This window comes from Sus scrofa, chromosome 10, assembly GCF_054392235.1.
Source record: "Sus scrofa isolate SSC_HxYL_T2T_F1_AM1 chromosome 10, Sscrofa_HxYL_maternal_Yorkshire_Landrace_v2.0, whole genome shotgun sequence".
NCBI lineage: Eukaryota > Metazoa > Chordata > Mammalia > Artiodactyla > Suidae > Sus > Sus scrofa.
The window spans coordinates 92602009-92890366 of NC_139392.1; the positions used below are offsets into that span (position 1 = coordinate 92602009).

At 45.2% G+C, this 288358-nt stretch overlaps 1 protein-coding gene and 2 long non-coding RNA genes across 8 annotated transcripts; 1 reads left to right on the forward strand and 2 right to left on the reverse strand.

Moving 5' to 3' along the window:
- Window positions 1-97666: 97666 nt before the first annotated feature.
- On the reverse strand, window positions 97667-102927 carry LOC146399611 (uncharacterized). Its single transcript, XR_014818159.1, has 2 exons — window positions 102656-102927; window positions 97667-100472 (listed from the first exon to the last, which is right to left on the reverse strand). It is a non-coding gene; the product is annotated as an uncharacterized LOC146399611 (long non-coding RNA).
- A 22-nt stretch (window positions 102928-102949) lies between these two features.
- Window positions 102950-228583, forward strand: LOC146399612 (uncharacterized). Of its 6 annotated transcripts, XR_014818154.1 has the most exons (8): window positions 102950-103403; window positions 125292-125575; window positions 126352-126482; window positions 132026-132154; window positions 132404-132504; window positions 177096-177233; window positions 179313-179388; window positions 179717-181958. XR_014818154.1 is itself a non-coding variant. In XM_084980602.1 (7 exons), the coding sequence occupies exons 4-7, from the start codon at window positions 126387-126389 to the stop codon at window positions 225872-225874; spliced, it is 408 nt and encodes a 135-aa protein (XP_084836728.1). In that variant the 5' UTR covers window positions 102950-103403; window positions 125292-125575; window positions 125694-125899; window positions 126352-126386; the 3' UTR covers window positions 225875-228583. The 6 variants fall into 6 exon arrangements, 1 of the variants encoding a protein (XP_084836728.1); XM_084980602.1 differs by lacking the exons at window positions 132026-132154; window positions 177096-177233; window positions 179313-179388; window positions 179717-181958 and adding exons at window positions 125694-125899; window positions 225193-225275; window positions 225747-228583; XR_014818156.1 differs by lacking the exons at window positions 132026-132154; window positions 179313-179388; window positions 179717-181958 and having other exon boundaries at window positions 177096-178581.
- On the reverse strand, window positions 168393-174961 carry LOC146399613 (uncharacterized). Its single transcript, XR_014818378.1, has 2 exons — window positions 174844-174961; window positions 168393-174751 (listed from the first exon to the last, which is right to left on the reverse strand). It is a non-coding gene; the product is annotated as an uncharacterized LOC146399613 (long non-coding RNA).
- Window positions 228584-288358: the final 59775 nt, after the last annotated feature.

The following is a 288358-nucleotide window of genomic DNA, read 5'->3' on the forward strand; positions in this document are numbered from 1 at the left end:
ATTTGGAGCATCCTCGTGTCCTTGCCCCAGGAGGGTACAATCCAGGGCATGACCTTGGCATCTCTGAGCTGAGCGAGGTTGCCCACAAGCGATGCAGGCCACGGGGACCCTTGCTTGGCACCCTCCTCTCCTGGTCTCTGTCCCCCGCTCTCCTGATAGGGCTTGCTTTGACTTTCACCCTTGTAAACGACGGGCGCTCGGATTCCAGCGTCTGCCTCTGGGGAACCCAAACCTGAAAGAGCTCCAGGTACAGAGCACCTCGGCTGTGCAGAGAGACACACCCGTGGACCCCTCCGTGTCCTAGGTCCCCTACTTAGCCGAAACCGTCCGTTCTATGTCTGATGATCTGTGTGTCTCTGGCCGATGGTCTCAGATGGAAAGAGAGAAACACATGAAACAAGTTGCCGGAAGACCTGGGTTCTAGGCCCAGCTGACCCCACGCACCTGCCTCCTGACCTCGTCACAGGGCACACGCCCGCTCTCGAATGTGGCTTCCACCTCTGCAGACGTGAGGACGGCCCGCAGGATCCCTTCCCTGAGCTCCTGGAAAGGAGTCGGGAAAGTGAGGGTGATTTGACCCTTTCTAGCAACCTGGCAGAGGCACAGGAGGCTTTGCGAGGGACAGAGACCCAAAGAAGCGACAGAACCCCGGAGTCTGACGTTGGCTGAACAGAGATGATTGTGAGAGAGTGGCTGAGCATCGTGGGGAGGCTGCGATTATTTTAACAAGGTCTGTTTGTAGAGAATCCTCTTGGCCTCAACTACCCATCCTGGGGGCGTTCCTTTCCTTTGGAACAGGGAGGACCCCCCCCTTCCAGGTGGGGGTCTTATCTCCTGTCTTTAGGAAGAAAAGGGGGAGGTCAGAGCACTGTTTTTGCACCTGCTGTTTTTCCAGGGCCTTCGGTCAGAATAATGCTCATGAAATAAAAAGCAGAGCTGCGGGTGTATCAGTTGCTCTTCCATAAACATCCTTGTTTGGTCTCATTCGTTTTCATCACTGAATGGGTAGTAACCCGTGGGGATGCAATCTCTTCCCACCCACTCCACTCAGCGTGAGCCCGTTTAATTCTGACCAGGAGGCTCAGAAGCTCATACAGTGCGGAGTCAAGGACAAGCTAAAGACCCTTCCCTCTGAGTTTCATGGGCCACCACACAGCCCCCGTCACTTTTTCTTTTCTTTTCTTTTTAGGGCCGCACATGTGGCATATGGAAGTTTCCAGACTAAGGGTCAAATCTGATCTGTAGCTGTCGGCCTACTCCACAGCCACGGCAACACCGGATCCCTGACCCACTGAGCGAGGCCAAGGATCAAACCCGAGTCCTCATGGATAATAGTCAGATTCATTACCACTTTGGAAATTTCCAGGGAAAGAACCCTTGCCACAGCAGCGACCTGAGCTGCTTCAGGGACAACACTAGATCCCTGCACCACAAGGGAACACCATGTCTGATTTCTTGAATGGGCAAAAGCAGAGCGGACACAGCCAAAATAGAGCAGGCTCTGCAAAGTCGGAGCACCCGTGCCTTGCTGTCTCGCCTTTTCCGTGTCCCAACTCTTCATGCGAGTGTAGAGTGGGGGTGGGAGGGAAACAGGCTGTCTTATTCTATTATGACCATCCTGGTCCTATTACTTCACAAGAGTCAACGACTCTCTTATGTGCTCATGTATCTCAGGCTTATTAATCCCCAATTTATGAGATTTGGTCTGGACAAGAAATAAAATAAATTATATGAAACCTTTAGTACAAAATCTGCCATCCAGTAAGCCCGCAAACCCTGGCTGAGCTCACTTTTAAGCCCATCAACACCGTCGTAAGTTTGTTCTTTTCATTAAATTGTTGTGTGTATGCATTATTTATGTGTTAAGATTTGGGGACGTATAATCGATATTCCATTAACCGCACATCTTTCATTGTGAAGAACCCATCACACGCAAAACAACCGGAGTATCCAGAGTTCTCCTTGGGGCACAGCAGGTTAAAATTCCAGCCTCGTCTGGGCAATTCCATCCCTGGCCCAGGAACTTCCAGAGGCTGTGGGTAAAGCCAAACAATAGTAATGAGAATATCTGGCCCCCCTAGATTTCTTTCTGCCCATTTGTAATGCCTCTTACGTGTCCTCCTGCCACTTTAGATTAGCTTGCATTTCCGTATATGTAGAGTTATAAAGCATCCACTCTCTTTTTGTTTCACGCCTTTCACTCAGTCTAAGTACTTTGAAATTCACCTGTTTCGTTGCATGTACCAATGATTCACTTCCTTTCCCTTCTCAGCAGGATTCCTTTTCGTGGACATGCCACTTACTTATATGTCCTTCTAATGATGGACATTTGGGTTGCTTGCAGTTTGGCTGTCACACACAAAGCGCTATGAACATTCCTAAATCTAAACCTATGAGCTAAAAGAATAAAAATTGAAAAAAATTAGATGTTTTCTTTGGGCTTGGCAAATATTTCTTAATGATGAAATAGAAAGCGAAGGCTGTACAGGAAAACAAATCAATGAAATATGCTTAGTAAAATTAAAAACCTCTTCCGATGACATTGTCAGGAAAAGGAAAAAGTCACCTACACCCTGGAAGAAAATGTGTGAAATGTTATGTCCACGTAAGCATTTGTGTTTTAAAACATGTGAAGAAGGCTTACAACTCAATAACCCCAAGAGAACATACTTTGAAAAGAAATAAGCAAAGATTTGAACAGACCCTTCATCAAAGATGATAACTGGATGGAAAATGAACCCGTGAAAAATGTTCCATGTATTTCTTCATTAAGGGATACACATTAAAACAGCAGCAAGATACCTGCCCATCCTACCTGAATGGCCAAAATCACAGAGGGCCCGCAGCCCATGCTCATGAAGAACTGGAGCCTCCCTGGCTCTGGTAGACTGGAAAAAGGTCCATCTGCCTTGGAAAACAGTTGGCAGTTCCTTCAAAGTTATGCATAAATCTGCCATATGACCAAGCCACTCCACTCCTAGGCGTTTACCCAAGAGAGATGAAAGCATGTGTCTGCAGCAAGACGTCTAGCTTTAGTTAAAAGGAAATCTACCCGCTCAGTGGGGAGAAACCACTACTCAAAGAGCCATCGAAGCTTTGTCATGTAGACCGGGCTCCCCAAGTTCACTGCCAACGCCATAAGGAAGGAAGGGTGTCGTTTTCATTGGTGACTTCCAGAAATGTGGTGGAAATCAAGGGCCACCAGAAATTACGATGTCAAGAGAAGAAGAGAAACACAGAGGAAAAAAAAGACACTGTCCAGCATGAAGACACAAATGTGGGGGAGATATAGGCTGATAAACACACCCACAAACAAAGTAATTTTACGACAAATAGACTAAACACATAGGGTGATTTTACTCAACAGTCCTAAAATAGTCAAGGTTAGTTTTCAGATACATGTCGTGGGGCAGCATGCTATGGCCCAGTAAGAATTAGACAGCAGATGAGGTCCAGGCTCTGAGTCCTGGCTTGTCCCGTGACTTCTCAAGATTCAGCTGGATGTTAGGCTTATGTGAACCCTAAGGGGTCTTCTCTAAAAGGCTGATTTTCCAAAGAGCCACCGCTCTCATTTGTAAAACCTACCATTTTGGATATCAAGTTTCTAAAGAGTGAAATAGTCTTGCCATTGAGGTATGGGATGGCCATTTTATTTATTTCTTTTTAGGGCTGTACCTGCAGCGTATGGAAGTTCCCAGGCTAGGGGTTGAATTGGACCTCAACTGGTGGCCTACACCACAGCCACAGCAATGCAGGATCTGAGCCACCTCTGCAACCTACACTATAGCTTGTGGCAACATTGGATCCTTAACCCACTGAGCGAAGTCAGGGATTGAACCAGCATCCTCGTGGGTACTAGTCGGGTTCTCAACCTGCTGAGTCACAACGAGAACTCCTGGGATGGACATTCTAAAAACAAACTTCTTAAAGACAATTTAAAATACATTAATGTTTTGTCAAGTCGTCCTGCATGATTTGCAAAGGTCAACAATCCCTAATGTGGTATATACAGTTAAAGAATTTGGATAAGGTGTGTTAAGTCAGCAATGGAGATTCTATAAAATGTACAAATGCAGAAAATCCCTTACTTTCAGTCATTCGTGTACTATATTCAGCTGTGCAATTCACACCCCAATTGACAGCTACCAAATAAACCATTCCAGAAATGTGAAATCTTTGTCTAATAATTCTCCCCATATGTTTCTGGCAAATAAATAATTGAGGCTTAAGAGAAATGCTATCCGTGCTCTCCTTCCAAAAGAACAAAGACCTCGCCTCCTTTTCTAGTTTTTTAAAAAAACTCCTTCGCATCGTAGATCAAGTCACTTACATTTGAAGGAAGCCAATATTAATATTTCCTTTTCATCGCGGATCACTTATAAAGTCGTTCAAACGGTTTCTGCACGTCTGCCACTTCGAGGTGGATATACCATGTCCTCTAAAGATGTAATCCTAGCTTTCTCATGCTTTCAAGATTCTCCAGAGGGCTGTCAACCGTTTGGCCTAAATCATCTGGCTAATCAGCTGATGACATCAGGCAGAGTCCCTCGAAGGAGAAGTAAAAAATAAGGCACTGCTGTTTAGCAGCAAGTAGGGTAGAAATGCACCCCCCCCCCCATCATATTCTCAGTCATCTCTTTAAAAACCTCGCCGCAGCAAAATCAGAAATGTAGGCAAACAAACAGTTTTAACCATGGGCTCGCTTCCTTAACAGAAAAATGGGTTTCGACACGGGATCTCAAGTAAACAAAGGTGAGAGCGGTCGGGCAGGGATTTTCTGTCCCTCCCTGTCCTAACTTTTTTCATTCCTTCCAAGCACACCCTGTGAGCAGCGAGCCACCCCATTACATCCGAAACCCAACGCCCGGAGTGAAAAACAAACAAACACCAAACCAAAACAAAACCCATTTATCTGAGATTCGGTTCTGCCATAAAGAGGAAAAATAAGCACGCATGGAACACACGTCGGGATATTGAGACAATTTTGTTCCCCTCCAAAGAACAGGTGCTCGAATCTCACTGGCCAGCCCAGCAACAGCCTTGCGAGCTTTCACTCTGTTTCTTTAAAGGCAGGTCAAACCTCTATTTTCTCTCACTTACTTCCCTGAGCGCTGTTGGCCAGCATTTAGTATTTCTTGTTCGGCAGTAATCTTTCTAAGTTTGACAGGATTTAAGTAATTTCAAATTGTTTTCAAGGCTCGCTTTCAATTCATGTTTTAAATCGCAGCATATGAAGCATGTAAAACACTTGTGTCAATGAGACTATGATGCTTGCACTTGGTATTTACACAATATGAAATAAATCATGTCAGAATTAATAAGGTCTAATTCTATTAATGTCAGAGAAGATGAACGTAGGCTCCCTCTTCTAAGCAGACTTGCTCGAGACTCTCTGAATTATTCTCGACAGCGTTAAAATTAGACGAAGCCTACAAATAAAGTAGGCAGCAAATAAATTGAAGGAATAAATTAAGACATTGTGTAAACAGAGGTATCTGAGGTAGAAGAAGCTGCTTAGATTGAAAACCCTTAGTAGACGTGTCATCAACACGCTTCTTAGCATCTCCCCCAACGGTTCTGTGTGCCTCTGAATCGGGTTTGACTCCTCCATGTGTGTGTGTAACGAAAGGCAAATTTTCTTACTTGGGATAAAAAAGTCAATGATGATTAAGAGAGGCCATGGCAAAGCAAGTGACCGTGATTCGATGATATAACAAAAGAGGTTTTATTTGTCAGGTTGAGTAGCTGAAATTTGTTTCTAAACTTCATGAATTCGTACAGTTAGAGAACATATAGATGAGTGGTTTAACCTGATTATCCCTTTTAGTTCTACGTTTTATTTCCATTTGTTCCCCTGTGCAAATTAGGATTTACGGGGATTTTCCAAGAAATGGGAAAAATAAGACTTTTTTTCTTTTTTCTTTTTAGGGCTGCACTTGCAGCACATGGAAGTTCCCAGTCCAGGGGTCTAAGCGCAGCTGCAGCTGCCGGCCTACACCACAGCCACAGCAATGCCGGATCTGCGGGGCGCGTCTGTGACCTACACCACAGCTCATGGCCACATTGGATCCTCCACCCACTGAGCGAGACCAGGGGTTGAACCCGTGTCCTCCTGGATACTAGTTGGGGTGCATTACCACTGAGCCACAATGGGAGCACCAAAAATAAGATGTCCTTAAGCTTTCACTGAACTTCTATCCAACCATAAAAAGACACTGCTTGCATGCAAAAAAAAAAAGCTTTTATTTTAAAATGTAGTTGGCATGCCAGCGGGCAGTAAATGAGATTATTCCTATATTTCATTGAAAGAAATATAGATCAAGTTGGGGAGGCTGGAAAAGAGAAGAGGTAAAGTTGCCGGAAACAATGTAGAACGAGGCAGGAAAAATGTACCTCCTTCTGGTCGTACTGGGCAAACACTTGGCCAAGGACATTATGGATCCGAACAGAACGTCTGCCCTGCCTTTACGTTACTGAGGATACATTCTCTTGGAGGCATTGTGTGCGTGGTGTCTACGTTCTCTGAAGTATTTTGTGTACAATTTATTATAATCCTAGGAAGAGAACTTACTCAACTCAAAGAAGAAAATTTTGCTCGATAATGACACAGTGATGAATCATGTTCTTTATTTTCCCCCAAAGGACATAGTTCGGAGACCCTGGGCTAATATGACGTGGCTTCCGACATTCAATTGGAAGGGATGCACGGAAATAAGCAGATTATCCTGGCAAGGTGGGCACGCTGGGAGGGGGCAGCTGGAGATTCTGTGCCTGGGGGTTTCCTGACGCTGCCTTATGCCTCTTCCTTTGGCTGATCTGAATCTTTATCCTGCAATAAACTGTGATTGAGGGTCACTACAGCCTTCAGTGTGAGTTCTGTGGGTTCTGGCGAAGGATCGAACCTGACAGTGGTCTCAAGCATCCAGAACTTGCAAGTGGGGTCGGAAGTGAGGATGACCTTGGCGACCCCCTAACTCTGCAAAAACACCCCCATCACATACAGCGTGTTCTTACCGAAAACGTGCGACACGAGTCTCAGTACGAGAAAGAAGTAGACAAATTCAGCATGTGGAAGAGTTAATAAAAACAACTTGCCTGAACTCTTCATTTTGTCAACAATAGAAATCAGATCAACAGGCGAACAATCAAACAAGTGGAAAGAACTCCGCTGGTGCAAAGCACTATGACATTCAGGGGGAGACAGACACTGCTCCTCCTGAGCACAGAAGAGAACTCAGTTCAGACATTTTAGGCCAGGGTAAGTCCCGTGCCCATCCCCGACCTGCCAAGATGTAAGGAGGGTTGGCTGCGCGTTGTCTGGAATAAGCCTGGGATAGGAAACCAGGCCTGGCGGAGCTGACGAGGTCGGTCTGGCTTGCTTAGCTTATTCAGCTGTAAATATGTGTGTGTGGCAGTCACTTTTGCTGTACAGCAGAAATTAACCATACTTTAATAAAAAGTTAAAAATCACAAAAAGCACATCTGAAACAAAAAGATTAGAAAAACAAAAGTAAAACTGAGAAATATAGAGAAATGCACATTAAAAAAACCCAACAACCCAGGAATCTCTCAGGGTAAATGAGCTAACTATGTGATTAGACAACAACCATAGAAAAAAATGCAAATGATTAGCAAATGCATATAAATTTTGAAATGATGGGAATCCAAGACCACAGCTAGGAATATTGTGGCACATGGGGGGAGATGCTGAAATCAGAAATGTTGGGTTTTTTTGCCAAGCATAAACAAATTGAATAGCTTCAAAAAATCCATGATATTCTCTTAATACCATAGAATTAAAACAAAACGGCCCCTATTTTGAAGCCTTTTGTAAGAAAAGAAGTCCCACCAGTCAGAGCAGTTTGGGTGGTTTACATCACTGATTGGCCCGGAAGAAAATACACATACTTGACCAGGTTTATTTTTAATTATAGCAAATAGGCTTATTTCTCTTTGCTATGAGAAAGAAAAAAACTACAACGATAGAGAATTAAAGTAGTGTCTGAAATCCAAACAGGAAGACGAAACCCACCAACAAAGATACATCATAACAGTGACTCATTTTCTTTTCTTGGGGGATTATGCATTCTCTCTAAATCCTCCAAACACGACTAAATACCAATTTGTAAGTGTTCATCGCTACAAAATGGAAAACTGGTGATAAACGCGAACAGAACAGATAGCTGGCATTTCCAGGGGAGCACTGAGTGCTGCAATGAATAACGTCGGCAAAATCCATTCTGGGAAGGGTTTCCTTAACCCAATTGTCTCCGTAAACATAAACCATTGACTTTTGCATCTGACAAAGCCCTGCATCCATGGATTCAGCCCACGGCGGACTGCCAATCATTTCCCTGCTAACATGGCACAAACACAAAATATGAAAACTCTTTTGATTTTTATGGGAAAGGATCAATTTTGCTTTTAACCTGCTCCGTCCCCTCACCGACCGTCAAGAACAGCGTACCCTTTAAATGACACTTAATTTAGCCTTCATTTATTTTCTGGCAAATGACGCCAGGCAAAATTGAATTCAATAAGGACCCATCGTCCCCTCTTAACCTTCATCCTTTCAAAGATGCCATAGCACAAATCGTTGTCGCATTTTACACTTTATTTGTAGTGCGAGTCATTGAAAGAGGGCTACTAAAAATTAAAACAAAAAATGAGCATCACTGGTTTGTTCAAAGCGCCTCGGGCTTCAGGTTAAGGGAGAGGACAGGAGCGGGCATGTGAACAATTTACTAAATGAATCATTCAGTGGATCCATTTGAAGCACAGGGAAACAGAGGGAGAGTTGAAACTTGGAAAGTGAAATTGGAAGAAGAACTGCACGTTGCGACTTCTCAGGTCAACCGCTCTCTCCATCTTCACCGCAAAACAGCTACAGCTGCAAAAAAAGGAGCCCATAGGAAACACCGCAGCCTCATTAGGGAAAGGGGCCAGACGCTGGCATTCAGCTCTGGAAATGAAGTTGGAAAATATGAAGGGAAAATCCAGGGCAGCCTGAGAACCAAGGGAGTAAAACAATCTACAATTAATATGCCCAGAAGATGGAGTATCCTGGCTCAGCAGTAATGAACCCGACTAGGAACCATGAGGTTGCAGGTTCGATCCCTGGCCTCGATCAGCAGGTTAAGGATCCGGTGTTGCCGTGAGCTGTGGTGTAGGTCACAGACGCAGCTCGGTTCCTGCATTGCTGTGGCTGTGGGGTAGGCTGGCAGCGACAGCTGATTCAACCCTTAGCCTGGGAACTTCCATATGCCAAGGGTTAAAACAAACAAAAACAAACAAAAAGACAAAAAGAAAAAAAAAGCCCAGAAGATGGAGAGGGAAGATTGCGTCCACCAAGTGAAAACAGGCAGCAGGAAAAAGGAAAAATCATGGCACATGAAAGATGCCAGGGGACTTTAGAAGAAGGAAGCCAATACCAGGGTTTGACAGTAAAGGCAGGAAATTTTCTCTGAATTAGTGTAAAAACATAGAGAAGAGAAATGTTTTTCAAATGTAACTAAAATAAAATAAAAGCAAGCAATTGTGTGCAAAATCCTACATATCATCCCTCTGTCTGTGTAAAATGATGGAGACAAATGTGTTAAGAAAATAGTACCAGAAAAAATGCTGGAATAGAACTCAACAATGCTGCTGTCTTGAAATTTTACTCAGCATCCCACAGATTGAATGAAATGATCTAAATGAAGATTTCCATTTGTGAAATCTGGAGTTCCTGTCATGGCTCAGTGGTTAATGAACCTGGGTAGCATCCATGAGGACGCACGGGTTCGATCCCTGGCCTCGCTCAGTGGGTTAAGGATCCGGGGTTGCTGTGGCTGCGGTGTAGGTGGGCAGCTGCAGCTCTGATTCGACCCCTAGCCTGGGAACCTCCATATGCTTTTAACCTTTACAAAACCTTTATTAAAAAAAAAAAAAAAAAAAAAAAAAAAAAAAAAGATTTCCCTTTGTGAAATCTGAAAATACCAAGGGGGAAGAAAAAACTGTAATACCTTACAGAAATAAAAGCAAGTTTCCTACAGAGACAGAGAAATCAAAACAAATTCATTCTTCTCCACCTCAGTGGACTTTGGAGGAGAAGTTAAAATCGAAGCCCCTCATGCTTCCCAAACACCGGAAGCTGGGAGTCCAATGAGATGCAGCTTTCGAGTTCTGAAAGGAGACAGTTTTCCCCTTAGAAGTTACGCTCCTCAGCTCTCAGGTGAGGGGGATAGGTATCCTCAGACCTTCAGTGTCTCAGAGAGCTCACCCCCCCACCCAGGCCCTTTGCTTTGGGGTCAGGGTCCTTTAGGTTTTCACGCCTGGCCGTCCTCCTCCTGACCTTCCCGCATTCTCCACGTTCACCTCCAAGCCGGATTTCTTCCCCGCCTCCCCTTCCCCCTCATCCCAGCCGCCCCGCCCCACAGAGCATCCTCAAACGCAGCCCTCGCAGAGCAGGCCCCTCACTTCTTCCTGAGATACGTTCATCCCTCTCGACGACCCCAAACTTCCCATGGCTTCTCATCACACGTAGGCTATGGATGCAGGACCTTCCTGCAGCAGGAAGCCTCTGGTCCTGCAGCTGGCATTTTAGAAGGCGAAGCTTCTCCAAAATCCATCATGCCTTGGTCCTAACACAATGGCCTCTTGTTGTTTTTTCTTGGTCACAGGAAACCCTTGCCTTTAGCGGGATCTTATCCATGCTCTTCACTTTGCCTGGTTGATACTCTTTCAAATGCCATCCATCCAATTCCTGCTCATTTAAACTTCCTGTCTCCCAACGTACTGGACTTTTAATTAAAGCAGTGACTGTGTTCATTTTTGACACCACTGTATGGTGTCAAAATGCAGAAAAAATTAACCATCACAACAGCTAGCGAGAGATTTAGGTAAAGTTGACCAAGTATGTGGTCATTCCAACGTTGCAGGGTCTGTAAGGAAAGTATTCTATTCCAACTCCCGGTGCAGAGCAGGTATACTGACAATATTCTCTTTCTTTTTAAAAATTTTTATTGAAGTATAGTTGATTTGCAATGATGTGTTGATTTCTGCTTTACAGCAAAGTGATTCAAGTACATACATATACACATACTCCATTCCCACGTAGGTTATCACGGAATGTAGGTTATCGCGGAATGTAGGTTATCACGGAATGTTTATCGCGGAATAATGAGTGGAATTCCTCATGCTCTACAGCAGATGCCTGTCCTTTCCACGTGCCTCCGTGTGCATGTGCCAATCCCAAGGTCCCAGTGCTTCCCCCTACCCTGCCCTGTTGGTAACCATAGGTTTGTTTTCTAGTCTGTGAGACTGTTTCTATTTTGTAAATAAGTTCATTTGTATCGTATTTTCAGATTCCACACATACGAGCTATCATCAGATGTTTGTCTTTCTCTGACTTACTTCACAGAGTATAATAACCTCTATGTCCATCCATGTTGCTGCAAATGGCGTTATTTCATTTTTTTTATGGCTGAGAAATATTCCATTGTGTACATGCCCCACATCTTCTTTATCCATTCCCCTGTCAGTGGACATTAGATTGCTTCTATGTTTTAGCTCTTGGAAATAGTGCTTCAGTGAACACTGGGGTGCACGTACCTTTTGAATTATGGTTTTCTCTGGATATATGCCCAAGAGTGGGATTGCTGGATCATAAGACAGTGCTAGTTTTCATTGTTTGAGGTACCTCAGTGCTGTTCTCCATAGTGGCTACACCAATTTGCATTCCCACCAACAGGGTAGGGGGATTCCTTTTTCTCCACATCCTCTCCAGATCTTCATCCTCTGCAGATTCTTCACTGATGGCCATTGTAAGGTGGCTGGTTTAAGGTGGTACCTCATTGTAGTTTTGATTTGCGTTTCTCTAACAATTAACGATATTGAGTATCTTTTCATGTCCTTATAGCTTGTCTATCTTCTTTGTCTGGTTTCTTTGTCCATCTTCTTTGGAGAAGTATCTGGTAGGAAGTATCTTCCTACCAGGAAGCTCGCACAGTCTCTGTTCTCGTTTCCACAAATACTTTCTTCTAGGGAGAAGTGTGGCGTGGCACCTGAAGAACAGAAATAATCTATATAGTATTACTCTGCAGACTAATATAAAGAGACTTGCAGTTTTCATTATAATCATGAAGATATTTTTACACTCTTTACCAAAGAAATTTCAAACAGACTAGACTTAAAAATTGTATAATGAACAATCATGTAGCCTTCATTTAGTTTCACTGGTTAATTCCTCCCCCCCCCGAAGGTATGTATGTATATTCTTTCTTTCTTTCTTTTTTTTTTCTTTTGTCTTTTTTTTTTTTTCTGTTAGGGCTGCACCCACAGCATATGGAGCTTCCTGGGCTAGGGATCTATTTGGAGCTGCAGCTGCCGGCCTACACCACAGCCACAGCAATGCCAGATCTGAGCCACGTCTGCAATCTATACCACAGCTCGCGCAGCAGAGCCACGTCTGCAATCTATACCACAGCTTGCGTAGCAATGCCTGATCCTTAACCCATGGAGCGAGGCCAGGGATCAAATCCAAAACCTCATGGTTCCTAGTCGGATTCATTTCCGCTGTGCCACGACGGGAACTCATCCCCCTCCCCCTTCTTCTTCTCCATGGCATCATTCTTATTAATATTATGGCCAAATCATAAAGCGTAAGTTGCAGGCATTTCCCATCCTTCAGCCCTAGAGACTTCCTTATCCATTGCCTAAGAACAAAGCCATCACCTTGCACATCTGAATTTTCTCAAATTCAGAAAATGTATCCTGGCGCAACACCAGGGTACGTTATAGACTGTATTCATGTTACAGTAATTATTCTATTAAAGTTCTTTTTTAGTTAGTTTTTTTAAGTCAACGTGCAATCCAGCTAAACTTCATTTCGTGACCACATCTCTTTAGTCTTCTTCTGAAACAACTCCTCAGTCTTTGTCGTTTGTGACATATGCATTTCTGCTGAATATTTTCAAATTGTCCCTTTCCGTCTGGAGGTCTGGTTGTGGTGAGACTCGGGGGTCGGCTGTTGGTTGATTGGCAGAGATGTTCTCTGCATCGGGCAATGGTCCCAGCTCCCTGCTGAGAGATCAACACCTGTCCTATTAGTGGGCGTGAACTACAGTCACTGAACTACGTGGCACCTGCCAGCTTCCGCCACAGCAAAATCACCTTTCCCCATTGTCGTGAGTCAGCTACCTCTGAGGAGGTATCTTAAGGCTGTTCAACCATCCTGTTAGCAGCCAACTTTTAGCCTTTTCATCGACGGCTCTTGCCTGGATCAGTGATTGCTACGGCAGTTACGGCATGGTGATGTTGGTACCTCCAACATTCCATCTGCATATATTAGTTAGCATCCCACGATGGAAAAGGATTTCCCTCTCTCGTCTCCACTTTTTAGAGTGCATTTAGTCATGTTGGCTGAAATCAGCCTTATAGACACGAAGCTATGGAGGAAGGAGCACAGTAGCCGTGCGTCTGATATACAGAATTCACGTGGAGCACTGGGTGGAAACCTCAACTTGGATGTAGTCCTGATTTTACTGATACGCTCAGGGCTGTTGGGAAAATCATGTCTCTACATTTTAGCATTTGTAGCTATTCAGTGAACATTTTCATTTAACTTTGATAGTCTGTAACTCTTAAAAAATGTTCCATCAGTGTTTGTGTGGCCCCAAAGAATGGTTGGAGAGGAAATGTCCCCCTTTTTTTTTAAGGGCCGCACCCACAGCATGTGGAGGTTCCCAGACTAGGTGTCCAATCAGAACTGTAGCCGCTGGCCTACCCCACAGCCACAGCAATGCTGCACCTGCACTGCGTCTGTGACCTCCACCACAGCTCACGGCAATGCGGATCCTTAACCCACTGAGCGAGGCCAGGGATCGAACCTGCGACCTCGTGGATACTAGTCAGGCTCATCAACTGCTGAGCCAGGATGGGAACTCCCCCTTCTAGGTCTTAATGAGAGCCTGCTTCATGAACTGCAATTGGCCGAAAAACAGGCGAAGAATTCCTAACCCCATTAACTTATTTTGGTTCTCATTAAACTTTTAAATTCACTTACTTTCCCTTTACCTTATCTATTTCAGGCTTATTCGCATCAGTGTTTGGCAACCATCTTTGGAAAATGCACAGATTGAGCACCAGTGTGGGAGGAATTATACAACTAAAAAACATTCCATGAAATGATCATGGGTATTTCAGTTTGCTTCAGGATTAATTATAGTCCTGGTTGCCACATTGAGGCAGTCTGTGGGTGAGAAGCCTGGGCTGACGGACTTGTCATCCTGGTAATGGCATTCCAGGGAAGTGATTTCCTCAAACAGAACCTGTACCTGTTGCAAGAGAAACTTTTAAAAAGTCATGCAGCCGTGAACAAAGGCCCAGCAAACACTGCCCTGGAAATTCTGCACCTATGAGAACAATGCGGTTGAAAGCACGACAGTGACAAAATGTGTTACTCGGGGAACCATTTAGAAATGATCATTTTAGCAGCATTACTAATACTTAACAAGGATCTAGAGGGCAGAATGAAAAGTCATCCCGGGGATAATACAAGGAATGTAAAAGAGCATATATTAAAGGCTTAAAGTTTCAGTTCCATAAACATCAAAGGATTTGCTTGCTTCTCTTGACACTGCTCAGAGAATAAATTACATACGTTAAACAATTTGTTACGTTCCTGTTTGTCACTTTTAAACCGTAAATTTTACATTGAAAAGTGTTAAGGAAGGTTTATAATTCCACTGTGATTTTTCCAGAAGTAAAGTCTTCCAAAAAAAAACACATGATAAATGGTCACTCTGTCTCTATCTGTCATCCATGCTTGATATGCATATGTGTATCTGTGCATAAATATATCTCTATAAATATATGAGCATCATAGATCATTTTTATTGAGGACTTCTTTGAAAAGAGGTGCTAAGCACTTCACATGAATTATGACTTTATATAAATTATGTCATTTGGTCTCCTTAATCCTATGAGGTGTCCCTACCACTGTCCCATTTTGCAGTCAAGGAAATCAAGTCAAGAGGGATTAATTGAATTATCCGTAGCAGACTAGGAAGAGATGGTAGAACCCATGGGGAAAACCACATGCAGCTAAGTACTCTCTTTTATTCTTAAAATTTATGTAATCAAATAATTTATATATGGACACATATCTTTCTTTTTCAAAGTATATTTATAATATAAGGTATAATGTATTATAATAAATGTGTAATTGTTATGTAATGTATAATAGATGCATGCATTATTTATCAGTTATATATAATATAGTCAACTCTACACTGCATAGTTACATATAACATAGTTATATTCATAGGTCACACGCATAGTGCAGTCGTATATAATATGTAATTGGCATCTGCTTTAGTATTTACATATATGTGTGTATGTGTTACACTCTCACAAAGAGCACTGGGTACAAACTACTCCCATCTGTTTTTCAACACTATGAGGAGCCCCGACTGGCCCCGTGGACTGTCCTGGGTACCACGTGATAGACCTGTGCCTGTGTTCTCTGCTGCAACATTCTTTTCTTGGTCACTGTTGACCTCTGAACATGGTAAGAGCCACGATTGTGGGAAAGGAAGCAGAGCACTTACTAGTGGTCTGTTACCATAGCAACGGGAGGCTGCTCTCCCCTCTGTCCCACGTCCTTAACTATGGCACCCACAGCACAACGCATGGGCTGCGGATTCGAGGGTCAAACACAATAGTCTCGGACCACAACCCAGATGCAGAAGGTGTGGCTGAGCTGTCAGCAGTATCATCTACCCTGCCGCCCACTGTTTCAGGAAAATCAGGCACCTGCCAATACCAGACCATGCCTTGGGCGTGAGCCCCTGCCTTCTTGCTTTGCCATAAAATGAGGTGTTTGTTGGTAGTGATGCACAAGGCTTTATGGAAGCCTGTGAATGGTGATTCCAGCAGAAGTGTTGGAGCAAGTGAAGAAGAGTTCACATCAACATTGTAAAATAAAGGGACTCCCAGAGTTCCCGTCACAGCTCAGTGGTTAATGAACCCAACTAGGATCCAAGAGGATTCCCTGGCTCACTCAGTGTGTTAAGGATCCCTCGTTGCCATGAGCTGTGATGTAGGTCACAGACGCGGCTCGGAGGCCCATGTTGCTGTGGCTGTGGTGTAGGCTGGCAGCTGCAACTCCTATTCAACCTCTAGCCTGGGAACCTCCCTATGCCCCAGGTGCGGACCTAAAAAGCAAAGCACAGCAAAGCAAAGCAAAGGAAAGCAAAGCAAAGCAGTATCTCTCTTCATTATAAACAGTGTGATGTAATCAGCCTGCCATTGGGTAGATGGCTAGTCCTTCCTAGAACAGTGCAATCCAAGGAAGCTTTAGAACAAGGCTCTCAGCTGGAGCAACGCCCATCAGCCTTGTAGCTGAATACCTTTATCACCAGTACTCATTTTAGAAATACTGATGAGTAACTAAATTGCTTTTCTATTTTGTCGCTTCTCCATTCCTCCCCATCCCACCTCATTCAATTGTTCAGCCACATCTCTGGAACCTGTCTGAACTTTTTCTTGGCTGAACTGAAGAGCCAGGAAAGTTTTTGCAGCAAGTTCAGAGTTGGTAGGAAAATCGGAGCTCCTGGATTTTTGATCTGGTGATGGTGGTTTTCCTTGCTCCAACATCCCCTCTAAGAGCTACGAACTGCTTCAAAGTTAAGAGATGACAATTCGGGAACAAAGATTTGCAGATAACCAAGGTGGATGGCCCCCTCTCCCTCCTCTTAGAGCTTTTGTTCACTGGCAGCCTTATTTTATGTTGCAATTTAAAACACTTGAAGAGCACCGCATCAAACAAGCATGCAAAAATGAAAGCAGTGGAGAGTCAGTTGGGTGCAGTTAATTTTTAATTGCACTCTCTCTCTGCTCTGCCTTTATTTATCGCCAAGCAGCTGTAGGGCCAGAACCCACCAGAGGGGAAATCACTGGTTCTGTGTCAACAGGAATATCGTTATAGTACATGGTTCAAAAATAGATTACAGGGAGACTGACACTTTCAGAACAGCTTGTTTTTTCCTCCTTAAATGTCATCGTAACATGGTCCCGTCTCAACAGAGGCAAGGTGCAGGGAAGTGTGCAAAAGCCTCAGCTTTCACATTCCCCTGGCTCCTGCTGGCGGGAAAGTCCTGTTACAATTGCAAGAGAAACATCAGGGCCTGAATTCAAAAGAAAATATCAAGATGAAAAACCATCGATCTGATCTCTTTACAGTTATTTGGTAACCAGCCTTAACCATTTGGGGACTTAAAAAATAAAAGGAAAATGTGTGCCGTTATGAAAGATTAGATTAGTTTTAAATGAAAGATTAGATTGGTTTTAAATCTGCCACATATGTAAAGTTTCACTGCTTTTCACCAAAACACAGTCAGCCTGCCCTGGAACTGAACCAGTCTGGGACGGCTGACGAAATACACCAGGCGGGTGGCATTCCTCCTGAAATGATGCCTTACCAGGTGAGTAGAGCCCTCATGTGTCAACAATGCTATCTGTGATGCAGTTGGGGTGCCCATGTAAGAACAGGTGGAGTGAGAACTGGGACATAATATTCCGATGGATTGTGTGACTTCTTAGCTTTTTCAAATCTATCGACCAAGGATAAAATTATACACAAAGATAAAGTCACGAGACAGATAACTATTGTCACCCCACATCTTCTGAAAATAGAGATTTGGGGGTAAGGTTCATCTTTTGGGAATGCATGCATTCTCAACCACAGATGAAAAACGATTGCAACCAGTTCCCCAAAACAGTAACACCTCAGAGCGTGAGCGCCTCTGCAGAGGTGCTGATGGCTTGAACTTTAACTCCAACAGAGCATTGGCGTTCAATGACAGCAAGTGTTACAGGTTCCTATTGTATTTGCACCCTGTTATACCCCGCTTACCAAGGGTAAATCCATTTCAATTTCTCCAAGACAGACACAAAATCCTGATAACCATTTCTAATACAAAAGTATACCAGTCAGAGAAGCCTAAGCGGATGAGCCTATATGAAAACTAGGATTTTTTTTCCCCCCATTTTCAAGTTACTCTGTTTTTCCCATTTTTCAGCGGCTTCACCCCTTGGAGGAACTTCCACAAATGGAATGCTTTATCTTAAATTATACTGACTTGGTTTTACAAAAATCAGTAACATGACGTACACGGTATTTTAACCGATGAACACAAGCAGCGTGTGCTCCAGAAAGGTGGTAAGTGCTTAGCCCGTTTCATGTGTACTCAAACCCCAGACCGGTGCCCTTTGTCGTGAGAGCCTTTGAGTGTTTCCTTTGGATCCAGGGACAACACAGTAACATGTGGTTCTAATTGACTCGCACTTAGCTCATTGAAGTCTGGTTTATGGGGAGGAAATGTGTGATGTCCAAGAAGCTGCTGGGAGGCACTTTTCCTGGAAAAGGGAAGTAATGTCCTTTCATTTTATAGTTCACAGGCTGACTTCTAAAGATTGGAATTTATTTCTAATGTATAAAATCACAGAGTTCAAGTACGTGCTAAATTTGGCCTGGCGTCCTTTCATGTCTGATGAGAATGATGTCACAGAATGAAACTAAAAGCAAAGAAACAATGCCTCTAGACCAAGGAAGCAGCAATTGCATTTCCAGGATTTCTTTCTCTTGAAATTCCTTTTGGCTGGAGCCAAAATGCTTGGGTACAGACATGGTCAACCCATGATGTCATATTTCCCTGTAATTCTAGAACAAAGTTATGGCTCCTTGAGCAATTTTGTTTGATAGTCTAAAAATTCACTTTTATATTCTCTGAAGAGATAATCGCTCTGTAGAGTCCCTTCCAACCTGCAATAAATGATACGTTTAAATTTTGATAGGCCCATTTTAGGAAGTAAACCATACCTTCCTTTCAGCATGACTGGAGAGAGCAGCCCATGTGGTGTGAAGTCCAAGCCCTCCCAGTCTCCCACCTCGGCTCTTTCTGCTTTCTGGGCTGCATGACTGTGCACGAAGCTCTCTGTACATCAGCTTCTTCACATATAAAAGGCGCAGTAATGCTCACCTGCAATTACGGCAAAAAGAGTAAATGATTTCATGCCTGAAGTATAACCACAAGTAATAGTGGTTGGCTTTCCTAGCCACTCAACAAATGCTAATTTCCTTCTTTCTTGTGCCTCCAACAGGAAATCTCCCTCCATTATTGACAACTAATCCATATAATGAGTTTTGCTAGATAACAAAAACCTGCTTTTAATCACATTTGGGGGGGGGTGCTGAAATTCCTATGGCAACCGAGATTTATTATCTTCTTGAAGGATTCAAAGAGTTCAGTGGATAGTGAAACTACATTTTGAACCAGAATTTAAACACATTTAATTAAAATTTTCATCAGGCCTGATGGACTTTTTGACCTGCCTACAAAGAAAAGAAAGATTGGAGAGCTTCTGGCCACACTCCTGTTTCTCACATCCTCAGCCTTTCTTTTATCACAGTTCTGTCTTTCTGCGCATCTTATCAGCTCTGACAGCACCTATCAGGTCTGCGAGCTGATCCACCAGAGAGCTGTGGAGAAGAAATGCCTCTGTGAAGATGCTTAGTGCATCACTAATTTTTTTTTTTTTTTTGGAAAGAAAGCAAGATTAAAAATATAGGTGTGCGTGTCCATAAGTTAAAATAATATTCATAGTCTTCCAATGTTTGCCTTTTGAAAATACTCATAACTTACCCTTTTACCAAAGCATGTCCATAGTCCATAGGCTGTTTTATTATGCTGATGCACCGTGGGATGGGGCGAGTAATCCATAAACCCTGGGTAACCCATCCTGCCTACAGGTTGTTATATCTGTTCTCTCACCTGCTCCCTGACAGAGACCTTGCTGGCACCTGCCACAGCCGCTCGCAGCCCTTTGGAGCTTCGTGGTGGTTTTCAACACTGCATTGCCCTGGGCATTTCCAGCCCCCTCAAGCCCCTCTCTGCAGCCTGTCTTGCTAGGTCTACGACCGCAGGAAACCAAGGTGACCTCAAGGGTTCCTTTGATTTCCTCTCGCTGGCCTCCGACCTCTGCATAAGCTCAACCACCTTTTTCTTCTCTGTCCATCTGAAGAAGAAACATCTTTTTTGTGCTGCTTGGAGAAAGTCGCATAGCCCATTGAGAAAGAAGATGGTTTTGACAGAAGACATACAGATGGTGTAGGCACACGAAAAGATGCTCTACTTGTTAGAGCAAAGCAGATCAAAGCAACAGTGATACACGGCACCTCACACCAATCAGAATGGTCATCATTAAAAAGTCTACAAATAACATGCTAGAGAGGGTCTGGAGAAAAGGGAGCCTTCCTACACTGTTGGAGGGAATGTAAGTTGATGCAACCACAAATGGAGAACAGTATGGAAGTTGCTCAGACAACTGAAACTAGAGCTACCATATGATCCAGCAATCCCACTCCTGGGTACATATCTGGGTAAAACTATAATTCAGAAAGATATATGCACCCTTAAGTTCATAGCAACACTATTCACAATAGCCAAGACATAGAAACAACCTAAATGTCCAGTGACAGATGAATGGATTAAGAAGGTATGGTATATATACAAAATGGAATACTACTCAGCCATAAAAAAGAACAAAATACTGCCATTCAGAGCAATATGGATGGACCTAGTGAATATCATACTAAGTGACGTCAGTCAGAAAGAAAAAGACAAATGCCGCATGATATCACTTATATATGGAATCTAAATGAACCTATCTACAAAATAGAAACAGACCCAAAGACAAGGAGAACAGACCTGTGGTCACCAAGAGGGAGGGGGAGGGAGTTGGATGGACTAGGAGTTTGGGGTCGGTAGATGCAAACTATTACATTTAGAATGGATAAGCAATAAGGTCCTACTATATAGCACAGGGAACTCTATACAATCTCTTGGGATGGACCACAATGGAAAGGAATTTTTTAAAAAGAATGTACATATGTGTATAAGTAAGTCAATTTGTTATGCCCCAGAAATGAGCACAACATTGTAGATAAACTCTAGTTAAATAAAAAAAAAATTTTTTTTAAAAAAGAAGATGTGTTAACTGGATAAACCTAAATTGAAATCTACCCCTTGTAGCTGTGGGATCTTCGAGAAGTTTAAGGTTTTTGAACCTCACTTTTCTCATCTGTAAGATGATGACAATGGTCAATGCCCTGCAAGGGTGGCCAGAAGCACAACATTTTAAAACTATTTGAGGTTGTTTTTCACTTAAATATCTCTGTTCTCCTCTTGGTTCTTGTGCATCTATCATCTCCAAATTCATGCGCAGCACTCATTAAAAATATTTTTTGTTTGCACCTGATATTACTTAGCTTTATATATGAGTGTGAAAAATCTACCCGAGAGAGGTGTGGTACACACACACAACCTGGAATGGACCGTGCAAAGTAGCATTCTGTAGAGAGCGCTTTTTCCCAGCCTGTTTCTATTCATGCTGGTTGGCAAAACCATAATGTGGTACCCACATGGCTGAGAATTCCCTCTAACAATACTGATGTGAGTTTACTTACAGAGCAGAAAAACGGGGAATTCTTGAACATTCCATAAGCAAATTTACAAGGTAGGATAAAGTAATTATATGAATAATAATATGCAGAAGGGTTCTGGTGTTCGTATCTTCTACCTTCCCTTTACTATGGCGTTGATTATGGTGCCGGCTCTGAACTGAACGCTGTGTCTCCCAAATTCACACGTTGAAACCTCATCCCAGTGTGATGGTGGCAGGAGGTGGGATCTCCAGGGGGTGATGAGGTCATGAGGGTGGAGCCCCCAGGATGGGATCAGCACCCCAATAAGAAGAGGCTAAGAGACATAATCTCCCCCACCAGGTGAGGACACAAGAAGCATCCCCCTGCAGTCCACGTATGGGTCCTCACCTGGTCCTGGATCTGATGGCACCTTGATGCTGAACTTCAACCTCCAGAAAAGTGATAAATTGATGTCTGTTGTGGTGGTATTTTGTTACAGCAACGAGAGCTAAGTCAGTACATGGGGGCGGTAGAAACTCAAAATAATCACCTCTGTGGTCCAGCTTGGATTTCCATTTGTGCATTTTCCAGGCTGGATGTGTGCATTGCTGTGCATTCTAGATTCCATAGACCCTCCCGGCCAATGGTGAGATAGCATGTTTGTGTGCATCCTGATTCAAGTGCTGAATGTTTGCTTTCTACATGTTCAAGTTCACTGTTGGCCCATGGTCTGACAATGTTCATTTGGAGGGAGAAACATTAATCAGATTTTCTTGGCAAATTAACTCGCTCATTCGTTTGCTTCTCCTCCCTTCTCTTAAAGTTGGTTCTCTTTTATTACATCCGCTGGTTCAGCTTTCCTGTGGCATTGATGAGGGGATGGGAGAAAAACTGAAATGTATTCTCCGGTTTTGCACTATGACGTTTCTTGGTTGTCACAGCAGCTGAGGAAAGTGAAGCAAATCACACGCATGGTTTAGAGCAGGACTTTCCACCTCGGCACGAGTGACTCGCTGGGCTGGGTCATCCTTCACGCCCAGGCTGCCCTGTGCCCTGGGGGATGCTTGGTAGAACACCTCCCTGGCCTCTGCTCAGTAGATTCCTGAGACATCCCCTCCCTCATCAAGAAAATAAAAAATGTCTCCAGATATTATCAAATATCGTCTGTAGAGACAAAAATCACCCTCAGTCCAGAACCGCTGATTTAGAGCCAATGCTTTTAATAAAGAAATTACATTCAGAAAGAGTATTTTACTCTGCAGTTACTTGAAGAGTTTGGCATGAAATGGTATACTAAATAATATTAACTATAATACAATAATACCTTCCTTAGCTTGAGCTAAGCACACAACACTGCACAAAACATTGTTAAAATATGCACCTGCATGATCTAATCTTATCCTTAAAACAAGACTGAATGCCTTCTTTAGGTGTATATAGATCTGAGCAAGGTGTACGAAAAACCTGAGAACTTCAAATTCTAATGCCTTAACGGCCATACAGGGTATCCATTGGCAGAGCCTAATGCATTTCCCTCACTTTCTTCAGCCTCAATGATCTGTTTTATTTTCAAAAATATTTTCGGCCATTGATTTTTATTAGAATGAGAAGTCATTAAAAGATACTTACCTTAAATTCCTCCTTTGAAATAAATCCCGCAATTCCATTATATTTTTCTGTGTTCTCATCAGTGCTGGGCAATACATTTAATTGATTTTCCTTTCTGTGTTCTACAGCAATCTAATCAAATTGTGTATTTAAATGCATCCTTGCCACTTAAACTGTCACTCTGGGAAGTAAACTGGCAAGGGAGTCTGCCTTGGGCCTACGGGAATTATTAGGAGCATGATATTACTTTGCTCCACAGATTTGCTTCTTCACTGATGAAAATTGATTTTTAGTATGCAGTGCAAGAGTTCCAAAAGAGAGAACGATGCAATGAATACGATTCCTACTTTCTGTCATAGGACGAGTTTTACACATGCAATTTTCACGTAGGACAGAAGAGAGATTTTTATTTTCATGACAACAACCACATGCATCGATGATAATTCCTCCAGAATATGGTTCTGTTATCAGGAAATCTCTGAACAACTTGTCCAGCTGAGGGAGTGGAAATTCATAACTCACTGTCAGGTCGCTGGAGTATTGGTAGAGGCTGAAATTAAAACTGTGCCTGAAGACAGATTGACATTCAAGGCCAAGTTTCTTCCATCTCCTGCAATTGATGATGGAATTTCACTGGACAGGCTCATCTGGACAACTTGAAAAATTATTTCATATCCTGAACTCAAATGATTAATACGTATTTTATTCCACTCAATAAATCACAGACTTATTGAAGATAAATGAACAACCTTTTCTATGTCCAGAGTGCATCAATAAAGAATTGTGTATGTTAAAGAAAAAGTGACTCCCACGATATAAATGTTAAACACGCTCGTAAATGCCTAAAAGAAAGCACTGGACCGCTTTGCTCCATTAAAGCGGCTGGGCTTCCTGGCGCTGTGATTATGGTGCACAGTCAAGACCTATTTCCAGTGTGTTCTGTTTCTCTGGCTCCTTTGTCCCTGTCTAGAGAGAGAGAAAACGTCTGAAGAAACAGCCAAAATTGTCAGAGATGGTTTTTTTAGATGGTTGCAATCCATGTGCAGAAGCAGGGTGTGCCTGGCCCTTTGGGTCTTACACTGTCCAAGGGGAAAGAAAGGGAGCCGCAGACATATTGTGGCTGTGAACTTGACAAACACCAACGAGAGTTGCATCGCTGAATAGCAAATGAAGTAAGAGCCAGTAAAGAGCTGGAGAATGTGACCAGCAAGGTTAAACAAGAAAGTTTTTCATCGAAAGAACAGAATCTCATGAGCGACGGCGGGGAAGTTTCTGAAACCCTCTGGTTGTTCTGAACAGATACAGCTTGAACTGATTGCTGGTCATGAATTCCATATTAAATCAAGGTAGTCATGTTTAATAAACTATAGTCTGTCTCATATTTAGTCACATGGTATTTTGATTGCCTCCTATATTCCAGATATCCACTTAGAGATCAACTGCCACGTAAGACAGTCACAGCGCTTCGTTGTTCACTAGCTCTTCACCAGCCGGCTCAAGAGACACCCCAAATATTGGATATTTTGCTGTTCTGTAAAAATAAGATGGTTAATATAAAGAATAAAACCGAGTTATCATGAAATACTTTGAAAAGCCAATTTCACAAGAGTTCTGAGCAGTTAAGTACACACTATTTATTCAACAAAAAACATTTTAATAAGACTACAGGGGGGTGATTTACTGTGACTCTCCTTGGTTTTAGAATGATAAACGCAAGGTCTTTTCTGTTTTTGTGATTATCTATCAGATTTAAAAAAAAAACAAAAGAGTCTAGGCTTTGTATAAATCAGCAAGTGAGCTAGGAGACCACCCCATGACACTGACAGAGTCCTGATGTGATACTGACGCAGGGGCTGGATGGGACTGTGAAGTTATTCCAGAGCACCCTGAGGGACAGGCCAGGTACGAAGTTCCAGAGGGGCCTCTTGGAAAAGATTAACCGTGGCACTGTTACTAGACCTATTCTAAGAAGCCAGACACCTGACTCTCTGGAGAACATTCCAGAGAGAAGTTCAGTTGCAGAGAAAGCACAGAGTCCCCTGAAGCGGAACATTGCTGAGCAGTTTTGAGAAACTGGTAGTATGCAGATTGCGCACTCAACCAGCAGGTCATTCGAGTCCTTGAAGGCTCTGTTCTCAATGCATTTGAGTTGTGGAAAAATACAAAGCGAGGAAGTGGAATGGTGACATTTTTCTTTCAGAAACCTTACTCTGTCTGCCACGCGACAAATGAGTCATAAAGAGCCGGAGTCTAAGCACGTGCATCATCTGGCAGCTCCTGATGCTGCACAGGCAAGAGCTGATTGTACTAAATCCACCACTGGTAGAGATTGGTAGAGAAGTGGATTAATTGGGCTTGTAACTGATAGGAGTTACTGAGGCGGTTTAGTAGTCCAGGAGCCTATTTTAATTTTTCAACTATTTCTTTGATTTAAATGAGGGAACTTCCGGTATCCAGCCTTTGCCTAGATTTTGTTTGACAATTAATTTTAAAGACCATGCTGATACACTGAGCAGGGCGCGAGCAAAAATTATAAATACAAGAGGAGAGACGAGGGCTTATGAATGAAGGCACTGAATCTACTTGGTGCTTAGGCACTGAAAGACTAAATTTACAGCTTGGTTTAACAATAGTTCAGGTTTAGCCACATCTAAAAACTAAGCAAGAACGTTATGCTGGTATCAGGTCTGCATTCTGAGCATAGCAAGAGAGTAAAGGATAATTCTGTGCTCTTAGAGGTGATATTTCACAGAATGAAAAGCTTGACTTTGGTCTTAAGAAAGGGGCAGAAAGGGATGAACATGGAAACATCGCCCTCTGAGTGACGGGAGTCCCATCAAAAAGAAAAACTGAAAGAGAAGAGGAACTTTCAAGGTCCAGTCTCTTAGCAGACGTCCCGTGTACAATACTGTTATCTGTACACGAGCCACTGCTGATCCCCAGTGCGGACTCATTTTATAACTGGAAGTCACAGTGCCCTTTGGCCAGCATCTCTATTGGTAATAATTATGTTTTTAAATAAAAATTAAAAGGGAATATTTTAAATATCTCAGACTTTTAAAAATTGATATTGAATATCATTTATTGTTCATTAAAATGTATAAAATATCGAGCAAATGATCTTGTCTAATTTATTCTGATATTAGTGAACAAGGAATACCCTACATTGAACTGTTTTATTTAAAGTTATTTAATGCTTTGAAGCAATGCAGGTTAGGGAATTCTGAACTATCCATGCAGTTGTTTAAGTGTTGGGGGAATTGATGCCAAAACAGGTTTTCTTAAGCATGTAATAGTGACATGTCTGTTACTCATTGGAATATGTCAGGACTCAGTTCCCTGAGATCAGAAATTCGAAAGCCTCATCCTGTTTATCTTTGTTTACTTATGCTTGAATCTAGTAGGGGCTCAAGACAATTTTGTTGAAACAAAATGACCTCCTGTCATGGGCCACGGCTCCATTTCTGGAGGGCTTGCCGTGGGGAAGATGCACAGCAGCTGACTGGAGTTGAGATGCTCTGAGAATTCGCCAACGGATTCACTTCTGCCACCCAAGAACTGCTCTGTAACTTAAAATCTTCGCTTGTGCACCTACTGTGTACTTGGCATCATTAAATTGCTCACCTACTCAATAATCGTGAACAGATGGGATGCGCCCATGCCACAGAGCATGTTTTTCCGTCTCCACCCACAAACACAAGGAAGAAAAATAGAATGCCTCATCTCTTTTTCTCTCTAACGGGGACATCTTCAGATGTATTAGTCAAACTTGGAGTCACCCCAACACTAACACTTATGTCTAAATTTAGAACTGATGATCTCGTGGAGCGAACTAGAAAAGCCCAAATTCTCTCCTCAGCATCCAGGCATTTTATTCAACATAAATCTGTTGCCAAAGAGAATATTAATGTTTTTACTTAGTGTTACTGGCTCACAACCTCAGACTTCCTTAAAGGGCTTGGGAAAAGTGCACACATACTCAGCGGGAGCAAGTTTGGAGAGAACATTGATTTGAGAGAATCATAGAGCTCTCCGTCTAGATGGGCCTTCAGAGGTCCTCCAGCCCATCACTCCTTGTGTGCTTGTTTTTTTTTTTTTTTTTCAAAGTACATTTCCAGATGATTATCCAGCCTCTAAATACCTCCCCTGCAAAGCACTCCCATCCTTCTTTAACCAGCTGCGATTGGCAGCCCGGCACAAACCCCTTTTCACTGTTGCCTCCCCTGTACTTATGATTTCCTGTTCTGGGTAGTTCCTGTCCCGGCTCAGTGGAAACGCATCTGACCAGCATCCATGAGGATGCAGGTTCGATCCCTGGCCTTGCTCAGTGGGTTAAGGATCTAGCATGGCTGTGAGCTGTGGTGTAGGCCGGCAGCTGCAGCTCTGATTCAGCCCCTAGCCTGGGAACTTCCGTGTGCCATGGGTGTGGCCCTAAAAAAAAAAGGATTTCCTCCTTTGGAGTCACAGATTGATAACCCCTTCATAGGGCGCTTCTTCCTCTACTCCTCTTCCCCCCTCCCTCCCTCCTTTTCCTTCCCCCTCTCCCCTCCCTCCTGCTCCCCCTCCTCCTCCCCACCTCCCCTTCTTCTCCCTCTTGTCCTTCTCCTCCTCCTTCTTCTCCTTCTCCTCCTCCCTCTCCTTCTTCTTGTTCTCCTCCTCCTTCTTTTCCTTCTTCTTCCTCCTCTTCTTCTTCTCCTTCTTCTGGTCTTTCTCCTTCTTCTTCCCCTTCTCCTTCTTCTTCCCCTTCTCCTTCTTCTTCCTCTTCTTCTCCTCCTCCTCCTTCTTCTCCTTCTTCTTGTCCTCCTCCTTCTCCTTCTTTTCCTTCTTCTTCCTCCTCTTCTTCTTCTTGTCTTTCTCCTTTGTCTCCTCCTTCTTGTCCTTCTCCTTCTCCTCCCTCTCCTTCTCCTTCTTCTCCTCCTTCTTGTCCTCCTCCTCCTTCTTTTCCTTCTTCTTCCTCCTCTTCTTCTTCTCCTTCTTCTTGTTCTTCTCCTTCTTCTTCCTCTTCTTCTCCTTCTTCTAATGCTTGATGACAATCTGCGAGGCTGAGTCTCACCTTTCTAAGAAGAAGTCATGAGGTCAGAGGATATTTGGTGCTTTCACCCAGTTTTCTTCAGGTGGTCACATACCATAGAAAATTCAGTCTCCTGAACTTTTCAGGGTAGCCAGACAGTTTCTATGGGAACCCTCTGCTGGTTTTAGTGATTGGCCAGCACATTGTTAATTTTATTTATAAATGAATCATTGATTATCAATTGATATTATAATTGGTCAGCTCGAAATGTCTTTTTTTTTAGGGCCACACCTGCAGCATATTGAAGTTCTCAGACTAGGGGTCAAAATGGAGCCGCAGCTGCTGCCCTGTGCCATAGCCACACCAGGGCCAGGTCCGAGCCACATCTGCTATCTACACCGAAGCTCACAGCAATGCTGGGTCCTTAACCCACTGAGCGAGGCCAGGAATTGAACTCGAGTTCTTACAGATACTAGTTGGGTTTGTTACTGCTGAGCCACAACAGGAACTCCTCAAAAGTCTTTCTATTACCCCCTCCCAGGCCGTCTAACTAATTTTTCTTTGTGCTTTATTTGAGGTCCGTCTTTGAACTTTCTCTTACAGCTCATAATTACATTAGCACTATTACATTTTGGCTTATAGAATTTTACCTGGTTGCCTGCTTTAAAAAACTGCTGGCTTTCTCCTGCCCAAAGGAATATTTGCTTTAAAATCTTCTTAAAGTGGAGAAGTATGAGAAACCCCGGGGTTTGGACAAGGCGCTGGCATTGTTTCACACACTGGAGTTTGAAAATCCTGAACCCGTAGGTTGGAATAATAGCCAAGTTCCCTCGTACGAGGCACAATTGTCCTTCATTATCCAACTCTGTCATCTCAGCTACCTCAAAATCCCATTCCCAGCCATATTCATCCCACATGAATGTTTTTGAAACATTGAATTTCTCGATTTGTTCACTGCTCTCTAATCTCTGAGCATATTAGGTTTGCAATGAGCCCCTCCTCAGGAAACAATAACACCTAACACTTACAGACACTTTCAGAGTGTCACCAAGTCCTTCCAAGGGTCAGCACAGCCCATCAGCCTGCACTTCACAGAGGCTGTGACAGGGCCACATGGAGCTCCCCAGGCATGTTTATACAGCCCCAAATCCAGTCCCCAGGACCCACGCCCTGGGTACAAGGCCTCTGACAGCCTCCACTGCTTTTTGCTGATTGGGTTTCTTTTTGGGAATTACCACTTTCTAAACTGATCTTTTTCATGTATTTATTCCAGGCTTTATGTTTCTTTTTTGCCTATCAGAAGCTATGGTTCACCAGGAAATGGGCTTTAATGCCTGGGCTCAGAACAGCCTCTTGTGCCTGGAAGATGATCAATAACTATACCTTGGACGGGAGGAAGGGTGGATGGGAGGATGGGTGGTAAAAGGAAATACGGATGCCTTAATGATTGAACGAGTGGGCGGAGAGAAGGATCAATGGGGGGTGTGGATGGGTCCGTGATCCTCTTCTCCGGGTCTTTGCTTTCAGTGGGCGAGGAGACACAAACACCTAAAGAGATACATAAGGCCTCGCCTGTCTTCTCTGCGTAGGTACCCAGTCTGAGGTGATATAGTTCTCAACGTGTGGGCTGCTGAGCAACATCAGAATAATCTGGGGGTCATTAGAAATCCAGAACCTCAGACCCCCTGGATCTTCATTTAAACAAAATTCCCAGTTAGTCCCACGTTCACTGATGTTTGAACATATTTGAACCATCATACATACATGTTTTACTTATTTTTTTATTTTTTAATTGTTATTTCCCCAATACAATTTTTTTTTTCTACTCTACAGCATGGTGACCCAGTTACACATACATGTACACATTCTTTTTTCTCACATTATCATGCTCCATCATAAGTGACTAGATATAGTTCCCAGGGCTACACAGCAGGTTTTAAATGAGAAACATGAAAGCGCTCAGACAGTTTATTATACACTTGAGAACACTTTTTAATTAAGAAGCTAGAAATTCTTTTGGTTTCAGTTTAGAAATGAGATTATAATTTTCCCTATGTTCTAAATGCTAAAACAATAAAAAATTAAATATTATGTAACATGGAAAAAATTCTAAGAAAATCATATGAAACTAAACTATATCAAATCCCTTTTTAATGCCCTAAAAAGCAGATTTCACACCAAAAAAATGATGCAATTCATTGGCATTTCTAACCAGCTAAATATTATTTTAAAAATTGAAATCACTTTTGCAAATCTCCTTAAATCCTAAAAATGTGATTTACAGAAAAGAACTTCCAATCCAAGGGAAAAATATGAAAGGGAACGGGACTGGATTATTTCATGCAGTTTATGCAATTATTATCCTTATGCTTGTTCAAATTATGTGACTAGAGCATAATAAATATGTAAGAATAAAAATCACATAATTCAGGGAGGATTCTGGGAAGACTGCGGAGTAGGAAGCATCTGGAAGCTATTTCCCCCTCCGGACAACAACTGTACTGGCGGAATCGGTCTGAAGGAATGGTTGGAAACTCTGGAGTCTGTGGAAGGTTTGCAACTTCCGGGGGAAAGCCTGGGACAGTGGACTGCAGTTAATTTTAGACAGGTTTCAGCTCTCAGCACAGTAGCAGCTACTCATCCCCTGCCTGCCGGCTGCCCGAGACTCCTTTGTAGGGACTTGTGCAGATGTTCCTGAAGAAACGGCACACAGCGAGGAGCAGGAGCCAGGGTGGCACAAAAGGACTCTGCCTTCTCAGCATCAGGGATCTGTGATCAGCTTCTGCTCCCGGAGGTGCGGACCAGGAGGCAGCGGAGGGCAGCAGCCCGTTGCTGCAGCCCCTCCCAGACCAGCTGACCTGACTTCCTGGGGATTTAAACCCCAGCGGCCCCCCTGCCCCTCCTTCGTTTTTCTTCTTTGCACCTTGAGGAGGCAGACATTTAGAACAGCTCAGGAAGTTAATCAGCGAGCCTCCTAGCTCAGTCCAGAGGCCCACCTGTCTCTTGTTAGTCGTTTCTATTCCTTGTGTCTTTACTTGGCCATAGTTCCTGGAGTAGAGGTTCTGAAACGGCCTCTCCTCTGCTCCTTTCCATAATGTATGGTTATTTTATTCACGATGATGACATAGTACTACATACACTCAGCACGTTTTTATTGAATAATTGCCCTCCTGATTATCCTATTTAATCCTGACCACAACCAGAGAGATGGATTATGTTGTTGGGTTATTTGTGTGGCTCAGGATCCTGATGCTTAAGAGTATGTAATTCACCCAAGGTCACAGTTAATTAGGGCCAGAGTTAGATCTGACCCAGTCTGGCTGGCTCCAAAGTCCTTGGTCATGAACTGAAATCTGATTAAGGAGAAGGAAGGGCCTTCTAAGAACAGCTTTTCACCAAAAGGACCATTTTAAGGCTGAGAATTCGAAGTTGGGGCAAGGCAGTGAATGCGCGTGTGCAGGTGTGAAAGAAGATCACCCGTTCCGTGTCTGTGAACTGAACACCGGAAGTACTTAAGTAAATAAATAAAGGAGGAATGGTTATGAAAATGGGTTTGAATGGAGAAAAACGTGTATCATTTTCAACACAGAAGATAATTCTAATCCTCAGGAGGAGACTGCACAGAAAAATGACCCTCTTGTTCACAAGCCCATTGTGAGTTAGCACATATGCCTAGAATGATGTATTTGTTAATAAGAAAGATGCTGTTTAAAATGGGCATGGATTATAATCACACTCTTTGTAAGAGTCTCTGATTTATCAAAACAATTTTCAACGTAATGATTCCTTTCACTCTTTGCTTGACTTTTTAGAAACAACTGCTTTCTTCTTTCATAAGTAATGAAAAATGTCATAAAATTATGCCTAACTCAATACTTTAAACATCATTGCTTGCCTAGTCTTTGAAATGCTTTTCAGCACTGTCATGGAAAAATGGCTTTGTGTTTAAATATGAAAATTTGCAAGCAATTAGTTCTTTTCATGGACTAATTGCTGTTGCTATTTAAATCTGAAATTAAACAGTGCCGAACAGTACGGCCATATAAGTATGAAGAGGTAGACTTCGGCTCTAACAAACAAATTTGTAGATATTTACCAGGGCGTTTCTAGCTGTTTCTCCGTAGGTACGGATCACTTTGGTCAGCTTCTATTCAGGCTATTGGGCCAGTGATGAATAATCTGAAATTTCTCTAATACAGCTTCATTGTAACGGATGCAAAAGACACAGTGCTGTCGATTGGGGTCATTGATTTTTAAACTTCACATCCCCTTTGTGTAGCAAGTTATTAATCAGCCCCAATGGATCCACTGGAGATGTGCTGATTAATAAACCCTTCTGATTAACTCCTTGATATATCCTTGACCCAATTATCATTACTGCAAAATTTTTAAAGTCTTTCATCATATTATCCAAGTAATCTATAAGGGGTTCGATAGCCACCAAGACACCTGCAGCACCATTGTCTTTCAGACAGAAGGAGAATGACCTCCACTGGATAATATTCGGCTTCGTCTCAGAGGTGGGTGAAACCAGCAAGGGACAGTGCGTCGACAGAAGGGCAGAAGCAGCACCAGGGTCAGGGGGCCGGGGAGTGGGGTGCTCTGGCTGGGACCCCAGGAGTCCTGGTTTCTTTTTCTAAGACCAGGAGCACGCGTGCAACCCCCAGACAACAGTCCTTCCAGAAGACTCATTCCTTAATGTGAAAAATAAGGGTGGTGGAAAATATGAGTTCCGAGATACCAGTGACGTTGGCCCAATCTCGGGGCAGCTCTTGGTCCTGCGTCCCCTGGGAACTTTGCTGGCAAAGGACGGGCCAGCCACACCGTTGCTCAATGATTTAATTCTCCATGACAAAGAGTAGACGCCAGCTCTGATGGCCTAGCCTGCAAAGGAATTTGTTGTACAAATATCAAAGAGTCCATAGAATTTCAGGAGGCTCTCGGAGCCATGCTTAGAATCTCCACGGCCAGAAACACAGATAAACATGCTGCAGCACAGCTCTGAAAGGACACTGCTGCCAGACCTGTTGCCCTCGGATGCTGCAGCTGTTACCTCTGCCAGACCGCAGGACCCTAGAGGTCTACACTGTGAGGCTGTGATTGAGGCTTAGCAGAAGTCTACATAGCATGCATATAGATGGCAGGTACCTCCCCACAAAGGGAGACCAAGACCCCTCCTGACACGGTTCCCACCCCCCCCACACACACACACGTGTTTGCTTAGAACTTCTGTCTGAGTTGACATGATGTGTTGCGGAGTGTTCCATACATATGGGCACCACGCTGTACCTTAGGTCCCCAGAATTGAGTCCATCCTACAAGAAGGCAGCCAAGGGATCTTGAGAGTTTCCAAATGGACAGCGGACAGAAGACAGTCTGTTCCTCCTTCCTCTCCAGGGGCCAGCTGCCCTCACATCCCAGGTCCCATGCTTTTAGAGAGCGCCTTCACCCCACACGCCTTGGCACATCCCAAGAGCCATCACTGTGGAGTGAGTACAGAAGAAGGAACACATTATTGTCGCAGTGCTGTTGGGGGAGTAGGAACTAACCTGAAGATGGAGGGAAAAGAATGGGAGGCTCCTCGGAGAGGAAGGACCCTTAGTCAAGAGTGAACGACCTTGAGGAAAGGGGACTCCATTTGGCCAAGAGGAAAATCTTTTAGCAAAAAGATGATCTTTTCTTCTGTCCACAGAGTTCCCTTTATTGCGTCCCAGCGGAACCTGTGAGTGCCTGCGTCCTTTGCATGCTCTTGCTTTTATCTCCTCTACAATCTCCTTTGTCTGGATCGGTGGCCAGGTGGTCAGCTACCTGGCGTAAGTGGTGCTGGGGCCATTAGACTCAGACCCCACAACCTGACCTCCACTGCTCCATTGTGGAAGCTTTCTTTCACTCACTTGACCTTGGTACCTAATCTCCAAGACAACGCATGGTTTATCTACAGTCAACAAAGAGAATGCAGTGGACAACAGCTCTAAGAGCTGGCATTTGATTTCACATAATCCTGCTGCTCAATGCCTTTCAAATTCCTATCCTAGCCCTTTCAAAAATCTAAGAAGCTGAGGATCCTTAGAAAAACAAAATGGAATTCCCAGGGCACGCACAAAGATAAACCCAGAGAGCCTTCATTGACCTTGTTTTCTGGACTCTTAGAAACATCTAAAATTTATTATCCCTCTGCAGCTCTGCATGCCACTGGTCCTCAGGCGAGCTCCCACACAGGGAGCAGCAACCAGTTGTCTGCAAACACGTGACTCACATCACATTAACTTCAGGCATGTGATGCTATAGGATCATGTGCTACGGAAGAACCTCACCCCTGACCCCGGGAGGTCCCTGCTCAGCCTCTGCAGAGAAATCTTTCTCCGAGTACATTGTGTTTTCACTGGGTGCCTTTAGACATGCAGGTCCTCTGCCTCGGTCACAGCAAGTCCCTCCCCTTGAAATGCAGAAACTTTACCTTAATAACCTCAGAGGGCTGGACATACAACACTACACTCTTGGGTCTGCTGAATGGCTTTTCTATTTTATGACCATTTCATAAGACTTAGACTTTATTTTGCAAATGCTTATTAAATCAGCCTCAAAATGCCCCCAAGCATTGCTTCTTGGGAAGGTGCAACCCGAGGCACCAAGTAGATTTTCTGATTCACAAGCTAAAATGCCTTTGTACAGAAGTTTTTTCCTGATAATAAAATTGCTGACAGATGCTTATGCGCCGTTAAAAACCATGTTTTATAGTCTGAAGTTCATTTCCTTTTCTTCTTCCCACCCAAGGACTCTGGCAAAGTTCAAATTAAAACACACACACACACACACACAAACCTGTAAGACATAAAAGATTATTCATTATTAGTAAAACATGAAAGCCCATGTGTTAATCTTTTTATAAACAGCAAATATTTCAACATACGAACAATAAGTGCTTTGATTTTTGGCAAATGTTACAGAAGAGATGAGGACAGAAAAGAAAGACTCAGGGTTACAAAAATACAGAGATCTTTGGAGAAGAAGCATCGTGTTTTTGCATGTCATCCTCTTTGGCAGCAAACGTGGACATTAGCTGGATCATTACATTTTGAAGGAAACATCACCATAAATGATTTCTTTGAGTCAAAAATATTTTACAATCTAAAGTAGCAAACTGACTGGTTATCCATCTACTTAAGAACTATTATTAGGAGTTCCTGCTGGGGCTTAGACCCCTGGACTGGGAACTTCCACATGCTGCAAGTGCAGCCCTAAAAAGAAAAAAATAAAACAAAAAGAACTATTATTAGAGTCGAAAATATCAGAACTGGTAGAGTTTCCTGGTGCCCTAGCAATTACGGATTAGGTGTTGTCACTGCTGTGGCTCGGGTTAAGTCCCTGGCACAGGAACTTCTGCATGCCACCAGTGCAGCCGGAAAAAAAACATTAGAACTGAAATTTCCAAGGCATTAAGAAATTAATTCTTGAAGTTCCCACTGTGGCTCGGTGGTAATGAACCTGACTAGTGTCCCTGAGGATGCGGATTCCATCTCTGGCCTTGCTCGGTGGGTTAAGAATCTGGCGTTGCTGTGAGCTGTGGTGTAGGTTTCAGACAGGGCTCAGATCCCGAATTGCATTGGCTGTGATGCAGGCTAGCAGCTACAGCTCCTATTGGACCTCTAGCCTGGGAACTTCTATATGCCACAAGTCTGGCCCTAAAAAGACCAAAAAAAAAAGAAAGAAAAAAAGAAAAGAAAGAAGAAGAAAAAAATTAATTCTTTATTTTCATTAGTATAGAAACAAGAATCTTTTTGTTCACAAATCTAGACAGGTAGATACTCAGAGAATCACACTGAAGGCCTAAGTGTAGCTGGATATTGAATTAACGCCCAGGAGCTCTGAGCAGGATTTCACATCACTGGACGCGCTATGGTTCTGTTTAAGTAGATAACGTGCATTTAATTAGATAGTCCTGGGAAATTAAAGGATCCCTGTCCCTAGAATTCACATGACAGTAGAATTCTTCTGGCTTGCAAGGGAAGAAAGTTCAACATGGATGTCATACGGGCTTTTGAGCAGCTGGGAACCAACAGCTTTAACCATTATGATCATTGCTGAGGACAAATTCCAGGTAGATGGAAAAATGGCTAAATGGTTTTGTGTTTTTATGTCATGTTATACATGTTAGAATGCTTCCTTTAAATTTCTTAAATGCTCTGTCCCCAGGGTTAAGTCCACAGGAGGGATTTCCCACATTTTCCTGTTTCATGATCAACTCTGAAATGCCTTCGATTGTTTCTTAGAGAAACATGTATTTCATGCATCATCTCTTCTTCTAGCTTCTGCAGAAACACTCCCCAAACCATTACGATCAACGTTTAAAGGAAAGTGTTGACCACTATGCATTCCACTATCCCACGAGTAGGACAAAATAGTAGAATAAAAAATGTCAAATATAAAAAAATCCCAAATCCGATAACTCCCTGCGGGTGATTATCTCCTTGAAGAAGGAATCTCCCATTTTCCTCATGGCTCGAAGAAGCCCTCTGGTATGGGACATGTTTTTGTTATTTTCTTGCTCAATGTTTCCTTGCAGGGTCACAGAGGATAACACAAGGTGACAAAGAACTGTTCTGACCTGTCTAGGACCTGCATTTTCTGGCTCAAAATATTTAACTGATTGATGTAGAGGCTGCATCTCCTGTCCCCATAAGCTACAGATGTTTGTCTAAATAGACACTAGGGCAGCTTCTTTTTATTTATTTGTTTTCTTCCTTTTTTTGAGTTTTATTGACGTATAGTTGATTTACAATGTTGTGATAACTTCTTCTGGACAACAAAGTGATTCAGTTATACATATAAATGCATTCATTCTTTTTTCAGATTACTTGCCCATATAAATTATCACAGAATACTGGGTAGAGTTCCCTGTCCTGGACATTGGCCAGTCATTCCATATGTTATGCCTTCTTTTTTAAATTGTTTTGTCTTTTTAGGGCTGCACTTGAAGAATGTGGAAGTCCCCAGTCTAGGGGTCGAATTGGAGGTGCTTCTGCTACCCACACCACAGCTCACGGCAACACCAGATCCTTAACCCACTGATCGAGGCCAGGGATGAAATCTGCATCCTCATGGATACTAGTGGGGTCCTTAACCTGCTGAGCCACAGTGGGAACTCCTCCTTTTCAATCATCACACTTTTGTTTGATAAGTGATTCTGAAGCAGCACTCTAATGATTTCGCTTCATGCATAAGTAACACCTGTCCTTTCTCTGGCTGTGGCCTGGACTCGAGCTGAGATTCCCAGTGGAATCAAACAGGGTAGTTCTAAGACGACTTGAATACCAAGTGGCGTAATTCTTAGCTGATTACTTCCTACAAGCAGAACTAATCTAATGTTTTGCTTCCCTGGCAATTGTGGTTACAACCCTCATTGTCAAGGCCTTATTGGAACTTAATTGTTGTTTGTCGCAAATGAGCTCATAAATTATCAGCCACATCACTCCCCACTTTATTGCACGAGGCTGAGGGGGCCCTGTCGCCAATGCTCTCCCCCTCCCCAAGATTCTATTTCTTACAGAGACTCAGGTCTGGGGGCAGGGGGAGGGGAGAGGATACCAGCGAAGGAAGAAAGGAACATAACGTTAGGACTAGGACTTAGCATCAAGCCACATGCCCTTGAGTCAGACAAGTGGGCCTAATGAGAGCAAGGCTGTACCAAGGCCGCTGTAGGGGTCCGGGGCAGGGCACAGTGAAGTCCGAGGTATTTCTCAGCAAGTGCCCTGAGATCGAGAGCTTCTAATCAGGGCGTGGAGCCGCTTCACTGGTTGACAATTTTCAGGGGAAGGAAGGGACCAGAGTTTCTCTTGGCACATGCTGTCCCCACTCCGTCTCATCGCTCCCTGGCATAGTCCCTGCACCCTCCTCTGTCTCCCTTCCCAGGGTTCACACCCAGCAGGTATTTGTGGACAATTATTATTCCTTCCCCGGTCGTCACTTAGCAGAGTTATTCATATTGCATTCACTTAGCGTGTCTTCATAAATCAAGGCCAACAGCCCCTTCATCATTTTCATTGCTTTCCCCTAAACGCCCGTCAGGTTTTTTCCACGTCTTGCACACACAATTAGGAATCCAAGAGCCAAATAAATACCCTAATAGATGGGCATGCTGGATTCGCGGTGAAGCCGCTTGCTTCTGCCTCAAGTTGATGGCCTTAGGGGTGCGGTTTTAAATTTCACAAACTCCCTGAAATGCCTCTCCCCTCCTGCCGGATGTGAGACTTTTAATTCCCACAATCACATGGTTGGTTAGACAGGCAAGAGCTTTTATTCCCAGTTTGGAGATAAAGGCGCTCAAGTATCGGCCAGCACTGGGGGATGACGGCAGAGGTTTCTGTGGGAGACAATTTCTATTAAACTTGACTGCATTTCAGTGCATCAAAATATATACATTAGTCTTTTTTAGCCAGTGGAATCACTCGAAGATCTCCAGGTAAATTGAAGAGAACCACAAGATTATGAAAATGACAGGCTTTTATATTACTTTCTTGGAGCCCGAAATATTTGTGATTAAAACCAATTTAAAGCCACATTATTCTAATCCCAAGAGTGTCATAGCTTTCTTACCATTTCTTGACAGGCACTGTTCCTTTTATACTGAAGCACAGTTTCTCCCTTAAAGATCTGTGTCCCCATCCTGCTGTAGAATGTTTACGCCTCTCCAAGTTCTTGTGTTAAAAGCTGCCCCCTTGGGGGATGGTATTAGGAGGTGGCATCTTTGAGAGGTGATGAGGTCATAAGGGTGGAACATTTATGAAAGCAATTAGTGCCATTTTATTATATTTTTATTTTTAGGGCCACGTGTGAGGCATATGGAATTTCCCAGGCCAGGGGTTGAGTCAGAGCTGTAGCTGTGACCTACACCACAGCCGTGGCAGTGCTGGGTCCAAGCCGCATCTGTGACCAATACCACAGCTTGCAGCAACGCCAGATCCTTAACTCATTGGTCGAGGCAAGGGATTGAACCTGAGTCCTCACAGACATTATGTTGGGTTCTTAACCTGCTGAGCCATAGCAGGAACTCCTGGTTCCCTTTTAGAGGAGACCAGCTGAGCTCTCTGGCTCCTTCCTTCTTGTGAGGGTACAGGGAGAAGATGCCATCGGCAACTCTCATATCTTTTGTTCGTTTGTTTGTGTGAGGCCATACATGCAGCAATGGAGGTTCCCAGGCTAGGGTTCAAATTGGAGCTGCAGCTGCCGACCTACACCACAGCCACAGCAACACCAGCTCCTTAACCCACTGAGCGAGGCCAGAGATGGAGCCCGAATCCTCATGGATACTAGCTGGGTTCTTAACCTGCTGAGCCACCATGGCAACTCCATCTGCAACTCCATCTGCTGGGTCCCCCACCTAGGACTCCCAGCCTCCAGAACTGTAAGGAGCAGTTCTCCTGTAAGGAGACTGCGTTTGGTAAGCCCCCCAGTCTGGGGTCTGCGGTACTTTGTTGCAGTAGCCCAAGCAGACTAAGACCCCTCCCGACACGGTTCCCATCCCCAGACACACACACACACACACACACACACACACACACACACACACACACACACAGCCTCCCTTAACTGTGCAGCCTGAGGTCAGAACACACGGGGCAGAACTGGAGGGCAGGGAAACGGCCCCCTAAGAGGGAGAAGACTTGGGTTTGAGGTTCGCGTTTGCCACTCACCCTGACAACCTTCATTCCCAAATGCACTGGTCACGCTGGGCAGGATGGTCTAAGGATCTTGATCAATTCCAAACCCTGAACTAGGGAGCGCCGATGACGCCCAAGTGACAGGCCAAGTGGGGACCCGGTGAAACACCCTGACTTTTCTTACTCAGAAAATGCTCTTCTACTGCACGTATCCAAACACACATTTCTCCTTCTGTCAACTCCGAGGGCAGGCTGTCTTCAGGTGAGAACACCGACCTGTTCCTGGACATGCTGACAGCCCTTTGGGCTCAGGTTGGACAGGTCCCGACTGGTAAAAAGAAGCAGTCAAAAAAAAAAAAAAAGTATTTTGTTTATTTATCTTGAATAATACCAGTGACTAGAATCTTCTAGAAATGACAAAAAGTCAACCTCTTTGACATTTTCGTTCAAAAGAATCATAAGCATATTTTAATTCCTCTAGGATGAAACATTTTCAAACTAATATACAAATACGAAATTTATCTACTGAAACTTTGGCTAAATATAGTTACTCTATACAAAGAGCGCTACTTCTTCAAAACCAGGACCTAAAACTCCCTCTAGTGAAATGTTAGCTTTTCTGAAATGTCTCAAATTTGAATTTGTTCATCTACAGTCACAGTTGTGATGAAAATTCCACATTGATATTTTGACAAACTAATTTACATAAGTTAAAATTCAATTTTATTTTCTCTTTAGGAAAATACAAACAATAATTTAAAACCCTTTTATTGGGAGTTCCTGTCGTGGCTCAGTGGTTAACGAATCTGACTAGGGACCATGAGGTTGCGGGTTCGATCCCTGGCCTTGCTCAGTGGGTCAAGGATCCAGGTGCAGCTCAGATCCAGTGTTGCTGTGGGTCTGGCATAGGCCAGTGGCTGCAGCTCCGATTCGAACCTGAGCCTGAGAACCTCCATGTGCCGCGGGAGCGGCCCAAGAAATGGCAAAAAGGCAAAAAGGCAAAAAAAAAAAAAAAAAAAAGTTTACATTTACATTTTATAATCTATAGTAATTATAGATTTATCATTATGGCAATTTAAAAAAAAATCCAAAAATAAATAAATAAATAAAATAAAACCCTTTTATTTAAAAGGGGTGTGTGTGTTTCTGTGTGTGTGCGTTTATGTAGAAGAGAAGGTAGTAGAAGTAATTAAAATATATATACCATTTACACTGCAAGTTTTGAGTGGTTATTTATTTATTTATTTATTTATTTTTGCCTTTTCTAGGGCCACTCCCGCGGCATATGGAGGTTCCCAGGCTAGGGGTCTAATTGGAGCTGTAGCCACTGGCCTACACCACAGTCACAGCAACACCAGATCCGAGCCGCGTCTGCGAGCTACACAGCAGCTCATGGCAAGGCCGGATCCTTAACCCACTGAGTGAGGCCAGGGATCAAACCCACAATCTCATGGTTCCTAGTCGGATTCATTAACCACTGAGCCACGACGGGGACTCCCAGTTTTGAGTGTTTAAAATGTTATTAAAACTTATTGTCTTAGGTGAGGACATATTAGCTAAAATAAAATAAAATACTAATAGCTAATTCTTCTTAAGCACCAGGCATGGTTCCAAGTGTGTGATAGGGTAGCCTACAGCCATGTGTCCCCAGAGGGGAGTTGAGCGGTAAGTGTAAAATACACACTGGATTTGGGAAACATAGTGTGAAAAACAAAGAATGTAAAATAGAGCAATGATTTTTATTTTCATTGCATGTTGATACTAACATCTATTAAGTAAAGCAAAATGTTGTTAAAATTAATTTCACCCGGATGTCTCTTTCTCTGCTTTTAATGTGATTCCTACAAAGTTTAACACTGGTGCATGGTGGTCATTGTATTTCTGTTGGACGGCCTGTCTCGGGGTGTTTTCCTCATTGTCTCAGATCTGATGGTGATCTCATGGGGAGGTGCCAGCGGGAGATGGCATTTACAGATGGCTCCTTTTACAGTTGCTTAAGCTGAGGCCCAGGAGAGTGAGGGGCCCAGCTAAGGTCACCCTTGTCCTGAGGACTGGTGTCCAGACGTCGCACACTAGATCCCTCGGCTGCGGGGCTCCAACTCTACGAGTTCTGGAAGAAATACCCATGTGCTGTAATCAACACAGTCATTCCTTTAATCAGATAATTATCTAAAGCAGCATATGACTCATCCTAAAGTAAGGGCAGTGAGTTTGCTGAAATCCCAATCAGACAAAATGGACTTAGTGATGCCTTGCTTTAAATATCCATGTGTTTTTTCAATATCCTGAGTACAATGGCAACACTCTACTTTGGTGATATTGTTACAAAGTTAACTCCTTCCACCAAACAGCATCCTTAACAGCAGCTCCCAATCCTCCCCAGATTAACCCACCAATGTCTAACTAGTAAGCTTATCTAGGTTGCATCTTACCTCAACTGAAAACTTCTGGGGCTTTCAAAGGTCCCCTCGTTCCTCCTCACCTTTCCAAGTATCCACTAATGAAGAAAATCAGCAGCATGGTTTCCACTTGTTTTTAGATGCGCGCCTAAAAAGATGCTCATGCTGATCCCGCTAAATCCCACAGGCTTCAGGGTCCTGATTTTTTTTTTTTTCCTTAAGTTTCACTTTATCTCCTAGGAAGCTGGTCCCTTGAGAAACATTTAAGGGTGGTTCTTGACAGGGATGCAAAATAGAAAATGGAACACTCAGTGCAGCATGGAGGGGAGATAATTGTAAAACCTGTTCCTTCTGGGAGGGTCCTCTGAGTCCGGCCTGAGGGACTTTAGCTTGGGGCTTATGCAACTGTTACAAGGTGTTTAGACGCAGCTGCACATGCTACCACTTTCTCTGCCCACTAAGCCATCAAAGATGCACAAAATCCTAGAGTCTGGTCGATCAAGGCCACTGCCATTGGCTAAAGGTAATCCCTGCAGAGTGATTCATCCTTCATCCTGTTCCTTAGACCAGAAACCGGAAGCATCTCAAACATGGCAGCATCCTCTCTGCTGGCTCACACATGTATAAAACCTCTCCTGATTTATTTCTCTTATACACCCCAATCCACCAACTTTTCTCCATTCCCTCCGCTGAGTTTGAACAGTTAATATCTCCCTGAGGTTATAGGTCTCACTCTCTTAATTCACTACCTTCTCCAAAACGTCCATCACTCTGCGGTCAGAGCATCTACCCAAAAGGCACGTGTGTTCGAGACACTCCTATCCACATACTTACTTCCATGGTCAGAAATTACTTTGAGAGAAGAACAAAGCAGAATTTCCAACACCTGGCCCCTGTTTGCTCTCCAGCCCCATCTGGTATTTCCCCACCCCTGCACTGCAGCAGTGCCAGGACGCTAACATTCCAGAGCATGCCAGGGTTGCACCCACCATGGGGCCATCTTCTCTCTGCAGTTGTGTCCTCAAACTCTTGGGTAGTTCTTGTCCTCCTGCCCTTCAGACTCCAGGACAGACATATATCCAGGGAAGCTTTTCCTGTCTCAGTAAACTGTCCTTATTACTATGCATTTTCATGTAACAATTGTTCTTTCCCTTCAAAACATTTATCTGTAATTATGCATCCTGGACGCAAACTATAGCATCAATGTCAGTCTTCTCTAGGAGAACGTATTCCTCATAAGATTAGGTAACAAGTCTGCCCTTGGAAAGTAAGAGTAACTACTGCTGCACTTTCTTCAAAACGCTGTGGTTCTAGCTTAAATGAAGGTTTTAATGCCATGTTGTCTATAGCATATGTTCCTTAAGACAAAATAAAGAATAATTACTGGTCACAAGTATTAACACTAGACCGATTTTGCCTACCTGAGTGTGGCAGAGATTGAAAACATTGATACATGCATGACGTATGTAAGTATTTTGCATGATGTTTCTTAGATGTCATGTAAAACTCAATTCTCTGATCTAGCTTCTTAATCACATTTCTATTTCTTAAAATTAAATTTTGTTGTTGTGCTAATGTCCATAGATTGCTAATGGGTTCTCACTAGACTGAATACAATATTAACGTGTTTGCAACAATTGTGTAATTTACTATGTGCGTTTTGTCCTGCCCTCGCCCCAAGACATCCAGGTGGCAAATCCCTCACCTTTTCAAGCTTTGCTCAAATCTCACCTCCTCCATGAGATCATTCTCTTCAACATCATTCCTACCGTTGAAATACTGATCTTACCAGGCTTTACCAGTTTTTCTATACCTTCTAATAGGGTACATATTTTACTGATTTTCATATTTACTATTCATCATCTGTCTCCCTCAGCTAGTCCTTGTATTTTGTTTTATGATAAATTCAGACACTGGAACAGAGCCTTGTGCATAATTGTTGCCTAATAAATACTGATTAAGTAGATGATAAATGATTTCTTTTCAAAGGTAAGCCTACAATTAATATCTAAAAATATAACTATTTTTTAAACCATGTATTCCCCCCTCCTGATTTATTCCAAACATTCCCCGGAGTTCATAGCATCCTTTGCTATCTAAATCAGGGTGCACAAATGGTGTAGCTTTTTCCAGTGTTAACCACGTGTCTCTGGAGCCTGCACCAGCCCTCTTAGTTGGGTTCCTCCAGTTAGTAGCTTCTCCCTCATTAGGCTTGAGACTGAGAGCCCGCCCTGAAATCCCCTCTCTTTTACCTGACTGTGCAGAAAGCCCCATGCAATTGCTTAACCAGCATTCAGTGGCCGACTTCCTGACTAAGAGAACAAGAGCAACCACCACAAACAAGCCTCCAAAGCAAACAGTTCAGGTTTTATGTGTCTTATTAGAGAGTATCTAAGCCCCCCGTTAGCCAGCTCGCGTTCCTATCACAGAACCACAAACTGGATGGCTTAAAACAGAAATTTATTTCTCACACTTCTGGAAGGTGCAAGTCCACAACCAAGAGGTTGGCCCCATCTGATCCCAAGGTCCCACTTGGATGACTTCATCTAGCCCCTCCCAAAGCCCCACCTCCCAAGATCATCACATGGAGGCTTAGAGTTGAACATCTGAGTTCGGGGGGGAGGGGCACACACGTTCAGTGCATAGTCCGGTCTCCTAATGTTTCTCTTAACCTCTGCTTTGAACTTGTTCTAAGTTTTCTCTGTTACTTTCTCAATGAGTAAGCAATGTGTATATACTATTGGTGAAGAAGTTGAGGGGTAACCAATCGGAGAGCCAGGGAAACTGAGACAAGGTCTGAAATCTGCACCCCAAACTGCCAGTTCGACAGTTTTGCTTTCAAGTAGAAGACTGGATGGGTCACCAAGGCATTACTCTGGCCGTGTATCTTGCGCTCCTCCTGCTCTGTTCTTAAAACCACAGGTCTAGTCCTCCAGTTAACATTCCCATCATCCACCCAGGCTCGGGCACGAGCAACTCCCCCTCCCCACACTGGCCTTCATAGGATCTCCTTTATAAACCCTCAGCGCGGCTACTCGGAGCCAAAGAGAGCAAGGTCCTTACAGACCCTAAACTGAGAAAGCGCCCGAGGATGATCTCGAGAAGGTCGTAGACAGCCCACAGCTGGCACATTTGAACAAACACAATAATTATTTTCATCATGCCGATGCAAACTGCTCCTAAATGTTTTATTTTATTTTGCTTTTATTATAGTATAGTTGACTTACAGTGTTGCATCAGCTTCTGCTCTACAGCATAGTGACCCAGTCATACGTATACATACATGCTTTTTCTTGTGCTATCTTCTATCATGCTCCATCCCAAGAGATCAGACCTAGTTGCCTGTGCTACACAGTAGGACCTCGTTGCCCAGCATTCTAAATATAATAGTTTGTATCTACCAACCCCAAAACAAATGTAAGAGTTTTACTGACAAGGTGGCTGAGAGACTTGATGCTGGTCCTAAGAAAGATAGAACTTACTGGAAAAAGCATTGCTGCTCTCACTTTGCTAACGTAACGTAGAGACAAGGCTGGCCAAGCTTTCCCTTCTCTTCCTAATTTGAACTATGAGGTGATGCCTGGAAGTGTCACGGCTCTGATGAGACCGAGCAGCAAGGACACTGGGGAGACTGAGGGTGTCACCAAGTTGTGGATTTCACATGGGTGAGCTGCAGGCTGAGTGGTGACCATTGCATCCTGCTGGCGTCTTGTGAGCTGCCCGTAGCAGTGGCTGCATTTCGAGCAGAGACAGTTAATTTTATTCAGCTCTAAAACCTCATGAGGAAAAAGCTGGTGCAATTTAAAACCTTCTTAGTAGCCTTGTTCACAAGCAATATTACAAAGGACTATGTGGGAAAAAAATCAAATGATGCTCTGAAGTGACTGCTGGGGAAAAAAGACACAATGAAATACAAAGGGAGAGTATGGAAATTTTAATGGACACAGCAGCAATCTATTTTTAATTTCTCTGTCACATCTAAAGTGATTTATCACTTGTTGGCAAAGCAAGGCTGAGGTTTATCACAAAGTTAATGCACATATTAATCATTAACTATTAGGAGTGATCAATTTGCTATAAAAACTTTTCCTGCTTGCCTACATGAGCGTGTCCATCCTGATTCTCAGAGAGCCCTCTCTTTTCTGGACCAGCTATTTAAAGAAACAGTTAACCTTAAAGTCGTGTGAGAGTCCTGGGCTGTGTTCTGAATTATGGCCAAGGGAGCACGGCTGCAGAATTGTTAGAATGGTTGTGGTTCCTTTGAAGTTGTTTTATTGGGGAAATTATGAGTAGAAAAGTAAACAAAGTGGTCCAGCCTTCTGTCAAAGCAACGTTCTAAATCTGTGATTTTTATAGCACAACTCCAAACAGGAACGGAGCCATTAAAACAGTGGGTGCTAAGAGTGGCTCTGCTCTTTTTGACCTGGAAGCAAATACAAGTTTCAGAATGCCTGAGCTGTAGATGGCCCATGTTCTAGCTTTCCTAACGCTGGTCCCACATAAAGATATACAAATGCATGTAAGTGAATTGCAGAGAGAGATTTTTAAGGTTAGCCTAGATCTCCTGACAGGTGGCTATCGTGATAGTGAAGGTGGAAAAGGAAGAATTTCTGCTCCTTTGAGAATCATTTTCCTTTGGCAAGAATTCAAAGCAGCATTTTCAAGTGTAAATGACCTACAAGGACACGCATGGTGGGAAGGCCACCTTGATGAGATAAAATGAACACTGGCCTTGAAGGATCTGGGGAGTAAGCTGTTACCATTGCTACTAAGTCTTGGGTGTTCTCTTGGGTGTTCAGTGGCTCTAGACCTATTTGCTATTCCAGGCAAACAGGCAGCAAAGCTCAGTGGGGTAGCCTTTAAGCTTCACCCTCAGATACCCCTGCCCTTGTGCCTGGGGAGCTCCGTGTCAGTGGCACCTTCTCCCGATTCGTCTACTTCTCCGGCTCACCTGTGAAATTGGGATATTGACACTTGTCAGAGTGTTGATGTGGTGGATGAAGCCCACAACGCCGAGAAAAACCACTCACACAGTAAGGAAGAGCCCACGCGAGTGGCCGATGTGCAGAGAGAATACAACTACGGCGTGTTAGTGCAGAATGATACTATAATAATTACGGTATATACCAAATCGTGACATATTTGCACACAATTGACGCTTGGACGTCTTGAGGGTTGGGACACCGATTCTCCTGATGTTAGGAAATCTCCATCTAAGTTGATGATAGACCCTTGTCCCCGTGGCTCCTCCGCACCCGTGTTCTGCATCCGTGGACTCCACGGACCGTGGATGCATAGAGTCCTGTGGACTTCACTGTGGAAAAAGTCCCTGTGTGAGTGTGCCGCAGCCGCGCACACTGTGCTCTGGTCTAACTAGCACTGTACGCAGATACTGGGACGTGCGCAGTGCAGTTCGTCCTTGTTCAACTGGAGTGTGAGGTCTCTCGTTCTTCCGGCCTGTGTGCGGTGTCTCTGGGCGCGTTAAAGCTACCATCACATGCACTGAGAGGAACTGCGAAAGCACCTTTCAGACCCGGTCACGGTCCCCAAGGTGCACCATCATCTTGTCAACCCTGAGAACAAAGAGCTGTGGCCATAGTCTGGACCACTTCTGAAGGAGAAGCTGAGAGAGGATGGTGGTCCGGGGAGACGTGTGGGTGGAGCTCCGTTGCCCAGCAGCTGGGGAGGTGAGGAGGAAGGAAGTCACGCCCCGAGCTCTGCTGGAGGAGCACAGGCTGTGGGGAGGCTGTGCAGCTGGGCTGTGATGGGAGGCTCCGCGAGAGCGCATGCGCAAAACTAGAAAAGGCAGGTGGACGTTAAGGTCACCGAACTTGCCGTTGAAAATTCAAATTCTGGGAGGCGCCCGTGGTTCAGCCATAAAAGAACTTAAGAGCAAATATCACTCTAGACCCCTGGGTCAGGCAGGTTTGATTGAAAACCCAATGCTGTTTCCAATTGGCTGCGTGATATTAGACACTTAATCTGGACTTTCCAGTCTGCAGTTTCCTCATCTAGAAAAAGTGGTACCCTTCCCACACTAAGATGAGGGCTAAATGAACGGGTAGATGTAGGGCATGTAGCAGGATGCACTACCGTGGAGCACCTGCATAATAAACGTTACTTTCCATGCATTCCATTTAGCGGGATTATACATCATTCAATTGCAATGCAAGTATTAGTATCCGGATTGGGATATAACAACAGCTTTTCAAACAACAAATTAGGGAACTTTTGCTCAGGTTTAATACATCACGTATCTATCAGTATGGGTTCTGCAAAAGGTCTAATGGAATAACTACGTATTATGACTACCTTTTACTCTGTTTTGGCTGGTGGGTTAATTAGTATTTGAGCACTGCTGTTCAAAGTAGACTGCGATACCTTAAAAAATTTTATCACTTAGTCACTCAACGTTGCTTTTGTTATTGGTCAAAGGAGAGGGGTTTCTGGGGAAGCAAAGCCATTGAGTATTCATTGACCTCACTGAAACATCACTAACACTGTACCTTCTGAAGTGAAAGACAATTGCTATGAGTTTCTAAAGAAGTTTCTATGAGGGGAGTTATTCTTATGTTTGGTAGTTTCATAGCAACACTACTTGTATTCATTTTAGCCAAGCAAATGATTACCTTCAACCCTTCAAGATAATTAAATGGCAGAAGAAAATCAGCCTATCAATACAAACTTTTTATTAATTTCTCTAGTCAGGAAATAGTTTATTAGTTATTTTTAAAATGAGGAATCTTTTTCAAAATGTAGCTATCTATATATATTTTCTTCAATTACCCAAAAAATAGAAAATAACAAAAAATACAACAAACTGTGCTTTAAAAAATTTTAATGTTTGACATTTAAGTGGCACATGGAGATGCCTGAAATACTGAGTGGGATCATGTATACTGGGAACCGTGGAGAAGGAGTTGGATATCAAACAGGACTGTGATGCCAATTAGGTTTTGGAAACATGAAAGCAATTTCAAAAAGAGCAATTTGGCCTCCCATAGGCTGGCTGTAGTGCGTATCCATCAGAAATAAAATAAAAATAAAGACAGCAAATTATCACTCGGGTGGGCAAAAGCCAGCACAGCTACACGAAGCTCAGGCTCACAGGTTGATGCCCTTTCAGGACCTTGACTGGCTCGTCGATACAGGGCAAGACTCGTTAAGTAATTATTTTTGAACTCACAGGAGGAGTGGAGCCAAAATAACCCTTGATCAACAGTACAACACTTTTAAGTGTTACTTCAGTAAGTCTTTGAAGGAAGTTTTGTTTTTTTAAACATAATTATTAAAATGTTACTTAAATGCTTAGCCCAAAAGCCATAATCTTTTTTTAAATATTAACTCATTTTTATTTTTATTTATTTATTTTTCTATAATGATTTTTATTTTTTCCATTATAGCTGATTTACAGTGTTCTGTCAATTTTCTGCTGCTCAGCGAGGTGATCCAGTCACACATACATGTATACATTCTTCTTTCTCAGATTGTTACGCTCCATCACAAGTGACCAGCCGTAGTTCCTAGTGCTATACAGCAGCATCCCATTGCTTAGCTATTCCAAAGGCAATAGTAACCCCAAATTCCCAGTCCATCCCTGTCCCTCCCTTCCCCTCTAGGCAACCACAAGTCTGTTCTCCAAGTCCATGAGTTTCTTTTCTGTGGAAGGGTTCATTTGTACCATATATTAGATTCCAGATATAAGTGATATCATATGGTATTTGTCTTTCTCTTTCTGACTTACTTCACTTAGTGTGAGAGTCTCTATAGTTTCATCCATGTTGCTACAAATGGCATGATTTTGTTCTTTTTATGGCTGAGTAGTACTCCATTGTATCTATATACCACATCTTCCTAATCCAATCATCTGTCAGTGGACATTTGGGTTGTTTCCATGCCTTGGCTATTGTGAATAGTGCTGCAATGAACATGCAGGTGCATGTGTCCAAAAGCCGTAATCTTTACTTGAATTTGTCAATTGAGCAGAAAAGTAAAATGTTGACATTCTAGAGAGAGAGGGAGAGACAGAGACAGAGAAGCACAGACAGAAAGACAAAGAGAGAGAAAAAGAAGGAGGTGGGGTTGGAGGGGGTAAGGAAGAGGCGGAAGGAGAAGGGGAACAGGGAGGGGAGAGGGAGGAGGGGGAGGAAAGGGCAGAGAGAGAATGACCGGCTAAGGCAGAAACAGATAAGCCCTTTCTCTTGCATTTCTGCCACTGCCCTGTACAGACTATTATGAGATTAGCTTACTGATTCTAGAAGAATGAGAGGTTCTTGGAACAGAGCCTGGACACCGCAATCCACCCCAGCCTTGACCAGTCCATCCGTATCTAAGTACCCTCTGCCTGATAAAGTGCTGTCAAGATCGGCAGCTCCACCCAGCCAAACCTGGCATGTTTTCTGAGCCTCAGCTATAACTACGCATGACTGCAGTAAGCAGCTAAGGTTAGGGATGGTTTGTTTAATGGCATTTTATGCCAATAGCTAACTGACACACAGACAAAAATCCATGAGACTAATTAATATTTTGGATGCATCTCTAAGTTGCATAAGATAAATGCATAAAAAATACTTTAATTTAATTTGAAAATTGAGATGAATACATAATAACATTTGAGAAATAAACAGTATATGTATGGAGTTCCCACTGTGGTGCAGTGGTAACAAACCCGACTAGTATCCAGGAGGATGTGGGTTCAAAACCGGGCCTCACTCAGTGGGTTAAGGATCCAGCGTTGCTGTGGCTGTGGTGTAGGCCAGCAGCTGCAGCTCCCATTCAGCCCCTAGCCTGGGGACTTCCATATGCTGCACCTGTGGCCCTAAAAAAAAAAAAAAAAAAAAAAGTATATGTAATATATTATGTATTTAAAATTCCAATACATTATATAAAAGTAATAAAATATTTCAAGATCGCAAGTTAATTTGATTTTAATGTTCTAAAAACACACCCATATATTTATATATAAAGGATGACAATATTAAAATTGTTCAACACCATTTTTAAGAATCATTAGCAACAGAGCACATCATTCCTTTCCTAAAAAAATGGTATATTGCCTACAACATGAAATCACAAAAATTTTAAGTGTCTTTATTTATCTTAAACACTTTTACTTCCTACAAGGGTACGTAGGTGGTATCCTTGAACATAATTTATTAAAACTTCCATTCCTGGAGCTAGTCAATAATTTATATAGACGCATGATGGAATGTTACATTTGGTGATATATTGAATAGTTTTTTTTTCTAGCACAGATGCTTAATTATTAAAATATGCATTGTGGCTTATAAGTTTTCTAGGTTAAATATATCATAATCAATGATCCACCTAGATTATGGCTAGGGGTCATAGATTATCTGATATACCTTGTATTGGTCCAACACTCTAAAATTTAGTCCAGAGATTTCAAGTTTGGTTTTTTTTTAGATTGATGGTGAGAAATGAGCCGTCTTCTTCTGCAGGACATTCCCCACTTCGTGCTGGAAGCCACAGGGGGACGGGATGGAAGCAGTTTGAGACCCTGACCTGACTCTAGCAAAACATAGTTTATATTCCCTTGCACAATAGATTTGGATCATCTTATGAGAAAGCATATAATAAACACTCCATCCATTTGCAGTGGTCCAAGAAGTTCCTATTTTCAGACAAAATTGTCATCTATCCAAACTGGTATAAAAGACCCCAAAGAAGTATTACGAAATTATTCAAGCAGTGCTATTGCCATGTTTACATTTAAGATCCTGGATTTTTTTTTTTTTTTTTTTTTTGGTCTTTTTAGGACTGAACCTGTGGCATATGGAGGTTCCCAGGCTAGGGATCAAATTGGAGCCGCAGCTGCCAGCCTACACCACAGCCACAACAATGCCAGATCAGAGCTGTATGTGTCCTACACCACAGCTCGAGACAACGCTGGATCCTTAACCCACTGAGCAAGGCCAGGGATTGAACTTACGTCTTCATGGATACCAGTCAGATTCGTTGCCACTGAGCCACAGTGGGAACTCCTAGATCCTTGATTCTTTATTCAAATGAAAACTTCGCTTAATTTAGAAGTGAATTTTTTTTTTTTTTTTTTTTTTTCAGACCCACCGACAAATACCATTTGTAGTCATTCGTTCCCTCTTAGAGTCTCAGTGCTGGTCCTGGAGAGCGCCTTTGCAGATTCATTGCCTAGGGACCGTCTCCAGACCAAAACCCAGAGATGCGAAGGAGAGGGTGTAACCCACAGCCTGAGCTAAGGAAACAGGTCTGGAGAAGCCAAGACTGCGAAAGTACACGGGACTGGGGACCAAGTGACAGGCGGACAGAGACAGAGCTCTGGGGCTTTGCAGAGAGGGGGTCCAGCCCCACCTTCTGCTGGTACTGATCATCAGTGCACGCGTAGGAGGAAATGACTCAGGCCTGGGGAAGGAACCACCTGCCACGTTGAGAAAAAGCAATCTCCGAAACCACCCAGAGCCAGAAAGACTTCCTGTTCCCCAAGCCCAGAGTGGAAGCTCTCACCATTTACCAGGCTGTGCGTTGAGGCATCAGTCAGGGTTTTGCCTCAAGTACTGGGAGAAAATTAACCCTAGAAGAAACTGCTACCCTGGTCCCACCTCACAAGGCTCAAAAGGAAGATTCCAAGAGATGGAGATATGACCAAGTGATGAAAAACATATCTCAGGAATCAGCTCAAGAATATTTCTAGGACTACAAAAAGTGCTCCTGATCCAGCTGCATACAAGTAAAAGAGAGCGGAAATGGCTATCATTTCAAGCAACGTGTATTTCAGAGCCGAGAAAATCCTCAGGGAGAGAGAAAGTCATTTATCAATGAGGAGCGGCTCGGCACATCATCATTCTGGCTGCATCTGTTCATCAATAAAGGTTAAATAAATATTAAATAAGTTGAATGGAGATGGAAGTTTTCTTTACTGTTCTGGACACTCCCTAAAGAGCAGCAGTGGGTATCCACCTGGTTCCTGCAAACCCTCCCTATCTCCTTCCTCTGTTCGGTCACAGAGCTTCAATGTCATTTTGGGAAATGTCCTTTCCTCCATTCTGTGCAGTGTGGACTCTGACCCACTGGGTGTAGTAAAAACACTTCAAGCCTTTTCCGAGAAACCAGGGCTCTATGGAGGGACCGGAAGGGAGAGAGTTGACCAATACAAAGCAATGCTCCAGGAAGACCACCCGTTAGTTCTGGCTGAACTGCTTCTGATTCTTCCAGGCTATTCAAGCTTGTCTTCAATTTGATGAGCTACCTAAGCTGACATCTGTCTCCTTCTCAAAGCTTAATTATACCATTTGCATCCAGTTCTCCTAGTCTCCTCGCCCTCCAGATACTCTTCTAGGTCCCTTCCCTCCAAAGCCTCTGCCCCCCTCCAGTTCCACCTGTAACTGGCTCCTTCTCATCTTTTGCAAGTTAGCGTGAATATTCCTTCTTCAGAGAGGTCTCTTCCTTTTACATTATCTTCAGCCACCAGCACCCTGCGCTTCTCTGTCGCACGGGGTCCACACCCTATGGCCCTCAGGCGAAAGTGAGCGCGCTGTCTGCTTTCGTCAATAAAATGTTATTGGAACACAGTCACACTCGTTTTCTAATATTGCCTATGGCGGCTTTGACCCAGCGGTGACCCAGTGGAGTAGCTGACAGTGCAAGTCCTGTAATGCCTGAAATCTTTGCCACCTGGCCCTTTGAAGGGAAAGCCTGCCAACCCTGCTTCATAAGACTCGTTTATTTCCTTATACGTCTCATCACCATCCACAATTACCTTGATCGTATTTTAGCTGATTAATATCGGTCTCTACTCAACACTGTAGGAGTGAGGAAAGCAGGTGGCTCTCCTGCTTTGAATCAGTTATTTGTCCCCAGTGCCTAATCCAATGCCAGCCGAGAGCAGAACTCAGCAAGAGTTTGTGGAAGAGATGAATTTAAAAACTTGTCTCTCATCAACAAGTAGGAGCCACACCACCTCTAACACCCAGTATACACCACAGTGGGATGTTCTCACATTCCTCTCTAAGGCAGACCTGCTTGGCAACTCCTGTTCCTGTTTTCCAACCATAGTTCATGTATCCGGAATGAATTCCCCCTCAGTTCAGTGGATGGCACTAGGAGTTGGCATCCGATAAGCAGACCAGCCATAATGCTATGACGACGGGTAGAAAGATGAACTGGACCGCAGAATTCACTGGATAGGTTTTTCAAGACCAGAACTGGAAAATGTGGTTCAGGAGCTGGGTTTGTCTCTGTTGAGAGCTGCCTGAATAACTGAGTTTCTCGGCCTTCAGGCGTTCTTACATTAAGACCGCTTTGTGCTTGAGATGGTTTGCGTGGATAGCTGTTACATGCACCCAAAGCAAAACAAAAATCTAAGTTAGACTGAGCAAAAAGGCACATAAATAAATACATGCAGAATAACCAGCTTGCCCGCTTATGGAAAGACTATGTGCTTTAAAATTTAACTGAAGTATCGATTGAAGACGCGAGTGGCTGGTGTGGGCACCCAGGGTGACGGGAAAACCACTGTACAGTTTAGCATGACCTTGTGAAGGACAGACTGTCCTTCTGGAACATCTGGTGCAGATTTCTTGAAGGTACAGTGCCTTGTCCCTGGTGTGAACAGTGACGGGGAATCTGTTGGGCTGGCTTATGGCAGCATTTTTGTTTTACCACTGCAGAAATACAATTGCCTAACCGTCTTATTTCTTTTCAGTAAAGAAGTAAAAAGAAGTGTGATTTCATACTCCCCCCTGCCCCAGAGCTGTCTTTGCTACTGTTAATGTGACAGTTAAATGGGTATATGGCAGTAAAATAAAACTCACTCAATAAAAACATCTTCATGAAACACTATGTATGCCCGTTTTCTTCTTGTCTCCAGAGATTTATCAGTTAATAAAACTGTCAAAAATACATGTGATCGTGGTTGTTAAACTGGGTCAGGCAAAGCTCATGTATGGGAACATGAAAAGACATTTATGTATTTTAGAAAAATGTAAATTAAAAAACACTTAAAAGCAACCATGGTGCCGATAAACTGTCACTTGTCTCTGGCCATGAATGCTAGATATTTTAGAAAACAATTAAGAGAAGGAAATTTGTCACTTCTCACTCAAACTTTCACTAAAAATTAGCCAAAATTAAATGTTGTTCTATTACCCACATTCTATCACTATGAAAACATCTAAATATTTTCTCTATTGGCCTATGAGAGGGAACCAGATTTTGCCCCTCTTGCGGTAGCAATGTTTTCCATTTTCTGAGTTTTGTCATCATGTGATTTGCTTCTATTTGAGATTTTTTTCCCCTCATATCAAATATCTCATGATATCATGATCTCAAATAACTCATGATCTCAAATGTCTCATGAGATCATGATATCAAATATCTCATGTCTGGTGTTTCCTAGTGGTTCTGGCCTTTTCTTTTTTTCTTGATTAATTCTACTGATTATTTCAGCAATGTTTTCTTTTGGGTACTCCTGAGTATCCACTGCTTTGATCTACTTCTTTTTCATCTTTTGCATAATATTTCCCTTTTTTCAAAAATGAATTCAAACTGTTTATTTACTTTACATTGTTAAAACACATGCCCCACGGATGTGTGATCAAAATAAGAAGAAAAAGAAGACAAAAAAAAAAATCCAATTTAAGCCTTGTTATACTGAAACACACAGATTTTGTTCCGATATAGTCCTTAAAGGAAAAATAATTTCTTTCTTTGTACTAAATTATAATCATTGTTAACAGTGAAAACGTCACAGCAGTGTTTCTAAATCTACAACATAATTCTGAGGTGAAACCAGAAGCTTATGCAATAGACCATGCATCAAGTTTGAACAATACACATCATAAAACAGCAGAACTGCCTCTTGTCTGCATCTGAAACACGTTTGATTCTGACCCCATCGTCGTCAGCTCTGAGCAGCAATGCTGCTGCAGATATACCTGCATCTCCACCCGCATCGAGCCAATGGAGAGAGGTGGTTGAATGAACAAGCAGCGCATAGTTTCATAGTTTCTGAACGTGTGACTCATCAACAGTCTTAACCCTGGAATTAGCTGGAAAAAGGACAGTAAACATGAAATGGGAGGAAATAGGAATGTGAGATTAAGGCAGACTCAGTGAGAAGCAATTGTCAGGGAGGTTGGGGAATGGGGTCTCCAACTGGGAGTGGCAGGAATTCCACAACTTGGATTATGAAAATCCTCCTGAGCCAGGCAGAGGGAGTGGGTTCTGTCCTGGAGGAAGAGGGGCTGGCCAATTATTTTAAATAGTGATGGGTCTGCTTTACTTTAAGTAATGGAAAAAAAGATCTCAGTTACCTAGTTAGAAAAGCAAGGCTCTGAACTGAGCAGGGACAAAGGACTGCAGGGTGGAAATGGCGGGAAAGCTATTTGCAGTTTGCACGTATTTGGACATGGAGCATGAGGGGTGCTCAGGCTATAGGGTGACTCCCGGGCATCTCCCTTTTGGCCAACGTTCTTTTGATTTTTATTTTCATACTCTGAAAGTGTTTCTTTCATCCAGTGCCTTTATTTGACTCATTTAACTAATTACTATGACAAAGATGGCTTTGGACCTTTTGCCCGTCTTCTACTTGCCGTGGGGGAACGACTTGCTAATGAGGATCTGTTGCTGTTTTGTTTTTTTTTTAAATTAATAACTACAATACTCTGTATGCACCCTCACTGCCAAACCTGAATATATCAGCCATCTATTTTAAATATATGCCATGAGAATTCAGTCCAAAGAAAGAAGGAAGAACAGGAGGAACAATGCAATGAAGATTAAATCCCGTTGAAACATCCATCTAGAAGTCACTGTAACACCTGTTAAAGGTGTTCTCCACCCTTCAACACGTGAGGCGGAATTGAACCGTATGTGTAGCAGGAAGGGAAAGTCAGACTAGCTTCACGCAACAGATGGGAGCAACTTCTGAGGGCGCCAGGTATCACTTTTCTTACTTCTCAATAGTGAAGAGAGCGAATCGAGAAGGAGAGAGGAAGGTAAATGTTTGGACGTCCTTAGCTGCGGTCTTAGGAGGTGGGCTGTCAAGGGTTTGGTTTCTCCGTACGCAAATCCTAGGTAGATGGATGATGGATGGATGCCGAAAAAATTTCCGTAAAATCACTACATTTATCACTAAATTATTTCATTAGACACTCAGTTGTCAATAAGTTCCCCAATTTATTTCAAATGTATCTCTCTCTCATTTTTTTTTTTATTTTCTACATTGCCTTGAGAAACTTTTTCTTTCTGTATCCATCATCAGTTGCATCTAAATGACTTCCTGAACTCATCCGGTTAAAGAAAGTATTTAAAACATACATCACTGTGTCCGTAGCATTAAAAGCTCTCATTAGTTCGATCTTCAACTAGTTTACTGACTAGGAAGAACAGCATGCATGGTTCCCCGTTAACAGCAGGGTTAATATAGATTTATTATTTTTTATTACATTGCACATTTCCCATGCCTTTGATGAGACTTTAGAAGTGCTTAAAAATACAAAGGACATGAAATATTTTTTAAACATAGATTTCCTCTCGACATGGTATGCAGTGAAGAGAATTGCTTCCTATTACCATTTTGAAGAAACAAAGTCTTTACTGGAGGTCCCGAAATAGAAACGCACTTCATGCTCCCACCGTCTCAGAAAGATCACAGTTGGCTGAGTGTATAACGTCTCGATTATTAGTTCTTGGCAAATTTCTCTCACGGGCACTATTCTGAGGTTGTAAATGTCTACATCTCGAGTGCTGTGGCACCAAACGGCGATTTTTACATGAGGTTTCCCTGAATCAATAAAATGCCAATGCTTAAAACCACCAAGTTTTATCAGTGTGATTAGCAGCAAAACATCCCATGATGAGCTACGTGTTAGAGATTTTGTACTGGGTAAGATACAAAATGATTAAATCCAGTGACCTAGATTCTCAGCCATTTCCATTCCATGAATCCAGACCCAAATATCTGACTCTCTCCTGTCTCCATATGTTTCTCTGGCCCATACGACCAAGCTCGATTTTTCCAGCTCACTAACCTGCACCTTCAGACTCATCTGGGGGCATCCAGGTTCCAAGCGAGCATTCCCAACCTGGACATTCATCTTCCTTTGGCAAGAGAGAATGTATTTGGGGGAAACTGCATATACACGTAAAAAGCTACTAAGCATAAAATGTGAACTGAAGTACAAGGAAACAATATTAAACTCTTTCTAAAGGGGTTTGCATCACCAGTGGTCGGTGAAGGGATGTTGGGAGAACCACAGCCCAGTATCTCATTCGATATCAGTTGTCCGCTCTCATCAGGGGTACACACTATGTCTGGGAAGACGACTGAGAAATATCAAAACTAGAAATATTTTCACCTTTCTGGCTCCCTCATTCTCAGTTCCAGCTACATAAAACAGGAGGAACAAAGCTCCATGGACTTCAAACCCATTCTAATCAAAATCCCAAGTTCCCAGGCTCTACCCCTGCATCCTCTTTGACTTCAGCGAGCTCCGGAGCCGGGGTCGCTATTCATGCCCCTATTGCATTTATGGTCTTCAATTTCAGGACATTCTATGCCTCAAACTCCTCAACGGATCTCCATTGCACACACGATAAAGTCAGCCCTAAGCAGTTTGGTTTCCTTGCTTGTATTCTTTTTTTTTTTTTTTTTTTTTGCTGGACTGGTGCTGGGTTTTTTTACAAAAGATACGTTGTGTTTAACCAAATATTAACAAGAGAAAATGATGGAAAATGCAGTGCATTTAAAGAAGAAGAAGAAGAAGAAAGAAAAAAAGGCTGAGGTAGTTGGGCGCTGGGGGTCAGGCACTGGGTGAGCAGGGAGCATCCTGCAGGCCACCTGCCAGGCTCATCTCCCTCAGCTCCTGGGTGGTGGGGAGGCTGGTGATGGGGGATGGCCAAGGCATTGAGGTGGGTGGGGGGGGGTTGATGTGCCCCAAAAGAGACATCTTTCTTCCATTCACGAGTTAAATCAATTTTTTTAATAAAGATCTTTCCACACACCCAGACAAAACAGTTAAGGAATTCCAAGGAAAACTACACCCAGTGAAATTGAAAGTATTCCAAGATGATACAAAAATATCAATATGTACAACCATAATCACCCCGCCTCCGGGAACCTTTGCAATTTGGACTTTTCTTAGGCGTGTTCCTTCACTTCCAGATAGGATCTGGATCCTTATCTCCTCCTGCCAAGGCTCCAAAGTCACGGACGTGCCTGAGGGAAGATTACAGTATTCACGGTGTGTTGTTCTGATATACATGGTACATACTAATATATGTATAATATACTACACTACACATTATGCAAATATATAACACATATTGTATATATTGTATAGTATATAAATAAGACACTGAAAAAAACACTGAAGCACATGTAAATTTGAAGGTAGGTGTGTCCTCCGTGTAAACTATGATGTCACTTTCATGCACAGGGGACAATGACAAAGCTAACGTGTGTGTGTGTGATTTCCAGGAGGATGGAGTCATAGGGTCCCTTTGAGTCGAGGCACAGGGGCGCCTCGCAAATCCAGAGGTAGACTCTGGAGGGAAAATGCCAGGTGGAAGCGGTGATTTCCAGGCACACCCCTTGACCTGGATAAGGAATTACAACCAGGATTTTCCTTGTGTTTTACCGCTGTGAAAAAAACTGTGGGGATAAGCTATTTTTGGCTCTCATTTGCAAATAAAATATCACACGCCGACACTGCCAAAAATGAATCTTTCTGAAAGCTATGGCATAATCTGATTTTATTTTAGTTTTGCTTTACAGGGCCGCACCTGCAGCACATGGAAGTTCTCAAGCTAGGAGTCAAATCAGAGCTACAGCCGCCGGCCTACACCACAGCCATAGCGACTCGGGATCCGAGCCTCGTCTGCCACCTACACCACAGCTCATGGCAATGCTGGATCCTTAACCCAGGGATCGAAGCCACAGCCTCATGGATACTAGGCGGGCTCTTAACGTGCTGAGCCGCAGTGGGAACTCTTATGGCATAGTCTTAAGGGTCATCAACAAACCAGTTTTCTTGCCAAATGCAGCGGAATTAAGGTGAAGAAAACACATTACTTTAAAAGAAAGCAATGGAGAGAGGCAGCAGCCTAGCTGTGACACTGCCCCAAGCTTCACGGTGTGGGCATGTCCCTTTCATCGACCTGCTCCTCCCCTGAGACACGAGATCCATAATATTCCTCCCTGGCCCTCCTGGGGCCCGCACTGGTGAGAGAGAGCCTCACTGAATATTTCATGGGAATCTGACTTTCCTCTAGGGCTTGGGCCTATTTTCTTCTGGCTTATTTACAGCTTTGCTCTGGTGCTAAAATATGTTATGGATAGCCATGTAATGGGTACTCTCTCTCCTCTCTTGGCAGTTTGATAAAATGACTTCAATTTTCTCACTGGTTCCTCTCCAGAGAGAGGCAGAATAATTGGTACCCAAAGACTAGTCCAGTCATGGTTACGCTTTAAAAAAGAGAACAAACAGTAATAGAGAAACTATTAACTCTGCAGATATGAAATATTAGAATACATCATTTTATCATCTCATTTAATGAAAATGGGAAAATGGAACCTAATCTTTCACTGTTCGACAATAAAAAAAACAAACCAAAGGAAAAAATTCTATTCACACAACTAACAATGATATAGATGAAAGACTCGCCTGGATTTTTCCTAATATGGCAGAGTTTCAAGGCAAAGGACTCAAAAAAAAAAAAAAAGAAAAAGGAAAACCCCATATGGTGCTGAGGATGGAGGGTCAAATTCCTAAGTTATCATTTAAAAGATAAGCTCTGTGAGGCCCGTGGGAGTTTTATCCCCTTTAACCACATATATGTGAGCGGTTATTATGGTGTGGTTTTGTCGAGGGAACTTAGCAACGAGATAAAATAACAGCTGTATATTTTGCAGAGAAGTTTGCTTAGGAAGGCAGTTGCCATGGGAACGCCTGGCAATAGCGATTTGATTTTGTGTCGAATGAAAGCGATGAGTTTACTTTGTCTCCGTTGTTTTCCTCCCCCTGGCAACTTCTGGAGGAAAGAGAGAAGGCTAAGTAGCCTTTTCCAGAATTTGCATATTAAAAAAGCAATCCACTTCATTTTTGAATAGACGGGGAGAAGACTCTATGGACAAGCGCTCGAATCATGTACTTTACACCAACAAATACGTATTGTGTAAATTTACTGTATTTCAAAAGCGCTCAGACGGCCTCCGCTTTGTTCGGTAGTCCCACTTCACTCCGATGAGTCACATTCAATAAGTCCTCAGAAATGTGCCCAAAATAGTTGCAGCTGGGAGATAAAAAAAAAAAAAAAAAAAAAAATCTTATGAATGAGCAAAAACGAAGTGAATTATACGCCGCGGGGAAGTCTCTCAATGAAAAAAATCTGGTAAACAGACGCTGGGGTGGGGGCACGGGAAACAGATGCTGACTGATAAGGATTTGCTTATTTTACCAGGGAGACAGGGCATGGCGGCGCTGAGGCTCCAGTGAGGGTTTCGTGGGCTGTTTTCTCCCTGCAGGTGGCAGGGCTTCCGTGAACTGAAATATGGGCATCAAAAGATGACATGCCCCTCACCCCTGAGAGACGTGGGGCAGTCATTTCTTTCATTCAGATGGAGGAATTCAAGATGGGCAGGAGTCACAGACGCCTGCAGAAGATGGCTTTACCGCACAGCCCTGGAAGGTCCACCTTCCAAGGCCAGGGTCGGGTGTCACCAAGGAGGGAACAAAAGCCAGTTCACACTCTCTCCGGAGCACATCCTTTGCCCTCGGCTTCCATGTCAGGCCTCCTCCCCGAGAAAGCCTATTTTCAGATGACCGGACAAAGTGACAGCAGATCTGCCATCTCTAGGGATTGCCTGTTGTGTCCGGGTGTAGAGAACGATCATTTCCCAACAGAGTCAAAATCTGTTTGTTTCAAGTAAGCTCAGAAAGCCTATGGAAAGTCAGAGAGACAAGGAACAGATTTATTTTTAAAGCAGAGTCATTAGAAAGACAAAGAAACTGGAGGCTTCTGATCTTCATTATTTTCGAAAGCTGTGAGGCCTCTCTCTAGCTGTCGGAGCTTGGCTTTCGCTTGGAGAAGGAAGAATGGCCCTTGCACTTAGCCCTTCACCTTTCTTGGCTGGTGACTAAGTCAGCAGTCTTGGGGGATACACGGAGAACTCTCTGAATGCATTCGGTGGAAGCTGAGTCTTGGTGTTTTCAGGGCTGCTTTGACAATGTAAAGCCGCTTTATAGGAAAGCCGGTCCTGTTTTGACCAGGAGGCTTTGCCTGATGGTGCATTGCTTCTGGCCTGTCTCTGAGCAGCTCGGAGCAAGCCAGCCTGGAACAGGAGAAGGGGACCTTCAGAAGACTTTGCAAGAGTTAATGTTTATTTCACACGCATCATGCATCCCACACTGTGACTTTTGAGCATGACTTGACATTCACAAAACAACACTGGGAGGTCAGCACTCTTACTGTTGCCACGTTAGAGGCAGAGACGCCGTACAACCTGCCCACGTTCTCCAGGTGGATTCTTTTAGGAGCCTGGGCTGGGTCCTGAGCCGGTTAAAAGGCTGCAAGGCGCTCTCACCGCCCACGGGTCGGAGGTCAGCTGGGCCATCCTCCAGCTCCTCCTGCCTCTGACCACAGAAAGCGCAGTGCACAGCCAGCGACCTCTGGGGCTTGTCCCAGCTCACTCCCCAATCCGTCTTTTTCCATATACTTCTTTTTATTTCGTTTTCCTGCTGATCTGGAACCTACTCAGCTATCTGGAATTGTCTTGAAATGCACTCATGGCCTTGACTAATTTGACTATTGACAACCTTGTTTTAAAATTATCCCCATCTGGAGTTCCCCTTGAGGCTCAGTGGTTAACGAACCTGACTAGCATCCATGAAGACACGGGTTCGATCCCTGGCCTAGCTCAGTGGGTTAAGGCTCTGGTATTGCCATGAGCTGTGGTGTAGGTCACAGATGTGGCTCGAATCCCACGTTGCTGTGGCTCTGGTGCAGGCTGGCGGCTGTATCTCTGATTCGACCCCTAGCTTGGGGACCTCCTTATACTGCTGGTGTGGTCCTAAAAAACAAAAAGACAAAAAAAGAAAAATTAAAAAAAATAAAAATAAATAAAAATCCCCTAGCTAATCATGATGTACAATAGCAAAGCAAAAAAAAAAAAAAAAAAAAGAAAGAAATAAAATTATCCCCATCTGAGGTTATTAGAATATATCTGAAATAAAATTAGGGCCATATGAAAATGGAATATAGAGCCCACACTAATATAATCACAGAAATGAAAGGTTAACGAGAGTCCTCTGAGCTTCAGAAAGTTTTATCTTTGGATATGGATATGGTAACAAGCTACTATTTTATCTTCACTTTGGACTTAATATGAAAAGATACCTTTATCCTGGAAGAGAAATCACACGAGCTGTACACGGGAAGGACACTGGGCTGGTGCGCGGGAAGCCCAGAGCTTTGCCAGAACTTCAGTAAGAGAAATGCCTTCCACGGGGAATTGGCCCACGGCAGTCCTTGCTTTGAATACCCAGCTCAAAATGCAAGGCGTAAGGTCAAAGGATCAGGATGGATGATCCTGTGATTTTATGAACCAGAGGTTCTATAAATCTATTTCAATCTCTAAAGGTGCTATATTCTGACACTTTTTTTTTTTTGCATTTCTTATTTAAATGCTTTTTTAGCCTAAAAATAGTTTGACACGTCCAGGAATCCACTATTGCTTCTTAATACTGTATTAAAGTTAAAAAATAGCCTAACAAATCTAATGTACTGAGATAGTTGCTCAAGTTAAAAGCGGAAGATCTGTACCTGAGAATAAACATAGAGGACTGATCTTAGTAGAAATAGGCAGCAATATTTTAAAGAGAAGCTCTTTTTTTCTGAATCCTTTTGTTACCTTATTTTCCCCTTACCTCCTCACTTCGCTGAGTATAAAACAAAGAAAGGAAATTGGCAGCAGATTCAGTAGGATTTCAGAGCCCCAGAGGACAGAGGAAACAGGTGCTGATGCTGCAGCTGTATCCATTTGTGATGGTGCACGCCCAAGGAGATGCATGTACCTTTTCGGCGTAGAAACAGCCGTCACAGAACTATCACAGAGGTATGAGTGCCGATGCCAGACCTGCTTAGGTGCAGTTGCATTCGACCCCTCTGCTCTCTCTCTGCAAAGGTCTGGGAAGAATCACTTTCTAACACAGGGGAGGAGAGCTGTTCCTATAAACAGTGTAAATATGTTTTCTAGTTGAGAGCCTGGTGTGCCCTTCGAAATCATCCCTCATAATTGAGCAAGATGTCCTCGTACAAAGCGCTTTTAGAAATAATGCCAGACGTATTTCACGAGGGGTAGCGGAGCTCTGAAATGAATTACAGAGACTGTTAGGAGAGTGCCTGAAAACTGAAAACTCAGATCTCTAGCTCTGCTTGTCAGATCCAAACCACTTCCGACATCCGACATTTATTATTTTCCGAGTCTCCCGCTGCATGGCCATCTTTCTTCCTTATCCCCAAATATACCTAAACTTAAAACTATAGACATGTAACTGTATGTAAATATGCATATACACAAAGGTTCGATCCAGACTTTGAGATGTTGCTTTCTGCTGGATGGAGAGGATTGGAAAGACAAAATTGACGATGCTCCATGGTATGAATTTCTGCGTCACCAAGTCTAACATTTGGTCTCTTGCAGATTTTTGAGGTGGTATTATAGATACATACAAATAATCACTGAAATTCAGTTTGGCTTTGACGACGTGTCCAATCGGAGATGTTCTGTCCCCATAGAAATCCACTTTTAAGACAGAGATTTTACTACGCTCTTAAGTAGATGTTTTACTTAATCAGACGGGTTTGGATAATTATTAACATTGTTTTTCATCACAATTTTAACGAGCAATTGCTGGATGATTTGCCAAGCCCCCTCCGCCAGTCTCTGACTGAGGGCTGACCCATCTGCAGCCCACGTGGTCACATGGGTGACTCCCAGTCCTTGCATTGGCCTTGTATTTTGGCTGCAATCAGCTACTTAGACTAGGCTAGTCACAGCTCATTCCAAGGACTTTGCAGCTGGGAGTAAGAGACCTGTGCTATTTCCTTCCCACAGGCTGGATCCTTACCACGTTGGAAACTTTTGGCAGCCTTGACTTCTACCATGTGGAAGAGTGAGGCAGAGGAAGCAGCTGCAAAGAGAAAAGAGCGAAGCAGACGTACAGAGGATGTTTCGCCAAGACCTTCCTTCCAGATGGGCCTCAGAAATAACTCAGAGCATCTGCTCTTCAGGTTTCCTTTTTTTCATCTCCTAGGGTTTCATGCTGCAAATAAATACACGTTGTAAAAAACCTTGTAAGTAAAATGCCAAAAGGTTCTGTGCATAAAGAAGTATAGACTCACGAGTACAAGTGACCATTAGAAACAATCAGTAAATAATGCCTCGTCTGAAGTTATTCTCAAAAAACTCACATACATCATAATGAATGGCACAAAAACACATGTTCAGGAAAGCAAATTTATAAGCGACTAAAACATCTGAATGGCTTCAAAGGGATTCCAAATATGACATAAATACACTAACATGAGAGGGGAAGCTGGAAATGGCTCCAGGAATTTATTCTCTCAAAGCGCTAATAGCTTTAGAAAATTGAGTAACACATCCGCTAATGGGCTAAGCAATGTCTTTATCAAACAATTTTTCCTGGCTCATACTGGCTGTGAATTAGTATTCGGTGGTACGTAGGAAAGCGTGTATTTTTCATGAAAGATTTTATCATACTTCCCCCAAGCTATGGAACATTGCATGCTAAACCATAAGCCGAATCACCTATTTTAAGCATCATACTTATTTCTATTATCTACGACAGGCTATAGCGTTCCTCTGATGTTCACAACCCCTCTAAATGTATTCACATTCTTTTTGGTATCTCTCTCCCAAGGTTCATCCAAGCTTTGCATATGAAAGCTTTCCCACCAATGTTCTTGAGGAACAAGAATTACAGAGATATTATATCAAGACTTCTGTTAAATAACTTCTAACAGAATGGTCAATCCTTTTTAATCATCATTCAGCAAGTAACAAATACCTCATAAATGTCTTTCCTGTATCATACAGCTCTGACCTAGTGCCTCTCCGGACTTCATAAAATGCAAAGTCAAAAGAAAGAGATGTCATAATATCACTTTGGGTTAGTTGCCTGGGAATGACATAAACCACCTTCTCTTTTTGAATTAAAAATTTTGATAAGCAATAATTTCCACTGGTTTTGCATATCTTTTTGTTGTCTGTCCAACGAAATAACTCTAGATTATTTGTAATTTAGAAATAATTTTATTCCTTTTCTTTCTTTTTTTTTTTTTTTTTTGCTTTTTAGGGCCACACTTGTGGCATATGGAAGTTCCCAGGCTAGGGCTCAAATCAGAGCTGCAGCTGCCAGCCTAAACCACGGCCCCAGCAATTCCAGATCTGAGCCACATCTGTGACCTATACCACAGCTCACAGCAACCTACACCATAGCTCACACCAGATCCTTAACCCATTGAATGAGGCCAGGAATAAAACCCGCATCCTCTTGGGTACTAGCTGGGTTTGTTACTGTTGAGCCACAAGGGGAACTCCTAGAAATAATTTCAAATGAAAAGGTATTTGCAGGACTCAAAGAATCTTTTTTTTCCTCCTGAACCACAGTGTCTCATCCAGCTTAAACGCTTTAGTGCATATTTCTTATAAACAAGAACATTCTCCTTCACAACCAATATACATCAAAATCAGGAAATTAACATTACACGTTATCATCATCTAACCTAGAGGCCCATTCAAGTTTTGCCAACTGTTCCCATAATTTCCCCCGGGAATCTAGAAGAGCCAACTCAGATGACATCCTGCATTAAATTGCCCGATCTCTCTAGTCTCCTTCAGTCTGAAATAGCTCTCAGACTTTCCTTGTCTTTCATGACCTTGAAACTTTGGAAGATTCCAGGACAGTTGTTTTCACAGATCTCCATGAAATTCAAGACTCTGATGGAAACAAGAAAGCAAGTTACCTCTTCCATGACTGCTTTCCTTTTTCTTCCTCCAGCTTCCAAAACAAACAAACACATACATATATATGTACAATAATTTTAGATAAAAACATTGAAATTTTATCTCAATTGTCTAACAAAACAGGAAGAAAACTCACAGGTAGGTGTAGAATTAAAAGACACATTTGTACAATGGCGCTCTGGAATTGAAGACGCTTACAGAAATCACGTCAGCCCTAAAATCTGTCAGGACAGGAATATTCACCGGATCTCCCTGTGGCCAAAGAACCTCGGGTCTTGACATTCCCCTCATTGTCAAAACTGACATGAATCTAAAAACAATGAGACATGATCTGTTTCACTTACCACCCCAAATTCCTATTCTCCTCCTCTTCAAAATTGTCAGGAGACTCACAACTGCCTAAACGGCCATGGGAAGAAAAATCTGTTGTTAATTTCATTGGTTCCAGCTTCTCTACTCAGCAGGATGTATGGATCGTGCGTCCAAGTTTTAAAAGGATGTTGTCATCTTATGGCTGTGGTAAATGCTGCCATGTTTAACTGGGTGGTTTTACAAAGTATTAATGGTATAAATGAATCACATTTTGAATACCTGGAAATAACATGGGATTTTTCTGCACGTTGAAAAAAAGAAAAATCTCTTTCGAAGACAAGGATGGTTGGGAAAGATCTGATGTTGGGAATTTGCTTTAAGATACTGAGTAACTCAAACCCACTAGGATAGTTATTACATGAAAACAAACCAACCAGACAAGAAACGTTAGTGAGGATGTGGCGAAGCTGGAATCCTTGCGTTACTGGCCGGAATGTTTACATGGTGCAGCCACTGTATAAACAATACGGTAATTCCTAAAAATTAAAACAGAATTGCTCTGTGATCCCATAATCCCACATCCCATGGGCAATGGGTTCCAGTTCCCCTTGCCCACATCTCTGGCAGCATTTGAGGTTTGTCTGTATTTTGGACGTTGGTCCTTCTATTGGTTAACGCAGCATTATCTCCTTGTCGTTTTCATTTCCAGTTCCCTGATGACGTACGATGTGGAGCATTTTTTTCAGGAGCTTATTTGCCACCTGTATATCTTCTTCACTGAGGTGACTGTTTAGGTCTTTCTTTTTTTTTTGACCTATCTTTTTTTTTTTACCGTTGACTTTTTAAGAGTTATTTTTATATTTCTGATAAGAGGACTTTATCAGATGTATCTTTTGCAAATATTTTCTCCCAGTTTGTAGCTTATCTTCTTACTAATTTTTTTGAGTTAATTTTTTAGCAAACAGATTTTATGTATTCTACCAACTCAATACTCAAAAAGGGCCATGAGCAGCAAAATTAAATCAGTCTTAAGGCTCTGATGATTTCTTATAAGTAGGTGGTTTTGCTTCCCCCGAAACATGAGCTAAAGGTCGAAGTGCATTTCTAAATTTTTATTTTACTCTACATTTGTGTGGTTCACCTAAAACTTGTAAGCAGAGGGTCCCAGGAGACTCACTGATAGACAATGCATTGATTTGCATTCGCCCCTCCCAGGTCACTTGAATGTGACCTGGGGCCTCCAGTCCCCACTTACCTTCTATTTAGCCAAGAGACAGGAGCAGAATGAGCTTCCCATTGCCTTTATTTTAAACTGGAGACTAGATTGGCGAAGTGGTCGCTTCTTTTGAATCACGTGGGTAACGGCTGTGGATTAAGGAGAATTTTCAGTTGAATATTTTACTTTGCTTTCAATGCACTAACCACAGGAAAGGGAAGAAAAAGTATTCAGTCGTTTCAGTCTAAATGGAACTTCAGGGATTCCTAACTACACCCATGGGTCTGTCTAAATATAGCAATAATAATTACTTAGTCATCTAACCAGTCGATTCAGTTACACGAGGTGCTTAACGGTTTTGTTCTTCTCCTGATAGGATCGGGTAATTGCCTGTATCACTTCCATTCATCGTAGTAGCACAACGTGACCTTCCCTGGAGGAGTTGATAAACCGGCATGTGCTGTTATTTTCTCTTTTGTTTGTTCAGTTTCGCTCTGGGAGTGATGCCGATTTGCATGGTTTGTAGTTTACCAGAGAACCCAACGGTGAATTGCAGCGTTTCCATTTTCTAACCTGTGTGTTTAGCCAGCCGATGTAATACAGTATTTCATTGTAAAAGAGCAATTTTGATCGTTTTACGGTTGACTCACGGCGGTAGAATTAGTAAAGGGCATCGCAGAAGAACAAAATGCTAGAGAAACAGCTGTCCCAGGGGTGGGGGATGGGGCGGGGTCCAGGAGTTTGCGGAGGAGGCTGGGTGGACAAGGAGCCACAGACTGACAGGTATTTCAGTTTTATGCTTCTCATCCATCGTTTGGAAATCTTATGCTGACACCGATAAGAAAAATAATTAAGATAAGGCAGCCTGAAATAGAGATATTTTCAGATTCTCCTCCAGACCTGTGATACACCTCCTGAAACCTCAGTTGTATTTCAGGGTAATTTAGATTTGTGGTGCCCAGGGAGGAGTGTTCAGTGATCATCTATAAAGCATCAGTATAAAGGCAAGGACTTTGATAGGAGACATGAAATTACCTGGGAGTCCAATTCTCCAACTTCCACAGCTGGGGGGGTGGCAGGGGAGGGGGGGGAAAGCAGGAAGCGCTCCCCTTGCCTCACTGATGTGTGGGTAAGGGCTGATTGGTACTTTGTATTTTAACTGAACCCTTTGGCAAGAAATTCCCTTTCCTATTTCTCTGTGTTGCAGCATTGTGAGTCTATATAAGCAAAGCCAACGCCATATAAAATGTACGGCTGAATTTAACCCACCACACAGGAAAGAAAGAGTTGATCTTCTGCTCAATGAGAGGGAATTCTTAGAGCTGAGAGACTAGTAGATACTGGGAAGCAATTTCAATAGACTGAGTGCCTTTTAAGGGAAACAGAATGAGCAAAAAATATCAATGTCTATTAAGAAGCGGATCAAAGGAAAAAAGATCCTGTCTTTAAAAGTACATTTCTACCTGCATAATGAAAATAGGGAATCTCATACTTCACCGAAGACACTGAAAAAAGGATAAACATTAAATGGTAATTTATCTCAGCATATCTAGGATAGTCACAACTGGAAATGAGCAGTATATACAGAAAAAAGTGATCTGGGATTGGGCCGAGAAGAAAGGGAACTATAAAGAAGGCCATTCTAACTGAAAAAAATCGTCTTGACAATAAGGAGAATGGCTGCATAAATCCTTAGGAGTTGCACACAATCAAAAAGATAAGAATGACTTTGAGGAAAAGTGGTAACCCCAATATTTCATTCATAAATAGCATTCTCTCAAAATACACTGTGTTCGCTCATTAGTGGAAAGAACAAAGAAATACCTGCACATATGAAACCTGAAAAGCAAATGAATTTAAGTACTGGAAAATAAAAAGGAAGTACATCAGACCAAGTAAATCGTTTTGCATTGAAAAGCACTGCTCTACTAAAAGCCAGTGAGCTGCAGTGGAAACTCAGCGCCTCGTTTTCACGGGGATCAGTTAGGACCAGGCGGCGGTGGGTTGGAAGACAGTCATTCTCACAGGATGGAGGGCTCTGGTTGCTCCCGAGAGACACCGATAGCTCCCATCTAGTGATCAGGTGTTAGGCGTACCCAAGGGGCAGCGTGTTTGGGAATGTGGACGTGGATGAAACTTGGAAACCTCAAGATCTTTCTGCAGCAGCTGCCATACCCCCTGTCCATTCTCAAAGAGACTGAGATCACGGATGTTCAGTAACTCGTCTGAGTGCGCACAGCCAGTAAAAATGTCGAAATAAACACTAAATAGAAATTGAGTTATAATCTGGGAAACCTTGGGGATTGACTGAAATGACCCCAAAGCCATTAGCAAGAACTATTTTATGGGTATGCACAGATATTACCAATTTCCAATCAGTAATATAATTTATTTTCCTAAAAAGTTTGTTACCGAAAAAGTTCTGTGATTAATTTCAAATGAATTTTCCAGTCCCAGTGTGGTTACATGGCCTTTTGTCCTACCTGCAGTAATAGATCAATCTCCAAACTATTGCTCTGGCATCTAAAAACCAGAGTCCTAATATGCCTATGAAGTTAAGGAAACCAAGGTCTAAGGGTCAGGATGGACAAGGGAAGTCTGCTTTCTGCCCCTCGAACTGGTTTTACTTCTCTTTGTTGAAGCTCTTGTAGCCACTGTTTAAACATCTCTGGTAGCAAGAAATACAGCACCAACAGCAGAAGTATAGCTTCCATTGTCTAACAAATGTATATATATATACACACATACACATATCCCCCACTAATTTGAAAAGATACATGCATCCAATCTTTGTAGAAGCACTAGTCACAATAGCCAAGACATGGAAGCAACCCACTGATAGATGAATGGATAAAGAAGATGTGGTACATACACACAGTGGAATACTACCCAGTCATAAAAAAGAATGGAACTTTGCCATTTGCAACAACGTGGACAGATCGGGAGGCCATTATGTTCAGTGAAATAAGTCAGACAAAAAGACAAATACTGTATGAAAGCACCCATGTGTGGAAAAAAAATACAACAAACTAATGAATAAAACAAAAAAGAGGCAGACTCATAGAGAACAAGCTAGGGGTTACGGAGGGGGTGGGGGGCAAGATAGGGGTAGGGGATTAAGAGCTACAACCTAGTAGACACAGAATGAGCTACAAGTGTATATTGTAGAACACAGGGGAAATAGCCAATATTTTATAAAAGCTATAAATGGAGTATTTTAAAACTTGTGAATCAGTATATTGTACACCTGCAACATACATAATATCATTGTACAACTACACTTCGATTAAAAAAACCCCTCCAAATAACAGATCTAATGGATAACAAGGGACTATAGTGGATAACAGTGTATTGTAAAATTAAAATTTGCTCATAGTAGAACTTAAATGTTCTTGCCAAAAAAAAAAGGGAGGGAGGTAAATGTAGGAGGGATGGATGTGTTCATTAAGGGCATGGTGGGGATCCTTGCACGTATCGTTTACCAGATGACGATGACCACATCATAAATATATTACAATTTTGTCATTAGAGGTAAACATGCAAACATATAACTAATCCCCTCACCACACGCACACAAGGGCTACAGCTGAGTGTCTGGCAACCGCAAGAGGCAGTTACACCCGCGGCCTCAGCTGCAAGAGCGATGTCTCGGGGGGCAGTGTGACATTCTTGCATTAGGCATGTAACGGTGTCTCCAAGGGTTTACCGCGCTGAGGGTCAGGGCACAGGATCTCATCCTAATTCTCACAGTGCATCCCAACAAACACACTGTAGGGACCCATCGATCATTAAACACACACACACTCACACCTCAGGCAAGCGAATGACTTCCTTTTGCTAGCTCTATAGAGAAGTGAAACAAGTCAGTAAAGCAATCGAACAGATTATTAAAGCAAAAAAGGGGGGCTCGAAATAACCCCATCTTTTGAGTCAAAGACATACTTTTTCAGCTTGATTGTGCAAAGACCCCGTTGCTGTGCTCTGCTTTGTTAGTAAAGATAGTTCCTAAAATCTACGAGCTTTTTATTCGTATGCGGAAGAAGAAAAGATCAGCCTGGGAACGCATCACGGCCTCGCCAGGACGGTGGGAACTCAGCCTCTGCGTCACCTGCGACAAAGGGCTCAGTGTCCCGCCGCGGCCCGCTGGCTCTTGCTCGCGTCCGAGTGGAAAAGCTGAGGGTCTCAGCGCGGGCTTCTCGGGACAGAGCAAGAGGCGCTGGACTCTGAACTTCGAGTCCACTTGAAAACCTAGACGGGGCCCGAGGCGGTCCCCCTGTGCCCGGGTCAGCATTTCTCAATCTTCCCAGCAGGGTGGCTTGCGTTGCCAGGCCAGCTCTGGCCCCGTCCCTCGCCCAGGGGGTTCCGTTGCTACGGGGCTTCAGAATTTCTGAAATGCGTGGATCTCTCAGAATCTGCGGTGGGAGACTCACCACAAAGCAGTGCTGCTGGGATGAGCACGGAGGTCCCAACGGGATGGCAAACCGAAGAGAGGGGGACGCTGGTTCCAATTCTCGTGTTTGTCTCCACGTCGGAAACGAGGACGGCCAGGGTGGCCCGCGAGGCCGGCTGGTCAGTGTCTGGAGGTGGCCCGCCAGGCCCCTTGGTTGGCATGCAGCTCTGTGGCTTCAGGCTCACTTTTCTCTTCTGGAGGATGCAACAGTGTTACGACCGCCACGTGGGGGCTCGGAGGGCTGCAAAGACGGGTAAGGTCAACCATCTGGAACAGTGACTGGTTAAAAAATAAGCACTCTTGATATTCATTAAAATTAGGGAAGCTCATTTGTGTGTTTGTTTGTATTATGCTATTTTAGGATGAATGCACTGATTTCCAATACACATTCTTCAATTGAAAGAAGGGAGTGAGAAAGTGAATTTCTTTAAAGCAGCTGTTTTTCCTTTGCTTCTCTCCTTTTTAAGTCTCTCACATCCAGTGATGTAGGTGTTTTTAGTTCCATTTGTATATAAAGTAACTAAAGACTATGGAACTCATGAGAGATGCTGGTGCTATACAAAGTCTAAACACTATAAAAACACTGCATAAAGGGAGCTGTAGTTCTGCAATTCAGAGGAAAAAGCTTAGAAGTTTTTATTTTTATTTTTTGTCTTTTGTCTTTTCAGGGCCACAGCCCTGGCATATGGAAGTTCCCAGGCTGGAGGTCCAATAGGAGCTGTAGCTGTTGGCCGACACCACAGCCACAGCCACGTCAGATCCCAGCCTCGTCTTCGACTTACACCACAGCTCATGGCAATGCCAGATCTTTAATCCACTGAGCAAGGCCAGGGATCGAACCTGCATCCTCGGGCAGACTAGTCGGGTTCGTTAACCACTGAGCCATGACGGGAACTCCGAAGTTTCTTTTTTCTTAATTGATTTACAGTGTTGTCTTAGATTCAGGCGTGCAGCAAAGTGAATCAGTTTTGCATATACAGATATCCCTTCTTATTCCCACAGAGGTTATTAAAAAACTCTGCCTCCACCTCCCTGTGCTGTTCAGTAGGTCCTCGTTAGTTATCTATTTTGTGTACTAGTATACACTTAGAAGCTCTAATGTGTGCTTTTAAACTTAAAAGAATGTTACTGATCATCCATTTTACTATCAGAAACACATTTGGGACATTCTTAATTAAAAAAAATGAAATTCAGTAAATAAAATTTTAAATTAGCCAAAATAATTGACTTGACTCTTGTGATTTTGACCAGTGAAAATTTGATGGGACATCTTTTATTTTTTTTTTGTCGTTTGTCTTTTTTGTTGTTGTTGTTATTTTTGCTATTTCTTGGGCCGCTCCCGCGGCATATGGAGGTTCCCAGGCTAGGGGTCGAATCGGAGCTGTGGCCACCGGCCTACGCCAGAGCCACAGCAACGCGGGATCCGAGCCGCGTCTGCAACCTACACCACAGGTCACGGCAACGCAGGATCGTTAACCCACTGAGCAAGGGCAGGGACCGAACCCGCAACCTCATGGTTCCTAGTCGGATTCGTTAACCACTGCGCCACGACGGGAACTCCCGAATGGGACATCTTTTTTAAACACGATTGTTTTACATCTTAAAGAACTAAGGTTTAAGACCGGCACACAAGGCAAAATTAATTGGAGTCCAGATTACCCTTTACAAGGCTGTAAGTGGCTCCTAAAACAGGCAGAATATCTCACTTAGGACATTCCACTCTGTCAAGTATTCTTCTGGAAGGCTGAAGTTTGAGCTGGTGAGAGGGATACAAGGAGATTCTGCGTGTGGATAATTGACCGACCAAACAATTGTGCCTTTAGGAGAACATTTCAATTTTGAGTCATGATTATAAGTGGTGGCGAAATCGAAGATGTTTTTCCTGCCGGCGGGAATAATTCGTACGAGGGAAGAGATTTGGTTGTTGCAGAAAACATTTACAGAGATGCCATCACACTGCTTTAGAATCCAGTTATATACCTATATTGTGGGCGTATGGTAAATGCTCGAATGATAGGATTCACTTTTTTTTTCTCACATCGCATGCACATTTGCGTTTATTCATCCGTTAAATATAAACTGAATGCTTCCCAGAAAGTTTTGTTTTAAAATTGTTATTTGAGTTTCAATTTAATTTTACTTTATTGAGGCTTAATGGTTATTTAACAATAGTACCTTGATGTTTTTGTTGTTTTTTTCCTTTTTACAGCCATACCTGTGGCATATGGAAGTTCTGGGGCTTGGGGTCCAGTCGGAGGTGCAGCTGCAGGCCGCCAGCACATCTTGTGGCACTGAGGGAGGCCAGGGATCGAACCCACAGTCTCATGAATGCTAGGTCGGGTTGTTAACCCACTGAGCCACAGTGGGTGCTCCAGGACTTGTTATATCTTAAAGTGCGTGCCTCCTTGATGGGCAACAGATTGTGTTTAGGTTTCAGAGCCTATATTTCACTGTTAGAACTGTTTTATGATTCTACACTAGACATGATTTGGGTCTAGGGCCACGTCTCCTGCTTGTTGTGGCTCTTTGGGCAATTTCACGTTTTATTTGCCAGTGTCAATTTGTGCCGGCTCAGCTTCCAGGGGACAGGTGGCTGATTGAAGCAGCCGTCAGCTGATGGCACTGCGGTCAGAGGCTGTGCACAGAAATTTGATGACCACATCCAAACGCAGACACCCAGGTTGTGTGCCAGCAGAAGTCTGATGAAGACTTCATGAAGATCTGGAAACAGGCTTTTCAAAACTCTGACACTTACAAATAAGTAAATGTAACTCACAAGTCATGCACACACGTTGTATGACATGCTTTACAAAAAAAAAAAAAAAGAGGTTGTAAAAAAGGTTTGGAACATTTAATCATGCTTTTAGAAAAAAATTGGATGAAATTAAATTCTACTTTACTCATGGAATCACTAGGTTTTGAAGACCTACTGGCTGCCAGGTGCTGGGCTACTAAGGGGCCACGGGTTAACTGGGATGTTTCCTTCCTCCAAATTTGCCTGGACTTGGTGGGAGTGTATTACGGATAATCCGAAAACTAAAAAATCGAAACATCGCAAAAGAGCAAACATAAATAAAAGCTATGTGGCCAGTCAAATCAGTGATGTTATTCACGAGGGCACATATTTGCAGTGTTTTGAGTTCCGCCTTTGCCCTCGTTTCCTGCCATCTGTACTGTGCTCTAATACCACAACCTTCTAAGGCAGCACAGCTATTTTATTCAAGATCAAAAAATGCTTTGTTACCAATGGCAGATCCAAGGTCAACAGTTTGGCACAGGATGTATCACATGTACTCTAACTGTGCCTCCTTGTAAAACAGCATCTGAGAACATCCGGCCATAGGGGAACTGATAATCATTACAGCACCAGCGTGTTTGCTGGCAGGTATGTGAGCCGCGTGTTGAGTACAACACGAGAACCAATCTATGCGGATTTTTCACTCAAATATGTAGCGTGAGTATGAGCTGGACTAACAGGACCTTCCTTCCCCGTGCCTTGTAGTTCCAATGCTATAAACAAAACCAAGAGGGGCTCTGAGGCTTGGGTTGGATTCTCAAGAAATGTAGGTAATACAATGAAAAATAGTTCTTCAGTGTGTGGTTGGAGGCATTTACTCAAAGGGAGTATATTTGGAGAAGACTATAAGGTTCTGGCCAAAGCCGGCAATATAGAGAAAGCTCAGGGGGACACCAGCGGGGAAAAGGCAGACAGAAAAAAGAGGAGCTGAACAAAACGAGGTTTCAATAGGAAGAGGCTGGTAGAAGATTTAAATGTTGAAAATAATTGTTCAGAGTTGTTTTGTTTGTTTATCTGTTGAAAACTAAACAGAGCAAGATGTTTAGTTTTCAAGAAAGTTCATTAAAAAAAAACCCCAAAATATCCATTGACAGATGAATGGATTAAGAAGAGGTGATACGTATATAAATGAAATACTACTCAACCATAAAAAAGAACCAAATAATGTCAATTGCAGCAGCATAGATGCAACTAGAGATTCTCATACTAAGTGAAGTAGGTCAGAAGGAGAAAAACAAATACCATATGATATCACTTATATGTGGAATCTAAAATATGGCACAAGTAAACCTACTTACAAAACAGAAACAGACTCACGGAAATGGAGAACAGACTTCTGGTTGTCAAGGGGGAGGGGGAGGTAGGGGGATGGACTGGGAGTTGCCGGTTAGTAGATGCAAACTATTGCATTTGGGGTGGATGGGCAATGAGGTCTGACTGTACGGCACAGGGAACTATATCCAATTTCTTGGATGTAGTATTTCCCATCATTCATGGGATAGATTGATGGAGATAGTATGAGAAAAAAATGTGTGTGTGTTTATATATATGTAAATATATATATATGGCTGGGTCACTGTGCTACACGGCAGAAATTGACACAACACTGCAAATCAACTACACTCTAGTGAAAATAAGAACAAGATGAAGCTTACTAGTAACACTTGTTTTTCTCTTTTCACCAATAAGTGTAAAGGATGGAGAGCCGTATTTGCCTTCGTTTGGCTTTGCCCTTGTTCGGAAGCGGATCTTTGAGAACGCTTTCTTGAAAGCGCTACCTGTTACGTGACTCTTGCCTGAAGAGTGGACTAGAGACAGAGAGTATTTATGCTCAACTACTTTAATGCTCTGATACGAAAAATACTCAGTCGTGATTCATGATTCCAACAGAGTTTCTAAGAAGGAGCCAATTTAAATGCAAGCTTTATCAGCTCCTACCAAACAGGATGAGGCATGGAATCAGAGATGATAGACATTAAATATGTATTAGACATTATGTCCAAACTTCATGTAATTTGATGTGCTGTAGAATTTAATTGGCTATGGAAAGCCTGCCAGTGTTTTGATTTTCTCAATGAATCAGTTGCAAAACGAACAGTTAAATTATTTCATTAGTTTCTTGTCAAAACATGAGAGTGACTTTCTTCACACAGTGCAGATTTTTAAACATGTCCTCAGCTCATTACAAAGATATTTTAAAATACAATGACTTCAGAAATTTACATTTTAAGAGTACGGTGTATGACTTGACTATTGAGTCATAAGTCAAGAAAAGGTCGGAGCAATTCCAGATAGACTTTACCCCTGGAAACATGAGCAAATGTTGATTTTTTTTCTTCAGCCTCACAATTCAGTGAATTTTAATTGGAGTTTCTGGGTTTCATCCATGGCCAGAACCAGCAGCCTATTCCAGAGAAGCCAAAATGAACAGGCAGAGAATAGTATTTCCTAAGAATAAAAGGGAAATTTAAAATGTAAAATTGATTTCTAATGAAAAAGACATTTTTAACCCACATGGAGAAAATTAAGGACTTGGTCAGATCTGTGTCATTTCTACTTGAAAAACAAGGCCCACTTTGACTTCAGTGTCTGTTTTCTGGACATAATAACACAAAGAGACATTTAAATTAATTTTAAGTGTTGATATGTAAATAGATGAAGTAGAACATAGATATACATTGCCTAAATTACTAGTGTTGTAATTGTATTAGAAACGCATTATAAAAAATGGAAATCTTAAAAAATGCCGTAGTTTAAAACCTAAAGCTAGTATGGGGCAGCCTTATTTTTGTGTAAAGTTCCTGGCTGTCGAATAATCCTCTATGACAATTCTGTTAACAAAGGTGAAGTTCAGGCTTTCTGTTTATTCTTGTGAGTGTGGAATAAGAAAGTATTCTTGCCTTAAAAGAATGTACAGACTCATAGAAAAACATCGAGACTGAAAATGTAGGAGTTCCTCTCATGGCTCAGTGGTTAACGAATTCAACTAGGAACCATGAGGTTGCAGGTTCGATCCCTGGCCTCGCTCAGTGGGTGAAGGATCTGCATTGCCATGAGCTGTGGTGTAGGTCGCAGGCGAGGCTCGGATCTGACGTTTCTGGGCTGTGGCGTAGGGTGGAGGCTACAGCTCCGATTCGACCCCTAGTCTGGGAACCTCCATATGCCACGTGTGCGGCCCTAGAAAAGGCAAAAAGACAAAAAAAAAAAAAAAAAAAAGATTGAAAATGTCAAATTTCTTAGACGTGTCTGTTCCTGGTGAGCTCGCTAACACCAATGCGTGTTACTCTCAGCATCTCTTCCTATGAACTATTTTCATGGCTATGGTCCACGAAAAATTAGTGCTCAGTTGAAATTAAACGTGATTAACAGTGCAATTTATTTGTTTATTCCATTTGATTATTTCTTTGAAAAATAGGTATTGAGCACTGAAAATTTGCCTTGCCCTGCTCTAGATTTTCTCATGGACTCCTAATATCTTAATTGGGCTTCTGCTATATAAATGGTAAAACTACTTTTTATCATCGTATCATTAACACATAAGTGTTTTGTTTTTTTTGTTTTTTTTGGTCTGCAATCTACATCATAGCTCACGGCAACACCTGATCCTTAACCCATTGAGCAAGGCCAGGGATAGAACCTGTGTCCTCTTGGATGCCAGTCAGATTTGTTTCCGCTGAGCCACAATGGGAACTCCAGCATATGAGATTTCGTGATCCCAGTTGGTATCACTTTGGTTGTAATGTGCATTTACATATTTTCTATGCCCATCCGTAATATGAAGGAGCTCGACCTGCTTAAGAGCAATATTCAAATTGCAAATTCTAATACAGGATTACATGCAGTCGTGGAATTAACATAAAGCCCAAAAGATAAACGCTTTTTAACTACAGTTCATTCTGAATATATAGCATGGAAACATCTCGACCCACCCGAGACAAGATAAGAACCGTAGGATGTCTAAACACCAATAGATCAAATTCAGTGAGCGCCTTTTTAGATTCAATTTAAAACTTGTGACTTTACTGAAGCAGAGAACTTTATCTTGAGAAATGGGAATTTGAATGGAATAATTGGATTGAAACATGCTTTTTTTTTCATTCTCTCTAATGATGTTCTTTCATTACAACTGAAATAAAATATAACAATAAATTTCGCATGGACTATATAATAGAAGAGTGTATGTCTGTGACTGATAAGTGAAAGAATGACATTTCTATATGACTGTGGACTAAAACCCAGAAGGAAAAAGCTGTTGCTCTTATATTTACATGGAAGGAACGGTTTCTATTTCTTTACATAAAGTATCTCACTTCACAGGAAGAACCAATAATGTGTTTCCTTTCCTCTTGAATAGAACAGTGTTTGAGAGTCGCTTAAGTATTTTGCATAAGGTCAAATAGCTGGTGAAAGCTATTGTCAGGATTTAAATGCGGGTAGGATGGACCGGGGACTGTGTCCATGAAAATAGCCCAGGCTTCCACTACAGAGAAAACGCAAAAAACGCGCTTACCCACTTTTATGGAAGGGCGGGATGACAACTTTCCAGGCTACACCTGCGTGTGTGAGCGAGTGCTGTCGTTGAGTGACCGAGAAAAGTCAATACAGTAACATCAGGACACGATCAAGTAGGAAGCAGTCTGGGCACGGCTAGGAACCCCCCACGGATGCTGCAAAGAGCAGGGGAACGTTTGAGGAGCGAGGACATGTTTACTGTCACGAAGTATCGGATCAGAGAGCACTGGGACGCAGAGGGAGAAACAGGAACATTCGGGGAAGGATCTGGTGCTCCCCACGCACCAGACGATCCGAGGGGATGCCGGTCACGGGACCGACAGCTGATGCCTCCTAGCACAGGGCACTAAAGAAACAGTGCCCTTGAAAGCATGTAAACTGAATCTGATCCTGGGAAAACGTCGGACAAACCCAAACAGAAGGACACATTATGAACAAGTGTGTAACAGGCTTGTAAGATATCAATATATTGAAATAGATAAAGACTCAGCAACTGTCAACGTAAGTGGTGCTAGGAAAACGTGACAACTGAGGCAGACGGATCATCTTGATTCTCTTTCTAAAGGACATTTTAGGGACGGTTGGTAAAACCTGGATTAGTCTGTGTATTAGACAGTAGTACATGTCAACGTCAATGTCCTGAGTTGTTGCCTATATGGTGCTTTTGTGAAAGACTTGTGTTCAGGTCATATATGGTGACTTACTACAGAGGGATCAGCATAAACGCTACTTCTTAAGCATTTCAGAAAAATAATTTGCATATATACAAATGCAGAGGGAGCAGGAGAGATGGATAAACACATGGGGTAACGTTAATATCTGGGGGCTCTGGAGTTCCTGTTGTGGCGCGGCAGAAACAATTCCCACTGGTGTCCATGAGGATATGGGTTCGATCTCTGACCTCACTCAGTGGGTCCGGGATCCAGGGTTGCTGTGAGCTGTGGTGTCGGTCACAGATGTGGCTTGGATCCCAAGTTGCCTTGGCTATGGTGTAGGCTGGCAGCTGCAGCTCTGTTTTTTTTTTTTTTTGTTTTATTTTGTTTTGTTTTTTGTCTTTTTGTCATTTCTAGGACCGCACCTTCGGCATATGGATGTTCCCAGGCTAGGGGTCTAATCGGAGCTGTAGCTGCCGGCCTATGCCACAGCCACAGCAACACGGGGTCTGAACCATGTCTGCGACCTACACCACAGCTCATGGCAACGCCGGATCCTTAACCCACTGAGCGAGGCCAGGGATGGAACCCACAACCTCATGGTTCCTGGTCGAATTTGTTAACCACTGAGCCACGATGCGGACCCCTGGCCTGGGAACTTCCTTAATGCCAAGGGTGTAGCCCTAAAAGGACAAAAAAAGAAAAAAGAAAAAAGAAAAAAGGGGGACGCAAGTGAAAAGTATCTTCAAGCACTTTGTACTATTCTTTAAGTGTGTCTGTACATCTGAAATTAAATGTATATGTTATAGGATTTAAGGTGCCATTGAATGTAACTAAAAATATGAATGTCTGCAGCTTGGTAAGAAATCGATGACAGCAGCACAGGATCTGAGCTACGTCTGTGACCTACGTCACAGCTCGTGGCAACACTGGATCTGTAACCCACTGAGCAAGGCCAGGGATCGAACCCTCATCCTCAGGGATACTAGTCAGATTCGTTCCTGCTGCACCATGACAGGCACTCCCAGAAAGGTGTTAAATGTTTTACATGCCGTCTAATCTTCAGATGTCTCTATGACTAAGTACTAGTGCTATTCCCTTGGACGAGGAACGAGTCTTAGAGATTTTGAATAATTTTCAGAGTCCTCTATTTAGTAAGTGTTGAGAGATGGAATCTAGCCCTTCTATTCCAAAACTCGCACTCATTGCTGCTGCAAACACCTTCACTGAGGAGGTGTCCTGGTTCTTTCTTGCTTGAGATGTTTCTACTTTCTGAATGTCCACCTGCATCTTCTTATACAGCTATAGCTTAAATTAGTAGTATTAATTATTCCTTATATTCTTTTTGCTTTTCTTTTTTTAAAATTTTGCTTTTTAGGGGCGCACATGGACGTTCCCAGGCTAGGGGTCAAAATCGTAGCCACAGCTGCTGGCCTACACTACAGCCACAGCAACCCTGGATCCTTGACCCACCGAGAGAGGCCAGAGGTCAAACCACATTCCCATGGATACCAGCTGGGTTTGTCACTGCTGAGCCACAGCAGGAACTCCAATTATTCCTTAAATTTCCACATGGAGATTTTATTTTTAAATATGACAAATCTTTCAGAGTGTTGCGAAACTTTTTTCTTTTTATTTTTTCTTTTTATTTAACCACAGCTAATTTTTACTTACAAACTTTGTACGGGTCCTAGCCATCTTTGCTCTAGGAAGAAACAAGGAAAGTACAAGAAAAATTGCTAAATTTACCGTCATGTGAACTCCACATTGTGATTTACTTTTTATTTCAACCAGAAAAAAAACAATGTAAAATTAATGTTGTTCTGGCTGTTTTGGTCATTGACAGTTTGTAGATTTTAAATATACACAAAAAACTTTTTAGAAAAATTAGGAACCACTTGAGAACCAAGAAAATGGCTAGGGAACCAGTATCTGAATTGGTTTTATTTTTTAATTGAAACAGTTACACTTGTTGGCGTTTCTGCCGTGGCTCAGAGGAAATAAATCTGACTAGCGTCCATGAGGACGAAGGTTCATTCCAGGCCTGGCTCAGTGGGTTACGGATTCGGCATTGCCGTGAGCCGCGGTGTAGGTCCAAGATGCGGCTTGGATCTGGCATTGCTATGGCTGTGGTGTAGGCCTGCAGCTGCAGCTCCGATTTGACCCTTAGCCTGGGAACCTCCATATGCCTCGGGTGCACCACTAAAAAGCTGGAAAAGAAAAAAAGAGAAACAGTTACATTTGTCATTAATGCATTATTTGTAAAAATTTGGAGACATCTGAATAATTGCTAATGAATAAGTAATCAGTTAGGTAAAACACTTACTTTATAAAAGTAAAATGAATCTAAACGGTGATGTGAGTGGTTCCCTTCTAAAGAAAATGCTAATCGTCCTTAGTGTATGAATATTAGGCTTAATATTTGAATTTGGAGGGAAGTATCGACAGGTTATTAAAAATGGAAATAAATTACCTTTAAGAGGATAATTTTTTCTTACAGTTTACATTTAATAATTCAAATCGCCTGATGGAAATTCAACGGAAGCATCCAAGGATAATGCATTCAAAGAGAGAAATAAATCTATTCTTGATCATCCTGATCTCGTTATGGAAAATAGCCCACTTTTGCTCTAACACCCCTGACACATCCTTGCAGGAAACTCTCTATGGGGAGCCACCTGGTGACAAGGGCACAGGGCCCAGGACAAAAGGACAGAGAACGGAATTCCCTGATAGTGAGAGAACAGAAATGACCCTGAAATTTACATACCTGCTAAAAGCTTTATGTAAATTCGCAGTAGGCGTTCGCTAGATACCTGTTTTGCAAGGAGGGACCACATTCACTTTACCTACACTCTCCGAAGAGTTTAAAGTGATTAAAGTGAGGCTCAGAAGCACCTGGAATTTAGGAAGACAAGACTCTGCACATTTGTCATCTGCAGGATAATTATTTGTATTATCAAGGAATTTGCGCACTTCAATTTTAAGAGAGGATTTAATTATTTTCAGCTGTCGAAAAGCCTCCAAGAAGCTTTTTTATTAAAAAAAGATTAATACACGAACTGAAATGTTCACTCTAAAATTCAAAGCACAAAACTTTGAAATTCATGTAATAATGCTGACATCCGAAGAAAAATACGGCACAATACATATTAAAAGGATAATAAAAACTGCATGATGAGATGAATCTATTCATAAAATTATAGTGCTCACTTACAATGCCCTCTTTAGGGAGTAAATTTATGTCCCAGCATAAGTCCCTTGGTCCTGAAACACTCCCCTGAAATTCCACCAGCAAAAACACATATTTTGGCTTTGGTAGGTTTTCTTGAAATTCTTCTGTTATGAAAATGTTCTAAGTGACATTAAAATGTAAAGGATAGCTTGAGCAACCCTTCTCTTGTCTCACGCACCCCGGTCATCCTCTCATCCTTCCATAAACAGTCCACGACACACAGAGAGGTTCCTTTCCCCCCTGCAGGATTTCCAGTCTTAAACTTCATAAACTTATTCTGACAAGGATTATTATATATGAGGGGATTAATATCATGAAAAAGTCAAAGGTATAAAAAAATCACATCCCAACCAATAAACGTTGGCAGGCGCAGGCTCTCATTCAGAGCGAGCTTCCAACCAAAACTGTACTGTGAAGACTTGACTGTTCTTTTTTTTCTTTTTTTTTTTTTTTAGGGCTGCATCAGGGGTTGAATCTTAGCTGTAGCTGCCGGCCTACCCCACAAGCACAGTAATGCCAGATCAGAGCTGCGTCTTCGACCTATACCACACAGCTCATGGCAATGCTGGATCCTTAACCCACGGAGCGAGGCCAGGGATCGAACCTGCGTCCTCATGGATCCTAGTCAGATTCGTTTCCACTGTGCCACGATGACTGTTCTGAGCCAGGCTGGGGACATGGATCAGGGAGCTTGTTCACGGGCAGAAGCCTGGCTAACTGTGTTCATCCATCTGGCAATTTCTCGAATAAGAACTGTGCTTTTCCTTCCTATCAGGGACCCGCGACTCCTTCTGAAAATGAAGAGTTATAACTCTGTCTTTGGAATAAATGGATAAAAAAAAGAGAAAAGGATTTCTCTATTGCTTGGGTAAGACGAGTAAGGCTCTCCAATAACAAACTAGGCTTAATTCTAACTCTGTCACATAGCCAGTGATTTGGGACATGTGAACTAGTTTCTCTCAGCCTCATTTACATACCTCAATGGGCATTACCATTTATATATACTCATATTATATACTCATACAAATATCACCAAGGTAATTAAATGAATCAATGTACATAAAATATCCAGCATGTTTCAGCCTTAATAAATGCTTTTACCACCTTCTTCTCATTAGGATTTTATGCATTCAATAATGTTTACATGTGAGTAAACATTAATAACGCTGACAGGGTCTAGCTCAGGGGTTAGGAACTGAAGAGCTGTGTCCACACCCGCCGTCTCAAACCCTGAAGACAGGTCTTTGGAAGAAGGGTCTTTGGGAGGTACTGAGGCTTGCATGAGGCCTTAGGGGTGGGGGCTCGACGATGAGGTTAGCGTCATGCGAGAAGAGGAGACCAGATTCTCCAAGGGAGGAAGCAGCAAGTCCTTCTAAGTCAGGTCAAGACTGGGAATCAGGACTTAGAACTGTGGGCCAGGATTTCAAGACGGATTGCAAACTGCCTGTGTAGGAGGCCCTGGAACAGCGGGGGGCATCTAAGCAGCAGGGTGCATGGCAGAAAGCAGCAGAAAATGAGTTAAAAGTGCGACTTGCTACAACAGCGGCCCAACGTAGGCACTGAACCAGATCGTGTTGAGGACAATCCCTGTGAACCACCCTCCTGGCTTCTCCTCTGCTCTGTATTTTCCAGACTTCCTTGTGCCCGGCATCATACGTAGTTCCCTCCAAAGACCGGTATTCGAAAGAGGCATAGAAAGCAGAAGGCAAAGGCACCATGTCCACTGCCACTGTGGACAAGGTCACGGGCACATCTGGATAGGGACACGGGGTTTGCCCAGGGGCTTCAGTGTGTCCCCGGCAAAACACATTCTGGGATAAAGCGGCTGATGTGCAGGTCATTTGCAGCAGCTTCTCTGTGATTTCTGCTTTGCCAGATTTCTTCGTTTTTTTGGTTTTGGTCGAGTAGGACCGAGATCGAACTTGCATTCAGTAAGAGCTCACAGGTAGCAGAAAAAGATCAAAGATTTAGGAAAAGGGAATCAGTTACTTAGATATCTTTATTTAGATGTTGGTGAGTCACGTGATGAAGTCTCTCCTCATGACCTGGTTGATAAGACGGGAAAGCTGTATATTTAGTGAACGTCCCGGGATCTGGAATGGCAGTGGGTTGGTACTAACCTTGGCGGAAGTTTCCGGTGATAGAATACACATCTTTATCTGTGGAGCTATCTAGTTCCCAAAAGCATCAAAAAACAGCTCAGCTGACTGATCCACAAAATCTGCGAATAACACGTTTCAGGGCAAACATGTCTGTAGATCACTATGGCAGTATAAGAATTGTCATTTTAGAAGATCTTACATTGTAATATTGGGCCGAAACCAGCAAAATGGAATTTAACAAATACATGGTTTTTTTCTTCCAAACATGCATTTCTTTCCAAAGAAGTTTATTTTGTTACATATTCTTCACAATTAGGGTTTGGACTCTCAATAAGGGCTTATTCTTGCCTAAATTTTCTCAATGGTCTTTACAAGAAATATTCACTGATTTAGCAGGATCCTTGTGCCAATATTTACTGTCTCAAGGTTCTGGTTTGAAGTGCTCTCTATTTATTTTACTTGTTTTGTGTCCTAGACAGGAAAGATGCCACAGCCTTGGTCTCAATGGTAAAAGGCAACACTTCGATAATAACTTCGATAATAATAGCTTTCGTAACAGTTGTCCTACTTTCTGGAAGCTCTTCTAAGGGAGAGCTTTAAACTGGGGGTGGGGGTGGGGTGGCAAAACTATATGCATGACTGTGTTTTTCAAAACAGGCTGTGGAAAAGAGTCAGCTTCTATACACAACCAACACAGATAACAGTAGGAGAAAATTAGAAAGAGTGCAGCGTGTCCTCTGAAAGAGCAGCTATGCTTTTATTCAAAATGATGGTTATGACGAAATGTAGCTTTGTGCAAGCGTTTATGCTGTGATAACGATAGTCTTTAAAGAATACAGTTATATTTGCCTTCATTTACAATGACGTAAAAAAATTCATAGGAAAAAGGCTGGAAAGAAATACACAAAATTAGTAGCCCAGTTTTTGGTAGAATAGTAGAATTGTGATAAGTTAAATTTTTTTATTTTATCCAAAGTATATATAATATTGCATAAATTATTTCATGATATTATATTATATTATATTATATTATATTATATTATATTATATTATATTATATTATATTATATTATATTACATCCAAATCACATTCCACAGTCTAAGTGATGCTGGAACATGGAGCTTGGTGGACAGAGAACCCTTTTCCCCCACATGTGACATCTTCCTTTTGTGCCCCATTCTCCCCGCTGTTATTCAACCCTGCATATGTTTTTGTGTCCCTGATGATTTTTATAATGAAAGTTGAATCTCTCATGGGGGCAAGATTTAGGTTTTATTCATTTTCTAAGGCCACGCTTCTGCAGTGCTTTGCACAAAGTGAGTACTCAATAAATGCTTGTTAAATAAACTATCAGAACCGTACGTTAATATACAACATCTTGATCAAAAAACTACTGTCCTCTTAGTGAATGCTCAGCATGTGCTACATTTAAATTATCAGCAATTTCCAATTTCAGGCCAGTTTGTTTAGAAGTGAAAAAAAGTTAAATCATTAAAATGGAAAATGTGGCCCATCCATGGTAACTAATATAAAGAGTGGTCATTTGCCCTATGCAGAATCAATATGATGTTTTTTAACAGAGCTATAAGGACTTTTTTTATTTAAAAATCTGAGAGAAAATTTTCACCTCGAGAGTGAGGAGAATGAAAAATACATATGTGGTTATGCTGAACGATGAATCTATCTTGAGTATCGTTAGCAGATGTGTTCCCTCTGCGTGATTCAAATTACACGTCTTACCGCATTCTGACAACGCAACCCTGAGACGTTTTAAAGAACTAAGCAACACATCTGCAAAACGAAAACACCTATGTGTCGCTGCCTATGTCAGGGAGAGATGTCAGACTATGCGATGATTAGACATTGGATGGGTATCTAAAATATACGCCAGTCTACATAAATGGAAAGAGTTCTACAAGAACAGACACATTCATGTCTTCATTAATGTTCCTACGGCCTTTGTCTTCCCTCCCCCAGGACCCACACTCTGAATTCCACACGGAGAAGGAGACATTCTTCAGATCTGACTGTCATTAATCATGGGTGATCTTGGGTCGGTGACGATCTGGCTTCCACGACAGGGAGGATAATATGTTTCACCAACAGACAATGGCGTTTCCAAAGAAAAATAACCTCTCTTAAGAATACAGAGACTACAAGAACATATAATGGAGCCAAGGATAAGCAAACTGGCAAAAATTCTCGATTACAAGATGACAAAGTAAAAACGTATTTTTATATATATATATATTTTAAATAACAGAGAATCATAAAAAAACATTGATAAGCTCATCAAAGAGGAGATAGGTAACTAGAATTTTCCCTTGGTAGATCTCCTTGGGACTCAGTACATACTGTGACAGTTAACCCTTCAGGACTCATGCTGAGCAAATAACCTAAGATTAACATTTTAATTCATATTATAATCGAAACGTGAATTTTGCAGAATGAGTCTCACTGGGCTAAGACACACTGAACAAATACTACACTGCCTTTTGCATAATGATGAGTTACACTCATTTAAGAGGTTTTACGTAGATTCATGGAGGCTAGGATTTCATTAGCGACAACTCAGTAAGTGTCTAACCTCCTGGCCACAGTGAAATCAGTGTTTTGGAATCAAAACCTGAAGGTGAAATTGTGGTCGTAGGACTCATATATAATCTTGGCCTTTTTGTTTTACTTGTAGCAGACATAATTTTTTCTTATGTTTAAAATAATGCAGCAGAATTGATAAGGTTGAAAAGTACATAGCCTTGGAGTTCCCCTGTGGGTCAGAGGTTAGCAAACCCAGCTAGCATCCATGGGGACACAGGTTTAATCCCTAGCCTTGCTCAGTGGGTTAAGGATCCAGTGTTGCTGTGAGCTGTGGTGTGGGTCATAGATGCAGCTCAGATCTCACATGGCTGTGGCTCCGGCATAGGCCTGCGGCTACAGCTCTGATTAGACCCCTTAGCCTGGGAACCTCCATATACCTCAGGTGCGGCCCTAAAAAGACAAAAAGACCAAAAAAAAAAAAAAAAAGTACATAGCCTGCTATACATTAAATGATACTTTATAATAAAAAAAAATGTGGCTAGTATTGTGAGTTTTAGATAAAAATAGGTCTCCTGGACACAAAAACTTACATTTAGGAAATTAAAAGTTCGTATAAAACAACTGAAGGAACAAACAGCACATAATTGGTGCTAATATGGTAATTAGGCTCTTGAGGAGTGCCAAGGTCAGGCAACGTACTAGCTCCAGCAGATATGTGTGTTGGGAGGAGTTAGCGTGAAGACGTAAAGATTTGTAAAGAAACCTAAGGAAGCATGTTCGTGGGCTGGACTGGGGGGCAGGGGCCATCCCCACTCAGACTGGAAGGGCAGCTGTAAGGAAGCTCATCTCAGGCTGCTCCTGGGGCCAGTCTTTCCCTAGGAGTCGCTCCCTCTCCCGAGTGGTCCACTCCATGGCGGAATGGCCATCTCCTTCCTCCTTGGTGCTCAGTCCTGAGGGTGGGTTAGTTACCTGGAGGCCTACGGTCCAAGCACCTGCCTCCTGCTTCTCCATCACAGTTTGGGGATCCCATTCCACCATAGCAGACCTGCTGGGGTCCACTGGTTGCAGCAGCCCTCTCCCCGGTTAGACTGTGAGCTCACAGCAGACCCCTGCGGACTCCTGCCGGAGAGCCACAGCTGGCTTCAGCCCGAGTCCTCGTCTACTAAGGCAGAGGGCAGAGGTCTAATAAAGCCTGGTGGATACACACATTGCCTTTGGCATCTCGGCAGTATTCCCACGTTACCCTATTCCAAAGTAAACACAGCTCCATTTACGGAGTAGCTGAGGCCAAAAAAATTATTAAGTGTTTATGTCCTAACAACTTAGTGGCCATTGGAAAAAATAATATGCATAAGTTAAAAGATAAATAGTATTTTTATTTTACAAATAAGTAACTACCATTACTCAGTGCTGGAAAATGTGTGCTTGTTGGGCATCACACAACTTCTTAATCCTCATTTCTTGATCTGCATTGGTTTTCACCATGCATGCTCTTTATCACAGCAAGCACCCAAACTCCTGCTTTGCAAAGATGTGCCATTACGGAAAGCAACAGAGCATGCTCTGATGTTGAGATCACTAATTACTCAAGCGAGCACTGTTGGATGATGTCGAGTATCTCTGTGTTTCCTTCACAAGTTCAAAATGCCTTGTGGTGCCCCATGAGTTTGCTGGGTCCCCAGAGGTACCTTGGTGCAGTTTCTGGACCATGTTAATAAGAAAAGTGGTGGCTTGCATGATACACACGAACTTAAGGATGAGTCAAAGAACGCGGCATATTTTTTTCTCGGAAGGGAGTAGTGGGCATGGCAGAAACGCAGTACACTGAGGATCGTTCAGTCCAGTTAATTACGAAGTATAAGTAACGGCTATAATAAGAGCTGTGAGAAAGCTGTCACCAAGGAGCAGTCTCTGGAAGAGCTCAGAGTGAAAGGATGGGTAAAAATGATGCCGGGGTGAGGAAAGCAGGGAGGTAAAGAGTCAAGCAGCCACTGAGTGGCCTGACAGAGGGGCCGCTACGTATGTAAACGGAGAGGTACATTGGGGCTACCGCGGGGCACAGGCTGCTGGGGGGCTCCACCTGCAACCCAGGAGCAGGGGATGAGGACTCTCTCTCTCGACTCCTGGGAACTCGGCTCCATCCATCATTTCGTTCCCTCCCTCCTCCGCAGCTTTCGCGTTCCCTCCCTAATCGCTTCTCCATCACGAGCCCTCTGCATCTGAGTCCTTCCTCGTGGCTCCTAGAAGCGATGTCCGCTCCTGTTCACCGTCCTCCACACGGCAAGCCCAGTGGGCGTTCGTTACCTCACAAATTCTCCAAACCCTGCCTCCCTCCCAACGGCTTCTTTCCGTGCCTCGCCCCCCCGTCTCCTCTCTAGACACAATTTCTCCATCTCCTCTGCAGGCTTCTCTGCCGCTGTTATCTCTTTACATGGAAATTTTCTCTAGAGCTCAGCGTGGCCCTCTTCTCCCTCTGTCCTCAGAGCCCGTGCTCGCCATCAGTTCTCCACTGACTCGCCAGCCTTTGCCCACTCAGGCTCCCCACGTGGACATGTCGTCACACTGGCCCCACTGCCCTCCCACCTGAACAAGAAGCATCATCTGCAGAGCCCAGTGCAAAATGAAAATGCGGGGCCTTTTGTCCAGACATCAGTTGATGACCTCAGAGCATTAAACCAAGCACGGGTCCCTTCTAAGCGTGGGCCATGTGCCCACACTGGTCACTGACCCTTCGTCTTCGACTCCTTTTCACTCTTCCCAAGCTTCCTGTCCTCTAGGAAACCTGCCTGACCAGGTGCCCCTACAAGTCTGAGGGAACACCTTCCCTCCACGGTCCCACGCTCTGCACACCTTGAGTCTGCTCTTCTTACCTCTCTGTGGGCACTGCTGCCCCTGCCTACCTTCGGGATCACACTGCGGCGGTGTTAAGAGCAGGGATGGTGTATGTTTGCATCCCCAGCACTTTGGACCATGCTTGGCAAAATTTAGACCCCAGGGAATGTGGTAATGCAGTGGCACGAAGAGTAGAAAGAGAAATGTACATAGCACCTAGATTTGGATGATGAGAAAGAGGAAAAAACAAACAAACCAACAACCCAGAGATCTGATTCTAGGTGAGCTGGGTGGCGGTTCAAGGAGACAGAAGGGAGAGGAAAATTACAAGTCGAGGGAGTGACCCTGTGGTCTAGAACCGGTTGAAAAACTCAACAAACCTGACCGCCATGGAAATGAACCTTGTTGAATTTGTTTCAAAGTTTACAAAATCTCAAATGAGGAGCAGGAGCACGATTTTACACCTAGGTTAATCCCACCGAAAAAGAAGCTAAAAACGCAGCTTTTCAGATGTGCCCTGTCAGGTGCCTGCTGCCTGTCCTGTGCATGGAGGGGTGTGGCGTGCTGAGGAGGTGGGTGCAGTGTTGCAGGGAGAGTCACAAAGCCTTCGTCTACCAAGTATTTGCCCACCTCTCACCATCCAGACCTTTCCGGCGGAGACCTCGTGGGGGGAGGGGCGGAAACTGCTGCCAGACCACAGGTGCCCCACGGAGCGATGTGTCTCCTTACACACCCAGGGTGGTCTGGCTGAGCCAGTGGTGGCACATCCAGTACCAGGATCATCTACGCCACACGCAAAGCATCCTGGGGATTTCCGTACTATTTGCTGTGGATCCCGTGGAATACGGGTCTCATAAAAACTGGGTTTAAAAATATCCCGCATTTGATCATCCAGCTATCAAACTGGCTGTGTGTGAGCATCTGCATTTTGTAATAAATGAGCACACTGCTGGCACTGGTACCACAGCAAGAGTCCAGAACTCTGTGCCAGCATCGGCAAGTCTCTCAGAGGTATAGTTTTATGCAAAAATTTTGTCTTAAAAACCTGAGGGGGGGAAACAACCACAGGCAAATGAAAGAGTAAATATTGCTAATGTAAAAACTGCGTGCATTATTTCATGCTCTGCCCAGGGTGCTTTGTAGATTTAATCGCAGAAAATGGTCAAAAATAAAAACAAAGGAAGGGAAAATATTGCTGAGGGAGCATAGTGGCTTTCTCTGGTTGGTCCTGAGATGGGGGCAAAAACAGGATAGATGGCAGCCACTCTCCATGTCCTGATGGTCCTAGAATGAGTTCTGCAGAGCTTGTGGCTCAGACTTTCATCATCAGGCGTGGTCTGGCCATTGTCCACGTGCATATTCTGTCTCTCAATAATAACTGACTATGAGGAGCGCATAAGCGGTTGTAGTTAAAGTTGAGGAATCATAGGATTTATGATATGATAGGAGAAAAAATGCAGAGCCTAGGATCATTTTTGAGTGCCTACTATGTTATAAGAATTATTTATGACACCTTTTTTTTTTTCCCATTTTTGGCCACCCCATAGCATATGGAGTTTCCGAGCAGCAGTTGTGACCTACACCAGATCCTTTAACCGACTGTGCTGGCCGGCGATTGAATCTGTGTCCTGGCGCTGCAGAGATACCGCAGATCCTGTCGCACCACAGGGGTCACCCTTGACCCTAACTTTTATATTTGAAATTGAAAACAAGAAACATATTATTGACACCATGCTGAGGTGAAGAAATAGACCCACAAGAACTGAACTTGTATTTGAATGTGTTGGTTTCACTGGGTGGAAGAGGACTTGCAATGACTTCTAACGCTACATATGTGTATAATGCAATTATGTTATGAGCATATTGGTTGCTTTAATTATGAGTAAGAAGTAACCCAGCTAGACTTTTCTTCAGCAATAGACGAGCATTCCAGTGCAGCGTGATGGTCATACGGGGTCTGTAGGTCGGATGGAGACACACGGGAGACCATCAGGGCTCCATTCTGCAGAGTCTCAAGCCCCGGCTACAGGTGGTGGTTCTTCTCTGTGGCTGCAAGATGCCTGACAACATACCCACTCTCAGAGAGAGAGAGAGAGAGAGACAGAAACACACAGGGAAGAAAAAGCTATACTACTATTTTCCTCAGAAGCACTAAACAATTTTAGTTTTCCTCATCAAATATCCAGGAAAAATCTGTTCCTATTGAACTGACCCAGATTGTGTCTCCTTGAGCCATGAATGGAAGGTGGCGTTGACGTCATGTTGGTAAAGAGTTTAGACTCGAGTCCTGTGCCCGCCTAGAACCAGCGCTGGCACCAGGTCCCCAGAGGTACACGGACTGCATGGAGTTAAGGGATGGACAGCATGGAAACTAAATCAACTGGGAGAAGAAACTACAGCATCCAGTAGACGAAGACGCTCTCCTTGTAAAGAAGGTATCACCAGTGATTGCACGCTCTGTCATCTCAAAGCACTTTTAAAATATCAATTTTTATAGTTTCCTTAGAAGTTCAGGATATATGTTCTTCAATATTAACTTTTTTTTTTTTGTCTTTTTGTCCTCTTTAGGGCCGCACCCTTGGCACATGGAAGTTCCCAGACCAGGGGTCTAATCGGAGCTATAGCTGCCAGCCTACGCCACAGCCACAGCCACACCAGATCCGAGCCGCGTCTGCAACCTACACCGCAGCTCACGGCAATGCTGGATCCTAAACCCACTGAGCGAGGCCAGGGATCGAACCTGCAACCTCATGGTTCCTAGTCAGATTTGTTTCCACTGTGCCACGACGGGAACCCCCTTAAATATTAACTTCTTAATGTTTGAATAGATTAACGTTATTCTGATTAATAAAATACACTCATATTCAATGCCAAAGAAAGTTGGAAAATAAAGCAAAATTTAGAATTGCCAATAATCTCTGTGCTCAGAGAAGACCACAAATAATATTTTTGATCTGTTTCCTACTAGTATGGCTTGTGTGTGTAATGTTATTATTATTATTATTATTATTATTATTATTAGTCTTTTTGCCATTTCTTGGGGCGCTCCTGTGGCATATGGAGGTTCCAGGCTAGGGGTCGAATCAGAGCTGTAGCCGCCGGCCTACACCACAGCCACAGCAACACGGGATCTGAGCTGCGCCTGTGACCGACACCACAGCTCACGGCAATGCCGGATCCTTAACCCACTGAGCAAGGCCAGGGATTGAACCCTCAACCTCATGGTTCCTAGTCGGATTCATTAACCACTGCGCCACGACGGGAACTCACTCCTGTGTGTAATGTTATTATTGAAAGCACCCATTCTCAGCTGTGTTTCTGTGTCCTAACTTTTAAGTTATAATTCACTAATACTGTAATTCATCTTCATACATTTTTTAAAATTTGTACTTATTATTTCTCACTTCTTCAGCTGAATGTTTATTTCATTCCTTCTTCATTCTTATTCAGTTACATTAAATTTTAAGTGTATAGGTTTTTTTAAAAACATGGCTTTGACCACACTGAATGTATTTTTATCCAGCGTTCCAATTGTCAATGTTTTACAGCTCTCACTTTCCATCTACCCAATAATTAATCGGAGTCATCATTTATAATATTAAATGCTAGAGGGGCTTTTGGTTATGTTAACTTTCCTCACTCAGTGTCTCTTCAGACTTTTGCCCACTAATTTTAGCGTCTATGATAATTCTTGCCTGAAATAAATTTGATTGTAATGTTTGTAAATGGTGATTTCCTCTTTTCACCATTCCTTCTCTATTTATATGCTGGCGTTATACCGTAAGGAAAAGCTTTTCCTTCTCTCTCATTTATTTGTTTTGATTATTTATATTAGGAGAGACTCATGGATATTTGTTTTATTTTATGAGCTACAATTCATTACTGTCATTAACAGTTTTAGACCTCAAATTGTCCCACATTCTCCCTGCATTTATAAATAGTTTGCTCCACATTCTTATTACATACTCTTTAGCACAACAATTTATGTTTACTTCAGATTTTCCAATTTTATTGACCCAATAAAGTCTACTAATAACAATAAACTAAATTTCTGTATGCATTTATGTGATAGTTTAATGAAACCGACTCTTCTGTACCTATAAAGAGATTTTTAAAGTGTTATAAAGTGTAGTGAGTTACTAAGATGTACATGGTTTCTGTGTTTCAATGGTCTAACTCACCACCCGTTTCTTCTGCATCTATAAAAAACAATAGTACCTATTCCTCAAAAAAAAAAAAAAAAAAAAAAAAAGGCATTAAAGTACCAGACTATTACACATAAAATCCATTGTAGTTGACTGTTACACAGAAAACCTATTTAGGTCAGCACTCATTCTAATTAATCATAATTATAAAATCAGCAATATAGGAAAAATAAGATCTAGTTACACCCCCCCCAAAAAAAAACACCCCAAGCCCAAACTCCCACACCTTTCGTGTGCATTGTGGCGATTACCAAGAGAAAATAGTAACCATTATTCCTGAAAGTTTACTGCCTCCAACACTATGTCTGGCAATGACATTATGAGCCCTGCTTTGCTTCTATTTTCATTTGCTTGTGTTAGCACACTTCATTTTCTATGCTGATGCAATTTCCCCAAGGCTGTTCTACGCCTCTGGTCATTTGAATAAGAGGAAATTTACACGTCCACGCTTGTGTCACCTCTGACGAAGAGTGCCTTATGTTTGTTTCTGACAAATTACTATCAGTTAATATACAGACAATTTATGGTGGTGATGAGAATGAACCTGGAAAGGGGATGGTTTGAGGTTTATAAAGTAAACTCAGCTAATGCCGGTCCTGCCTAATAAATCAACATCCAGTGCTCTGCTATCAAATACTAATTAATTCTTCCTTTCCTCCCTCATATTAATTTAGTGTCATTCCAAGTCTTCAGGGGAAAGTGCTTGCAGCTTTCATTAGGAACACGCTTACGCCATGCCAGAGATTTTTATTAATTGCAGTAAATGCACTGATTTTGGACAACCAAATTTAGAAAAGAAAGATGAGTTTGGAAGACAGCTCTCCCCTTTGGCAAGTATGATATTTCAGGATCTCAATAAATCTTTCTGAACCTAATAGAACTGGAAGTAATTTTTTCACATCTTTTTTAATACTCAGTCTGGTAATCCAATTACAAGGACTCTTATATTCCAACATTCATATTAACATCAACTTCAAAATACCAAATAAGATAAATGCAACAGATTAGTTCGGTATTCCTAGTCATAATATGATATTTCGCCCTATGATAAAGACTATGTTTGTATGTAATTTATATTCACAGATGGCCAAAAATATCCATTTAAACATTTTAGAACTCTGGTAGCCAGTTGAATCTCCTGTGTATAACTGCAAATACTTTTGGATATTTTAACTTTTTCCTCAGTTTACTGATTTGAAAACCACATGCTGGAGCCTTTTTTGTAACAATTTGATCTGGTGAGGAATTAAACAGAAAGTCAAGATGCTGTATGGCTTGACTGGCTGATTAACCCTTTGGTGAACTTAAATATCTTGGCCATTCATCATCCTTTGCTAGGCACAAAATGTGAAAACAGATCCTCAACCCCAACTTTCTTGTTATAGAAGAACAGAAAAATTACAGGTTATAAAGGAGGAAAACGCAACAAGTGGTAAATTCTGCCTCAAAGGCTGAGGGGATCTGCAGTAATGGAGTGTCTCTGAGTTCATGACCAAAGCCACAACTAGAGAGGCTGGGGACACGGCAAAGAAGGATTACCTCCATGGGGAGGCACAGCTTTCCCAATAACCTGGGTCAGAAACAGGACAGCTCTGGAATGTTCTTTCCAAATGAATGCTAGCTTTAGTGCATGTAGATTTTTCATTCTTTATTGAGATTTTTCACACAGTTCCACAGTAACGCACAAACGTTTTTGGATGTCACTGCATGCTTGGAAAGAGCCCTCTACTTTATTCTCTGGCAAGACCTGGAGTGGACACAAGAGTTCTCAGCCTGTTCAGGTGGGGAATGAATCAGAGATTCCGGCAGGCCACCTTGACCTTGGGCCCAGGTGCTTCAGTGTTCCATTTGCAACCTGCCTGAGGCTGGCTCAGCTATTTAGGGAAAACTCGGGACCCACAGGTCCCTTAGAATAGGGAAAAGGATTAGAAATAATGCTGCATAAACGACAGGATGAAAATAATATAGTTGTTTGGGGAAACTCTATTATTTTAATACCACCAAGGTAGTATTCAGCATACCATAAGAAGTAAAGCAGCTTCCAAAACGTGTAAAAGATACGAACAGGGGAAAAATACACCTACTCAGCAAATTGGGTTCAATGTGTGTAAGGTTCAAAGAAAGACAAAGAGCTGTAAAATCTCTTGGTCAAGGGTTACCATGCATTTTAAATGACGAGCTGCCAAAAGGTTACCGTAGAAATAAGCTTTGCTAGAAACTATTCATTTAAATGCTAGATGCTCAAATAAATCAATTCTGTTAAGGACATTGAGAAAGGGAGGGAAAAATCAATCTTCCCTTTAGATTTTGTTTAGATCGCCGGACATGGAAATATGTGAACCTGCTTCACCGTTTAGCTTCCATTTTATTAGTGAAATAGAACTGAAGAGTTCCCTTGCTGTTATACACAACCATATAAATTGGGTATGTGTCATTATCTCTAAACACCCATAGAGTTTTGTACCTACTCAGCAACATTTTTATGTTCTTCTGAAATTCCTACGACCATGTAATTATATATCGGAACAATTCTCCTTGTTTCTTAAGGGAATTCTCTTCATATCTAAATTTATTACGAAAGTGTTACTATTTCTAGCACCTGAAGGTTATATTAAAAACAGAGACATATGGGGAATTTTAGCTCAGAAGGTCTCATTCTCAGGACTCTGAATTGCATTGAAGAAGCAACATGGAAGATACATGGTTAAAATTTCTGGCACATTTTTCATCTTTCTACAGCACTTAGCACTAAACATCTTGTGACAGAGATGTTTTATTCTGGCTATATCTCCTCCAAGGATGTGAGGGGCTTGTCATTAGTTTCCTTGTTTTGTTATCCTTCTATCCCCCAGAGCAGAATTTCACAAAGTATGCTCCTTGATGGTAATAGGTTTTAAGAACAATGAAGGGTCTCCATCATTTAAGCAAAGGAAACGTGGGCTAATGTAAGCAATTTTTTGGAGTTAATATCCTATAAATCCTCAAAGGTTGAGTACATTCTGGCGCGAACCCCAACCAACTTGACTGCCTGTTGAAGTGCTTTGCTCTCGCGGCAGTGAAGACACAGAACCCTGCCTGGTGCACGGAGCCTCTGTGCCTCAGGCCATCATTTCCTTCTCCGTCCCAGATCCACCAAGTCACCGCTTGCATTCAGCAAACACAAAACCGCTCTGCCTGTTTTAGAAGGTGATGCTAACGCAAGGATAACGTAGCTTCCTTTGTATCTGTCTTCCTTCGCCCATTAATGTGTTTTTGACACACATGTTACTGATAAAAGTAAGACTTGGCTTTTATTGCTGGGTAAGGAGGTCACAAGTCGTCCACTTGTTCCGTTAGTGAGCATTTGCTTTGGCTTCAGTTTAGGCTGTTAGGTGTAAAGCTACTCTGTGCAAGTCTTTGTCGACATGTTTTAATTTCTTTTTGGTAAACGCCCAAGGGTAGAACTGCGGAGTCATTTGTTAAATACATTTTTAGCTTCTGAGAAACTTTCAGGTCACTTTACATCCCCACCAGCGATGTATGAGATTTCCTGTTGCATGTCATCAGCACTTAGTGTTACCGGTTTTTTAATTTTAGAAATTCTATGGTGTGTGGATATTTTATTCCAGAAATTCTATTTTGTGGGGTCTAGAATTGGCATTTGAACTGAAAATTAAGATTTTATTATTTTTACTTCTCTATTAATACTTATCATTTCTTGTGCATTGAAAACATGTTTTGATTTATTTATTAAAAACACATATAATGGCTGCTTTAAAATCTTTGCCTATCCGGGGAAACATTTGGTTCATCTCAGGATCCGAATCGACTGATTTTCTTTCCTTCTGAGGATGTGTTCTCTTCCCCCGCTCCTTCCTATTAACTGCCGACTATATCCTAGTATGCAGAATAGTACTTTGAGGAGATCTGGAATTCTGCAGCGTTTCTCTGGTGAATATTGTTTTCTATCTCTTAGTCGACAATCTTCTTGGCTGAGTTTGAGCTGAGAACTCTGCCCTTAGGAAGTGGCTCAGGTCTTAGCCCAGATCACACATCTTTAGCTGAGATGTTTTTAGTCTGTCCTACACGTGTGCTTTCAGGGGTCGGTCAGAGATATGGGTAGAAGTACTGGGGTGTGTGTGTGGGGGGGAGGGTTCTGCATGACACAGACAGGGAACTCGGCCCAAGGCTACAAGTGAAAGAAGCTGCAGAGCCCCCAGCCTCCGGTCTTTGAATGTGCGCTTTCTTCACCAGTCTCTTTGCTGCTGCGCACTCTCCACGAGGTTGCTTTGTGGATCATGTCCAAGATTTTCAGTTGCATTTTGCAGGGGGTCATCTGGTAGGGACTTAGTTTGTCATATATAGAAGCAAACATTCATCCAAGTTGTAGCTTATATTTTCTCACTCCTGGCATGCTTTAATAAACAGAATTTCTCAATTTGAATGGAGACCATCTTAAAAAACAAACAAACAAACAAACTTTGAGTACTGCTAACTGTGCTGCATTTACCTAATCCAGGCAATGGAGATTTCCTTCTACATTTCCTATATCTTCCCAGGAAGATTCAGGGTTTTAACTTTCTCATTCTGAACTACAATCAGCCAAAATTGATTTTTATACGTAATATGGTTATTCATCAGCATTTTTTATGGAAGTTATATTGGATTATAACATTCACTTCATCTGTGCAGCATTATATTTCTGTTCTGTTTACACTGCAGCATGCTCACCATCAAACATTTAGTTTCTGTCATTGTCACTGCACGATTGTTGATCAGAAATTTTTACCAGTGAAAACACGTTGATATTCATTTTTACTTCTAATACAGTTAAGTAGCTATAGTTCAGTGTAGCTAAGCAACTACACAGAAAATAATTCCAAGTAAATACTAGGTACAGACCCATAATTTAAAATTTTCATTTTTAGAACTAACTCAAATACCTTCATATTAGACACAAGAATGAAAAATCAGCTGTCACCAATTAATCAGTCTGTAAGTAAAAGTACCAACTATGCTGGATTGTTAAAATGACATCAACAAAAATATTTTGATCAAATTAACTTTTCTCAGGCAACTAAATTTAGTTTCTCAAGTCAAGCATGTAATTAGAATGCTTTGCTTTCTTGTATATATACACTTTACACATTAAGTATGCTTGAAATAGTTTCTATTTTATGAATTAAAACAGAAGAGTAATCTTTAGTCCTTAACCTTTATGAATGAAGCTCTAAACATACAAAACTTAGCAACTAATCTAGAAGCTTTCATTGAATGTAAATATATATATATATATGGGGGAGGAGGAGAGAGAGAGAGAGAGAGAGAGAGAGAGAGCGCGCGCGCGCGCGCGCCAGGGATCGAAGCCAAGTCACATCTGCAACACACGCTGCAGTTATGGCAACGCTGGATCCTTAATCCACTGCGCCTAGCTGGGGATCAAACTGGCAATGCCACAGAGACAAGCCAGGTCATTAACTCACTGTGCCACAGTGGAAACTCCATAACTGACTATATCTTATAAAAATTAAGCCTACGATCCTCAGTTATTTTTGCAACACTATAGTCTGCATTGCCTCTTTAACTATACTATAAATGGAAAAAGATGAAAAGAGCAAAAATAAACAGCTGAAAATAAGCAGCTTAGAAAAAGAGCTAATAATCAAAACAATAAAGTACTGATATGTTACAAAGAATAAGCAAAAACATATCTCAAGTAAAATGTAAACTTCATATTTATTAATATTTCTATAAAAAGCTTAGCTTTATAAAATATTTTCCATAGTGCTTAACCTATACATGATAGGCACACTGGTATTCTTGGCATTACCTGTATTTAATTTTATGCTTTCTTAAAAGTACGTTTTCTATCTTCCTCATCCCTCTATCCCCAACTGTAATATTTTTCAAAATGTGATTAATGATGTTCATTGTATTGTAAAGAGTCTCATAGATTGCCAAGATTAAAAACTTTATCTAATGACCCCCAGATGCAATAGTACTTTGCGAAAATAAACCAGGTAGTTTCCATATGCCCTTTATATCTGTCGAACTTTATCTTAACAATTAATTTTGATTAAGAAAAAAAGTTCAAATCAGAGTATGTTTCAATACAACTACAATTTCAACAGTTGTTGGTGCTTGCACATTTTCATTGCTCAGTGAATAGCATTAAAGGGGATTTAAAAAAATAAAACCAATAAAATGTGAGTAAATATAGCTGAATAAGCAAAAAATAAGATGTCATTGACTAGAACCCTATTTTATACTGGACTGCATGTGCATTTCCCCCTCTTCTCTTTCCCTTGTATTTCTTTTTCCAATTTAATTTTAAAAAATGAAAATTAATATTACTTGGGAAATGATGTTTTCGTTTTTCTCTTGTAACATATCTATTATTATGCACTTTAACTTTCTGATTATGTAATGGTTAATTTTTGATGTCACAAGGGAGGTGGCTGTGAATGAGATGAACATTTAAATCAGCAGACCGACCAAAGCAGAGAGCCTGCCCTAATGTGGTGGGCCGTGTCCAATCAGTTGAAGGCCCGACTAGAAGAAAGGGGCTGACCAGTCCCTGAGTAAGAGGATTCCTGCTGCCCACCGTTAAACTGCTGACACGGCCACTTTTCCTTACCTGGGCCCCAGGTGAAGCTGGCCTCTTCTTGCGTCTGGGGCCTGAGGGCCTTGCTCCTGGTGCCGCACCATCCGCTCTCCTGGTCTCTGGCTTGCTGACACATCCCTCGGCTACATGATCTGCAGATCACGGCACTCCTCAGCCTCCTATCACAGGCGCCAATTCCTTTGGATAAATCTCACCTATTTAATCAACGATAGAGACATTTCCAGGCCAAGGCCGCCGCCTGCCTGGGGGCGGAACCTGAGCTTCCGGCCTTGGCAGGTTGTGGGGGGGACCGGAAGTCGGGGACCGGAAGTCGCCCCGCCGTGCTGTCTGCCCGAGGTTCCGCGACTTGGGCGGGTGTCACTGAGCTGCCGGCGGCGGGCGGAGGCCCGAGGGGAAGGCAGCTCCCGGGCCCAGCAGGCTGATCGGGAAGAAGACTGATTCTGTGCTCACCGTACTTATGACCTGCAGTATCCGGGTCGGAGGCCGGACCGCACTAATTCTCGCGGCGCCGGCCGCCTCGTGCTTTCCCAAGATGGGCTCCGTAGAGCAGTTCAGGCCAAGCTGCCCTTCGCTCGTGGTCGCCTTTCTCTTACCTCGGGACGAGGCAGTGCACGCGTGGTGAAGGCTCGGCGTTTCCGCCGCGTGCGGCGTTGCAGCACCTGCCACAGTACCTGAGGCTCATTGCAGACACGAGGCGCCCAGCCCGGCGGGAAGCCGAGAAGGCAGGGGAGACGCCCCACGCTGCAGGAGCTGGTTTCAGGTAAGCTGGTTTCAGATTATGCCGGTTTTGAGATCCCTGATTCCAGGGGCAGTTTCGAAGGCACGACTAAGGTTTCACCGGTCGAGCCGTGCCTGGTCCCCGTTGTCCTCGGGCCCCTTTGCCTGCAGACCTTCATTCAGTCGGGTAGAGAAGAGTGGTGGTGTTGGCCCCGAGTTTAGCGTCTGGTTTTCCTCTGAGAGAGGCTGCTGGCGCTGGGGCCTCGCAGGAGCCCGGAGCTGTGGTCAGACTGTTGAAACAGCGGGCTGCACCTCCTGGCGTGCGTGGTGTCCTCCCAGCAGCTCTGTGACCAGCCCTGGCCCTTCGCCGTGTTTGCAGAAACTGGGGCTTGGAGGGAGGTGGTAACTTCCTTACCTTCGCCGGACCCCCAGAGCACCTGGCCTGGCTGGGGTAGGCTGTCCTTGGCTCCACAGAAGGACCTGCTGCCCCCAGGCTCCCTGGCCCCGGCAGTGCTCCATGGTCATCCAGTTTGTTGTGCCTCCCAGATCCTTGGCTTTTGCCAGATGCCGCCCAGTCCCAGGTCAGAACCTGCTCCACAGACTGTATCTTCCGAGAAAGAGCAAAAGCTACCGGCAATCTCCCCACTACCAATGCCTCCCTCTTGGTCTGGTCCCTAGGTTACCAAATCCCATGGGAGGACAGGGGGCTGTCATTACCTTGTGCTTCACCCACAAGCCAGAGCACTGCTCGGGCCCCACTTTCCTACCTCCTCCGCTGCCTGTCATGTTAGAGCTACTGAAGGAGTATGGTCAGATACATGTATGTTCTGTTAAAAAACTGCTTGAAAAACCGTCATGTTCTTTTGCTGCGGGTACCAGCCAGAATGCAGACAGAGAAGGAGCAACAGCTGAGTCAGGGGAGTTTGGGGATAAAGTCTTTTTATCCTTCTGCAAATAGTTTTCCTGCTCTGTTACTTCACATGCACAGTAAAGGGAAGAGGAGTGTGGATCCAGCAAGGAGGAGAGACCCGAGGAGCTGATGTGTGGGCCTCTGCCCAGGAGCATCTGTCCAGCTTCTGTCCAGCAGATTGCTGCTGGAGAAAGGGGTGGAAAGATCACCCTCAGCACTGGCTGTCTGAAGACCCAGGAGCATTTACAGATGCAGCTTTCTCCCTCCTCTCCCTTCCTCAGACTCTGGCGCCTCTTTTAGACTCCTGGACCTGTGATGAAAGCGTCTGCAACTGCTAGCCCTCAGAATGAAAGGATGGGAGCCACTGCAGCTGTCAGGGGCAGGAGGCACATCTCTGATGCATGGAAAGGCTTGATTGCGCTTAATTTTTATTTATTTGGCTTAAGATTGAAATTTGAATTTAAAAATAAAAACTCAAATTTTGTGGGATGCAGCAAAAACAATACGTAGAGGAAAACTTACAGCACTGAACTCATATATCAAAAAGAGAATAGACCCAAAGTCCATAATGAAATCTTCCACTTCATGAAATTAGAGAAAGAAGAGGAAAACAGATTTAAAGAGTACAGAGGTATAAAGAGTTTAGACAGCAGAAATAAATTGAAAGAGGAAAACAAAATCAGTGACACTAAAACCTCATCATTTGAAAAAAATAAATGGTAGTCTTTTCGCTAGGGTTAACCAAGAAAGAATGAGAAGATAAAAGTTACTCATATAAGAAATGAAATTGAAACCATCACTAATGATCCTGTGAACATTAAAAGAAATACTGTGAAATATTATTATTAAATATCATGCAAACTCTGTGACCTGCAATTAGATAAATGTAGTAACTCCCTGAAAGACACAATGTAATAAATTTCCCATAAAGACATGTAGATAATCTGAATAGGGCCAGATATATTAAAGAAATTGAATTAATAACTTTCCAAAGTGAAAACATCCACTGTAGGTGGTGGCACTGGTGACTTTCATCAAACATTTAAAGAAAAATACTTTTTCTCAGTAATCTCTTTCAGAAAATAGAAGCAGAAGTAATAATTCCTACTTGTCCTGTGAAGCCAGCATTACCCTAACACCAAACCAGATGAAGAAATTACAGGAAAGGAAAACTGCAACATTTCTTAAAAATATAGAAGCACAGCATTGCTGTGGCTGTGGCATAGGCCAGCAGCTGCATCTCTGATTTGAGCCCTAGCCTGGAAACTTCCATATGCCACACGTGTGGCCATAAAAAGAAAAAAAATTATGCAGAAGCAAAATTCTCAACATTATGTTAACAATAGGAATTACATACTGTAATTACTACATACCACGCCAAGTGGGATTTATCTCAGGTCTTCAAGGATTTGAAAGTCAATTAATATAATTCATGTTATCCACAGACTAACGGAGGAAAATCATATGATCACATCAATTGATGCAGAAAAAATGTATGACAAAATCCAACACTTAATTCTTAATTAATAAGAATTCTTAGAAAATCAGGAATAAAAGAGAACTTCCTTGACTTTATAAAGAATATCTACAAAATATCTACAGCTAACATTATACATAATCGTAAGGAACTAGAGGCTTTCCGCCTAATGTAGAGGACAATGCGGACATACCCCTCTCATTACTCCTGTTCAGCATCAAATTGGAAGTCTTAGCTAATGCAATAAAACAAGAGAAGGAAATAAAGGTTTACCTATAGGATCGAAAATGTAAGATTGTTCACAGATGACATGATTGTCCATGATGAAAATCTGAAAAAAGTCAACCAAAAAACTCATGGAAATAATGATTATAGCAAAGTTCAGGATATAAGATTAATATAGGCATTTGCTTCCCTATATAACCAGCAATGAGCAGTTAGAACTTGAATTTAAAAACACAATACCACTTATGTGAGCATCCGAAAGAGAGATGCACATAGAAATAAATCTAACAAAATACGTACAAGATCTACATGAGGAAAACTACAAAGGTCATGAAAAAAAAGTTGGAAATTCCCATGTGGTGCAGTGGGTGAAGGATCTGGTGTTGCTACCGCTGTGGCGCAGGTTGCAACTGCCATGCAGGGGAAAAAATGGTCAAGGAAGAACTAGATAAATGGAGAGACGGTCCCGTTTAAGACTCTACATTTTCAAGACATAAGTTGTTCCCAACTTGATTTATACATTCAATGCCATCGTGGTAAAATCCCAGTGAGTTATTTTGTAGATATCAACAGATTGATTCTAAATTTTATATGGAGGGGACAAAGACCCAGAATAGCCAACAGTATTGAAGGAGAACAAAGTTGGAGACACATACCACTAAGCTTTAGGACTTACTGAAAGGTACAATGATAAAGACACTATGGTGTTGGCAAAACAAAGGCCAGGTAGATCAGTGGAACGGAATGGGGGCCCAGCAGTAGAACCACATAGAGTCAACTGATCTTTGACAAAGGAGCCAAGGCAACGCAGTGGAGAAAATAGGGTATTTTCAGAGTTCCTATTGTGGCTCAGTGGTAACGAGCCTGACTAGTATCTGTGAGGCTGCGGGTTTGATCCCTGGCCTTGTTCAGTGGGTTAAGGATCCGGCATTGTTGTGAGCTGTGGTATCAGTCTCAGACATGGCTCAGACCTGGCATGGCTGTGACACATGCTGGTGGCTGCTGCTCCTATTGGACCCCCTAGCCTGGGAACTTACATATGCCATGGGTTTGGCTCTAAAAAAAACATGATCTTTTCAACATGTGCTACTGGAAAAACTGGACATATACAATCAAACAGTTAAATCAAGATACAGAACTTACACGTTTCATAAAAATTACCTTAAAGTGGATCATAGATCTAAATGTAAAATAAAATTAAACAACTTCTAGAAGACAACATTGAAGAAGACCTAGGTGACTTTGGATCTGGCAGTGACTTCAGAGATAACAAAAACATGATCCATTGAAGAAAAAGTTGATGGTAGCTTTCATTAAAATTTGAAAGTTCTGGAGTTCCCATCATGGCTCAGTGGCTAACGAATCCCACTAGGAACCATGAGGTTGCGGGTTCGATCCCTGGCCCTGCTCAGTGGATTAAGGATCCGGCGTTGCTGGGGTGTAGGTTGCAGACGCGGCTTGGATCCCGCGTTCCTGTGGCTGTGGTATAGGCCAGAGGCTACAGCTCCAATTAGACCCCTAGCCTGGGAACCTCCATATGCCGCGGGAGCGGCCCAAAGAAATAGCAAAAAGACAAAAATAAATAAATAAATAAAATAAAATAAAATAAAAATTTGAAAGTTCTGCTCTGCAGCAGATACAGTTGAGTGAATATAAAAAGACAAGCCGGAAAATATTTTTAAAACACATGTCTGATAAAGGACTATTCAAAATAGAGGAATCTTGAAACAACAATAAAAAAAAAAGAGCATCTCAGTTAAAAATGGGAGAAGATATTTACAGATAAGCATCTGAAAAAACGCTTAATATCACATATCTTCAGGAAATTTCAAAATGAGACAGTGAGATAGCACTACCCATTAAAATCGTCACAGTCCAAAAGACAAGACACTGCCAAATGCTGGTGAGACTGTGGAGCAGAAAGAACTCTCATTCATTACTGGGGGCAGTGCAAAAAATGGTACAGCTTTTTTGGAAGGCAGTTTGGCTGTTTCTGTGTGCTTTATGGTTTACCGACATAGGTGGAAAATTTAGGTCTGTATGAAAGCATGTAAATTGTTAAGTTTACATGAAAAATTTGTCTGTATGAAAACACATGTGTAGGATCTTTACTTAAGTTGTCAAAAATCAGTAGCACCAAGATGTCCTTCAGTAGGTGAATTGACATGAACTCTCTCTTGTGAAATGATGCAGGGGAAACCTAAGTGATACTAATATTAATATTATTAAGAGAAAGAAAGTGTGAAAAGTCTACGTGTTGTATAGTTTCAACTACACGGAGTTCTGGAAGAGTGAAAACTATAGAGGCAGTAACACATCAGTGATTTTCACGGGTCTTGAGGGAGGGAGGGAGCCATGGAGGAACACAGGGCCTTTTTGGGTCAGTGATGCTCTTCTCTGTGATACTCTGATGGTGGATCCATGACATTATGTGTTTTTCAAAACCCTCGGAACTCTGATAAAACACAAAGAGTGAACTCCAGTGCCAGCTGTGGGCTTCAGTTAATAATAAGGGATCAATATTGGCTCATCAATTGTAATGAGTGCATTATACTAATGCAAGATATTAATAATAGAAAAACTCAGAGGGGGAAGGGAGAAATGGGAACTCTGTACCAACTCTTCAATTTTCTGTAAATCTAAAATCGCTCTAAATAATGTTTTTTTAAGTTTAATGTAAAATTTTTCTTTTGTCCATCAGCAAAACATGATTGATAATCTCAAAAAATCAGTATTGTCAGATTTTAACCTTTGTGGGTTTTTTTGGTGAGTTTAAAGTATCATAATAGGAGATTGCTTTCTGTACATAGCTGAGACTGGAAGACATAGATATTATGTAAGGATGCATATATTCTTACGAGAATACGTATTCTTGAACATTTGGTTGTAATATAAATAGGTTAGATCAGGTTTGTTTTGTATAAATATTCACTTACTAACCAATTTTATTATCTGTTTGCTTGAATTATCAATTAACAAAAGATCCGTATTGAGTTTTTAACTATGGTGGTACATTTTCAGTTCTTTCTTGTATTTCTGTCGCTATTTGCTTTATGCAATTTGAAGGTACAGTATTTATTGCATGCAAGTGTAGGATTGTCAGATTTTGGTGTTTGGTAAATTCAGGGTTTTTATTCATTATTTGATGATCCTCTTTAACTTTCCTAATTACAGTTTTGGCCTCAAGTCCATTTTACATGGTAGCAGTATAGTTATACAAACTTACTTTAGCTTAGTATTTGCCTTGAGATCCATTTGTCGGTTTATCTGTTCTGACAGTTCTTGTCTTTTGAGAGCTGAGTCCTTTGATAGATGTTGTGATTATAAATATATTCAGTTTCATTGCTGTCATATCATTTGTCCTTTGCATCTGTCTCATTCTCTCTTTTGTTGCTTTTCTTATATTGCTCTTTTGCCTATTTCCCTTCTCATTTTATTTTGTCTGTTCCATCTTGGAGGTTATGCATTCCATTTATACTCTTTTACTGTTTATTCTTAAAAGTTTACTGTGGGTACAAAGTTCAGAGTCCACATCATACACTTCCTCCAACTGGTAGAAAGTCCTTAGAGTCTGACTTTTTTCACCACAGTCCTGACTAACAGTATCGCCCTATGTTTTAGCGCTATGTTGTTTTACCTGAAAATTTAGATTTTATTATCATCATCAGTAGTAAGTTGATGACATTTAGATTTAAACACTTGTTTACGCCTCATTGCCCACCATATCATCTTATATCTAATTTCATCTTGTATTTGACTTTTCGTCTGTGTTTGCATTCTTGATGAATAAAGAATATTCTCTTTGTTTTGTGAAAATCACTTTTTAAATTTACTCTGAGTTTTGTGAAAGATAAACTTCTAAGTTGATGGCTCTATTCTAGCATTTTCAGTTGTTTTGAGTGGAGTGGTTTCTGTTCAGGATATCTGAAAGTTTTCCTTTCTCATCTTTTTTTTTTTTTTTTTTTTTTTGTTATCTCCTCTCTTTTCCTGAGCTTCCCGTTCATACTGGCCTGTCTTTCTTGGCGTAGATCAATGCTTCACCTCATTTCCCTTTTCCCTCCATCAAAATGAGCTTTCCTTGCTTTTCCAGATAAGACACATGAATATAAGCAATGAAACAGTGAGGAAAGATAGCACTGTCATCCTATAAAGAGAGAGTGGCCTGGAATAGAGTCCTGGGGTTTGGTCGCCTGCTTTTTAGGGACAGTTCATCCCCACGGAACCCTCCTCCACCTCCGTCCTCTGTGAAGCTAGGGTGTGGGGATCGTAAGAGATAATAGGTATGAAACTGCTTCAGTATGTGCAATTCACCCTGCAAATACAAGCTATTATATTTTTTCAACTAAAGATCTTACAGGCCCTAAGATGATATGAGCCAAAGCCATAAATAATAGGGGCAATTTTAAGGCATTCTATGCATTTGTGAGAAAAGATGGTTTTTTAGAGTATTGCGCTTTTAGTCCTCTGAGAGTCAGCCTTTCGAATCTAAATGTCTTATTCTGCCTGCTTATCTGCGTGTAGAGAACATGTTTTACACCTGTCCTCCTGAGTGTTGGTACATGGCAGCAACGGAAATCTCCTTTGTAAGGCAGCTTCCTCGTCATTAGCACGGAAATGGAATCATCAACCACAGTCAATTTCATTCCCAGATTTTTTATATTAGCAGGACAGTTGCTCAGCATAACTTTTCTTGTTGCTTTTCAATTGATGGTTCATATGATAAAATGAATTTGGAAGTAAAGGCCAAGAAGCTAGTGGATGAACTTTATGAAATTTAATTTGACTGTGTCAGGGAATGATTTTTCATTGGAACATTTTAAGTCTCAAAGACATCGCCTTCAAGCCAGGTTTGTGATCAGCGTTTTTTAAAAAAAAGCTGTGAAAAAATAATTATCTGAAAAGCTTGTTTAAAAATCCTTTTTAATTTCTTACAGGTAACGTGTTTGGGAAGAGGATGGGTTCTGTCTTTATCAACCCAGTGCTTATCTTGCCTGTTTAAGCTGACACTTAATTTTGCAAATAAGATATTCTGTTGTTAAGAAATGAAATATTCAAATGTGCCACCAACATTAATATTTTGCAGAAAAATCTAATCTCTTTTACTTCTAGTACTGCATGTTAAAATATAAGAGAGTCTACAATCCAGAATACTGAAGCTAAAGAAACAGAGTTGTTTGTTCAGGTGTATAAATGAAATTTCACCTAACAGTAGGATTGATTAGTTTCATATTTTGGCTTGACAAATTATACTTATACATTTATGGTGTCCATTTCTTGTATCTGTAAATAGTGACTGAAAATGGGAAGGATATAGTGATTAAAGATCAGATGAGACCACTAATTCTTTTTCTGAAAGCATTTTCAGAAAACAGAATTTCCATTATTCATAGTGTTTAAAATACCGAGAAGCAACCAAACTTCTATCTCAGCTGGCCTCTAACACCTGGTTTTTAACCACATCTTTTTTTTTTTTTTTTTTTTTTTTTTTCTGGTAGGGCCATAAGCATTTTGAAATTCAGAAAGCTTCATTCCATGAATTTGAACTGTGGGTAGATCTCAGAATACTGATGATTCAGGTGTGCTGAGAAATTCCATTAACTTCAGGGTTCTGTGACTTGTCTTCCTTTCCAAAAGAATTGCAGCTTTAATTACTATTTGTCCAGAACACTTTGGATATTTTCGTAGTAGAGCAAGAAGGCCAGTTGATAGGGAAAATATCTCAATTTCTGTCCTATTTCCGGAGACATAAGATCAGCCTTCAGATGTAAGGTGAGAAAACTTTCTTTAAACAGGAGCCGACAGCAACATCTGTGCACAACAGATCCTGAACTTGCATCAGCTCTTTACCCCGTTCTAGAATGTGCACGTTGCCTCTAGTCTTGTTTGTCATTTCTTGGTCTCTTGCAGCCAAGCACAGTGAGAAGCACTACTTTGTAATCTTTTTGATTTATCTCCAAGCAGGATGTTTGCAAAATCCCTGAAGAACTCATCCTCATAGATTTGTAGCTCAATTGGGCAGGTTCAGTTAGTCTGGATAGACTAGCTGAGGAGCACACAAGGCTCAAATCCCAGAAGACACTAAAATCTCATGCAGTTTATGGTTCTAAAAAGGCTCATTGCCTCGCACGGATACATTTTCTTCAAAACATTCAGAAAGGCAATTATGTAGCTGAGGAATGTTGCAACGACAGTTGAATTTTGCAGCCCCCAGTTTTATCCTTGTTCTGTCTTTCACACGGGTGTCGGGTCAGGATGTACCGTAAACACCCTCATATTCGATGCCTGAAAGTTCGACGCTCCTTGACCTCATGTCTACCCAGCTGACAAAGTGGGAGAAACTCGGATGTCTACAACCCACTTTGGTTACCCCCGTCCCAGAGATTTCCAGGCTGCGTAACAACGATGGGAGCCAGGGTCCTTGGGATTTGGTCGCAGACGCAGTGGTGGCTGTGACCTTAGCACCACCCTGCGAGGAAGCCCGAGAGGCAGAGGCAGGCTGGGCCAGTTTTAAAAAATGGAAGTGGGAGAGACAGAAGGCCGAGGGAGAGGAGCTTGCTCGGGAGCGGATGGCTGTTGTGTAGCACGTTAAACAATTGGTCCAAGGTCATGTGGCTCGGAGACCAGCCAGGTGAGTGTGGGGCCTGTCTGGCAGCAAGACCTGTGCTGTTTCCCACCATCAGTATGTCCTAGGGCCGGGCAGGAGACGGATGCGATTCCTTCTACCTTTTGGGAGCAGGTCAAGAAATACTTCCCCACCCTCCTTGCAGGTACCCCGTCTTTCTCAGCGTCCTCACTCTCTCCCTACTTGAAGGCTGATCGAAGGACTTGGGGGTCATAGGAGAGCAGCAGCACGCAGTGGAGGGTCGAGGGGTCCGGGATCCTGGGACAGCACCAGGGAGGCTGCCCCGGAGACACCTGCCTGAAGAGCCACGTGGGCAGGAAGTGAACTTGAGATGGGCGAAGCTGCTGGGGGGCCGGGTCCTTTGTCAGAGGGTTGGCTGGCCGGGCTCACCCAGACCCACGTGGGTGGAGCCGCCCGGCTCATCCCGGCCTCCCAGCCGCTGGTCCAGCTCCGCGTCAGCCTCTCACAGGCCGCGGTGCCTCCGTCCCTGAAGACTGAATCCTGAACATCTCACACCAGGGGGCACGGCCAGGAAAGCTGCTGTGCTCTAGCCCTCGGCACATCCTGCCAGGTAGGTGGCCACCTCTTTGCGGACGGGGCGGGTCAGTCCTGTGTGCCGCCCATTCCCTTTTCTGTCAACATTTCAAAGACAAAGAATAAAAAAATAAAGTGACCCGTCTATTCAGTCCTTAAAACTGTAGTGTGTGTGGATGCAAGCAGGACCTACCATCGTTTGTTATAAAGTGTGAAACCGAGAGAGAGAAGAAACTGTCTCCCCACCTTCCCACATGCGGACACATGTTTCTAACCTCAGCGGAGAAGCCAAAGGCACAGGCGTCTCCAAAGAAGGTGCCCGGTGAACACTTCAGCTCCTCGTAGAGGTCTGTCGTCGGTCATCGCGGGCTGCGAGCCGAGTCCCCAGGCCAATAAATTGTAATCCCCACAGCAGGATCACGTCTCCTCGCTGCCGTCACGGTTATTAATACAGTAACTACTGAGACTTCTGTTAGCTGCGGGCTTGACGAAGGATGTGAGTTTGTCTTCACAGCATCCCTGGAAGGCAGACAGGTGAGGGCTGTTCTGAACGCCGTTTTAGTGGCGAAGGAGCCGGAAGAGAGAGGCGCAGAGGCGTTTCCCAGTGTAATGCAGCAAATCTAAAGCAGACTGAAGTTCTCCACGAATTTTGGTTGTTAGTAAACGCCTCGGCAGTGATTCCCACTCACTGTGCAACCCGGACAGAACCCCTGCGGCTGAGAAGGATTTTCTCCAGGGTCGGAGAAGAAAACTCTTAATGGCCTTGGTGGTAGATTGTAAGGACTTTATGACATTTCTTTATTTGTACAGTCGAATAAAATTTGTTGACTGCGAGGGAGAAGGAGAAGGATCCGCTGGAAACACCTCCTACAAAGGACATTGCAGTGTGGGCCTAGCGAGGGTATGGAAGTGTCCCCTGGTAGTCACAGCAGATCTCTCTGAGTTCCTTTCTGTTCTTTTAGCATTGGAGAGACTTAGCATAGCAAGCCGGAACTGTTCCAGGCGAGGAACCACTGCCCAGGTTCGGCTGCAGCTCACTGACCTCCGACCCGTGCTGTTTCAGAGGCTTGCCGTGCGGGTCAGGGAGGCTAGGTCAGCCTCTAGTCAGGGATCCAGTCCCCAGATGTCTTTTGTGATGCACGCTCCTGCCCTCCTGCCGCATGAGACAGTCCACCCTGTCTGCATCGCCCTAGAGCTCCCTCAGACTCCTGCTGTCTCCACGCATTTAATTAGGTTTATTCCGCCCACTGGGAAAAAACGCTGCCTCCAGGTTGACCTGTACGTCCGAGTCCCTTCCATCCTCCCAATACTCTCTTTGAAAGAACTTCAGCGTCTCCTGATTGCCAGCATTGCTTTGTGAAAATTATTCACTTCTTCTCTTGCTCCTCGGAAGATTTGTGAAATCTTGGAACATAAAAACTGTCACATTCAGGTTTTTTTTTGTTTGTTCATTTTTATTTTCCATAAGAACTAGCACTGTGTTTTGTATGTAACAAATCTTCAAGAAGCACGTCTTTTGTTCAGCCAGATTTTCGTGGAGCTTCTTCAAGTGTCAGTGTCTCTTACAGAGAAGAGGTAGAATTAGATTTGAATGAGACATGGATTCTTTATAAGACACATGAGGTAATGAGGCCTAGAAAAAACAGCTTCTATTGGTGGCACTTGTCCCTTTGGGCTAAAGATTTCTGTTTGTTTGTTTGACTGTTACTGCTTACGTGTTTTATTTGACCCTTCCTCCGTCATATGCGTGTTAGAATTTGAAGTTTTCCAAACAAGGTGTTAACACAACTTGTTTTCTCTAAGTCTTTATGCTTGTTCTCTAGCTGACTAGTTAAAATTACGTCTACTTACCAATAATGCCTGAGAGTTTCCCGAAGTGTCCTTTTTAGAAACGTGGAAACATGCATTCTTGTTTCCGGAGGTATAGTTACACTAAAAAATAGAGCAAAATTAAAAAAAAAATGATTTCTAAGATGAACTCTGCTAGGAAAAAAATATACAACCAAAGACATTAGGGTGGAAGAAAATGATCATTATAAGTTACTGGGGTTAGAAGAGCTATCACTCCAAAAAGCATTGTGTAAAAATGCAGTTGATTTCAGGAATGTGTCCAGTTTATTATATAATCAGGAGACCACTGCCCTGGAAGATCACCAAAACTTCAGCCTTTCAGGACATTCTGTCCTTTGAAGTTTATATAAAATTACTAAAATCTTCATCCCATATTTGATGGAAAATTCAATAGCCTCCCATATTGCCAAGCATTCTTTGGAAAGTTGGGGTGGGCGGGATGAGGCTGCTCTCAGGAGGCTGTGGTACCTCCTGCACACCTAGGATTTCCTTCATTCGGTGTGTGCACAGGCGGTAGAGGCCACCGTGACCCAGCCAGATTCACAGATAGAAACGGTCATCAGAGGAAAGACGATCACGGAAGCAATGTCTGCTGTTGTTGGCGTTGCATCCAGAAGTCTCCACAGCTAATACAAGCAAAAAAGCAGACCGAGCAATAGTACGGGGAAGGCTTTTTGGTGGGATTGGGGGAATTGAAAAAGCCAATCCTTAGGGTAGAGGCCCCCAGCCACCTCGTGGGTCTTCACTGTCGCCAGGATTGTGCTGCCGAGAAATCAGAACCTACTGTTTTTCCGAGTAAATTCCACATTCCTGGGGGGGAACACGAATGGCCCAAATTAGAGCACGGGTCCTATGACTAGAAAGTCTATTCTGTTTTCTAAGTAGACCCGGTAGGAACAGAAGGGACTGCTCAGACTCTGCTTCTGTACAGCTGGGGTCTTTCTTTGAGAAGGTGAACTGCTGTGTCTCCGAGTCACCAGAGCAGGGTCAGCTATAAAGATCACACAGTTTGCCTCCTCATTTGGCGGATAAGGACCCTGGCTGTCCTGAGGATGAGTGGTGTGTGCAAGGCCCCCTTCCAGCTTTATTGGTAGCCGCCCTAGCACCTTCTATGGTACAGACTAATAAATACATAACGTGTGCTGAATAAGGACGAGCGGACGCGAGGGCACTGACTGACCGTGTTTTTAAGATGCTCAGAGCAGGGAGACTTCTGTCCGGCCGGTAGTCAGTGGACACCACCCAGGGCTGTGGAAGAGGCTGTGCAGTGGCGGCGCTCGGACGGCCAGGATGTATTTGCTGACATCAAAGACACGGTCTCCTGGGGAAGATGCTAGTAATCCTAGTTTTCAGTACCTGTGGGGTAATCCTTGCTTTCGCGCATCCGGGCTGCTGTAACACAAGGGACTAAGCCCCTTTGCGAAAGCCTTACCATGGGAACGGGCTGCTGGTCACACACTGGGGTCTCATTTAGACCCAGAGGAAGGCAGTGATGACGGCAAGTGTGTCACCTTCCAACAGGAGGGGCTTTCGAGGGGACAGTGAGACTCCTCTGCCAAGTGTCCTTCCGGAGCGAACACGAAAGTCATGTTGTGGTCTGACCTGTGTCACATCTGCACAGAACATGCGGCAGTGGTTTCACAGAGGACTCTAGACTGCGGGGCTCGAAACTGTAACTGGAGATTAGAACAGTACAGTAGAGCAGGCTGGCCTCAGAATATGTTATCCGATGGCAAATACGTGTTCTCTATTAAAACAGAATCCTGGAGTGAGTCCTCGGATGAGTTTAACAACTGAGTGGACATGACAGAAGAAAAATCAATGCACTTAGATGTGGATCAATTTTATATTGCTCAGTTGAGCAAAAATGAGAAGAATTAAATATTTACGATAGGTAATTATAACATTATATGAGAAATAGGCAAATTGATAATTAGTAACAGAAAAAGCAGATAAAATGTGAACCCCATGAGTGATGAATTTAGCTTTGTGAATATTTATAAGGTTGCACACTTGTTTCTGCAGTTAACTAAAGAGTTAGATGGGGAAGGACTGGAAGTAGCTAGGTTTATACCATGCTAACTGACTCCCAGGGTCCTGACTGCTGGCAGAGGGAACTCTTGACCAGTCTGCTAGCTAGTCAGGCTGCTTTCTAATAAGCCTGGCTTGGGTTGTGTGCTACTTTTTTGTGGTCCTCAAGCAGCCTGAGTTTTAGTCTCCATCGATCCTGGAAACGTGGCGACGTAAAAAATGCTTCGGAGTTCTCGTTGTGGCGCAGTGGTTAATGAATCCGACTAGGAACCATGAGGTTGCGGGTTCGATCCCTGGCCTTGCTCAGTGGGTTGAGAATCCGGCGTTGCTGTGAGCTGTGATGTAGGTTGCAGACGTGGCTCGGATCCTGAGTTGCTGTGGCTGTGGTGTAGGCCAGTGGCTACAGCTCCGATTCAGCCCCTAGCCTGGGAGCGGCCCTAGAAAAGGCAAAAAGACGGAAAAAAAAAAAAAATGCTTCATGTGACCTGGGCAAGAAAGTGTGTGGAGGGAAGTGACCATAGACACCCGGGATCCAAGACCAAGACCGTAACTTCCCTTGACGCAGGGCCGAGCAGGTGTGAACTGGGCTTGCTTTTGCATCCTGTTGATCTGTCTTTGATGACAAATTCACATCTAAAGGCTGCTTGCACGTCTTCCCTCAATAAGCTCTGCCAGATGAACCCAGAGAGAGAGGTTCTAAGATGTACTAAAGACAAGCAGTGCTGAGACATGTTCTCATGTGAATTAATAGCAAAAAATAAAGAAGGGAAGGGGGGAGAAAAAAAAAGAAACTTTCCTGGAGGCTTGCTTTCATTTATAGCTCTTCGTATTTTTCCTGAGTACTTCAATATATACTAGTGCTGGAAATACAAACAAAGATGTATGAGTTCCGTGGGATGAATACTTGAAGTAATAACTTTTGCCCCTGCAAAGCGGTATCAGCTTTCTTCCCCACGTGGAGCTCCGCAGGCAGAGAAGGCCCGGATGAGATGCCTGGCCTCCAGTTTGGGCGTGGAATTCACTGACAACTTGAGTGTGGGCCGCCTTCTCCGCTGCCATCGGAATGTGAGCTACATGCTGAATTAATTAGCAAAAAAAGAAAAACAAACCAGAGCTTTGAGCCTATGTTGGCTATTTCTACTTCTCCCCATTCATCTTATTTTCACTGGCATATATTATTTTTGAAGTTTGATCCAAGGCGCATTTGCATATGATTTCTCTGCATACTGAGATCGTTTTGTGGCGTAAAAGACGTGTGAAACACTGGGAATCAGTTGCTCCCAGTCATCCTTGACTCAAGCCTGTTCCTTGGAATCTGCCACAATTTCCCCTTTTAACTCTGGAATCCCCTGTAGCTGGCTCTCTGTTGCTTACGACTCACCTTCTGCCCCTCGCTGGACACGGAGAACATTTTCTATTTCCTGCTGTAGGAAAATGCTATTTATATTTTAGGAATTCCGCGTCCCTTCGCAAGTCACTGGAGACCCAGTGGCGGGAATGAATGACCCTCCACTGATGTCTCTCTGCCGACAGGTGGGCTGAAAAGCAGCTTGCCTGGAGCTGAATTCATTGCTACTCCACCCTCGGAGAGCTGGCAAGAGACACTTTGACAGATTTCTAACACAAGACATGAAAGCATGTTCAACAGAAACTAACTTTTCCCTTTTTAAAAGATTCTTGACTTGGACCGCATTAGCAGGGACTGACTTAATTGGACGGCACGGGGTACAAGCGCTTGTGTTCCTTCGACGTTTAGATTAGAGTGATTAGGAAAATCTTCCAGTCCTGGCTCCAGGGAGAACTGTATTCAGATTTATCGGAAAACACATTTCCCCTGATTTCCTTTTATCCTAAAATAAAAAGATGACTGAAGACGTAACATATATATTAGCACAACGTATTCGGTAGCTCTTTTACCTTGCAAGCCCAAGTAGTGATCAGTACCCTGTCGTAACCAAGTGCAATACATGTGCTGAAATTGTACAATTTAAAATTAGTAGAATGACTAAACTGAGGCTATAAAGCAGGAAAAAAAAAGGAATTTTTTCCCAAACTAATGGAGTAGCAGGAAGATGCCTGCGGTGACCGTTAGTGTACGTCATCTGTGGTAGAGTGGTCAGCTAGCACGGGATCCTGCCTTTTAGTCATCCTGGAAATAAATCTGCTTGGAATTATTATTGTTATCGCGATACAGCGCTAATTCAAGGCATCGATCCAGTGTTTCTTCACCATTTCCCTGTTCCTGGAGAGAGCCAGAGGGAAAGCAAGCCTATAGCCGAGATGCTCAGAGCTGCCCCAGTGCCCCAGGGAAGGTCAAAGGCAAACAGATTTCCCAGACATTAGCCCCCCAAACCCTCCGTGTGCATGAATGTTCACATTAAAGGAGAGAGAATTTCCAGCCCAGGGAGTAAGATTTGGATCAACAGAAACTGCAGTCTTGCCTCTAATTGAATTGTAACATTTTTTACTTTTATCCTAGTCCTTTTCCCAATTAGTAATGGTAATAATGGAATAATTTCAATAATAAATACTTATTTAGCCTGTTGCAATGTATCAGATGTCTATTAAAGCATTTTTTTTCCCATTAATCTCACAACGTCCCCCTGAGTGTGGCTGTGCCCTTTTGCAGGCAGAAAGGTGCATGGAGGTTGGAGTGGGTTCAGATGATGACGTCCTTAACCCAGTGCCCGGATACCTGAACTCTGAGTGGCTTTGGTCAGTCATCAGTTTCACAATAATAAGTAGTAATTTAATTAAAGGATTTCTGTTAAAGTTCTCCACTCAAGTGCTTAATAATCACTTGTAGCCTAGAACTTGGATCTCACCCCGGAGCCAAATTTACCTGCGATACTTCCTGTCGATTTCACAGTACAGTTCTTCTGTAATGCATGTCGATTAAAAAAAATGCACAACCTGAAAGTTGAGAGTTTTATTTTGGGCAAAATTAGGACTTAGGCCCTGGAGAGGGCATCTCAGGTAGCCTTGAGAGGGGGTGAGGGAGGAGCTGGGATATATAGGAGTTTTTGCAGCAAAGGGCAGGGAGCAGGAACAAAAGAGTCCTGGGCTCCCAGACATCATCCCTTTGATATGCACCTCTGCTGTTGTGGCCAGGAGTTTTCACAGCCTGCAGGGCTCTAGGGCTCTCACCCTGGGAGGTGACTGCATTCAGGAATGACCCTGACATTCTTTGTTTTATCCTTAACGACAGCCCCCCTCCGCAAAGCCGCCCCAAAGAGGAAAGGAGGACCCCCAGGATATGATAAAGGTGAGGGAGGTGCAGGCAGCACACACACATTTTGCAAAAGTCTGTTGCTGATCTCCTGAAGGTCACAAGGAGCAGACATCCCCACAGAGGGTTTTAGTGTTTTTCTAGATATGAAGAGATGTAAGAATTGGGCGCATCAAATCTTCTAAAAATCTGACTGTCTGAAGACCTGTTCTTCCAGTTTTCCCAGCACACAGGTGCTTCACTCCTGATTTTCATCCTGAGCTCTGCTCGGGGTGTGGGGGGCATGGGAGGGGTGGGGGGAGTGCTGTGGGTTGGCAGCTGCAGTGGCTCAGGATTTAATCCATGCAGAGACTGGTGGCAAGGGCCACACCCCGTTCCCATGCATCGTTCCTCTCGCTCTCCATCCTTACAGCAGTTCGGCCACCGCACATTTCTTCCTAGATTAGTATGAAGACGCCTTCTAGGTGTCCTCAGGGCCACTCTCTGTTTTCTGCTGGACAGTCAGAGGTGCCTCTTTAGAGCACAAATTTGATGTTAAATACCTTTTCTAAGCAGCTCATTGGTGTGCCCGTGATCTTAGGGTAACACCAAAACACTTAGAATGGCTCTAGGGTTTTGCTCGGTCAGCCCACGGTGGGCCCGGCAGCCTGCTCCAACCTCACCCCGGAAGCTCCTTTTCTTCCAGCCCCACTGCCGTTCTCTGCCCCTGCTTGGACTGACCTTCAGCATCTGCGTGTGCTCCTCCTTCTGCTCCTCGCCTTAGAACCCTTACCTACTCCAGGATAGCAGCTAAATTGTCATTTTCCCCACAAAGCTTTCCCTGACCTCGCTGAATACTTCAAAGCCCCGGGGATAAATTGGCTTAATCCCATGTCTCCCTTATTAGCATTTTCACAGATACTTAAAATCTGCACCACCCCATGTGCTCTCAGGGCATATACGCCACGGGCACAGCTGAGAAAATGCTAGCATAAAGAATATGTAAGTACTTCAAGTTAATAAAAAACACACATGATACCAAAGAGGGCCAAAGGTATGTAATGGCATTTCACAAAAAATAAAACAGACAATAAGAATATGAAGCATTCTCAACCTCCGTGGGCTAGGAACATAGAAAGCGACACCACAGTGAGATGTCATTCATCTGGCGTCCGATCTAATCTGAAAAGAACAAGAGAACATGGATAAACAACGTTTTATATGTTGCTCTTGGGAGGAAATCTGTACATACAGCATGGAGCAAAATGTGCCATTCCATCTAAGTACTTAAATAGTATTTAATACTTGTATTCCGTATGAAATAGCGAGTCCACTCCTGGTAATCTCTTTAATAAAAACCACTGCTCATGTAAAGAGCAGACATTGGCAAGTCTGTTCGAAAGTTGCAAAGAGCAAAATTTCTGAAAATCCTTTGATAGGATAGTGGATTAAAAAGTGATTTTTTTAGGAAACAATTAGTAAAACAGTTTTGATGAGTTCATGCTGTAGAATATTATGTAGCCGTTAACAGTGGTTATACCTGCATTTATGCATGTGTTGATAGATGCCAGATACACATGTTGTCTGTGTATACTGAGGTAGGTGTGGACATAAACAGCATATGTCCATAGATATTTCTGTTATATGTGGACATGTGATAAGGTACAGGAAGGCCAGTCAGATTAAAATACAAACGCGTGTATATTATGTACATGGTAAATATTTGTAAGACTGTAGAACAGCTGTTCGTAATAGTTCTTTCTATTTTAACAAAGCCGAATCTCCTTTAAAGTAATTAATACCTAGCAATAAATGTTTAGATTCATTTTAGCTTATCTGAATTTCCTAACTTTATTATATCTCATTTGCCTGAAACATCTTTTAAATTAATTTGATCTCTTCAGAATTTAGCTAACCTTGAAATGTGTTAAATCTATATTTGCTTTTTTATATGCTTCATTTCTTTTCAAATTTAGGGCATTAGTTTTTGCCTAATATTAAGCAATTATATCTTCCAGCTTATCAAATACTAGATTATTGCTATATTTAAATTAAAAATGACTAAGAAAACACTTTTGGATGTCTAAATTTTGGCCCTAGATCTAGCTCCGTAAATCTGGATATGAGAAGTTTCAAGCAAACCCACTGCTTAAGAATTATCTTGGATTTACTAATATATTTATATATCAGTATCTCATAGTTTTGTACACATAATTCCTATTGCTTTTCCCCAGGTTTCACTCTACCTTTAAACTATAATTTTGGTTATACATTATCTCCATATTAAGTTCTCCATATTAAGTCTTTATCCAGGACTTTAAAAATGCATGTTCTTACATACAATGAATAAACCAAGAAGATCATCTATCAAAATGAGAAATGAACTATATTTTCCTAATACAGAGTTAATTTAGAAGTGTAAATAGTGGGGAAAATTTGCCAAGAATAATTGACTACTTAAACTTTGATTTAAGTGTTTCAAACCAATATCTTGAACTATGTTTTCTCAATTTTATTTTCTTAGAGTTAAACCTGTCCCCAAATTTTTGATAGCAAACATGTTATAAGACCTCAAAAGGTTTTGAGCAATGAATATTATATTTACAAAACAAATATTTTGATGAGTTAAATGTTAAAGAATCAGAAGCCCATGGGCTGAGTTTCCCTACAAATAAAGGGAGTATAAAATTCAAGGAAGGTGGGAGTTCCCTTCGTGGCTCAGTGGTTAATGAACCCAACTAGGATCCATGAGGATGCAGGTTCAATCCCTGACCTTGCTCAGTGGGTTAAGGATCCAGCATTGCTGTGAGCTGTGGTGTAGGGCACAGGTACGGCTCAGATCCTACATTGCTGTGGCTGGGCCTGGCAGCTGCAGCTCTGATTCAACTCCTTGCCTGGGAACCTCCATGTGCCACGGGTGTGGCCTTAAAAAAAAAAAAAAAGAATTCAAGAAAGAATGATCTGCCAGAACTTGTTTTGTTTTGAGAAATTCAGAGTGTTTAAAAGTCACTGAAAATACTTATTGGACCCCTTTGAGCATCATTTAGGAATTCCTTACACACAGGTAGTTACATTTCTCTCTCTGTGTCTGTATCTCTGTTTGTGTCTATATACGTAGTGATGTCTGAGAAAGAAGAGTGCCGTTGGTTCTCAGATACTGTAGCTGTCAGGGAGCCATTCCTTCCAAGTTGTTTTAATGCTTTGGTTTCCCATTACTGATTCAGTGCAAATCATTTGGTTACCCAATATTGCATGCTTATATTAATTTAAAAGGATTAAACAATTAACCACAACTTAAGATAGTTTATGCTTATTATGTTTTTAAATAACCAAGGTAGTCACAAATCAAAAATGATAGAAAATTCTTGATTCCACATCTCTTTGACGTCTTTGCCAGTATTTTCTTTTTCTTTTCTTTTTCTTGGCCATGCCTATGGCATGCAGAAGTTTCCGAGCCAGGGATTGAGATCACACCACAGCAGAGACAATGCCAAATCTTTAACCACTTGGGGACCAGGAAACTCCTTTACCAGTGTTTTCTAAGTAATTTGAGAGTTTTGCCTTTTGTCATATCTAGTTATTGACATATTATGTTTATAAATTATATATATATAATTCAATTTTAGCATGGAGATTGACAATCCCTTAAAAGGCAGTGTCATTTCTGGGTGCCTTTTTATGGTAATTCTGACCATTGGTATGAAAAAAAATATGCTATACTATCCTGACCTACTAAGTTGTTTACTTCCTTTTGTTTAAAAAGAATTAAATTGTCTACAGAAAATTAAGCAAGATAGCATAAATTTAAAGCATCTGAGATAGAAGGACTTTTAAAATTTAGGGAAAGGTATAAACTGAGATATGGAATCAAACAGCATTCCCCAGCTTGCAAGATATTTATTTCCATGAGACAGTACTCATGCACGCGCATCACACACACACACACACACACACACACACACACACACGCGCGCGCGCGCCCCCACACGCACACAGGAGCATTTTCTGAGACAAGGAGGCCTGAAAAATACTACAAATTCTACTTTTTAGACTTTTAAAAGCTCTGAAAACTCCTGAAGTAAAAAATAAAAGCCAGAAACCAGACTTGATATTCAACTCCATTTCTTTGACAGTTTCCCAAAGTTAGTACACATCAGATAACTTTTTCTTGAATAATGCTTCAAGTTATACCCTGGAGTTAGGCGTTTTTTGTTTGTTTGTTTTTTGGTCAGCTTGCCATGGTAAATGAAGCCAGAGAATCCTATGGATATTAGCAGTTAATTGACTCTATGCTTGCAGCAGCTAGCATGAAAAGGAGGTCTGACTGATTACATATTTCCTGGTGTCAGTCCATAAAAGGAAAGCAGGCTCTTATAAAATAAGAGCTATGCCACTGTGGTTTTGTATTGTGGCTCCAAAATGCGGTTGGGACCTATTGAAACATTGCCCTTCTAAATATTTAGACTTGAATGAGTACTGTAAGATAAAAATATAGAGTTAGGTTATTGTAATCAGTTATTTTACCAATAACATAGTCAGTTTAACCCACAGAATATTTTTCTGCTTTCTTTGCCTTAGTGAACAAGCAGTTCATGCTTATTCATAATATGCAAAAATCCATAAAAGTGCAAGAAATTAAGTGAAAGCAACTAAAGTTTTGTTACATAGATGGCTCTCTGACTGCATCCCGTTGAAGGTGGTTCTGTATGCATGTAAATATATGATATCATTGAATAACTCTTTGCACTCAAATGCTTCCCAACATTTGTCTGCACATATTTACACAGAGAGATGTATAGATATTAACCATCTAGGCAACATGATATTTATATACTTACATAAATATCTATGTGTGTGTATGTAAATATTCACAATATTATGCAATAGGTTTGTAATATGCTTTCAAAAAAATGGTTCAGCCGAAACCATGGCACTGCCATGCCTTCATACTCTCATTTCCCTAAGCAAATTACTCTCCCGAACTCCAAATTACTTGTTAATGCCTTCAACACTTTTTTCTATCACCCAACAAGAACACAAACTCAGCAGATGATCTCATCTTCAATTTCACAGGAAAAGAAAACATAGAATTCAGCAGCCAGTAAACCTCTCTGCTTTCTCTGAAGTCTCCAAGATGCTTGCCTGGGCATCCAAGCTTCCCTCCTTCCCTTCTGCATGAAAGACCAAGCGTGAGCACTTTGATGTCACAGTCAGGGCCTTCTCCCTCCCCTCCGCTTTCTGCTCCACCGGCTGCCTCCTGCCTCCTGAACTTTCCCGTCATAGCGCTCAAAAGCAAGCTCAAGAAGCAGTACTACTTGTTAAAAAGTTTCGCTCCCCTTACCCCACAGCATCTCCAGGTAGGAGTCGCTGCCTTCTCTCATTTCCTAAGTCAAATTCCTTGAAGGTTTTGTCTATTCTGTTTCCCCTTCCTCTCTCTCCAGACTTCTTGAATCTCCTCTAATCTGGCCTATTGAGGTTTTTTCAGGGTGGAGGGAGGTGAGGTGCTTCTTCTACCAGCCCTTTTGGCAGCGTTCAGAAGAGGATTCAGAAGAGGAGCTCTGTTCCGTCTTAGCGTCTCTTTTAAACCGTTGTGGTGCTCGGCCTCTGTCGTCGCACACTCTGCTGGGCTGCCTCCTGCCGTAGGTCCCGAGGTTCCTTCTGGCTCCCCACCTGACTCAGAGGTGAAGAGCTTCTCCAAACCTTTCACACCCTCCCCTTTTCTCCTTCCCCAGACCATTCTTTCCAGGGCCTGGTTTCAGGGGCCCTCAGCGTGTCTGTACTCCCTGCCCTGGGTTCTCGCCGAGGGCCATCCCGCAGAGCAAGAGAGAAACCGCTGGTCTCCCCTTGTCCCTTGTATTTACTGAAAAGCTGCCCTCCCCCAGGCCCAGCCTGCTCCCCGCCTTCCACACTGGCATCCGGTGCGCTGAGCCACAAGGTCTGTTGAATTTCCCTTGAGTAATTACTAGTCCGTCTGTTTAAAAAAATAATAATAAAATCTCCCTTTCTCTTGGAACTTAGGGTTAGAAAGCAAAGTAAAAATAGGTGGACGTCTATAGGGGATGTTACCCATTGTCCATGTGTCTGGCTGACCAAGGAAAGGGGTTTCACGTTTCTTTTTTAAATTTCCTAACAGGTCTTTCAAACCTGTCCTCCATCCAGGGAAAATATATGATGCCTGTGAAATATGTTAATTATAAGATGTTCTTCGGCTTCCAGCAGATTCCTTTTCTAGTTGGTCCCACCACATTCTGTGAAGCAGCCACTGTGAGTAAAATTCACAGTACACTCTTACGTCCTGAGGGTGCTGACACGATACAACGCTTATGCCAGGAGATCCTCATGCTGAGGAGTGATGATTTTCCATCCCAGTAGCCTTTTCTCTAAAATAACCCAAATTTTGTTTCTAGAATGGGCTAAATGTATGGTATGGCCGGTGTAAATCTTGCCTGTCTAAGCAGATGTGAACGAGCCTATAGAAATCATTCTTTTTTTAACATTCTTCTGTGGATAATATCATGCTTTGGAATTATCTTCATTTAAAAGTTTTTCATTTTTTTCTGTTTTTTTGATTTAAAAAAAATTTTATTTTTAAAATTTTGTTTGTTTATTTATTTATTTGCATTTTAGGGCCACCCCCCATGGCATATGGAGGTTCCCAGGCAAGGAGTCAAATTGTAGCTACAGCTGCCGGCCTACACCACAGCCACAGCAACACCAGATCCAAGTCGAATCTGCGACGTACACCACAGCTAACCCCAACGCTGGATCCTTAACCCACTGAGCGAGACCAGGGATCGAACCTGCGTCCTCCTGGTTCCTAGTCAGATTCGTTTCTGCTGCGCCACGATGGGAGCTCCCTAAAAGTTTTTAAAGCAGAGCACTGTGTCAGTATCTCATAACCAGTCACACGCCGTGAAAGCAACTGTGTGTGTTAAAAAGAGCTTAAATCAAATTAATAGGAATGTGATTACAGGAAATTCACAGTATTTCTGTGTACTATGATATGCTCATTTTCAAGTATTAATAGTTTTCTTAGAATTGTGTATTTTCATACCGAATTCATCTTAGATTCCAAAAAAATTTTGAAAACTCAGTAAAAATTCCTGCCTAAATTATAAGCCAGTTATAGCTGTCAAAGCAAGAAAAAGGGGTCTCAAGTCTGCATACCAAGCAGCACAGACTCGAGGAGAGCAAAGGTTGCGTTTATCTTCATGACTGTACTGGATGCCTGGAGAACAGCGCTCGGCAGTAATAGTCCCGAGTACACACCTGCTCACTGAGTGTGCACGTGTGAGAGAGCACGACGTCCACGTGTGTGTGTGGACCAAGCATTCGGTCCGGAACGGCACATCCACACTCCTCTGCAGATGGCTGCATACTTAATTCTGCCTGGAAATACTAGCGATTTGCTAGGAGAGTAGCCTCTCCTAAATAATAAGCTTATTTTATGGTTTCTCTTTAAAAATAAAATGTGACTAAATTTGAAAATTAGTTTTGATAATATCTAGGGTAGTGATTCTCCTCCGACTTTCGACTTTTCACATCATCATCAGACTCAACTAGGGAGCCGTTAAAACATGGGCCCTGAGCCAGGCGTCACAGAGATTCTGACTCTGAGGTGGGACCTGAGAATCTGAATTTCTAGCAAATGTCCAGGTGATACTGATGCTGCTGATCCAGGACTCACACTCGGACAACTACTAATCCAGGTCATTCTCATCTACGGAGGATTCAGTATCATATTTATTATATGAAGAAGAATATGAAAAGGAGCAGCAGCAACACAATAAACTCATTTCCATTGCTTTTGCATTTTATGTGCATCACATTCAGCACGCAAATAAGTGAAAAATGACTTGTGTAAAATAGAAGAAAGAACTTCAAAAGATACAATTTTTGAATTTTGAAAAGGAGCATCGTGGTTTCTTTGTTGTACATGGTAAATACTGAGGCTGCATTTTTTTGGGCATTTTATAGTAGTGTGTGAAACAGCATAAATAGATATTTGATTTTTCTCAATCTATACAAACTGTCATCTTTCAAAAACAAGCAACTCATCTAGACAAATATGAAAACAGCATATCAAAATGGGTAAGATACAGCTAAAGCAGCGCTGATGGGGAAATTTTTAGCACTCTTTTTTTTTTATTAGAAAAGAGGAATAATATCAAATCAAGAATCTAAGTTCTTACCTCAAGAAACTAGATAGAAGGTGTAAACAAAAATAATTGCAAAGCAAACAGATGGAATTGTATAATCAAAGTAAAGAGAAATCGTTGAAATTGAAGAATAAATAACAGAGAAAATGAATGAAACAAAAAGCTGTTTCTTTTTAAAACAAGAGCAATTAATAAACCTCTCTAAAGACTTTCAAAAAGAAAAAAACGATAAGACACATATCACCAATATCGGGAATACAATAAGGGGTATTATTACAGATTGAGCAGCCTTAAAACGGACAATAAATGAATAGTACAAGCAAGCAAGCAAATTTCTGTTCATAAATTTAACAATGTAGAAAATTTGAAGCCAATTCTTCAAAGATCAAGACATCCAAAACTTAACCAAGATGAAATCAACAATCTTAATTGGCCTAAACCATCAAAGAAATTGAATTCATAACTCGTAAGCTCCCAAGAAAGAAATGTCCCAACTTAGGTGCTTTCACTGGAGAATTACGGACGTTTGAAGAAGAATTAATCCCAATTTTACACATTTTTTTTTTCCAGAAAATGGAGGAGGAGATACTAAGTTTCTACCTACTTAATGAAGATATTATATTCCCGGTATATAATTCCTGGTATGAAATAAGACAGAGACAGTAAAAAGAAAAAGAAAAAAAGAAAATTACGGATTGATATTTGTCATGGGCTTGGATTTAAAATCCTAAAAAATATTAGGAAATGTAATCCAACACTGATTAGAAAGAATTACATGCTATGATTCAGTGGGATTTATTCCAGTTATACAAAGCTTGCTCAACATTCAGCAACACAATCCATCTTATCAACAGGCTAAGGAAGACCATCATCTGATGAGATGAGCTGTGGTAGAAACACATTTAACAGAATTCTCCGCTCACTCACGATAAGTCTCTCAGCAAGCTGGGAACATAGGGGGACTACATCAGCTTGATAAAGAGCATTTACTAAAAAAAAAAAAAAAAAAAAAAAAAAAAGCATGCCGAATGGAAAGGAAAAAATGAAATTGTCCCTATTGACAGATGACATGATTGTCTATGTGGAAAATCTCAAAAATCTTAAAAAAAATCTGGAATAAGTGAGTTCAGCAATCTTGCAAGATACAAGATAAACAATAACTAATTACATTTTCTGTGTATTAACAATGGACATACAATTCTGAAATTAAAAACTTGGTATCCTTTGCTGTTGCTCCAAGGGAAATGAAATACTCAAAGAAAGAGTCTGCATGCTGAACATTACAAAATGCTGATAAAAAAAATCAAATATGACCTAAATACATGGGAGATGGACCATTCACGGATCAGAAGAGTCAACTTAGTAAAGACGCCACTTTTCCCCAAATTGAGCTATAGATACAGTGTGATTCTTATTTAAATTCTGGCAAGGTTTTGGGTAGACATAGCCAAGTTTATTTCAAGATTTGTATGGAAAGGCACAGGTCCTAGAAAAATGAAAATGATCTTGACGAAGAAGAATATTGTAAGGGGGGGGTCACTCTGGCACATATTAAAGCTGACTAGGTAGCTATAATAATCCAAACGGAGTGCTGTTGGCAAGGAAATGCATGCGCACATCAAGGATGGGATAGACGGACAACCCAGAAATAACCCCGTGCTCACGTGCTCAGCTGACTTCTGACAAAAGTGCGTCGCGGTTCAATGCGAGAACGGCAGAGCATCCATAGCCACAGAGAAGTAAGCCTTGACGTAAACCTCATACTAACAAACAAAAAGCCCCCAAATTTATTACAGACTTAAATGTAAAAATATAAAACTTCTGGAAAAAAATGGCAAAAAATTTCAGGGTTGCGGGTTAGACAAGGAGTTCTCATAACTGACGCCAAAAGCATGCGCCTCAACGGAAGAGTTAATACACTGGATCTCAGAATTACAAACTTCTGCTTTAGAAAAGCCCATGTGAAGAGGATCCAAATACCAGCACATAAAGAGAGACAGTGTTTCCAAGCCACATAAAGAAAGCCGGTAACGCGAGTGTATAAAGCGCTCTGAAAAGTCAACGGCAGAGAAGGAAGCCAGTTCCAAAAATGGGCAAAAGACGCAATGAGGCTTTTCACTGACAAAGGTATAGAGACAGCAAATAGGCACATGAAAACGTTTTCCACGTCACTATTCATTAGGAATATGCCAATTAATACCACAATGAAATACCACTGCACAGCTGAAACAAGCAAAAATTGTGGCAATCCCAAATGTTGCTGAGGAATGACAGAAGCTGTGTCCCCGACACATGTAGCTGATGACAACACGCGGTGGCGCGACCTCTCTGAAATTGTTTGACAATGTTGTGTAAACGTAAAATGCGCCATTCACATAAAACCCAATAAATACACTCCAGCATTTATGCCAAAGAAATGAAACCTTATTTTCACAGATGAAACAGTGTACAAAAGTGCAGAGCAATCTTCTTTGTAGCAGCCGAGTAACTAGAAATGACTCACGTGTCCGGATGGGTAAATAGACTGCAGCACACATTCCACCGAGTATCTCCTTACGCTGCGGAGCGATGAGCCACTGACACGTGAACCAGCCTGATGGATCTCCAGGGAATAACACGAAGTCAGTGGAGAAAATCAGTCTCACAGCGTTACATGCTACATTATTCCATTTACCTAACATTTGGACAAAAACATTTGGAAATGAACAGAACAGCGGTTGCCAAAGGTTTAAGGATTGGGGAGCAGTGGGTATGGTTATGAAGGCACCATATGAGGAACCCACCCTGGTGTTCAGCTCCCTGACTGTGGTGGTGGATGCCCAAACCTATACATGGGACGAAAGCATCTCACACACAAATGTAGATAAAACTGAGATAGCCGAATAAGATGGATGGGTTGCATTAACGTCAAAATCCTGGCTGAAATACTGTACTGTGGTTTTGCAGAGGGTTAACGATGAGAAAAGTATTCCTTACAACTGCAGGTGAACCTACACTCCGTCTCAGTAAAACATCTCAGCTTAAAAGTACGAGCAACATAACAGACAAGGCAGTGTTTTCCTAAAGTGGTGTCTCTGGGCAGGAGTCAGCTGTTCTGAACCCAAGGAGTCTGTAGTTGGCTGGAAACAGAGGTGTGCCAACATCAGCCATCGACACAAAACGTAACCTGAGGTCCTGAACCTGGGTCAGGGGCTTCTCCGTCACCCTTCCCAGCCCCCCTGGTTCGTCCCCGCACTGTTCCCGTTAGAGGGTCCCTTTCTCTGTGCAGTTGTGTTCAGTTTGAACAAACCACAGCGACGTACAGAGCAGCGCTTCTCATCTTCAGGGAAGACCTCTCCCTGAAGCCCTACGAGTTAAATCTTTGGGACAATTTTTATGAATGCATTGTAAGACAGAAAACACTCACAGCAAAAAGATGACAGGGTGTTCTAGGGAAAAAGAAATTTATTCTGCAGACTAACTAGCAAGCCACTCTTTATACATGCTATTTCCATAAATTAAAACTTAAGGACGACAGATACTAAGTGAGCAAAACTACATTGAACTGAGTTTTGAATGGGGGCAATTAATTTTTAAAATATATATAAAATGCAAGTTTTATTCTTGCCTTAATTTCTCTTATTACGGCAACTTCTCTGTTATAAATAGGTCGATGGGTTGTTTCTGATTATAAAAGGACAGCGTGGGTTCAATTTCAAGTTGAGAGAAGCAGAAAGAGTGCAGGGAAGCCCATGAGACCCAATCACAGTCCTGCCAAAGACATCAGCCTCTGTTATGGTTTTGATTCCTTCAGGCGCTTGCTGTATTCCTGTGTGTGTGTGTGTGTGTGTGTGTGTGTGTGTGTGTGTGTGTGTGTGTGTGTGTGTGTCTGTGTGTGTCTGTGTGTGTGTGTGTCTGTGTGTGTACTGAGTAAGGTCTTTCTTGATTCTCTTTTGATTCCTTCAGGCGCTTGCTTTATTCGTGTGTGTGTGTGTGTGTGTGTGTGTGTGTACACTGAGTGAGGTCTTTCTCGATTCTCTTTTCCAGCCATGTACGTCCTGGAACCGTGGCCATGGTCCTGACCCAGGACACTTGGCAGCTTCCATCCGTCTTCCCGTCCTGCTTCGCAACAGTAATCCCACCGCAAGGTAACCTCTCTTCTCATCTCTGGACAATACAGCAGTGTTGCCTGTTTTGGAATTTCATAGAAGTGAAGTGCAGGCTTTCAGGTCTTGGCGCGAGGTTAGTCGGGCGAGCCCTGCCGCAAGCGAGGACGGTTGGCCCTTGTCCCTGCGCTGGGGTGTTGGCCTGCGTTACCATCCAGAGGTCCGGGTACCCCTCTCCTGAGTGCGCTGCGGGGCTGTTGTGGACTGTGGGCTCTGCCAGGCCGAGGCTCTCCCACTCCTGGGCACATATCTGGGCGTAAGCGGCCGAACCGAAGGTGGAGGGATGGTCCACTGTGCTGGATGCTGCTTGGTTTCGAGCGTTCCAGTGGCTTCCCATTCTTGCTGCCGTCGTGTGTCCTGTGATTTTAGAGTCTGTGATAACATAACTGTAAGCCAAAACAAGAACGCGTTGAATCTAGAATTTTGTATCCTGTGCGTCATGTCATGATCACTCAGGTGGGTTTGTTCAGTAGCCTCAGGAAATCCTTCGTTTTGGCCTTTGCTTACTGTAATTTCTGATAGCTCGATTAGCTGTAAGAGGAAAAGGCTCACAGAAATGTCTAAAGGAATCATGTATTACGGGATTGTAAAATGACTTTTCTATCATAGACAGTATGTTTGCGTGTGGGGTGGGGTGTCCATCGCTGTGTATTTAAAATAACTCACGTATTCTGGAAGGAAGTACAGGTTATCCAAGCAATTACCATGATTTGGTGGGCTTAACATACAAACCCCTTTTCAGGACAGTGACATTTTAAAAGGTATTTCCCACTAGAAGACGATGATTCATGTGATACGATATGTAATATTTACAATATAGCATCAGCTTGGTGTGGGACACATTTTCAATTGGCTTCTGTTTTGTTCACTCTAGTTTTATGTGAACATCTATAATTGAGAATAAAATTAGGATTCTCCCGTGAAATTAATAAAAACATTTGTTAAAATCTTCATATAAAACCCGCTGGAAACTAAGATTTAATTACCAGTGTGCTATAGTAAGTCTGTTCACATCATTTTTATCATGCATGCGATATTGTATTGTTACTGTTTTAGCTGCCTGTTTTCTTTCTACCTTTATCTTTTTCTAGCTTGGAGGTTTCTTTCTGTGGTTTTGTTTTTGTTTAGCATTTTCTCTGCTGCTAAACAGCTCTTGTCTGTTAAAGAGAATACTAAGGAGGATACCCCAAAAATGGGCCCTCCTGTCCGAGGATGTGCTTCCTCAGACCTTCCTCTTGGGGAAAGGCAGTGATGTAAACCCGCATTTTTATTAACTTGCAAACTTCAAAGCTGTCTGATTCAAATGGGTCCTCTAAGCAGGGAGGTGATTCAGCAATGAAGACGAAAGGTTACCAGTTGCTGCTCGTTTCTCCTTGTCAGGTGCTGGTTTTACCTCGACCGCCTTCGGTGGTCGGGGACCTGTCCGCCCGGCGTGTGTATTGCCTGTCATGGCCTCTCTGTAGTTGCGACTGAGTGAATTGGGTCTTGGGTTCTTTTGGCAACACTGGGCCTTGCTGAACGAGTCGTAGTCGCTGGCTCTCCTTTTGATAGTTCCTGGATTTAGCGATGAGGCCGAATCTGCATTTTCCTTCGTCTGGGGATCTTGCAAGAAGTGCCACTGTATTTTATTCCAGAAGACTTTGATGTTAATAACCTCTTACATCTGGTAAAATTGCTTGTCATCTGTGTGCCTCATGAAAACACTTGACTTCTTTCTAGCCGGTCACGTCTCCACGTCTCTCTTGGCTGTGCCGCCTCCCTGTCCCGACTTTCATCATCCCTCACCGGTAAAGACTGACTGCAGGAAAAAGAAAACAAACTAGAGCTTTTAAAGCAGAAAATGCAATCAATCATTTCGCATCCTGAGATTTTATACATGATTTTTTCAGAAAGTCAGTTGTTTGGTTCCTATAGGATCAGTCGAATACAAACAATATTTTGGTCTGAATGAAAAGAAAGATTTTGGTCAGTCATCCTGATACTGTCTACAGCCTACTTGAAAGAGAACTTAATATCTTAAGGTGCAGAAAACATATTTTATATATTCTCACATGTACAGCTTGTAAGGAAACTGAGATAAGAAAAATAAGCAGAATTAGGTCAGTTTCCCTCAGGCACATGGTGCTTTAGTGTAGCAAGCAAGCTTCGTGGGCTCTGGGGCATTTGGCTGAGACTCTGTTTTCATAGGTGTTAAGATGAATATTCCTAATATATCAAACTCAGGCCACGAGCGAGTCACTCCCCCACCCGCGTCTCCCTTGGATTGTGCCGGTTCTGCAGGGCCCTCCTGCAGTTTTCCTGGGCAGCAGATCCTCGGCCGGCAGCTGGGGGTACCCACCCCCGACAGGCCGAGAGGCACGTGGGAAGAGGCCACTTTAGGGCCAGCACAGAGTTGAGGGCTTCATTCCCTGAAGAGTGTTCTCTCTGGAGAACGTGCTAAGAGGCACCCAGCCGTCCAGGAGAACTGCGGACCAGCTGGAGTCTGACAGAGGAACCCGGTGTCAGGGGTGTCCCTCTGCCCTCCCCTGTGGCCAGCACGTAAGGTGGGGACCTGACAAAACTGACACAGGGCCGTAGTCCTGCCATCCTGTGAGATTAAACATGCGTCCAGGATGGAGACTTGCACTCAGGAAACCGGAAAGTTCCAAGTGGCCTGCAAGTGGGGACTGAGCATCCAGAAGGAAACAGAGGCCCAGCATCAGCTGGACGGACTGACGCTGGAGAGACACCATTGTCTCTGAGAAGGATCGAAAGGCTCTTTCTCGAGATTAGCATCGGTTCTCAGTGTTTGGAGATGTGCCTTCCAGCCCACTTGTCATGAAGATTTCGTATTTGGGTGTGTATCTCCTCAGAGTACAGTCGCTTAGAAAAAGCATCATCCAAGTTAAAGACCAAGGCGGAAAAAAACAAAGGAGAATGGAGTTAAGAGTATTTAGATCGAAAAAAACACGGAGGTTGGGAATGGTTAAGCACTGTGCTCTAGAGAGCAGGAGTATTAGAGGTTATCTGAATTTTCTGACTGGGAAAAACTGAAATTTTTACACATACCTTTCTATTCTCCGCTGCCTGTTATCGGAAGGAAAATAAATACTTACGGATTATGATAATAGCAACTCGAGGAATGGAGCCTGTTTTTGGAAGCAAGTTGGCTCTTTTCATGCCTTCATCACACGATTTAAGAACTGACGAAATTCCATTTGTAGCGGGAGCCGCTTGGCCTCGTTGTGCGGGCACACAGTCTGAGAAAAGGGCGCAGATGGGGCCCTGCCTCGCGTGGTCAGCAAGGGAAGGTGTGGGGTCGAGCGGAGTCCTTCCTCCGCTTCCCCAGAAGGACCATCCCAAGAGCCCCAGGCGCGCTGACGCTCTGGCGTCTGCCCTTCCTTTCCACCAAATCCCCCGTGCGCGGCGGCTTGCAATTGCCTTTTCCTGGAGTTAATCCGGTGTGTCCCCTGCTCCCCATTCCTCCCCTTGGATCCTTCATGTCCGTCACTGTCAGATGTAAGTTCTGAAAGTAAATAGCTACCGACACGTTGGTTGCTGAGGAGCCTTTACTCTTCTGTTGAGAAAAGTTTAATCCATGTTAGCAATACATGTCACTATGTTTCTGTTTTGCAAATATGTGATATTTTGATATCACATCTCAAGGGTCTAACCACCAAGAAAAACACAGAAAGGGACTTTTATCCTTTTCAAGGCTCATGTCTCCTCTGCCTTTTGAGGGCTGTGGGCATGAGCAGAGAAAATTTAACCAAAGACCAGCTAGCTTGGTTGGAACTCAGGCCGATTTAGGACGAAAGAACTTCCATCTTTTGCCAAAGCAAGAGACCGGTTAGTAGAAGAACTGCCGAGTTAATAGAATGAGAAAACGTGACTCTGCAGCTGTGTGATATGTGTCAGCTACACAGAACCAACCAGAGGCCAGGAGAGGGCAGGGGGCTGCCAGCCCCGCTTCTCAGGGAGGCTCCCTTGAATCGACGTGCGCCCGTGCCTGCGCACAGACTGCAGAGTCCTCTGCTTCCTCTCGCGGAGGCCCCTGGGTCTCCCCCAGGACCTCCGCCAGCGGAGACGGTGGCGGTGTCATCGTGCGCAGTCCCGCAGGAAGGTCCGCCTCGCGCTGTCCCTAAGGTGGATAATGACAGTGTCAGGGCCACACACGCTCCCCCAGCACCGGAAATGTCTGGTCTCTGCTGCCTTGTGTGGCACCAGCTCAGTTCATCTTTCCTTCAGGGAAGTTCAAATTGCAGGTGATTGATTACCACAGAGAATATGTAAACTGTATTATGTTTCTGTATCAAAATTAGGCAAAGAGCCACTTCTGATTTTCTGGATTACAGCTCCGCTGGTGAACTGTATGCAGCAGCTGGTGTAAATGGCCCAGTCGGTGTGGTATTTAACAATGCTACAATTTCGTTTCTCTTTCTTTTTCAATGAAACCTTTATTTCTTCAGATTTTTAAGTTAAATTATTTCCAGAGTGCTGTTTTTACTTGAATATAGTAACATGTTGTAACTCTTGGATGAAGGGCAATGCATATTGTTAGAGACAGAATTTGGTCTTTTAATTGAATTTTTTTTTGGTCCTTTTTGGGCCGCACCTGCGGCATATGGAAGTTCCCAGGCTAGGGGTCAAATTGGAGCTGCAGCTGCCAACTGACACCACAGCCATGGCAATGCCAGATCCTTAACCCACTGAGCGAGGCCAAGGATGGAACCCACATCCTCATGGATACCAGTCAGGTTCGTTAGTGCTGAGCCATGATGGAAACTCCAACTGAATCTGATCTCAGTGTGGCACGTGATCACTTTCTTGAATGGTCAAGTCGGTATTGAAGTGTAATCTGCATTTCGCAAGTGTTCCATGAGTGTTTCGAGGTCAGATAAAGAAGCTGTCCTGCTATGAAGGTGTTTACCCTTGCAGACACATCTTTAGTGGGAGAGTGTGAGCTTCATACACGTGTTTTAAACTTTGTACCATTCTCTGATTTTAGCGTATGCATTCTCAGAGTGCAAGACCAGCAAGGTGCTTTTAAAATAAGTTTGTATTGATTTCCAGTGAGACGATCAAGAATTACTGCTGGTAGAAAGGACATGAACACTTCAGCATCATGTAGGTGGGGGTTTAAAAAAAAGAGAACAAATCACCTCACCGAGGAAGACAGACGGATGGCAGATTCGCACGCGAGAGCTGCTCCACACCCCGTGTCATCAGGCAGATGCAGACGGAAGCAGCAGGGAGGCAGCACTACACACGCATGGGAAGGGCCAGATCTGGAACCTGACATCGAGGACGCGGAGCAGCAGGAGCTCTCAGTCTCTGCCGGAGGGAGTCCAAAGTGGGGCAGCCACCCTGGAGGAGAGGTTGGTGATTGCCGTTAAAAGTAAACAGACTCTCACCACGTGACCTGGCAGTTGTACTTGTTGGTCTTTACTCAGAGGAACTGAAAACGTGTCCACACGGAGGCCTCCACACCGACTCATAGTCTGTTCACAGTTGTCACAATTTGGAAGCAACCGAGCTGTCCTTCAGTAGGGGATGGACCGTCCATCCGGGCCCATCCCGACGACGCGGTATTATTCTGAGCTAAACACAAATGAGCCATCAAGCCCTGGCAAGACACGAGGAAGCACAAATGCATATTACGCAGGGACGAAACCAATCTGAACAGCCTGCATACTGTGTGATTCCAACTCCGTGACGTTCTGGAAAAGGCAAAACTATGGCGACAGCCACGTGGTCCATGGCTGCCCCGCAGGAGGAGCACGCGGAGGGTGAACGCCGAAAGCACAGAGGGATTTTAGGGCCGTGAAACGACTGTGGGTCCGTGTCATTACATATTGGGAAGCACAGCACGGGGAGTGGACCCTCATGTCAACCACGGATTCTGAGTGACGGCGATGCTTCGGTCTCGATTCATCGTTCGTATCAAGTGGGCCGTCTGGTGGCAGAGGCTGGGCGTGTTGGGGGCTGGGGTACACCTCTTTCTGTACCTTTGCCTCACTTTGCTGTGAACCTAAAACTACTCAAAAAACAGCACAAGTTAAAATATCCTTGTTTTTATTAAATGGCAGTAGAGGAAATGCTATTTTTTATCCACTGACTACATACTTCCTCACATCCAAATATCTCATTACACACTTAAAATTGAGCCGGTCAACTGCTTTAACGTATTTGTGAAATAATTTCATTCCCAAATTATTAAAGATTTTACCCACTTGGCATTGCATGCCTAAAACTGCTTTTGGTTTATTTTATTTTCAGGAGACACCCCCAGTTCTCCAGGGTACAGGCAGTATAATCTCAAAGGTCTGTGTTCAATATGACATCAAAACATAACCCTCACTAGTGATTATGGCAGCTCGGGGCATATGCTGAAGATTAAATACACACAAATTGTTAAATTTCATAAAAGCGATTTCCTTTTATTATGTCAGAAGTTATTATTATTTCTAATGTCATCTGTAATTTTGTGGATGAATGTTACAAGATGTCTGGTGCCTCTTGAAAGCTGCGTGGAGGAGGACTAGAGGTGCCAGCTGTGGGTGCCTGGAGCCCTCAACTGCGTCCGGGGTGTTTCCAGCAACCGGCTGAAGAGTTTCAGGTTGTAGCTCTCTTCTAAGAATTCTTTTATTTTTTAGTTTTTAAAAAATTTTATGGCCACACCCACGGCACAGGGAGTTTCCTCGGCTAGTTCCCCAGCTGCAGCAACGGCGGATCTCTTAACCCACTGAGCCTGGGACAGAACCCACACGTCTGCAGTGACCTGAGCTGCTGCAGTCAGATCCTTAACCTACTGTGCCATGGCAGGAACTCCTCTTCTAAGAACTCTCATTTGCACAGCACTCGTGGTACAGTAATACTCAAAACCTTCTCTTGATAAACTACTTGAATGAGCGTAGCACGTTTGTCGCAGGCCAAAGGTGAATTTTCAAATTTGGGCATATACACCCACACGAACTTGGCGGGTACCACTGAATATGTTCTCAGTGACCTTTACAACGTCCAGGCTTTTCTCCTATCTCTCCTCTGTGATTTAGAAACGACCTACGTTCTCATCCTCAAAGGATATGAGAAGGATGATTGAGCAACAGATACGGGGCTTCAAGAATCTCGTGCCCGTCCCGTGGCGTGGACAGTGGTGGGTTTAACGCCTCCCTGTCATAGGTCACTGCTGTTGTAGAGCAGCCACGGACACCAGACCCCCTCAGGGGTCTGCAGATGTGATGCTGGCCTGCTCCAGCCCGTCTGCTGTCCTTCTGGCGTGAGGGGGGAGGACGCGCTCCGGTGCTTGCTCTGGCCCGCCTGTGTGCAATGTTGCTGTTGTAACACGTGACCTCCGTAAGCGTTCTTCTGTCTGCTCAGCTCTAAGTTGCAGGAAGTTATCAAATAATAAGATCTAGACCTGATCCCCAGCAGAATAGCGTCAGTTAGAAGCAGTTGTATTTGTTCACAGCAACGCTTTTTGAGATACAGGAGGTGTATCTATGTGCGATAGCTCTCTTTATTATACTGGTCAGTGTGCCTTTCAGTTCCAACTGTAGCATGAAAATACATTTTAAAACTTTGATGCGTATTTTTAAAGACCTGCACATTGCATATTTTGATGGTAGTTTTCAACATTTTTCGAAAGAAAAAAATTTAGGCTTATTCGTTATTCTGTATTAATTCTGAAATATGTTGTATATTCCAAATATATCACAACAAAAAGTAGATCTAACAGAGGTGTGATGTAAAGAAAATTTGGACAGATAGATGCCCATGTATGAACCACCACACTTGAGAAACAGAGTCTTGCCTGTATCTTTGAGGCCCCGAAGACGCAGAAGTAACAAATGGGTCCTAAAGTTTGTAAGTGTAATTATTTGTTTTGCATTAAAGATTCACCTCATGTGTTTCCTAACGTAATGCATTATTTAGTTTTGCGTTTATTTGAAATGTTAAAAATTAAATTGTGCATTGTTTCCCCTTTTGTAGCTCACTTTTTAAAGATTCCGTGTTGTATTTGGGGAGGTCACTCTCGCTGCTGCCTGTGCCTCAGTGTCCACTGTGGAATTGCAACTGTATAGAATTATGACCGTGTGGAATTATAACTGTAGAACTGCAACGCAGTGTGTCCATTTTGCCCATCGGTGGATGTTCATGGTGTTCTCACTTCTCTCGTTCGTAAGCAAAGCAGCCTGAATGCCTTTCATCACGTGTGTGCAAGGTCCCCGATCACACACCACCTCAGTCTCGCGTGTCTAAGCACATGGCTAAACTCAGCAGGAAAACCAAAATCCTTTCCTAAAGTAGTCGTGCCAGTCTGTACTCCCACCAGTGAGCAAGACTTGATACTGTCAGCTTTTAATTCCCAGGCTGGTGGATGTGATATTTATTTCATTGAGATGGTATCTGCATTTTACTGGTGACTCATGAGCCTGAACATCTTTTCAGAATGTGCAGATTTTTTTTTTCTATAAAATTCTTATTTTGGAGAGTTCCCATCATGGCTCAGCAGAAATGAATCTGACTGGGAACCTTGAGGTTGCAGGTTTGATCCCTGGCCTCGCTCAGGGGGTTAAGGGTCCAGCGTTGTTGTGAGCTGTGGTGTAGGTCCCTGGCTTGGCTCAGATCCCGAGTTGCGTAGGCTGGCAGCTACATCTCTGATTAGACCCCTAGCCTGGGAACCTCCATATGCCACAGGTATGGCCCTAAGAAACAAACAAAAAACTCTTATTTTGGTTCTTTACATATTTTCTATAATTTTAAACTATTTTTTTCTAAAAGTTAAAATTGTTCTTCATGGTCATATCTTTAAAAGATCTAAAACATATTTTGGGCATGGTGTGAAATAGATGTCTGATATTTTCCACACTTGGATAGCAGGGATTAGCCTGTGACTGAATGGCTCCGTTTTTTCCTGGTCCGCTTCTGTGACACCTGGCCTAGGTTTCCCTTTATGCCCCTCTCTGATTCTGAGCTCTCTGTTCCTTTCGTGGTATATTTTTCTGTTCTTGAATTCTCATCATTATAGTTTTCTGTCAATTCTTGATACCTATTGAAAGGAGATACCCCTGCCGACACCCCAATCTAGTTCCTCTTCACAAACGTGTTGGATATTTTTTGGCCCGTTGTTTTTTCAAATAAATTGACAAACAGCTTATACAATTCATCAAACAGTGGCCAGAATTTTGGTGGAATTATCTTAACTCTAGGGAATAGCTTGGAGATAACTGAAATTTTTACGGGATTGAATTTATAAAGACCATGACAAAACCCTCCATGTATTAGATATTTTGAAGGGCTTTTTTTTGTTATTAAAACTAACTTGATATTATTTTCCGTCATCATTTCACCTGTCTTTACTATTGCCTGTGGACTGGATTAGCAGTGGGGCACTGGGAACCATGTCTAGTCACTTACGATGGAGCGTGGTCATGGGAGAACAGAGAATGTCTCCGTGTGTGTGTAACTGGGCCACCGTGCTGTACAGTAGGAAACAAATACTGTATTGGGGAAATAAAAATAAATCATTTGAAAAAATAATAAAAATAATTCATTCAGATGTTCCTGAGAACATGTCCTTAAAAATCTCATCATATACTGTTTGTCGCTGACAGCTTGTTTATTTCTTTGTCTTAAAACACCGTTAATGCGTTTATTAATCCCAGTTGTATGTTTGTGTTTGGGGCGAAAACCATCATGTGATTTCTAAACAACAGCATGTGTGTATCTTCTATTTTAATCCCCATAATTTTGATTTTCTTTTTTTTAATCTTTTTTTTAAAATGATTTTTATTTTTTCCTTTATAGTTGGTTTACAGTGGTGTCAATTTCTGCTGCATAGCCAAGTGACCCATTCATACATACATATATATATATATACATATTCTTTTTCTCATATTATCTAATCAAACCATAAGGGCTAACATTCCAGAAGAATGGCGCAGAGAAAAATAAATACCCTTGTTCTGGGCACAGATGACTTGCTTGTAGAGGGAATGTTGACGTTCCGTCACAGAACAGGAGGGTTGTTCCGGGGATTGTCGTGGATAGTGTCTGCTGGGCTGAGGACGTCCCGTCTCGTCTCAGTTTGCTGATGATGTTTCTGTCATGAGGGATTGTTCAGCTTTATCCCATACTTAAACAAGGTGGTCACTTGGCTTATTTTTGTTCATTTGTTGATGTGATAAGTTATCCTAATTTTTTTTTTTCTAATGCTAAAAAACTTGAAGGGTGATCTTACTTTTTTTTTTTTTTGGTGTGCTTATGAGATTGGCCACCACTTCTCGTGCATTGGGCTGGTTGTGTTAGTAAGGCATCATATGTCTCATAAAATACTTTAAGAATATTTCCTCTTTTCGTATGTTCTGGAAATATTTCTGCAAGAGGAGTTAGGTTTTCTGTATGTTTGGCAGATTTCACAAAACTCTCAGACGGTTATTTTCTTAGTGACGGTATTGTGGATTACTGAGTTAATTTCTTTAATGATACAAAATTCCCTGTGTTTTCATTTTTTCCTGTGATAGCGTTTTGTCAGAATCATTTTAGATGTCTTATTGTTTGCTTATTTCTGTTTTTATGAGCACTCTCTAACTGGATTGCTTTTTGTGTTTTGTAAGACACAAGTTATTCAGGTTTATCTTAGATGTGTCTTTTGTAAAGAGCATATGGCTGGATATTTTTAATCAAGCCTGACAATCTTTGTTTTTAACTGGATGACTCAATTCTTTCCCATCTATGGTGTTTACAGTATATTTAGATTTATTTCTACCATCTCATTCCTGCTTTTTCTATGTTTTCTTCATCCAGCTCTTGTGTGGTAGGGAGTTTATCCCTACTTTGCTTTATCTTTTTGAAAATTAAACATTTGAATTCCTATTTGTTTAAAGTTATCACAGAAATTTGTACTTGTGCATTTTACTTAATAAAGTCAAAACCTGAGCACTGTGAATACCACACTCTCAAATAACTAAAGAGTCTTCTTCTTTTTTTTTTTTTTTTTTTTTTTTTTTTGGTCTTCTTTGCCTTTTCTTGGGCCGCACCCGCAGCACATGGAGGTTCCCGGGCTAGGGGTCAAATTGGAGCTGTTGCTGCTGGCCTACACCACAGCCCCAGCAGCTCGGGATCCGAGCCGCGTCTGGGACCTACACCACTGTTCAGGGCAACGCCGGATCCTTAACCCACTGAGTGAGGCCAGGGAACCAACCTTATGGTTCCCAGTCAGATTGGCTAATCGCCGAGCCATGACGGGAACTCCAAAAATCTTAAATTACTTTAACTGTGATCAGCTTCTGCCGCTCACCTAAGATGTTTTCAAATGGTTTGGTCATATTCTGACGTCACAGATTATACTTTGCTTTATGCTAGTAACGCATTTTTAAACTATTTACGCGAATTCTTCACTTCTCTGCTCACCACGTCTCCTGCACTCACATTGTCCATCTGGAATCACTTTGTTTTTTTCTAAATGTTTCTGTAATGAGAGTTTGTTGGTGATAAACTCTCAGTTTTTGTTTGAAAGAAAACACTACATGCTTGGTTCTCATTCTTGAATTCACTGAGTAGAGAATTCCAGGTTGACAGTTACTTTTTCTCAGCATTTTGAAGAGACTCTTCCCTGCATATTCTGGCATCAGCCATCAGCTGTTACTGAGGAGAAACCCTGTGTCTCTTTAATCCCTGTTCCGCTGTGGGGAACTTGTCTTTCGTGTTATTTATTCTGCAGTATAAAATATCTCCCCTGCCTTGTTGCCTACAAGGGATTTACAGATGGGGGTGCACTGGGCTCGGTGGATTTGCGTTTCGAGATTTGCGTTTGCAGGTGACTCTTTGAACCCCTCCCCTCGTCCCCTTTCCTGAGGCTCTTTCTCAAGTTCCAGGTGATGCATGTTAGACATTCCCAGTCTGTCCTCTACGTTTCTGTACCTTCCCTTCTTTTTATAATTGCTCATTTTTCTGGCCTACATTCAGAGAACTCTTTTTTTTTCCCCCCAGATATACTTACCAGTTCATTAAGTTTTTTGTTTGCATGACACATATACTTGGTTCGAAAATATGTTACAGTCGGTTTTTAATGTTATTTTTTTATTTGTAAAATTTCTGTAGGTTCCTTTCCAGGTCTGTCTCATCACTTTAGCAGCCTTTTAGTTGTATTTTCATACCTTCTCTACTCATTTCTTTTATATGTTTATTCAGAAAATTAAACTATTTTCAGTACTTGGAGTCTGATACTTCATATTTCTTTAGGGAGTTTAGGATACCTTCCTCAAAAGAGTATTCACACTGGCCTCTTCTATTGTGAACTATATACACAGTTCTAACCCAGGACTATTTTACATTAAAATCACATTTTCCTTCTGTCTGACACACAGTGGGGGTGCCAGCTCTGCCTACTCCCAAGAGCCATCCTGAGGTTATGGGGTTTTCCAAGACCTAGAGAAGCAGCTTTCCCTGAATTTTGTGTTTTGTTTACCTACTAAAGCGTCCCTCTCTAGGTATCCCTGATGTGACTGCCCTGGGGAGAGAAGGGGCAGGGAGGGGGTGCTGGCTCACGTCTCAGTTTGCAGAGGCCCCAGGCTGCCGGCTGCCCCCGTGCCCACCTGTGCTTGCTCCAGGCCTTGGGTCTGATGATGCTGAAGTGCCAGGGCCCCATCTCCTGAAATTCATGCTCTCTCATCGCCGAGGAGCCTCTGAAGACTGTCCTTAGGTCCTGTGCGATACCTTCAGAGGTTTTAAAAAGATAAGATCTGGCACATTTATTTTTCCAAATCAGTCTCTCTCCCTCCCTGTCCCCCCCCATTCTCCCTTTCCCCTGCCCATGTATACAGTGTATACACCTGTAAACCTACCATTTTAAATACTTCCTCCGAATGTTTCAGCGACTCTTCCATCAGGATAAAGTCAACCCTTTCAATAAAATTCAGTAGTGCTTCTTATTAAATTATCTCAAATATGCTTTCTGCAGGCGATAGTTATTGTTTTAAATTATTTGCACATTATGTACATCTGGAATTCATATTCCTTTATCCATTTTTCAAAAGTAAATCTTTCCCAGACATGCCATAAAAATGATAGCGGCAGTTGCATGTGCTAAAACTATTACACTAACACTCCAAGTTCTTTGCAGTTGCTTTGAGGTCAGATTATTATTTTACATTAAACTTAGATCAAAATAATCTAGAAACTCTGTTCTAGATTTACAGGACATTTTGTACAATCAGCACAACTGTGTATGTTCTGTTGCACCTGTTTCCCCACATACACCCACATTCGACCTCACCTCTTTTCTCAAGTACTTACGTGATTCTAGAGTATATTGATGTAAACCTTTTCCTTATTTTTATAATGACTGAAGCATTCCAAAGATGCTAAAAATGTAGAAAAGGGTTTCAGACTTGCTTATGCGGCCCCTACCCAGATTAAAAAATCGTGCACAGCTTGCTTCATTTCACTCACAGGTGCACACATGTGCACACGCACAGTGCCTTCCCCTTTCCCTCTACGCTTCTGAAACAAAAGCTTCACATGACTTTTTCGCTCCCCATTGAAGCTTAGAATTAACTACTGTTTGGAGTTATATTTTTGCCTTTCCTATATTTGTGTCTGTATTTCTAGTACCTAGGAAAGCATCTATAAATAATATATACTGCAGAGATTTTTTTTTAAAGTTATAAACAGTTTATTCTTGTTTATATCTTTTTGCAACTTTGCCTTCTCCTCTGGACTTCATACTTGTGGGATTTAGCCGTGCAGATATATTAGCTGCCTCTGTATGAATGAACCAGCTTATTAGGGGCTCAGGTTCTAAATAATGGTTACATTATTTCCACTTTTGCACTCTCTTAAACACTGCTACAGAGAAGCCTGTGAGTGTAAACTAGTGTACATGTATATGGCTACTCTCTAAGACCCACGATTAACCTACAGAATGGCTGGTTAGAATATGTGCATTTCAGCTTTCCCAGGTATTGCAAAATTGCTACCTGAAACTACTGTACCAATTTACACCCCTTCAAACAAGGTACAGCCCCACTTCCTCCTTTGTGCCCAAATGTTATCAGACATTAATCTGCACCTTATTTTGAGTGCGTAATTGTATTTCATTATGGCCTTATTTATGTATTTCTGATTACTCATGAAGCCAGTCATCACCTTTTATGCACTTATTAGAAATTCCTTTTTTCATTCTGACTCCGCTTTTCATCTGTTTTCCTATTTTTCTCTTTGTAAGAGTTTAGTATATTCTTACAGTAACCTCTTCTTGTTTATATAGACTGTAGACATCTTTTTCTAGTGTGTGATCTATTTTATTCAGCTTGTTTATGATATCTTTTTCATGGAGAGCTTTTAAATTTTAATGAAATCACATTTATCAATTTTTTTTTTTCTCCATAGTGGATGGTCTCTAAGATTTACCTTAGAAAAAACCCTCCTCCCCACATGGCCCTGCAATAAACTTTTCTCTGCTTAAAAGAAAAAAAAAGAAAAAAATTCTCCTCCTCCCCAAAATGTCATAAAGATATTTTCCTACTTTTATTTCACAATCGTTATCATTTTCGTGTTTATATGGAGACCTTTAGTCAATCTGGATTTTATTTTTCTGCACCTTATGAGTGGGAATCTAATGTAACATGTATTTAAACAAATAGCCAGTTTTCCAGACAACTTGTGAATAATCCCTCCTTTAAACTCTGGCACATTCTCAGCCTTTATCGCATGTGGAGTCCCGTGTGTAAATGAGTCCCTTTCATGGCTTGCATTTCTATCCCATTAGTCTGTCTTTCTGTCCCTCCCCTAGGCTGTCTGTGTTCCATTGCATTTTGCTAAGTACTGATACTTTGTGAGATGAGCCTTGCCTTGTTCCCCTTTAAACTGTTCTTGGCTGTGTATTTTTGTTTGTTTGCTGGAGAAGCAGTGTGATAAAGAGATCAGACTCTTGCTGATAGAGATTCTCGTTCTTGGCCAAGTTGCTTAACCAATCAGTTTCTCTAAATGCAGATGACTTCATTATCTCCTAGGGTTTTCTAGAGTCAAAGGTGTTACTATGTGTAAAGTACTTAGGAAAGTTTCTGACACTCAGTAAATGCCATGCAAATTAGATTTTTAAAAAGTATTTTGACCTGTATTTTTCATGTTATTATTAATACACATTTCATGTATGTATTTGTACAAGTCTGTTGTAAAACCTATTAGGATTCTGGTTGGAAAACCATTGAAATTATAGCATATACTTTGGGAGCAAATTAGTATGAATTAGTATCACTATAAAATTATTCTTTCTGGACATGTGTGGAATTTCCTCTCTATTTGTTTAGATCTTGTTTTAAACCTCTCGGTATGTTTATTAATTCTACATGGAAGTCTTTCCATTAGTTTTATGTATTCTTACGTGTAGTTTTTGTGCTATTACAGTATATCTGTTAAGACCATGTTTCCAAGTTGTTGGATTAGGGTATTAAATGCGGTTGACAGTGTACATTGATTTTGTATGTTACCACAATGGATAAATTTATTTTTACTGGTTCTATTTTTCTGTAGCTTATTTTTTAATTTTCTAAATAGAAGATGATACATTTTGTAAAATGTTAAGGTTTTAGTATTCTCTTTTCAATTTGTATAACTGCTACTTCATTTTTGTGTATTATTGCATCATCTAGCACCTCCAGATGAGGTTAAATAGAAGCCCTGGTAATAGACTTGATGACTCCTGTTGTTTCTGACTCATATGGGAATGATTCTAAGATCTTGTCACTATGTGTTAGGGTTACTGCAGACTTTTGGGATATGTACCATCTAAGAGTTAAGGGAAAAAATCCTTCTTCTAGTGTTCATTCCCGAAAGATTCCGAGGACACCCGCCTCTACTCTGTACCACGTATAGGTGTTAAATTTAAGAAAGAGTTTTCTAATCATAAAAGATCACCATATTTTAATCTTCTGAATCAGCTAGTGAACCTGATGTGAGAGGTGGTTTGTTGCTGATACTGTTGCGGGGACAGGGATTGAGGCGTTGTCTACAGGGTAGCTTTTCAGCCAAAGGAAAGGTCTTTCCAGTACAACATAAGCACTAAATCCATCCATTTACTGTAACCAAAACCTCAGAATTTCAAGCATTATCTAAACATATTTTTATAGCTTAATTAAACACCTTTAAGCATTTCAAACTACACCTATAGATGAATATATTCAAATTATTTTTAATTGCTTCAATTACCTGATAGATTTGCATTCCCAAGCTCACAAGTAGATATTACATATCTAATAGACTAATAAAGATGGCAATTTTAATTTCTCTGCTCTGTTTCAATACCATTTACAAATTTAATAAGATTTCAAAGCTTAACAAATTAAAATTTTTTTCATGTACATCATTTTAAATTGGAATTAAAATGACAACATGGTATATATTCTAATAATGCTAACAGATGATTTTAAGTAGTTAGTATAATATTTTTCTATATTTATTAAAATGCCTCCCCAAGGATATTGCATACTGTCTCTATGTTTAATCCTATCATTTCTCAGAGTAGATAAGAGATCCTTGTCCATTAAGGAAACTCTCCTTGTCTTAAAGAGTCATAGGGTTATTTATCCAGGGCAGCTGTGGGCATTGCCCAGGACTGAGCTGTCAGCGCCAGGTCCAGAGCTGCACGTATCCAGGCCGTCCTCACCCCCGACCCCCATCCCCCTTCTGACACTAAGCCTTTCCCTGGTCACAGTGGCACACATCCAGGCCGAGACCATCATGTATCCCAAACGCCAAGTCCGAGTTAGAACATTTCCAAGTTTTAAGTCGCCAGATGATTGGATAATTGCTTCAGTCTAAGTTTTCCTACGATGTCCAGCCACTGGGACAGAAACATCGTAAACAAGCAAATCATTCTTATCTGAGAAACGGGGGCTGTGTTATGAGGCTCTGATGTGTGCTCTTCACCAAGGTCGTTCTGTAGCCTGGAGACTTCAGTTGAGAGCGCTTCTGCTCTTGGCTCATACGTAGTCTGACGTTGCCCAAGTCAGTCAGGTTGGGCTGTCGTGTTTGAACGCTCTGGAGTCAGTGCTCACATGAGCAGTTTCATATTCACATTCACAAGTAAGAGTGGCCTAGAAATTCCCGGCCCCCTCCACCCTTCCTGGTTGAAAGTCAAGGTCATTTTCGCGCTCTATCAAGAGTTGGAGAGGTTTTCCACCTTTTCCTCTCTCACCTGTACAGTTTGTATAAAGCGGAACTTTGTTACTTGAAGGTTTGGAGAATACTGCTAACACCCATCCGGCCTAGCATTTTATTCATGGGTACATCTTAATTTACTCATTTAATTACATTGATTTGAAATCTCATCTCAGACTTCTATTTCTTCTCTTATAGTTTTTGTAATTTATGTATTTTTGAACACCATTTTCTGTAAAGTTTAAAATATATCAGTATAACTTATTCATATATGCTTATCCTAAAAGGTGTTACATGACATTTCTTAATTTCTTTTGTTGTTTACACACACTTTTTCTTTATTTTTATTCTTTTAACTTTTCAAAAATTTGTCTTTTCTAACCTTTATACAGAATAAGCTTGGCTTTCTGACTCTAATAGTGCTCTCTTTGCTAGTTCATTAATTATGCTGTCATGCTGTGTTGAACATTCTGGATTTGGGAGCTTATTTATGGTAAGTTAAAACTCTTTTCTGTTAGAAACTCGGCTTAATAATTTTCTTATTCTTGTTTTCTAATATATATATATATATATATATACTTATGGCAACCTATTTTTCTTCAAAAACAAATGTAGCTATATTACGCACATTTTTTTCTCGGTCGTGCTTACACTGTTCTGCGATTACTACCTGATTTTTTACTATGATAGTGTTCCTTGGTCAATGGATTATTTAGAAAAATGTTGTAAATTTTTATTGAACTTCTAAATTGTTACTGTTATTGTTATTAGTTTGAATTTCTTCAATTAAGAAATGTATACGTAAACAGCACCCCGTCCCTCTCTGGGTGACATCTCGTTTTCTTTGCGTTTCACTTTCTGTGGAGACATTCTCGGTGGCTCTGGCGTCTGTCTGTCCTCGCTCTGCGTCCTCTTTCCCAGGCTCCTGCCGGCACACACGCTGGCTGCTTTCATCCTACCGACCTGCGTGTGAAGCTCTCTCCCTGCCTTCCTAGTATCTCTTGGATGGCTCTGTATTGACTGTTTCCCTGCCTGTCTCCTTCTCAGTCTCTCCTGGACAGTATGATACTGGCTTTTAGATCCATTCATTAACTTTTAATTTTAAAGACTGAATTAAAAAAAAAAAACTCTTTACGCTTTAGCAGGTTTCACTTGCTCCTTTTTTCATGGTGTCTTCTCTTCAGGGCTTTGATTGTATTCATGCCTTGAAAATTTCAATTGCATTCGTTAAAAATACTCTTTCAGATTTCATTTTCATCCTTTCAAATCCTAAGACTTGATTTCATCTTTGTTCACTGATGGTGTGTTGTGTAACTTGCGATGGGAGCTGTTTTTCTTAGCGAGGGTTCCTTGCCTGGGTTGGGGGTCATCTTCCGTAGTGGATTTCTGGTAACTTTGGCCAGGAGCCCTAGGCGAGTAGCTGGCCTGGGAATGATTCTGCCCTTCACATCTCAGTTGGTGGTTCCTGGACCTCATAAGTAGTGTAAATACAGGTTCTCAAACCGCATTCCAGGTGCCTGCTCGTGGTTTCAAATTCGACCATCTTTTTTTCTTCGTCTCTAGATTTCAGGATGAGAGCGATTTCATTGTTGTCTTCCATGAGTACATTTCACATTACTTTAAATAATGTGTTTGATACTTCCGTCCAAGATGTCCTAATGTTCCTTGCAACAGGATTTTCTGTTTATCATCATATCCACAGTGCTGGACCTTGAAATTTATATTTGTGTCCTAGCCCAATTAGAAGCTACAATTCTTAAAACTACTAGAACATCTGAAATGTGAACGGTTAGCTTACATCTGCCATGCCCCTAACAACTAGTGAGATTCTAAAATCTTTTCTGTTATTACATTCCTATTTCAACTATGCCAGTACAGTTGGTCAGCAAATTCTGTTTATTGCCCGAAGAATAATAGAATGTTTGGAGTGCCTCAATTAGATAATTATCTCTGTACTTTAGAAGCAAGAAAATCAAGTGAAATAATTGCCTGCTCTTCAACATAGAGGGTTGCCTTATATTCAGTTATTCATGCAATTCCAGGATGCCCCAAATCACTGTTAGCGTACATTAGGATAATATAATGTGTTATTACATGTTTTAATAATTATATATGAGAGATGTGAAATTGATGCTATACAACTACCAACTACTACAAAGACTGAATTTAGAAAATTACTAATTTTCCATATTTAAGAAAGCTGTCTTTTCGTCTTAGCTTTGTAATAATACAGCAATATATAGAATAGTGTATTGGTTCCCATGCCAGAGAATACATGAACATCTTTATTTTTTTTTTTAGTTCTAAAACACATTTATTTTGGTAAGTGATGAAGTCTTACTCATCAACAAATAGATTACTTTCCAAGTAAATATTTCCTTTCATCATCTTAAGATAATATTTCTTGCCTTTGGCCAAACCCGTCCTTATAATTTCTTCAAATTTCTCTAAATGTCAAAACCACACTGGGAAGCCTGCCTCCGAGCTGGTGAAAAGCCTCGCTTACACACCAGCTTAAGCCTTAAGTTGGATACAGTGACCTCCAAAGGAACTAAGCAGCCTGCGAGGACAAGCACAGGGCTCAGCTCTCCGCCCAGAAGATGCCCAGGGCAGCTCTGCATCACTGTGACTTACAGTCGCTGGCTTATCCCTCCATCCTTTCCTTCCCTGCTCTTCTAGGATCAAGAAAGCCGGTCACAGTGGGTCTGCTAAGACCTGGAGTCACTGAACTGTGGGGGTCTTGGAAGGCAGGAGCGACAGCCTCGCCTCGGGGCGGGAGCTGAGCCACGTGTTCTCTTTCACAGTCTCGCTTCCAGAGCCTCTGCTGTCCTTCTTAGTCGGGTTCCCTACTTTTTCAGGGGTCCTTGTCCCCACTGGGTCTTGATTCTGCTTCCTATCCAAGCCCACATCACAGCCTTCCAAGGCTCCAAAAGCCCACGACTCCAAGGGCTCCGAGTCCTAAACTGCATTTCCTCTCTCACCACAGAAAACAGTCATAAACAAGTGAATTAGCGGGAGCTGGGTAAGCAATTCGGTAAGCCTAAAAGCGTATTCAGACTCCGTCCAACCTTTGTTAACCCCAGTGACCACTTATCGTTAAACTATATTCTTCCTGACTCCTGACCAGGGAGCCCTTGGAAGAGCTTCACCAGGAGGGCCCTGGCTCCCCAAGGCAGGGATGCGTACCAACCCCAAGCGCCTGAGAAACAAGGAACGGCCACACAAGTGATGCTGACGTGTAAGGAGTCAGCGCTCGAGAGTCCATAACAGACCGTGTCAGTAGGAACATGGAGCCAACGAGATAAGAGCAGTGGGAAGTGAGATTGCCATCCATCAGGAGGTATTGCGGGGAGTGAGCTGTTTCTGGGAAAGGGAACACCTGCCTCGAATAGTTCTGAGACAAAGTGGACAACACGCAGAGGAGAGCCAGCCCATTGTGGGGACAAGCACAACCGAGCCGATTCCTGCTGCAGACGCAGCCCCCATACAATGCATCTCACAGGCAGCCAACAGGAAAAATAAAATAATTCACTTCCCACGCCCGGTTCGCATCAATCACCTGCACAGTGAGACCCGCTCTTCCTTCTGACCCGGTGCGGAGGCGTGTGGTTGACTCGCGGTCCATCGTACGCACATCTTCAGTTAGGGTTTACTTTTCACTGGGCAGCAGGGTTTCCCCTGTGCCACCTGACTTCCTCTTCACAGATTGGAGCTGCCCCCTCTCCCAAATGCAGAATGCCCTGGAATCGACAGCCTAGTCCAGTGAGAAAGGAGACTACATGCTCTCAAACGTGTAATGAAACCGCACCTGAAGAGCTACAGCAAAGTGAAGACGACACACTTGCTTTCACTCCGCCACCAGCCTGGGAAAACTTGCGGAGTGGAGTAATACGGAAGGCTCCTCTGGCTCTCCTGTCGGCCCTCGTGTTTTGTGAAGGAGGCGGCGCACGCACACACACACACAGGCACATGTGCACACACGATCACAAAAATGACCCTGGCTGCTTATTCTAGTGTGAGATATGAGTCGGATTAGTAAGGTGGCCTTAATTCTTGATCATCAGGCTAATAGAGCTGACACTGCAAACTCCGGGACGGTCTGGAAATGGAAGCCCTCTGTGCCACTGGCTCTGCCACTCACAGGGAGCATAAGCTGGACCTCGCTTCCTCTCACCAGCTGGTGTCCAGAGTGAATAATGGTGGTGTCTTCCCCACTGGTTGTTGAGAGACCTCCCCCAGATCCGAGTACCGAGAGCTGAACTGAAGCAGTCGGAAGCCACCGCACACATACCTAAGTTTCCTTCTCTGCAGGCCTCATCCCGAGAGTAATGGTTTCGGGTTCCTAGGAGGAGTGGCAGCCGGAAAGTCAGCTACCAGAAATCTTTGTGACAGCTGCTAACTCATGTAAATATAACACCGTCTGGTGTTCCTTGAGTTCATGCTCCTGTAAAAATGGATGGTGCAAAGACGAACAGAAGTAGGGGTGAAGGTACTCATTGCCCGAATGTGGGATCCCCAGAAGCAGACTCTGAGATGAGGCTCTTAGGCTGTTCTTTATTCATTAGGTTCCTTCCTTCCTGGAAGACAGAGGCAAGAAACCCCTCATTTCGATTGCCCTCCGTCATGTATCCACCGTGGTTAGAACAGGAATATTCCACTAAGCAAACAGAGCCAGTGCTGTTATCTACAAATTCCTTAGGCAGGAAAGTATGCATTTTATTGAGAACAGAAAACTATAATTTGCCTGGAGGATACACAGTTCATAGAAGGGGAACCTAGGTGTAAAAGCTCCCACGCAGGGCAAAGTTTATAAGAATAGTGGTTGCTGACACATGTGAATGCTGCCATGTGCCAGGCATCCTCTGTGGGCATTTGCGTCTGTCGTCACATGGGCTCAGCACTGTCAAGAGATGGTAGGACTGCTCCTGGTCCACATGCGTGAGCTCAGTGTAGAGACCTGTATGCTGTCAGTAGTGGAAGCAGAACTTGAGCGACCTGAGCTCACTCTCCAGGCCCTCGGCACCTCCTCGGCGCCCTCTTCCTGCTTCGGCGGTCGCCCCGCGGCCGTGGCTTTCATGCCCTCCCAGGAGTCAGCTCTCTGAAGGCAGGCTCTCGTCTGCGTTGCGCACGCCTGCATAACCTGGCACAGCGCCAGACACAGATAAGAGGAAGAAGAGACACATCTGCCAGTCATTCATGGCACAGAGCTGCTCATTCCCCGCCGTATTTCTGCCCAAAGAAAGAAAAGTTGGGGCCAGTTTTACTGGCCATCGAAAGTTTAATCCTCCCTGCAAAGCTGACTCAGTCACTGGGCAGGCTGTATTTTTGGACTGCCATGCTTGTCAGTGTGAGCTGGGGCTGTAGTGTAAATTATAGGTCCATTCTAATCACGAGAAAGATAGTTTTAGTTCTAAATAAATGACCAGTCTCATATTTGAAATGTCCATTCCACTTTCCGGTCTGCCACTTGGGCCGCTTGGTGGTGTGCAGATGCGGACTCCTGGGTGTGTGCTGGGTACTCCAGGTTACACTGGAACTCCACCCAACAGATGCTTTGGCAGAAGATGTTTTCATGGGAGATGTGTCTAAACCTGTATGTTTATATTCATCTGTCTGTCTGTCTGTCTGTCTACAGATCCACCTTGGCCATAGAAGCCGTGAATCATTCCTCTGTCTGTTGTGGAGCCTGTGTTATTTCCAGCCCTTTCCAGTGAGAGTTACTGGAGGCAATGACACGGGACTGGGAAGGCCAGGTTGTCCCGATCCCTGGACGTGCTAGCGATCACTCGGGCTTTCAGATACGTGCTCTTTGAATGGATAGTGGGCAACTGAGCAAATTTGCATTTCATAAAAAGCAGCAGCGGAAGAGCGGGGGGCGGGGGGGAGGCTGAGAAGAGGAAGAAAAAGGAGGAGGGGGAGAAGCAAGGGAAGGGAGCCTTGGGAGCACGTGTGGGAGCGTGGCTTGTGATGGTGAAGAGCAAACCCAAGAAATGCCAGCGCTTTGACAGTTTCCTCCTCATTTTCTTTGAAATCTCCATGACTTTATTTAGTGATTAAGAGTCCGTGTGTAGATAATGAAGCAAAGGAGATTTTAAAGTGAAAACTAATACTGAAAACAGGATGAGGAAGGAATCGGAAAGAGGTTGCTGTTGGTGCCGCCGCCGGGGACAGGGGCTCTGTTCACAGGAGGGGACGTTGAAAGCGCAGTGCTTTCTATTAATATCTACAACCATTACCTAACACATTAGCTATTTTTGTTTCCAACAGCAGCTCCTAAATTTATCCATATATTAAATATTTTCCTTGGATGCATGGTGCCGTCCAGAAATATCGCAGCATTGCTGGGATGCTCAACAAATGTAATTCGGGGCTGGCGGAATCTTTGGTGCTAGACGCTGAAAGCATTGCTTTCATGTGTCTCAATCAGCCTTTCTCATTCAGTGGTTCAACTCTTTCTCGGACGGGCCCCACCTTCACCTGGAAATCTCAGCCGGGGCCGCTCTGAGCAAGCCCTTCTGTCTCGTGGGTGTGTTAGCGAGGGGCTGGCAGGCGCGGCAGCAGCTGGAGTGAGTCTCGAAAGGAGCGGTCTTGGCTGTGGGTCCCACGGAGCAAAGCTGGAGCCTGGGACGGTCGCGGCGGGGGGCTGTTGCGTCTGAGCCAGAAAGCTCGGGCCGTGAGCAGGGCCCGCCTGCAACCAGAGTGGAATTTGGTTATTTTTTCTAAGAGGGTTTTATCTTTCTGTTCTAGGCAGTTTGTCCCTGCAAATGGCCCGTGAGAGAAAAGGCTGGAGAAGGAAGGGAGGCGGCACATGGGGGCTGCGAATTTGGGGAGGAAAGGTCAGGAGGGTGATGGGGGTGGGGGCAGGAGCACGGGGAAATAGGGCTTTTCGAGAGCAAAGTGGTTCTCCAGTCAATCCCAGCTCCCCGGCAGGGAGCAGGGTCCTCGTGCTGTGGCGGCTCGTCCCGTCCGCTTGGCCTGAGCCAGATACAGCTGTTGGCATCTACCAGGATGCACCAGACGTGTCCACGTGCCCTCAGCTGGCTGCTGGGGATGCTGAGGTCGCCCTGGCTGTGCTTCTGTGGCTCTCCTGGGTGTTTCCCTTATCTCTGCGTCTCAGTCCCTCTCCACGAAGGCAGAGCCCCATCTGCCTGGCTCAGCTCTCCGATTCCAGGCTCTGCACAGCGCCTGGCACCAAGTATGCACTTAGTGAACACGCGTGGAGTGGGTCATTCCACAACCGCACGAATTCGAAACAGCCTCCTCAGTTTTAAAGCTAGGTATCTGTGGTAGGCAGATAACGCGCTGCCCCAAAAATGTAGAAGAGGAGAATTTTCTTTTTCCTCTGGCCATCTTAGGTTCCTGGCCGGGGCTTGCAAACTAGACAGACAGAAGAGAGATTCACAGGGAAAAAGAGGCAGTCATTAACGAGTGCAGAGCTCGTAGACTCAGAAAACTCAGCAGTGGGTGAGTCTAGGGGGTGGTTAGAACTTAGGCTTATGGAGCATCGTGACGAAAGAAAAACACACTTTCAGAAACATGACAAGACTTAGGAAAGGGACTTTGTGATTCTAGGGCTGGCAAATTTTATGAAAGCAGATACACCGGGGACATAAAGGTTTGTTCGTAAGGTTTGCTGTGTAGACGCCTCTGGTGCTGGCTGTGGGCTGATCAGGGCGGAGAGTGGTCCCTGGTGATTAGCTTCCATCCTTCCTGGTAGAGAGGGGAGGGGGAATCCCTTCACACATTTACCTCTTGCTTTTAGGCAAATTGGGGAGGGCAGAGAGCTTTTCTTATATCTGCATCTTCTCACTTGTCTTCAGATCGAATTAACCCTTTTGGCACCATGGTGTATCCTGGGGCGGCTTACGCTACCAGCCTTCGGTGTCTCCATCCCACCCTAACAGAATCCGTGAATGTGTGAAGTTATAAAGGCAAAGGGCAAGTAAGCCAGTAGAAGGAGTTACGTTGTCAATCAGCTGACCTTGGGATGGCACGACTGTCCTGGACTGTTGAGGGTCCAGTGTAACCATGAGGGGTTTTGTGAGTGAGACGGGGAGGGAGGAGGTGAGAGGCAGAGGGGGACTGGAAGATGCTGTGTTTCTGGCTTTGAAGACAGAGGATGGGGCTACGAACCAGGGGATGCAGGTGCCCCAGAAGCTGGAAAAGGCTGGGAAGCAGCCCCTCCCCTAGAGCCTGGGGAGAGAATGCAGCGCTTCTAACCCTTGATTTTAGCTCAGTGAGACCCCTTTTGGACGTCTCACCTCCAGAACTATAACACATCAAATTTGCATTGTTTTAAGCTGCTACGTTTGTGGTCATTTGTTTCAGTATCAGTAGGAAACTGAGCAAGCGTCCTTGTGTACAGAGTGGACCTCTGGAAAAGTTGCGCATTAAAAACACTTTTTGTTACTTCCGTTTCCTTTCTCATGACCCCTTTGCTTCTACTTAACAGCCTCGTTCCTTTCCACCGGTAATTACTGTATACTGTTCAAGAACTAACTTATAAAATCTGTTTTCCACAAGAGGAAATTACTTCATTTTGACATAAATCTCCGGCAGGTCAAACTTTCTGTGCTCAAATAAAGCGATTATTGGCTGACCCTCCGCGTCGTTGCCACTGCTTGTGTCCACAGAGACGGGGGTGCGGGTGACTGATGGGGTGGTCTGAACCGATGACGTCTTTGACCAAATTGAATTATTCAGTCAGCGTTTTGGTTTGGATAATTCAACTCAGTGAAGTAACGTTTTAAAGAACTTGGAATTGATACTAAACACGTTTCATTTCAGACGCAGAAGGGGTCATCCTTACAAGTTAGGACCTCCTGGAGCATAAACTCCTTCCTCAACAGCCCCCGGGGTCGACAGTTACTAATTATCAGTGCTCTTGGATAGGACTTCCCGGGCCCCGCCACGAAGCGCTGGGCCCGCAGATGCGGACAACGAGGCCAAGAACGGGGAGCTGATGGTCTCAAGCCATGGAGCCGGGTGGTTGCCCTCTTCTCTGTGCCCCACACTCAGCTCACCACGGAGGCGGGTACACCTCGTCAGTTTCTTCACTTCCCCGGAAATGAGACCGTAGGGATTTTGCCCCCCAGGGTCAAGGCATGAGCTCTCCGCTCTCATCTGCCCACACTTGTCTGCTCTGTGCCCAGTCATTTTCACAGGAGACGCTTAGAGAACCTCAGTCTTCAAGCAGTCTCGGGCTCGTGAAAGTCTCGTTTCCTTCAGAGGTATGTGCAGTCCCCTGGGATGGAGCAGAAGGCAGTGATGGAGGCAAGTGTGGAGAAGCAGGCGCAGAGGAACGTGGAGCAGAGCCTGGGAACCGAAGCGGAGAAGAAGGTTTTCGCTTGTGGAGCCTCTTCTCCTTGTCATGACTTCTGCCAGGAGCGGGGAGGCTGAAAGCAGTTGTCAGAGCACCGCGACCACAGCATCTTCATGCTGAAACCTCTGTTCCCCAAGCAAACATGAGCGGGTTCTGAGGATGGAACAGCCACGTGAGCCTGGCATTTCTCAAGTCCCTCCCAGCCTCCATCCCCTAACCAAGAAAGCACCTCCCACTCGTGCCTTAACTTTGTTCTTCTCTGACCCTGCGCAGGCTTGACTTAGGAGAGTGTAAATCAAAGCTCCTAGCTGTCTCTAAGACATAGGTCAGAAGACAGCTCTCTGAATAATGAACTAAGGAGACGTGTTAACTTAAATTTAGTAGAGCAAATCGACATACCCATGTGCATCCAGAGATAATTTATATGGTGGCCGCACAACAGATGCAGATAGAGGAAGAAAAAGGAAGTCGTCCCAAGAGTCAAAGCTTTCCGTCTCAACAATTAACTCCAACAGAGCTGAAGCTGACACACAGGAGGGCAGTCATCGTCCCACCTGGATTACCATGCTTGTTACCCGATGGGTGAGGACTTTTAAAAAACGTCAAGTCAGATCCACACAGTTCTTTGGAGAAAGAGTGCAATGGCCAGGGTGATGCTATAACCAGCACAAACCTCTCAAGTGGCACCGAGTGATGGAGGCCTGTTTCTTTCTCGGCGGCGTGCAGAAAGGGTATTCCTTGTGGGTGGCTGGCTCTGGCTCTCCTCCAGGAAGTGATTCAGAGGCCCCAGGCCTCACCTCTCATGGCTCCGCCCACATGGAGATGCTCAGGGGTCCAGGGGAAGGGAGCCTGGAGGATTGGACTTGGAAGAGCTTTATTTTCAAAATAGACCAAGAAAGGGGCATGCGGCACTTGTCACGTTCCTTTGGCTGCTAGTTTGTCCCATGACCACAGGGAGGCCTGGGAAACGTGGTCCTGTCATCTCCCAGGAGGAAGAGGAAATGGGAGATCAGAAAACTGGTTTCTGCGGTTCCAGTGCAGGAGGCTTTCTGGGACAGTACCCTGAAGCCCCTTGGTTTTACCTCTTATCACAATGATTGCAAACGTGAGTGCTTGGGAATCATGGATGCTAACAACTAAGAGAATAATCATAATTTGCCAGTTTCAAATTCTCGTTTTTAGGTAAAAATTAACTCCGGGAAGGCAAAATAAGTCTTTGAGAATCATAGAACTCAGATAGTGACAAGGCCAAGACAGCTTTTTAATTTGTTAAATACATATCATTCTACCATGATTCATAGTTCAATATTTGATTTTTTATCATACGCTTTCTCTTGGACTTACTGAAATGAACCATCCTGAATCACCAGAAGTTTGGGGAAAAAATGAGAAACACTTAGGGACTGTGTCTATAAAAAATATATTGATGAAAATAAGTGAGCTGGTAACTAAGTATGAGTCACACACATTCAGCTCTTTTGAAGGAGAATCTTGTGCTTGCAGACAGTCTTGTTCTTCGCTTACTCGCATTTTCAAAACGTCCCCAAACTCGTGACAATACCGTGTGTAAATATACGAAATATGGAGGTAAACACTTTCTTTTATCAGATGATGTGATCTTACGATTCTGTTTACGGACTGACTTCAAGAAGTAAATGAAGGTCTCGACCACTTACTGTCAGCAGGAGTTGTTCAATATCAGTTATGCTGAAACAACACTGTCAAGCACTGTTTAGTATGGAAGAAAAGGACATTCAATTCTATCCAGAAGTTTAAATCATTTTGTTAGTTTAATTGGACTTTACAGACAACATCCTATTCATTTCCCTGAGATTCAGCAATATTCATTTATTGACTAAAAAATATTTATTGAGACGCAGTTAAGTGTCAGGGAATATATATATATATATATAATATAATATTTATCAAGTTGACGCCTAAAAGTCTTTTCTAGAAATGTCTTTTGCTGTTTATCTGCTTCTAAGTTTCATGCTAGCGGTGGAAGATTGAGAATTCCTCTCTTGGAATGAACTCAGAGCCAATGAACACATTTTAATGGTTTAGGATGCACACTGATGAGGTGCTGTGGACTGAATGTTTATGTCCCTCAGAACCCATATGCTGAAGTCTAACCCCAGTCGGACCCTATTTGGACGTGGGCCCTGGGGGAGGCAGTTAGGGGTAGATAAGCTCATGAGGGTGGAGTCCCTGTGATAGGATGGGGTCCTTAAAAGAGGAGGAAGAGACCCCAGAACTCTCTCTCTCCCACACGAGAACACAGTAAGAAGGCGGCCGTCTGCAAGCCGGGAGGAGAGCCCTCTCCAGGAACCAAATCCACTGGCACCTTAATCTGGGACTCTCAGCCTGCAGAGCTCTGAGAACTACGTGTCTGCTGTCTAAGCCGCCAGTCTGTGCCTTGTTGCTGCTCCCATAATCACATGAGCCAAGGCACGAAACTTTTATGGGATTATGAAAGGACGTTTATCAGAACAGGAGGCATTTCTCGGAAAACCTACAAGTCATAAGGGGCTACAGGAGGACTTGAGGTCCATCTGGAAAAAAGCCAAACTCTCGACTGAACCAGGAGATGTTAGAGTTTTACGAGAAAATGCAAACGCTATCAAGACCATATTCCTTTTTTTGTAATGTAGCTTGACCTCATTATAAAATGTGAGTCTTGAAACAGTACCATAAAATGCCACTTTGGTAAGTGAAAAGTAAATTTGAATAGAAGACTATATTGCAAAATGTTCAAAGTTTGAGGAGTGAGTATCACAATCACGGGTGATTTTGAAAAAGCCACTCTGGCAGATTTTCGTCAGTTTTCCTCTCCTCACTTTTCTAGAAAACCCCCTGGCCATGGCGGGGGAGCATTTCTGAGTCCAGAGCAGTCCTCCCGTCCGCTCGTTCCTGCTGCTCAAGCCCCAGAACTCAACTGGGGACAGTGAGGCACCCCAGGAGGACCATGGTGAGAAAACCGAAAGTCAGTCTCGCCTATCACGTCAAGTCCAGGGCTTTGTGAGTCACAGCTGCCCTATTTTAGCCTTGTAGGATGCTCCAGCTGCAAGAGTGTGTCCTTACCCTTGATTATTTTGTGATGGAGGGGAAAGAAGTGCCCAGAGGTTTTGACTCATCAAGTTGGAAGACAACCGGAGGCAGTGAATAGGTTTCATGTTATTCTGGACGGAAAGTACCACCACTTACAAGCACGTGTCAAGATTTTCTTTCAACTGTTTTCATCTGTGTGCAAAAACAACCTATCACGCTGATTGCTGCATTTTGTGTAGAACACAGAGGTAAAACTGTGTAGGCAGGGCCGTGATTTTTTTCTGTAATCATGAGGGATCCACAGTGACCAGGAAAACACACAACTATGAAGCCCTGGCTGTTCTGCTGACATGGGGAGAGACGTCAGGCCTGTCTGCCCACCCTGAAGGAAGAGGGAGCTGGTGGGAATTTGGGGGAGACGGAATAGGGACCAAGTATACAGGTGGTTTGGACGTTACACCTATGACAAATAAAGCACACGAATTTTTCAAGTATTATCTTTTTTAAAAATCCTATTTGCATCTAAACGAGAGCACTTGACTGTAATTTAACAAAAATTATGTTGGGAAGGTTCATTTTTAGTAATTAGTAATTCTTAAATAGTGGCCATTTGGATAAGATTATTACCCCACGGTTCAGCTGCTTCTCCAGGTTAGCCAAATATTTTTGAGTCTGGAACAAAGATTGGAAATTACGTCAAAACAGATTTTGCATGAATTATCTAATACTTCCTCACTTTTGGCTAAGCCAAAAATACTGCCAAAGAGACGGTGTGCTGTTTCTGCTTTTCACCCATCAGGAAACAAGAAGAACATTGGGGTCGAAGTTCCAACATCAGAGTCCCGCAGAGGGTTTTTCTCCTCTTTTGAGCAAAGGACTGCTCTCAGTGGCTTGAATTCCAGGTGACGTTTGAGATCTGGTTCTCTCCCTTGGCTGAGCTGGGTGAGCCATCCCCTGCTTATTTACAAGGAAACATCGACTTCCCAATTTACTCTCTAAAACTGGCTGTCGTAGTGCCCTGCTGGAGGGAAAGGCACCATCTGTTTTAATAACACTAACGGTGGGAGAGGGAACGGTCGTGAAACGGCACGGGGAGAGCTCTGGGCGACCCAGCTCCACGTGGGGAAGAATCACCGTTTAAGCTCATGAGTGTTGGTTACACCCAGGCCGTACCAGGCAAAGGACCGGTCAGCACAGACACACGTGCCCTGGGTAAGATGGCAGGAGCTTGTACACACTGGCCAACTCAGAAAAGTCATCTGAGCATCTCGGGGTGTGGAATGTAGGAGAAAAGCAGCAACAGTGAAAGAAATAGAACAGTCAGGCCAGCCAGCAGTTTTAGTCTTGTTTTGACATTTGCTTTGTTGTTTGTTTTGTTTGCCTTTGATCATTACTGGAAGATGAGAAATCCTTGCTGTTGTAGCAAAGCCCCACTTTACTGAGCCGGTGCTCTTTGGGCATTTGATAGTAGGATTCCCTTTCCCGCCTGAAACAAAGATGCTGTTTCTCAGCTTTGAAAACTCCACAAACCACTTACTCACTTACCTACTAGCTTCTGAGTGGCCCCGCATATGCTTAACTGGACTGGTGGTTTAGTGCAAACACATACCTGAAAACATGTACAAACCTACACCCAATACATACAACCACAACCACACACACACACCCAGGCACACCCAGGTAAACACATACACAAAAACAGATACAAGCATCAGTACACAGACACATGCACAAAATAAAACATATACACATCAAATATACATACCCAAACACACACACACACACCCCTACACACAATACACATAACCAAATATACTCAGAGGTACATATGCACAAAAACAAAATGTCTACATAACACAAACACACATACACAAGAATACACATGTAGATTCACACATGCCTGCAAACACACGCAAACCAAATACCAACCTATGCACACTCAAATACATACACATGTCCATATCTACATAAACAACACACACACACATCAGAAGCACACCGACACTCACAAAATATGCACACATACCTACACATGCACATATGGCCCCCCCACACACACATACGCACACACATGCGCTCCATTTGGGAGGTTCCCAGCCTCCCAGGATCAGGGTCCCAGACGCATTAACTCCTCCCAGGCATCATCTGCTGAACCACTCGGTCTGCTCCTTTCCAGCGTCTGAAACGCAAGGTGCAAATACACGAGACCCTCCCAGAGCCGACCTTGTGTAAAAGGGCACTTTAACCTGCTAGCCTCTGCCTCTAAGACCGGCGCACATATGCTCCCCTCGTCCTCAAAATGCCCAACAGTGACTCTGCAAAATATAACCAAGTCTTACACGATGTGCTTGGAACAAGCAGGTGTGATCCTATAAAGATAAATATAATGCTGTTCCTGGCATTGATTTCTTTAGCATCTTATCAAATGCCCTGTTGTAGCAACAGTCTCTTTCTGTTTTCCCTTCTGCTTCACCAGAAGATGACTCAATCCGCAGACCCAGAAACCGTGGCACAATTACAACATTCAAAACAGCTTGTGTGTAACGGCTCACAGCTCCGCTCCAATTGGATCCTGCCTCCCTAAGTGCAAGTTAACAGATTCCTAAAAATACCCCCTGACATGAGTCATCCTCTTGCAAGAGCCCCGGAGAATGTTTTCCCCAGAAACGGCGAGGCCCAGAGCCGGGCGGGGGCCGCTGCTCCTCGGGTGAGTCACGTCCCAGGCATGCTGGGCTCTATCTGCCCTGTTCCTTGGCGCTGGGCTGGACTGCTGGACCATTTGCTGAAATGCCAGCCTGGCTGCCGTTTCAGCTCCTCCTCCCACGCCAGTTCCCACAAGGAGGTGAACCTGGGCCCCCGGAAGGGTGCAGGTCACTCAAGACGTCCTTTCAGCCCCGAGAAGGAGGGAGGAACCCAGAGCCCGGGACAAGCAGGGTCGCTCTGGGCCGTCACAGGAAACCTGTGCTCACGGCTGCGCCTTTTCCAGACGCCAGCACTGAAAGCTACGTTCCAGCCCGGCCACCCCGGCCAGCACTGACTCCACGGGCGGCAGTGGGAACCAGTGGAGACACCTGCTCACACAGACCCCGTGGCGGGCCTCGCTGGGCTCTGCTGATGCCCTCAGGGCCGACAAGGGCTGCGTCTCCACGGAGGGTCCTGGGAGGCACCAGAAACAGAAACGTCCTCCGAGAGTGGGGTTCTGGAAGCGAAGCCGCGTATTTTGGGGGAGGAGAAGCTTCGTGACAATCCCGAAATGAGGCGGCGTGAAGGAGCCATGTGCTGCGAGGACGGCACAGCGCCCGGGGGCCTCCCTCCAAGTAGGCGGGGTGCTGATGATAAAGGGGGGACACGGGGGACGCTCGTCCTCGTTATTACCTCGACCACTAACTCAATCGTATGCTCTTAGTTCAGAAATATGTTTAGGGGCTTTAAATTAAAAGAACCCAGGCTTCAAGCATGAGATTGGCACACGTAGACCACATGCTCATATCCCAGAAACGAGGGGAAACGGGGGAAACCCTCTTTTCAGGCTTCTAATTAGAGTGGGATGTAGGGGCTCAAGGGAGAGACCCCCTAAAATGCTGACAGTTTTTGTCGAGCTGGGGGCAGGGGGCTGTTCCTCGCACATGCGCAGGCGGGGCCGTGCTGCCAGGTGTGACGGTCAGACGCGAGCGCGGCTGGAAAGAAGGACCGGGAAGGGTGGGCGGGCGGGGGGGGGGGGGGGGTGGGGAGAGCAGCAGGAAAAGGACCAGAAGGAGACAAGAAGGAGTCCTCCAGAAAAAGTATTAACTCACCTCCTGTTTGGGGTGTATTTGGGGCTGAGCCACGTTCTGTGGAGCCTGAAACATCTACAGAATTATGAATACAAAAAGTTAGTGCACAGGTAAATACTTGTTTGGCATGAGAAGAGAGAGTCCTGACAAGTTAGTGCCGCATTGGAGCCCCAGTCCTTGCCCACATCCTTCCAGGGTTCCAGGGCCTGCAGGTGAAAGGGGCCTTCCCTGCACCTCCCGGGCTGCCAGCAGTGCCTTCGCTCTGGAGCGGAAGCTCAGGAGCTGCTCAGGGGATCCTGCTGGAGGGGGTCCCTGCGAGATGACCGCCAGGGGTTCATGCAGAGTGCAGAGGTCGTCAGAACAGCCATCACGAGGAGACCACAAAGAAGGAATGCCGCAAGGATGTGGAGCAGGGGGGGGCATGGCAGCTGTTGGGAGGGATGTAAATTGGTGCCGCCTCCGTGGGAGACAGCGTAGAGCTTTGCTCGAAAACTGACCCTAGAACCACCTATGAGCCAGCATGGCTACTCCTGGGTGTATGTCCAGAAAAAAGAAAACGTTAATTTGGAAAGATACACACCCTCCCGTGTTCATGGCAGCAGTGTTTATAGTGGGCAAGACATGGAAGCTGCCAAAATGTCCATCAACAGGTGAATGGATGAAGCAGCCATGGTGCATATACACAAGGGAATACGGCGCAGCCACCCAGAGAATGAAGTTTTACCATTTGCGACAATATGGATGGACCTGGACGGTATTATGCTCAGTGAAGTAAGTCAGACAGAGGAAGACAAAGACTGCATGATATCACGAATGTGTGGAACTGAAAAATAAACAAATGGATCTAACAGAACCGAAACAGACTCACGGATATCGAGAACAAAACTAGTGGTTACCAGTGGGGGAGGGCAAGATTGGGGGGAAGTGGGGGGTTAAGAGGTACACAGTACTCTGTGTGGAAGGGAGAAGCTGCAGGATGTGCTGAACAGCACAGGGAGTTCTAGTCGTTATCTTTTAGTAGCTTTTAATGGAGCATCATCTGTAAAAATACTAAGTCACTAGGCTGTGTACTGAAACTGATATAATATTGTAAATGAGCTACACTTTAATAAAAAGTACGGTGGTTGAGGATGCGTCGCATGTTAGCGTCATACTGGAGGTTGGGCTCAAAAGTGAGCGAGACAGAAATGGCCCTGGCCCTTGTGGTGATTAACACACCAGGAGAGAAAAACAGACTTTTAAAAAAGGCGAATAGGGAGTTCCCGTCGTGGCGCAGTGGTTAACGAATCCGACTAGGAACCATGAGGTTGCGGGTTCGGTCCCTGCCCTTGCTCAGCGGGTTAACGATCCGGCGTTGTCGTGAGCTGTGGTGTAGGTTGCAGACGCGGCTCGGATCCCGCGTTGCTGTGGCTCTGGCGTGGGCCGGTGGCTACAGCTCCGATTCAACCCCTAGCCTGGGAACCTCCATATGCCGCGGGAGCGGCCCAAGAAATAGCAACAACAACAACAAATAAAAGACAAAAGACAAAAAAAAAAAAAAAAAAAAAAAAAAAAAAAAGGCGAATAGGTTTTGATGTCATCGTCACTCCTCCAGCCCAAGAAAGAACAAGCACATCGTCTTGTTACATGGGCTTTGTTCGAGTACAGTGGCCTGTTGTATGGGAGAGCTGTATACCTCAGAATTAAAACATGATCTTGCATAATATTGATTCTGTTATATTAATGCCAGAAAAAAGTAGAAACTAACACGTCGGCCCTGTGCCTTGTGCAGCACACAGAGCAGGAGGGGGGGAACGGAGGCCGGAGGGAACCAGCCCTGGGGGGAGGGGCAGCGGGGGGGCGTGGGGTCGCAGGTCAGGCCCCACCTTGCGGAGAGAATGCTGGTCTAGAGGGGCAGCTGGGGGTCCCCGATGTCCCAAACAGGCCGAAGCTCCCCGGAGCCCACGAGAGTCTGCAAACCTCACAGCACCTACGGCTCACCAGCTCAACCAGAGGCGCTCTCTTCCGTCTACATCCAAGCTAGGGGGTGTGGCTCGAGAGCATCTCTCCGAAAAACCTGTCTGCGTCTCTTAACAACCGAGTCTTGTCCGCCAAATGGAAGTAGGTACCAGATACTGGACCTGCTGGACAGAGGATGGTATAGATCACGAATCTGGATGCCCATACCCCGACTCACACATACGCACACAAACACACTAAATACACAGCCCAGATGAGTTTGGTGTGCAGATTATGAAGTCATGTATTCCCATCATTTTCTTTCTGCTGTGCTGCGAGGGGCAGTTCAGCCCTTTCCAGACATCCTGAAGCCAAAATGCAATTCTGGGAACCCACAAGGAGCAGCTGTTTCGGAAGCAGCCACTGAAAAGGGTCTCATCTGAAACGCTGTGGACAATCCTGCCATTTACGCCAGGCTGGGCGTGTGAGGAAGGTCAGGTGGCAGGATCCTGTGAGCTCGTGTTTAAGGACGGAGCGTGTATTTAGACCCTGGCAGAATTGAAGTGGGCAAGATTTTTCCCTCCTTTGAATCTTTATTTCCCAGGCCCCTGAGCTGTCCTCCGCCAGCGTCTGGCTGTGTTCACAGCTGTGTGCCTCTGCTTCGCCGTCTTAGCAGCGTGGAGACAGGCTGTGCCCGTGCCCCCCACATCGGCCCCCAGGCCACCCTGAGGTGACAGAGGACTGGGTGCCATTGTCTCGAGGACCCCTGCTCACTGGGGCTGCCCCTCGTGTGAAACGCTTCAGCTGATCCACGAACAGAACGGAAACACAACCCAACTACTGTGAACACAGCTGGGGACAAACGGAGCTTCTGAGCTGTGCAAGGCAACCTTCTTCTTACGGCTTGTGACCAAGACACACGACATTCCTCACGGACCTCGGGGTCTCAGAAGAAGAAAGGGAAAACCTTGCTTTGCAGTGACGCAGCCAAACAGACAATGAAAGGAGGCAGGTTACACACACAGAGGCCAGACCCTCCGTCTTCCTCGTCCCCAGGCACCACCACGCGTACCGCCCGCGGCCTCCAGGCAAAGCAGTTTGGTTTATGAAAATTAAGATGCATCAAAGGCAGATTTTCACTTCACTCAAGAGTCAGCCTACCACAAAAGACACTGCTCCGCGTGTGTCCGAAGCAGTGCCTCAATCGTGGTTGGGTTGGAGCATGAGCGGGTCCACTTCCAGGAATCTTCTGGGTGAGGGAAGTGTCCCACGATGCTGGAACACTGTAAAATTTTACCCTTTATTTTCCTAGTAGCCCTTTAAAAATGCGTATGAAAATTCCCTCTGTTTTCTGTCTTAATTACACGACGGACTTCTCAGATTATTCCATGACCTCTGCCCCACTGTTAACAGCGTGGCTTGTGTACCAGATGATAAAATCGAAATCATGTTTATGCCCGCGACGTCCAGAATTCAGAATATGGCTGTATCCTCCTGTGTAACTCTCCTTCCTCCTCATGATTCACCCCACCCCACCCTGGACTCTTAGGAAGCCTTGCACCTGCTCCGTTGGTCTCCAACACCCTGCACACACCTGGGCGGCCAGGGCACCCAGCTTGTGTCTCCACCCAGACGCCATCGTCCCATAAACTGTCTTGTTCACTTATTTTCCTTAAGAGCAGAGCCTCCCACTGATAACATCCTTATGGCTGCCCAGGTCTAACGCTTGGGCAGAAACTTTTCACGTTGGAGAGAGATGTACTGTAAAACTTCAGTTCTCGCTCGCGCGTGCGCTCTGTGTGTGTGTGTGTGTGTGTGTGTGTGTGTGTGAAGCAAAAGGAGTGGAGAATACCTCAATCTAAGGAGTTGGAGGCATGGTACTGAACGGGCCAGGGACTCTATACTTTCTGATTTCATGTTTTATTCACCATCAGAGGGGTTGGCAGCGGTGCAGATCACTTGTGGCTCTAATGCCGCTGCCCTCAGGGTTCAGCCGGGTAGAGACGGGAGGTCTACTCCGCCGTGGACGGCGAGTAAGTTTCAACAGGCCTGGCAACTGCCACCCCCCCGGTGGTCCCCGCCTGGAGCGCCGAGTAGAGGAGAGCCTTGGGGTCACATCCAGGCTTCATCACGAGTCAGGCTCTCGTTAGCGGCGCCCGTCCTGTGCAGAGGATGGACTCATAGCTTATGCGCTACAGTCCCAGTCTTCTAGGCAGTAGCCGCCAACGAGGAAGGGGGTTTCCCCTGTGTACCCACCTACACCAAGTCGTCAGGTCCTCACCGGGTCAGGACCCAGGGGCCCACTCTTTAAAGTCTCCCTGTCCAACCCCGTTCTAATCCATGGCTCTCAGATTTCCCATGGGTAGGAAATTAGGCCATCAACGTGTTGAAATTGTGCTTATACTGGATTAATTTATGGGCAGAGGAATGAAGAAGATGGGTAGACATGGAACAAAGCAGAGGTAACAAAAGTTAGTTGTGAAATCTGGCTGGAGGATACATGATGTTCACTGTAATTCTGTCACCTTCTTGGTGGGTTGGGCATTTGTCTACCAGTATGTTGAGGAGGGGTTTAGCTTAGTGTAATAATAATTAATGACTTGAGCCTGCGAGAATTGCCCAAGAATAAAGCGCATGTACTTTCATGAACAGGATGCAATCTAATCGCCTATATTGGTTCCCAAGGTCCCTTTTTGGCTAGCTTCCACGATTCTGTTCTCTCAACACGAAAATCGTCAAGTAAATGGCACAGAGTTAACTGGGTGTTACTGTATATCTTTAAAGGGCCTTTGAAAAAAGTACGATGCTTTTTTGTTGGCCTGCTTATTTTGCCGTGGCGTTTTGATTCCGTTGGGCTGCGTCAATAAAACACAAGCGATTTTTCCCCTAAAATACAAATCCAAGAGGAACTGACATTCTCGGTAGCACTGAGGGTGTGGTTGAGCCAGCCACAAGGCATTACTCTAAAAAGCAAAGGTAACCTGATTAATTTTTATAAACCTGGGAGAAATTTCAAAAATCAATGGGAGGCACCCAGGAGACACTTGGATTTCAAGTCCATGTCTCATGGCTGAACCACACTTTTAAAAAATGAGGGCACTGCGGCAATGACCGGGGTTTCAGGGGGTCCCGAAAAGCTGATGAAAGACATGCAGCAAGAGAGCAGGAGGAAGGAAAAAATGGGTGGTAATAGTATTTTTCTCATTAAAGAATCATGTACGATTACCCCGTTTTCTGAAAGTGAAGGAAATAACCTCACTGAAATGAATATAAGTGATTCATAGAAAATCTGAGTCTTTAAACTGTATTTACAAAGTAACTACGCTGAAATAAGCAATGTAAGTCATTTGCTCTCTTACTTTGGGGCTCTGGAAACTTCCTGCTTGTGTCAGGAAGGAAAACAAAAAGAACCTCTACATCAGCACAAGTGGATTAAAAATTGGCCAGTGATGGGAAAGGCAAGCAGAGTTTGGCTTGGGCTCTAGGGAAGCCCACACCAGACAATGGCAGAATCCTGGCACATTAACTGCGTGAAAAAATGCCAAGAGAATCGTGGGCCCTTGGCTTCTTAACGTCACAGAATTCTGTGTAATCGACTGCTCTGCACAGCTGAGCCGACCACGGCCACAGGGTGACGTGAGTGCGGAGTGTCCGACACGCCATCCAGGGAGGGCCTGGCTGGTGAGCAGGGGTCCAGGTCGCTGCAGACAGCAAATGCTGGGGGAGAGCAAGGACCCGAAGACGTTCTCGGCCGAGCCCCGCGCCCCCTGGTGATAGCGATGTGGGGGAAGCAGTGGCTGGCTTCCGTTCATTTTGGAGAAAGAAGCGAGAGCCTAGCTCCTTGAAACCCCAAAATAAGTCGCTGCAGAGCATGCCACTCTCTGCAGGGGACACAGCGTATTTCCCGCGTGGAGGCAGCAGCCTGTTGAAGCGTGATGGTGAGGGAGTTCCCGCTCTGGCGAGTAGGGTGTGCTGGCGTCTCTGGAGCACTGGGAGGCAGGTTCGCGCCCCAGCCCAGCACACTGGGTTAATCAGATCCCACACCTGCAGCTGGGATCTGATTCCTGAGCAGGGACTCCATCGGCCGCGGGGCCGAAGAACAAGGAGGAGCCAGTGGGCATGGGTGGGAGGCGGAGGGCAGACGCAGGCCCTCTGCCTTGGGACCCCTCCTCCCGAGCCCAGCCCTGGCGTGGGGGACTGCTCGGACCCCGCGGGACTTTCACAGGCCCGAGAAGGCAGCCCCTCTCTGATTCTGGGGCCGCGGGTAACACGACCTGGCAAGTTTGGTGCTTTGGGGTCACTGCTCTGTGTGAGGAGGGGCGCAGCGATGAGGACGGCCAGGCGGTCTTCTGTATTTTTATGTGAAGATAATGATGAGAACAGTCCGTATTATTTACTGGTGCAGATGGCACAGCTGGTGAGAGCGTGGACAGGGCCTGGGTCAGGGCGGAGCTTGGCCCCTGGCGGTGACCTGACGAGGGCGGAGTTCATTCTGCACAGAGAAGGGGCGCGAATGATCCCCTTTGCCGCGCGGCGGGGTTGTTGCGGGGATTGGTGGAGCTAAATGCAGGAAGGCTGAGGCCACGGGAGGCTCACGGTGTCCAGACCATTCTCTGCCCACGGCATCTCTGCTCCGTGAAACCCAAGAGCAGATGTAGTATCCTCTGCGCCAGCGAGACGCCGCGGCCCAGAGACGCTGGTTTGCCCAAAGGCCTTTCATGGAGTAGAAGGGGGACTGCATATCCGAACCTGTCCCTGGTGTCGGCAGAGAGCCAGGGGTTCCCGACACCCTTCAGTCCCAGGCAGGCGGGGACAGAGGGCTCCCTGCTTCTGGCTCCACGTTGTTTTGCTGACATCATCCTACCCCAGTCAGTCCAAGGCTCTCTCCACCGTATTTTTCCCTTCTCCATTTCTGTCTCGGCCCCCACACGCCAACCAGTGATAGAAAACTTACGAAACTGCTTCGGGCCGGATTCCTGTGACAGCAAATGTCATGGGCGTCTCGACTGACTGGAAGGGGCGCACTCGGCGCGGAAGGCGGCTGCGGCGGCATCATTCGGGGCTACACACTCATATTTTGTTTTGTTCAACATCGTTCGTTTTCATTTATGAGGCAGAGGGAAATGGACACTTGCTGCCGTACCCTTTTAGAGAGAAGAGGTGCTCAGGAGTGAAAACAGACATTTTTGAAAGGTGGCACCACTAAGAACTGAGGTTAGGCCTGTGAGTCATCAGGAGGGGACACGAAGGTCACTGACACAACCTGTGACTATTTAAAGGCAGGACTGCCTGGTCCCCACCCTTGGGGCACAGGGAGCAGAAACAATGTGTTCATTTTGTCCTGAAGGTTCCATCATGAGTCAGCATGGACTCGTTCTAAATATTTGCTTTTGGGGCGGGCAGAATTACTCAGCGTAGAAATGTAGGCAGCTGGAAATTTCAGTGGCCTTAGTATTCCCCCTGATTCCTAGCTCCCGTCAGTAGACACGTAGAGCCGCAAAGTACGATTTTGACAGCTCACGTCCAGGCCGAGGAGAGGCGCATCTGTGAGGACACACAAAAGCTCAGTGATACAGTGTCTTTATCCTACGGAAAAAAATGTGGCTTTGATTCATTCTCAAGCTGGAATATACTTGTGCGTTCAAATAAAGTCTGCCATCAGTTTTAGAGGGAGTTTGTATTGTGAGAGAACCACAGCCAAAAAGGAAAAAATAAATTTTTTTCACGAGGCATGTGAAAAGTCATCAAACCCACGTGAAAGATCGTGGGCAGAATGCCGCTGCCTTAGTGGAAAGGGCTGTCCCGGTAACCCAGCATTCACTGGGCCCCGGAGCACGGAGGCCTCCCGACGACCTCTGTCCATCAGGGACTCAGTGTGCAAACAAACATAAACAGAATCGGCCAGCACTTGGAAGATGTAATGTATTTCCTGTGCATTATTATGGGAAAAAATAAACACACGTGTGAGTAAACGCTCAAAGAGCAGAGCAGGAATTATGCTGTTTTTCTGGCCGTCCTCTCTGGATAGCAAAGCAGTTTGTTTTTTCAAAGCAATTTGAAAAATGGGAAGAATTTTAGTACCTATTAAGGACGTGCTGTGTTTCTGTTCTCTGTGATTCCGACGTCACGCCCTATCTCAGCTGAGTCTTGACGTCATGCCTGGGTGGTGAGTATGGCCACTCCTGCGTGCAAGTGAGGAATCCAGGCGGAGGGAGGTCCCAGGGCACCCACGGGGCCCCCAGGCCTTGAACTAGATGTCCTGACACATGGTATGGGGAGACGGCAGGGCTGTCTGCGATCTTTGGGCAGGCAGCCTTCACATCGCCTGGCACCTGTTAGCAACGCCCAGTAACAGGCCCCACTGACCTTCATCCAGAATCCGCACGTGGCTGCATCCGGTTGATATACCCACGTCCCTACGCTGGACGGCTGCAGTTGACCAGGATCTCGTGGGGCTTCCGCTCAAGTATCCATGACACCACGTGCCCAGTCTCCCACCAGGCACCTCAGGCCTGGGGACCAAGTCTGTATGTCCTGGAGCCCAGCCTTTTCAGTTCCAAGCGCTGCGCAAATCATGGGTCTGCTTTTATGTCTGAGCGCCGTAGGCACTTGGTCAGGCATAGGGATTCAGCCCCAACCGCAGCTGAGTTCTAACCTCCTCTGAAAGCTGTGAAAGTGCAACCCTACTTAGACATGGTTGTGATAGCGGGAGAGGCGCCCACATCCACGGTTACGGCTTCTCCTCAGCATCCGAGCGTTCAGCAGGTGGAGCCGTCATTACCTTTCAACTCACTGTGGTAGGAAGGAAAAATAAAGTAGAGGCGTCTTTCCTAGACTCGCGAGCGGTAGTAGGTGTGAGTGATACAGGTGGCTTTCTAGGTTCTTACTCCACATCGGGTCACTGCCTTTTACTTCCTTGCTCGGTGGGGATGGACTTTCTCTTCCTGCCTGTGGGCTACATGCCTGTCTTTTTAATAGACAGCTTTGGGACAAAGATGAAGACTTCCTATACCCAGAAATAACAAATTCAGTCTGTTAGTGAGTGAAAGGTTACCTCAGTTTTGAAAATTAGATTAATTTTAATGAAATACCACTTACCTAGGAGGCGCATTCATAGACTAAGTTTTAATGTTCACAGTTGGTTTGGGTGAAATTTATTCTTTACTTATTCCTTGCTTTCTAAACTGCGTCGTTGCTTTTATTTCAAATCCAAAGTAACTCAGTAAAATATTTCCAAACTCTTATAACCCGGTTTTAGCCGCTGGTGTGTTACTATGAAGATAGTTAATTATTGCTGAGCAGTGACCTGCTGATCAAACTCAAGATGGACAAATACAAGCAGTAGCCCAACCAGCAGATTTGCTTATTTTTTTCTATCAAATGATTTAAAATAATTACCTCTTCCTAGGAAGGCCAGGTCGTTAACCCCCTCTTCCCTAGTAGTTCTGACATGCTAATGTTTGGAATCAGCCAGACTACAGGACCAAAATACAGCAGAGCCAAACTGCGGGCTCACGTGTTCCCAGAAAGGCTCCTGGGAAAGGAACAGGGCACCTGCCGGTCGTCACATTCGGTCTTCAGAAGCCTGGGCCCTTTCCTCAATGGATGTTCATAGTTATGCTTGGGTACAATTGGACATTAGAAAATACATCTGCATTTTTTTTTCAGGTGTTAGTGAATATTTGAATTAAACTGTGTTCGGCAGAGACCAGGTGTCTGTGGAAGGTCCGATGTCTATGGGAGAATTTTAGTGGACATCTTTCCCTATTTTCTTTCTTTTTTTTTTTTTTTTTTTTTTTGTCTTTTTGCCATTTCCAGGGCCTCTCCCGCGGCATATGGAGGTTCCCAGGCTAGGGGTCGAATCGGAGCTGTAGCCACCGGCCTATGCCAGAGCCACAGCAATGCAGGATCCGAGCCACGTCTGCAACCTACACCACAGCTCACGGCAACGCCGGATCGTTAACCCACTGAGCAAGCGCAGGGACCGAACCCGCAACCTCGTCACTCCTAGTCGGGTTTGTTAACCACTGCGCCACGACGGAACCTCCCCCTATTTTCTAAGTTATCAAACACTTCAAGTTTTTCACACTACCTCAGATAAACTTTTAATGACATGTTAATAAATGACTGAAAATAAGCCATCGTTTGTAACTTTTATGGAGACCCTGAGAGTTCACTTGTCATAAGGAGCAGCTCTGATAGAGCCGGGGTCACCTAAGTGGAGGCAGGGGTCTTCCCACTGCAGACTCGCGGTGTGGGTAGATGCAGGTGGCTCTTCGGCAGATCAGGGCTTTGATTCCCCCCATGGACCCTTCTCCCCGACACAGAAACTCACAGTGGACTTCAGAGCCTTTTGGGGTCCAAGGAGCCGTGAGCCCGCTGGCAGTCACGGCCCCAGAGGCTTGTGGTCCCTTTGATCCCGAGGTGTAGTCACAGTGGCTTTGAAAGTCAGGAAGTGAGCTTGAGAGTGGGTCCCTTTGTCTTCCTGGTGGGGGGCCTGCAGATCCTCCCCTGGACACGCACCTGAGCCCCCCCCCCCGCCCCGCCCACAAGAGCACCGATGGGGCTTTCGCAGCTCACCGGTCCCCACCAGTTCTCATGGGATTGGGATGGGGCGTAGGCTGTTAAACATCTCCCCACGTGATGCTAGAATCACAGTGGCTGAACTTCCCATTTGAAATGATTAGCCCCTTCGAGGGACCGATCAGTAGACCCTCCCATCTCGGGGAAACTAAAGGGAGCGGCTTCCTCCAGCTTGGACGTGGTACAGAGCACGCAAACAAGCAAGCGGACGAATCAAATCAAATAAAGGAAAAACAGCAGCCACAGAATAAGGAAAAGAAAACACCAAAATCAGAGAGAGAGAGGCAACCTTATATGGACACACCAGCGGTGGCCTTTTTCAGTGCTCTGTTACTTACTTTCTCATGATCATATACTGTTTGTATTACTGTTTAAACAAATCCCAGGGGTATATTCTGTAAATTACTTGGTGACAACATTTTATCATACTTCATCTAACACAGCACAGGACACATACACATCACTAGTAAACACGCCTTAGATCTGCTCATATTTACAATTAGAAGTGTGCACGTGTGTGTGTGCACGTGTGTGTGCGACATTGTCAAATAAAAATAAATCCAGACTTAAGTGTGGAGAGACTTTATTAGAAAAAAGACCATTGCAGTAGGGAAAACACAGCGACATCAGCATCTGCAATCATTGCAAAACCCAGCAGGGATTGGTTTTCGGGAGGGGAAGCAGGGCTACGGGACTTTGGGGGGCAGGGGGCCAGCAGACAGCTTGATGGGGGTGCTCACACAGGAAACCTTTCTCTCTGTGGACAGCAGGTTCTGGATTCTCAGGATGAGCGGCTAAGGGGGAGTTTTCTGCTCCGAAGCGCCTGCTCACGCCAGCAAGCCAGGCACAAACCAGACCCCTGCGGGAAGGAGAAAAGCCAGGCTGGCGTTTGGGCAAGGCACAGGGTAAGCGGTGGGAAGTGGCGGGTTCCTGTGAACCAGGGTCAGCCTGCAGCCCTGTGTTCTAATAAGCCCATGGACTCGAGCCACCAGGCACTCGTCCTACTGTTGACGCCATGGAGACAAGTACCAGGCAGTGGATGAGAAGACAGCATGTATGTACATATGTCAACTCATCATCCAGCCAAAGCCTGCACGGTTTTATCTTAAAACACTTAATTTCTGCATGTGGACAGTTTTCAGTATGCTGTTTTCATAAGTTGTTATAAATATTTGTGATAATCTAGCTTATATACCATGATTGTATAAAATTCCTATAGGTTATTTTAGTACTAAAATTATAGTTGATTCTTTTGATGCATTAGTAAATTTTTCAGCGTTAAACTATGCTTAAGTAACTCTTTTAAGGAAGAAATCATTGTCTATATGAAAGGGCGTTAGAATGATTTTCATAACTCTCGCTATGATGGAATCAGTCACCAAAGAAATACATGTTCTAGAAAAGGCTGTTACCTGGGTGATGGGTTGACGCTCTGCCCCCTCCTATGGCAGGAAGCAGATCAGATTTGGAAGATCAGATTTTTCCTTTAACACTACCCATGTTTTGAACAATAGTTTTAGCCTGAAAAAATTGGAAGACATAATATGTGAAAGTATGTACTTTTACAGATATTTGTATATGTACCTCAAGAAAAAGAACATCTCAAGCCTTAGATAACAATTATTCTTATAAACCATGCAAATGTACTCAGCAAACATTGGCCTGTCATCCCAAATGTGAGCTCTCTTGTCTTCACCCCATGGAGAGAACACAGTTCATGGCAGTATTTCTTTTTCTTTTCTTTTTTTTTTTTTTTGTCTTTTTAGGGCCACACCTGTGGTATATGGAGGTTCCCAGGCTAGGGATCTAATTGGAGCTGTAGCTGCCAGCCTACACCACAGCCACAGCAATACAGGATCCTAGTCGTGTCTGTAACCTACACCGCTGCTCACGGCAACACCAGATCCTTAACCCACTGAGTGAGGCCAGGGATCGAACCCACAACCTCATGGTTCCTAGTTGGATTCATTTCCACTGCGCCACGACGGGAACTCCATGGCAGTGTTTCTTAAACTGCTTTCATGTCATCTGAATGTTAAAAGCGATGTCCATAAGATATTAAAAATAGATTTTACGTTAAAATTTTTCTCACAGAAAAAGAAGTATATGGTGAAATATGGTTTAGTTTTCAAGCTGGAGTACCTTTTGGTGTGTCACTTACTCTGATGCATATTAAGACGTTCTAGCTCCGGGAGAGATGGTACAATTGTTTTGAAAACTATTTAACAACGCAGAATACAGCAAGTGTGAAAACTTGGTTTTTGAGTTTTTCTTTTGGCTTTTGGCTTTTTAGGGCCGCACCCGTGGCATATGGAGGTTCCCAGACTAGGGGTCTAATTGGAACTGTAGCCACTGGCCTACGCCACAGACACAGCAGCGCAGATCTGAGCTGTGTCTGCGGCCTACACCACAGCTCACAGCAAGGCCGGATCCTTAACCCACTGACCGAGGCCAGGGATCAAACCCTCAACCTCATGGTTTCTAGTTGGATTCGTTTCTGCTGAGCCACAAAGGGAACTCCAAACTTTGTCATCTTTTATAAGCAGCCTGAATTATTATATTTAAAACTAGAAAAAACATAAGCATATTATTAAAAGTGATTTTAGGCTGTCTAAGCATCTTGGTAGATGATAAAAGTATAGTTTGAGTTTCAAAAAGAATGAGTATGTATTTCTTAGTAATGTCCAGATCGACGTTAGGAGACTAGGTTGGAGGAACAGGGAATTTTCAAGGAATGGAGAAGTTTTACTCAAATTTAAGAACCTACGTGCCTCTATCATCTTAAGATTTCTGGTCGTATTTTCTGGGCAGTGAGGAACTTCTCGGTCCTTTGGATGTCACATGGCCCCTGCTTTCTCCTGGTTGTCACTCCCACAGCAACTGCTGTGCTGGCCCCCAAGGCAAGAGTAGCTGCGAGAAGAATTGGAGCGCCTCGGTGCATTGTCCCCTCCCAGCCCCTCTAACACGACTTTCCTTTTCGTAAGAGACTGCAGCGTCTTTGGGGAGGACGCACAGTCCACAGCGTGCTTTGAAGGTGCCAGGATCAACCTGAGGAAGCCTGTAGGTAATTCCTCAACTCTTGGTAACACAGTGCTGGGGAGGACTTTTCTTGCTCCTCCAGAAGGATGGCTGGGACCTGAAGCTGGAGGATCAAGAGGCATTAAGGTTCCCACGTGATAGAGAGAATGCTCCAGGAACGGGGCCACAAGCTTCTTCCGAGACAGAACTAGCCCTTCTGTTCTCAGCCATCACCCCAAGCCCCCTCTTCCTGAACCCCTTTATACAAGAAGAAAGGGAGACAGACTCTTTATATAGGTCTTTGGCCAACAGAGTTGGGGGAAGGCAGTGCTTCTTTTGCCTCCCCAAAGCAAGGAAGAGGGGTTTCTAGATTCTTCCAGGTAAAAGCTGGGCAGCTCATCCTCTTCCTGAAGAACCAACAGCCAGCAGCCCGGCCAAGCTGCCTCTGGACCTGAGAAAGGGAAGGGCGGCGAGCAGCTGAGGCTGTGCCAGCCAGAGCAGGAGAGGGCAGGAGGCCAAGCCAGAGCCAGCCTCCGGGACCTGGAGGTGGGGATGGCCACGGGTCCCGCAGCCGATTCCCTTTGGGCCTGCCTGCGGGTCAGTGTGGGAGCCCAGAGCCCCGTAGCAGAGAGCAGACCCTGCAGCGGCAGGCAAGGAGCCACTTGCCTTTCCTCATCTAAAGAGGCCCTTCCGGTCTCAACACGAGGGTGGGGCCACGGTAAAGGAGCTGGGCAGAGCAGTGGGTGAGAAAAGAGCATCTGTCGGTGCAGGAGAGCTCTCTTCAGCCTTCCAAGAGCAGGGGCTTCTGCAGCCAGGGGCAACGTGAGTGAGTGAACGCGAGGCCTGCGTGCTCCGAGCAAGAAGCCGGACGCACAAGAGCAGATGCGCCGTGATTGCACCCCCAGGAGCCACTACAGTCGTCAGAGTGATGAAGTCCAAGACTGGGCTGGTGGCTAACGGGGGCGGGGGAGGAGGAAACCTGGAGTTAGGGGTCAGCAGGCGTAGCATTTCTGTAAAACCAGGTGAGAAGACGAGAGCTCTGCCCTCAGAATGTTGCCCACAGAATGAGCCTGCAGCAACCCCCCTGCTCTCTGAGCTCCCGCTGCCGGACTGCCCGCGCTGGAGCCCCCCAGTCTGTGGTGCTTTGTGATGAGAGCCCTGCAAGTAACGCAGCCCTCCCCGCCCGGGTCAGCCTGGTTGGAAGAGTGGCAAGCAGAACCCAGTTCCCTGGGGCTCCCATCTCCCCAGTGCGGGTGCGGGGTGGGGGGTCAGAGTCACACAGGCGGCGGGAACTGGCGATGACTCCCCAGAAAGCCACCAGAAAACTGTTAAGGGAGGTTGGAAAAGGATTTAACCAAATACAGCAGAACGTCATGGAAAAAGTGGTTTTCCCTGGAAAAAGCCATGCCCTCCATAATTGGAGACTGAAAAATAAACCATAATAAGCAGTTATCTTAACATACCCCCCAAAAGAACGAAAGACTGAAAGAACGTGATTATTTGGGAGCTCTGGCGTGTCCCCTAAGGCCGTCGCTGTCCACAGCCCTGTTCTCAGCCTGGGGGAGCCCAGGTCCCCCGGAGCCTCCGCGGCTGCGTTCCTTGGCCTGAGGCTTGGAGCGCGGGGGGCGTTGATTTGTTTAGCTTTTGTTTTGTTCATTTAATGTGCGCCGGATGCGGGCAGGCTCAGGCCGGTTTGCTCTCAGGCTCGTGTGACGGAGGTTGTGACTCAGACCTTCTGGAAGGAGGTCGTGGCCGCCGGCGACGGGCGGGGGCCCCGCGACGGCCAGAGCGCCCGGCCGCCTTGCTGCCTTTCTCCTCGGCTGTCCGCGGGCGCCTCTTTCACCCTCTGGAATCTTCCCCCTCAGAGGCCTCCCTCCCGGCGCCGTCCACACCCCCCCCCCCCCCCCCCGGCCTTCCCTGCTTCGTCTTCACAGGAGGGTACAACTGCAGCGCGGAGCTCCAGTCCCGCTGTCTTCGCAGAGGGAGGGACCCTTTCCGTCAGGGGTTTGGCTTTGCTTTCGGAGTTGTTGTTTTGTATCCTCGCTACGTGAGGAGTCAATAGCGTGGGTTCATTCCACGACTCGTTTTTGGAGCGCCACTGATGGCTTGTCCGATTGCGGCGTGGTCCTTGCCTGTTCTCTGCCTTCGGTGATGGCAGGTCCCTCCTCCAAGTGTACGATGCCCTTAGAAAGTTAGTCTCATCATCTCGACAGCAACTGTGGGCACGTCATCATCTGCCCGCCCACCGAGCTTGTGCACCTGTTTTTCTGAAATGCCACGAAGGATGTTCATGGATATAGGATGTCATCGGCCAGCGGGGCAGTTTGTATCCCTGCAGAGGAAAACTCCGCGTATCTCTCTCTCTTTGTTCCTGAGCAGGGCTCTCTGACCTAATCTTTTTAAAGAATTTCGGCCAAGTTCAACTTGTCGGGAGGAGGGATTTGCTATTCTAAGCATACATGTCGTGGGGTGAAGCTACACTCATGACAGCCGCCAAGAACATGCTTATACCATGAAGTGTCTCTGTTCATCCCCACCCATCAAGGCCTCCAGGGAAAGCTTCACTTTGTATCTGGAACCAATTTAAGATTAAACACGGCCTGGACCTCTTACCTCTTGTTTAGCCAGTTCTGTGTTTCTTTCTTATAACATAAATCCACTGTTACCCAAATTTAACAGCAAAATGAATTCCCAAGTGGTATCTGACGACTCCTAACTCCCCCCAATGTAATTCTGTTCTGGTCAAATCTTAGGTCACACAAATCAAGTTCACTTTGTTAACAATTAGAGAAACAAGGCAGGGAGGGGAGGTGTGTGATGGGACCGGGCTCCAGGGCTTTTTAACCAGTTCGTGTTCATGGTCATAAGGTGCTGGGGAAATATGCGGGTCCAGGGCATCGAATGAATTCGCCGACCTTTGAAAGGAAAAATTCTTTTGTGAACAAACATATTTTAAAGGAATCAGATAATCTTTTTTTACTTGCTTTTTTTTTTTAATGGAAAAGAAAGTTATGATGTAAGAAGAGAGAAAACACAAAATTTACATTATTCTCTTTCTTTTGAAGAATTTTCCAAGTCACACGGGCAGATAAACAGGCATTCTTTTCCGTGCCCCTTTTAGTTTTTATCTGGTTCTTTAATTTTCCACTGCACAAGGTTGTGCCGCAGAATAAAATATTATGCCTAACCGTGAATATAAATGTGGAGTCTTGAGAATGATAACTGATTAGGAGGCAAATTTAATGATGGTAAACAAAAGGGAACCTCGCTGTTGTGATTAAGCTCATGATGTGGGTCCCCAACTTTGTACAGAGATGTCTGACAACTTGTTTCCCAGAGAGCAATGCTCTTATTATTCAGTTATATCTTCTGCGACTTGACTATGAAATCACAGTCACACAGCCACCGTTCTGGAAGTCTCCTCCTGCCCCTGCTCTCCAGGTCGCATCTTAGCAGACACATGAAGGGTGAGAAACTCATCTCTCTGGGCATCGAGTTTTTCCCACCTAACACCTGTTGAAACACCTGTATTCCCAGCAAGCTAGTGTCACGCTCCACTTCGGTTTACTTCCTGTGTGACTGTGGGCGGCCAAGAAAAACCAGAAGACCGAATTCTCACAGTTATTTTATTTAAAAAGGCATAGTGTTCCCTAAAAGGGGCACCCTAACCCCGACTTATTATTCTGATGCTGTTCTTTCTAAGACCTTGAAACCCCCCCACCACCAATTTGAGGCTCCTGCTGGAACCAAAGCAACTTTTTGCCTGTTGCCTGTCCTTCAGGCTGGCTGAGGGTGACATCATCAGACATGGGGACACGGTTACAGGAAGACTCTCCGGAGCATCCTCGGTGGGACACTCAGGACCGCGATGCACAAACTAAGGGAGACGTTACAGCGGTGGCATCTGTTGTTCGACCCCCGTCCCCTGGCTGAGGGGGACTCCTCCCGCCCCCCACAGGATGCTGGTCAAGGGCTGCGGGCGTGAGACCCAGGCACCACCTGCCGCCGGGTCCTTCTTCCACAAGCGACCCACAGCCAGCGTTCTCCCAGAACTCTGCTCCTCCTGGACCACCCTCTGGGCCCCTTGCCACATGCTGGCTGCAGGCGGCCCTTGTCATCCTGGAGAACAGGTCCCATGGGGCATCGGGGCTGAGCCCCCTCCACGGCTGCCCTGGAGGTGCTGCCCTCCTTCAAGATGCCCCTCGGCAGCTTGAAGATTTTGGTATGAAGGAGGCCGGCTGTGTCTTAGAAACGCTCCTTATGTTAAGACAGTTCTCGGAGACGTGCCCTTTAGCCAGGCTCATGGAGAGGAGCCTAGAGATTCTGAGTGTGACACCTGCAAATGGAAACATCTCCATTTGCGATGAACACGGGAGGTAATGACGGATCCCGAGAGACAGGCGTCAGTATCTGTCTGTGAGGAACAAAGCGCCTTCAGAGGTGCCAGGGTCCCCCCAGGAACAAGCCCACGGCGCGAACACCCGACTGATAAGATGCCTGACTGATGCGGTCTTCAGACCTAAAGGGGGTGTGTATTGTTTCCGTTACGACTGTTTTGGTTTCCATTCTTTCAACTGGAAAGTTATTCCCATTGAAGAATTTGCAGTCACCACACACACACACCAAGATGTTTAACCAGGATCGTCCAGTACTTGGCAGCTGTGCAAATCCACTTTTGCTCTCAAAACAGCAACCCCAGGGGCGTTCTGGCTTCTCTGCTGTACTCACCTCCCAGTAAACCCCTGAGGGTGGCAGTGTCCCGTCCACACGGAGGTTCAAAGCTGTCATCTTGGGAGGAGGTGCGTCGGCCCATTACTGAGCAGCAGCATGAACGGAGACACACAATTGGCTGGTTGTTTTAGGAAAAGCATAGGGAATTAGTTGACTGTGTTCCTGTAGATTTGGGTTTACACACCTGCTACACGCACACACACACACACACACACACACACACACACTCTACACACATTACACAAGCTATTTAGCCCCAAACTACGCGACCCCGGAGGGTTTTCACCCTCTAAGCAGCAGATCTAAACCAACCACCCAGAAGCAGCTTTGAACTTGGAAATCGCCATGGTCGCTGTGTGTGCAGTGAGCTTCCCGTTACGCTGCTGGGACCGCGGGAGGCAAAAGGGAGTTAACATTTATTAAGTCTGTTAGATACCAGGCGCAGCATTTCTCTCAGCCTTTCAGTCAACACACATGCACGCAAATATCTTAAGGATAAAATTACTACCTTCGTTTCTATAGCAGAACAATGTTAGGCTCAAACAAGAGCGGCTTAATCAGGATCACACAGACTCACCTCAGTGCAGATTTTTGTTGTGGGGATGCCCTGACTTACACCTGAGGAGGTGGACAGATCAGCGACAGACCACGTGTTTTGCCCTGTGTAGGACCGGCCACACGCTCATTCGGTACAGTGACTGTCCCAGTTTCCACTCTCGATAGTTTACCCACCAGCACATTAAGTAGAAAAATCAGTTTAATACAACTGCATTTCATTTTCAGTGTCATATTTAAAATAATCCATTTTCTGAATGTCTTACTATAACTACATTTTAACTTCATGATTTTAAAATATTTTTAAAGCTTCTTGTTGACTAATAGGTACTAATTTATATCTGTTAATTTTACATCTATTATGTAATAAAGTGCTTCTGTTGGTAGCTCAATTTTTTTTTTTTTTTTTTTTGGGTCTTTTGTCCTTTTAGAGCCGCACCCACGGCATATGGAAGTTCCCAGACTAAGGGTCTAATCGGAGCTGTTGCTGCCGGCCTACGCCACAGCCACAGCAATACCGGATCCGAGCCACGTCTGCGACCTCCACCACAGCTCACGGCAACGCCGGATCCTTCACCCACTGAGTGAGGCAACCTCATTGTTCCTAGTCAGTTGGTTTCCTCTGCACCACAGTGGGAACTCCGGTAACTCATTTTATGTCCCGCTTTTTGGAAGGTCCTAACTTTGCCATATGAAGAAGGGAAGCTAATGCCCTGTCCTTGTGGAAGAGTGGGTAACAAAGTATTCGACACGATCAGTTGTAGGTCGAGATCCCATGTGTCTGGTTACACTTTCAAAGATCTCTTTGCACAAATGATCAACACGGACTCCAGCAGATACTCTGCATGCTACGCCTCATCAATTAATGCTTCAGAACTTCAACAGACAGTGAAATGGTTGGCAAAACAGCACTGAAAGAGAACTGTCAATATTATAGACTCTATGCATGCCAACAGATTCACTTACTAAGGAGCATGCTTACAGGACAGCGGGATTACGTGTTGTGTAAAGTTGGGAATCCAAAGCAAAGGAGCGATTCCCGGAACGCTACGCTGGGTCGAAGAGGCCCAAGCGGCGAGGAAGGAGGAGGAAGGGAAGGCCAGACGCGCGTGCCGCCTGCGCTCGGACTCTGGGCTCCGCGGGGTCGAGGCCCTGCAGCGGGGCAGAGGGCTTTCATCCCAAGCTTTCCATCACTTCTTTCTTCTTTTCTCCTGGGCCATCGTCTTGCAACCTGGTCGTTCCTCTCAGTAAAGTGACCCAGGGATCTAATTCGCCTTGCAGTGGGCAGGAGAAAATCTGCTTACCCGGGACTCCCTTTGTGGCAAAAGCATTTCTATAAATCATCCTACTTACCGACGCAACAGGTCTGTGAGGGTGTAATGGTCTCCCATGTTACGCACCAAACGGCCGAGCCGCACTGACTTGTAAAGATTTTCCGGAGGGCGCGGTGTTTCCTTAGACCATTTGTGAAAGGTCCCGCTTGCCATCAGGGACACTGACTTCATCCGTGGACGTCGGGGGACTCTCGCGGCCATGGTACCATGTACACGTTTGCCAGTTTTCTTCATTTTCACGTGAGAGCTCTCGCGTTGTCACGGGCCACAGATGCTGTCGATCGTCCTTCCTGAAGGGACGGGCTCGTTCCTTTCACTGTCAAGCACACGTCTGTCAAGCACCCAGCCGGGCAGCCTTACCTGGGTCTGGCGGCGGCTCTGCCGCCCCCGGGAAGAGTGCCTGGTTGAGCCTGCAGCTGGTGGGACAGCTTTTCCTCCACGCCCCTTTTACTTCCGCGCAGCCCCACTGCTTCATTCTTAACTCCGAAATAATGGAAAGACCTGCTCAAGAATGAAGATGCAATAAAACGAAACATCTTGGGCGGCTTCATCGGGGCCTCCTCAAATGCAACCGACATCTTGCCCTGCGCTCACGTCCGCGCCAGATATAGCGACCAGCAGCACCGTCGGGTGCCACCGTCCTGCTTATGCTCACCATTGCTTTTGTTCATAGAAACAATTTATTTTTACTAAAGATGAAAGGATACATTAGGCGTTTGGGACGAACAAGCACATACCACTGTACATAAAATATATACACAACAAGGACCCGTATTCAGTATCCTGCAATAACCCATAATGGAAAAGAATCTGAGAAAGAACATGGACGTTCAGTTATAATATGTACCTGAATCACTTTGACGCGCATTGGAAACATTGCACCATTGCTTTTGAATTTTAGTGAGAGGCTGTGAAAACGCTGCGATAGGTATTCGGTGTCTGATTTCTTAATGACTGAATGAATGAATGAATGGAAAATGCTTGAGTTTCTAAGAGGCATCCAAGAAAAAGCCTATCTGCAAATGGCAAAAATACCTAAAGTAAAATACTTGCGAGTTGTTACATCTCTTCCCTTCTGGTGTCGTTCAGCTATATTCAGGAAATATCTGGAATCAGAAGTACCACATGTAGTGCCTTTTATTTGCATCGGATGCGTCCCCTTACTTCCCCCACCGTCACACAGTTGTCTGTGTGGGTTGCCGCATCTTTCCTACTTATTCTGTGACTTGTTTTCAGTGCTGAGTGAATTCGGAGCCATGAAGGGACTCTTGCCACGTCATTCTGGACCCACTTACTGAGTGCAAAATATTGTGTGATCTTAAACAACGGTGATAATAAAGACTAAAGTTCAAATCATGGGGCTGAGAAGAGGACTCATAAAAGATAAAGCACCTGGACTGTGGTGTAAGACGTGACCGTGGCAGAGTCAAGGAGCCACGATCACACAGAAGGGCGAGCGTGGCGGGGGTGACCACAGCTTCTCCTGGTGATTACTCACCTAGGCGGGGTCAGTCAGGGAAAGGCTTTTACTGAAGCAGCTCAGGCAGCTTTTTTTTGGCACTCGGTGTGGAAAATCATGGAGAAATGGTCATATGATCCTACTTCTGTTTCTTGACGCTTCCTTTCGTGGTGGCGTAGATGATGGATTAGAGGCACGTGACAGAAGCAACTAAAGAAAATATGTTCTACATAGAAGAGGGGAAGGCGTGAGTAAATGGGAAAAAGGGAATTTCAACTTAGGCAGAAAATTATGATCGTGGACCACTGAAAAAAGAAATACTGCTGTAATAGCCTTTCTAGCTGATATAATAACTAGTTCCTTTAGGGCACTTGGGTTTATGAGGCTGCTCTGTTCCTCTCTGGACACAGATCCCATGGTTTCTTTTTCCACCGGGAAGCAGAATAAACAGAAGTAACAGTTACTGGTCACAGAGAGCAGATTCTCCCAGGAGACAAATGGTCTGGAAATTCTGTATCTTCTTTAGCAAATACCTCAATTTATTCACCAGTAAGTGGAAGTGCATTCCATTCCTGTTCTAACTGCAAATAACAGCAACAGTAATTTCAAGATGTAAGGCTTCATACTGTGGGGCCTTAATTCATGCTCGTTGTGAGCCTGATGTGCTCTCTCCCTGGATGGAGAGCTCTTCTGATTAGCATAGCACCTCACAGCGTGGCTTCAGCTTCAGATCACTGTCAGACTCAGAGTAATTGTAGCAGCTATTTTTAAAATGCTGTAATTAAAAATAGTCCTGCAGTAGGACTGCTGATTGTCCTAAGATTTCCCTCTTAGACCTTCCTCAGTACTGCTGTTTAGATTACACATATGGAGCCTTCATGACGGTGATATTTAAAACATCTAGTGTTTATTAATTGGCGGGGATAAGGCATTGGCCTGAAGACTTTAAAGCCATTGTCTTATAAAATGTTGGTGTCCACATCAACCCCAGGAGGGTCCAGATGGAAAAATTGGCACAGAGAGGTCAGATGACTTACCTGAGTAAGTAACTTGCCAGAGTCAGTGAGGGGGCTGGCACCACACTCTGTCTTGATTCCTGCAGCCATGTGTGCCCTTCTTGAGAGGGTATCTCTACCGTTTACAGTAGGCATGTGTGTAGAACCCAGATGGAGTAGCATTTACACCTCAGGAGCATGGCACCATATTCTGACTATGTATATATTTTAGGGCCACCCCCACGGCATATGGAAGTTCCCAGGCTAGGTGTTGAAGCAGAGCTGCAGCTGCCGGCCTACACTGCAGCCACAGCCACAGCCACGCCAGATCCTTAACCCACTGAGCGAGGCAAGGGATTGAACCCACATCCTCATGGATACTAGTCGGGTTTGTAACCCGCTGAGCCACACTGGGAACTCTCCGACAACATTTTAAACAAAGTGATTACACCTGCATTTATTCAATGGGTGAGATCAGTATTGTTCATACTAAAAAGAGAGTATTTAGGCAGTTGTTGAGAATGTACTATGCGCCAGGCACTGTGGGAAGTGACTGTTCCCGCTTTATGTCACTTACGTGTGATACACGTGCTATAGAGTCTTTGTCAGTGTTTTGTCAACAGGAAATCGAGGCTTCGCTGCTCTTAGCACAGCCAGAATTTGAACTCACATGGTGTGACACCAAACCTCTGTCTTGAAATGACATTAGTGTAAGACATTTTCGGAACTGATTTCACTCTAGTGAAAGTGTGGGGTGAGTGCATTTCACACCTCATCCTGTTTAAACACATGCTTTCCAAGTGACAGTTCCCCACAGTCTGGGGATCTGGTTTCTGCTATTCCTATGGCTGCCTTGTTGGGACGTGATCCCAGTTGATCAGCTAGACATCCGCATGTATCATTCTTTTTACTTTTGGCCTTGCCCATGGCAGATGGAAGTTCCTGGGCCAGGGACTGAACCCACGACACAGCAGTGACATCAGATCCTTTACTCGCTGTACCACCAGGGAAGTCCTCCACACCTAAAATTCAATTCATGACCAGTGTGGCAAAAAGGATGAAAGGTTGAAGCCCCAGGGTGGTGTGGGGATGGTGACAGATGGTTCCAGCCATGCGTCCCACCAGGGAGCGTTTCCTGGCTCCCTGTAACTTGCAGAGCTGCCCATCCAAACTCTCCACGGATTCTTAGGTCCTCCCTGTATCCTTCCAACACAATGTCTCTTTAAGGAGAGGGCAGGCGGAATTCTAAAGACGTTCCACCCACTGATTCCTGTCTGTTGGTCGGCTAGTCAGACACTGTTTGGTCTGCTGTGGGGGAACTGTGCAGGTAAAGAAAAGCCCCAGGTCAGTTACCTGAAGCTACGGAGAGTGTGAATGTGGGCGTGGCCCAAGGGACACAAGGCTTTTAAAAGCAGTTTCCTCTGGCTGGTAGCAGAATAGAGACAAGAGATTAAATCACAGGAGGACTCACTGGCACAAAAACAGACGCGTACATCAGTGAACGGAATGGAGAGCCCAGAGATAAACCAACACACCTACGGTCAATTAATCTACAGCAAAGAGGCAAGAATATTACAATGGAGGAAAGACCGTCTCTTTGATAAGTGGTGCTGATAACACTGGACAGCTACGTGTGAAACAAGGAGGTTGGGACATTTCCTCACACCATATACAAAAATAAACTCAAAGTGAATTAAAGGCCTAAATGAGGCGTTCCCGTCGTGGCTGAGCCATTGACAAGCCGTTGACAAGCCCAGGTTCAATCCCTGGCCTCACTCAGTGGGTTAAGGATCTAGCGTTGCTGTGAACTGTGGTGTAGGTCGCAGATGCAGCTCAGATCCTGCGTTGCTGTGGCTGTGGCATAGGCTAGTGGCTGTAGCTCTGACTTGGCCCCTAGCCTGGTAAGCTCCATATGCTGTAAGTGCAGCCCTAAAAAGACAAAAAAAATAAATAAATAAAATAAATAAAGACCTAAATGTAAGACCTAAAAACCATAAAACTCCTAGAAGAGAACACAGGCAGAACACTGTTTGACGTAAATCACAGCAATGTTTTTTTGGATTTGTTTCCCAAGTCAAATGAAATAAAAGCAAAAATAAACAAATAGGACCTAATTAAACTTAAAAGCTTTTGCACAACAAAGGAAACCACTGATAAAATGAAAAGACAGCCTACAGAATGGGAGAAAATATTTGCAAATGATATGACAAATAAGGAGTCAATATCTGAAATACACAAACAGCACAACCAAAAAATGGGCAAAAGACCTGAATAAACATTTTTCCAAAAAAGACATGCATAGGAATGGCTAACAGGTGCATGAAAAGATGCTCAACATCATGCTAATTATTAGAGAAGTGCAAACAAAACCACAGATATCACTTCACACCTGTAAGAATGGCTGTCATCAAAAAGTCTACAAATAGGAATTTCCATTGTGGCTAAGGTTCTTAAGCAGGTTAAGAACCATGAGGATATGGGTTCGATCCCTGGCCTCGCTCAGCAGGTTAAGGCTTTGAGCTGTGGCATAGTTTGCAGATGTGGCTAGGATCTGTCATTGCTGTGGCTGTGGCACAGGCCAGCAGCTGCAGCTCCAATTCAGTCCCTAGCCCAGGAACATCCATATGTTGCAGGTGCGCCTCCCCCACCCCCCGCCACCCAAAGTGTGCAAATAACATGTTGGAGAGGATGTGGAGAAAAGGGGACACGTGCGCATTTTTGTGAGAATGTAACTTCTTGCAGCCACTTTGGAAAACAGTAGGGAGGTTCCTCAAAAACCTGAAAATAGAATTATCATATGACCCAGCAATTCCGCTCCTGGGTATATTTCCTGAAAACACTCATTCGAAAAGATGCGTGCGTCCCAGTGTTCCTAGCAACACTATTTACAGTAACCTAGATACGGAAGCAACCCCAGTGTCCATCAATAGATAATCGGCTTAGGAAGTCGTGGTATACACGTGTCATGGAATCTTACTCAGCTATAACAAGAATGAGGCTCTACCATTCATAGCAACGTAGATGGACCCAGAGAATAGCATGCTTAGCAACATAAGTCAGAAAGAGGAAGAGAAATGCTCTATGATATTTATACGGAAGCTAAAAATGAATACAAATGAATGTATGTAGCAGACTAAAAACCGACTCAGACAGAGAAAACGAACTAGTGGTTACCAGTGGGGAGAGGGAGGGAGGAGAGACAAGGTAGGGGTATGGGGTTAACAGATACAAACTACTATATATGAAATAAAAAAGCTACAAGGTATGTTTTACAGCAGAGAGAATTATACCCATTATTTTGTAATAACTTTTAAGGGTCTATAATCTGTGAAAATATCGAATGACTATGTTCTACACCTGAAACTGATATAATATTATAAGCCAATTATACGCCAATAAAAAAAAGAGCTGACTAGATCCACTTCCTTTTCAACAGCAAATCTCCCAAAATACAGATTGCGTGGCTCCTTCCTTGATCTTGCAGTGAGACTTCCTCATTTCTAGAACCGTCTTCATCTCCCTAAAACACACACCATGTTGGGTTGTCTCCGCACACTTTCAGAATCAAAGTACTCGTCTCCTACAGCACAAAGAGTTCGTCCTGAGAAAGCCACCTGGGAAGGCCTGAGGTCTTTTTAAGACCAGGGTATGTGGGACACGGACGGACCGTCCCATGGATCCGTCCAGTGGGCCTTCGGCAGACCCACGTTCTTTGGGGGAAAAGGGGAGGAGAAAGATGAGTAGCTCAGTGTAATGGCCACTGTACGTCTGGAGGAAACACTCCTCACAGCGACCTTCTGAAGCTGAAAAGACAACTGCATCCAGTTTACAGCTGAGGAGAATGAAACAAGTTCAGTCTTGGGCTCTCGCTGGGCCCCAGATGCTGGGCGGAAGCATGCTGCCGTGAACACAGGCTCAAGAGGCACTTCTTGATTTGGCTGAGCTTATGCTGTGCATTTCATCACCAGAACATAAAAAGTTACCGTTAAATTACAAATCTAACAGTGTAAATACTACAAATACCATGACGTTTTCAGGATGAAAACAAAGACTGAGAAATGGGAATTTCTTCCCCTTTGGTTAAAATGATACATTGTGGGACATTCCCGCTGTGGCGCAGCGGGTTAAGAATCCAACTGCAGTGGCTTGGGTTCAATCCCCAGCCCAGCCCAGTGGGTTAAAGGATCCAGGGTTGCCACAGCTGTGGTATAGGTCTCATCCGCAGCTTGTATTCAGTTCCTGGCCCAGGAACTTCCATATGCCATGGGTGCAGACATAATTTATAGAACTTGGTTTCTATGGATTTTCTTGTGGGCACCTTGCTAGTCTCTGAGGGGAATGGAGAGGGCCAGGAATTGGGGCAAATGCTGCCCTCCACAGGCTCCAGCCATAGCTCTAATTTCCAAGAAAGTAATGGGCAAAAGGGGAGATGGTGGCACTGACCAAGACCTCATGAGACCCACTCACAGTGTCATCCACTCTTCGGATGCTTTTTTTATGCCACACATCAGTTCTGCTGTTGGCAATGCCCTGAATTCTGAGTAGATTAGAGCGGTACATTATGTGCAGTTTTGCTTTATATACTCAATGCATTATTTATACTTCTATTTTCAGAACATTAAATTCTTTGCATTTTGCTACCCTCTTTCATCTACGCTAAAAAGACTTACAGACTCAAGTGTCCTCTCAGGGAGCAAGGAGGCTTCTTCGGGTGTAAGGAACATGAAGCACCACTCTGCTCCCTTCTGGACATCTGCACAGAAATATTCCTGTACCCGGCATTGATTGAAAACATACACTGTCTCCTTCACATCTGCATCTCCATGGATTTCTTGAAATCTCGGTGCAGTCCTGTGCTGTCTGCAGGCCACCTTAGAGTCCACACTGAGGAGAATGGTTTAAGGGAGTCGTCTACAAGGGAGTAGAATTAAGCTTAACTTATTTGTGTCTCCACGACTTGCATACTTATTCACTCGGCAGGTGGTCGTAAATACTAGAATCTGGGGGCGGAGTCACAGGAAGCAGATTATCCTGGTAGGATATTTAGCATTTATATCCTATCAGCGAGGACAGGTTTCGTGACAGCTAGATACACAGCTCCTTGCCTATAGTTGTGGTTAGGTTTCCTAGGAAGATAGTGTTCCCTGTGAATGTCGGGGAAAGTGGGGCTGGGAGGTTGTGCACAATGAGCCAAAAATGGGACCGTTGATCTGAGATCTGAAATAAAAGGAGATATTCACTAGGAGAAAGTAAAAACATGGGCGTGTAGGAAGGCTGTGCTCCAGATCAGAGAAGTAGCTTCTAAGAGGCCCTAGAGGCTGGACGTGCACAGGGTTCAAAGAGAAGAAAAGCATCAGGGTCGGAGGTCTGCTCTGGACCGAGGGTATGTGTCCTTGCAACAAGCCTGTGTTGACTCCTAATCCCCAAAGTGATGGTGTCGGGAGGTGGTGAGGTCATGAGAGGGGGGCCTGCCCGATGGGTCCCCGTGTAAAAGGGACCCCAGAGGGCCACCTCACCCTTTCCTCCAGGTGAGGACACAGTGCGAGGTTGGTTTGTAACCGGGATCCAGTCCTCACCAGACATCGAACCTGCGGTGCCTTAATCTCGGACCCAGTCTGCAGCGCTGTGGGAAGGGAAGGTTTGCTGTGTGAGCCCTCCGTCTCCGATTTGTTGTTAGAGCAGCCGGTGCTGACCAAGACGAAGGTCACAGCCAGAGAGAAGAGAGCTGGCAGTAGCTGAGGCATGCCGAGAACACCCAGTTATGTCTTTGTCTAGCGAGGCATCTCCGCTGGAGAGGCTGCGGTTTGATGTTTGCTGTTTAAAGCTCGCGTGGTTATGCATGGAGAGTAGGTTAGCGGGAGGCCTCGGGAACGCAGGGGTTATGTTAGGAAGCGACGGAGCTGGTGCAGATGAGAGCGGTGCGTCAGGGCTGCTGGACAGCCTTGGAAATTCGTCCTGAGGTGCATGTGACAAGACCCGGCGAGCAGATGCTCAGGGTGGAGGGTGGGACTTGTCAGGATGGCCCCCGGCTGTGTGGACTGTTGAGCTGAGTGGGTCTGGGGGCTGATCACCAGAGAGGGGTGGGGTGGGAAGCAGCGTGTGGGGAGGGCGCTAAGGGGCTTTGGGCAGGATGAGTCTGATGTGCTTATGAAGACGTATCAGGAAGAAAACGAGTGCCGTTAGAGTGGTTAACCCTGAAGGTAGTTCGTGGACCTACGAACTCGCATCAGCGAGACAGCCTTTGCCTGTGTTGTCAATAAGTGGCCAAAAGTAAGCCTGGCGGTCAGCCCAGCAACTGTTCGTTACATGACTCGGGTGGTCAAATTAGTTGGTCTTTAACAATATTCCCAGTGCAAGTTACCCTTTTTAAACAAAAGAGTCCATTTCCGCAATTGTCATTTGACGGAGAAGACTCCTGATACAGATTGAACCATGTCCCCCAGATATGTTGAAGTCACAGCTCCCCGTACCTGTGACTGTGGCCTCATTTGGAAATAAGAGTCTTTGCAGAGGTGATCCAGTTGAGATGAGGCTGTTGGGGGGGGCGGGGGGGGCTCATGCATTAGGACCCGTGCCCTCAGAGAGAGGGAAGTGCCACAGCAGACACTGACCCACAGGGAGAACGTCCCGCAATGGCAGAAGCAGAGACCAGGGCCATGTCCCTGCAGCCGTGGCATGAGGAAGCCAGGACCACTGCCTGAAATCAGGAAGAGGCAAGGAGGGTCTACCCCGAGCGCCAGAGGAGGCGGACCCTGCCACCACCATGGCCTTGGAGTTCTGGCGTCCAGGATTATGGCAGAATAGGTTTCTGCTGCTTTAAGTCACCCCATGTGTGGTGATTTACGACATCAGCCCTGGGAAACAAACACAGACTCAATGTTACAAGGGATTTTAGCTTCAGAAGAGTCTTTACTTGAGAGAACTCAGAAAGACGTCGTGAAAGCTAAGAACAAAACAGACACAGCTCAGTGAAGTCTCCAAAGAAGAAATAATGAAAAATAGAAAACTGCACAAGTACATTCCTGAGACATTGTAATCCTGCCAGGCTGAAGAAGACCTGCCATCTGTGAATTTTCCCCTACTCTCCTCGCTCTAGTCTGGGAAATCCTCAGAAAAAGGAGACACATTAAACATGCTGAAAGCCTGAATTGCCCTCCTTGGAAGCCCATCTGAAAGCTCCAGAACACAGAAGGGCCGAATGAAGGCCGAACTAACACAGTGATTGCCAGGCTGAAGAAGAGTATCACTGGTACCAGAATTGTATCGGTTCAGAGAAACAGTCCAGCGTCTTTGAGGGATGGTGGTATTTTTCACTGATGAGGTCGAAACGGCATATTTTTATTTTGAATAATAGATTAAAGTTGGTCTTAGGAAGAATACTTTGTTTATCCTTACAAACTTCACATTTATAACTAATAATTAAACATAATGAGCTATTTAATAGCCAACTGTTTCTCTTGAACTAAAGGCTAGTATATGAATGAAAAAAAAAATCATGAGAATTCTGTGTTCTGTCTTCAAAAGCACCAGAAAATGTGTTTAATATTAGGTGTTAAATCATTTCATTTAAAATAAACTAAATATTGCTATTACTAAAGATGAACATGGCAGTGGGCACATGTATTATGGAAATAATTCCCTAAACCAAATCAGAGTTGCTGCCTTTATTATGTTTTAGGTTCCTCACCACCTGCCTGAAACTAAGCACTGTTCTTCCAGCAAAAAAACTCTTTCTAGGAGGGATGTGCTGTCTCTTTAACATGTCTCCACTCTAGTATCTTCATTTATTATTTATCAAGTGTAAAATTTAGAAGGGCAACCTGAGCCAAAACGTGCAATTCATTTGCATGAAAGTAGGCTCCTTTATAACTTTATTCCTTCTGAGAAAATTATAGCAAGGAAAAAAAAAAAAACCTCTTAGAAATGAAGTAGCTGACACATCACATTTATTAAAGCTGTGAAGCCTTCAAAGGAGATGACTTATGATTTTTCATCTTCAACAATGGTTTTTGCCAGAATGCTACCTGACTGGGGGTGGATGATTAACGGAGCAGGCACGCGCGTTTAATGGCAGCTCGCTACTAATTCACTCCAAAATAAGTTCGGATTTGCTAGCAAGAGGAAAGAACTCAACAAGAAGACATTTTTCAAATCGTCTTTTTTCTAAACTCATCCATTTTCAATCCAAGTCCAAAAGCTCATACGAAGACTAAATAATTCCCCAAAGGTCTCTAAGAATAAAGGCTGACATATCGTGATAAAGATAAAATATTTTGTCATGAGCCTACGCCACTTTCAAATACAGGACTCGGCATTCTCATCCACGTTGATACAACAGGTGAGCTAAAGCAAGTAAAAATAGTTTAAAGACTATTATTACGCTTCATTTTAATAGTCGGTTCATAATGTATAGATTAAAAGGAGAGAGAGAGGGAAATAATTAAAACTGCAACCATTGTGTTAACATGTAATTATTGAGATACTGTTGGTACCGGACAGCTGATATCCCGCTCTGCTCTAGAACACAGATCGTGCAAGCAGGACAGAGTCTTCTAATGATAGCGCTGAAAAGCTCCCTGTGGACCTCAGGAGCACACCTTTAAGGACCCTGGGCAGGTGAGGCTGCCCTCGGGTCCGTTCTAGAGGAAGCCAGGCAGGAACAAGGTTGCTGGGGACGGTCTTCATGTGTGAGTGCCGTCTCTTTCCAAACCACAGATATTTGCTGTAAGATCTCATGGATGGAGGCAGTATCCTCCAAATGATAGGCTCTAATTAGATGTGGGCAATTAAGAGTCCTAGAATAAATTTAATCTTAGATTAGCGGTTCCACTTCTGGCAAAGATCGAGTAGCAGGGACCAGATGTGCCCTCCTTTATGAAACAGCTAAAAACACTGAACAGAACACAGGAACCCCAGCCATCAGGAGATGAAGGAAAGTGGCCCCTGAAAGAGGAGAGCGAACCAGGCGAGAACCCTAGGATGGCCCCCATCTTCCTCCCGGGTGAGGGTCCAGCCCAGAGAGTGAAAGGAAGCACAGCCAAGGCGGGGCAGCGATTTCCCGAGACAGAGCTGCCCTCCGGGCGGCGCAGGGAGGCCAGTCTGCTCAGCGGCAGTGACAGTGACGGTGGGGAGGGCGCCTCGGGGATCTCCAGCTGAGCATGAAGAGCCCATACAGGTGAGGCCCCCACAGGGAAGGAGCGGAGGAGGCGCTCAGAGCCAGCACAGGGCCAGAGGCAGTTGGTCCCAGCAGCCTGAGTGGGGGCTTGGTGATCCACGGGCATCACATAGACTTAGAAAGGTAGCGCCTCCGCAGTGGAGGCTGCCAGCTGCCGGAGAGGGGTTAGAGCAGGACCTCAGAAGAATCCAGCTGCTCCCAAGTAACTCACCAGCAGTCCAGCTGAAAGGACACGATAGGGGTAAAGAACACCTAGGCTCCGAGAAGGTAAAATTCACAAGTCCTGTCATCCGGTAAAAAATCCTGGGCATGCAAAGAAGGAGGGAAGTGTGATCCATATGGAGAAGAAAAACCTACCAACACAAACAGGTGTGGAAGGGACCCTGATGCTGCAAGGAAAGAACAAGGCTTTAAAACAATAGGTAACTCTAAGCGTGCGAAGAGCGAGAGGAAAGATCGAGAGTGTTAACTAGGGTGTTGGAAATTACAGTAACTCTGGCTTGGGTCGTCAGTGTCGGAAAGTGAGACACGTGGACAAGGCCCTTTCCTTCTGCAGAAGGGCGCGGGTACTCCGAAAAGGCAGCGCTCGCGCCAAGCAAAGGACCCTCCCCTGTTTATCCCTAACGCAGGTGACGGACCTGTCCCCTTCCCATGGGTCCGGTCAGGGCGCACATTCTTCCCGATTGGCTCACTTGAAACAAACTGTTGCTGGGAAAAGAGGGAAAGAGGAGGAGGCTCACAGGGTTGATTCAGCGGGAGCCGTAGCCGGAGCACAGTGGAGTCGCCAAGATGTCCTTTGACAGAAAAGACATTCTGTTACTTCCCACAAGGGACAAGGGATCGAAGGAACAGAACCACGTTGGTCCCCTGAAGGCCAGAGTGTGAGTCTGGTATTGCTCTGAAACAAAGCTGAAGACGTTGTGAGGAAAGAAAACTCCTGACAAATAACCCCCATCTGTATGGATGCAGAAATTCTTAGTGGAAGCTTATTAAGTCGAATCCAACAGTAATACAAAAGAGGGATAATGTATCCTGATCAAGTGGGGATTCTAGAAATTCAGTTTGTTTGAGCATTTGAATACAGCAATCCTTATAAATCACCATATTAACAGACGAAAAAAATTTAAACTAGGATCCTCTTAATATGCCGAGACCCGCCCAGCAGGATGGGGCTGAAGAACAGGTGCGGTGAGACTTAAGGAAAAACGTTAACATCCAACAAGACACAGAGACGTTGATCTTAAGTAAAGGTGGGAACCGGGGACTCAAGGTCTCAGGGACCGAGCGCGCGGCCTCAAGAAGCCTCACTGCTTTGATTGTGCTCTTGAGGATGACGGCAAGTGAGGAGGGGCTGTGGGGGGAGGGTACAGGGTTTGTTTATTATTTTATAAGTTCTTTTACTATCTTAAAAGCCACTTAGCTGGTAGATGGTTAAGCTTTTACTCTGACCTTTAGGCATTTAACAATCATTAGCATTTGCGTTAGCTATCTACGCATAGCATTCCAGAGAATCCTCCCTGTGCTTCCAAAGGGCGTGCCTATTTGCGGCATCCCGTGTGCCTAGGTATTCTGCTAACAACCCTCATAAGCCCCCTGGGGCCTTGGGGCTCCTTTTCTTCTGATTTTCATAGGCCATATCATGCTGTGCAAATGGCATGCCTATCTGCGCAGGTCTGGCGTGCCTAGACCAATGCGTTGTGTCCTCCTTCAGCTGACCACGTGAACAACGTATGCCTTTAGGTCTTTGTTCTTAAGCTTAAGTCATTCACCAGCACTGCGACTGTTTTTCAAGCAGGAAGATGGGGTGAAGTAAAGCAGGACAAGATGGAGTTTTCAGCAAAGAGGCTGAGAAAAGATTGTAGACACATGTCTCGCGACATTAATATATGCAAAATTCAACTCATTCCCAACAAAAAGTCTTGGCAAACTAGCAATAGGAAGGAATTTCTTTACAGTAATAAGGGAAGCTAGAAATGCCTAAAGCTAACATCATCCTTAATGGTAAAAGGCTCCACCCCTAAGAACTGGAACAAGGAAAGGATTCTGCTCCCGCCATGTATATTCAGCATTGTGCTGGTGGTTCTAGTAATAGGTGAGGAAGAAAAGAGAAGGTAAGTAGATTAGAAATAGATGAAAACTTCCTTCCTAGACAATATCGTGATCGTCTCTATAGGAAAATCCTGTATAATTGGCAGCAAAAACAAAGCAAAGAAAACTAGAGGAACTCATAAATGAGTTTAGCAAGATTGCAAGACAAAATATTAATATATAAAAATCAGTTGTACCCAAGAGCTAAAACTATAAAACTCTCAGAAAAAAACAGGGCACAATCTTCACAATATTAGTTTTGATAGCAATTTCTTGGATGTAACATTAAAAGCATGTGCAACAAAAGGAAAAATAGACAAATTGTACTTCATAAAAATTAAAAACTTCTTTGCATCAAGTGACACTATCGAGAGTGAAAAGGCAACTCACAGAGTAGAAGGAGTATTTGTAAATCATAGATCTGATAAGGATTTGATATCAGAATATGTAGGGAAGTCCTAAAACTCAACAACAACAAAACAAACAACCCAATTTAAAAATCAGATAAGACCTGAATAGATGGTTTTCCAAAGAAGAGATGCAAATGGTCAATAATCCCATGAAAAGATGCTCCACATGACTAATTACCGGGGGAATCCAAGTCAAAACCACAGCAGGTGCCACTGCCCACACCCTAGGATGGCCACTGTCAACACACACACAAGGACAGGTGCAGATGAAGACGGTAAACTGTGGGATTCTTCTGCCCTGTCGGTAGGAATGTAAAATGGTGCAGCCTCTGTGGAAACAGGACGAGGGCCCCCCCAAGTTTACAAGGAGAATTAGCGTATGGCTCAGCAGCTCTACTTCGGAGTAGATATCTAAGACAGCTGAGATCAGCGTCCTGAGGAGATCTTTCTACATCTGTGTCCACAGCACCGTTATTGCCGTTGCTAAACGTGGGCAGAGAGCCGAGTGTCCGTCTCAGACGAATGGATAAACAAATGTGGTCCGTACGTACAGTGGCATCACATGAGGCCTTAAAAGGGAGAGAAGTTCCGACAGCTGCTACAACATGAATGAGCTTCGAGGATGTCATGCCAAGTGAAGTAAGCCAGTCACCAGAGGACGAATATGAATTCGCATATGGGCTACTTAGAGTTGTCCAAATCAGAGGGACATAAAATGGAATGGAGGCTGCCAGCAGCCGTGGGGAGGGGGGGAGGGGAGTTCCTGCTTAGCAGTAATAGAGGCTCGGGTTTACAGGATGGAAACAGCTATGGAGACGGATGGTGGTGACAGACACTCAACAGCATCACTGAGAAATGGTTAAGATGGTAAAGTTTGTTGTGTATATTTTACCCCAATAAAAAATTTGAAAAAAATCAGCTGTATTTCTGTATACTAGGAATGAACTTTCAAAAATGAAGATGCGAAAAACAATACTACTACAGTAGAATCAAAAAAATGGAGTCCCTGTTGTGGCTCAGTGGTAATGAACCCCACTGATATCCGTGAAGATGTGGATTCGATCCCTGGCCTTGCTCAGTGGCTTAAGGATCTGTCATCGCTCTGAGCTGTGGCGTGGGTCACAGACACAGCCTAGATCTCACGTTGCTGTGGCTGTGGCGCAGGCTGGCAGCTGCAGCGCCAGTTTGACCCCTAGCCTGGGAGCATCCATATGCCGTAGGTTCAGGCCTAAAAAAAATGAAACACTCTGAGATTCATCTAATAAAATATATACAGGTCTTGCGCCCTGAAACAAAGCATTATTGATACAAATTAAAGGAGACCTAAATAAATAAGACATACTGTGTTCATAGATTGGAAGATTCAATATTGTTAAAAGATGAGTTCTTCACGAATTCATTTATAGATTCAAGACAATTTTGTCCAAAATCCTTGTAGGCCTTTTTTTTTGGGGGGGGGGTTGGATAAACTGACAAGCTGATCCTAAAATTTATGTGAAATGGCTAAGACCTAGAAAAATCAAAACAGCTTTGAAAACGAAAAATGAAGGACTTATCCAACTTCAAAAATCCCTCTGCAGCTATGTAATCAAGACAGCACGGTTTTGGCATCAAGATGGCTAGAAGGCCAGTGAATCAGAGAGCAAGGTCCAGAAAGGAACCCACACATGCCCAGTCAATTGAATTCTGACAAAGCCAGGAGGACAATTCAGTGTGCAAGGATTATCTTTTTAACAAATGGTATTGTAGCAACTGTAGGATATTCATGGGGGAGGAAAAGAGAGAAAAAAACTGGTCAGTGTTAATTCAAAATATGTCATAGGTCTAAGCATAAACTTACAACTATGACATCTGTAGATTATAACCAAGGGTTTCTATGTTTCCTTGGGAGGCAAAAATTCCTTAGATGTCAGATCAACACATCATCCATGAAAACTAAAAAATTTGATTTTAGACTTCAGCAAAATTAAGAACTTATGCTTTTTGAAAGATGTCGAATAAGCTCATGAAAATATGTTTAACATCAGTAGTCATTATGGAAATGAAAATGGGAACCATTGAGATATCCCGACATACACATCAAAATGCTTAAAGTTAAAGAGAGTTCTCACCTAGGCGTTGTCAGGTTGTGGAGCAGTTGGGACCCTCATAAATTGCTGGTGGGAATGCAGGATGGTACAACCACTTGGGGAAATATTTTGTAGTTTCTTAAATAAACAAATACCTATATAACTGTAAGAATTCACCCAAAATAAATTAAAGCAAATATTTTTTAACGAGAGACTTGTACATGAATGTTCATAGTATCTTTATTTGAAATAGCCCCAAACCGTAAACCACCAAAGCCCCCGAGTGAAGGCCCGAGTGAGCACATCCTAGGACACCTGCCCAGTGGACTGTCACTCAACAGGAAGACACGTGAACCTCTGACACAGCAAAATGGGTGAATCCCAGGATAAGGACTGAGCGGGAGAAACCCACCTTCCCCGTGGCCCCTAGAGATCCATGCTGAGGGATAGGACCCTCTGTCCAACCTGTACCACATTCTGGAAAGTGCAGAGCTGTCTTCAGAGAAGGAAAACAGACCCCTCGTCACCTGGGGACGGGGCGTTGGGTGCAGAGGGCCGCGGAAACTGGGGGGTGAGAGATGTGTTTATTACGTGATTGTAGTGATGGATGCATGGATTTACTCTCATGTCACAGCCGCCAAACTGGATGATTAAAGTATGTGCAGTTTATTGTAGCTAATTTATTAAAATTTTAGATAATTAAAAGTAAGGAAATAGGTAAAACTGGGCAAGAAAAACGTGGCTTTGACATCCACCTGTTTTCTGTGTGGAATGCATATGTGTGTGTGTTGAGGTGCACACACGTACACACAGGAATACAATGCTACTCCCACGTGCATGCAGGTATAGAGCATCTTTGCTGCCCCCCTCCCCTTAGGACCACACCTGTAGCATATGGAGGTTCCCAGGCTAGGGGGGTCAAATCAGAGCTGCAGCTGCCAGCCTACACCATGGCCACAGCAATACCAGATCAGAGCCGCATCTGTGCCCTACACCACAGCTCATGGCAACACTGGATCCTTAACCCACTGAGCAAGGCTGGGGATCGAACCAACATCCTCGTGGATACTAGTCGGCTTTGTTACTGCTGAGCCACATGTGAACTCCCTGAGGGGCTCTTTTGATTGAGCAAACAGCAGGGAGCAAGGGGTCTTGTGGTCACTTTTAGCTTTGTGTCTTTCTAGCTGCTTGGCTCGATGTAATCATTCACTAAATGGGAAGCAAAGCTTGGTTGAGATCTAGAGCCGTTTGTGGATGGGATATCTGTGTCGGACTCTGCTTAAAGCACACCCGAGTTTAGAAATACCAAAGGATGACAGGCGGACAGACCACAGGCAGCTTCCCGCTCCTTCAGTTGCTCGGCCACTATATGGGTTAATTCAGTTTATGAGGCTGAACGGCAGGTAACTCATACCCGGGGACGCGTATGCCAGCTGAGAGTGTATGTTACAGATCATTCTAACTACACGAAAAAGACCCTTCCATTTCAGCGGCTTAACACGATTGATTTTTATCTCGTGCTCACATGACAGACCCACACAGGTTGTTGGCCAGGTGTGAGCGGATTCGGAGACCTCCGCCCCTGGGTTCCTTCCCTCCCCGTCCCTCAGCAGGGAAGGACGGCAGAGACTGTGTGGCAGGTGCTCCATGAAGGAGCTCTGTCTTTGACTTCAGTCTTGGAGTTCCTTCTCTGAATGACGGCCTTATAAGTTTCTTTCCTTTAGTTAAAGAGATTCATGTGGAGTAAGGCCTTCATTAGCCGAATAGGCAAAGGCCCAGGTTTCTAACCGTTCACAAAACTTGTTGCAAGATGCGATGCTCTCTCTCGCCGTCCGCATCGCCATGTCTCTCTGATTCCCCACTTTGCATCGCAGGGACTGTGTCTGCCTTTGCTTCTCAAGGTGTTTCTTAAGCGGCATTTTAAAAATTGTAGTGATTTGGGGGAATAGGAGCAGTAAGGCAGGCTATGGGCCAATGTCTCTTCAATGAATTATTTTGTCTATTTGTTAAATATTTGCCAATCCCCTATTGAGGGCAAGGCACCATTTTGGACCCTGAGAGTATATCAAAGAACCCAAAGATAAAAATTTTCTGTCCTCATGGAGTTTACGTCCCAATTGGGAAAGATGGAAATAAATAAAATAAAAATACGGTATTTTAAAAGTTGATAAGATCTGGGGGTTCCCACTGTGGCTCAGTAGTAATGAACCTGACTAGCATCCATGAAGTTGCGGTTTTGATCCCCAGCCTCGCTCAGTGGGTAAAGGATCTGATGTTGCTGTGAGCTGTGGTGTAGGTCGCAGACATGGCTCCGATCTGGTGTGGCTGTGGCGGTGGCATAGGCCGGAAGCTGCAGCTCTGATTCGACCCTGGGCCTGGGAACTTCCATATGCCACGGGGCAGCACCCCCAACAAAAAAGAAGTTGATAAGTTCTATGGTGTGAAAAATAAACCGGTGGAATTGCATAGAAAGTACAGGGACAGAGGTAATGTATTATTATAGGTACTAAAATGTAAATAAACTCACCTGTTTTTAAAAGGCATATTTGGAGTTCCCTGGTGGCTCAGCAGGTTAAGGATCCAGCATTGTCACTGCTCTGGCTCTGGTTACTGCTGTGGTTCGGGTTTGATCTCTAGGCTGGGAACTTCTGCATGCTGTGGACGTGGCCAATAAACAAACAAACAAAAACTAAGTAAAAAGGCGTATTCTCTCTGCAGTAAACTGGGGAGTTAAACACTTCAGACAGGAGAGGATCCAGGCTAGGACCCCCGCGGCGCCAGCGGAGCCCCATGCAGGGCTGGGTGTGGAGTGTGGTGAAGGCAGACCCGACAGAATTTGCTGAGAAGTGGGGCTGGTGTGAGAGGCGAGCTGGGGGCGGCCCTCCGGTTTTGCCTGGTGCGCCCAAGTTTGGTGCTTCCTTAAGGAAGAAAGACTGCGGGACGACAGGGTGGAGTGAAGATGAGCAGTTGGGGTCTCGCTCAGTCTCGAAGCTCCGGTGGCGATGCTGAGAGCGCGTTTGCGTCTCCGAGTCCGGGTCAGGGGCCCTGCGGGTGGCGTCTCTGAGGCTCTCAGCCTGTGGACACCACGGAGAACCCGGTGTGCTCCGCCAACGAGGGAGTGTCGGCGGCCAGAAGCAGGCGACCAGGGCGGCTCCCCGGAGCCCTGCGGCACGGAGGGGTCAGGAAGACGAAGCCAGGTCAGGAGATGCAGCTGAACGAGGGCGCCGAAACCACAGCTCCCAGTCCTGGGGGCCAGGCAGGCAGGGACGGGCCTTCCAGGAGGGGGTGGCTGCCCTGTCTGAAGGTGCAGAAGGGCAAGTGCGGTGAGGACTTAGAAAGGTCCCTGGTGGCCTTCTTCCCCAGGGCAGCCCCGCGGAGGGAGAGGTGCGGGGATGTGCAGCGCTGGCGAGGAAGCGGCCCTGGAGATTCGGGCCGTAGAGAGGAAAGAGTTTGCTGCAGGGAATAGGCCCCTTTCTGTGGAGCAGGGGGAGCTGAGAGTGGGTCTTTATTGGTTTTTATTTTGACTGGAGAAATGCAGTAGATAAGCGTTCAAGAGAAATGGAAAAAGTGATGCAAAGAGAGGAAAACAGTGAGCAGAGCAGTGACCTCGAGTAGGTGAGAGGCTGGCCTCTGACGCACGGGGGGAACAGGTGGCAGGTGGGATCACAGGGCAGTCTTAGCCGGAGAAGCGAGGGCAGAGGATGCAAAAAGTCCTGGTGTCGGGGACACGGGGTCAGAACCCCTGGTTGTCCACTGTGGTGGCTCTATTTTGTTATGTCTCTTCATTTAACGTTATTTCTTGAAATAGGAGGTGCAACATTCAGTCAGAGCAGAACATTCAGTTAGAACATTCAGTCGGAGGCACCAGGTGTTTGGGGAAAGAGAAGAGGTGTTAGGTGGTGGTTTGTGACGGTGGGAACTTGCACCGGAGCAGGAGCTGCAGGAGGACGATGCTCCCTCAAGCTTATGACCATGAATTTCCAGGGAGACCCTCGTGTTTCTCCAGCCACATCAGATGCAGTGGAGCACATGCGGCCGGACTGGAGAGCAGGATTAGGCAGGGGTGGTTTTCAGCAGGCAGGAAAGCAGGGAGAGCTGGATTTGTGTGCGGGGAGTGGTTCTGAGGCCGCGGCCAGGAAGGACGGGCCTGGTGGGGCGGGGGGACCACAAAGCAGGAAGAGAAAGAGAGCGAGGCCTCGGGGGAGGCAGAGGGTTATTGTTGCCATGGAGACATGAGAGCAGATGAGCTGAGAAGGGAGCTGCAGTCAAAACGGGATGCTTAAAATAAAGGCTCCGGAGGGGCTGTGATCATTGGTGATGACAAGTTCCAGGGTAGGAGCCGGGAGATGATGCCGGGGAGGCTGAACGTGAGGTCTTTGAGGAGCTTCAAAATGAGAAGCCAAAACTTTGTTAAGACTATTTCTATGTGTATGGATTTCGCAGTAGTAATTAGGACTAGCACAGCACTGAAGGCAGTGATCGGGAGCCACAGCCTGAACATACCGAGGATGCAGGGGGGCCCGTCCACGAGGTGCTGGGGGAGAGGGCAGACAGTTGCTGCACTAAGGGGGGTGTGTGTGTGTGTCTGTCTAAGGAAAGCTGGGGCTAATGTAGGGAATATTACAGACAAAAAAGTGTCCTTGTGAATTTGCATTCTAATTTGAAAAGTTCACACACAAATAAATGTTAATAAATAACCATTTTAATTTATGCATTAACAGTTGTTCACCTCATGAGTTAAAGACTCGAGGTCAGTGTATAATCTGAGGAAATAATTGATGGAGACTGAAGTTGTCGAGAGGCCACACAGGCAGCACAGCCTCTGACAGGATGGTCTGTTGGGGGGCTCTCCTACACGTTATTAATCCCTGATAAAAAAGCAGGACCCGGGTCTCGTTTCCGTGGGCTGCACAACTGGCTTCCCAAGTGTTAGTTTGGAAGAAAGCTTCTCATCAGCAAGAAATGGCTGGAACCTGGTCCCCCTGGTCCCTCCCTGGGTGGACATGCCCAGGCAGCCTGTCAAATGACCACAGCGACAGGGTCCGAAGTGGCCTGCTGCTTGGGAAAGACAAGCACACGTCCAAAGACACCTCGCTCCTTCCTGGACTGGCCTTCCCGCGGAAGACCTCCCCGAAGCCCGTCCCTCTGAGAAGCCTCCTTCCCGGCTGCTCCGCACCTGCCTGCTGGGTGAGCGCATACGCTGCTTCTCGCTCGCCACTTTTTGGGGAACGTCATTGAATCGCAGCCCATATTATAGAAACAGCTCCTTAAAACGCAACATGCCGGGTCCTGCCCTCAACTCTTTATAGCGTCTTTGTTAATTATTTATTTTCACAATAATCTCACTGTTCTTACAACTACCATTACTCCTCGTTTACCAAGAAGACAATGTGTTTTTAAATTGACTTAGCCAAATTGTTCAAGACCAGGTTTCCAATGGGTAAGGGTAATTTGTTAGAATGTAACGCAATCCAAAGACATTGCAAAGCCCCCGAATGATGGAGACGTCCACACAGCGGCTGAGAGGAACCCGCATCGGTGCGGTCGTTTTGCAGAACACCTGGGTGTGATCCAGGGTTCTCAAAGACGCCGTGTTGACCAAGCGCCTCCACTCTTGGTATGTGCTCGGGAATGACTCATGTCCTTCTGCACCTAAATAACTGGAGAACAATGTTTATTCCAGCAAGATTAGTAATACTCAAAATGAGAAGACAACCCAACAGTATAAGAATTGTGGACTAGATCAATAAATCACGGACTATGCATGCAGATGGAACGCTACCCAGCAATGACGGTTGAGCAGGCAGCAACACGATTGAGTTTTATGAAAAATACTGTGCAGTGAAAGAATCAAGAGGTGAGGGCATACATACAATAAGACTCCATTTATCCAGAGGTCAAAAACAGGTCAAAGTCAGGAATGCTTGTCAAGGTAGTCGCGCTAGGAGGTGAGCTCAGGCGAGGAGAGTGGGGGCGGAGGGTCTTCCTGGGGTTCCTGTAGCACCTTGTTCGCTTTATGGTCATTCTTGTGTCCACACCGCGTGCACGGCCATTTCATTATACTGCACAAACAAGAAGATGTAACTGGGATTCAAGCTCAACTTTTGAACATGGCTAAATACTAAATCCTCATTCAACCTCTACTTGATTTAGTTAAAGACAAATTGGTGATGATCAGTAAACTGTAAAAACAAAGTTGACCCTGGAATAAAAACAATTTTAGAATCTCAAACCTTCTAGCCGAGCTTTCTACCTAGTTACAAATACCCTCTACCACATCCTCAACCAGAAATCATATAATTTAGATGGAGAAATGACAGACTAATTTGGTTGTCCAGCTTCATTTTGGAACAAAGCTAATATTGCTAATATTTAGAAGATATTCTTCCTTCTCTTAAATCAACCACTTCCCTATAATTTCTTCACACTTATGTAAATTCTTCTAAATGTATAGAGAAAAAAATCTGTTGAAAAATAAATAAAGTTTACTTGTACGTTATTTGTTGTCATGTCTCAGATTTGCTTAGGGAGAGTGTTCAGCGTATGAAGTGTTGTGCTGCAAAACACTGAAATCAGATTATGATTCCATTTTTTAATAGAGACAAATGAAATCTGTATTCCGGCCCAAGCCGGTGCGGTGGTCCGACTGCGCCCTCTCCCCCAATTCATCCGTTGGAGCCTAACGCTAAGGCGATGGTGCCAGGAAGTGGGGCCTTAGGCAGGTGATGAGGTCGTGCGGGTGGAGCCCCCACGAGGGGAATTGGGGCCCCTGTGAACGCGGCCCAGACAATGACCTCGCTCTTTCTCTCCTCCATGTGAAGACACAGCAAGGTCACTGCCTTTAACCCGGAAAGAGCACCAGTGGAACCAGCGTGCCTGCACCTTGAGGGTGGGCTTCCCAAGCTCCAGGACTGCGAGAAATATTCTGTGGTTTAATCTGCCCCGTCTGTGGTGTTAGTCGCCGTGGGCTGGGACACCCTGATGGCACGTGGCTGAGAGGAGCACACAGCCAACGTCAGGGTTAAGGGTGACCCACGCCAAGCACACAAGTATAAATCTGAAATTGCGCCATCCCCAAATAATTGTTATTACAACTTTATTGTAATTTTGTACCGAAATTTTCAAACTTAAGAGTTTCTGTTCAAGAATGGTAATAGCCCAGGCTCCTGGGCGGCAGACCCGCTTCTGAGACCCGCTTCTGCTGACAGACTCTGCAACGCCAGATAGAGGCCAGTTCCAGCTGGCACAGTATTGCTGTTGGCACACAGCTGAACACAATGCAGGGAAAAGTTTTTAGAAGTATTTTTTCTAGAGGAAACTTTGTACTGAGGAGTTATTGCTTGAACAATTATAAAATGTATCCTGTCTTTACTGAAAATGATTCAATATACAAATAATTTAAAATTTATTCCATGAGCTGCAAGGAATTTCCATCTTACAGTAAACACTGTCCTTAGAAGACTGGCTGGAAAAATAAAATACGTTCCTCTTTTCTCTATACTTTTCTTCTTTTCTTTCTATTTTTAATGAGATAACACTCTTGTACCCTGGCGATGTCTTTTCCATAGTACTTTTATCGTGGATGGTATCATTTTGTGAATTTCCCTCATTAGGAAAATCTGATGGGGCACAATCAAAATATTTTTATTTTTTTATTTTTTATTTTTTTTGTCTTTTGTCTTTTTAGAGCCCCACCTGCGCATATGGAGGTTCCATGCTGGGGGCTCATCAGAGCTGCAGCAGCCGGCCTACACCACAGCTCACGGCAACGCCGGATCCTTAACCCACTGAGCGAGGCCAGGGATCAAACCCGTGACCTCATGGTTTCTAGTCGGATTCGTTTCTTCTGCACCATGATGGGAACTCCCAAAATATTTTTAACTCATCCTCATCCTTATATAATATGAAATCTTCCCTGAAGGGGGCTTTGTGCCCTTTTTTTTTTTTTTTTTGAGAAATTAATGTCTAAGTAAGTCAAATTCAATACAGTTTTCAAAGGTTATTTTGTTTTCCACTATAAAATTCAATATACCAAATTCTTCCTAAGAGATTAGAATTATAATTTAACCAAATCTCTATTAACCTACTTCGTATTATTATTTTAAATTTTAAATTATAAATTAACTCTCTGAGTTAAAATGATTTACTAAAAGAATGTTCCAAAAGATTGTTCTTTAGTATTTATATTATCTCAATCTGTTTTCCTACTCAAATATGTAAAAGTTCTTAAAATTGTTCCTGTAAGTACAACTAACGGTTTTCATGAGAATTTTTACAAGTGCGTGTTTTCATGTAGCGACATTAAATACATATTTATGCTTCAAGTGCTGGATGTAGTTTTTGTATATAAACCACATGAAAGATTTTCCTCTAGAGGTTACAACTGCATTTGACAGCTAATATTCGAGTAATATTTTGATGTTTTGAGAGAGAAGCCATAACTTCGCATTTTATTAGTTCTATAAACATAGTTTACTTACAGTTGAATGTGAAATATGTCTCTTATATGCATATACGCATACGTAAGACTCACACATAAGCAACGCCTCGCCGTCCGCTCAGCATTGCCAGGTGGGGCCGTTTCAGCCTCTGAAGGTGTCTGTTCTGATGGCCACAATCAACCAGGTATTACACATTTTAATAGCACCAGATAGATGCACACGCACACACACACACACACACACACACAAGAAAAACAAGTTCTTCCTGGTTTTTTTTTCTGAAAATTGCAAAATAAAGCTTTTTGTTGGCAGCCATACACACACCGATTTGCCATAAAAAAAAAACAGATTTTTAGCTCCTGATTTAGAATTAATGGTGTAAAATGACTCAATATCGGGCCTCCCATCCTGTGATTCCATGAAAGCAAAGCAACCCAACAAAGAAAGCGAAAGGGGCAAGAGGAACAAGCCCGGCTGCCTCTCACCACCGATGGGGTCTCTGTTTTTTTGTTTTGTCTTGCTTGTGTTCTGTTTTGTTCTGTTTTACCTGGTTTGGGTTGTTTATATGGAGTTTAGGGTCTCCATATAAACCCTAAACTCATTAGTAGAATGTCTCTCCACAGGCCCAGAGTTACCACTGGGCGACAGAGATGGATCGTCGGTAAACCCGACTGTGTTTCTAGAAGTGCTTCTCTTTTTAAGACTCCGATTCCTCACTCTTAACTTTGTGTGGGAAAAATCCACTCATTCCCATGGGTATGAGTTTCCTAAGGCTACCAGGACAAGCTGCCACAACCGATGCCTTAAACAGGAGACATGTAGTCTCTCCTCATTCTGGAGCCAGAAGCCTGAAACCGAGGCTTGGCAAGCTGGAGTCCCACCTTGGGGCTCGGAGAAAGAGCCCATCCCTCACCTCTGCCCTGGCTTTGGCACTTGCTGGACAGTACTTGCCGCAGTCTCTGCCCGTCTGCCCCGGCCTCCCTGTGTCCAGGCCTCTTCTCACTTCTCTTAAGGACGTCGTCATACTCGACCCAGGATGACCGCATCTTAACCCGTTCTTGCAAAAGCCCCATTTCCAAATAAGCTCACATTTGCAGGTACTGGGTGAGGGTCTCAGTGTATCTTGGTGGGGGGCGGGGGCACAATGTTTTCGACCCTTCAGGCTGCTGGGACACAGGCCGCCTGGGCTGGGCAGCTCGTGAACAGCAGACTTTTATTTCTCGCTGTTCTGGAGGTGCAAGTCTGAGACGGAGGCACCCGCAGATTTGCTGTCCTCCCCACATGGAGAGGGGGAGGAAGCCCTCCCTTGTAAGAGGACTCCACCCTCTAACCTCACCCCTCCCCAGAGGCGCTACTCCCAGCACCACCGCCCTGGGGATTAGATTTCAACCCAGGAATTGCAGGGAAATGCCAGCTTCAGTCATCACAACGCAGTCAAGCCGCATAGGCTTAAGTGTGTGTGATTGGATGGGAGCTGGTTAAGATCAGAGCAAAGACAAAGGCCGCGTGGAGAGGTCTCTCCCATTCAAGGATGTGACCATCCTTGGTGGAGCCAGTGGACAAACGAAACGCACCCTGTTTTGTTGTTATATTTCTACTCCAGAACTGATAAGATGAGTTCTTTGTTTGGGCATTGCTGATAACAACATGATAAATAGCCTGATGTACTTCAATAACCTGCCAGAATCTAGAAGTTTATGCAGAGAGAATTATGAATGAATCATTCGTGCCACCACTTAATGTGTGAAAACGGTGACAGTGCAGAATCAATTGCTCTTTGTCTGAGGACATAGGGAGCCAGGGAGCACCTTTCTCGGATAAATTAATCGTTGAACTCATTGGGAGGCAAACTGCGGAGCGGCTCGGAAGCCCTTTGTTTGAGGGAGACTTTAAATGTCAGAGGAAAATTGTTTTAGTTAAGCAATTGTTCTTTCGGTGCGTCTCCAGTGGGAGCAGTTTTCTGATTTTCTTTTAGGCTCTGTGTGTTCTCCTCGCCAGATGTTGGGAGGTTAGCCGCCCCAAACACTTTGAAAGAGAAGCCATATCTTTAAAATGGTGTTCATTTTTTATTTGAATAATTTCCGCTCAGACAAAATAGATGATTATCTACGAAGTTAGCAGCTCTTTAGACAAAAATAGTTTGTTGTACTTTGAGAGCTGAATGTCATCATTTCGTGTGAGTATTTTGGCTCTCATCGCTAACTACCTCCTTATCTTCATAGTCTCGGGCCAAATTCCTAAGAGAGAGAATCCAGCGCCTCTTTCTACCCTAGGAGTCACACGTCCATCTGGAGCTTCCTGGCCTTGGACGGGTGTTTATCTGTGAGCCCCGATCCTTGCATGAATGGGTGCATGTGGAAGACAGGACTGCCTTTGGGCCTCACTTTCAGGAACAGGCCGGTTCCCAGGACCAGAGAACTCCATGCCCCTGCTCAAGAAGGGTATTTTGAAAGATGTATTCAATCCTAAATCTCCACGTGGAGCACAGATTTTTACTTAATGTGTTCGTGCAACACGTGCAGGCAAGTGACCTGGAGCTGTTTGGTGCTGCAGGACGCAGTGAGGTCCTGGCTGTGTAGCACAGGGAACTATAACAGCTAATCGCTCCTGATGGAACACGATGGGGGATGGTGTGAGAGAGAATGTGTAGGTGCATATAACAGGGTCACTTTGCTCTGCAGCAGACATCGACAGAACATTGTAAATCAACTGTAATTTAGAACATTTTAAAAAGAAAAGAAAAAAAGAAATGCATTCAGCTGAGACCTATGCTAAAGGCCAGGAATAGGGTCATCCCAGCTAGACCCTGATAAGAAAGAACACTTTCTCAGTGAGCTTAGGAGGGAGGAGAGGAAGGGGACAAAGCATCGGAAAAGGCAGTAATTGCCCTTGGCCGATGAAACGTGGGGGTGGTCTCACGGCAGCAGCCCAAGTCCCTGGGCCGTCGCTGGAGAAGGCACGCGTTTTATGCAGCTGGAACAGCTTGACGTGAGGGCGCAGCCTCGGGAGGGAGTGACCACTTCAGGCCTCTCGTCCTTCTTGGAACACAGAAGAGCCTACCTCTCACATCTCCCAGGCTCCCTCTGCGGTCAGAAATAGCCAGGCAGAGAGAGGAGGCCTTCCCCACAGAGGCTCAGGCTCAGCGTGAGAGGGGAGAGGGTTCAGAGCAGTGGTCTGATCTGGGTGCGGGGGGTGGGGGGCAGAGCTCACATGGGGGGTTCAGCCCTCCCAGGAGAAGGCTGCAGGGCTGCCCTCGCCGTCAGAAGCCAGAGGTGCCCCCGAGAACTCGGCGCAGGGGGGTAAAGCCAAGAGAGAGCTCCTTGGGGTCCGGAGGTTTCTTCGTGGGGGGCACACCTCACTGCGAACTTGGGGCGGAGGGGGGAGCAGGCTCGCCTGAGATGAGGCCCGGGACTGTTCTCAGGCCGACGTAGAGGGTGACCTCACGAGCGCCGGACCCGAATCCTGTCTGTCTTCTGCTCTGATGTCCCCTCTCTCAGGAGCGGTGACTTTCCTCACTAGCCCTTGCGGGTGGCCAGGGTCTAGAGTCATCTGCGCCAACTGCGAAACTGAGTCCTGGGAGGCGGGAGGGACGGGAGAAGATCCTGCTCTGTGTTTACAAGGAAAGAGCTCGCAGTCTAGTCAGGGCATTGTCATAATCCCCTCTAATTCCGAGAATGTCATCCCCTTCCAATTCTAAAAGGGACTGAGGGAGTTCCCGTAGTGGCGCAGTGGTTAACGAATCCGACTAGGAACCATGAGGTTGCGGGTTCAATCCCTGCCCTTGCTCAGTGGGTTAACGATCAGGCGTTGCCGTGAGCTGTGGTGTAGGTTGCAGACGAGGCTCGGATCCCGCGTTGCTGTGGCTCTGGCGTAGGCCGGTGGCTACAGCTCCGATTCGACCCCTAGCCTGGGAACCTCCATATGCCGCGGGAGCGGCCCAAGAAATAGCAACAACAACAACAACAACAACAAAACAACAACAAAAAAGACAAAAGACAAAAAAAAAAAAAAAAGGGGACTGAGTTGGTTCTAAGTTATAACACAGTGCAAACCAGTTAAATGTGTAATTTGGAGAATGTGAAGTGTTGAGGAATCATTTGAATGCAGCTAAAGGATAACACTATTACCTGTGATGAGAGAATACTGAACATGACAATTGTATCTTCAATTTCACTTGGAGATTTGGGGAAGTTTGAGGGAAAAGGAATAGATCCATTCCACAAGTTTTCTTTCTTCCTTTCTTGCTTCCTTGCTTGCTTGCTTTTTAGGTCCATCCCTGTGGCATAGGGACGTTCCCAGTCTAGGGGTCCAATGTCACAGCCACAGCAACGCGGGATCCGAGCTGCAAATGGGACCTACACCACAGCTCTCGGCAACGCCGGATCCTCAACCCCCTGAGTGAGGCCATGGATCGAACTCGCGTCCTCATGGATATCTGTCAGGATTGTTAGCCCTGAGCCATGACGGGAACTCCCAAGTTGTCTTTTCTAACAAGAGAGGACATCATCATTATTTGCATAGAGACGCACCCTCATCTGGAGTTAAACTTAAGCAGCAAGTTATGACGTGGGTTCAAGAGCACTGTCGCAGCGTTACAGTGGGCAGAAATCAAAGGTGACACCCGGGCTGGGTCCACACCGCCCCGCACGCGGCCGAAGCCCACGCTTCCCTGGGTCCGTATTTGCAGAATAGCGCGCGTGGGCATCCCAGAGCCCCTCCGTCTTTGTAGTCGTCAACACAGCTCCTCTGAGACGGTGGTGTTTGTGGACAGGCTGCCACGGTGAAGTCGTCACAGCGCAGCAGTGGTAATGGTTCCGCACAGAGAGGGCAGCGTCTCCACTCGCTCTGTTTCGAGGGGCAGACGTCTGAACGGCCCTTACGCTGTGGGTTGGGACCCCACGCAGGATCGTCACCCAGAAGGACCCCAGGCTCCGGGCGAGTTTCCAGGGGGACCGGCGCAGCCCCACTGGCTCTTCCCCTTGACGGGAGGCCCGTGTTCTGCGTTTAGCTGCTCCTGGCGACGCAGTGCTGGGTGTGAAGGCGGATTTGCTCCCGAGTGCACCTCACCACCGAGAAGTGGGCCCGGGGGAGGAAAGTGTGGGGCGTGGGATGGGACGGGTGGCAAGGGCTGGCCTTTGGCAGCGCTGGTCGGGCCCGCCCCTGGCTGGAAGGAGGCGACGGGGCGGACAGTACCATCTGGATGTTCGGGAAAGGCGGGGTTATTGCCAGGCCGCCTCTGGGAGACCGAGCGTGTTCTGTGCCCGGCCTGCCGACAACAGCCAGCTGGTGCTGGTGACCCTGCCGCCCGAGGAGAAGCGCCTCGTCCTTGTCTTTTCCTCAGTGGCTTCTTGGCCTCCTGGTGGCGACGTCCGCTTTCCTGGGGCCGGGCTTTAGGGCGGACCTCAGGGTCCCTACCGGACACTAGGATCGCCCAGCCCCAGCCGAACGCTGGCCGTGCCTCAGGGCCGGTGCCACCGACCAGCCCAGGCCCCGAGACGGCCACGGGCAACCTGCTGGTTCTGGGCCAGGACCCCCATTCCCTCAGCGGGGCGGCGGGTGCAGGGCTGGGCCCTTACCGCCGTGGACCCGGCTGCAGGAGCGCCTGCTCGCCACGTGGCGGAGGTTTCCTCCAACGGCCGTCAGCAAGAGCCGCTGCAGACCAGGACGTTCTGCACTGAGAAGCGCCTCGCACGCCTGTCTTCCAGCAGCGTCGCCGGGCAGGCAGATCGCGGGGGGGTCTCCCAGCCGCGCACACGGCTTTCGTTAACGCTAAAAGTGAGAGAATTACTACTGCGGAGTCGTGCACAGCTCAGACACAGCACCGGGGCCGCAGACAGACCCACGCGGGGGAAAAGGGAAAACACTCAGCCTCGCCAGGGGTTTAAAGAAAGGATTCCTGCCACCACCCGCCCTTTCGCCATGACCTTCGAGATGTTTCTGCCTGTGATCTTGCACGAAGCTTTAGTAACATGTGAAGTGCAGTAAAAGCCATTCTGCACGGGGTCCGAGGCCAAAGTCTGCCTTCAGGGCTTCAGGTCAGTCTGTGTGGACAGCGTCGCACCGGCCGCCACTGACACGTTACCGGGCCTCCAACCTTGGAGGCCCTTCCTGAGTCGGGGCTGACGCCACCTGGACTTTTAGGGGGAGTCCCGGGGGCGGTCTTTGGTTTTCTTTTGTGGTTGTTGTCTCTTCATTTTTTATAATGAAACCCCCTTGGCTAGCACTCCAAAGAAGTCTTATTTTGGATACTAAATTCTACATGTAACTTGAGATATCTGGTGCTTCCGTGGGTTTTAATGAGTTTAATAATGTTAATATACTACTTAATAATTGTTGCTTCCCTTAGAAAGTAATGAAAAAATAAATATGCCCTCGAAAACCAAAAGGCATTGAAGAGAATCATCGTGATATATGTTGAAATATCACTTTTTTATTGTCGCGGAAGTCCCTGTGCTCTGCCCGGGGTCCGTGGGTCTCAGGCACCGAAGGGCCCTGCGCTTGGGGCTCAAGGCGCCGCATCGCCTTCTTGAACGTCTTGTTGATTGTGTCTTTGAATCTGTTCCCCCTGAGCCCACCTGCCCCCTTCCTGCCACCTGCAACCCTGCCCTGTGCCCCCTGCTCAGGGTGGTCAGAGGTTGGAGGGTGCCAGGTTCCATTGCACCCAGGATATGGGGGCACTGTTGATGCACCTCGGGACTCCTCATGAGAGCGGGCATCCTGGCATGTCGGCCAGAACATTCCAGAGGGTGTGAGTGTGTGTGTGTGTGTGTGTGTGTGTGTGGCTGGCTGGGCTAGGAGTGTGGACAGGAGCTCTCAGCGCATCCCTTGATTAGAGCCTCAACTGCATCATGGGCAAAAAGGAGATCCGGGAGTGACACTGGCTTCCCGGTGTGATGGGAGAAGCCCGGGCGAGGTGTTGCAGCGGCTTCATTTTTACTTCAATTGTCTAGATGAGCAAGTTGAGGATAAAGACACTCGGGAGGTTCTCACGGTACCAGAGCTACTTAACCCAGCAGATCCAGCACCTGCCTCTCAACCAGGATCCCTAACACTCCTCCTAGAAGACCAGACAGAAGCACGGTCATAGCTCCGTGAGCTCTGCCCCGAATGCACGGGCGGCCTCAGAGGATTCTAAGCAGCGGGGGAGCCAGCCTGTGTGTATAAATGTCACGCTGGTTAGGATTCAGGGATGGGCACACGGGGAGACCAGTTAGCTGGTCACCGGAGTAACCCAAGCAGAGGCTCCCAGTCCTGAACTCCCAGAGGCAGCCCCAGAGCAGAGGGGGGAAGAGGCGGCTGGCGGGTAGGACCGAGGCATGCAGGGAGCAGCGAGACCCGCGGGAACCTCGGAGCCCCCAGCGTGTCTCTGGGAACAGCCTGTCAGTAAAGGCTTGGGTTGCACGCTAGAGGGGTGGTTACAGTAAAAACTCCTCTGCATCGCGGCAGTGAATGGCCCATCCCCAAAAAGCTCTGCGCCTGTCTCATGATCCCACCCGCACTTGGGCTTCCCGTCGGTCACCGTGCTGCTCCTGATGTTGCCAGGCTCTTGGAGGAGGTGCCTTTACAAGGCGGGGAAGCCAAGGCTCTTGATGGGTGCTTAAGTGCTGTGTGCATTTATAGCCGTGGCCATGCCTCTGCCGTGAATGTCACCCCATTATGTCGAAATGCTTTATAGGCCTCTAGTGGAAAGACACCACAGACTGAAAATTCTAATTATTATTATTGCCTTTGTTATTATTAAGATTGTAGAGTATTTGCAGAATAGTCTCATTAAGGGACAGTTTATTACACGCTTATTGTCTTTCATTTCTCTTTCCTAGTAGTTCCAGTGCTCTCGATTTCTCTGATAATCTTTCAGTTGTTCTCAATAATGAAAAAGAACCTATTACAGGTCTTTATGTTCATAGATACAAAGACGTGTATTTAGTCTGAGTATGCCCTTTTATAATAAACCCATTTCTTACAACCAAATCAGAACCTCTAGTTGATTTTTTATCTAAAAATCCATCTCAATCAGCTGGTATTTATCAAGTGTCCTCATTTGTTAGAAAGCAGAGTATTTGAAGAAAGAAAGAAGAGTAATCCTAAATAATTGAGAGCAACGATACGGTTTTGGGATGTTTGTTGAGGCATTTCCTGACAGCTTATTCAGATATGTAGACTGCAGTGGCAGCTATTAATTTTAGGTGAACTAAATTTTTTTTAAATGTAAATGCTTTTTCGTATATTTTTTGACTTAGAGTATCAAGGAATTTCAAGATTCTTTGAAGTCCATTCATGCAATTGCAAATATCCTTGGACTACAATTTCAGAACATTAATTGCTGGCTGTCCAGCATCCATTCTCCTACCTCTGCTAATGAAAGAAACCCGAATTTATTTAGGAAGGCTCCTTTCCTCTTTTGAGGAGAAAGGCTCCCCAACTAGCTGTAGTAATGGGATCAGCTGGCTTAAATGGGTCAGTATATCCCACGACCTTGACCATGACAGTTGGTTACCATACAGGCAGGTCACCCAGTGAGAGTCAAAAACATGAGAAAATGTAGGCTGAAACTTCTGGTAAAATCAGCTGTTGCTCTCCCCGGGCCTGGGGCTGCAGGACGAGGGGCACGGGCTGCCCTCCAAGGGGAGCCAGCTGAGGAGGGGGAGCCTTTGGGCCTTAGTAACATAGTTACCCTCCTGAGTCAAGTCAAACCTAAAACAGTGCCACCTGTAGACATTTCTGTTACAGAAGCCAAGGTTTTCTTTTTTCTTATGCCCATTTGAGTTGGGTTTATGGGCACATAAACAGTCTTGAGTGATGTGCATTAGCCTGGAGACCCTGGCTCTGGTCTAAAAAGATGCTTCATGGAGTTCCCGTTGTGGCTCAGTGGAAACGAACCCTACTAGTATCCATGAGGATGCAGGTTTGATCCCTGGCCTCGCTCAGTGGATTAAGGATCCAGCGTTGTTGCAAGCTGTGGTGTAGGTCGCAGACATAGCTCAGATTCCTAGTTGCTTTGGCTGTGGTGTAGGCTGTCAGCTGCAGCGCTGATTTGACTCCTAGCCTGGGAACTCCTATATGCTGCAGGTGCTGCCCTAAAAAAAAAAAAAAAAAAAAAAAAAAAAAAAAAAAAAGGCAAATAAAATAAAAATTACGAGATGCTTCATTTTTTAAAAAATTGGAAACATATTCAATTTTGACCCATGTCTTATTTGAATGTGGTATTACGGGAGATTTTCAGTAAATTCTTCAAGTTTTTATCCTTTAGTGATAACTAAAAAGTTGAGAGGTTACAGCAAATTATTTACACCCATCATTAACTTCTATAAACGTATTGAATCCTGTAAAGGGCAGAAATGGGGCAGAGCATAATGACAGAAGATGTTAGAAAAAAGCTTGGCCCATTTGATAATGTGTGGCCAAAAGCTGGAAACACTGGAGGGTTTTTTCCCTGGAAGAGCTAGAGGGGAATGGCGTTCAGTTGAGGTTCTCAGGTGTATGCCCCTTCCTGCCCCCTCCACACAGGCGACTGAACTGGGCAGGAGGAAGAAGGTAGTGTAGATGCCTGAGACCCAGTACTGGCTGGGGCAGGATGATTCCCGAGACCTTCACACACGGTCACTCTTGGGATCGGGCGTAGTCATGCTGCCCGCTCGCCTGCTGCCCGCTTCGCAGGAGAGGTCTGGCCCCATCCCGGAAGTACAGCGTCAGGAAACAGATTCAGACTTGAGAGCAGGTCTGAGGGTTCGGAGGCCCCCGAGCATCTTCTGAGCTCGCCGTTACTTTTTTTTTTTTTAAGAAATAATATTTATTATCCCTCTCCCATGTACATGGTACTTTTCAGAGACGTGAAGATATTATCCATGTCTTCATCAATAAGTTTGCAGAAAATAAATGTAATTCCTATCATGTCCACAATATATTTGTATCATTTCTTTTTAAAACAACAGCCATTTTATTTTTCCATGTTCAGCAATAGCCTCAAGGTTTCTGTTTTGGATCCAATCAAGGCAGTCTTTGTTTACAGGTAATTTCCTGACAGCCCCCCGCCTAAAAAAGTTCTGTATCCTAAGTGATAAACTCTTCTTGTACATCCAGCAAACTCTGTATGGGAAAGGAAGAAGGATGCCTGAGACAGGCACCTCCCCTCTTGCAGTCGTAAACGTAGCTGAGCTGCTCCCCCGGCTGTGCAGAGTTGCCTTGTCCGGGTCCCCGCGCGTCGGTCTGCTTCCCTGTGGAGGGGAATGAGGACCACAGGCTCTCCACAGGACCGCTGGACACAAACCGAGGACGCATCTGAAACGCAGTTCAGAGCACAAGCCTCGGCCCGTGAAGGCTGTGCCCCGGGTGCTGTGGCTGCTGGTCCCCCGTCACCCTCTGGTGACCGCGCTCCCAGACTCAGGCCACCTGTTTCACTGTGGGGAGGGAAAGACAGGGCAGGTGCCCATCTGATTTGAACATTTTAAGACATACCCGCCTTATATGAATTAACAACCCAGGGGTTAACATTCCTAACCCTGCTTGTGATTTTAACACCGTTTTGATTGTCAGACAGTGGACTGAAGTAGGACTCCTGTGAGTAAGTGTTTTCAGTTCTCATAACCCGAGTCACTTCAGAAGTAATCACCGCGGAAATTCAGATCCAGAGTAGAAATGGGTAGAACGACAGCCATTCTCTCACACAAGCAGCTCTGACCATCTTTAGCAAATGCCCTCATTGTAAAGGTTGACGTTCGCATTAGAAAACACCCTATGCTCCTAAAAGGAAAAAGGGGAAACGGTTAACTTACTTTAAACGTTGTTTGAGATACACATTGTACGAGTCACACTTTCTAACCAGTGTCCTGTTTTTAAAATTGCACCACCTTTATTGCGAAGTAAAGGCCTGTCATGGTCTGAGGTGAGTCAGTATCTGTGAACACAGCTCCATCTCTCCTTGGACATTTCAGAAGCGCGAAACCCGCATCCCGTATCCTTTAGCCACTAATATTCTAATACCGATACTTGCGTAGTAGAGCTTTCCTGAGAAACAGAACCAGTAGCGTACGTAGGAGATACACACACACACACACGTGTCTATATATGATTTACTGTGAGGATTGGCTTGTGCGGTCGTGGAAGCCGAGAAGCCCGTGATCCCCCTTGAGGGCTGGTGCTGTGCGTGTCAGTCTCCAAGGACCCGAGAAGCCTGGGTCCCAGCTCAGCAGGCAGGCAGATGGAGCAGATCCAACCTCCTCCACCTCTTTCTTGTCTTCAGATCTTCGAGGGGTTGGTGGAGGCCCCTTGTTGGGGAGGACTCTCTGCTCCGCTTGCCCCCCTACCCCCGATGCTCGTCTCATCCAGAAGCACCCTCCCAGACACATCCAGAAACAATGTGTACCTAAATGCCTGGGTGCCCTGTGATCTGCTCAGGTTGGCTCATGAGATTAACCATCGCCCTCAGGGGAAGGTCTCCGTTTAGCCAAGCGAGTGGCCCTGTCACACTGTCCAGGGGGTCCCTTTTTCCATCACCAGGTCACTGTAGAGCACGCTTTTCTCCCCAGAATCTCTCTTCCAGGATTCATAGTCTATAAAAAGCAGAAATGTCTTCAGAAGTAAATATTCTTGAAGAAGCTTAATCTCCAGTTTCATAGCAACAAAGATTACTGTTAAATATGCAAACATTGGGTTTTTATGGTAATCAACAACATACATTTCCAACTAGCTCCAAGCTCCAAACAAAACACAAAACTGACAAAATAATTTTTCTCCGATGATTTTCTACAATAATTACCAAATATAATTTCTTCCTGTCCTCAAGTTAAACTTTAGCAGATATAATATAGATAGCATAATAAACAAAAGATTAACATATATATGAGGTAGATTAGGAAGACAATTTACATAATAAAATGAAAATATTTAATTGACGTCTTGCCTGATGAAAATGGTGCTCCGTTTGGGTAATTAAGTGTTAGCCTTGGTGGGCTCGTTTTGGCATGTGTATGTGTGTGTCCATATGGCTCAGAGCAAAAAAATAAGGATAAATGTGTTTCTGATTTGATATAAGTGAAAAATTAAGATTAAAAAGTCAATCACCCTTTCTTTTAATATAACTCAAAGAAATTCTCCTATCATCTTTCAGAATTAACCATCGAAGATTTTTCTCAAGGAAATTGAATTGATTTCATCTTATTCATTCTAATCTTTCAAATGAGCATGCTAGCTCTGCAAAGGTATACTTTCATGTAATTGCCCTTTATAAATGCCAATAATCATATTTCTTCTCTCCCAGGAGAATATGTCTTAAGATGGATCTCACATTTCCTAAGGACAGAGCTACCAGCACCTGTAGTTGAGATAAGTCCTGGTAGTGCAGTGCTTCCGAATTGCATGACTGGGTAAATAGATCCATGCAGAGTGTATATAAGAGAAAAACACAGGATCTTTTGCTGAAACTTACAGATTTTTAAAATTATCTGAAATGATGAATTACATAAAACAAAGAAAAGGTAACATGTTAATCCAATGCCCTGCACATATTTGTCAGATTAAAAAAATATATATAAAACAATTCTAAAAACTTATTTCATTAAAAAAAACCCAAGAGAATATATCTTATCCAAGAAATAGCAAATGTGTCTGTGTGTGTATATATATCTTTTTTTCCGCAGCTGCATTTGCAACACATGGGAGTTCCCAGGCTAGGGGCTGCATCAGAGCTGCAGCTGCGGGCCTACATGCGCCACAGCCACACAGAATCCGAGCCATGTCTGCAAATACACCACTGCTTGCGGCAACCCAGGATCTTTAACCCACTGTTAGAAGCCGGGGATGGAACCCACATCCTCATGGACACTGTGTGGGGTTCTCAACCCACCGAGCCATGCCGGGAACTTGCCAAATGCACATATTCAAGGTCTCCAAACTTAAGCACCTGAAGAGGAGACTTTTGATACTAAGGCACATCAGTCAAGACCGCTGTGAAAACAGGCTATTAAACGGGGCTGTTGTCCAGGACACTGCACGTCTAAGCCTCCCTCCGAGACTTGGGGGGGGGGGCCCTTTTGGATCTTGGTTGCTCTTGGTTACAGTCCCTGGAGGGTGGCAGGGGTTCACGTGCTCATCCTCTGCTCCCGACACTAAACGGATGGGGCCTCCTGGGCAGCAGTCTGCCTGCATTCAACAACCCCAAAGACAGGCACTCTCTGAGTAACTGCGTCTGTAGATATCCGAGGAAACGTGCTTAAAAAAGGAACAGATAGGCAAATGTAAAAAGAGAGAGAGACATCAAGCAACAGAGACTTAAAAGAAACAGAAGAAATCTTGTTTACAAGAAAATAAATATCCATAAAAATATGATACAATGTTGCCTTCTTGAAATAAGGACAGAACGCAAAGGAGAAAAAAGGAGCAATCAGATAAACAAGAAAGAGCTTTTTGATATGAAATTCCAGAGCAGACCTCTTTCTTAGAGTGTCACATGATGACGAGGAAGAAAAAAACCCAGAAAGCAGAATGAAGGAGGTGGATTAAACCAGCAGAGAAGGACGGAACTTCTGGAAACAGGGACCCGAAGAGCGTTCCAGGCGTGTGGGGCACGAGGCCCGAGTCCAGAGCGGGGCCGAGCACAGAAGGCCGCCAGGCCACCAGAGCCCCAGTCTGGTGCCACCCTCCTGCCTCCCCGTGTTGTGGAGGCTTTCCCCCCTTTGGGAGTGTGTCATTCTTCCCTAAATTCTAATTGAACCCATTAAACTATCATCAACCAACCTAACACACTGCTTTCCTTTCTTTCTCCGTCTTTTTTTCTAAGGCCGCACCCAAGGCATATGGAGGTTCCCAGGCTAGGCAAATCGGAGCTACAGCTGCCCACCTACACCACAGCCACATCAACGCGGGATCCGACCTGCGTCTGCGACCTACACCCCAGCTCACGGCAACGCCGGATCCTTCACCCACTGAGCCAGGCCAGGGATTGAACTTGCGTCCTCATGGATACTAGTCAGGTCCGTTTCCATGGAGCCATGACGGGAACTCCTCACACTGATTTTCTCTTAAACTTAATGGAGCATAAACTTAGTTGCTCCCTGACAAAAGAGAGAATATTTTTTGAGATCCCCTGTATACCAAACCTTGGCCTTCTCCTCAACTTTGATGCCTTTGATGAGAAGCTGCAGCGAGAATCCCGCCACCTCCTGACTAAGGCAGACGAAATACAGAAGATGTGCTTGTCTGGAATAATCTCAGCACCATCACAAATTAATTTTTTTAAAGCAATAGATAATTTCATTCCCAAGAAAATCACACACTCATTATAATCAGGGATCATTAGCAACCGTGATTCGAATCAAATCTGTGTTTGTGATTTTTAGGTATTTTATTGCCTGAAAGCGAAGGACTGAACTAATTGAATTTTTTAAAATTTCTGTGTGTTCATGTTGCTGTTGTGGAGCATCCGCCTCGGAGAGATGCCAGCCTGCTGTGGGCAGCTCGCTAAGTCTTCACGATGACGTGTACACGGCGAAGGCCGCCTGGCGTCTCCTGTGGTCACACGGTGATCGCACGTCTGAGTCTCAGGCCCCCTTGGCCTGATCTTTGAGTGATTTTCTTCTTCACTTTCTTCACTAGGAGGAAGCTTAATGCCAAAGACCTGGGACCAGCACGCGTCCGCCTCATTCTGGGGAGCATTGTCCTGCTCGAAAAAGATACAGGTTATTTTAAAACAAACGTGTGAAATAATTTATCATGGATAAGATCGTCTGTATCCATTTTCCAAGCATAACTTAGAATCTTACTCAACCAAGGACGTGGAATTTTCTCCACCGTCCTGGACACGGAAGACCTGTCAGGCAGGCACCCGCAGACCTCTTCCTCGCCCACTCCTGGAGCAGAAGCCTGACCGTCCGCAGCCAGCCTCCAGCCCCACCCCAAGTGGCTGCGGCTCCTGAGGTGGTCTGCCTGTCTTGTCCCCTTCCCATCCCAGCCCTGGTTCAGAGCCCGGGCCCTAGCAGGGCTTTAGGGGCAAAGGCGGGCAGGTAGAAAGAAAGAGTGAGCCGACAGCGTGGTTCTGAGGGGCAGAGCCCATCAGGTCGGGTGGCCGGCCACGGCTGCCGTAGTCACTGGGTTACTGCCACCTTTTCTTTTTTCTTTTTTGGCCACACTACACAATTTGCCGTCTTCAGGTGCGCCCCGGCGTCGAGGTCCCACTCTCCCTCTCGGCCAGCCGTCCTCGGGTACCGCTGGCTTTCCCTGCCGTGGGGGTCGCTCTGAAGTCCCAGACGCCAGGTCTTCCCAGCACTTCAGACACTAGAGCCTGCCTCTTCAGACTTCCCTTCCAGCCCCGACCCCCGTCCGGCACAGCCAGCCTTGTTTCAACAAAGGCGAACCACACTTCGCAGCCGGTTCTGATAAAGGTCTTCCCAGAGGAGGCGCTAGTAAAAGCGGGGACTTTGGATCCTGCAAACTCTCCACCGTTGCGCTTCCATCTCCCTTCCAGGCGTTTTAGGTGGCTTCTTTCTTCTCATCATTACCGTGGTCCCACCACACGTTTAATGGTCTGAAATCCCAGCGGATCGATGCAGCGTCTTCCTCCTCGAGTGGAACTGCCCTGGGAACACCCACAGTCATTTGCCTCCTATTTAACAGCGATTTTCAGGAAAGACCCATCATCTACCCCTCACAGTCCTGAAAACTTAAAACAGCTCTTCTTCTTCAGAGCAGGCTCTCCTAGTCTCCTGTGTTTCCTTCTTGAATTCCTTCATAGTTCCGTGGAACAGGCGCCGATTTCACTTGAGCAGCACAGAGAGCAGAAGCGCTCCCCCCAGGAGCTGCCATCAGAAGCAGAGTGTGTCAGGAGGTGGCAGGGTCCTTGGAGGCTTCGGACCTGTGCACGAGGCAACCTGGAGAGAGGCAGGCGCGCTGCCACACACAGCTCTCCCGAGATGCTCACGGCCGACTGCTCCAGGCCTTATGTTTTTTCATTTTAAAAATCACATCCATTACAGCAAGATTTAATGAGAGAGCTACGAGTCAGAGGGGCTACGCCACGTGCTGACCTGGGTGTTTTCTGAGGCACAGGACTGAGAAATTTCCGAAAGACTCTAACACATGCATGCAATGCCCAGAAGTTCACGCAGGGCCCCCGTTCATGGGGACCACCCTGAGACCGCTCCCGAGACTGGCCGCTCCCAGAACTCAGGAGAAGGTGAGGCTGGAGGGCGCTCCCGCGATGAGCCTGTCCCAGCAAGAGCAGCATGTGGGCACCTGCTGCAGCGTTTACAGTGGTACACATGTACGCCAGAGCCGCTGATGCCCAAGCAAACAAAACCAAAGAGCACAGTCCCGTTAAAAAACAAAACAAAACAGGGCAATAATTCCAGAAACAAATCAGTAAGCCCTTCTACTCAGCACCCAAGATTTTTCACCAACCCAATCGTGGCACACCAACCTAAGTGGCCACATCTGCAGGGTGTCGTGTCAGACACTCTTGAAAGCACGTGACTTTGTCCCTGCTGCAGGGCTTAGGCCTTGAATGCAGGTGCATCAGGCAGGGCCACTGAGACTGCACAACACACACACACACACTCTCACCCATGAGTGTTGTCTGATTATTCACGTACATCTTTCCACCAACCGGGGTACCCTCAGTTTAACAGAACTGAGAAAAGAATGTGATTATATGCTATCACTGTGCACAATGTTTGTGAATTAAAACCAAGAGCTTTTCAGTCCAGATGGCAGAGGACACTGCTCTGCAAATCTGGCTTCCTCTGTAGAGTAACAAATCATACTTCAACTGCTCCAGAGAAAATCATTACACGTAGTATCCTTATATAGAATCTTTTGGTTCCGTGATGAATAGCTGAATATAAATGATTACTCTCCAGTTTATCCATACGATCAGAGGGACTTTTTCTCTACTCCTGGATTAGATTTTAGTACGAGGGGTCATCCTTGAGCTCTGCTTTACTGCCGGTCTCTGGAACCTCGCGTGCTGACCTCCCCCAGGCAAATCTGTAAGGATGGGAAAGTTCCCGCAGCACAACTGAGATTATTAGATGCTATTTACTCTTCTGCTCCTGGGGTGTGCCGGGAACACAGGTGGAGAGCCATCGCCTTGCCCGTGTAAGTGGATGACTGTCTATTTTCTGGGTGAGGGAAGGCCCGGGACCCAGCCCTTAGCCCGCAGCTCCTCAGACGCGGGGAAGGGAGTTGGCCTGACTTGTTCTTCCTCCAGCTGCGCACCAGCCCCAGGACCTCTCACCTCCCGTCCGCTGCCCAGAACACATTTCCCTCAGGTGTTGGCAGGACACCCCCCATGTCCTTCCCCTCTGCTCCACAGGATCCTAGCCCCCGCCCCAGCCCTGTCCCCATCGCCCTTCCCAGCGTGCCGTGGTTTGGGTGATGCTTCTTGTCTTTCTCAGCCAAGAATGTTAGCTAAGTGAGAGCAGGAAAGGGTGTCTGTTTTGTGCCAGGTCCAGGCCCGTGTGGGTGTAGATGTGGGTCTGAATGTGATGGGAGAGCGTGGCAGGGCCAGGAAGTGCCTATTCCCTGTTTAAATTATTCTGGAGACTAAAGGGAAGATGGTTTGCAAGCGGGCAAAGTGGAAAGCTGGGAAACAGCACGATAGAGGATTTACAGTAGTTGAAGCCCTTTACTTTTATATGCTTCTGAGTATAATTAAGAACCAAGGGCAACTACAACACTGGAGGTGCTTTGAATACGCATCCAACTATTTTGTCCTCCCCTCTCTCTCTCTCCATCTTTCTATCTACCTATCTATCCATCCACCTACCATCTCTCTACCCAGTCATCTACCTATCTGCCAACCTACACACACACATACACTATTTTATTCTTAGAATAACTCATGGAATTGCACTTAGATTAAACCAGGTTTATATTTCAAATTCCAAGAGACAAGAATATGGCCTTCTCACTTAAGTACTCAGCGTGGTAGACACACCGTCACAGATCGTAAGTGACCTTTTATGAATACCTCTTACAATAAACATACCCAGGAGATTATATAAGATGTGTGTTCTTTAAATGACATTTTCTCCAAAAAAATTTTAGAAAACAACTCACTAAGGCTCTGTAAAAGATTAGGCTAAATTGCATTATTAAAGCCGGCTGGATTCCATTATAGCTTAATATTTGAAAATAAAGCAGTGTGTAACTACTTAGGACGTGTGTCTTCTAAACAGGAGAGAAATGTGTATGTGTGAATGTATTTCATGGAAATATGAAGAGCCCGCGGTTAACTGCCCCTGTTTCCTGCCTGCCACACAGCTGATCATTTTGACACAACTGTGTCTTTAGATCTGCTGATTCTCATTATCGAAGAAAGGTTTCCGTGGCAGTTACTATACTATGGCTATCCATGATATACTATGGCTATCTATGAATTTCATTATGGATTTATGATATCTAGCCACTAAAAATACTATGAAACATCAAATATTCACAGCCAAGGACTATCTCATTGCCTTAATTACTACTGAATGATATACAAACTTTTTTTTTTTTTGGCCTTTTTTTTTAAGGTCTCGCTAGAAGCATATGGAAGCCCCCAGGCTAGGGGTGGAATCGGAGCTACAGCTGCTGGCCTACACCACAGCCACAGCAATGTGGGGTCCTAGCTGTGGCCTATACCACAGCTCACGGCAGTGCCAGATCCTTAATCCACTGAGGGAGGCAGGGATTGAACGCATGTCCTCATGGATACTGGTTGGGTTCATTTACCACTGAGCCACAAAGGGAACTCCTACAAACATTATTTTAAACACAAATGAACATGACAAGTTTCTCCCGGTCGTCCTTTCTTAAGTTTAAAATGTATTTATGTATTTTAAAACCAAAGGCATTTGTCCTGGCCTCTTTTCTTAATATTACAATGAGGGGTTGATTTTCTTAAGGGATTAAAATGAAAACACACATTTCTTTCCCCTTCCCACAATTTTCACTAAGTCTGATCCAAGCTACATTTTAGCTAGTGTACGTCTTTAACTCCAGCTAAAATAAAGATACCGACAACAAAGCAAAACAAAAAATTGCACCAGAGTTCCCGCTGTGGTGAGGTGGGTTAGGAATCAGACTGCAGCAGCTGGGGTTTGACCTCTTGCCCTTCTCAGTGGGCCAGAGGATCTGGCATTGCCACCGCTGCTGCGTAGGTCACAGCTGAGGTTCCAGTTCAGTCCCCGGCCCAGGAATTTACATATGCAGCGGGTGTGGCCATGAAAAAAACAGAAAAAAAGATTGCACCAGTGGCTGTCTTCTAAGCAAGGGTCTTTTGTTTCATCCACACATTTAAAGTTGCCCCTGATTTATAACCTTCGGCTGAACTTGAAGCACGCCTGTTGCATATGAAAATAGAACACAGGCAGATAAACATTTAAATCTCACTAGAGCCGCTCTGATCACTGGAATACTTATTATGCCTGCTAGATTGCTTCTCCGGTTCAGACAAAAATAAACAACCTTCCCAAGATAGGAGAATCGCAGCCCCAAAGGAAGCTTTAGGGACCTCGCCCCTGTGTTCCACTTAGAGCTACCACTTCCATCCCCTCCACTTTTTTTTTAAACAACAATTTTTCAAGTCTTTAAAAATTGCAGTAGATTAAAATTTCCCTGTCTTTCTTTCCTTAATGATCTCTTTCTCCTTATGTAGTTCACATTTTAAAATTTTAGTTTTGTCAAAAAAAATGTTTGGTTGAAACTTTTCAGAAAGCATACTTGTTCCTGAAAAATTAATCAGCAAAATCAGCGAGCTAATTTTAATGATGATTACTATTTTAATGGGTGAATATTTTTAGCTCTATCTGGAATGCAGAACTGCTCTCTGGCTTGGTGAGATTTCACGTGAGCACAGACTGCATTGTGTCACATCCCCAAGCACAGATAGCACATTATCTTAATTCAAATTAAAAAGCTATTTATAGGCTAGATTAAGATGCAGCGGCCCAGGTAGTGCCTAAACGGGGCCGGCGACCGGATGCTGACGATCCGGTGATGAAGCGGCGCCTGCACCGCCTACGGCCAGGTCCCCGTCCTGCCGAGAATTGCAAAGATTTCATTCTATCCCATTTTTCTTGTTTTATGAGGAAAAAAATATATCTATCAATTTAGGTTAAAGCCGTAAACTACTGTATTATACCTGTTGGGGTATGTTTATGAGTCTCGTTAATCAAAAGTGAGTGCTGTGTGTCTAGCATTAGGCCCACGTGGAGGGTGGAATTTTCCACAGACCCTCGTGTTATGAATTGCTATGACTCATAATAGGTTCCCATAAATAAGCCCTCGGAGAAAAGTGCATTGTAATAGTCGCCGTGAAATAACCGCACCAGTAGGTTTTGACCTCCGCATCCGTTACAGGCACTACATTTTCTGTCATTTGTTTTCACAGTTGAAGCATTAGATGAAACCATAATATTTACTGCTGCACATTTGTTCTCTGTCGGGCTAATAGATTGGGAGGCGGCGGCGTCCTGCTGCAGCCGCCGGGGCAGTCGGAGTGCAGGCGGCGGCGGCAAGGCACGCGGCCAACTCTCTTGTTTCTAGAATATTCCGGCGAGGAAAATTGATGCCTTCAAAGATTTTTTTTTTTCTTTTTCTTTTTTTTTTTAAATCATGAAACCTACTGCTTGAGAGAGGAGCTTCATGGACTTGGAAGTTAGAAGTAGTAGCAGTAATAATAATAATAATAGTAATAACAGCACTGCAGCAGCAGACGGACGGAGCTGAGGCTTCTCTGTCCCCAGGTGCCTGCAGCAGCAGGAGCACCGTTGACAGTGAGCTCGGGACTGAGGGCACCTCTGTGCTGTCCCTCCGGCTCCTCCCCAAGAAGACTGTGGATAAATGAACAGGGAGAGCTCCTGACACCAGTGGCAACTGGCCTGCAACTAAAAATACGTCCACTTTGGCAACGAGCATCCATCAAAGAGTAAAGACACGTATCCGTACTGACTCTGCCGCCCCAGCCCTGAAACCGTCCCAGAAATGAGCCTCCCGAGGAAGCACAGGAAACAGAGCGGTGTTTCTTCCCCCAAGAGAATTTTTTGTTCGCCATCTCCAAACTAAAGTCATTTGCTTAACCTTCTTATAATAAATGAAAGAGCTGCCTTTGTCGATAAAGGCATGCCTTCATTTTCAGTGCTATGGTTTTAAGTGTTTCAAAGCATCTCATTATTTGCAGAAACCACTACCTGGACCTTTCTCTTTGCGTGTCCTGCACACAGGCATGCACTTGGATGCACCTGCTCAGATCTACCTCCCTCTCTCTGGAGAGAGAAAACCGACTTTTATACACCAGCAAAAGGAGATCTTACTTCCTAGACGCGCACCTGCTAGCAGATGATTCTACGCACACGTCGGCATTGAGCCTGGGTTTGAAATTGGAAGGTTTGTTTCAAACCGAGGCTTGTGAAAATGGACAGAGAAATGAACTGACTTTTCTTCCCCTCACCTCCTGTAGAAGGACATACTGTTTTTCCAGCACAGCAGGAAAAGGTTATATTATCAACAGAGGTGCTGTGACCATTCTTATTAAGCTCTTAAGTATTCAGGTTTTCTTGAGTGGCTTTTATATGCAAGGCTTGCAGAATATGATGAAACATAAATATTTACATAATAAAACATCCTCTTGCTTTAGAAAAGTCTGTTATGAAGAACAGAGAGCCAGACATTCAACCCCACCCTGACAGCTTTGGTAATACATCCTTTAATTATCTTCATCCTATTTCCTTTTTCTCTCCTGAGATTTTCCCTTCCAGAGCTCAAAACTGGCCCAAAGCCACCTGGGACTGTAAACATCTTCCCCGAGGATGTTTTACCCTGGGCTGTTAGATGCCTTCCGTGCAATCGGCTCACGGGAATCAAGCCTCCACCCACCCAGCTGCTGCCTGAAGCACTGAAGCCGGTGTAATGAAGGGGTCTAGACTGCCCTCCGCCTTATTTCTGTGAACCCCTGCTTCCTTCCTTTCCATCGCCTGAAGGGTGGGTTCCTACCCATGTTTCTGTCCTTTTACTTTCTTGGCCCGCTCCCATCTTAGGCTGAGTTGCTCAGGAGACCTTGGGGCCAGGTATTTATTGTAGAAATTCTGCGGGGAGAAACCAACTGGTCTGTGAGTGAGGGGCTCTCAGAAGGAGCAGGGTATGGGTGAGGCGCACACGCTCATGACCCCACAGTGGGGCGTCTGTGCTCTGGGTCAGCTCAGTCCCGGGGGTGGGGGGAGATGTGGGCTCCGGGCAGGGCAGCCCTAGGAAGAGGGTCCTTAAGCTGCCCAGCACAGAGGGGCCGGAGACTCATGGCCTGCTGGTGACAGGGCTGGGGCTCTGACGGCAGGACGGGGTCTGCCCGCTCTCTGTTGGAGTCTCTTCGGTTGGCCAACACATCCACTTTGGGCTCTTTTTTCACTCAGTAAATTCCTTCGTGATAGTGCATTTTACCTTATATAGAAGTGCAGTGCGAGAACCCTCTCCTAGTATCTCATATTTAACGTGGACCGTTCATCCGTCATGCTTCTATTTATAGCATTTCCCCCCAGGAATGTGTAACAAAACTCAGAAAACTGTAAGAAGGCTGAAAAGTGCTCCTGTTTTTATCCCAGCCGCCAACACCAATCTACTAAAATAAGGGCACAAATGATGTTTAAAGTTTAGCTTGTAAATTTTCTTTGAAAAATAGAGAAAGGACGATGAGCAGGAAGAGCAAGGCAGAGATTTTTTTCTAATTGGATGTTGACGACAAATTGAAGACGTCGTCTTGAGGAGATGGAGAAAGTGGGGAAGACTCGATGTTCATTGCGCGTCTCCTGAGTGGGTGCACAGAAGGGACCCCGTTCAGTCGGCACACCTCTCACGGGTGAATTGAACTGAACTCTCTCTTTCCTTGAGGAACAAACTAAGGTTTAAATTAAAGAGCGGGTCCAAAGTCACATAGCTTGTAGGAAAGAAAGTGAGATTCAGATCTGGGTTTTCCTTGCTCAAAAGCGGCAATTTGTGCTTTTTACACTATTTGCATCGTAAATAACTCATGGAGAGGAAAATAGATACTGAAAAGACAAAAAAAATATATCACCCCAGAGCCAAGTTTTTGAGTCTTGTTGCTTTGCCCAAACCAAAATAAACTAGGTACCTAAAATAACCTTTAGTTCTGTCAAACTGACAGAATCTTTAGTTCTGTCAGAACGATCTACTTAAAATCATGTGTTTTTACCATAAAATACGATAATCCCTGAGCCATGATTGAGAATTGTGTTACACACACTTTCATTAAGCAAAAAATTATTAGGCATTTACTGTGTCCTCTGGGGAGTAGGGGTAAGAGGACGATGAAGCAGGATCTCTGCCATCAAAAGAGCTTAGTCTCCAGGAGTTGGAACCCAGTCCGTTCACTGAAACGCTGTAGGCTGAGACCGAGGATGCGCTTTGTGCTGGCAGAGCGCGAGCAAAGGAACGGGCGGGTCTGCGTGGAGTGACTAGAGGGTGGTGTTTACTAAAGTTTTACGGGGGAAAAAAGCGAGTCCTCTGACCACCTCGAGGAGGAGGAGGACCTGTAGGCGGGGTTCAGCTTGACTCGTGTCCAGAATTGGAAGTGGGCACGGCCCGTCCTGGGGCCGCCGTTCGACAGGGCACAGCAGTAACGGTCCCATTCAGTCTGCAGCCAAAGGAGTTCATCACGTAGACTGCCCAAAGGGGGATAATTTGCTTTTTTTTTTTTTTTTGGTCTTTTTGTCTTTTCTAGGGCCCCTCCTGTGGCATATGGAGGTTCCCAGGCTAGGGGTCAAATTGGAGCTGTAGCCGCCAGGCTACACCACATGCACAGCAACGCTGGATCCGAGCCGCATCTGCTACCCACACCACAGCTCACGGCAATGCCAGATCCTTAACCCACTGAGCGAGGCCAGGGATCGACCCCACAACCTCATGGTTCCTCGTCAGCTTCGTTAACCACTGAGCCATGACGGGAACTCCGATAATTTGCTCTTTTGTATATGTTTGTTTATCAAACTATTGAAGTAAAAACACCTACAGGAAAGTGAACAGGTTATGTGAACAGCTGGCTGAATGTCACAAAGGGCACTATCCTGTGTCACCACCAAGCCAACAAAAGGCACGTGGTGGAGCTCCCACTGTGGCTCATCCAGTTAAGAGCCTAACGTCCATGAGGATGTGGGTTCAATCCCTGGCCTCGCTCAGCTGGTCTGGCATCCAGCGTTGCCGTGAGCTGTGGTGTAGGTCACAGACGTGGCTCGGATCCCGTGTTGCTGTGGCTGTGGTGTTGGCTGGCGGCTACAGCTCCGATTAGACCCCTGGCCTGGGAACCTCCATATGCTGCAGGTACAGCCCTAAAAAGACCAGGAAGAAAGCACACTTTCTCCCATCACCCCGTCGCCACATCCTCAGGGGCATACATTGGCCATGCACTGAGAAAAGACACCGAATCGTGACCAGCAGCTGATAAGGGCCACGCAGGGCTGCGCCTCTGGGTGTGAGGTGTCCCCCATGTGGGCACTGTTGGCCTGCCTGGTGGATCGGCCAAGCCGGGGCTCCTCAGACCCAAGATCGGAGTCGCCAGCCCCTTTCCCTGTGCGCAGAGGCAGTGTTGGGAGGGTTTTACTGCAAGGGCCCAGGCGAAGGCAGGTTTCCAAGATTCCTCTGCCTGGCGAGGATGCAGAGCACACGCAGGGCCTCTCAGCCTCTGTACTGTTGATACTTTGGAGCAGCGGTGCTTGGCCAGGGGGCGCTGTCCTGGGCACCTTAGGATATTTAGCAGCATGCCCTGCCTGCTGGATGCCGGTCATGTGTTCCCCGGGTGTGACAGTCAAAAACGCCTCGGGACATTGTGACTGCCTCCTGGGTGGCAGGCACATCACCACCATTGAGAAAGGCTGCTTTGGGAGACGCTTCCAGTGATGGAGGGATTTATTTTGGACAGGAAAACATTTCCTACCTCCCTTTTCCACTTTTTAATAAGTTGCTGCCACATGGAGCCCAAGGAGAGCCTCAGCTGGTTTCTTAGTTTTGTGAATTCTCCCTCCTCCGTTTGCAAAGTCCGGAAGGGCTGAGAGCTGGCTCTTCTTGTGTTCAGCGTCCAGCCGCGGAGCTGAGTTTTTGCAAAGCTGGACGGAAAGGGCGCCCCGAGTCCCTTGGTTGGACCCAGGGGCCGTTTCCAAGATACTTTACATCCGTGTGGGGAAAATTGCATCAGAATAGTCCACATAAAAAGGCCGAGCTGCATGACTCATTTCGGAAGAGTCGTTCAAAAAGTGAGCCCTGGTTTAAAAATTCCCATTTTTATTTTTATCCAGGACTCTGATCCTTCCCTCTGGAGATAAATGATTCCCTCTCAGAGGGGAAATCAGAAACAGTTTAATCTTGGGCTGCCATTGCTCGAAACTATTCCACCTCTGTGAACTCATTTCGTATTTTAAGCTCTCAAAAAAGAACGGAAGGATTTAGCAAACTCCCACGTGACCGCGTGCTGCTAAGGGAACAACTTGTCATTTGAAAATTGTCTACCTTTCTGAGAAGACACCCAGTATCACCTGCCTTGGGACAGACACAGAGCAGGGCACACTGTGCTTTGATCTAGTCCAATATTTATCATTCAATGAGCACAAGTATTTATTCATTTATGGAAAATACTTTTATTGGGACCACTTTTGCCTAGAAATTATCACCAACACTGGGGATGATTCTTTGAATGAAGGTGAAATGCCTTCGGTGGGTTGGGAACAGAAATCCTTGCTCAGAGGCTGGGGCGCTCCTCTGTGAAGGTCGCAGTATGGGGGTTCAGGGCCTGGCAAGGCTCTTGTGGAATCCAAGCAGGAAAAGCTGGCCAGACAAATGTGGGGGCAAGAGTTTTGGGCAAACCCCACAGGTGCCACCGTAAAGGTGTCCCCATTGTAAGGGTTAGGGTTTGGGTTAAGGTTAGGGTTTGGGTTAGGGTTTGGGTTAGGGTTAGGGTTAGGGTTTCCGCTAGGGTTAGGGTTTGGGTTAGGGTTAGGGTTTGGGTTAAGGTTAGGGTTTGGTTTAGGGTTAGGGTTTCCGTTAGGGTTAGGGGTTGGGTTAGGCTTAGGGTTAGGGTTTTGGTTAGGTTTCAGGTTAGAGCAGCACTTGCTTAGGGAGCAAGTACCGTATTTTGCATTTCTTTTGCTGGTACAGATGCTGTCGGTGACAATCTGCTCCATCACCTGCACAGAGTAACGTCTTCTTAGAGCAGATTTTTATTTTGGGGGCCACATCCATGGCATATGGAAGTTCCCAGTCTAGGGGTCAAATCAGAGTTGTAGCTGCCAGCCCTCGCCACAGCCACAGCAACAGCAAATGTGAGCGCATCTGTCACCTACACTACAGCTCATGGCAACACCAGATCCTTAATCCACTGAGTGAATCCAGGGATCGATCCTGTGTCCTCACGGATACTAGTCAGATTCGTTTCTGCTGATCCAGGACGGGAGTTCCTTCTTAGAGCAGATTTTTAACATCTTCCCTACATCAGAATGCTGGTGGTTTTTTGGGGATCAGTAGTCAGCAAGTCTGGATGTTGCTGTCACAACCTAGGCAGTTGGTCCCCGACTCTTCCCAGGCCATTGGCTTTCTGTGTTCAGCCTCAAAGCAAGAACAGCACTGGGAACGCGCCAGGCACCCCGGCCATCCTGGTTGGGCTTCCCTCTCCTCTCGGGGCTCTTCCCCCCCAGGCCCTCGGGCAGTGACCTGGGAAGGCCAGGGAGATCACAGTGCCAGAGGGGAGTCACCGAGTGAGACCTGCTCACCTGCAGGGCAGGCCTGCCCCTCCGCAGGCCGCAGCGAGATCTGCGAAGCTGGTCCTAACCAGCCCAATAGCCCATTGTGACCTGTGCTGACTGACCCCCAAGACATGCCACTTTCCCAGGGACTTTCAAGTACATTGTCACAACTCCGAAATAGCCACAGGATCGGTTCTGTTCCTATATTTGAGTTGAGAACACCAAAGTTTCTTAAAATTATGCATATTTTATATTGATAAAAATAGTGCATGTAGCTGTAGAACCATCACACCGGGTAGCTAATCAATCAAGATAATAATAGAGCGATAGTACATGTTATTCAGTCTTAAGCGGTGCCTGTAACCACATCGAACAATAAATATGAAGTCAGAACAGCTCAAGTTGCAAACTTGAAACGCTCCAAGAAAGTATGGTAATAGCAAAGCCCATGAAGAATATACGTGTGGGGTCAAAGCAGAGCCTGCGGGACCGAGGGAGATGTGTGGGAAACTGACTTGCCCTTTTCTTCCATTAAAGGGCAGGGTTTTCTGAAAAAAAGATGGTTCAATTTCCTCCCTCCAAGCTGCCTTTTTAAAATAACATAACGTAACACATGTTTTGACACAACTCCACATGACTCAGAGGCCTTCTTAAAATAAGACCAGACTGCATTCGTGGAGACTGAGTCACCTCTAACCTCCTGAACTTGCCGAGGATTCGGATCCAGGATGTATGTTCATCCCTCAGAGGCGATGGGAAGGTTCTGGGGGCAGCGCACCTGGCCTTCAGTCAAGTGTTTTATCCCTGGCACTGCAAACAAGCGGGGTTTTTCTGCCTTTCGCATCGCCTCGCCAGGAACGAAAGACAGCATGTCAAACTGTGGTTTCCAGGGTAAACAAATAAAGACGACCCACTCCAGAAAATAAACGATTCCCGGAATGATTTTTAAAAGGAAGGACAACGTCGCGTGGGGACGTATGTGGCGCTCATCCAGTCCGGGCCTTCTGCAAGCGCCGCAGCCCCGAGAGGCAGGGGCGTCTTCTGAGTTAATTGCAGCGGGAGACACGTCCTTCTCCGGGACCCAGAAAACTTCCCGGTAGAAGTCCAGCGCCGTTGGGCGTTTTTCTTCTGAGTAAAGGTTGGGAACTCAAGGCGCCTCGGGCCCACGCCCACTGGTCTACGCTGCCTTCACCCAGCGCAAGCGCGCGGGTTCCCCTGGCAGGATTCCGCACAAAAAGCTGACAGGCCTGTGCGTTCGGCGGCACAGCCCTCGTGCAGCGGGACCGGGACGCTCACCCTTGAACGTGGGCGATCTGGCGTTGAGTCCTTTCTCCCCCAAGCTGCCGCCCCCGCGTTCTTTATGTGAAGAAGTGACCCTGAGTCACGTAGAGTTCGGATGCGCAGAAGGCGGGCTCATGCCTGTGGACATTTTCCCAGGCCTTGAGGACGGTCGCCGGGACTGCTGTTAACAACAGCGGGACCGCAGCGCTCATGACCGAGCCGCCTGGACTCCACCGGCACGGCTGTCCCCGCGGGCTGAGCCAGTGTCCTTAGCGACCGGGGCGGCGGCTGGACAACTGCGATCACGCCCGGTGAGGGATGGCTCTCGCCCAGTCGCCCTTGCGTGGCATCTCTATCCCCCGTTTTTAAGCCCCGGCCGGCCTGAGACCCGGCCCCCACCCCCACCAGGCCCTGGTTCAGAACAGCGGCCTTGGAGGCTCCGCGCCTGCCCTTCAAGGCGCCCCAGCGCCCTGGCCGCACCCCCGACCGATGGCACTGACGCACAGTCGGGCTGTGAAGGCAGCGCTTCTCGCTCACCCGCTCCCGGACGTGGAACGGAGAGAAAACGCCCCCCTGAAAGAGCCACCTTCCAGATGTGCCCGGCTCAGGGCCGGCCCCGAGTGTCACGTCCTGGTGGGAAGTGACTGCGTGTGTTTTGTTCAGATCCAAGGCCCTGTTGACAAAGCCGTGCTGCAGGTGTCCCCCTGAAATGGTCACACGGTGACCTTCCCTGGTCAAAGAGGCCTCTAAATGGTATCCCGGGTCTCGTCTCCCGTGCACATCTGAAGGTCTGCTGTTTCGGAGAGGGCAGTGCCCTGGTCACGGAGATTTAAAGCACCCTGTGGGGTCAGATTTTAACAGGAACCCAAATAATAGCAACCCCTTTCTTTGTTGGCCACCCCCAGGGCTCACTCTGGATGTTTTTAATAGCAAGGGACCTCATCTAGCCGTCCATGAGGCTAACTGATTTCTATACCTTTTTCTCTTCTATCCCCCCCACCTCCCGCTCCCCATTCCCCGCCCCCCCCCCTTATTCAATTAAAAGAATCAGCGAGCCCTTTGGCTCCCTTTTCCTGGAGCAAACTTTTTCACAAACTTTTTTTAATTTACTCAAAGGAAGAGTTTAAAAAATGCTGAAGCATAGCATGCACACACCACATGCATAAGAAGACGCAGCAAGACCGCTGCGGTTGTCCAAGAGGATCCTGCGGCCAGGGCTGCCTGGCGGCCCCAGCGGACATAGGGCTAAGCCCACGGGGTCACATCTGGGAGAGAGAGTGTGTGAATGGAGCGGAGCCGGCCTCCCACACGACAGGAATTCCTCCCAAACTATGTGCTCGCTCGGTATGGGAGCGCAGAAAAAAAATGTGTTTGGAATATCGCTAAGGAAACCCAGATAGATCCCCTATCTTTGCCAGAGCACAGAAGACAGTTCAGCGAGTGACTGACTCAGAGTGACTAACGCAGAACACGTGTCCGATGATGGGGGGAAGCAGGGATGTAGAGAAAAGGGCGGCCACCGTGCTTTCTGCCCCAACAGGAACAAGACGACTCCCTTCCTCCCTCGTATTCACGCCCCTGGCTTTTCTCAGACAAAGCGTACAAAGAAAAGCACTGGTCTTTCCGCTCAGAAAGGTTTCTGCCGTCATAAATGTCTCTCTCCAACATCAAGGTGCTTGTTCCTGCTGTCACACCTGTGAGCATCTTTTGTTTTGCCGCGGAGGACACACTTCTGAGAATATGCTTTCACTCCAGAATTTTGAGAGTGTGTTTTGGCTTTCACTATTATTCCAACAAGCCAGTTGTGTGTGTGTGTGTGTGTGTGTGTGTGTGTGTGTGTGTGTGTGTTTAGAGCCATGAATTCCATGTAGCTAAAGTTTAGTTCCATTTTAATGCCAGTTATGATAGCACAGTCCATTATTCTCTAAAAATAGGTCCAAATATGTTTATCTTTGTGGAATTTAGGAAGCAGCAACTCCATCTGCAATATCCTTTACCATCACCAACCATAAAAAGGTGGCAGAAACAGCGGTTTGCTGCATCCCGGGAAATGTCCCGTTATCCCAAAGCCTCGCCAGACCCCTCGCTGCTCCTTCAGCCGGGGTCCTCCTGACGTCGGCTGCCCGCTGTGCGGGGTCTGAGCTCCGTTTCTTCTTCATGCTCTTCTGCGCTGTATCTTCCTCTGCTGTTGCATTCTGGTCACCAGGTTTAAATTGCAGACGGTTAGAATGTGAAGATATTAATGCTTTTGAACCTGCTCGGCGTGAAAGGGTCTGCAGTCAGCCTCTTCATCTCCAGCAAACCGACCCCGTGCACGAGCGAGGCTCCCACACAGTGAGGGAGGCTTTACCCTGCGTGTGCGCCTTGGGGCGAGGAGAACTCTTTCTCTTGTCTCTCAAAGCACCTGGCCCAACAGTTTGGCACTTTTCACACACACGTACATGGACGTATCTTCACAGATCCCACACATACTTTTTTATTTGATTAATTTTTTTTTCCTAGCTGACGGCTTGAAGCAGATGTGGTTCTAAAACACCAGCGAATAACCCCTGGGGCTCAGCAAGTGTATGGCCCAGACCTCAAAGCCACAGTGGAAACATCTGGCTCCAGTCCCCGAGACACCTGGCGGTCAATCCATATTACGGGCCTGAATTGCCCCCTGACTGGGCAGGAAAAAAACAGCAGCCAAACTTGGTAAAGCACAGGCATAAACTAAACTTGGTTACTCAATGTGAGGACCATTGACTGAGTTAGTCAGTTTTAAGAAAATAAATAAATGAATCAGGACAATAAGACCAACTCTGAAGATAACAATTTCAGATGAGGGATTCTGCGATGTTTAAAAACCCTTTAACCAAAGACACTGTCTCTGTTTTCATTCACCCGTTTATTTTAGTGTTTATTAAGCATCCATACTGTAACAGCGACAATGCTATTTGACACTTAGACACATTGTTTAGTCGTAGAAATTACAGTAGATGATTCTGACACCCTTGTTTCAATCGAACTAGGAGATAAATTCCAGACATTAAAAAAAGAGACATTTCAGAGAACCTGACTAGTATCCATGAAGATGTGGGTTCAATCCCTGGCCTCGCTCAGTGGGTTAAGGATCTGGATTTGCTGAAAGCTGTTGTGTAGGTCACAGATGCAGTTTGGATCTGGCATTGCTGTGACTATGGTGTAGGCTGGCTGCAGCTCTGTTTCAACCCCTAGCCCGGGAATTTCCATATGCCACTGGTGAAGCCCTAAAAAGCAAAAAAAAAAAAAAAAAAAAAATTCATTTGTAATCATAATCCATGGAGTATAAAGGTGGTAGTTACTTTATCTAAAGAGAGACATATCAGAGTTCCTGTCGTGGCTCACTGGTTAACGAATTCAACTAGGAACCATAAGGTTGCGGGTTCAATCCCTGGCCTCGCTCAGTGGGTGAAGGATCCAGCGTTGCCGTGAGCTGTGGTGTAGGTCGCAGACGCGGCTCGGATCCCGAGTTGCTGTGGCTCTGGTATAGGCTGGCGGCTACAGCTCTGATTCGACCTCTAGCCTGGGAACTTCCATATGCTGCAGCAGCGGCCCAAGAAATGGCAAAAAGAGAAATAAATAAATAAATAAATAATAAAAAGAGACATACCACGTATCACTAGATAGACAAGAGGCATGGTCTGACAGGGAAAAAACTGGACATATAGCAAAGAGAAGCACTTTTCGATGGGCCCTCACAGCACTCAAGAGGCACTGTCTAGACACATTTGAAACAAACTTCAAATAGCGCGCTTCAAATTAAAGACCACACAGAAAAGAGGGCTAAATTACCATGCATTTAATGTCATATAATTGCAAAATTGAGCATGTACACCAAAGCATTTAAAACGATCACTGGTTAAAATTGCGTTTTCTATGAAAATACAAGGAACATGATCTTAAGTAAAGATTCACTCACGATACTTCAGCTCAGACCCTCACAACATCTCTTGTTTGTATTAGAGCACAAAGTACTCAAACAGTCACAGGTACCTAAATAAATAAATAAATAGATAATAAATAAGTACATTTGTATAAAAAAAACAAACCTTGATTCCATTATTCTCCTCAAGGCCAAACCAAGATTTTGAGATAAATTAACACTGCAGACAAGTCCGAGAATGAAACGGGGTTTTTTCACCCATCCTTCCTCTCTCCTCCTTTTGCGTGTTTCTGTTTTTACATCTGAGATGGGGTGAATTTTTATGAGAGTCTCTTTGTGTAGGAAAACAGTAAAGGTCGGTACCACCATCTACAGCGGCGAATATGGCCTTTATGATATAAAACTCTCTGCCAGAAAACGCTCCTAACTGAGACAAAGGTGTGCAGCCTAATTTACACCTGCCATGATGGCATTTCGCTATTAACTTGCAAAGCAGTATGTTTCCACTCTGAGGATGTAATTTTTAGCCACCTTGCTTCAGGAGGAAAGACAGATGCATAGCTGCCATTTTGTAACAGGCAAACAGCAGACTACTAATGGGGCAGTTAATATTGTGGATTCGAGGTACACTTTATTATTATAACAATATAAAATTAATCTTTGCAGAATGGGTAAAGATACAGACATGAGTCATGACTTTCTCTGTTAACCTGACACCCCCTTTTACCTGTAACACATCATGAGCAAAACAATGTCCTACAATTGATTTCTCTCAATCTGGACAATCTGAACACTTACCATTGAACACGAGGCATCGAAATTCTGTTAGTTGGAATCTCCTCGTGACTCCCATTTAAAAGTTAGGCACATATCCTAAAATGATATCAAAAGCCATTTAGCAACCATGATGGCAGAGGCCATAAGCAATCGGCAAAGACAGGCAGGTGTGACCTGGCTCATGTTTGGTCCTGCTGCCCCAGGCTGGTCCTCAGACAGTTCTCAGCCTACCTGCCTCAGTCATGGGCGCTGGGACAAGCAGGGAATGTGGCCAGACTGCTCGAATCCAGGACCAACTGCAGCTGTTCTGGCTTGTTTATTCTCAGACAAACCCCTGAGGTCCCCTGAGAGGAATCATCACAGCGCTGGTAGGAAGGAGGACACACTCGCAATGTAACACGCCAACGACAGGTGTATAATTCCAGCATCCTTATAACGTGCTTACCTGGACTAAGTAGCAGGAAGGTAAAGTTCGCAGAAACAACACCAAAGCAAAACCATGAAACAGCAGCCAGCATCAGACTCGGGGCTCTTCGCTGTCCCCGCTCAGGCCCTCCCCCCCACCTGGCACCTCCCAGACTCCACCCGGTATGTCCACTGGCGAGGCTGCCTGTGAGAGACGCGGGGGAAGAGCTGGAAGCAGGCGGAGCTCGGGGACCAGTTCTGACCGTAGTCACCACAGGCCACTCAGCTGAGAGTTCCCAGGTGTCCTCCAAGAAAGGAACTCCTGGATGCCCAGGATGTCAGGACGACCCTGGTCCACACTCAGAACTGGCCGCGAGGCTGGAAATGCAGTCGGCCCGCCACAGCCACAAGCTCCACATCCACGGCTTCAACCAGCTGCAGATCAAAAATATTTGAAAAAACATCAGACACTCCCAAAAAGAAAAGCTTGAATTTACCACGCACCAACAACAATTAACATAGCCTTTCTGGGAGTTCCCACCATGGCTCGGTGGGTTAAGGACCTGACGCTTTCTCTGTGAGGATGCAGGTTCGATCCCTGGTCTCAGTGCATTAAGGATCTGGTGTGGCTGGCAAGTTGTAGGTCGCAGACCCAGCTCGGATCCTGCATTGCTGTGGCTGTGGCGTAGGCCGGCAGCTGTAGCTCTGATTCGACCCCTAGTTCTGAACTTCCATATGCCGTGGGTATGGCCCTAAAAAGAAAAAAACAAAACAAAACATAGCCTTCCTGTTGTATTAGGTTTAAATAGGTTCATCTGTGCCACATTGTAGATTCCACATAGAAGTGATATCCGTGCTGCTGCAAATGGCATCATTATTATTTCACTCCTTTTCAGGGCTGAGTAGCTTTCCAATGTGTGTGTGTGTGTGTGTGTGTGTGTGTGTGTGTACCACATCTTCTTAATCCATTCCTCTGTCCATGGACATTAGGCTGTGTCCATGTCTTGGCTATTGTGCATAGTGCTGCAATGAATATACGGGTGCATGTGCCTTTTTTTGAATTGTGGTTTTGTCTGGGTATATGCCCAGGGGTGGGATTGCTGGCTCCTATGGTGGTTCTACATTTGGTTTTCTGAGGAACCTCGGCCTCTTCTCCATAGTGGTTGTACCAGTGTACATTCCCACCAACAGAGTAGGAAGGGGCCCCTTTTCTCCACACCTCCCCAGCACGTGTTATTTGTGGACTTGTTAATGACGGCCATGCTGCCCAGGGTGAGAAAACCTCGCCTTTCTTAAACAGCGTCGAGCTAAACTCCCAAGAAGGAGTTTCTCTCCCTGAAAAGTATCGGGTGGTAATGGAGTGATCAGACGTGATCACCAGCTGTGGGCAGAGGAGGCAGTGGGCCCTTTGTCCCCCGACGACACACTTCTCTCAGGCATCCAGCTGCACGGAGCAGAGCAGATGTTTGTTTAAAGCACCAGACGGTGGACACGCCCAGGTGTGGACTGTCAACCTCACACATGATGAGATGCCCGGGATCTAGTGCTCAAGGTGGGGCTCCCTGGACCAGCACTTTCCGCAGGATAAGGTGTAGAAATGCAGATTCTCTGGCCCCACGCCCCCCAAGACTTTCTGAACCGGAAGCCCCAGGGGTGGGCCAGCCTCTCCAAGGAGCCACTTAACAAGCCGCCCAGGTGGTGGGGCTGCGAAGAAGGGGGCCCCAGCTGTGAGAGGGAGCCCAGCCGTTCTGCTCCCTGTCCTCAGAGTGGATTGGGAGCTTCCTGCCCCTGGCTGGGTTTTACCCTCGAGGCCTCATGGTAAAGGGGTTCTGGGAAGCGCCAGTGCCCCCTGCCCTGTGAGCAGTCGGCCTCAGGCACGGAGGCCCCGAAGACGCACGCTTGCCGCTCATTTCTGGGCGCTCCTGGGGCGGCGGAGACAGCACCGATTTTAAGGGGCCTGGTCTCCCTGAAGGCGCGGGCTTTGGGGGTTGACAGAGTCCTCACGTGCCAGCCCCCTATGTCTCCATGCCGCCTGCAGAATCCGCATTCAGTAGGTGTGCAGTGTTCGTGCCACAGCTAAAGAGCACGGTAACGTGTGTTTCCACTCGGGACCTTCCCCAAGACAACAGCTTTGCTTAAAAGGCTTGGAAAGGCACCTGTGGAGTGTGTGAGGACCAAGTGCCGTTTCTGGGAAAGGAAGTGTGCCCTTGACTTTGTGTCCCTGGTGGGCATCCCTGCCCACCAGGAGGGGCGTGCGGTGAGATCCTCAGAGCCTGGTGAAGATGGGCTCCTGGCACAGGGCTGTGGCCGTGGCAACCCAAACAGGTGGCACTTCCCCGGAGCCACGGAGCAGGGCCGCACCTGCCCAGAGCCTGTGTGGCCCCGGCCCTCCTGCCTCCGCATGTGCACTGCGGGCACGCTGCCGTCTCCGTCCTGGTGTCACTGGGGTCATCTCCACAAGGCTTGGCAGCTGGGGAGGCTTTCCCAGGCTCGGAGGGCAAGACAGCCTCTCTGTTCCCTCTGCCCCTCTCATCCAGCCTCTCTTCTCCACCCTCTCTGCTCTCTCCATTATCCCGCCTCATCCCCAGACACCTGCTCCGCCCGTCCTCACCCCCGGCAACGTGGCTTCCAGAACTTCGCAAAACAATACTGTTTTGAAACCAATTCTGTCTTCCACTGGATTGTGGTGGATTTGTCTAAACTCACAAAATTGTATACATTAATTATGTACATTTTTGTGTAATGGTTTTACCTCAATAAACCTGGAGAAGAGAAAGAAAACAAGGACAAACAAAAGAAGAGTGGATATAACCCTGGCAACTCAGATGCCCTGCAGATAGATCTAATTCATCCTGCAGTGGCTACACACTCTTCCATTATCTGACTATAATGCAATTTGTTTTTACCAATTACCCTAGATGGGCTTCTAGAGGGTGTATCCTACACATCGAACGAAAGGAAGGTCAGAAGACGGTTTTAGGAGGCATCTCTTTTTGTGGATCTGGGATCACCAAGCTCGTTTGTACTTGCGCTGAATGAGTTTCCTGTGTCTGGATTTCTTATTTTACTTCGGAACATGTGTGAAATCAGGGTGCGTGTCATCGCAGAGTCCGTGAAACGCAGTCCCAACGCTCCCTCAGCCATCAGTAGCATCCTCATTTGTCAGTGTGAAGATCCCTGGAGAGACGTAAATTTACACGTGCTCAAGGGAAGCGAGGACACCTTGGTGGACCCAGGCACTCTGTCATCCCTCCGCCGGGGGCCTGGTTCCACACACACTATTCCACATCGAAACCCATCCATCCCCCGGGCGGAGAGACGCCGTGCAGGTGGAAAGGAATCAGGGCATCTTCTAAAGGCGGAGAATGCCCAGGCTGCAGGGGGTGAACCAGGGGGGCACTGTGCTCTGTAGTGTGGGATGAGGCTCCGGTTTCTCCTGTCGTTGACTCATTTCTCTGTTTTGATTAGATTTGGCACAGGTATCTGTTAGGCGGAGTGTCACGCCACCCCACGTCAGCCCACTCCTCCTTCTTGGCTTTGCTTTGCACTTAAGCCTAACCCAGTTGTGCAGGCTTCCAGAGACAAATTACTGGCTGTGAGGACCTCTGAGATAATATCTATCAGCCCATCAGCCCGAATCCAAACGGTCAGTCAAGATACAAATGGCATTGCTGTAGAATCAACGTCTTTAAAATGAATTAATAGGCAAAAGAGCAAATAGCATGCATTTGCAGAATCAGTTGAATCCTATTTAGTGACATTACAGCTTGGTGTTGTATCGGGGGTCCCGCACTGCAGTATTACAGCTGATTTGAGCTGAGGGTTACGGTCTACGAAGCTCAGGACTCGGTGCTGTCCCGTGATGCCGCTGCTGCCCGGGCCGGCAAGGCCTCTCCTGATCCCGGGCTCCCTCTGTTGGGTCCAGCCTCCGTGTCCAGCAGGCTAAGGGCAGCCAATCCCTGCCCCGCCCTTGCCAGTGGGATGGGAGAGAAACACGAGAAACTAGTGCCCGCTGCACCCCTGCCCCTCCTCCTTTTCTAAAAGAGGAGCTGGCTGAGCAAAAGCCTTGGTGTGCTTGAGGGCACTTGATGGTGAGAAGAGACCCCCTTCTCCACACTCTTAAATCTCTTATCTCACTTTCTCCCAAATTTTACCACAAAGGTTCTTAAACCCATCTGGGTGAGACTCCTTGCAGACTCTAGCAAAAAATGCAAAACCCAAAAAATACCACCAAAAAATGACACAGAGTTTGGGGCTCTTTGACGCTGGATCAGCTGTACATCTGGGAGAATCCCGAGGTTACCAACATCAGACTCTCAGATTTACCAGGCATCAAGTATGAGATGGAGTCAGAGGGTAATGCATTCTTAGAAACTGATCTGCTCTAAGGGCCCCACTTTTCTTGTCCGCTCACTCTGAACGCCAGCTTTGTACCCGTAATTTTCAAGCTGGATTCTGCCGGATCCAGCACAATACAAAAGCACGTGCTGAAACTGGAGGTATTCACATGACATTGAAGGAAGACTCATTGATGTTTCCTGAACTCAGACTCCAAAATACCTTCGCCAAACCCTTTCGCCAGGCGTTTCTATACACGCAGTGGTGGCAGTGGCATGTGGCACGCGTTTGATGCTAACTTTGATCTCTTCCTGCTGAGGGAGCGACGGGGCAAGTACAGGTGTGGCTAATGGGAAGGGCTCCAGCCTCATCCAGTCTGGCTTCTCTTAGCCTTTGATTATTTTGTTTCTGTGTCATTTAAGGATCCTCACGTGCACCCCGAAGCCATCTGGTTAGATGAGAGGTTCTGGTACTCGCGGTGCAGCTTCACGAATCCGCTGTCTGCAGTGGATGGACTCAGACAAATGGAGCATCTCCGTGAGGTCCACTAGTTCCAGGTCACCCAGGGCAGGGATAAGAGGTCACCCCTTCTCCTTTAATGAGCTTCTGAAGCCACCTGTTGTCCCCTTCCCAGGAACTTTCTTCCACCAGGCTTCACGGGTGGGCTTTCACATCTGACTCTGGGGATGGAGTGGTCAGTATTATGTGTCCACCTGATCGGCCTGCAGGCGGCCCAGTCACTGGCCCAGTGTTATTTCCGGGCATGTCTGTTTCGCAGTGAGGTTGGTATCTGAGTTGGGGGACTGACTAAAGACCACCCTGCCCAGCGTGGTGGGCGGCAGCCAGTCCCGTGAGCACAAAGGCAGACCTCCTCCTCGTGCCTGGCTCCTTGCCCTGGGCTGAGGGCCTCGTCTGCCCTTGGACTGGACTTACTCCAGGGCTGCCCCGCTTCTCAAGCCCTCAGCTTTGGTCTGGAGCTGCATCACCAGCTTCCCTGAGCCTCCACCTTGTAGGCTGTAGATCAAATGTGTTCTCAGCCTCCGTAAGCACATGGGCTGATCCCTCATAATAAATCTATATTTATATTTGCCCTATGAATTCTGTTTCTCTGGGGACTGACTGATGGAGCACATTTGATATTCCTGGGAAGTCAGGAAACCACGCTAGTTTCTTGCTGCGTAAAATGGATACTTTAGAAGATTCTGGTGAACATTTGCAAACAGTAGAGCAAACGCTCTCACACCGGTTTACCTTCTCTCCCTTAAAAAAAAAATCTCTTTGATGTGATCATTAAAATTATAAGAATCCCATGAGGGGGTGTCAGCCCGCCAGAGATGGTGGCAGATATCCAGGGCATCACAGGAGGATGGGAAGGCATTCATGGATGAACCAGAGCAGGAGTTTGGGGGAGAACAGAGCCTGGAGAAGGATGCAGAAGTCCGAACAAATGTCAGCACACGCTGTCTAAAAATGCCCTCCGGAGCCAAAGGGAGTGCCATGTGGCAAGCCGGGGAGAAGGCAGTTATCCTGGCCTGGGCGTGTGCGCCCAGCACACACCCTCTTCATTTCCACAGTGTGGAGGGAGGGGGCCCCGCCACCCCCGCAGCCACCTCTGCACCCACGCCCCCTGTGAAGGTAGCTGCCCAACACCTGCTCCGCGGTCAGGGTGTGGGTCGGGAGAGGCAGCCAGAGGGTCCCCATCGCGCACCTGTGGAAGAAGTCCCTTCATCTGCCTACCGTCTGACTCCTGGTCCTTTTTTCTTAAAAAAAAAAAAAAAAAAAAAGAGTAGAAAAGCCAAGAATCCATGATTCACCAAGATGGGTAAATAGTATGGATGTTTGAGGAAAACTGCTGTATCCCAAGAGAAGGACAAGACGCACCAGTAGAAGAATGATCTGGAGAGAATGAAGCAAATACAAGGAGCAGAAAATGTAACAGAACTAATAAATCAAGATGAGGATAATGCGGTAAATATTTTATGCCTGAAACGATCGCTCTGAACATGAGCAAATAGTTTGGAAAATTACAAACACAACTGCTAAGGTTACAAACACTCAGTAGAAGTGTTTCCAACCATTATTATGCTTCAGAAATAAAGAAGGAAATCTCTCAACAAGTAGCCTAAAACAAGAAGAAATGTGATGATGAGTCAGAGTGAAATCTTTAGATATACACAGGATCAACTCAAGTTTACGAATGTGAGAACAAAACCAATGAGAGGGTTCAGATTCTCAAAGAACCAAGACAAGCCGCGTTTCCCAGAGCTGCAGCTGGGTTTGAGTATCTTCTTGGAACAGCCTGTAGGGAGCTCTGAAGATGAGCGCTCACAGCCCCTACTGGGAGAGCCAGAGTTACCCCTCAAAACCCCAATTCTGGTCTCTTTCCCCCAGAGCTCCCTCAGTTCCCTGAAGCTAAGGACTACAACCTTGGCCACATTCTCCAGCCCCAGGACCGGACCCAGCTTGCCCGCCTGCGTGTCCCCTCCCCGCTCCGCTCCGAGTCACACCCAGCATCATGTGCTCTTCCCGTCACGGGGCTTTGGTCTGGGCAATGCTCCCGTTTGCTTGCCTGGCATCATCTCAGCCTTTCAGCCTTTCGCCTTCATCCATTTTTATTCTTTTAGTCCTCAGCCCTCAGTTCAAATGTCACATATTCAGAGAAGCGGAACGGTGCGTTTCTCCACTGTGGCATCTTGTCATTTTTCTTTATTTCAGTAATCGGATTTGCAATTACATATTTATTTGGTTGTTTGTTTTGGATCAATCCTTTCTTAAATACATTATAATTTTTAACTCACCCAAATTCTACCTCCACGAGGGGAGGGCTAATATAATTTACTTATCATTAGATACCTGGGAAAGAGCACGGCAAATGCCCACATAGGATCCAATACCCATCCGACGCAGGATTTTACAACTTCCAGCAGTGACCCTGAAAGCCTGACGTTATTCTCACGTGGCAGTTCAAACTGAGGCTCAGAGGTAGTTAGCATTTTATCACTGTTTAAATAACACCGCCAAAGACCTTTTGAAATCCACCTCAGATGGCTGGAAAATTTCACCTTATCTTATGCGCAGAGATGTAGCCCTGCCTGTACCTTTCTTCGAATGTGAAAACCGAGGGACAGGTGTAATCTGACATCCACTTAAGGAAGGCCCCGGGCCCCACCGCTGCCACCTGCAGAGGCCTCTCCTTTAAAGCCGTCTCCTGGGCGACGTCTGGAGGCACCAAGAAACCCCTCCTCGGGGTTAGGTCCGGAACGAAGCAGCACTGGGGAGAGAGGGCACCCCAGGGACCAGTCCTGCACTGGGAACTCTCCTGACTGTCTCTGAGCTTTGATGTCCTCTGTGACCAACCAGATAGAGTCCGGCGGGGATTCCGTGCCCTAACAGACCCGCTAACCCGGCACTGGGTAGACAGGAAACAGAGCTCCCTCGCCCAGTACGGGCTGTTTCATTCATCACCAAATCAGAAGTTTGCCACAAAGTAAAGTATTTGCATCTGTATGTATCCACATACCAATTGTAAACGTTAAAAAAGGCCATGCATGAGTAGTTTTAAAATAAACTTGGTGAATAATGATTGCCCAGAATCGAGCCCTGCCAGAACCCTTCAGAATTTTAACCTGATTTTTTAAAGTCTAGAACAAACGAATTAAGAAGTCCTGAAATACTAAAATTGGAGAGGCAAGTGTAGGTTTTCTGTACTTTCGACAATAATCGTTTCTTGGTAAAAACCTTAAGCTTTGCTCTGAATGGACAAATAACAGTGCTTTGTAATCAAATGCATTGTATTACATGCTTTCTTGAAAATGCTTTTTTAAGTCAATTTTTTCTTAAATAATATTCAAAGTTTTCTTTAAATTCTATTTTCTTTGTTAAATATTTTTACATATAACATTTTAGAAATATGTAAATATATTTAAATAGAAATTTGAAATGACTTATTTTGCTCCTATTGCCTGCCAACGACATATCACAGCACATGAAAATTCTCTCTTAGGAGTTCCTGTCGTGGCTGAGTGGTTAACGAATTGACTAGGAACCATGAGGTTGCGGGTTTGATCCCTGGCCTCCCTCAGCTGGTTAAGGATCTGGCCTTGCCGTGAGCTGTGGTGTAGGTGGCAGACGTGGCTTGGATCCTGCGTTGCTGTGAGCTGTGGGCGTAGGCTGGCGGCTACAGCTCTGATTAGACCCCTAGCCTGGGAACCTCCACATGCTGCGGGTGCGGCCCTAGAAGAAGACAAAAGACAAAAAAAAAAAAAAAAGAAAGAAAGAAAGAAAGAAAAAGAAAAAAGAAAATTCTCTCTTAAATGCAGTGCTCTTTTCTATGGAGTAAAATTGTAATCTGAGGTTAGAACAATTGCTTCTGATTTTACAATTAAAACAGATTCAATTCTATTGCTTTTTCTTTTTAATGGTTTTTATTTTTTCTATTATCCTTGGTTTACAGAGTTCTGTCCATTTCTACTGTGCAGCAAAGTGACCCACTCACACACACATATATATATATATTCTTTTTCCCACTTAAATTTGCAACCACCATGACAAAACTACGTGTATTTTCCAGCTTCGTCTTTTGAGGCCAGTGAGTCTACTCTATGTGCAGATGTCTAGAGACGGATAATCTCAGATCCTAGGACGTGCTCAGCAGATATTGATGTGCGCCTCAGTTTCATAGTCAGCAAATATTTAAGTCTGGGGAATCAATTTAACCACCTCTCTGGGCGTGGAAACCATCCACATTGGTGGAGCTCACTCAGACTGTCTTTGAAGCTCATGGATGCTGTAAAAGCCTCCACCTTCTTCCGTCCCTTCCTTCGTCTCTGAGAACATTGAGAGTCTCTGCATCACTTGGTTCACCCTGCGGAAGGCACCTGTTTACGACTGTCATTTTTCATACAGGCTTTGCGAAGGTTAAAGGTCTTTACTAAATAAAATAAAGGTTTTTGTTTAAAACTTCTTAGACCACGTGCTTCGCTTGAAGATGGACATGACTTCTGATTTGCTAGCGCAGCAGCTTCGTTATATAACGACCCCCGGAGAGTAAAGTCTCCTTGGATCTCTGGGCAGCCTCCTAGCTGATGATGCAAACTGTTTATCGTTGTTGTACTTACGACTGGTGTTTTTGTTCCTGATTCGTGATGGTTCCCGAAGTTGACAGCATTTGACATGACAGGCTGTCAGCACAGGGAAAACAGGTGCTCTGGGGACGTGTTGCTGGCTCACCGAGGCCAAGTTGGCAGAGTCCCTGTGGCTGATGACGTGGAGCAGATGGGGTGACACTGCTCACGCAGGCGACAGTGGCGAGATTCAGCCGCACACACGGGCTTCCTGACCTTGGGGCAGCTGGGATGCTGTCCACCCACTGGAAAGATCCCTAGGTTACATTCCAACGAGGCAGCTTTTGTTCCTGCCAAACCCTGAGCCCCGCCAGCTTCACACCTTCCAAGGGAACCGTGACACCCAAGACAACAGAGGCTCACATGGTTTCCCTGTTTATAAACCCTTGTAAAGAGAGCTCGTGAGCCCAGGGTTTGTTGTTTCGTGGAACAGTCCCCCTTGTCCAGACCAGCACCACGCGGCCACGATTTGAGCCCTGCGCTCTCAGGCTGATGTGGAACCATGGAGAAGGTTAAGAGGGCGGCTGGCTGAAGGGCGGCCAGCGTTGAAGAACCTAGAGCCGCAGGGAGCAGGCTGGTGGGGAGCACTTACGTGCGGGAATGTGGCCACCGGGGTGCCTGTCCCTTTGGATCACAACAAGATGACGCACGGGCGCCCAGTCCCTGCCCTGCACCTGTCCTGCCCTCTGCTCTGTCTCCACGTGTCCCTGGGCTGCTAGCGCCAGCGGGGGTCACAGGTGCCTGAGTCACAGGGGGCCACGGCCGGGTCCCTACCAAGTTGTTAAATGTATGCAGCCCTGCGCCTTCCAGAGGGAATCGTAACAACATCAGTTTGAAGTGTATTACATTTTAAAACGGTCTTTAAAAAAATTCCCTTGAAAAAATAAAATTATATTTCCCACTTGCTAATACAATTCCAACACATCATTTGCTCCATGATAAATATAAGCTGGGCGACACCAAGGGTTTTCTATTTGCAATAATTCGCATATTATTTATAATTTACTCTAGATAGACTGTTCCCATAAAATTTAAATGCCTCATTTTTAGCTAAGGAACATAAAATTATTTATTGATATTTTACATTTATCCCCCTTTCCAAAAATAGATGATATATTTTTCTTGTGGTGCAGTGTTTCCTATATACAGAAAATGTTGAGTTAGCAAGGGTAAATCAGAAGATGGATTAATGAACTATTTGGGATGGGGGCGAGCAAATCCATCTTCTTATTACTCGTGTTTGCTCTCACCTGCTCTAACTGCCGTTTGCCAAGACTCCGGGCATTCCACGGAGAGGGTGGGGGCCCTTGCTTCCCTGCACTGCAGGAGCAGGGGCAGGACCGGGGCACCTCCTGCATCCTCGGGTCTGCCTCGCCCACCCTCAGCCGGGAAACAAGGGTCAGGGGCGTGTCCTCCACCCAGCAGGACAAAGCCAGGCCGAGGTCACCATGCCAAAAAGTCTCAGAGATTGACCATGTTGGAATAGTTTGTTTTTAGCTTTGGGAATCGCATCTCACACACACACACACACACACACACACACACACACACACACATACACACACCACAATTTAGGGTGGACCAAGACAGTAAAACATACTGACCGGTTACTACACCCATAATAGGGCTGCAAGATCCACTCATGCTTCTTATGTTTGTGAGCAATAAGGGAAAAGGTGAAGATTGCATATTTCCATTTCTTTCCACACCATTTTGTAATAAACATTATGCTGACAAGTAGCATAATATTTTAATAAAAAAACACGTTTGACCTATATTCCAATGGTTTTCCCTTTTTTTGGTGATAAGTTTAAAAAGACTAAAAGCTCCCAGCGTCCTGAACTTCAAGTATTTTCTTCTCTAACTCTTCTATTAAATTAAACAGAATTGAAGGAACTCATTATTTAAAAGAAAACCCTGGAGTTCCCATTGTGGCGCAGTGGAAACAAATCTGACTAGGAACCATGAAGTTGCAGGTTCGATCCCTGTCCTCGCTCAGTGGGTTGAGGGTCTGACGTTGCCGTGAGCTGTGGTGAAGGTTGCAGATGCGGCTCAGATCCTGAATTGCTCTGGCTGTGGTGTAGGCTGGCAGCTGTAGCTCCGATTTGGCCCCTAACCTGGGAACCTCCATGTGCCTTGGGTGCAGCCCTAAAAAGTCAAAAAAAAAAAAAAAAAAAAAAAAAAAAGAAAGAAAAAAAAAAAGAAAATCTTCTTTTCCTTCCTTAAAAAATAATACTTATGTTCAGCAATATTTTAAGTTTTCTTTTGAATATGTGAAGCTTTTAGTGAAATGCCTTTTAAATAAGTCATACAAGTTTTTAATTACAATGATCAAATGCCCTTAGCCTATTCAAGGTGCACTCAGAATCACAAAGCCTGTAAGTGGACCATTGTCTTGAAGAAGAGACAGGAAGACTTGTAAGAACAAAGAGTAGAAGCTTCCTTGTGAAAGAAGGAGGCATTTCCATGCACCTCCCCCTTGCCCCGTCCCTCCTAAGTCAGAGTGTCAGAACCTAAAGGCAGGTACTTCTTACTGGGGGCTGTCCTAGAGCCCCCGTCCTAACACCAGACACCAGAGCTGCTTGGAGAAAATCAGTGTTTATATAGGAGACACACAGTTAAAAGTAAAACTCAGCTGTAGGGGGGAAAAAACACTTTTTATAAAAAAAAATAGAATAATTCAAAAATAATGTTTCCTTCTCAAACAGAGGATGTTGCTGTGACTCCAAGGGAGGCTTTTGGGGACAGTGCCATTTGGACAGTTTCTCAAATGTGACAGGACAGCAGCTAATTGTATAATTAGTCTTTGTTCATTATACATGTGCGATATAATCGGATTTAGGGATCGTATAAAACTCTGGAACTGTGGGTCTTGTCACATTAAATTGATGAGAAAAATTATTGCCTAAAGAGACCTTATGACATGTTAATAAATGGGTAGAGACTGTAAGGAATATTAACAAAACCTGTCTGAACGAGATTATAAATCTCCAATGAGTTTTCAAATTACTCATGCCTCCAGGACACAGAAACACAAACTACTGGATTGGAGCCATGTCAGATTTGCAGCTACAAGGCTTAAAAAAATAACAAGATAAAAGGCAACGCTTAATTAAATGTGTCTACAGATAAATTCCAGCTTAGGTTAATTGAATTGTGTCTGTGTAACGCAGGTGCACCTGTGGACATTTCCGAATGGCACTGGCTCAGGCTTGAAGCATCAGGAAGGCCCAGGTATGCTCTCGAAGAGCGTACTCTCAGAACAAATGCATCAGGTTTTTGTTTAATATCTTACTGGACATTTTTTTTTTTTGCAGGAAGAGCAAACTTCCACAGATAATTTATAACTTAAGTAGAAGCCATTTTTTCAGGCACCTTCCTTCAAACACCAATCACGATGAACATGGAGCAAATGATAGATGATCCGCCACTTAGATTTGTTCCTTCAGTTTATCTTCACCAAGGATGAGAGAGATTCAATCCCTTTGACCAAGTTATTTACACTGCAAATACTTCTTGGACCACGGGTTTGAGCCCAGGTGCGAAACTGCCTCTAATTCAGTTACAAGGGTAACTAACCCTCCTACTGTCTATAGCCTCCCAACCGTTTCCAAGAAAACCAGCTCCATCAAACAGAAAACAACTTACATAAACACAAGGTTAGCAGTGGGAGTGTCAACAAGTTGTCTAGAATGTGAGGGGTGACTTAACACTTACTTATTTTGAATTTTTCACCATGTCATTTCCTGTGGCTCCACTGAAAGTCACATGTATGAAGAGATTCACATGCATGAAAAGATTCCTGAGAAAACAGTCTGTTCTTCTCACCCTCCGTCACCTAAGGGTGATGCTAGGAAGACGTGTGCTTGGCGAAGGTAAGGAAAAACCAAGAAAACAGTGTTTCAGGTGGTGTTTCCAGAAAGTTCTGCTGATGGCCATGAATCCAGTCCCACTTGGAGGGCAGTGCTGCTTTGGCTTTCATGCTTGTTCTGGGTTTGATGACAGATCAGGCATACTGAGTGACCTTGGATGGTCTCTCAACATGGTTGTTGAGGAACAATGGCTATGATCCAGCCCCCGTGTTCCAGGAGGAAGCCTCGAGGATCCTGGGTGAAAACTGGGCTCACATCACCCTTTGCTGGAGAGGGACACACGTGAAGTTAAGTCCAGCCTACGAACCAGACTCGAAATCCCTCCCTAGAAGCCTCCTGAAATTAAGGTCAGAGACACCGTTGACAACTCAAACTTCCCTTCATCTCCACTTGTTTAATGTACCAAAAAGTATACCAGGATTTCCATTCTCTCATTCGTTGATTTATTCACTCAAGTTTACAGTATTTGGAAAAAGATTCCGTGTGCTTTTTCCAAGCTGTGCAGCAGAGTGGAGGTGCCCCAGTGTAACTACTTTTCCTTAGACAAGGTGAGCAGGCGCCTGAATCTCTCTCTATCCAGGGCTCCCAGTTCCATTTTAACTGACTTTTTGTCCAATGCTAATGCTTTGGAAGAAGCCAGGACAGGATAGGACCCCTTTGCTTAAATAAAAGTCTTAGCTTTGGGGTTTTAAACAACTGATCCAATCCTATGACACTGTTGGTGGGATTGTAAATTGGTGCAACCCCTGTGGAAAACAGTATGGAGATTCCTCAGAAAACTAAAAATAGAACTATCATTTGACCCAGCAATCCCACCCTGGGCATCTATCCAGAGAAAACCATGACTCGAAAAGACACATGTACTCCGATGTTCATTGCAACACTCTTTTCAATAGCCAAGACATGGAAACAACCTAATTGTCCATCGACAGAGGAGTGGATCCAGAAGATGTGGTACATATACACAATGGAATATTACTCAGCCATTAAAAGGAACGAAATACCAGCATTTTTAGCAACATGGATGGACCTAGAAACTATCATGCTAAGTGAAGTCAGCCATACAATGAGACACCAACATCAAATGCTTTCACTGACATGTGGAATCTGAAAAAAGGACAGACGGAACTTCTTTGCAGAACAGATGCTGACTCACAGATTTTGAAAAACTTATGGTTTCCAAAGGAGACAGTTTGGGGGGTGGGGGGGTGGGCTGGGGTTGTGGGATGGAAATCCCATAAAATTGGATGTGATGATCATTGTACATCTACAAATGCAATAAATTCATGGAGTAATTTAAAACAATGTGCCCTGAAGTGGAGCGAAGTGAAATCACTAAAAAAAAAAAAGAAAAGAAAAGAAAAATAAATAAACAACTGATCCAGATTCTTCCAACCTCAAATTCATGGCAGTACCAAATTGGTATAAATACAGTTGCCAATATTACTCAAAGAGTTAGGAAAAACATTTTCACGGAAGTGTATTACCTTGAGTATTATTTAAAATTATTTCCTTTTGTTATTTCCCTTGGAGATCTATTGTGATTTATTTTGTCATATCTAATTACTCCTGTTCTGTTTATGTTTTTAATTAAGGAAATAATCATCAAAATTGAAGCAATTAAAATTATTTAAAGTCAATAATAAGTTTTCATATTAAAAAAAAAAAAAAAACCCTGCTCATCTCTTCCACCAGGAGACTGCAGGGGAAAGAACTGGTGGGAGAGTGAGTACAGTGGGGTGGAGAGTTGTGGATGTTTGAAAATAGCAAGAGGAAGGAGTTGGTTCGTGCTTCAAAATAATGAAACTAGGGGAAAACGTCTGACACTAATCAGTCTCAAACTGGGTGGAAGTACTCATCTCCTTGGCTCCGTAAATATTTAAAATGCTGTCCATCATATTCTTTTGAGCTCCTTACTCCGTTTAATTCCATCCTCTTCCGTCCCACATCATGTCCTCACTTGAACTACTTTCCTCATGGACCAGCTGGGTAGTTTCAGAACACCGTCTGGGGCCCAGTGCCTAAAGTTAAGGAAACAGGAGTAGCAGTAGCATCTGGATGGGCTCTAGAGACTCAAGAAAATTTAATTCAATTATTTACACTCAGTCCATTCCATTACAGACATGTTCAAGTACTTCCACTGCCGTATCAAGGCTTTTTTGGAAATTGTTGAGATGCAATTGACATGTAACATTACATCAGTTTCAGGTGTACCGCGTAGCGATTCGATATTTGCGTCTACTGTGAGATTCTCACAAGTCAGGTTCACCTCCATCACTATTCGTAGTTACAATTTTTTTCTTGCGATGCCAACTTTTAGGATCTGTAAGATCCATGTTCTTTTCTAAATGAAGAAATCAACCTATTTTTTCTAAATATTCCTCCTCTTTACATCATTTGATACTTCATTTTCCATGTGCTCAGAAGTTAGGGGATACCATCTCCTTGTGTTACAATCCTGGGGTTCTCTCTACCTGAGCTGTGGGGAGACTTCGAAGCCAGGGATTTACCCCCTAGTCAAGAGAGGGAAGCTGATGAACCAGAAACCAGCGGCCGCTGTCTCTTCCAGCCAAAGCAGGTGATGCGCCTTTCCGGGCACATCCGTGTACTTCCTCTCGTCCTTCATTAGAAGAGTAAACCCAAGGTGGCAAAGACATCGTCTCTTCCTTCACCAATACATCCCCAGAGCTTAGAACAGTGCCGGGGGCACAGTAGCTGCTCAGTAAATAGCTGTGGGATGAACCAGGAGGTGGAAGGAGGGGTGGGTGGCCGCCCAGAGGCTGGGAGGGCACGGATGTGGAGGTGGATGAGTGAGTGGACGGAAGAGTGGGTGGTGGGTGGACAGGAGGGTAGCTGGAGGAAGAGCGTGGCCTGCAGCCCTCTCTCTGGATCTCAGTTTGATGGACTCAGTTGACTGTCTTTGCAGACTCTTTATTTTTTCGGCCTGCCTCACAGGCAAAACTATATGTGATTCCTCTAAAACTGAGCTCTGTTCAAGTTAGGAAGAATAAGCACCCATGTGTTCACCCTGCGATGACCTTAGTTTTCAATAAAACAGGTTTTGTTTAAATGTTGGTATGCTAAAAAGAAATTGTAATCCAAACCACAGCACTGGCAGGCTTTTTGAGATCAAGTAGCACAGTGTGCTTGTCATTATCTGTTCATGGTTTAATTGACTATGTATGCGGCCTAAAGATCTAGCATCCAGGCCTCGAGCTGTACCCCTAATTCTTTAATGATTTTATTTCCAAACTAGTTCCTGGAAGTCATCCGAATTCAGTAGAACCTTTTATGATGCTTACTTGAAAATCACTGCCTAATCAAGTTAGCGCTTGCCTCTACTTTGTAACTTAATTGTAAATGCTCTGATGAGATAACTTTGGACAACCGAACCCTGGAGATGAGGCGGTCCGCAACAGTTGCAAAAGACCCAGCCAGGCCCCTGCATTCCGCTGCGATGGAAGGTGAACTCAAGTTACCACCAGAGTAAATGAGGACTTACTACTTTAAAGCGTTCTGTGTTGGGAAAAAATAAGAAAAAGAGAGAGTGAGAGTGAAAAAACTCAAGCCTCAGATATTACACCCAAATCGAGTCTGCATGTTTTTTAAAAATCGTGACTACGTTATTATGATTTTCTGAGAAAGATACATAAAATGTTCCCACTACATGTGTTGTTTTATCAGTTTGTCACTACAGTTCTTTCATTTTGTGTTTGATGTGCATACGTGTCTACGTATGCTTTCAGGAGTTTTTTATCTACCTGGCGAATTATGCCTTTTATCAATAAATAAATTTCTTTTAATGTAATGTTTTCTTTTGTCATAATGTGCATTATCACCGATGTAAGTCTGTCTTCTTTCGTCAGTCAGTATTTTCCTGATAGAAATTTTTACCTTTCACATTTCAGCGTTAATATATTTTAAATATTTTAGTGGAGCAATACAATAATGTACTGGTCCTCCAGAGAAGTGAGCCAGTGGTGTATGCATATATGGAATCAGCTGACACAGTTATGGAGGGTTGGCAGCACCCCAAAATGCAGGTGGGAAGCAGGCTGGAGATCTAGAGCTGAAGTTCCAGTTTCAGGGACCTCTGCTGGAGAATCGCCCCCTTTTCAGGGAGGATCGGACTTTTTGCTCTATGATGGCCTTCAACTGATTGGACGAGGCCCACCCACATTGTAGAGAGCAAATCTCCTTCACCCTACACATTAAACTATTCATCTCATCCAGAACCACAGTCACAGCAACACCCAGAATAACATTTGGCCAAATATCTGGCTACTCGATATCCCAGACAAGCTGACACATAAAATTAAGGGTTGTTTTTATCTATTCTAAGAATTTCTATCCTTTAGTAATGGTTTTAATTTTTTTTACATCATGATTAACTGCCGTTATTTATGATCCACATATTAACAGTTTATTCATAGTTTATTGTCATCATCTCGGGACCGCAGTGTTTTACTCGTTCTCTCTCCTCTGTGGACTTTCTCTTCCCTTGCCTTCCTCTGCCTGGGCCCGAAGCCTTTACTTGCCATCTTTCTTCTGTTCTAAGATGAGAGATTAGACTGATGCCGTAATTCAGTGTTGGCTTAAAAACACATTTGTATACTTGGAATGTAGGGCCGCATCTGGACGTCTAACAGACCCTTATTTGTTTCTTCCTTCTTTTCTGCTAAAGCCTAATCATGAACTGAGGTTTTGGCGAAGGTCACTGCTGAGAGGAGGTGAGCGGCAGAGGATGATGCGTTTAAACCCTTAGGCCACAATCGATGGGTGATTTTCTTCAAAAATTAATCGTATGATTGGTCTTAGACATTATTGAAAACAAATAGCCAGGACGTGCTCTGCAGTCGCAGGCTGTTAAGAATACGAGTGAAGTCAGTGTAGCTTAATCCAGCTTCAGTTCAACCAGCGTTTCTTCCTTACGTTGTGAACACAACACACACTTTGTGGATAGTGGTGTCCTTTTTACTCTCAACTTTCCAGCAAAGCTCTTGGCTCCCCCAGGCTTCTCCTTTAATGGCATGATCTGTGCCAAAGTCATGCGTGTCTTTCAGCCCTGCCTGGGCTTTTGTGTACGGTCAATCCTCCTTGACCTCATGTCTAAGAACATACTAGAAACCTCGATCAGTCCCTTCATAACTTTTACAACAATAATCCCCTTTGCTGAAAACCCATCTGAGGAAGGAGAGCTCGATGGTGCCATGAAGCCCTGTCATGAGGCTGCCATTTGTTGAATAACAATGTGTTTGCCTTAGGATTGTGTTCTATGGCCTTGTCAAATTATTCAGGAGTAAGGAAACTTTGGCCATCATAGGAAATGCTGGCTGTAGATATGCACTCAGGCAGAAAGCTCAGAATTCATCAGTAGATCACAATAATATTTGTCCATTCGTCTTTTAATTTGTTCTCTGAAAAAGATTTAGGAAGCATCTTGCAGGCACCAGGCCCTGAGAATAAGTCTGTCAAGTTTTTTGTTCTCATGGAATTTTAGTTCTTGGTGTTTTTGCACTGAAGCTACAATAATTATATATCCTAAGTAGTTTCCACATGAGTTTTTTTGGTTTTTTTCTTGAGTACCTGATTTTTCTCAGGAAATAAAGAAGAAAAATGGTGCAAAGTGAGTGTTTTTATTCATTTCAAGCAGAAATTAGTATATTTCCTCAGATGTACATTTGATCAATTGGTATTTGATCCACGCATGAATACCTAAAGTGTTCTGAAAGCCTTCTGCAAGTTGAGTAAAAGCAAAGATAAAAAGCATTAAAAAGGCAGACCGTCTCGATACACTGAGAATAAATAAATGAATCCAGTCTGCTTACAAAGGCTTATTTGTGAGAACAGATCAACTTATTTTCTGGGATTCAAAAAAAAAAATCTGAGGGACAGTTGATAAAATTTCACTGCTCTTGAGTTTTCCAACCTGGTTGAATGCTTTTTGAAATCTATTTTAAACTAACGACTGAATTTTCAATTTGAAAGATAAGTCATACCTAGCAAGTATATTTGCATCAAAGTGCATATTTTTGCTAGCTTTGACAAAAAAAAATATATTTGAACTAAATAAAAAAGACTTTCCCTTCTATTTTGGTTTTAATATGATATTCTTCGGATGTGAGGCTGTGGAGCCAGTATCACCAAATTAGCCCATTCATTGGTCATGACAGGCGTATTCCTGTTCCCTCTCACCACCTGATTCCAAAGACTTTATAGGGTGTTTCTGGCAAAAGGAGTCTGTGATTAAGGAACAAAACCTAGCTTGCGACCTAAGGACGCTATCAAAAGTCATCCTATTAGCGCCTTTGGTAGGAGCTTTGTAAACTGTTCATCAGCCTGGGTTCGTTTTAGTTACGGACTTGAAAACCGCACTGGACGTTCTGCAGAGGGAAGATGAGGATCCACAGCCAGATACGTCCTGGTCCCTCCCACTGTGTAAATGTGACACCTGCGTTTTGTCCCCACTGTGACTCCTGGTGCTTAAGTGTACGTTTCCCCCGCTGCCCAGCATCTGGAAACCCTTTGCCTACAGCTGTCACGTTTGTATTTTCCTGCTCAGGAGGTACCTGCACGCTCATTGCTTCAACTACCATTTGAGTAAAATCTCTAATCGGGATTATTCACCCACACCTGCGTGTCGATACTTTCGTATCTATTTGGTATTTCTGTAGGAATGTCTCGCTTTCCTGTCTCACACCTTCAAATTCTGCACAGTGTTTGCTTCACCAAGCCAGAGACCCTTTCCACTTCTTTTTTTGGCGCACACTTAACAGCAGCCCCCTGGGCAGTTGGCACACACGTAACAGCAGCCCCCTGGGCAGTTGGCACACACGTAACAGCAGCCCCCTGGGCAGTTGGCACACACGTAACAGCAGCCCCCTGGGCAGTTGCCCTCCCTTCCTCCCTCTCAGCTCTTCTGTTAACCTGCCACGGTCTGTGTATAATCCCCTCTTCCTTCAGCTTGGCCACTGGGTTTCTACATGCATCCCAGGGACTAGTAGGTGGGCCCCTTCATTTTAGGGATTTATTTCCCTTTTTTTCAGGACCTAGCATTGTGCGTGAGACGAAGTAGGCACGCAGGGACCCTCCCGAGCAAGTAAAGGGGCCGTAGACATGTGCAGTCCCAAGCTCTGTTCGCTCTTCCCGCGTGATTTCTGACCTGGCTTCGTCCCCTTCTTTGGCCACTCGGCACTAAAACAGCCCCTTCTAAGTGGCGATAAGTAGAGCCATTATGTGTCTCCTCTCCGCCAGAATCGACCCCTTGCATCCCCTCTGGAATGGGAAAATCCTGTTTCGTACACTCTTTTATTACCCTGATGCCGTGATGTTAGAGACCTCACTGCACTAGGAGCTCAAGATTGTTTGTTCCACTGAAGCGCAAGCTTCTGAACAGGCAGGGTTTCACCTGCACGTCCACGGGGAGCGTGCTTTAACTGAGGCACGCGGGGAGGCCAAGGGGAAGAAGAGAGAAGTAAGTTTCACTCACTTGTCAGATAGAGTCACTAGGGAAACGCTTAAAGCCCCGTCCTTCCAAAGAAATTCTCCCAGGAAAGCACCTGACTTGCCTGAGCTTCTCTCTTCTTCAAGCCTAGAAAGGTGCCCTCGTGAAAGAGAGACGGAATTCAGGCTGCCTTTCAGTACTTCCAACAAACACGAGCCAAAGATGACGTCTCCTATTGGGATGACAGCAAAACTGCATGAGGAACTGCCTGTAAATCCAGGTGTGCGTATCTCTGGGAGACACCTGCAGAGGACAAAGTATAAATTGAAAACATAATAAAGATAACCAGGCACAGTAATTGAGGCAGGCTTAGCATTATCTTCCAAGATCTTTACAAATATTAACCACATAATCCTTACATCAGCCCCGTGATTAACTATCAGTGGCCTCGAAATCATGTTTCAGGGCAGAATGGATAAGAAATCACAGTCCCACAGAGAGAGGGCGACCACTTGGGCTTTTTGACACCAATTTGAAGTGGAAAATTCAAGTAAAGGTGAACTTGAGGGCTTTTTGTAGATATTAACTCGTTGCTGCCGGTCCTTTCGGGGTTATCAAGGCTGAAACAAACAAAACAGTTAAAACTGTTTCAGTCTTGCCACGAGATGCAGAGTCCTTTCAGAAGCAACCGAGCGGACAGTGGCCTTGGGCAGAGGGCAGTGACCGCACAGGACCTCATGGCCACCAGACCAGCGAGGCTGTCCTGAGCGGCCCAGGGGCCCTGGCGTGGCTGGAGTGTGTGAGCACAGCACTGTTTGGCACACCTGGGACGCGTGTAGGCAGGAATGAGAAAGGGCGGACCAGCCCCGATGAACAGTCCTTCTCCCCTGAGTTTTTAAAGGTAGAAATCGTGCGTATATGTTTGCGTTGTTTTCTGTGTATGGAATTGACATACACGACGCTCCGCGCAAGGTGTGCAGCAAAAGTCTTCAGCACGTACATCGTGAAATGATTACAAGTGTTGCTGACACCCCTCACCTCGTATAGTTATTTTTAAAAAGAGGGAAAAAGGAAAAATGCATTTTCCCTGGTGGTGAGAACTTTTAGCCCTGCCCTGATCGACCGCTGGCACCGATGGTCACCTGGGGACCCTCACGGGCCTCCCTGCTTCGGGCAGAGTGAGCCCCCCACCCGAAGGAAGCACAGGTGAGCTCCCTCACGTCCTCCGAGGCTCACCCTGAGCTCCGGCGCGGGCATCAGGACACGGCCGGCACCAGCTGCAGACCCCTGCCCCCGACTCGCACATGGATGCAGCACAAACCCACAGAAGGCATCCAGCTCAAGGCCCCAAGTGCGCCAACAAAAACATCAGACTTAAATCTAACACTTAAAAATCCAAAGGTTAACCAGGAAATCATCATTTCTCCCTCGACCCAAGGACAGTATAAATAAATCACTGATAGTGGTCGCAGCGTTCGTTTCCATCACAGTCGCACAGACTCACGGGTCAAGGGTCAGAAAATAATAGCCCAGGAAAAGTTGTAATGATGGAGCGCAGTTGACCTTGGCCGTCAGGGACCAGTCTCTGACGGCCAAGGTGCTTCCAAGTCAATGAGATGCCTTTGACCTTGAAAAGTTAATGACTTCGAGAAGGTCAGCTGCCAGCTTGCAGTAGAGAGGCTTCGTGAGGCCTATGGGATAGACTCTGGTTTTATGCATGAACCCCCCTCAGCGCACAGGGGGCAAGCGTGTTCGGTCAGAAAATGAAACGCGTGCACTTAGGCAAGATGTTGCCGTACGTGTTTGAGGGAAGAGTCAGCCACGGGTGGGTTGACGGTTTGCTGCCTAGTCGTGGCACGTCGACTTCCCTTATGACTGTCTCCAGACACCCCGGGCTCAAGGACAAGGAACAACCTACGGAATCCGGGCGTCTCCATGCTGGGGTTACGAGGGACTCGTGGGCAACTTCTGCTTCTACAGTTTGTCCCATTCAAGCTGGTCGACGAGTTTGATTACAAAAATGCAGTCCTGTTGTTTCTGAATCTTTAACCCCACCCATTTGTGGAAGATGCTTATTTTGATGGTGAAAAAGTAAGCTGCCGTGTTTAAACACAGCATCATCTGTATCTGAAGCCGATTTGGTTCTGCTTTTTTAGAGAGGACCAAGTGAAAAGGCCCAGAAAGATGCAGCTTGGGGGAAAGATTCATTTTAGGGGGAAAGATGAATGAAATTTTTTTTCTTCTGCAGACACTATCCATTTTGTCAATATGAAAGAAAACCAAATGCATATTTAAAGATCAGGCGAAACTGTAAAATTACTTAAGAGCAGCTCTGAACGTTTTCCATCAGTCACCCTGGAGCGGGGTTTTGCGTTTGGAACAGCTGGGCCCCTGTGCAGGCTGGGATGGTGTCTCTCCCCTCTTCACGTGAGCTGACGCAGGCTGGAGGAGGAGGGAGAGACGCAGTGTCTCCTCACGCCCTGACTGTGGTGTGCACTAGTTTGAGAGGCTCTTCATGACACTTTCTAGTGGAATTGACCATTCCGTTGGCCCATTCCGTTGGCTCTCAAGATGTGTGTTCTTTTTGTTTGTTTGTTTGTTTTGTTTTTTTGTCTTTTTGAGGGCCACAGCTGCGGCATATGGGGGTTCCCAGGCTAGGGGTCTAATCGCAGCTGTAGCCGCCAGCCTATGCCAGAGCCACAGCCACGCCAGATCCAAGTCGTGTCTGCGACCTACACCACAGCTCATGGCCACACCGGATCCTTAACCCACTGAGCAAGGCCAGGGATCGAACCCGCAACCTCACGGTTCCTAGTCGGATTCGTTTCCACTGCGCCACAACGCGAACTCCCAAGATGTGTGTTCTTGACTGTCTTGGAGCAAGTCAGCTAACCCATGTATCTGCATATCTATCATGGCATTCATTTAACAGCTGTATGCTAGTGAATAACATCATTACCAGGAGATGTTACAATCTAATTGATCCCATTTAGGGGCCTACCAGTAGGCCAAGGACAGACCCAGTGTACATGCCATTCAAGAAAAGAACATTGGATTATTAAATCTGGCATCTACAGCTGCCTGTAACTTTAGGGGGTAACATTAGAATAACCATGTTTAATGAGATTATTAGTTAAGGATATGCAATTAGATCTATTTTGTATCCAGCAAACCAATATTAAATATTTCAGCATTTTTATTGCTAAATATGCTATTATGATAATACTTTAAATAATACTAATTCACATCTATATGAAGTTCCCATTCTGTGAGTCACTGCAATTAGATCAGTAATTGGAACAAGATGGTTGCTCCCATCGGAAAGAGCTTGTCCATTAGAATAAATCAGCTGCTCTCTTGAGCTTCTCAGAAGTATCTGAGCCACGTTGCACCCTGGCTCCACTCTGTGCAAGCAATGAAGATGCTTATGAATGCGGTGAATTCTGCTGAGTAATTGAATTGCATGTAATCAGATAAGAAATGATTGAGAAAAAAGGCAGGAGGAATAAGGAAATGATCTGGGAGAATATGCGATATGGACGCGCGGGCGGGGTGGGGCGGGGGCGGGATAGAAGCCAAAATCAGGACCCGCTGAAGGACGGCGCGGAGGCTGTGCTGTCTCTTGAGCTCAGGATGGCGCGTGAGAGCCCTATTAACAGCTGGAAAAAGCGGCTCAGGATCGGGAGGCAGGTCGGCTTGAGTCTGCCATCCCAGTGTCTGCCTCTGGACTTGAGAATTATGAATGGAAGGCACAGCTTATGGTGGCAAGATTTCATCTCCCCTCAGAGGCTGGAAATAGGGAGTTGAGACCAGCCCGGCAACGGCTCCCACCGAGATGTGAAATCAGAAGCTTCCCTGCAATGGCTCACGTGCTGCTCTCTGGGACATCTCTGCATCCCTCAAAATACCTCCCTGATTTGTCTCTGGCATCTAATAGCGATGGAGTGGGTGACTCTGCTGATACAGCCTAAAAACAGAATCTCCCACTTCAGAGAGCATCAAAAAAGAAGGCAGGTACCCCAGTTTGTTTGCAAAACAAAGCCTGCCTCCTTCCTCAGACAAGCTCTGCGTCCTTGCAGAATGGAGCAGAGTGGGTCAGATGTGCTTAAAATGCAGCAGAAGATGAGGAGATCACAGAAAAGGAGGAAAACGGAAGTCGCTCCCGGGACCGGCAGGAAGTGGATTTCTTCTTGACCCCGTGGACCAGCTGTGGAGTACTGAGCGATAATCAGAACAGCATCTAAAAAGCTAAAAAACTCAGGAAGCATCCACATGCTCTTTCTTCTCCTTGGGAATTAGAGGCACGGCGGGAGAATTTATCACTAACAGTGGTTTCAAGGGCACACAGGACCACGGCTTCTCATGCATGACTTCAAACACTCCCTAGTGTTTCTTACTGTCTCATTCTTTTCCTCTGTTTACCCCAAGGTGGCATAAACGAATTAGTGAAACAGCAAATTTGCGCATCTGTTAATTATGTCCAAGCCCCGGAACTAGAATATCTGAAATTGGCCAGACTCTTACAGTTTAAGATATTCTAGAAATAAACAAACAAACAAAAAAGGACAAGAGGAGGAAGGGAGAGATGGGGCGGGTGGTGGTGGGGGGAGCGACCATAGCATTATTACAGAGACAATATTCCATTCTATAAGAAATCTTAAATCGTACATGAGCATGGAACAGGAATCCGTGTTCAGATTTAAACTAGTTACTAGGGGGAAGAGTAAGAGAACACGACCATGGTATTAATGAAATAGTTCCTACGGCGGCGTTCAGCACGGCCCCCACCCCACCCCTCCCCACCCAAAGGAGGGTAAGCACCACGACCGCCTTCCTGAAGGGGGCAGGGGTGGTCACCAGCTTCCTTGCAGGACCCCTGTGGGGCTTAGAGGGAGGGTCTAACTCTCCAGATTCTTGAGTAATTGTCTAGAGCTTTCCCAAGCACTTGTCTTCTTGAAACACGTCTTTAGGCAAAATGCAGTCTAAATATTTCTCGGGGGTTTACCTCAGATGCTCAAATAACCTACTGGCTTTTGAAAAATGTCACCCGGACATCCTGGCGAGTTAAGTTCCTTGTTCAACTTGTTACTAGAAACGTGAAGTACAGGGTTGCTGTGACAAGTCACGTGGAATCTCCTCAAATCTACCTCAATTACTGAATGACGTGGAAGCCTGTCACGTTTGCATCTTTTAGAGAGTAAGTCACCATTTGTTTTTGGAAAATTTTGACAGCAATATTAAACACGTGGCATAGATATAAATATATGTAACTATCAACAGAGAGAAAAAGAAATGTAAGACCCTGTCAAATAGTGTTTCGAGGAATGTGGACAACTGCCTTTGGTATCAAACAAAGGCGGACATTTCAAAGTCGGCCACAGAACTCCTGGGTTGCCCTGGTCAGGTTGAGTTCTCCAGTCTGCAAAGGTCTTCATGTTTTCTTGGCATACATCAAACACGTGGAACACCCACTGTGTGCCAGCCTTTGTGAAGATAAAAAGTGAATAAAATAACCTTTGCCTTTCGGTCTGTCTGAGAATATACAAAATATAGCACCCATAACCTATTGAGTCAGTGGTTACCTAAGGAATTCAAGGCAGGTTACACAGGCACAAGCGATCTGAGGTTCTCCAGGAACACTGACATTTAACGTGTACGGAGGTCGTGTGGTCGAGAATGGTACCCTGAGAACACGTGTGCGCAGGTTGCTGTGTGTGCGTCGTACCTGCTAAGCTATTAAAGTAAATCGTGTTTCCTTCAGTACTTCTCCTAAAGACAGAGTTTAATTTACAGTTGTAAGTGGATATTTAATACACGCCCATCGCTTCGACAGAAATATTTGCCATGTATGAAAGGAACAGAGAAACACATAGATAATTGTACTTTCAGGTGAAGAGAAAGGCTCTTCTGGAACGAGGTCTTAAAGAATGAGGAGAGTGCAAAATGCAGATCTCAGGGAACCGGCAGAAGGGCGCTCCGGGGAAAGGAGGGACATTGGTGGTGGAGGGGGGACAGAATTGGAATTGTATGCGACACAAGCAAAAAAAGAATGATCAATCGTCTTACGGAGGATGGCAGTGCAGGAGGGTTTCCAGCGTCCTAGTTCTGGCAGGTAAATGTTTCTGCTTTAGGTTCGATCTGCCTGCCCACTTACCTATGTATCTGTCTATGTCTGTCTGTCTGTCTATCCACCTAACCATATCTATCTATCTTTCTATCTCTCGTCTGTCTATCCATTCCATCCATCCCGTGTATGTATGTAGGTACATATTTATTTAACCTGTCCATCCTGTCTTTCTTTTCTTTTCTTTCTCCATCCCTCCCTTCTTTCTTCCTTCCTTCCTCTCTCCCTGCCTGTCTACATCTGTTTCTCTGTGCTGTCTGTCTGCCTGTCTAGTAAGCAAGATTTAATCATACATGAAGCTTAGCGGTGCTGGGGATGCTAGCAGCACGTTCCATCAAGGGCACCAGGCACTGAATGTGCCAGCACTGGGAACACGGGGACGGACAAGACACAGTGCTGCCCTTACACAGTCTGTGTCGAGCGATCTTTCCAAGAGGAAGAGTGTATAGTTTGACTGGTACTCGTGGACTTTATTCATGGAAAGTTTTAAAACGAAACAGAAAAAACGTATGTAGTTGCTCTTGCCCTTTCTCCTCCCAATCACCGTATCAGGAGGAGAATAAATTGATTGACCACAAGGTCTTAGGTGAAAGAATAACAATTACTTTTGACATTTGATAAGATGGTTTTGATGACTGAGAGAGGTTGTGTCACACCTGTGTCAACCGTAGCCCATCCAAACCCTGATTTTATTTTTGCTGTTTGCTTGCTCCCAAGTCCTATGAAATGTCCACAAACTCTGCATTTGGACCTCTTCTTGGCTTTGTTTTGGCCTCTTCATGTCCGGTCCTGAGCCACTTAAAAGTCAGCAAATGCCTTCGGGGAGATGGAAGTCCGTGGAATGAATGGCTCCTCCCTGCCAGCATTCTCTCATTCGCTCTTTCCTCCACACCCACCCCCTTTCTCTGCAGAATCTTGTTCTCTCAAGCCCTGGCCTGCAAACAGATTTTATTTTTTTATGCATTTATCTTTGTCTTATGTATTTCTTTATTTGGAGGCTTGGTCCGGCGTATTGAGCTCTCTGCTGGGAATTCTGGCCCAGTGACTCTTCCGTGGCCAGAGGTGGAGTCCCCTTGCAATGCCATTAAGCAGAACCAAAGAAAACCTCCTGCCAAGGCCGAAAGGTGGAAGAACGAAGCAGCTCCCGGCTCACCTTCCCCTAAAACCCTTTGACTATCTGTGGACAAAGGGGCAAGAACTGTCTTCCGTCAGTTCAGGATTCCTGAAAGCCCCCTCCCAGTTTCTGTCATCTCTAAGGGCTCCATACGTCATTGATCTGGCAGCTGTGTTGGAATATTAAATCATAAATGATATGGAGGAAATATTTTAAAACGTCACTAAAGGTCACTGATTTCAGAATCTGTTCAGCTTCTTTTGGATTCAAGTAACATAACGGACAATTTTAATTACGTTTGTGCAGGAGCACGAGGCCTACCATGTTCCAAGCAGCTTGTGTTCTGCCATTTTCTCTCAATCCAAGGTGTGTCCACAGACACAAACAGAGGAGCAAACCCCTTACTAGGAGCTGTGACTTCTGCTGTTTCACGTCCTCTTGGCATGGAGCAAAGAGCTTGCTTTCAGCCAATTGTTCGGTGAATAATCAACATTTATGAAATGATCACTCTGTACCCAAAGCTGTGCAAAGTACGAGTAATACCTTATTTCACTCATTCACAGTAACTGCATGAGGTGGCCTAGTTCACAGACAAGGAAACAGAGGCTCAGAGAGGTTAAGTAACTTGCCTAAGATCACAAAGCCTGGCTTCCCCCCGCCCAGCACACTAATTCCAGAGCCTGGCCTCTTAGCGGCTGGTTCTCAGACTGCTTGGTCTCAGGAGTCCTTTACACTCTTAAAAATTATTAAGGACCCCAAGGAGTGTTTGTTTGGTTCCTAAGGATTATATCCATCAATATATACAGTGTTAGACATTAAAATGGGAATTTGAAAGTATTTACTCGCCACATGGAGTCTCTCATGGGATTTCAAAGCTTGGATTCTGTTGGGAGAGGAGACTGGCCTCTTTCCAGCGGTGACACTGCTAACAGAGGCGGCTGGGAGCTTCGCTTGCCGGTGCTTGTTTAAGAGCGTGGAGGTGCGGTTTGTGCTGCTGGCGGTTGTCTAGGTGATGCGACTGCACGTCACCTGAGGTCAGAGGAACGGACACAGGAAAGGGGTGCCCTGCGGGGGTGGGGGGTCCAGCGCCCCTGACTTTGGCTTTGTAGGCCATCCCCTGCCTCTGCTCGGCGAAGCCATCCGCTCGGCCGTGCGCTGGCCTGGCCGTGGGAAACCCCCCGCGCGCTGCGGAGCCACCTGCGATCCTGCCCGGCGGGAGGAGGGGGTCCCTGGTGGCTCCCTTTCCTTGAGGGCGACCTTCCAGCACGCGGGGTCATTGAGGGTAAATGAATTCCCTGCGTTCCAGAGATGTTCAGTTTCCCCAGACGAGACAGGGGACACTTTTAAAAGTCATAAATTAATTCTAATGTTTAATCCATACTCCTCTTTTATCTCTTTGAAAAGAGTTTCACAGTGTCTTTAATTTTGAATTTTTTTAAGGGATGCGTGGGTTAATAACCTTTGTGAATCATCCAGTGCTCCCCAACCTGGGCCTGTCTTACGGTAGCTTTGATTTAATAATAGATGAACTTTGTTAATCTAATCCTGGGTAATTCAGGAAACAGAATGTCCTCCGCCTAATGTCTTGTTCTGATAATGATGGAGATTTATATTGATACAATTGTTCCATGGACGATGAAGAGCCCCTGATGGCAGCTTTTTTTTTTTGCTTTTTAGCCGCCGGCCCCCCCCGCCCCCCCCGCCAATGGCATATGAAAGTTCCCAGGCTAGGGGTCACATTGGAGCTGCAGCTGCTGGCCTGCAGCACAGCCACAGCAACTCGGAATCTGAGCCACATCTTCGACCTATACCACAGCTCACGCAATGCTGGATCCCGGACCCATGGAGCAAGCGCAGGGATTGAACTTGCGTCCTCATGGATACTAGCAAGATTCATTTCCTTTGCACCACAACGGGAACTCCCCTGCCAGCTGCTTTTAGTCATGGCTGGGCCGTGGGAAGGCCTGGGCTCCTCTGGGTGGACAAAGCAGGGTGCTGTCTTCAAGGGCAGACAACTGTGCTGCTTCACACAGGTTCTCACAGAGGGAACCAGGTACCCAGGCTGGAGCTAGGATGCTGCCAAGGGGACAGGGGCAGGAGTGTGCTCTGTTTGGCCCTTTCAGTCAACCTGTCAGCTGATAACTCTTCGCTGAATGTCCACTGGCTCTATCACACACTCTCCTGGGCAGTGGGGGTGAAGCCTTCCTAGAGTTTACCTTCTGGGACATAGAGTCAGAAACACGCAGGTGGACTCCCAGCCTTGCCTTTTTCTTTGCTTTGTTTGTCCCTAGAGTTGACCCAAAGAAACATCTTTAACATTGGGGGAGTTCCCTTCGTGCCCCAGTGGAAACGAATCCGACCAGGAACCATGAGGTTGCGGGTTCGATCCCTGGCCTTGCTCAGTGGGTTAAGGATCCGGCGTTGCCGTGACCTGTGGTATAGGTTGCAGATTCGACTTGGATCCCGCGTTGCTGTGGCTGTGGCCTAGGCCGGTAGCTGCAGCTCTGATTCGACCCCGAGCCTGGGAACCTCCATATGCCATGGGTGTGGCCCTAAAAAGACAAAAACCAAACAAACAAAAAATGGACCTGCCCTCCTCGATTTTAAATGACACCAAGAGGCTGAAGAGCCCTCTGTGACAGCAGAAGGAGCGGCGGCAGGACAAGCAAAGCGAGGCCATCCGGCGTCACATGTGGCAGCTGTGCCCACGGCAGCACGACACGTGAGGCAGTACATTGCTCTCCGGGAACACGGAGCCTCGTCATCTCTGGTCGACAGTCTGCTCTGGGCTACCTGTTAACATCGGGCCAGTTACGGCGGTTGGGCTTATCCTGAAATCCTCTTGCAGAAGAGGCTCGTTGCATATCTTGGGGTTTGTCTCTCCCCACTCCCTCTCCATGAGTCCCTGCTTCTCACGGAAAGTCCTTGACACATTGTATTTTTCTACATAGGCTTTTACTTTGCGTTTGGTTGCAGTGCTTTCATGGGTGAACTTTGGATCTTTAATTTCACCTGCCAGCTTCTGTAACCCCTTACCTGGTGCTGAGCACTTCCTGTGGCTACAGGAAGCCTACCGGGGTCCCCCCAAAGGGCCCATTTCATTTCCCGCCAAGTGGCCTTAGAAGGCATCAGTAGTCGCCTCCAGGAGCCTTTGCTGTTGGAGAAATGCTTAGCTCGGTATGCTATCCTTTTTTTTTTTTTTTTTTTTTTTCAGGGCTGTACCCGCCGCATATGGAGGTTCCCAGGCTAGGGGTCTAATTGGAGCCACAGCCACAGCAACGTGGGATCCCAGCCACAGCTGTGACCTACACCACAGCTCATGGCAATGCTGGATCCTTCACCCACTGAGCGAGGCCACGGATCGCGTCTGTGTCCTCATGGTTCCTAGTCGGATTTGTTTCAACTGAGCCACAATGAGAACTCCCCACACTTTACGTGTTTTAATAGAAGCTCAAAAATCTGGAAGAGGAACTGATGAAAACCAAACTAATCTCAAGCATTTTTTTTTCTTTTAATGGTCACACCTGCAGCATATGGAGGTTCCCAGGCCAGGGGTTGAATCCGAGCTGCAGCTGCCAGCCTACACCACCGCCACTTCAGAGTCAAGCCGCATCTGCGACCTATACTGCAGCCAGATCCTTAACCCACTGAGCGAGGCCAGGGATCAAACTCACATCCTCACGGGCCCTCTGTGGGGCTTTTAACCTGCTGAGCCGCAGGGGACTCCACCAGCATGCTTTTTAACAAGCCGTGTGCCATCTCACTGTGATGTCAGGAGCACGAGACCAAAACGCCCCTCATGGCTAGTTGGCTGTGTGACCGGAAGCCATCCCAGGAGCCTCTCTGACCTCGTCTCCCCACCTGCACAGGGTGAGACTGGGGAGAAGTCAGGAGTTTGCACAGGAATCTGTGCCGCAGGTCTTTTCCTTCCATGTGTGTGCGAAGCCGTGTCCAAACCAAGGCCTCAGGCTGCCGCTCACACACCGAGAGCCTCAGGCCTGATTTCTGAGCCCCAGCCATCTCCCCAACCTGTTTCTGGGATCCCACTGGTCACCCAGTTTCCCAGTAACAGAGCCCACGGCGTGCCCGCTGCCCTTCTGGAGCCCTCCTTCTCCCCTGGACAAGGGCCTCTCGTGCTCTTGCTGGGTGACCTTGAGCAGGTTGGGTCACGTTGCATAGCCTCCCTTTGTTCTTCTGTAAAATGGGACTATCACAGAACGGTGGGGAGAATCGACGGAGGAGCTCGTGGGAGCCATTCAGCGCCCCCGAGGCGGGGGAGTGGGGGGAGAACCAGCGGGAACAGGTCTACCCTGGTCATTAGGGGTCCTTGTCTCCAAAAGATCTGCTCTAAGATCCCTTTCAGGCAAGTTGCTCTGGTCACCAATAGCCTTAAACGAGAGAGCGTGTTCTGATGACTTTGGGGTTTTCAGTGCCTTTTCTGCAACAAAGGTATTTTTAAAGTCTTATTTTTAAATGTAACTATTTTGGAAAATTTCTCACTTGGAAGCAGTTTCCAACTGCAAGTCAAAAGATTAAAGGAAAAAAAAAATGCAGGTTAATCCACAGCAGGATACACTGTATATGCTTTCTAGAAAAAAAAAATTTTTTTAAGAAAGCAGGAGGAGCGTAAGCTAAGGGCAGCATTTAAATTTGAAGCATTCATTCAGCAGCTGTCTTCAGAAAGACAGAGGATTGAATCGTGTCTAAATCAAGCACTGGATTTCCAGGGAAAGCAGATGAGATATTAGAAAGTGTGCAGGAAACAGCGGAAATGGCTGTTCATAGGTTAGAGCCTTTAAAAAGTGGCAAGACTTTTTGCGCAGATAACAGACCCAGGAGCGGAAAGTCTGAATTCAGACCTGAAGATGGGAGGAGGAGCGGCTTACAGGACAGTTGGGTCCGAACCTCTTCAGCGCTGACCGAAGTCTACTTTAGGTAAAAGATTAAAAGTCACTTGTGTGTCCATAAAGATTAAAAGTCACTTGTGTGTCCATGAAGCAGAAGCGAGGGGTCATCCCGAGCGTTCCCTGGAGGGGGATCCCCTGGAACAGGGTTTGATCAGAGACTGGAATTCTGGGGGCCCTTCAGCTTGACAGCTTTACCTGGGACCTCCGGGTAAAGCTCACCCCAGGCTCGGGCACAGCAAGGACTCTCCTTGACCAAATGGACCAGAGTCAGGCTCCTCTGGGCTCTTCTCAGCCCCGCCTCGACCTCGGCCCCCAGCCTGGCCTGGCCTCCGTGGCCCGGGTGCATCAAGAATTCTAAGTCAGTTTATCAAGAATTCCTCCACGAGACATCTGGCGTCTGATCACCCTCTTATCAGGTCAGATCCCCCCTCCCTGCACCCCACGCCTGGTCCTCTCCAGCAGGCATCCCACCGAGCTGGTTTAACAAGAATCCTCACCACCCAGCACTTCCTCTTAGTCACCATCCGCCGTCCCCTGCACTTTGCCAGCGGCTGGAAACCCCAGCATTGCCTTTGCTGCCAAGAGTGAACCCTAGTCCTGGTTTGCTTTGCTACAGCAGCCCGGGCTCCGTAGCCCAGAGCCCCAACCTCGGTGAACACGAAGGGTGGGTGAGGTTGACTCTTCCGGCTTTGTTGTTGTTTGTTGCTTCACTTTTGCTGCAGCGTGATAGACTCTAGCCTCTCATTAGACCACAAAACGTAGACTGCGAGCCAGCACAGGCCTTCCTCAGAACTGTGAGCTCATCTGACTTCTGTTACACTCTGCAGACACCCGTGGCTCTCTCAAGGCCCTGTTGCATCATCTTTTGACCAAAAAACCCAAAATAATGTGACCTTGGGGAGTATGTTAAGACTTTCTTGTTACCTAGTATAACATCCATCATGTAATCAGCCTCCTTCTGCCAATTCAAGGCAAATGTATTTCATGCTTTTTAAAAATTGTCTGACATGCCGCAGTTAATAAAACACATCCAGATCTGTAGTCCATTGGATCTTATGTTATCTTCCTAGGTTCTCCTCGGCTGTCAGCACCGTCCCTCTAAGAGCAGTCAAACTGCCCTAGACTGTCCACCACCCCATCCCTGGGGGGCTGTTCCCACTCTCCAGTTCCCACTTCCCAGATAAGCCAAGACCCCTGAACTCCCCCTCTCACCTCCCAGGGCTTGGAGCAGCTATAACTGACAACAGGCGTAAAGGGTTCAGAACACAGCACCCCCAAATCTGCGGAATTGGCACATGGATTACTTAGCGTTGAAGGCGTTTGAAAATCAGCAGATGCAGGAAGGGCTCTCTGCCCTCCCTCTTTCAACCTGAAACCAGTTCATCCAGTTTCCCAGGAGAACGGTGCCCTCCCTGGACCAGGCAGAGCAGAACAGTCTCGTCCACGCCCGTCGGAACGGAGCTGTACCATCTACGAAAAGAACCCCGGTTTTCCGCGAGGGCTCTTCGCCCGCCCCGCGATTTCCTGCCCCAGTCCAAGCCTCTGTCTTGTCACAAGCCCATGATTTGTCATGATTTGTGTAGAAATTACATAAACCTTTGGGCCAAACCGCTTCCTTTGTGTTCATTTTCCTTCTGAAGACTCCCGCGCCTGCAGATACATCAGCTCCATTTCCTGCGTCTCTCCTTGTAATCGCCTGATGTCAGTTGCACTCTCAGGCCCGCCACCCAGCCACGGAGGCTGAGTGTGGAAGGAAGTTGTCTTCTCCCCACAGATGCTAACAGGTCGTGTCACCCGAAACGCTTCCCAGGTCCCTCCGAGCTTTAACTCAGGGAGAGGAGGTTCCTTACGGCCTTGAAGAGGAATATTCACCTTGGCAGTTTCAGAAATTGCAGCCAACTGGTAAGAAAGAGACCCTTCTCTCCAAAGGGCTGGGCCTTCGTGGCACAACATGCCAGCCTCTTTGTGAGAGAGTCCTGGGCATGAGGAGACCCAGCTCTCAAGGAACGGTCTCACCTGCCGTCTTCAACGTAGAAAGAAGGTGGCAGGTAGGCCGGGATGGTTGAGTGGGCATCGCCCTCTCTGCAAGGTAGGCAGACGAGCACATGCCTGGTTCTAAGACAGGGCTGTAAGCGTCCTCTGAGGTGAGTTAGGATCCAGCAACTAGAAGGGCACTGGTGAGTGTGCTACACCTTCTCTTCGGCGGAGCCCGGTGGGCACGATGTGGGCGAGGAGGAATAAGCAGTTGACGGCACACTGTGCCCACACGGAGTGGTTGTGTGTTATGCGCTCCTGTATTTGATGTTCCCGCACCAACACAGCCATGTCACCATCACAGCTGTCCAGGGAGGAACCTTGGGTAAGCAGACGTTAAGTACTTTGCCAAAGACCCCCACGAAAGTGGAAAAGCCAGGGTTACCGCCTGTGTACGTGATCCTCCTGGGCTTTTGGGCAATGCCTTCAGCTCCTTCGACTTTCACATGAGACAAAGCCTTAGGTCTCTCCAGCTCGCGAGGCGTGTGCATGTGTGAGCTGTGGTCACAACTTGAAGGTGGTGTTTACAAAGCGTGTATGAATCCGCACTCCCCAGAGGGGGAAATGTAATTCGAAAACCAGTGTTGCCTTGGTCGGAGATCATGGAGAAACAAGGACTTCTTCCCCTCAAGAGACGGACGATGGAAGTCAGCGTGTCAAGAACTCTGAGAATCTTACTGAAAGGTTTAACTTCTGTTCCACCCAGCATTTCCTAGGTGATTAGAAATGCAGTTCTTAAACGTAGTTATTCACTTTTTTGAAGGAATTAAAACATATTTTCCAAAATTGGGATCAAAACTTTAGTTGCTTCATAACGTGAAACAGGTGGCTTTGATACATCAGGTTAAGAGAGCCTGAGATACTTGGTACATGTTCCGTCGTCATGTTTGATTCACTTCATCACAGTAATCTCCTTCTCATGGGGGGGGGTGTCTTTGTTGTTGTCTTTTTAATGAATTTTATTACATTTGCAGGTGTACAATGATCATCACAACCCAATTTTATAGCATTTCGGTCCCAAACACCCCACATCTCCTCTCACCCCCAACCTGTCTCCTTTGGAGACTATAAGTTTTTCAAAGTCTAGGAGTCACTATCTGTTCTGCAAAGTTCGCTGTGTCCTTTTCTTTGGCTGTTAGTGGTCTGTACTGAGAGAGCTTTTCTTTTGGACCAGACTTAGCAGGCGTGGTGGCTGCTGACAAGAAGATGTGATGACAATGATTTTATGATTATTCCCTGCTCCAGGTCCAAATAGTCTCAAACTTACCCAGCATTTGATGATATATATACTCCCCATTCTTTCGAAGTTTCTGCCTGTGTTGTAACGTCATCCGTGTGTTGGTTGGGCTGCTGAAACGGGTGACACAGCCCTTCTCTGGCTTCGGTTCTTCCTGCAGTGCATTGTGGGCCCTCGCCTTAAATGTCACATCCACCTCTAGGTGCATGGATGCACCCCGTCTAGGCAAATGGTACCAAAGAGCATGATGGAGAAGACACACAGGTCAGCTCTCCCGGTCACCCCAGGACCTGGTGACGGTGTTTCCCCGTATTAGTGCCTCAGAGGACGTGGGCAGAGTCTTCTGATCTTTACTGCAAATGACAGTCAGGCTGGGAAAAGGACCTGAGAGAAGCCAGTTGGCCAGCAGGTGCATGGGGATTCCACTGGAGCCCTCATCACTCTCGGAGTTCTGAATGGAACCTCCATTTTTTGATGAATGGGGAACCTTCCATGTGGTCCAGACTTGGAACTCCAAAACCCACACCCTGTTGTTGGCTCGGTGTCGAGACTGAATTTGATGCTGAGAATATGCGATGATTTCTATGCTTCACGCTTCGGAGGACATCTGTGACACAGGCTGAGACAGTCCCTCTGCCAGCTCTTCTATTTTGGCTCAGGCCCCTAACCCTTTAACTTGACTTCCCCAAAACGGCAGGATGTGTTTGAACACACGTGTGATTGTGTGTGTAAGACTTTAAAATGGTGGCGTATTTGCTTTCCTCCGACTGGTGGGTCAGATGTGGAAGAACGAAAAATGTGTAACAAATGAAGGCAGATGTCCCTGCCTGACCTGTCCATCCACCATCCGTACCGTCTTTCCTGCCGTCCTCCTCCCGCCCTCCCTCCCTCTCTCTCTTTCATCCGTCCACCCAAGTGTTTAAACATCACTCTCTCGTTGCTGTAACTATTCTAGTTTGATCATCTTGAAAAGATGATCTCCGTTTTCTTTCTTTCTTTCTTTCTTTTTTGGCTTTGATGATTTTTATTTTTTCTGTTATCGTTGGTTTACAGAGTTGTGTCAATTTCTACCCTGCAGCAAAGCCACCCAGTCGCACATACCTATATACGTTCTTTTCCTCACAATATCCTCCATCATAAGAGACTGGATAGAGTTCGCTGTTCCGCGCAGCAGGATCGCATTGCTTATCCACTCCAAACGCAGTAGTTTGCATCTGTGAACCCCAGTCTGAGCTCCACTTTCAGAGGTTCAGCCCGGTACCATTTGGTTTTATCGTCTCTTGTTTTGGAACTTTAGGAGTGACACATAGTGGAGGTATCGATAGTCATTACGACTCGGCGTCTGACTAATTTTCTATTTGACTTAGATTCAGTCATCTCCATAAGTAAAGCAGGTTCACAGTCTTCTCGATTCAATCTCAAAGCTAAGGTCATTTTACATAGCAAATATCTCCGGCCGTGTGTAGTATGCCTGAACATACTAGTATTAATATGTAAGTAGTAAAGTAATAAAAATTAAATAATATTCACAAGTATATTTATTTGTAGTAATATAAAATAAGTTCGTTATTTTATCATTTATTATATATGATGTATATCACTGGCATTTTATTAATCGAATCAACTAGTGTTTCTTAACACATTTAAGATAAAAATATGTGCATTACAATAAGGATTAAATATTACTTCTAAAAGTGAGAGATGATGTTTGGACAATGGAAAATAAGGTTTGGAGAGAAAACAATGAAGGAAGTACACAAAATCTATGCCGTCGTGGCCCATTGCCAGATTTTGATATGCCACATATTTGCCTAGAAATTTCTAACGAAGGCGCCTAAGAACATGATTCGTCAAATGACTCAGAGATGACATGAAGGAAAAGAAAATCAGTCACTTAGGAGGGACACGTCTATTTCTAGTTCACTGGAACCTTTCCCAGCCAGTCTCCCTAGAAAGGACGGCACCCTCCCCAGAAACTCGGCAGGGATCGTGGCCCCTCAAGGCATGGCCAGGTCCTGATGCCAAGGCACAGCTTTACAGGAAGAGCCTTGGTGGGGGTCAGGGGGTGCAGACTTGCCGGCAAGATGAAGAGTCGTGGCCCGGAATGCGGCTCTCTCCCAGTCTAACGTGGAGCATCCCGGGTTCCAGGATGGACCATGTGCCCCTGAGGCCGTTTCCCATGAACCTTTCGGGAAATAATGTGCTCCAGTCGGCTACAGGTTAGAGCCCATGTCAGTACCTGGAACGCAGCCGCGCTCTGGTCCTGGCCTAACGCAGAAGCCTGTGCTGTAACGGGATTCCCTTCTCCTCGGCAGGCAGAGGCGCCCGATGAGAATGTGTCTCTGTACTCAGCTAGTGCCTGGCTGGCTCAGTCAAGAGGTCGAAGGGAAGGAGGCCTAAGTCCTGGGGGGTAACGCAGGCCTCCTCCTGCCTACAGATTAATGGGCCCACAGGGAGGCAAAGTCCAGCCCAGAGTCCAGCAAGGGGTGGTCATATTTTTAAGGGGGTATGACTGAAAATCATCCTCAGATTTACAAAGCAAACAGAAACTGACAATAAACACCATAGGAATTCACCAGAAACACTTAAGTTTAAGAATTCATGCTTCCCAAGATCCATTGGTTACAAAACGCATGTCAAACTAACTGAGCAGCTCAGCCCCTGTGTAAAGCTGCTGACTTTCCTCACTTGGTTAAATGTTGGGTAACACTGGTCAAACTTGACAAAGGTACGTAAATAATTGATCGATATCCTTTCATGGTGATAATTGCTGAGATTTCAGAGCCAGTGGTCTGTGAAACCCGCTCCCAGCCTGTGTCAATACAGCCATCTGCTCTACACACAGGAATGTCCTAAACTCTCTCCTCTCTGGTTGATGTGAGGGAGAGCCCAGGGGGAACTTCTCTTCACCCCAAAATAATATCAGCACCAGGAAACATTCTCATGGCGGTAGGGGCTGGGGCATCAAGCACTTGTCTTTTGTTTAATGTTGTGTTAGTTTCAGATGTACGGCAAGGTGAATCAGTTATACGTGCACATCCGTCCATTCTTTTTCTCCCACGCAGGTTATGGCAGAACATCGAGTAGATTTTCCTGTGCTGCTCGATGGACTCGATGGACCATGTAACCAGTTGTCTCTTTTATATACAGTAGTGTGTGTGCTGATCCCATCTTCCTAATGTACCCGCCCTCCACGGTTCTCCCTTTGGTAACCCTCAACTTGATTTTGAAACTGTGTGTTTGTTTCTGTTTTATACATAAGTTATTTTGTATCATTTTATTAGATGCCACGTATTAGTGCTATCATATGGTATTTGTCTTTCTCTGTCTGAGTTCACTTAGTGTAATAATGTCGAGGTCCATGCACGTTGCTGCAAATGGTGTGATTTTATTCTGTTAATGGCTGAGTAATATCCCTTTGTATGTATGTGCCGCATCTTCTTTCTGCATTCCTGTCGATGGACATTTAGGTCGCTGCCATTTTGGGGAATCGTGTTGCTAAGAACAGAGGGGTCAAGCACTTTAACCTTCTGGAAAGTATTCTCAGATCTGTCAGTGGACATCCGTAGGGATCCCAGTGATTGATTGCCATATTGATAAACAGTAGGTCTCTCTAGAAATAAATGCCTGGACTCTCACTAGAACAGTAAGAGCTGTCTCGTCTCTATCTACTTTCCCTAAATGTTTGATCTGACTGGTCACCGTTCTATATCTACAGCTGCCTCTCCAAACTCCCTTCCATCTTGTGCTCCAATAACAGCAGACTGTTTTTCATTTCCAGGATGCAGCGTGCTCCTGCACACACCTAACTTTCATACGAGCTGCTCCCACTTGTCTGGACTGGCCGCCCCCGCTTGTTCACCCGGCAAGCCCACCACTCATGCTCCACACGTTCACACCCTCCTGTTCTGCAAATGCCCTCCCTCCCCCACCCCCCGAAGAACTGTTACTTCTGTGTTCCTAGCAAAAATTCAAAAGGAGCTCTTTAATATTCCCAACAGGAAAATCAATAGCTGTCTTGTATCAAGGAGCTCTCCCATTCAGGACGAGAGCCCCTCTGATTATGATTATACAGCGCTGTTTTGTTTCAGTAACCGTCACCTCTAAAGCAAAGCATATTTCTGCAGTGCCCTGTAACCCAATCCTAATTAGGGCCCAAACCCTATCACTTTATATCAAGATAATGTGAAGTTCTCAAGGTCTAAATGGTGGGCATTTTAAGTGCAAAAGGAACAATGCAAATTCAAGAAAAGCATGCTTATCCTGCCTTTTGATAATCTGCGCCACGTCTTTGTGCTGTAATTTTTGCATAGTCAGACAGCCTGGTAATATGCAGCAATTTATAGTATAATTTAGTCTCTTCATGTTTCAATTGTATTCATCCCGAAGCCTCGTTTCCTTGAGTGTCCTCCAGCTGGAAGTCTGAATTTTAAATGAAAGTTAAGCAAGGCGACTCCAGAGGTACCAAAGAAACCAGTCCGTTTTTTTTTTTGTTTTTTTTTTTTTTTTTGATGAATGGAAGGCTGCTGGGCAAATTCACAGCATCCAGTTATCCAGCTATTAGTTGTTAATGATGGTTTGGCACTGCCGCCCGTCCTCTCTTGCCTGGGCTTTGATTGATGGGCTGCGCGGCGCCGAATATGATGTGCATTGAACACTTCCCTTAAAGGACTGAAACACTGACATCCGGTGAATGAGAAGTAGCCCTGTGCTCCACCGAGGGTGTCTCCACCGTGATTCATTACAGGTGGAGCATCAGCCTCACGAGAGTGAAATTAAAACAACGTGCTCTTCCCCATCAGCTCTTCTGTCACGTACGCTGCCTTCACAGGACTTCTTATACAAGCACATCCTGAACTTTTAGTAAAACAAATAATGATTTGAGCCCAGATGTACCCCGCAGCCAGCAAATATTGTGAAAATAGCCCGTGAGCATGTCTCTTCAGCAAAAGCAGTTCCATCAAAGGTGACTTTTCCTTTGGGAATGGCTATAAGCTGACTTAGTCTGTTCTGGGGACAGAGGGGCCTGGGAAATAATGTGTCATGATTAGTACACACGTAGTTCACCAAAAAAGATAATAGGCTGAAATATAAACTAGGTCCCGCCAGGCTTAAGTTAATTCTGGGATGACAGGTCTATTACGCCAGGGCAGTCAGACAAACCGTCTTAGTACAGGTTATCTGCTAGGCAGACAAGCATCCCTCAGAAGCACGAGAAACACTTACATGTTTGGTTAACCCTCTTCAAACTCCTGGAGGAGAACTGTGGCTCCTCTGACTTAAGGTGAATGAGGATAAGCTGGGAGAGAGAGTTACGGTCACGACTAAAATTTTAAAATAGCAAAGCGCCAGGCGTCCGGGCAGAGTTTAAAGCCCCCAGAATTTCAGAGCTGCAAGTAAAATTAGAAAGACTCTTATGCCACATTTTTTTTTTCTATTTCACAGTTGAAGGAATTACAGCCAGAAAAGTCAAGTTGCTTATTTATTGCCACACACTTAGCTAAATTCAGAAATGGAATGAATGGTACTTTCTTGCACCAACACAGTGCTTTTTATACGGGCAGCAAGGATCCATCTGGAAATATCACTGGGGCTGGAAACAGTCAGACTGGAGAAGAGGAACAGTAAGGCAATACCCACTCACCCAACTCCTTTGAAATGCAAGGAATTAACAGCGAGTCTAAGGGAAGAGTCAGGAAATGTGATACTGTCAGGCACTGTCACAGCTGGTCTGGCAGGTTTCCGGGGGGAAAAGTTTTTAGGTAACCACCATGTGGCTTTGTTTGGTACTCATTTCCTTGACCCGTGTTGACTTTGTTCTGTAAAATAGGGATGTAGAGAGACAGGCCACTCTTCAAGACGGATAAAACCCTCGGCACATTTCACGGTAAACCCCTCCTTGCATGAAATACGTTAAAATACATCCACATGCTACGTCATCAGAGAAACCATCCTGCAAACATGAGTGCTGGAAACATCTTGGCTACTGTTAACTCAAGCAATTCACAGTTGGCTCGTATTTCCAAGAAAGCCGACGGTCCCTTCTGCTTCTGACTCCACTGCTCTGCCTTGTGTTGGTGGCTGTGACAGGCAGGTGCTAGGAAGTAACTGCACAATGACAGGTTCTAAGTGACTGCGGGTGACATCCAAACGGGAGCCATAGAAAGCATCAGCCTCTGAGCTCTGACCAGACGGAAGGCTCAGGCCTCCCATTGGCATGATGCCCGTCTGTGCAGCTCTGTCTGTCTGTCCTTGTCACTGCCGGGTGCCTGCAATGTTGGTGCAGAAGCCAGGCTGGGTGCTTTTGATGCACACAAAGCTGTGTCTCAGGCTGTCCAGGCGGCCCTAGCAAAGTACCACAGACTGCAGCTACAGGCTCGTATCTCTCCAGTGCTGGAGGCCGGCCGTCCACGATGAAGGCGCAAGCCGATCTCGCGTCTGGCCAGACGCCCCTGGCTCGGAGACAGCACCTTCTGTGTCCTCACGTGGTAGAAAGGCCGTGCCATGGGAAGGCATCACTTTTCCGTGTGTGCATCTGTGGTGAAGCATCAGCAGAGGAGCTTTTAGGAGGGATTAGCACGTTCGCTGGCTGTGCCCTCTGGAGACTGGGCACAGGCAGAATTGTCACCTAAGGTTGAGGCATCAGATGGAGACGTGACCACTGTGCAACTGGGGCTGGGGATGATGACGGGGAGTTTTCCACTGGCTCACGGCTTCTCGGTGCGGAAACCTCTGCTCAAGTCACATGACCTCCAGGCCTTTGAATCCCGGGTCTCTCCACGGAGCCTGCAGGCAGCTCATGGCTTCTCACGCCCAGGTCAGGGAAGGACCGCAGGGCACATTCTGAGTCATAAGAAGAAAGTGAAGCCCTTGAAAATGTGGAGAAGTACCAGCCGAGGCAAAGGAAAAGCCAAGGTCCAGTGGCGGGAGGCAGTGGGCATCCTCTCAAAATATTAAAGCCCCGGAAAAGGTGACAGCAGAGAGGCCACTGTGCGCTGTGGGCCACAGGCTGGAATCTGGATTTTCCTGTGTATGTGAAGCCACGAGAGAATTCTAGATCGGAACAGGATAGTCTGGCTCGTGTCTATAAGGGATTCTCTGACAGCCGTGCGGGGAGCGTGGCCACGAGAAGCAGGGAGGGCCTGTCGCCAACGCCAGGGAGGTGGGGAGCCGCTTAGGCGCCCGAGCATGTCCACGGCGTGAGCACCATGTGTCGTGTGTCCCGGGGGAAATGCATTCAAATCCATTCTGAATGGGGGCCAGCAGGCTGTGCCGACATGAGCTATGAGGATGTGGGGGATGAGGAGGAGAAAAATGTGGGCCGGCACCAGGTTCGAGTGTGAGGAACCACGTGAATGATGGAAACCGTGGCTCTGTCGGCTGGACCACAGGCGGCGCGTGTGGACGGGAAGGGAAGCGGGGGGCGAGCTCTGTTTAGCATCTTCAGCATCCAGAAGGGCTGCTGAACGACCAAAGGAGATTCTGAGTTGGCGGAAACAAGTAATAGCATTTGGAGAACGTGGATTTGTTCCCGTGCGGTTGATACATTAGGAAATAATTTGGGCATAACAGGAATTCTCAGATTGCACGTTTGCGGATGTGCAATATCATCCACGAAGAACATGACACGATTTCAGAAAACCGCACCCAGGGAACCCAGCCCCCTGGGAGGCTCCTGATGCTGCCCTTACTCTCCCACCTGGTGTCCCCATTTGCACACCTGCCTCTGCCTCACGGTAAGAGCTGGCAGCAGCCCCCCGACACCCACTTCGGAAGGCAACTCTCTTTCAGAATAAGCTCCTGATTTATTGTAGCTGTTACACACCCTCAGCCGTTAGCCTGTGTCAAACTGCTGACACTCCGTTAGTTTCTAACTTCTTTAGGCGACACTGATGAATTGCTTGGGTGGTGGGTTCATGCCACTGCCCCAGAAACCTTGGTTTTGACCCCCGATTTGACACGGTTAGGACACGTACACTGTGTGATAGCAGAGCTAACCGTGCAGGTGGCTGGAGTAAAAAGGCAGAGTTGGAGATAGAAACGCGGGGGCCTTTGATTTGGGGTCACAGCAGGGGACATGGTTACTGTCACCCCTGAGTCTGATTCATTTCCGCTGAGCCACGACAGGAACTCGCTATACCCCAGCTTTTAACAGCTGCTCCATAATTTGCTAACCTCACTGTTCCCAGAACAATATATGCCAACCTTCCGTCTTAATCATTATGAACAAAATGGGGTTTGCTGCAAGTTTGAGACGCCTCAACAAGTAATGTGCAGGCAGTGAGCTCATTTTGTTCTTAAAATGTGTGTGCAAATGCCAGCACCTGTCTTGCCTTTGGGGCTTTTCTGTTTTATGTTGATGGGCGCTTTTGTCTCATCTTGGCGGCTCTGTGAAGGCCTCTCCTGTGATGTTCTTTCCCACCCCCCACGCGGCCCAGCAGGGTGGTCCCCCTACACCCTTCGGGGCCTTAATAAGGGCTTAGG

What these genes read in the sequence shown, in the direction of transcription:
- LOC146399612 (XM_084980602.1), top strand. Translation starts at nt 126,387, where the DNA reads ATGATGCCTGTGAAATATGTTAATTATAAGATGTTCTTCGGCTTCCAG. An exon ending in AACAGTAATCCCACCGCAAG is followed by an intron (nt 132,505 to 225,192) that starts GTAACCTCTCTT and finishes TTTCTTCACTAG; the next exon opens with GAGGAAGCTTAATGCCAAAG. An exon ending in CCTGCTCGAAAAAGATACAG is followed by an intron (nt 225,276 to 225,746) that starts GTTATTTTAAAA and finishes TGCCGTCTTCAG; the next exon opens with GTGCGCCCCGGCGTCGAGGT.